General features: G+C 31.2%; 1 protein-coding gene across 1 annotated transcript; it reads right to left on the bottom strand.

The window, feature by feature from the left end:
- Positions 1-7517: 7517 nt before the first annotated feature.
- Positions 7518-231889, bottom strand: fax (failed axon connections). The gene is made up of 7 exons (XM_075372463.1): positions 231480-231889; positions 25277-25479; positions 22888-23023; positions 18731-18868; positions 17619-17749; positions 14071-14227; positions 7518-10000 (listed from the first exon to the last, which is right to left on the bottom strand). Exons 1-7 carry the CDS (start codon positions 231765-231767, stop codon positions 9917-9919), a joined length of 1137 nt encoding a protein of 378 aa, XP_075228578.1. The 5' UTR covers positions 231768-231889; the 3' UTR covers positions 7518-9916.
- Positions 231890-233190: the final 1301 nt, after the last annotated feature.

Here is a 233190-nt window from a genome sequence, read left to right as displayed (position 1 = left end):
AAAATATTTTTATGTTTTAACAAATGAATTCTGTTGGAAGTGTAGGACATACTACCATCCCTTATATGGGAATTTTTTCATATCATTTTTACATATTTTTGTGTTTTAGCAAATGAATGCTGTTGGAAGTGGAAGTACTTACTAACATCCAAAATTATGGGAATTATGTTCATAATAATATCAAATGTTTTTTTGTTTTATCAAATGAATGGTGTTGGTGGTGTGACTTACCAAAATTTAAAATTATGGGAATTTTTTCATATCATTTTTAAATGTTTTTATGTTTTAACAATTGAGTTCTGTGTTGGGTGGGGGGACATCCTAACATCCCAATTTATGGGAACTTTCTCACATCATTTTTAATATCTTTATGTTTTAACAAATTAATGCTGTTGGTGGTGGGGGGATTTACTAACATCCCAAATTATGAGAATTGCTTCTTATCATTTTAAATTATTTTTATGTTTTATCAAATTAATGCTGTTGGAAGTGGGAGGACTTTCTACTATCCTAAATTATTGAATTTTTTTCAGATCACTTTTAAATATTTTTATGTTTTAACAAATTAATGCTGTTGGTGGAGGGGGGGATTTACTAATATCCCAAATTATGGGAATTTTTTCATATCAGTTTTATGTTTTATCAAATTTATGCTGTTGGAAGTGGTAGGACTTACTATCATCCCAAATTATGGGAATTTTTTTTAATCTTTTTATCTTTTAACACATGAATGCTGGTGGTCGTAGGGGGATTTACTAACATCCTAAATTTTGGGAATTTTTTCATATAGTTTTTTTATATTTTTATGTATTAGCAAATGAATGCTGTCGGTATTGGGACTTACTACCATCCCTAATATGGGATTATTTTCATATCATTTTTAAATTATTTTGTGTTTTAGCAAATGAAACTGTTGGAAGTGGGGGGACTTACTAACATCCCAAATTATGGGAATTTTTTTAATAACAATATCAAATATTTTTCTTTTTTAACAAATGAATGCTCTTGGTTGTGTGACTTACCAACATCCCAAATGATGGGAATCTATTCATATCACTTTTAAATATTTTTATGTTTTATCAAATTAATGCTGTTGGAAGTAGGAGGACTTAGTACCATCCCAAATTATGGGAATTTTTTCTGTCATTTTTAAATAATTTTATGTTTTAACAAAAATAATGCTGTTGGTGTTGGGGGATTTACTAACGTCCCAAATTATAGAAATTTTGTTCATAACAATATCAAATATTTTTCTGTTTTAACAAATGAATGGTGTTGGTGGTGTGACTTACCAACATCCTAAATTTTGGGAATTTTTTCATATCATTTTTTAATATTTTTATGTATTAGCAAATGAATGCTGTTGGTAGCGGTGGGGACATACTAAGATCCCAATTTATGGTAATTTTTTCATATCACTTTTAAATATTTTTATGTTTTATCAAATTAATGCTGTTGGAAGTGGGAGGACTTAGTACCATCCCAAATTATGGGAATTTTTTCATATATTTTTATGTTTTAACAAATGAGTGCTGTTGGTGGTGAGGGGACATACTAACATCCCAAATAATGGAAACTTTTTCACATCTTTTTTAAATATTTTTATGTTTGCTTTAAAGATTGCAAATCTTACCATTAAGGTATGTTTATGTTTATTGGGTTTTGCGGATATTCTATATTAGAGGAGGTTATATGAGGGGTAATATTAGTGTTTATTCAGGCAGGCTACAAACACAGAACCGTGTAGCTATTCCATTTCCGAAAAACGAGGCTTACAAACTCTTCTTTAGTTATTATGCCCCAAAATTGTTTAATAAACTTCCAGTCTCTATAACATCCGCAAATTCTCTACCAATCTTCTCCAAAAGGCTGAGACTATGGCTTTTGACGTTGCAGGATATTCAATTTCTTTTTAATTAACAAACTAAATTTTTCATTTTTCATTGAGTGACACCAATTTAATAGTCATTGAATAATCGTAATTAAGATATGAGTAAGTAAGTGTTAAATAAGTCATTAAGTAATCGTGTAAACATTGAAGGTAAAGTTCTATTCTGTGTAATTTTCTTAGGTTATAAATAATTAAATGAATCTTTGTGTTTTTATTAGAGAAACTTGTTAGCATCTGTCTCAACTGATTATTTTAAGAACCGATGGTGACCTCAACACAGCTATGCGCTAAGGAGGCACCTATCCTTAGTACATCTACTTTTTTTTAAGTTATTAACGGTAATAAATAATAAAGCATTAATTTAAGTTTTTTTGTTAGTCTCTTAAACTGTGTTTTTTGTTTTTAGATGTTTTTTATTAGATCAAATCTAAGAATTTAATGTTAATTTTTAAGAATCCAAATTTTTTAATGAAAATTCATTTTTTATGTTTAATTAATTAAATTAGTTTAAATGTAGTAGTAATTAAAAACAAAATTAAGGATATTGTGATTTTAATTAACTAAAGATAAATTTTGTAAATTAGTTTATTAATTTTATATTTTTCAGTTATCATAGTTATATGTTACTGTATATTGTAAAAACATTCTTTTTTGTATATGTATTTTGGAATAAAGAATTATTATTATTCTGCATTTCTTCGGATGCAGATCATCTGCTGCTGCAGAAAGCGTTGAACGAGGCTTGGTTGTGGTCTGTTGAGAACAGTCTTCCTTTCAATCTTGAAAAGACGAAGGTGATGATTTTCACAAGAAAGACGAATTGGTCTCGTCATGTTTATTTCTTAGACAACTCTCGAATTGAGCAAGTTGAGGAGATAAAGGACCTAGGGGTTCTTTTTGACAGAAGCTTTCCTTTATACGTCATATTGAGGCCATCACCTCATTGACAAGAAGAAATTTGGGTGTTGTGAGACGGCTTTGTCGTCATTTTATATTGATAAGCACATGGCTATTGCTGTATAAAACACTTGTTCGTCCTCTTGTTGAGTATTGTACGGTCATTTGGAACAGGGATCGTGGTTTCACTAACGATATGATTGAAAGCGTCCAGAAGAAACTGCTTTGGGCGTTGAGATGCAGGTTTCCTGGTCAATTTGATACCACTTCCTACACTACTCAATGCGGAGATTTGAAGCTAGAGAAACTGGAAGATCGGCGAACTGCTTTCGATTTGAAGTTTGCTGCAGATCTCCTCCATGGTACCTTGCCGGAATGTCGTGAATTACAACTGCGGGTGCCATTTGCGGAACATCAGGAGCTTTAGGCCCTACTTCATTAGATGAGTTTCTGAGTGTTCTCCAGTATTAAGATGCTTTGGTCTGGCAAATAGTTTCGGTGATCTATTAGATCTTTTTTCTCGTCCATCTATTGATGGCATACATCGAGCAATAGTAGGTAACACTGACTAGGTTATGCTAGATGGTGTATATACACATATATATATATATGTGTGTGTTTTATCCATTTCCATTCTTATTTCAGTGTCTAACTATTAACATTTTCCTTTTAATTCTCTGAAATAATATTTTAACTTTATACTAATAAAATAGTTTTATTCAGAATTAGTTTCTGCTTATAGAAATTATTTACTGCTTAATAATAATCACAATTAATTAATACTCTGGTTTTATTCTTTTGTATTACTTTGTAATTCTTACTGCTTTAAAATATGTTATTATAAAATTATGTTCTGATTATGAATATTATAAATTCTGAATTGTGTTTTTTTAATTGTAAAATACTAAATTGTTATTCTTTGTAATTGCAATTATTATTATTGGATAATGTGATAGATATCAGTTATTGTTATAAAAATTGTTTTGGACCATTTTATTAATATTATTTTATAATTATGCACAGACTCATAACTTGCATTTATCAACATATATATGTAAATTTGCTATTGCTTTATAAGATGGTAAAGGCGATAGTCTGATTTTCTTGCCGCATGTTCGTTTCTTGAACGAAATTAATGTATTTTTGTAAATAGTGACTTAAACTTTAATTATTATTTTCATTGTTGTAAATTTATAATTTATTATTATTATTGTATTCCGATATTTATGTATTTAAATATTGTATTTTCAATTTATATGTGAATTGTTACTTATAACTGTTTATAGATATTGTAACTATTGTATATATTTTTATGTAATACTGTGCAACATATGAAGGCTTTGTAAAGCTGTTCTGTTGCACAAAAAACAAAATAAATATATAAATTATTATTTTGTTGTTGAATCCTTTCTATTTCTTAAGATAAATTAAAGCAAGATTATTAATTTATCTAGCATTTTCTTTAGGCAGTATAAACAGTGCTCAAGAAGTTCGATTGAACTGCTGAATCTTCTACACTATGCTAATAGCAAATTTATGTTTATTGCAGGAAGAACAATTTTTGACATAACATATCATATCACCTGCTTTTATGATATGAATTTTAAAAGCAACATAATTTGTTTCCTTTACCCAGTGAAAACTGTGTACAATGTATTATTTCCCACAAAGGAAGTGAAGACTTTTCACTTGGTTTCATCAAACCCTGTATCTAGTAGCTAATACCAATACAATTTAATATAAATGAAACTTTACTGAAAATTCTTGTGTTATGATAAAATGCTGTTTTCAATAGTTTATTTTTAAATGAAAGTATAATTTCCTTTTTGCTTTTTTTATCTGTTATATAAGAGAATCTGAAAATCATCATATTGAAAATTATCATGCAGTTTTCAACAACTTATCTTGGTGAATAAGGCTCTTCAATGGTACTTCAAATAAAAACAGAATACAGAAATCATCTAATTGTAAATATCAATCTTCAACTGAAGTTGACCGGTATATTAGGCCAGAAAGGACCTAATATATATATATATATACATAATATAGGGTATATTAGGCTCTGAAAAGGGCGATATGGCCTCTGCAAGGGTTGACTCAATCATTTCATTTTCCTTTTTTCTCTTTCTATATCTGTTACACAAGAGAATCTGAAATAAAAGAAATCAGTACTATAAAGGATTTCTATGAGGTTGAAGTACCCACTGTTTGACTAAGTATTAGTGCTGTAGGTACCTGAACTGGTTTTAGTGCTAAAGCTCTTTTAATAATCATCACCTCTGCTTATTATCTTCAAGAAATTAAGCTGAAATTAAAATATATATAAAAAAATCTTTTAAGTCAGCCCCCCAACAACATACCGGGGGTTTAGTATGAGATTAAGATGATGGTCTCTAACAAATATACTATATGTACATGCATTTTCAGGTACATACAAAAAATATCATAATAAAATAATTTGTTAAAATGGTAAAATGTAAAAATGATACATTCTGTTGAGATTTTCTTTTAACTGCTATATACTTACTGGAGAGCAAAAAGTGTTGTAAATTCAAATTATAATATACCCAATATAACTCTTACTGATGTTATTGCTCATAAAAAGCGATTCAATCTGGCTAATAATTTTCTTATGATAGTTACTATACATTTTTATTCTGTTAACATATAGTTAGTTGATTTTTAATTAGAAAACGAACGTATAAATTTTTAATATTGAAAAATAACCACTTCTGACTGAAACACTTAAATATTACTTGAAAAAACAGCCAATAACTGGAAAACTTATTCCATTTATTTAATATTCAGATATGAAAATATTACTTGTGACAGTTAACAGAACATATTTTTAGAGCTTTTTTTTGTTTTACGTCTGTTTAGATGATAACATAAAAAACTGTTCTTTTATTTTTTCTACTTTTTTGAAGATTTTAGTAATGAAATAAAAATACTTTTATTTAGTAAAAACTTATGGAGTAATAAGGTCATCCTAAATTCCAAAAACAGTTTATTAAATACAGTTCTGGCTTACCCAACTTATAGATAGACTGGAACAGAAAATACCGAACTTTATTTTTTTAATGTTTATAATTAATTTGACAAATTATTGGTTCTTGTCTCCTTCAAAGTACTCCCCTCTCCTATTCACACACTTTTCCTAGTGGTGTTTTTGCTTTGCGATGCAGTCCTGGATAGCTTCATCTCAAATGGTCTTTAAGGTCCATGACGAATTTGCTTTATTGTCATCATTAGTCTCAAAATGATGTCCTTTCATCACTGAAATTAATTTCAGAAAAAAGAAATAATCGCAGGTCTGGCAAGTAGGAAGGCTAAGGGAGGACCGTCATCTGATTTTTGGCACAAAACTGAGTGAGTGGGCACTTTGTAGTGATGAAGGATTCATGAGTTGTCTCGCCACAACTCCAGTCTCTTTTTGCGGATTTTTTCATCTAACTGTTGTATAATGCCTTGATAGTATGCACAGTTCACTATTTCACCTTGAGGTAAGAATTTAATATGCACAATTCCATATAAATTGAAAAAAAAACACAAGAGCATCACTTTGATATTGGATTGAGACTGACGAGCTTTCTTGGAGCGTGGAAATCCTTTGCCAATCCACTGTGGTGATTCAACTTTTGTCTTCATATTGTAGCTGTAAACCCAGCTTGCATCTCCATCAACAGCTTGTTCAAGAAGTTGCTGACAAATGTCCACTCCATGTTCTTTCTGCTGTTCGGTCATCAAACGAGAAACAAACTTTGCTGTAACTCAATGCATGTTCAAGTTTTCAGTCAAAATGTCAGCAATTTGCATGCACCAGATCGTTGATTTTCTGAACGTGAACGTCACCAGTTGAAGTCAAAGGTCATCTTCGATTGACTGATGACCACTTTTAAATCATGAAAACCACTCGTAACATTGACCTAGAACATCATTTCTGTAAGCTTGTTTCAAAAGTAGAAGAAATGTTTCTGTGAAAGTTTTCCCCATTTTCACACAAAATTTTATGTTGTATTGTTGCTCCTGAAAATCGCTACTAACACTTAAACATATAGCATTCAATAATAATAACACGAAAACTAAACAAGATATCAACAATTCAAAAACGCATAGTTACAGAGGAGGATGTGCGGAACACAATGCTGCCAACCGCACGTCACTAAATATCTCTGTTGGTGCTTAATTACAAATGTCCAGTTATTTTCTGAACAACCTCTACATTGGTATATGCTGTCTTAAATTCTATAATTCTGCTACTCAGTTCTTACCTCTTTCTCTAGATTTATTATTCAATTGAACAATGTAAAAAAACCTAAGTCAATTTTGCTTACATTATTGTTTACCCCAGCACTGAGTACCCTGCTGTAGGTACTGTTTTAAAGGCCGATACATTTCTTAATTGAGCAATAACTGATTGCAGCCGAAAGGTAAACTATTTTTTATAAAAATGAAAATAAAAAGTACTTAATCCAAACTGCATTTAACTGTCATTATACATGAATTTTATATCACTACAACCGATTGGGATTTGAACCCAAGACTTTCCAGATGAAAAACTGAGACTCTACAACTCAACTAGCTTGCAATAATACTGGTATATGCACAGTGTAACATTTTACACACTAATGTCTTCCAAATTTTTTTTTCTTTGTATATTCCCTTGAATGATTTACATTAAGGTCTAAAAAATATAAAAAATTAAAAAAATAATAATAAAACAAGAAAATGTAATAAGATGCATTTTTATTGCCATAGAGAAAATTTAAACAAATTACAGCTGATAATTTACTGAAAAAATTTTTTCTTAAAAGCATTTTTCACTGTACATACATCAACCACGGTTCGCATATAATTAAATAATATTCATTTTATTAATACTCTATGACATTTAGTTTTAAAAAAATTATACATTTTATATAAATAAAAAAAAAATTTAGGATTTAGCTATAATAATAATCATATTGATAACATAATTTAAAAATTTGAACTCGCAATAAAATCCAATTAATGAGAAATTGAAGGAAAAGGAAAGAGAAAAAATTAACACTAATCTTTACGGATAATATACAAAGGTATAAATCATTATTAAATAAAATAATTTATAAATACATATATGCTATTTATAATATATATAATATAATATAATATAATGATAAATATATATATACTATGATATAATAATAATTAAAAATAAAACAACATTAAATTAAATTTATATCGGTGAAAAAAATGTTAATATATATTTGTTTTTTTATATATATATATTTAAATTAGGCATAGTGTAAATTTACAGCTTCTTAAAAAAAAAAAATAAAAAATAAACAATGGACAAAAAAGAAGCTACAATAATAATAATAAACAATAATTATTACTAATTATACAATCTAAATAGAAATATAATTATAATAAATCATCTGAGTATTTTTTAATACATAATAAAAATAAAATAAAATTTATTTTAATAAAATTACTGATACACTAATAACGGTTTTGTAATTTTAACAGTTCGACCATCATGCACTGTAGTAGATTGAAAGAAAAATATATTAAAAAAAAGAAGAAAAACAAAACACTTCACAATGTTTGATATGGTTTAACTGACTTGCAACGCACCATAAAAAATTTCATATTTCAATCTAACAGTCACTCAATCATTACCGAAATGCGACAGTTGATGTGGTTTTTAAACTTTTATTTTTAATAATTGTTAAAGTAATATCATCATACATAAATCTCATCATTTAAAAACTGTTTTTACATAATTTCTCACACATTTTAAAATTAATTTAATTTAATCAAACATACAAAAGTTTGATAATTAAATAATTTTATACAAGTATATATATTTTTTTAAGTATGGTTTTACCCATTTTTTAAAAATTTATTTATTTTTAAACACCTAGCTAAACTATTCTACAAAAAGCCAAGGGTTTTGTCATGGTTTTAGTCAAACAATTAAAACTTACATTTTAATAATAATATAAACATGTCTCTTCAAAAACAATGGGACTGGTTGCAATCGCTACAGTATTACAATAATATTAAAAATCAATAATGTAATATTACATTTACCTATCATCAATAATAATAGAAATTTATAACGTAAGAAAAGTATAAACACGTAAAACAAAATTAATATAATTTAATATTATAATAATTCATTACACTATCATCTTTTATTAACAATAATTAATGATAATAATTAAATGTAAATGCAATTTTATAAATGCACCAGTCAAAAATCCCTGGTCCCTGAAAAAAAATTTCTTCACACAAAAATCACACAAGACTCAAGTGTGTTTTTTCTGTTAGTTAGTAAGCTATAATTCGTTTTAAAAAAAAATTTGAGCAGACTCCTTGAAAATTTCACTTTTGAGCGCTTGCTTATACATACTGTATTAAAATTTAAGTTCTTTAGGTTTTTAAAATATTTTATAAAAACACCTTATTATAATAATATTTCTAAAAATTCTATATATATTTATAATAATATTATTATAGAAATTCTATAACTGAATTTAAAATGGCCAAATAAAAACAAAACAGTGATAATGAAATAAATAGATTAATTTTCCCTAGAAAAAAAATAATTTAAATCATTAATTTCCCTATGAATGGTACATTCATGTTATAAATATTGTTTAATAGTTATATATACAAAGAGAATTATCATTTATGATAATAAAAAATTTAAGCTATTTAATAATTTATTTGGCCATTTTAAAAAGCAGATGTCTACACTGTAAAAAAGAATTACATAGAAAATACATAAAAAAAACTTTTCTTTTATGGAATGAAGAATAATAAATAATGCATAGTATTACATAATGTGTTTATATAAACAGTTCCATTTTGTTTAACGTTAAAAACGACTTTTTCTTTTTTTTTTTTAGAACACACAAAACTTAACGGTCACAACGTGGTTTATATTATAAATCTGCATTATATTAGATATAGAAAAAAAAAATGAAAACACAAAATAAGAACATAAAATATTCTCTTAAGAAGCTACACTTATATTAGGTTGTGTTGTTGTCTATTCCTTTTTTTTTTGTTTTTGTTTTTCCTTTTATTTAATGTATTCACTGAATACGGAAGGTAGGACTTGACAATTTATCAGACTGTTCACTTTTTCTCTTCTTTTTCCTTTTCTTTCTCCTTATTCTCTTCTGTTTCTTTCTCGCTTTCTTTCTCGATCTCTTTTTCAGACTGTAACAAAAAATATCAAATGAATCAATCTGGTAAATAAGAATTTTGCTTAACGTATGCAAAACTTTACTTACATGATTTCTAAAACGTACACCATCTAAATTGCACAAATATGACAATAGGCCTTACCTGATATGGATCTCAACCATTAATCAGACAATTTTTATAAGCTTTGAGATAAGAAACTGAGTCGCTGGACAAGTTCAAAATTTGCCATTTCACTAAGAAAATAGCTGCCTACCCAAACTGTAAAAGGTTCCACTGAACCGCTTCTAGGATACCTTTAAGGATAAACCAATATTAAGAAAAGGAGAAGAGAACAATCAACCCAAAGGAGGATTATAAGCCTCTTGGGAAATCAGGGTATTCTAACGTTCTGCCAAGAAGCAATATAGTACTCAAATCCACTTCATAAAAATCTGCATATCCAAATTACATGCTTTTACCTAAATTTATTTATGATACTGAAGATAGCACAAATTTTGATAAAGTTGAGTTTGAAAGAGTCAATACTTGATTTTTTCTTTAGTTTATATCTATTTTTAGATAAATTAACAAACTTACAAGTTTTCTGAGATCTCTCATGGAAGACTCCACTCTTTTTTCATATTATATGACAGTAAAGTTTTTGAACTCGATGAACTTCTACATACCTTAGTATTGAGTACATTGAATACACTATGGTCCTTGTCAAAATAATCTCATTGGGATGCTATACATTGACACAAATGCTTCCTTTAAAATAGCCTTGAATTAGTTTTGTGGATCATCTTTAGAACTGTTATCAAAATGCTTCCCTTTCTGTGATTCTTTTATCTTTGGGAAAAGAAAGGTCATACAAGGTCAGATCCTCTGAACAGGCCAACTATTCCAACACAGCAATTTGTTTTCTCACTAAAGACTCTCTTACAGTAAGTGCCATGTGATAAAATTTATTGTCATGATGCAAGATTCAGAAATTGCTGGTGAAAAGTTTGAGTCTTTTTACTAACAATTATTTTAATAAACAATTTCAACACTGACTCTTAATTTGGACTGAAAATATTTTTGGGTGTGGAGAATTGGCACTCTTCCGCTTGCATTTTTGTCATTGATTTTAGTTATATTGGTGGACCCCCATGATGGATCAAAATAACTTAGATTCTCCAATAACGGTTTTAGAAAAATTTCAAATCAACATTGCATCTCTAGTGGTGAGCTGTTTCGGTACCATATTTATAGTCATCTTGCTCGTAATAAGATTTTCCTACCTGTTCCTATATCAAAGTTAACTTGCTCTGCTCTGTTTCTAACTGTCAGCTGACAATTTTCACATACAATTTCATGAACCTTTATTTTCTTCATATTACTTATCCTTGTAAACTTGTACACATTTCCATAATTTTAAATCATTTTTTGTCAAGTCTGACAATAAATTTAATGCAGATTCAGTTGATTGGTTCATTTCCCTAATTCAAGCAATGGCATTATAATTGTAATGTAATTCAATGACTTGTTTACTTAATGTAATTTAATCAGAATTAATGTATACTAAAATACGTACAGACATTAACAGAAACAATACTTATCAACAATAACACAACTATGAAATGAAATATCAGTATGATGACATCATTAGAGCCATACATTATTTTTGTACAGTGCTGGCACAACACATATATTTGGCAAGTTGCAAACTTAACTGTCAAATCTTGTATGCTAATATTTTGTAAGGAGTATTTTTTAAAAGCTATTATTTGAGTATGGCATATATGAGTATGGAGGTGCAGAACTGCAATGAAGCAATCGGATGAGTAGTACAATATTTTCTCTGTAAACTTTTTAAGATACTTAAAAAGAGTGATACTTAATACTGTCAAGAGTGTCTTGACGTCTAAGGTCTCAATAAATTTCAGCCACATAAAATGATGGCTGTTCAGCAACTAACTGCTAGTGGACTAACCACAAGCATTTGCAGAAAATATTTCCAATAGATGCCATAAAAATAAACAAGAATGATGAGGTGTGCTTTTTATTACTATTTTATTACTATTTATTAAAATTAATAATTTTCACCCAGTAAAATTGCATAGTATTTTTTTTGAGTGCCAATTGAAAATTGGCAACGTCATCTTCATGAACTCCTCTTTATTGTGAACACAAGACTATCATTATGAATGATGAAAAATTAGATGTCATGGATGTGCAAATGCACATTAAAGAGAATGGATAGTAAACGACAATTAACTTGGTGAGTGCTACACCAGCTGCTGACTGATTTCTACAATAGGAGAATGTCAGATACAGTATTAATCTTCACACCATTTAGTTCTAACAAAACAGTTAAAATACACATACAGCAAGCAATTTAACAGCCAAGGGCAATTTTTCCTAGGCTTATCATCTTCATATAGAAAGATATTCTATGGTCATCTTGGTCGCCAAATTGTCTGTGACTTAATAGAAATCAGGTTCTCAAAACTAATAATTTTAACAAAACTAATAATTTTAACAAAACTAATAAATTTAAGGAACAGGAAGCTTATATCCAAGAGGAATTCTACTGGAAATGTTGAAAAAAAAGATAAGATTTTAAAGCTTACTTGTATAAGTGTGTGTGTGGCTGTAATGTGATAATTTTTTGATAAAGTAAGCAAATTTTTCCTTTAAAATCTGTAACTCAACTACCTAACAGTTAACAAATTGATTATGGCTTTGCTTTAGTATTTTCAGTTAGTCTCATTTCTGGCCAGACATAAATAATTGTAAAAATAAAAATAAATTATTGACTAAAATAATTTTTAATGTATTGGAGCAAAATTATTTAATACAGGAAACTGAATTAATATCTTAAAATAGTTTTTTTATTTTATTTTATGGGAAGAATCATGATAATTAAATTGCACAAATTTTATTTACTTGTTCAGTGTATTAACCTATTTTTCATAAAGACAACCTTTTCTATTTGAGCTCATATTTATATTAAAACTATTAATATTAGAATCAGTAATTTTACAAATAAGCATAGTTAAAGTGAGACAATAATACATTATATTTGTTCAAGTGGGTAATTTTTACAAGTGTCTAAATCTTCACAGTCTGAAAAATGCAACTTCTACAACAACACTTAAAAATTTCTTCCAACAAACATGCCTATTGCTGAGCTGATCACCATGTAAGGATTCTAAATGATATGAAGTTACCTCAACTCTTTAATAAGGAAATTGAGCAAAGATCAAAGAGGATAAAAATACAGAATCGTAATTCATTCTTATTCATTTTAAACACTCAACAGAATTCACAAGGAGCAAATAGTAATAATAATAAGCTAACTGATAAAAATGTAGCGGACATAGTATGTTGCAAACTTACCAAAAGTAAACCAAGTGAAGTATTAAAGGCAAGTTGAGATTAAGAAATGAAATTAAGCGCACTATGAGACATAATAAATACAAACCATCTATATATAAAAAGGGAGAAGATTTCCGCCTTCACATCTTTTACAGACCTATCACTTTCAAGAAGCAATATTCATATGCTATATACAAAATGTGAATGGCTAAATTCAACTAAAATTAAGAATTTTCTTCACTAACAATAGCAAATATTTATCAAAATTAATTTTGCTGACAAAAACAGCAGTTAAGCTTATCTGAGTCGCATAACACATGTTTAACAATACTCATCAAACACATACAAACAATTTCTTAAGTAAACACTAACATGCATCTCACTACACAGTGCTGTTAATAGCAGTAAAAATGGTAACTATATGTTACCAACTTTCAATAACTTAGGACAAAAGGAATAATCTGTTATATTCTATTAAAAAAAGGTTTAGGAGATTGAAATATTCTATTTAAGTTAATTTGTTATTTTAATTGTTTATAATCACCAAAATGATAACAGGCGAAGTGTACAATTTTTGTGCAGAGATATAAAATGATTGCACAATAATAAAAGAATGTTTTCTAAAAGAAGATACAAAAAAAAATCAACCCAGGATTAGATAAAAAAATTACAACAATAATTGTTAACGCACTAATAATAATATTATTTTTACCAGCATTAATAGATTGCAACAAAAATACCTTTTCTTTTTCATTATCCTTATCGCAGTTATCACCCTCTTTCTCAGCTTTTTTCTCTTCATCCTTAGCCTTGTTCTCTTTTTCTTCAGGAGGAGGCTTTGGCAGATGTGAATTGAGGTCCAGAGTTGTGCAGATATCTTCCCAATCAGGGAAACACCTGATGTAAAGAAATAATTAATATGTAATCAGAAATTAATCTAAATGTCTACAATATAAATTTTAAGTAGAATATAAACAACAAACTCTGAAGAAAAATAAGTTATTTTTTAACAAATCATAAGTACACAGTATGTGAGAAAAATCCTTCATAAGCATTATTTTAGTTCTCTTAAAATGGAACACTATTCTATTCACAAAAGTGAAGAAAATAATCCACATAAAAAACTCTCCATCTATAATCATCACGGTAAAAAAGGTTTCTATGGTATCTACAACTGTATTACTTAACTCCAGCATAATACTAATAGTATAACATAATGAAATAACGTAAATAAAAAGAGAGAAGTATATTTGAGCTTTTTGGTCAATACAATCAAAAAATACCGTAATCCAGTATCTCCACAGTACAGAAAGTCTTTCACATACTCTAGCTACAACTTCATGTATAACGTGATTCACATCCTCTAATTCAAGTTGTGTGTTTTTTTATTATATTCTTTGTGTCTACATGAGCTTTCCTCAAAATTTTTCCCTAGTATAAAGAATAAGGTATTAATACAGCAGACTTAAATGAGAACATCTGGTTCAATTAAAATTATGTAGTGTATACTTTTGATATTAAACATAGATTTACTGTATCTTGTTACAATGTGGATGTATTATATATAATATTCTTCTACAATTTCTAAAACACTTCAAAGATTATTGATGAAGTTCAGTTTAAAGTTTTAAAAAAAAATCATAGAAGATTTAAAATAAACCACGTTATTAACAGAGATCTGTATCTCTGTTAATAACGTGGTTTATACTAGATGAATCGACAAAAACATAGTAATAAAACTAGTAGAGATCAGCAATGAGTTCTTGTCCATAAGACAAGCTGTGGTATACAAATAGAATAATGCTTAAGAGGAACAACTCATCTTTTATTAACTTATAATATTGGTTATACTAAGTTTTATTGCATAGAGACTTGAATTGATTCACTACAGTGTCAGAATTTCCAGTAAGATATATACTGTTGGTCAGCTGGTACTACCTTCCCCCTTTTACAGCCACATTAAACAGAAAATTTTAAATAGGAATTGTAATGTAATGCTATTGGTAAGTGTTCATAAAAAGAGTGTGAATGTATTGTTTTTTTTTTTGTTATTCTTTCTACTAAACTTGACTGCTCTAAGAAGAATTATTTTGCCCATTTCTTTCCGTAGTCTAATTTTCAAATAATGATTATAAGCCTCATATTTTTAATTGTACAAAATAATTTATGCTTTCATTGCTGAAATACAGGAATCTATGTCAGAGATACTTTACTTACTTTGCACAAATAGTGCTTTGGGCACTGAATGAATACTAAAGCCATTTCCACATTATACATACATAAGACATGTGGAAAGTCATTCCCAACCACAACATCAGCAACCCTTATCATATACAGAGTGATTCAAAGAAATGGGAAATTTTGAAAGTTGGTGTTGGTAGCCGTGGGCGATTGGTACCATTTGATAAGTGGCGCCAGCCTCTCTAACCTAACCTGCCATTTAGTTGTCATGGATCCTTGGAGTGGTGCGCAACGTGCATTTGCTATCAAAGCGTTTTACAAAAACAATGACAGTGTGGAGGGAGCGCATAGAAAATTTTGCCGTCATTTTAATCTGGGACGGCACGACCGTGTTCCATCAACACATGAAATTAAAACATGGATATCTAATTTTGAGGAAACTGGTTCGGCAATGAAAAAGAAACCGCCAGGCCGTGAGCGAACCGTCCGTACACCACAGAATGTTCAAGCTTTACAAGATGCTGTCACACGAAGTCCACATCGGTCAATCCGTCGTCTCTCAGCATCTTTACAATCGCATAGTTCAAGTGTTCGAAGAATGTTAGTGAAGGACTTGCAATTCCATCCATACAAGTTGCAGATCGTCCAGGAACTGAAATCGAACGATGCAGTTGTGCGAGCACAATTCTGTAATGTAATGCTTCAGAAGATAAATGATAACGAAGAGTTTATTCACGAACTGTGGATGTCAGACGAAGCGCATTTCCACCTCAGTGGATTTGTTAACAAGCAAAATTTCAGACTCTGGGCACAAGAAAATCCTACGCAGCTACACCAGCATCCGTTGCACAACCAGAAAGTGACCGTGTGGTGTGCTATGTCATCTTACAGTGTTATAGGCCCTTATTTTTTTGAGGATGACACTGGTCTTGCGATTACAGTGACATCGGCTCGTTACATAGCCGTGCTTGAAACCTTTGTTGTGGAACAACAAAAGAGATTTCCACCGATTCTTAACACGGCCTGGTTTCAACAAGACGGAGCAACGTCACATACTGCACGAATATCGATGGCAGCTGTACTCCGATTGTTTGGACAACGTGTCATTTCACAAAATGGTGACATTAGATGGCCTCCCAGATCGCCTGATCTCTCAGCTTGCGATTACTTTTTGTGGGGTCACCTTCAAAGCAAAGTGTTCCACAGTAGACCTGCTACAACGGAAGAACTGAAGGCAAAGATCCGAAAAGCAATTGCGGAAATTCCAGTTGAGATGTTACGTCAAACCATGAACAATTTAATGAAGAGACTTCGTGAGTGTTTACGTAGAAGAGGAGGTCACCTGCAAGATGTCATCTTTAAAAAATAAACTAAAATGTATGTATCCTAAAATGGCAACATTTGTACAATTACATGAAATAAAATTCATTTTCTAAAAAAAAATTTTTCATTAACGTTATTTAATTTATTTAGTTTCCCGTTTCTTTGAATCACACTGTACCACTATATTAATTTTGTAGACTAAAAATGATGTATGACAGCTAGATATTACAACATTGTCAGTACTATGTAATAGGCAGACTAAAACCAGTTGCATAATAACTGCTGGTAAAGACCACTGACCTTATATCTAGCAGCAGGATTCATAATACATTATGCTTTACATAATTTGGTAATGAAAATAAAAATATTTATACATTGAAGTAAAATTCACTAAAATTTACTTATGATTATGTATTTAAAAAACAAACTTAAAAGAAGTTTTTTTTAAATTTCAGATAAAAAATTTCCCAATTGTGTTCTAAAGAAGAGAACAGTAGTAATAACAAAATAAATAGGAGAAGTTGTAAATACCTGTATGAATAATAAAAAAACCATGTTAACTAATAATAATAACATGAAGTAAAATTTGGTAATAAAGAGAGAAAAATAATCAGTTAAAAAAAAAATTAAACATAGTCTAAATAAAATGAAACTTTCCTGAAAATTTCAGTAGTTGTGAAATCAATTTTCTACTCTTTAGAAATCATTCTTATAAAAGAAAAAACTCATCTTTGAGGCAACTGCAGTCCTTGAAGGGTAATGAAATAAGCAAAATAAAACTTACTTCTCTTTCATTCTGTTGACATGTCCAACCAAGTTGCCGCAGCTTTCTTGCATGTAATCACGCAGTTGATAAGGCATTTCCTTATCGATGAAGTATATTTGGGCCAGATTGGCAAATGCTACAACGTCCAGCTGAAACAATAACCAGAATAATATCTCCATTTAGGATTTTATGCATGAAAATTATACTTGACATAAATTGAACAATTTATTTTATGTGATAGGTACCACAATCATAGAGTTATAAGTGACAAGACACGTGACACGAATCACTCTCTAAAGCAGTACAGCCATTCTCAAGAATAACAAGCATTTTGCACTTACAGGTTTAGCTTAGGATGTATTATCTAAGAAACTGAAATATCACTTTCTTCTGAAATCCTATCTGTAAACTAGTAATAGTACAATAATTCCCTCTGATGAGCTGAAAAACTAACCTTTAAATAATTGCACGCATTATTAATAATTTGTAGTTTATTTTGCACCAAACAAAATAATCTTCAAAAAATCTAGTGAATTGGCCACAACATGAATACTTTACTGCAAATTAATGGAAGCTGATTGTATATTATAAACTAAACATTTTAAATTATTGATTTTTGGAATTAAGAAAAAAAGATTTTTATTATTTTTTTTAACTATTATTACATATTATTCTTGGGCCATGACAAGTAGACAACCACATATACATATTATTATACTAATAAGAATGAAAACTATAACTTTACTTTTATATATAGAACATTTCAGTTCAAACCTTTAATGAGTTTGAATCCAAAACTAACTAATCTAGATATACTAATGAAAATACTAAATGGATTGCTCAACTTTTATCATAAGTGTGCCTCAAAACAGTCAACTGCCTAATTAAAATTTAATAACTTAATGTACAACTTTTTAATAAGCAAATCTAGATTGAAACATTTCTATTAACTGAATTCCAAAAATCAGAAAACACTGTTTAAGACAAATAATCAAATCCAGCTAAAAGAAACAATAGCTTTGATTAGATTTGGACCTAGATAATGCTGATTGATGTAATCAAAAGCCGACTAGTTATATGACCAAGGATTGAATGAATAGTTACCATAAAAAAAATCCCATTAAACTTACCGTGGTTGGTTCATCACCGAAAAAGAATGGTTTATCAGCTAACATATCAGAAAGTACTTTCAAGTCATTCTGTCCAAATTCCATAATCTCTTCTGGTTTGTGAACACCAATACCTTGTGCCTTAACTTTCCGTAATCCCTAAAACATAAAAACAAAATAAAAAATTAAGCAATGTATAATGTACAATCTTAACATACATAAATACCAACATAATCTGATATTACGCTTACTTTAGTGAATAATACATCATGTACGTTAATTTATACTTTTTTAAGAGGGAATCTTACAAAAGTTTTCACTAATGTATTGAGAATGAGATAAATGGTAACTAATGAAAAATACGGTTTAATGCTCACTAGAAATCAGTACCTCTAGTTGGATTATATGTAAATTTATATATTTCACTGGACTTATTGTCTGTAGTATTTTTTATGAGTGTGCAGCAGCTATCATTACTAGTCAATACACCAATGGAACAATCAACATCTTAATGTTGATTGTTCCATTGTTGATGGAATTCACTGATCTTACAATAATTACTTTATTAAATATTATTATTAAACTACTTAGTTATTTTAATAACTAATTTATATATAACAACAAAATATATATATATATATATATAAAATCTGACTGACAGTAAAATAATAATCCAAGAGCAATTATTTTAATTCAATATATACAAGAATAAAAACAATATAGATTACAACTAAATATGAAAATGACATCTGCATAAAAAGCTTCTGAAAGTTGCAATTATCACAATCTACATCACAACTTAACCTTGGAATGAAACATTGTTCCCATTATGTATATGTAAGTAATGAAGATCACATACATTACTGAACTAATATAAAAATATTAATCAAGTACAACGTATTTTCATTTTGTTCTTTGATCATTACACACAAGACAAAAAACCCTCAGTGTTTATGGTTATTATATACATAATTCAAAAACAGAAAGTTTTCTTTTTATAAAAATTGAAGTTTTATTATTATTAAGAGTCATAAAAAATTGATATTATTAACAGAGTACTAAATGAAAGTAACGATATCAACAAAAATGTTACCTTTAAAAAAAATTATAGAGATTTTAATTAACTAAATAGGCCAACAGCCCAGAACAACACATAATATTAAATTAAAAAAACTTGAGATAATTTGTAACAACTACATAATTAATAAAAATAATTAATTTTCAGTAAGCTCTATTCTTTAATTTTTTAATACATTTGGATAGAAACTATTTATTATCTGCCCACAAAAACAATTCACTTTTGTAACAATCAAAAGTAAAACTATTTTTCAGATTTAAATTATAGGTAACATTAAATAAGATACATTGACTTATTTCTCAACAGTTTTCTAATATCGACTTTAATTATTGTAAATTTAGGTTTCAACAGACAATCTGATAATTCATATTGGCATGAACATACGTAAATAAAAACTCCATGATAAATCTGACACAAACAGGTAAATTATAATAATGGGAAATAAATTTAAATCATACACTCTACAAAAAGACAAACAGTGGAACCTGTGAATAATGAACTCGCTTCTTAATGAGCGAAATTCCGGAATTTGTTTGGTTTTCTATCTCATTAATAATAAATTAACTTGCTTTTAGCGAGGTATCGACACATCATTAACTTTGTTATTACAAGCATTTTAATTTTTTAAAATACTGTAATACAAAAAAAGTTAAATAACCAAATAATCTCAAAGCAAGGGAATTCCATTTCTTCATTTACGAGCCTAAACCTGAACAAGCCTAAGGCTTGTTCAGTAAACTATTTAAGTGAAAGTCTGAAGAGGGGTGTGGTTAAAGATAAATTTTACCTATCCTACCCCCACTGGTAAATTCAGAAGTCATAATTTTCAGTTTAAAAATGCAGTACTGTACTACAGAATCAGTTAAACAAGTAGTATTGCGTTATTAAAGTGATCAATCAGATACCCAGTAGCCACACACAGTACAGTAATACTGTAGTCATGTCAGTGAATGCATTTTCATTTTAGTGTTTCTTGCTAAAAAAAAACTGTAAAGTGTATTTTTAAAAAGTGTACTCCATTAAGTCCAGTTCATTTGTAATGAACAATGTTGGGTGTTAAAAGGAAACAACTGTCTGTGAGTGATAATATCCAAATTATCCAAGAACTGGAACGAGGCCTATCAAATTCAATGTTTACAAAAACATGGACTTTCTTCATTCAGTTTCAATAGTATGGAAGAGTCGTGAGAAACTTGGGTGCTTTTGAAAAAATCACATGCAAGCAAAAGAACTCAGGCTATATGACAATGACTTTAGATAGCGCCCTCTTATCATAGTTTAAAGTGAAAAAAGTGAAAATGTACCTATCAAAGGTCCAGTTTTAGAAAGGCAGGCTGAAAAATTTAAAGAAATAAAAATAATAAAAGTCTCGGCTAAGCATATTTTATTTGTAGCATTGGATGGTTAGACCGTTTTAAAAACAGACATCAGATTGTTTGACTTTCTGACATATTCAGACATTAGACGCAATTAAGTTTTGACATATTCTGATAGAATGAAGAAAAATATATTGTGAAAATATATTATTCTTTGATATTTACATATCGTAAAAATTGTGTGACAGAAATTTTTATGTGGTGTTCATTTCTTAGTTTCCACAATGATTTTGGTAGGTTTTACTCCACACTTATTACCATTTCTCTTTTTGCTAATTCACTCAACGCTAACAGTTTTAGTTAAAATAAAAATGTATTAGCGTCTAAAAATGCAACACATCTAAATTTTATTTGTTAGTCTATAATACAGAACACATCGATCGATGCATTCGTGTTGGCCTGGTTAACATTGATTAACATTCCTGGCCTGGGTCAACATAATTTTTTCTCAAAAATGGCTCAAAAAGTTTTTATAATGGGACAATGACATTAAAAAAGAGGGAAGGGTGTTTTCACATTTTTTCATTTTTGACTTTTGCTTTAGTATGATGAAACTACACATTAAAGTTACTTAAAATTAGAACCTTTTAAGTTAATTGGGTTAAGGGGTGAAAAATCGAAGGCTAAACAGAAAAAAGAAAGTGGTGAAAGATATTAAACATTATTTCTAAATAGTTTTTGCCTCATGTCTTTAAAACCTGTTGATCACACAAATATATATGGCTGTATATATCCCCAATTTTTGACCGCACTAGGCAAGCGGGGCCATCACAACAGTTAGTACTCACATTTATTATTTTATTTAATTAACTACAATCTTTTTGGCTTTGTTTCATAACACTGAATCAAACTGGGCTAACTTATTGAAGTAATTAATTATTTCAATAAATAAACTTTTAACAACCAAAATATAAGGAGCTGAATGGGACTCATACTTAAAATATCAATTTAAAAAAATTTAATTTTCAAGATTAAAAATCCAATATTGATGACATGGGAAATTTTGAAGAGGAGGTTAATGGGACGAGACTTAAATTAAATTTTATTTAAATATTTTATCTGTTTTTGTGGCCGTTATTAAAAATGTTATATGCTGTTGAAAAAGAGGGTCATCAAATGGAACTCAAATTTTTTTAATAAAAATTGTGATTATAAAAACATCATTTGTTCAACGGGAGTTGTGTGAACTGGTAGCTAAAAGTTTACTACCAATTTAGATTTTTTTTTTGAATTATACTTTTAAAATACCAGATAATTTTTTAAATAAAAACATGATTAGATTAACGTTAAATCAAGTCCAAATTAGTTTACTGAACCTTTTGATCTTATTCACAATTGCAGTCTAAAAATATTGCAAAATAAGTCTATTTTTAAAAATCTTATGGAATAATCTTATTTGAAATAAAAATCTGTCTAGGAATAAGCCAAGAAAGTTGTGTACATCTTTACTAATCTTTTTTTAAATCAATTTTACTATTGTATCAGTAAAATATCAACTCTGTTGAATGCTATAAGCTAAGAAGAAATTACAATACTTTAACACTCTATGTAAAAATACAATATATCTTTATACAAATGAGCATAATCCATTAATTATTCTTATTGTTAAGTAATTTTAATTTGAAAAACCATTTTAATAAATAAAAAAAAATATTTTCACATTTTAATGAAAAAAACTTCAAAATTAATTAAAATATATCATACTTGTTTAGTATTTAATATACCTTTCTTCCATAACCGAACTTGAAAAAGAAATTAAGAATACCATTAGGTATTCTAGTACCAAGAGCATGTTGGAGGTTTACTTTATACCCTTTGATCATATTATCTGTGTGTTTTGTCCTCCACCACATTACTACCCTGAAATCAAAATAAAAAAGGATTAATATATTAGTACTGTAAATGATTTAATTATATAAAAAGTATGACTGTAGAATAAAAGAGTGTTTAAAATAGTTTTATTACATCAGACGTGAGTACAAAACATTATAGGAAGGCAAGGGGCAGAAAAATTATAAATTCTCTACATTTCAAGATACTAAACTAAACTAAATACTAAACTCATCATTCTTCTTGAGTTGAAACTAATAATATTATAAAATCTGGAAATATTATAATGAGAATTAAAATACTTTCAGATTTCTGTGATCGAAAATCAGCTTCTTTTTATATCTGATTTGATTTTACACTATCAAATGAACAAGTTTTATAAAAAACAAAGTTTAACAAAGAAAATAATTTTTTTTCTTTTTTTATAAAGAAAAAACTAATGTATCTGTTAAAATCAGGTGATTAATTTCAATGGTTATACAAGGGATGTTCAATTATTAACAAGACAAATTGAAATAGAGAAAAAATGGTTCATTCAGTGACAATGAAACTTTTTGAGGATCAAGTTGGCAACCTTGGGAAAACATTTAATCAGCTGTCTGATCATAATTAATTTAAAAATAACCTCTTTTGTTGATTTCAGAATGTCAGCTCTGCTTGAAACATGTACACCGGAGGAGTAACATTCAGAGATAAGATTTCTGGTATCAGAAGATGTGAAATGGGTGGAAATTTACTTAAAGAATGTTGAAACAGTTTGGTGAAAAAGCCGTTTGAATCCAAACGGCTAGGCTAAGTCTTGAGTAGAAACATCCAGATTCACCCAGCAAAAAGAAATTCAAAACACACATCAGCTGGTAAAGTGGTGTTGACAGTCTTCTTGGACTTGCAAGGCCGAATTTTTAGTGACTATTTAGAACAGTATACTACGAAAAATGAGTACTATTCTAACACGTTCCAACAGAAAGTGAGAGCTGAATTAAGGCGAAAACATCAGGGTGTTATCTCAAAAGGTGTGATTCTCTTTCATAATAACTTGCAATTCCACACTGCTCAGAGAACGGGAGAAATGCTCCAGAAGCTGGGTGGGAGGTGTTGCCACATCCTTCTTACAGTCCAGAACTTGTCCCATCCAATTTTCATTTGTTTGGCTCGCTGAAAGACTTTTTACATAGCGAGAAGTTTGACAACAATGAAACGGTAAAAAAAAAGGCGGTTCAAGAATACTTCAGGCAGCAAGGTAAAGACTTCTATGCTGCAGGAATCAGAAAGCTCACAGAATGTTGGGACAAGTGTCTAAGTGTTGCTGGAGACTATGTTGAAACGTAGTGTAAATTTCATTGTCATTGGATAAATTGTCTTTTGTTTACATCAATTTGTCTTGTTAATTATTGAACATTTCTTGTATACACTAGAAAATTATAGCCATTTGAATACAAATGCAATTTGAATACAAATTTCAAATTCTTTAAACATCCAATCATCTTAATGATAAAAGAAAAGATGCTCCTCCTACATTTAACAGATTAAAGCTGGTTTAATATTCATTCACGATTAAATAACTTTTCTTTTTTTTTTTTTAATTTTTAACAGTTCACATTCCTTCATGCTGCAATTTTTTTCTTATTCCCAGTGATTAAGGGAACATCCAAAGGAGATGATTTCCAATGATAGATGAGAAAAATCTGAAAATATTATAACTAAGTGAAATAACTTAATCTGGAAAATTTAAGTGAACTTAATGCTATGCCAAAAATTCTTTTCAAAAATGTTTTGAAGATTGGAAGAGACATTGGCATAAGTGTGTTGCATCTTTGAAGGGGACAACAATACCAATATGAACATTATTTTTGAGAAAAATTAAAATCCTTAATTTTTTTTTATCAAAACTCAAATAACTTTACAAAAACATTTACAATGCAATCAAAATATTTATTTATTTTTTTTATTCAATACAGGCTACTGTCCAATTAACGCTACTCAAAACTGATAAATTTTCAGGTATGTTAAAATTACATAGCATGAAGTTTGAATTAAGAACGTTCTGGATGAAAGATGGGAGAACACTCTCCCACTCACACTCATGAAGGTGTGCACACCAACAAAAGACACCACAGTTCATTCCACATTTTGGTAGTGGAGAATGTAATCCCCTTCAATTTTTACTGTGTACATTAAATTCACGTGTTACAAACTATGAATAATAAAACCTACAGTGAATAATAAACCCTAACTACGAATAATAAAACCAACTATGAATAATAATAACAAAATCACACCTACCAGAACAAATGATTTTCAATCATTGATATCATAGCATGGCTGACATTCTTTTGTGAATTGTCAAGACCTACATCAAGATCTTTTCCAAATTTTTGTCCCAGTTCTTTAATTATAACTGAACTGTCTGCAATTTCTTCACCGTTCAATTCAACAAACGGTAACTGGCCCTTTTTGGAACGATACTTCATCTTATGGTCAACATTCTGTAAAAAAAATAAATTATTCATTCTTAATATATATATAGAGCGACCATTAAAATTACTACAAAACTCATTAGATAATATATGGTTACATTAAAAAAAAGGGATCAGCAAAGTGTGAAACAGGAGGCTAAAGAATAAAAACAATTATAAATAATTCTTCCCCTGGTAACAAGTCTATACCCCCAATAAAGCTACCCCACTCCTTTTATGATGAGAAATGAATTTTTGAAGCGTGTGAAAAATTTATGACCGACTGTGATTTGAACCTGGATCCTTTTGGACAAAAGGTAGAAAAACCTATAACCACCACAGATACTGACAATAATTTTTTGAAATCAATGTTTTAAAATGTTATTTTTATTTTTCCCACATCTGACATTATATATTCCACAAATGATTTAATGATAACTCATTCTTAAACTGATAAACCATCATAAATAAAAAGGCAACTTATACCAGTTTTATTTTTATCATACGAAACATAATTTCTTGCTACTCTCTGAGCTTCCATAGGTTTATTGAACTGGGAGGAGGAATTTGAAGGATTTTCACAGGTAGACATCCTTCTTGTCAACAGCAGAATTTATCATCCTGCTGATTTATACAAAGAGATAAACTAACATTGTTATGATCACTGACAATTTTTTTTAATGATTAAAAAACGTAATTTTCTTTCTTTGGCAAACCAATGCACATAATTTACTTCAAACAAGCTGTATTTTTATTTTAACTTTTCTCAAAATATATGGTTTTGGATGCTAAAATTTTCTGATAATTTAATAAATATATGCGTGAAAAATACACACATATTGTGGCTAAAAATCTTTCCTTAATAAAAGAAGAAATTTAAACATTAGAATTACTGAATTAAAAAATCTGATGTGGACTACACATGAGTTCTTTGTATGCCAATTAAATTACATCTACACAATGTTTAAAAAAGGAAAAGTACACAAAATTTTATTTCATTAAAAAATTCTGTTTTTTCATTTTTTTTTGTTATTGAATTATTATTCATTGCAAAATTTTTTTACAATGAGATTAATAATTAATAATAAATCAATATATTTAAATTACAAAATAAAAAGTAACAAAAAAAAAGTAAGATGAAGTCTGATTCGTACCGATGTGCCTTCCCCTAAGATCCAGTATTTCATTAATTAAAATTTTATTTAGCTATTACTCCAATGAAAATGCTATTGAACCAATGAAAATAAATACCACTTTTGATATATTGTTGAAAAGCTCTAAATGAGGGCTTATTACTGCAGTTAAGAAAAACTCCAAAATCTACATTTTTTTTTTGCAATCAAAAGGGGAGGTGCACGACTAGATGTTACAACAATCCTAAACCCAAAATTTTAACATCCTATGGCTAATCATGTTTGAGTTATGCGAGATACGTACATACACATACATACTGATGTCATGCTGAAACTAGTCAAAATGAAATTTTCATTGAAATTTCAAAACCAAAATTTTTCGCAACAGAATACTTCCTTTAGTTCGTACAAGGAAGTAAAAATTACAAGAAAAGAAACTTTCAAAATATTAACCAACTTTATTAATTATACTACTGATGGTGTTAGCCGATTTATGTAACTGACAAACAGTAACCCATAAAGATAATAAAATTTAATAATAACTTTTAAAGATGATTTACTCAAATACAGAAGACAGGTTATCCATTCTGCAGATGAATGTATATACACAGATAAAATAAATGAGGGGAGCACATAACATAATATCGAGCACTACTATTAGTATAATCAATCACACAAATCGTATCACAATGAACACTACGATCAGCAAGGAGAGAATTTTGGGGGGAAAAGGGAATGGGGCCAGAGAATAATGGGAATAAACACATTTCGCACTGCGCTGTTGTTGCATTAGTCATAAAACATCAGTGGAATGAAGTAGGTGACAAATCTTCCACTTCCGTAACACAACATACATTCAATCACCTTCACAAATTTATGCACATGTTTACATCAAATATCATTAATCTTAAATTCAATAGACAAAGCAGGCAATACATTAAAAATAAACATTACTTATTAAAACTTTTAATCATTGAACATAATTTTCAATAGCTAATTATAAGAAAATATTGAACATCAGTAAAAGTGCTTAACAAATTTTATCAAATATACATTTGAAAAATGAGTGATTACAAAGTCTAGCATTATATGATCGATTGGCTTTACAGCTGTTAGGCTGATTTTATACAACTCATTACCACAAATTAGCTGATTAAGATGCTGAAGTTCTAAGGTTCAAATCTCAGTAAAGGCAGTTACTTTTATACAGATTTGAACACTAGACAGTGGATACCTGGGTGTTCTTTGGTAGTTGGGTTTCTCTTAACCACACATATCAGGAACGGTCGACCTGAGACTGTACAAGACTACAGTTAATTTACATTCTTACATATCATCCTCATTCATCCTTTGAAGTAATACCTAACGGTGGTTCCTGAGACTAAACTGAATTAAAAGAGGCTTATTTTGTAGTGACTGAACATAAAATAGGATTCACAAATAAAGGTAGCTGTTCAGAACCACTGTACACGTATTCTAAGATCCCTGTACTATCACTATCAACCTAAAAAGATCTGACCTATACCCAAACAACCAAACATGATAACAAATAATGAAAAAAAAAGAGATATATAGTGAGAAAGCATGATATTCCCATGAAAGGAATACAAGACATGACAAATGCACCACTCAAAGGATATCTTCATAAGATTACACCTTACTCAGGAGTAGAGTATATTTATCCCAAAAGTAAAGCACCATTTGAAGAAGAACATGACATATTCTTACAATTGTGGAAAAATTTACTAAAAATATAAATAAATTGTGTGAAATTTATAATTTTTAATTCAGTTATTTACATAAACACAAAATAAAACCTTAAGAAATTTAAATTTAAATAGGCAATCACAACTTTTTTTAACTTTTTATAATTACAGTTACCTTTTTTTAAATAAATAAATCAACGTAATCAAATTTGGATAAAGTTATCTCCAATAAAAAGATATTACAACAATATCTTAACAAAATATGATACGGCTACAGCTATCAACAAGATAAACAAACAAAACACTGTTTACAAAAAAAAATTCAAATAATAGATACAACACGGTTTAGCGCTATTCACTCACTTTTTGTAAATTTATTATAAAATTAAAGTAATAGTTTTAGTTAACATTTTTATCCTGTTAATTTTTTAAGTGAAAAGAATCTAAAAAAAATGCAAAAACTGTGAATTTAAAACAATTAATTTTAACACTAATCGATTTTTATGAAAGTATAATCCATTGTTCTCATTATTATCCAGTTCAAAAAACCCTTATTATTTACACAGAAAAATTAATGTACAATATGAATAGTGTGCTGTACAAATTCATAATCGATACTGGCTGTCAACAGAAGTTATATTAAAAATTACATTGTTGACATTGGCTCTGAACTTTGGTAAATTAAGCGTTTAATTATTTATGATGTTTTAAGAGAATAATTTACAATACCCTAATCGGTTTTTCTAACGATAACAATAAAAGCTAGCAAAAGTTTTGACGCTTCAAGATAATGACAGTTCTCAGTTAAACTGATTAGTACATCTGTTTCTAATGTATTTGAAAATTTTCTGAACTATCAGAGACAACGAGGTGAAACTTCAAGACATCTTTCAGAATTATTATCCTAAAAGGTATTGCAAATTTGATCTGATTTTTTCCAGGTAATGCTTTGTGACACAGTATTCTATTATAAACTATGTACTGGCTCAATAAAAATTCAAAATTAAATATACCCTTAACACTTGTGCTTTGAACTTGACTATAAACGTAATAAGGACAGCCAATGAATGCAGCTTTGAATACAATGAGCAATGAATAACTGGACAAATGCAATTCAATGATTTAACTAAAAATAACAAAACATTCAAATGATTTTTCCTTGTAAGACAATTCCTGAAGTTTGAGGTTTAACTAACATTACATAAATCCTGTCTCGACAACATACAAGGGAGACATTTATAGTTCATATATTATTTTTCTCATATTTCATAAGAAATATATACTTATGAACAACCTGTATAATTCAGAAGACTTATTTGTAAATTTTCAAGCTCCAAAAATTAGAATGTAAAATGTAAAGAAAAAAAATTAAAAGAGAAACAATTCGTTCTATGAGAGATCTGTGAAGTCATGCCAATCAATTAAAAATAATGCAACAAGTTTCATAATCTGATGTAACAAGATGACATGCAACACTGAAATGTTTAATGTAGAATAAAAAAAAAGATACTAATCTACACGTATTAAAACTGATATTTTTATATAAAACTAAGGTAGAATTATGAAGATAAAATGATTTCTGAAAAAACCTTTATGAACTTTTTTTTTGTGATACAATCCATCTGGAGCTTAAATTTTATTTAATTAACATTAAAATATAAAAAAAAATTAATGTGAACACCACATGATTTCCTTGTACGCCTATTAAATTACATATACACATTTTTTTTAAATGAAAAGTACATAAAATTCTATTTCATTAATAACTTCTGATATTTTCATTTTTTTTTTTATTGACTTATTATTTATTGTAAACATTTTTACAATCGGAGGTTAATAAATAAATAAATTAAAAAAAAAAGAAGAGATTATGTTGGATTTCAACCAATGTGCCTTCTCTTGTAAGATCTAAATATTTCATTAATTCAAATTTTATTAAATTCAGGAACCAATGAAAAATAACTACCATTTATATTTTATTATATTTATTTATTATTTATTGTTGAAAAGCTCTCAATGAGGGCTTACTACTGCAGTTAAGAAAAGTCCAAAATACAAATTTTTTGGACACTTTTGGTACAGTCGATTGAAATCGAAAGGGGAGGTGCACAACTAGATGTTATAACAGTCCAAATCCAAAATTTCAACATCCTACCGATAATCGTTTTTGTGTTATGCAAGATACATACGTACGTACAGACGTCACGCCGAAACTAGTGAAAACAGATTATGGGATAGTCAAATTCGATATTTCCGTTGAAATCTGAAAACCGAAATTTTTCGCGATCATAATACTTCCTTTATTTCGTAAAAGGAAATAAAAAACAGTAATTATTCAATTTTTCAACGACCAAAATCGAACACTCCCTTAAATACGGCTTTTATCTTAGAAATTAATAAAAAAAAACTATTGGAAAAAATGAGTGTCATTCGTGTTAGCTGGATAATCCTCAGTCATTAAAACATTTTTTGAAATTTAAAAAATTGTTATTCGAAACGAAATAGAAAATGTGTGTGGTCCCAAAACTATATAAATTGTTCGACAAAGGAGACTTTTTCGGCTAATCTCTCTGTACACAATAAAACCATTTAACTCGTTTAAATGTGTTCGTTTCAGAAGATCCAGGTGTACCCACTTAAACTGTATAATATTTAATCGAACAGAAATTAATCATAAATTTAAATCGTCTTCATATAAATAAAAGCATCACAAGTACAAGTAAAATGTCAAAAGAGCTACAACGAAACAGCGACGGGTATAATAATTCAATTTTCAAACCGTTCAACAGAAGATGTGTTTTAGACTGTAGTAACGTCAGATCATATAGTATATACGATGTAAGTATAGGGTAAGAGTAATGTTGCATTATAATCAAATCAACAGACACGGAACAAGAAGAAAAGTCTGAAGTGTGCTGAAGGGTAAAATCGATGTACGTTGAGTTGAAGAGCTTGCTGTGCTGGAGGTGACAAAAACTTGGTTGGTTTGTAATAGAAGGTAAAATTAAGAAGGGGTGAGTGAGTGAGAGAGAGATATTTGTGAGTAAATATATATATATATTATCGAGTGTAAGAACAAGTGTTCCTCTAGCTGTGTGCTGTATGGCACAGGGGGTTGTGATGGTAACCATGGCAACAGGGTTAGTTCGTATGGAGGAGTCGAGTCACCATCATATTGATCGGGCACCGACCGCGCCCCAGCTTTGTATATATACAGAGCGAACAAGCGGGCCGACCGACGAACGGCGAGCGACAACTAGTTTCAAAGCGTCCGCCCGGCTGACATTCTTCATTCTCTCTCCTTGTATACATAATATAATAATATTATTTATTACATTATCAACAAGCCTGCCCGGTCAAATACTTTCATTCTTTCCTTTCTTTTATACATACGTTAATTCTCTTCTTCGTCTTTCTCAGGACAATTTTGTAGTCCATTGTCGTACTATTGATGAGCTCAATAAGCGACCTTCGAGCCGGTTTAAGGTCGCCGACCTGACCGTGTGTCCGTTTGTATACGTACGTACTTTTAAAATACGTCCTCAAACGTCGTTCAACGGCAACGGAGACTAAATCCCGAAACCGGTCACGGGCAGCTGATTTTGCAATCTAAGATTAACACAAAAATTATACGTGCAAATAACAAAAATCACCTGATCGAACCGAAAATGGAGGGAAGATGAAAAAATTTATTTAATTTATAATCGTAGCCTAATCACTCAATATCAAATATTCGCTAAAACCGTATTGAAAACGACTGACCCTTTCGGAACTTATACCTACTTTGGAACCTTCTATTCATTTTAATCTATTACAAATTACAAATTTCGTTTCTTATATACATGTTAAATCCTATCCACACACTTTTGAGGATGACAATATGAAAATTAAATTTTTTTTGCTAATTTTCTTAAAAATGTTTTTGAATGTTATCGACCCGATGATACTCTCTAAACTACGAATAAATAAGCGAAGAATTATTTAAAAATATAAAAGCACCAAGTAGTTTGTGACATCTGCATAAATAAAAATTTAATTAAAATTTTATATTAAATATTAAAAATCAATAACGTAAGATATATATCTCCGAGTGAAACAAACGTACACGTTTTGTAAAGGGGAGGAGAAACGGCAACACGCCGGTCAACCCTGTGCGTGGCTGAGCAGGGTTAATGACCTTACAACTTATCCTGCCGCCCTACATACCACTAAAAGTGGGGTACAAATCCATACATCAACGACGAGCTCAGTAGACAGGAAAATAAATTTATAAATAACAATATCGCGCCCATACCTTGTAATAACTACTGATATAAAGAGAAAATGAATTAAATCCTATAACTTTATGTATAAATATATAATTTTACGTATGGATTTACATATTGATACCAAAATTGCAGGACTTGGGCGTGTCATATGACGTTTAAACAGATTATTTCAGAAGTTTAAAGAGTTCATGGACAAGGGGAACGTTTTTTTTTCTTAAAATGGGCATTATCTATAAAAAAAATCCAGCTGATTGTTCTCCATTAAAAAATGCTATCCAGCGATGTCACGGACGGAACTACTCCTGGATTCGGACTCCAGAAACTTATTCATTTGGGTACATTTTTCGATTTCGTTTATCATCTTAATCGATACATTTTTTTAATCATTCTATCTAAGAACTTAGTTAGCATGATATGTATAAGGAAATTTTATTTTGGTATTTATTCATAAATCATAAAGGTGATTCATAAAAATAAACTTATCCGTTTACGATTTATGAGAAATTCTTTACATTGGCGAAATGGTTCACTAAATTGGGAAAAAATTGGTTAACATAGATTAAAATATGGAGTATAATCATGAATTTTGAACGGTTTGGGCGATCCAAAAATTTAAAAATATTCTGAACAAATTTTTTACATCTTTACATCTGGTAAAACTATCTTTCATACATTAATGTTTGATATTTTGTAAAATTTATCTACTAGACGAATTTCCCTTTATATATATATTTTTTAAAGAAAACTAATTTTTCCAAAATTAAGGCCCATTCAGAAAAATTAATAAAATGTAATTACGACTGATACCGGAAAATTTACTTTAGTTACACAAGTCTTACTCTTTAGTACATTTTAACAGTTTTACTTCTGCAATCAACCATTGTACCTTTGGACACACTTATACAATTTTTCTTAGGATACCAAAGATTATTCCACAATTACTTGAACAAAACAAGAAAGACTGCAAACTAAAGAAAAAAATAATTCAGCTAATAAATCACAAATATTTAATAATCAAAACACCATTAAGTTAAAACTAAAAGAAATTTACAAATTTTCGTATATACTTGCATATATAGGTGATTCAGGAAGGAAGAAAAGTAATTTTTTATTTTGTTTTTAATAATAAAAGTTTTTTGTAATTGACAGTTTATTTTTACAATCATACGTGAAATTTTTGGTTGAAAGTAACATGTCAGGGGACCATCCAATGATAGTCCCCCTCAAATATAACATTAACAATATAATATACTTCACCTCTCATGACGCAAACGAAGCAATAACAAAAACAAAGAACTTTATACTTGTCTTATTTATTGCGCCATTTTGTTAATTCAAGACTACCGATTAAAACTGTTACGACTAGCGGTCATGCTAATGTCTTTTGTCAATGGGACTGAATTATATATTACCTGTAAATAAACGCTGACATTACATTAAATTCGGTTTTGTATTTAATCACTGTTTATTATTATTACTGATATTTATTACTATTATTATTTTAGTTGTAATTACTACGGGTTATTATTTATTGATTATTGTCGTTTATTAGTCTTATTGCCATTGTTATTATTGATTTATCTTATTTTAATTACGTTACTAAACTAATAAATTGCAATTATATAAACATCTTCAATTGCCAATCCCTCAATATCCTGATCGAATCGCAAACACTCGACAATACTTTAAAAGAAAGACAACAATCATCCCGTTTGAATAATCTACTTTTTTTAAAATTATATTTGGAATAAATCTCGTTTATTAATTTATAAGTATCAAAAAAAAATTTCATGTATTTTTTTTTTTTTTTTAATTTTTCATCACAACATTTTCCTCCAAATTTCTAAATGCCTGTTGTAATGATAGATTTTATTTGAAATGTATCAAAACAATTTTCAAACATAATTAAAAAATAATTTAACTTATCACTTCGGCACCGATGAAAGAAAATTAATTAATTAAATTTTCAATCCGAATAACATATTACACTGTTTGTCAAACTTATAACGAGTCATTTAAAAAGAAAAATAACCTCATCGATGATCAATTCGTTTATTTTTTTTTGTATTCACTTCGTTAACTGCACACTTTATATTAATAAAAACAATTTGAAAAAAACTGACATTAAAATCTTTATTACGTTTTTTCCAGGGCGAACAAACTAGTGACATTACTTATTATCATTACCATCAACTGAAAATAGCAAGTAAAAAAAAAGCGCTTTGCAGTTAAACTAAACGATTCTTCTGATACTCTTAATGATCCACAAGAGACATTTTTACTAGTAGTGGCATAAAAAAAAGAAGAAGTTGTAAAGAAACTCCCACAACAAAACAAATATCACACATCGAATTGATGTACAATTCTATCATTCTCAGAAAATAATTACAACAAACTAATATATATATGTAAAACATAAAATTCCCATGCGGAGTTACCAATCTCCCATCGAGCGCCTCCCCATGAGGTGCTCACAAAATAAAACTATAAGCAATAGAGAACGGAGATATAAATGGCTTTCAACGAGAATAAAAAAACAAATAATGTGTATTCAAATTCACACAAAAGCCTAAAATTTTTCAATATGTTTATTTAGGTGAAATAATCGCTTAGAAAACTACCAATATTTTTTTCTAGTTTGAATTTTCGAGCACATTATCCAAGTACTTACAATTTTCAATTGTATCTTAGCAAAAAATAATTTCAGAGAAACCTGTTTACATTTAAAAAAGTAGGATTTCATCGTTATACCTCTACGCTTTAACAGTAGAAGAAAAGATGATTAAGAGGTAAATATTTTCATCGACATCATCAAAATAGATACTACTCGAACTTCCAACATGTTTTAAGTAATTAGAATCGCTTGCACACTAATATTCGTGAAATCAACTGTTGGCGCGAGATAAAAAAGAAGAATGCAGACCGGCCCGATATCACGGACTGGAATCCGACCCGACCGAATCTAGCAGAAGAAATGCAATAATGAAGACAGCCAGAGTGAAAAAAGTTTCCTAACTTTATCTCGCAGATCAACCATCCTCCTTCCCTAAATCTTAAAATTATGTCACCGCCAACGGCTCCCTCCGGAAAGGGGAGCGGATTGCTTCCTCCCAATACTAGGGCCCCCGAAAGGCGCATTCCTGCTAGGTCGGAAGGCTATAGCATCGAAAGGACTTCAGGGGACAGACTGAAGTGGAATCACGCCGGGAGAACGAAGCTTATACACGGCTAGTCTCACGAAGGCCAGCCCCGTTCAAACAAATTCTCTTCAGCCTAAATGATCGGAACGCAGCAAATAATTCCGTCCGTAAATACAACAAAATAATTATAACCACCACTAAATAAATAATTACCCGTCCGATAAAAAAAATTAAAGAAGCAAGGAATTTTTTTCCTGGTTCTGCGACTAGTAAGGAGAAACAAATTCTCCCGCTATCCTCGCGTTCCGTTCAAAAACGTATCCAAAATTCAGTTTTTTGCTCTTGACTCTAACTGCGGTTCCAGTGAACCGATTCGCTTGAAAACTCAATAGAGCTCTATTCTCAGCAGGTTTACATCACTAAACTTCATCAAAATCGGTTAAAAATTACGCCTATTAAAACTAGCTGAAATTATACCGAAAACCCCGCTTTTTTTTATCTCCGGTTCTTATGAACCGATTCGCTTGAAAATCAATAGGGCTCTATTCCTCCTAGTAGGTTTACATCACCCCACCAAGTTTCACCAAAATCTGTTAAGATTGCGTCCGGTAGAGCGGAGGAAAAAATCTGATACGTAAATACTTATATGAACAACATGACCGGGCGCAGTAGCGATTTCCAAATTCTTTAGAAATCCGTTAAAAATTTATTTATCGGGATTCCAAACAAACAACGGCATAAACATTAAACTAAAATAAAATTATCATACATATTACATGTCGCAGGTTATGAATCTGCCGTACTCGTTTAATGAATGATAATAACATTTCCATTACTTTTACAACACAGTAATAAAAATAATACGCCCAATTATTAAGTTAATAAAATAACAATACTTAATATCACGCTGGATTTTGACAATCGAATAAAATAATAATAATAATTACGTTAACCAGTAACAGTAAAATATAACTTATACGGTTACGAAGGACATGATGAAATTGATGTCGACCAAACAAAACCCGTTATTTATTTCATTTCATTTTTAACATACGACTAATTACAATTACGCAAATTAAAAATATAACAAATCTGTCATAATCGGATACAACAGATTTATTTTACGGTAATATTAAAATTAGTTAGCATCAACAACGGAATGATAAACGTCTCGGCAGCTTTTCACCAGAAGTATCCGGGTCAAATCCTCAACAGGTATTACAACGTCAGGCATACAACGTTACAGGCATTATTACAACGTCCCGTACTGTATTTCCACGCAAAAGCTTCGAGCTAAGGCAGTGAATTAATCATCTTAAGAAAGAAAATTAATATAATATAGTACATGCTAAAATAAAAGTAATATAGAATCATCCCCTAAAACGTATTTTAAAAATAACAGCAGAGGGCAAAAATCTTTTAAATAAACCAAATTTATAGAAAAATGAGATTACAGTTAATGCTGTATAACTCTTTTTAATTGAAGACATAATTTTTAAAAACGTACGCCTGTAATTAATCTTGATATTAGGATTATTAGGAAAAAATAAACTGAATTAAAAGCTAAGAATAAAACATTACAAAATTGATAATACAGCAAGCGCAGACAGTAAACAAGAGAAAGAAAAAAAAGAGTGAAGGGGTGGTTATTATATATATCGCCAGCAAACATAGGTGTATTTTACACTGAACACGTAATTTACGGGATAAAAATCCCGCGAGTAAACCGGGATAGAATTAGTACAAACAGGAAAATGAATTTACAGACGATACAACGAAACGGGTAGGAAACGGAGAAATAGAAAAGTGGAAACGGAGAGAGAAAAATTCTGTATACGAGAGAAGAGGGGTCGGATTGTCCCAGAGGACTACCATGTCAATGCCCTCAGCTCCGGTAAGGTTTACAGCGCACTCGCCAACCTGGAAATTCAGGGGGTTTTCCACACCGCCACCGACCCTCTTATCTGTATGGTACACTACCAACAACCCGCCGCCCCTTCTCGATACACAGACCGATATAGAAATTTTATACACTTATAAAGATTAACCTTTATTTTATTAAGACCTATAAAATATTTAAAAAAAACAAAAAAACATTAATTATTATTTATTTATAACTTGAAAACGTTAATAAACCGTTTTGTACGAAACGAATGAAGAATCGTTTAAACAGTTATTAAATTCTTTTAATTGTTCCTCGTTTTTACCCTACTACCTAACTAATATTAACAAAATTATTATAGATTTTATTAATTCATTATTTACAGGAGGCAGACGCTCGATGATAATACGGTAGCTACTATAGTATAAAATGGTGAAAAATACGTCAGATACTATTCGGAAATCTAGCTCAAAAATAAATCGTTAAAAAACAATTAAGCAGTAATAAAATAAAAAAACAAAAATAGCAGTATTTTGAAAGCTAAAAAAGAATTGCATTGTTTATTCAATTTCATGATCGTACGGTTTTAAGTGATCTTAGATGAAGAATCACAAGTTACAACTGGAAACGATACAATCATTCTTAAGAGAAATCTGTATTTCATGCCAAATTTTTTAGATAAATCAGAAATAAAATGGTTTGCAATTAAATTCTTAACGGAGCCAATTAAAACTTAACGCACTGAAATATATATATACAAACAGTCCACCAAATGACACCATCATTCTTTTCACTACGAAGACTTGACGTATAGAGAAGACATCAATAATGCCAAGGAAAGCAAATCTTTGTAACGAAAATCTTGTATTCCACGCGCTTTACGAGAATTAGTTATAATAAAGAACGAGGGTAAAATTAATATTTCTTATGAAACGAAAAATTAAGAAAAAAATGAAAATACTTCTTGTTTAAAACAAAATAAATCACAAAAATTAAATACATATTGTATCTTAAACAAAATATGCTTTTCAACTAAATAATAAGTCACAGGTAACCCACATTATATTAAAGATGATTCCTAAATGTTAAGGGAAGGGTTAGAGTGAATAGAATATATCATCAAACAGTTTAACCGGAGAGATCAGTTGATGTGTAACGCTGGTCAACAATTTAAACGAGGTATTGCATTACATTTTAATATACAAATAAACAAGAGTGTAAACATATCTCTAAAAATCGTAATAAATCACCAAAACTGTCATTTTACAAGGGAAGGGCACAATTTCATTAAATAAAGATATGAAGCTGAAACATATATTGGCTGAGAAAATAATTATCACTCGCGTAACAGCAAAAAAGATGATGTTTTCATTTTCTGTTTTTTTTTTTTAATTGTAAAAAATCATTTTACACAGCTTTATAAAAAAATAAATAAATGCAATAAAATAAAAATAGGGTCATTTATCGATTGGTATGGCCTATTGTAATGGGATGTTGTGTAAAAGAATGAAAATCAAACATACTAAGAAATCGTAAAATATTTTTGTTAAAAGGAACATTCTAATAATTTAAAAAATAAAAACTATATCACTTTCGTTAGATTAAGCCTAAATCAAATATATCTGATTTGAGAAGACCCCATTTTAGGATCTTTATAATCCTGAAATAATAAAAACGTAATAAGATCGATTATATTATTATATCAGGTTAAAAGAAGTTAAGGGTTAAAAGAAAAAAAGGGTTAAGTTTTATAAATAAGCTAAATTACGTTTTAAATTGATACAAAATGGTAGAAATCTCTAACAGAGTTAAAAATGAATAACTAAAGTACGAGTAATAAAGGAGTTAAATAGACAAATAGCTAATGATGAAATTACAAAATATTAGCTCAAAGAATTTATAAAATTATAAATCGTAATTTTTTTTTTTTAATAAGGTTTTGGAATATTAAAGAAATAGATTTGCCGTTTTAAGTAGATTAAAAATTATTAAAACAATTGTACTGATAAATATACTTATCGCAGCAGACTTCAGAGATGCGGAAGTAACATCAATAAACAACAAACACTAGAATACATTAGGTGTAGACATTATTAATTCTCGCTTTATAAGTCAATAGCACTATTAAATTATTTTCGTCTATTACTTTATATTTATTTGCTTTGTCGTCTAGATAGCGCTGTAGTTATAGAAGGTAAAAGTATTGTAATCGATCCAATTTGGGCATATGCTGTTTAACCCGTTTGACGTTGACGTTTTGACACCTAAGGAACCAAAAACCGGTTGGAAATTTTTCGGATGTTAATGTACGCGTGTATGTTCTGTGTTGGCTCTAAATCATCTTATATCTACAGAACTACGGATCTATTTTGACCAAACTAGGTCAGGTTACTTCTATTTATGGGGCATTGATGCCGTTAAATGTTCAACTTAAAAGATCAAGGGGATGAGGCTGTAGAACAAAGTCACAATCAATATCGAGATTTCGCCTGATTAAGGTCATATTTTTCTTAGGCACATCTGTTAACAATAAAAAAAAAAATTACCAAAAACGTTTTGCAAAATCTTTTACCCCCCACCTTAAAAAATGCTATAAATTACTGCTATGTTGTGACGTCACAGGTGAGCGGTCGTCATCATCATTCACTAAAGGCTATGCCTTGTCGATTTAGCCACGTCACTCTCATCTCCGCTTCTCTCTTCAAGTCGTTATATAAACCAAGGCCCATTCTTCTTTAACATTATTGATGATGGTTGCTTTCAGTCTACCTCTAGGTTTTTTTACCCAAAACCTTGTCCTCAAATATATTCGTCAAGAACTGGTCATGTCGTAGTGTAGGTCCTGTCAATTTCTCTCTTCTTCCTCGTAATACGCATTTTTTAGTCGCAATAATCAGAAAAGGGGAAATCATATTACTTATTCGTGGTAATTTTATTCTTCATTTTTATAGTTTTTAAGAATTTTTATAGTTTTACTAATATGGTTTTGGCATTTTAGAAAAACTAAAACAGCTCCCTCCTCAGGTATTTATCACCAAAATAATCCAATGCAGATTTAGGTCGAAATTCCAGGCGTAAAGAGTCAAAGTAAGTTTAACTATATATAAAAGATATTACCATAACAAAAGCCGACGATAAAACTTTTTGCAAACGATTAAATCAGATTCAAAATTTCAATTTCAGTTTTATAATATAACTATAAAGCGTAACTGACGATAAGTAAATAAACGAAGCAAAAGTGCTATGAATAATTTGTTTTTCAATGAATCTATTAAAGTTACAACGGCGAAAATCATAGGAAAACAAAACAAAGCTTTTAAGTGCACACGCCAGACCCCTATCCAAGTATATACTTACAATATATACCCGGTACAACATATACGTGTGCGCTTATGCAAGCGCGCGCACACGCAAAACTCAAATGTAATACAACAGATTTCATATCGACGACGGAATGAATGTAATTCATAAATATAAATGTTGGTCGCCGTCAAATTTAGGGACAGAAGTAGAAGAGATATAAGCCGTCAAAGAGGGGTGAGACACCCGATATGGACAGCTGTGTCCTCCCCCATCGCCGTCCTGATACACCCTTCCGATAGCAGTTGGTCGTCTCGCGTCACGCTATATTCCCTTCTCTTCCATTCCGCTTCTAACTAAATAACTAAAACCTTTCCGTTCCACTAAAACTGGAATTACCTATCTATACACCCTTCTCGCAAACTAATACACAAATGAAACCGTATAAAAACTGTAATACCGATCTCCTCATTTTTTCCTGTCTTAACGAACAATTCTTTAGTATTAATTTTAATTTAATCACCTTAAAATACAATTATTATGTAAAATTCAAATATTCAGATATTGTTAAATAAATTTTATTTCATTTTAAACGCTACTAATTTATGAAATAAAGAAAAAGGGTTGTCGCTGACGAATTTTCTTTAATAGATAATGAAAAATTAGAAACTGTTTTAAAATTGTTTTATTTTCCGTTTATCCGTTATTTTTGTGAGTTTAAATTACAAAGAAGTAAAAATTTATTAAGTACATTACACGAAAATACCAAAAGATTCTAAAAAAAAAAAACGAAACTTACATGCACACTGAATTTGACCGCTCTGTAAGTCTTCTAATCGACTAAACAATCAAGGACTAATAATAATCTCTAAATGCATATTGGGCAGTAGAGTTGAATAACGACCACTCCCACCCAAAAAAAATTATCTGAACCGAGATTTCCAAATTATCACTTAATGAATATAATAATCTAATTTACATTCTTCTCTTTTAGAATAGTGTAACTACATTTCGTTTTGCTTATAAACAAAAACAATTTTTTTTAAAATTAAAACGTAATATTATTTTTTATTTTTTTAACGAACGGACAGGCAGGCATTTCCATAATTTATAAAAATTATAATATACTGGTATCATGTACAAACAAAAATAAACGGAGGATTCACAAATTATTTGTTTTTTAATTTTACTGTTATGATCCACAGACAAGCTTCGAACAATCCCAACAAGGATGATGAAATGATGGACGAAAAATGATAAGCCCTGAACAAAACTCAAACCAGACTAGTCATCTAGAAACAAAATACTAACCATTACACCAAATGTTGGCTAGCTATTCTTATTTGACAACATATTTTTAATCGAGTTCAAAAAAAAGTGTATTCAATTCGACCATATATACATTTTTGCTTTAGATACGTTTAAATAATCAGAAACCTTACTATTAAGGAGGTACTGTACACCTCATATAAATAATGCTAATTTTAGCCTCGTTCACCTACCTTTTCTCAGCCACTATAAAAGATAGACTGCATTAGGTTTTTATTATATACAAAAATCTGTTTACATAATGATACAATAGGACTACGAATGCCTGGTAAAAATGGCAAGTCTATCATTTATAGTTTTTGAGAAAAAGATACATCAATATTGAAAAATGTGATTTCCTAGAAACCGCATTTAAAGTTAGACTAACTATTCAAAAAGAAGTTCTTGGTAGTTTACTTTATAAAAACAATCCTGCACCATATGTTTTCTGCTTCTATCTGTAACAACATAAGTAGTAGAATACTGAGAGTTATATTATAATCTTCATTACTAAAAGAACTTGTTGAAGAATTTAATTTAAAGCAAGAAGATGAAATTCCAGAATTATTGAGGTCAGTCGCATTGTAACTTTCATCGCCGGTCAAATTCTGTTCTGTTGTAGCATTTGAAACTAATATTTTTTATGTCGGTTTCCAAGAAATGTCCTTTTCTTAAGTAATTTTTAACTCCTACCCATCAATTGTATATAATTAGTCAAGTGGGTACGTGATATTCACAAAATATAACTTACAAACACAATAACTCAACCCTACTCATGAGAAACATAACCTTATTATTAAATGAATCGCTGCCAACTACAAACTAAAATTAAAGTCTATAAAAAAATTCAATAAAAAACATAATTACATTCTTACTAATAAATGTGTAATAATAAGTGACGAAGCGCGTAACAATAATTCTACAAACAAAAACTGAAATTCGAAAGAATGGCATCGTTTACTTAAAAAATTAATAAAAATATTTCTAGTTGACAGAGACACAATTTTGGTGGCATTGGAAAAGGGAATTTTAAATTAAAAATTTATCTCGAGTTAAAACCCAAAATAATAATCTTTTTAACATTTTCCAGTACAGTTTCCCCTTAAAAAGCTGTACCGTTTTAAATGATTCTTTTTTATTTTGTAATTATCATCGCTTAGTAGTAAACTACCGTAGAGTAATGTTATATATAGTTTAATGTAATTCTAATTCTACTAAGTATTTTTGTTCTAAAATTCAACAAAATTTATTAAAAAAATCAATAACATAATTTTACACAATTCAAAAAGCCTTAATTCACGTTCTGCAAACTGCTAAATCGGTTTTCGCCTTTCCGTTTCTCGCAAACGGGGTTTTCACCTACGGACAGCATTATTTTGTAAGGCTACTCATATTTTAAGAAAAATAAAAAGTTTAAAATAAATTAATTTAAAAAAAACCCCGACTTAAAAATTATATTAACAATAAAACATAATATTTTCAATTCCTTAAATTGTGATTTGTTTGAAGTCAGTCTCAAATTAACCTTTTGATATTTGTTTGAAAAAAAAATCAAAATTTAAATACCTGAAATTTATTTTATTTACTTATTCATATTCATCTAAACTATAAATACATCAAACATCTTTTCTTTATAGATTAGGTTTTATTTACAACATATATCCACCCATCAAGTATTTAATGAGTCAGGGTTTTCTACATCCTACAATTATAGTTTTGCTAATCATAAAATCTCAAAGATACCTCCAGAGATCAAGCGTACAATTTTAAAACTGAAATAATATTACTTGAATGTTGACTTTCTAATCTAATTTCCGATAAAAAAAGATAATATTAATCTACAGTTTAATTTGTTACAAGATAATTAAATAAAAAGAATAATTAAACAGGAAATGAAATAACACAAATAAAAATTAGAACGGATGAAGACAACAGTCTTATTTGAGGTAAGTGACCTATAAAAATTTAACACGTTTGTGATAGTACTTCACATAAACACAACTAAAATTACAATGATAATTATAACAATTACAGATTAATAAATAAAAGAAAACTAATTATTCTTATTTTCAATATAAACAGCCTATATATATATATATATATATATATATATACAGGTAACAAAAACACAATTAAGAAAAAGTGAGTTAACGCGAAATTTTTATTAGAGTTAAAATAAATAACAAAATTATAAAAATATATGACCTAATATGGTAAAATATAATAATGAAAAAATAAGATTATTTCGTAGTTTAGGAAACGTCTAAGTTGGATCGTCGGAGGGCGTTTCGAAGGACGGGCTCTCGGATGGACGCCTAGGGAGTCTGCGTACATGTGGGGGTCGTCGCCTGGGAGTAATAAGTTCGGGGATACTCCTCTTATGCGTCCGATGGTGGCTTGTGGTAAGTATGTTGTACGTCAGCGACTGTTTATGAGTGTATGTGTGTTGAGGAATGTGTCTATGATGCGATTGTGTGTGTTTGTGTGTGTGTGTGTGTGTGTGTGTGTGCGCGTGTATAGTGTGCGATTGGTGTGTTGCTGTTGTATGCTGAAGTAAGTTTTGACTAATGTAGTTTGTGTTGAGGGGATCTATGTGACTAGTGATGTGTAGCGACGCGTGTAGTTTGTAGTTGCTGTTACGTTGTGCTGCGTGCGTGGTGAGCTTTTGCCTCATGTGATCTTATTCGTGCGTGGTGTTTGATTGTGTGTGGGCATATTACCACCCCCTGATGAAATGCGCACCAGTTGTACCAGGAAGGGGTAGCCAAAAGTGGAGGTTTAGTCGGTAGTGCGCAGGAATACATACGCACCTAATATCAAATTGCGGAACCTAGCAAGTCCGACGCTGCTCCGGCGCCCGTAAATGGGGTTCCACCTCTTCAACAAAAAAAGAAAGAAAAAGAACGTTTGAGTTTTTAATATAATAAAAAAAAAAATTTACAACAATATGTTGAACTTTCCCAGAATTGTATACAGCGTAAAATGTTGAAATTTTATACAGCAATTTTATAATACAATCTACGCTAAATAAAAAATTATATGTGCGTAACTCCGTTATTCAGAAAAAAAGAAGGAGTTTTTACAATTTAAAAATTCACCCTTTACCTTCACTACTGTGATAAAAGGTTGAAAACTACTTACAACCAGATAAGGCCTGATTTATGAAAATAGGAAATGAAAAAAAAATTTAAGCGTTATGGTGAAAAGAGTTAAAAATTAATTGACAATTTGTGGTTAAAAAAAAACAAATCTATTACTATTTTAGCAGTAAGAAAATTTATTACCCTCCGTAAATCGCATCTTATAAGTGAGTGACTTTAACATTTTTTCAAACCATTTTAATGGAGTGTTAAAAAAAAATTTCAATGGATATTATATTTTTATAATACTTCCGAAGATGTTACCATTAGCTTATTTTAAGGTTATGCTACACCGTCCTCGAGATATGTATTCAAATAACAAACTAATAGATACACACATTTTGTAATAATTTCAAAGTTTTTGTGAAAAAAAAAACAAAGGAAGGAAACTACTTTTTACCGATAACTATCCAGTTTTATTTAATGAAAGAAAAAATCTTTAGTAGACAACATATGACTTTCTTTACGCCTATTAAATTACATATACATTACATAAACATATTTTTAAAAGAACATAAAATTTTATTTTATTAATAACTTCTGATATTTTTTCATATACATATATATTTTTATTGTTGTTATTGAAATATTATTTATTATAATTTTTTTTTTTTACAATCACAGGTTAATAACCATAATAAATCAAAATATTTAAAAAGGAAATGAAGTCTCATTCGAACCGATGTGCCTTCCTCTTGTAAGATCCAAATATTTCATTAATTAAAATTTTATTTGGCTATAAATCTGAAACCAATGAAAATAAGTACCACTTATGATATATTGTTGAAAAGTTCTCAATGAGGGTTTATTACTGCAGTTAAGAAAAAGTCCAAAATTCAAAATTTTTTAATTTGTTTTGGTCCAATCAAAAGGGAACGTGCACAACTAGATGTTACAACAGTCCTAAATCCAAAATTTCAACATCCTACCGCTAATTGTTTTTGTTATGCGAGATACATACGTACATATAGACGTCACGCTGAAACTAGTCAAAATGGGTATTTCCGTTGAAATCTGAAAACCGGTATTTTTCGCAATCACAATACTTCCTTTATTTCGTACAAGGAAGTAAAAATAAAATATATCGATTATGGTGCACAAATTACTTTACTTAAGAAAGATAAAACCAAATGCCTAATTACAGTAATTAATTATTATTATTATTATTATTTTAAATACAAGAGATAAATCTATTATTAATGGGTTACAAATACTAATGCCGATTCAGGATTCGTTGAAAGCATTAGACAAGGCACGAAAATAAAAAAATATTCCGATACGTATAAAAACTACATTTGGTAATATTTAATACACGGCAAATAATCCCTTTGAAAAACAAATAACCGTACAATAAGTATTACCATAACGTGTGGCTATCTATGAAACGACAAAAAAATGAATAATTCCTCGACGGAACAGCCGCCCCTTTCAATAGTAGTGGGGCGTCGACTGATGATTTAAGGTCGATACAAAATTTGAAGCTAATATATTTTAGTGCTGCGCAGCTGAAAGCGGCAGAAAATTTCATCTCTGTTTTTCGAGGAAATGTTTTTCCTTATCCCTTTTCTTTTTATAACGAATATATAAAAATAAAACGATAAAAGTTAGCAAGAAACAGAGGCGAACGTAAATTTTTGACGACTTAAAAAACCTAACCTATCTATCTATATATATATATATATATATACATAAAAGGTAATGTTTGTATATGTCTCCAATGTAGACTAAAAGACTACTGGACCGACTTACGCGCGGTTTTTTGCAAAAGGGAAAATGGTCCGCGTTGTCTGGAGAAAGTTTAAAGCTATTGAAATTCTCGATCTGACCAGTATAAAGAAAGTTAGGGGTATTTTGAACAGACTACTTGTTTGGAGGGTAGTTTGAATTAAATCCGATAGATAGTGCTGTTGTTTTGCCAGTTGGATTTATTTACATTCTGACTTTTATAAAGTGAAAGGTTAAATTTTGTGAAGTTCCGTAATGTTCAGTTTTTTAATGTTTTATAAAACTTTCAATTGTGTTCATTAAAAAAAAACCCGCGCACGCGCACGCACACACTCAAATCTAGCAATAGTGAAGCACTGCCGGGTCAGCTAGTTTTATATAAATTTTAAATCAGAATTAACTTTTTAGCTCTTGGAAATTTTTTAATTATGATGCGTTATATTGCAAAGTTCAGAATGCCTGATCATATAATTTTTTTTTTGTTTCTTTATTTTTACTAAGATTGTTTTTACACTTGTTAATTCAAACATTATTTGTTTTAAATATATGATTATTTAACATTTTTAATTTACTTCTAATATATACATAACGAACGAGGTGTGGCTATTAAATAACGAGACTAATGCTGTTAAATATTTTATATTAAATTTATACATATTTAGTTATTATCCCCTTCAATATACACCTCCTCCTTTATCCCTGCAACGCTCCATGCGAATTTTCCATTGTTCGAAACAGTGCTGGTAGTCTTCTTCTGTGAGCGCTTTCATGACGAGTGCCGCTTTTTCTCACAGCTTCAACGACCTGAAATCTTGTCCCTTCTAATGCAGATTTGACCTTGGGGAACATATAAAAGTCGCATGGTGCCAGGTCAGGCGAATAAGGCGGATGGTCTAACACTAGGATGTTATACTCGGTAAGAAACGTCTTGACAGACAATGCAGTGTGAGCCCGTGCGTTCTCTTTATGAAGAACCCACGACTTGTTCTTCCATAATTCGGGTCATTTTTTCTTATTTTTTCACGGTGTTGAGCAAGGATCTCAAGGTAGTAATGATGATTAATAGTCTGTTCAGGAACCCAGTGAAGGTCCACAATCCCATGAATATCGAAAAAACAATCATCATCGCTTTGAATTTTGATTTACACATTCGGGCTGTTTTAGCTTTTTGTGAAGTTGGGACCTTCCAATGCATGGATTGACGCTTAGTTTCTGAATCATAAGTGAAAAACCAAGATTCATATCACATGTTATGACTCTTTCCAAGTTTGGGTCATTTTCGGGAGCATTCAAAGTGTCAGAACAAACATTATCACGAGCTTCTTTTTCTTCGACTGTGAGAATTTTAAGTACCGTTTTCGCGCACCGTTTTGCATGTTAAAATTGTTATGTAAAATTTGCCTTACGCATTCATTATCAAATCCTACAATTTCAGTAATCGCACGAATAGTTAACCGACGGTCATATCGGATCAATTACCAATTTTTTCAATATTTTTATCCATTTTTGACCTGAAAGGGCGACCCGAGCGAACATCATTTTCAACGTCTTCTCGACCATCTTGGAAACGTTTAAACCACTCAAAATCCCGCGCATGTGATAAACATTCATTGCCATATACCTTTTTTAATAAAAGATAAATTTCAGTAGCGGTTTTACTAAGTTTCATATGAAATTTCACAATTCTTTGCTCTTATAAAACAAAATATTTTGGGCAAAACAAAGAAATAGATTTATCCAAACGAAGGCCACGGCCAAAGTAATACGAGGTGTGTAATACGAAAAAGATTGGTAACACTGCGAGCGATCTGGCAACGCTGTGTCTACCGGTCTGTGCTAGACCGGTTTGTTCATCCCTTCCACATGCTCAGTACGAGTTTCAACTCCGTTCAACCAACACATTATTTTTGACAGCGCCATCAGTGTAGTTGTGGTTTTGTTGTGTTAAGAAAATGGAGAATCTGAATTTAGAGCGACGTTGTGCAATCAAGTTTTGTGTTAAATTTGGGAAATCCGCGAGTGTGACCTTTGAAAAGTTGAAACAGGCCTATGGGGAACATTGCTTATCAAGAGCACAAGTTTTTTGCTGACATAAATCATTTTTGGAAGGCCGAGAACACGTTGAAGATCAACCTCGCTCAGAGAGACCTTCAACTTCAAAATCTAAGGAAACGTTGAGCGTGTGAGGGTTCTTGTGAGATCAGACCGTCGCTTAACAATAAGGATTTTGAGTGAACAGTTAAATTTAAACGCTTTCACAGTACATCAAATTTTGACAGACGATTTGGACATGCGAAAGGTTTGTGTGAAATTGGTGCCGAAAAACCTCACAACGGAACAGAAGGACAATCGAAGAAATCTATACGTTGATCTTGAGAGGATCGATAATGACCAAGAATTCTTCAATCGTGTGATCACAGGTGATGAATCCTGGATATTTGAGTACGATCCTGAAACAAAGCGGCAAAGCGAAGAGTGACACACTCCGTCATCTCCTCGACCGAAAAAAGTCAAATGAGAAAATCAAAGATCAAAACCATGCCGATTTGCTTTTTTGACAGTAGGGGTATCGTGCATAAAGAATTTGTTCCTGCAGGATAAATCGCAATAACAGGGACAATGATATTACAGAGCTAAACAATAATAGCTAGATCGGAATTTGCAAATCGAGTATACAACTACATAGCTGAATTAGTGCCGAATACTAGTACGAAAGGATTGTTTGATAAGTGAAAAAATGTTCAATACGTTAATTATGTGCAACACTTAACAAAGATAACATTACATTAAAAAAAAAAGTAGCCAGTTGGGTACACGACACTGTTTTCAAGGAAAACTAAAATCTTGTCAGCAGCAAAGTATAAAATGAGATCTTAAGAATAAAACATCTTACGCCCCCGACTAACTGTAATGCGGTTACAAGTCAAGGAAGTAGCACAACCTTTTAAAGAGCTTTCTTATTCTTCTTAATAAACCGATATACATTAAAAAAAAACGTTAAATTTTAATCTTTACCTCAAATATTACCCGTAAAATCAAACTCCGTTTGGTATAAGTAAGTGATAATTAAATGATTAAGATACTTTCGATAAACAAGAAAAAGTCATTCTGAAAAAATAACAAATGTAAACCTCGCACGCCTATCTAAAAGTAAAATAAAACATTACATTTTGGGGGAGAAAAAGTAAAAACAAGTTGTTTTTATTCATAAAAGATTACCCCAATGTAGAACAGAACACCCCGTCAACTACTTGTGTGTATATATATTCTTATGTGTGTGTATGTGTGTATATATATATATATATATATATATATATATATATATATATACGGTTCAGCGTCAGTTGTTTAATTCAAAAAACAGGTCAGGTTATATTAAACAAAATTTTAAGCTACAACCCTAACTTAAAATAAAACAAAGTTTTTTATTTTGTATATAAGCCGGAATGAACAGGCCGTAAAAACAAACATTTTAACATTTAACACACTTTTAGAAGTATCTTCTTAAATAAGTTTTAGAGTATAGTATTTCTTTTTAATTATCAGAAAATTAAGGGAATTAAATACAACTAAAACAAAAATTTTATTTACTAATATTAACGATTAAATATTTCAAAAAAGATAGAAATCAATCTCGTAATTATAGTTTTTTTCTTTTTTTATTACGAAATATTGTAATCAATATTTTGATTAACCACCAATCTATTTTAACTAATAACAGCAAAAGAAGAGAAAATCTAAAGGATAACCACACGTTTTTATCTTTTTTTATTGACGAGCAGAATTACATTGAACCTTTGATCGAAGTAAAACAATTTTAAATAAACCGTTAACAAAACTACTTAAAATATTTAAAACGGAAACGAATCAATTACTATTTCCGGCTGCGATACGAAAAGCAACAGATAATGATTTAATCGCTTATACTAATTATAAATAAGAAAAAATAAACTTAACATATCAAAAAGATAACGATGCAAAATAAACAAATATATAAAAAACATCAGTAACAGTTTTAATGAAATTAATTTTAGAGATAAATAACAGAATTAGTAGACTCGATTAACGGAGAGCTACTCCTACACTAATCGCAGGTCTTTAACAAAATCGCGAGACCCTATTCACATAACCATAAAGAGTATCATTTGATTATTGTTAACGAATGAACACAAAGTTAATTTTTCTTCAGGGAAAACGGAAGGCCTGTTACCCGACTAAATCGATTTGAATTCAGAGGAAAAAAATCCGATAAGATCGGCACAAATTCAGTTGAACGTTAACGTCGTCGGTAAATACACCAAATGTCGATTTTTATTTTCTTGTACGAAGTAAAGGAAGTATTATGATCGCGAAAACTTCCTATTTTTAGATTTCAACGGAAATATCCATTCTGATCATCCTTGAATCCATTTTGACTAGTTTCGGCGTAACGTGTGTACGTATGTATCCCGCATAACTCTAAAACGATTAGCCGCAGGATGTTGATATTTTGGATTTAGGACTGTTGTAACATCTAGTAGTGCACCTTTCATTTTAATTGCAATCTACTGGAACCAAAAGTGTCCAAAATCCAAAACAATTGGGTTTTGGACTTTTTCTTAACTGCATTAATAAGCCCTCATCGAGAGCTTTTCAACGGTATATCATAAGTGGTACTTATTTTCATTGGTTCCATAGTTATAGCCAAATTAAATTTTAATTAATGAAATATTTAGATTTTACGAGGGGATAGCACATAGGTTCGAATCAAACTTCATCTTCTTGTTTGTTTTTTTTTTTAATCTAAATGTATTGATTTATTAATAATTATTAACCTCCGATTGTAAAAAATATTTTTATGATAAATAATAATTCAAAAATAACAATAAAAAAAAAGATTGTGAAAAAATACCAAAAGTTATTAATGAAATAAAATTTTATGTACTTTTCATTTAAAAAATCTGATATGGACACCACATGACCTCCTTGTACGCCTACTTAATTACATAAACACATTTAAAAAAAAAAATGAAAAGTACATACAATTTTATTTCATTAATAACTTTTGGTATTTTTTCATATTTTTCTTTTATTATTATAATTGAATTATTATTTACCGTAAAATTCTTTTACAATCAGAAGTTAATAATTCTTAATAAATCAATATATTTAGATTAATAAAAAACTTAAAAAAAGGAGATAAAGTCAGATTCGAACCGACGAACCTTCCTCGTGTAAGATCCAAATATTTAATCAATTAAACTTTCATTCGGCTGTAACTCTGGAACCGATGAAAATAAGTACCACTTATTATATCGTTGAAAAGCTCTCAATGAGGGCTTATTACTGCAGGTAACAAAAAGTCCAAAAACCAAATTTTCCTGGATTTTGGGCTTTTTTTGACACTTTTCATCCAGTCAATTCCAATCATATGGGGAGGTGGTGCACAACTAGATGTTACAGCAGTCCTAAATCCAAAATTTCAACATCCTACGGCTAATCGTTTTTGAGTTATGCGGGATACATACGTACGTACAGATGTCACGCCGAAACTAGTCAAAATGAATACTTCCGTTGAAATCTGAAAATCGAAATTTTTCGCGCTCACAATACTCCCTTTATTTCTCAGAAGGATGTAAAAAATATGTATATGTAATTTAACAGGCATACAAGGAAGTAATGTGGTGTCCCCATCAGATTTTTTATTACGTGCAGCACACATAGGTCGCGTAAAATTTCCGATAAGTCATAGGAATACAATACAAAAAAATTATGTAAACATTGATATGGATATGCTCAATTTTGGCGTGCCCGTCGTTTTGTCAGAGTTACTTTAATTATTAGCAACTTGTTTTATCTTATTAGTTATAATCATAAGCATTTACGTTACTGACGCATGTAAAATTCCATTTCTTCTAATACCATTTAAACAAACAAATTAAGGCGAAAGTAATAGGGCAAGTAAATCCTCAAATTCCAAAACTAAAATAAATCAGCTTGAAAAATAATTCTGTGCTGGCCTTTTTCCTCGTAAAATTATAACGGATTTATCGTAATGTTCAAAGAATTATATTTATTCCACACTTTATTCCACATTTAAGAACGTTTTACTCGTAAAATGCAAGAGAAAACGTAATAAATAAATGAATAACAACAACAGAAGGGAAGATAAGTGTCTTTAAAACACTTTTTGAAACAAAACATACGCCCATTCACGAACATAAACCACAGAAACTCCGTTTCTATGTAAGGAGTAAAACTCCCTTTTACTTCAAAGTCGGAAGAGGAAGACACGGCACTTAGCCCTTTAAAAGCCGTACTTGCACAGCGTCCAAAGGCTTTACTTTGATTTATAAACTTCACCGTTCCGTTGTGGTTGCGGCAACGGAAAGAAATTTTACGTCAAGAATTTGGCGAAATTCGTAGAGAAAAGCCGCAGACATGGTATCGCGATCGTAAGTGTCAGGGGGAGAAGAAATACGTAAACGAGACAGTGATAATGTAAATATAATGAAGGAAGTTAGATAGGTATGTACGTAGGTCGACACCCCTAGAAGTTAAGGAGGGTGGACGCACGGCCAGCCACACTTCAACCTACCCCTTTAATTCATCACGTCAATAAAAATATAAAAAACACACACGTGCGCGCGCGCGCGCGCACACACACACCCTACCCGTACGGAAATCGTATTTCACACGTTATAAAGTGAGGAACCAATCTGTTCACCACTACCAGTCTTAAACAAAATAAGTCTTCTTCTATTTTCTCTTTACGCATATATGTAACCAGCCCAAATATGTTTTTTTTTTTTTTTTTTTTTTTTTTTAATGATATATTTTTGATAATACAGTAAATAATAAAATCGAAGTGCACAATTTTTTCTATCAATCCTCTTCAATATTTAATTACGGGATGTAGAAATTAGAATTAAACGATACGGGGCGAAGTTGTTTTACAAGAATAATAAAACTACAGATATGAACGGTTTCCATCAATTAAATATCATACAAAAAACTACAAAAAATCTTAATGAAAACGACCAACTGTAATAAAATTTACATACGGATAACATCAAATACTAGATTTGGAAAAAGTTAGAATTTTACAAGAACAGAACGCATTTTAAATGAAAACTGTCAAAATAAAAATTTTGGGAACAATAAGGAGTCTGTAGCGTATTAGATTCGAAGTAACAGGTTCATTCAATATAAATTGCCACCCGATAACAATAAGTTGAGCGTGATACCAGTACACTTTCACGATTTAGCAAATAACGGATCTTTTATGTTTTTAACTACATACTTCATTAAAAGTTACGATTTACGTTACGATTAACGTTTTATATTTTATTTATTTCAGGAACACGATTCGTATTAGCGTTTAAAAATATACAGAGATCTCGTTTAAAAAACAGCCGATCGGCCGTTTTAAGTTAATTATGTAGTTTTAAGCGCTAATTAGAACTGCAGGCAATAATATATTTTTTTTCACCTGTGAAATTAGATACTTATCCATGACGTACAAATGTATACGGACAACGATTTTTTGTTAAATGTGTTTCCACGAGACATTTTGATTGCAAGAATATAATTTTTTTCAATTGGATTAGAAATTTACTCAAGATATAATTATGGATGGACAAAGGCTTTTTTAAAATTTTATTTTAAACCCTCTATGGGATACACATTTTGAGAGTTCGGAGATTACTGATCCAGCGGCTCCAGTTGGTACCAACCTTTTTAACTAGTCATACTGCCCTATACAGTACTAAAACGTAACACACCTTTCAATACCAACACAAAATTAATAATTTATGATTCTTGAGAGCGACTTATTTTTCCATTTAACTCTCTCCATGAATTAAAAAAATTTTGTTTTAATTCCTTCAAAACGTCATAAACTTCAATTAAAGATTAATAATTTGATTGCTGTTTTATAAAACAGCACCGTTACTTTCGTCTCGGTACGTTCGGGTAAAAAAGTATTACTCAAAAGATATTCTAATAAAACTACAATTTATTTTAAAGAATTTTTTATAACACTTGTAGTACAACATAATACAGGAAAAATTAAAACAGTATTATGTAAATCGAAACACACTAAAAAAATAAATAAAAAAGGGGGAAATAATGAATTTAGCGCCTACTTTACAAACCTAAAAAACAGACAAAAAGGTACAAGAGATGGAATAGTAAAATAAGAAAATTGTAAAAATATATGAAAATAATTATTTTAACAAATAACAGGGCGTTAAAATTAAATATTTATATTAGTACTAGCATTATTACATGTATGAACAATAATGGATCGTGTACGTCAGCAAACGTAGAAAATAATTTTAAATCAACGGTTACGAACCGCGTGCAACAGGGACAGCAGCGAAACGATTCGCATGCACTGACCTAGATTAACACGAACCGTTGTATCGCTGTCTTTGTGTCTGCGTACACGGTCCCGGTCCAGCCATGTCCGTGTCTTAATACCGCTGTTGCCACAAGGAGCAACAACATCGGCCGAGTGGAAACGGAACAGACGAGACACAAAAGAAAGGAGTGAGGAGGAGAAGGGAGGATTAAATAGAAAAGGAAAGAATTAGAACGGATCGGGTTAGCACAAGTTAGACTACGAAACAGTCAAGGGGAGGGGGAGCAAAACACAGAATTAAACAAGAACACTACTGCGATACGATATAACAACGGAACATAACTTTAAAATAAAATATAAATTGACAAAAGATACTACAAAAAAAGAAACGAATTTTTAGATCACAAAAGGATCGATGCACAATGAAACGCATCGTATTAAAAGAAGAATGAAGATTCGTAATTAAAACTCAAAAGTACAGAAAGAAGTTATTTTGAAAAATATAACAAAAGAATAGAAACTGTACAGGTATACCGTCTAATCTAAAATGAATAAGTAACGTATTTTTTATCCACAAATTACTTATGATATTCCACAAAAGATTCTAAAGAAGAAAAAAAGAAAAGGAAATCAATCACAATATTTCATTTTAAAATCTACCGCTGAATACCAACGAATCGATAATAGTCTTATTCTAACCTATTATACTGCAAATTATTGTAACTAATAAAAAAAGAAAATCTATAACAAGTAAAAAATTCGAGGTATACTATCAAACTCAAGAGTAGTAAGATATTGACCATTGAACTTCAGCTATTATTGATCCGAATTGATTGAATGTTAGTACATTTTAATAATAAATAAAGTTAAGGAATTTTCTGGACGCTTCATTTATTATACCATTATATTTTAAAATACTGCTGCGCTTTTTTTATTAATATTTTACTCTATCTTATAATTATTATTTTTTTTAAAACTACCAATTTAAAAAGAAAATGGGTATCATACATTTAATATTCTCTTAAATAACGAGTAAAATTCATGAAAGGCAACTCACGATTTTGAAAAAGGCAAACTATATGGGACGGACCGAACTCCGTATACATAATAGATTTGTTTACCGCGTTAGATATAATTTATACTATCATGATTTAATAAAAAAATATGATGTGGACACTACATGACTTCCTTTTACGCCAATTAAATTACATATATAAATTTTTATTTCATAAATAACTTATATTTTTTCATATATTTATATATGAACAAAAAAAATTTTTTTTTTTGTTACTGAACAAAAAAAAGACTTCAAAAAATGTTTTACAAATAGATGTTAATATTAATAATAAACCAATATATTTATTTAAAAAAAAAGGAGATGAAGTCTGATTCGAACCGATGTGCTTCACCTAAGAACCAAATATTACATTAATTAAACTTTTATTTGGCTGTAACTCTGGAACCAATGAAAATAAGTACCACTTATGATATATCGTTGAAAGGCTCTCGATGAGGACTTATTACTGCAGTTAAGAAAAAGTCCAAAATATCTTTCTGGATTTTGGACACTTTTGGTTCAATCGATTGCAATAAGAAGGGGTGGTGAGGTACACATATCTAGATGTTATAAAAGTCCTAAATCCAAAATTTCAACATACTACGGCTAATCATTATTTATGCGAGATACGTACATACAGTGCGTACAGTACATACTATGTACAGACGTCACGCCGAAACTAGTCAAAATGGATATTTCCGTTGAAATCTGAAAACCGTTATTTTTCATGATTAAAAATATATAACTTTTACAAAGAATTAAAATATAATCGATGGATTAACCAGTTTACTTGACGGAAATCCATCATAATATAGCTGTTGTGATTTTTTTAGTTAATTTAGTGAAAATAAAATATCATATTTTGTTTACTTTCTTTTGTTAAGAATTAAAACATAACATCATATATAACGTAATGATTTTTGTTTATAATTATGAATGATAAATAATAAAAAACGTTTTCATTGTTAATTACAAATGAAGGTATACGACGAGTATGTACCCAACCCGCTACACATTCTAAATAAATGGTTTTGTGAATCGTCTTAATATTTTCAAAAGTAAGGTACCGTAGAAATATTTTCAAATTATTGGTAGAATGCTCTCAGAGATTTGGAAAGCGATTTAAATCTTCTGCGTTAAAATGGCTTCAAATTATTTAAAAAAAAAAAACGTAAATGTTTTCTTATCAATATTTAAATATACATGTACATAAAATCACCTAATTCAGAAATATTTAGTATTATTAATACATGTGGACAACGCTATTAATTTCAAATTCCTGCAGTAACAATGCGGTCAAGTCGATGGTCGTGATATCTGCAGGAAGGTGTGTTCAATGCGGTGGTAATGGTTGTACTGTTATCGAAGAGAGACGGTAGGAAATTGGTACGGTCGAGTAGATTTTAGTTAGATATAATACGAAGCCGATTACATACAGCAGACTTGAGAGGATGATATATATATATATATATATATATATATACATATACAGAACACAATGTCTATCGACCAATAAGAAAGATAACAAGCACAGAAGTGAAACGTATAGAATAGGGAGATTGTGCACAGGAATAGGATCATAACGACAGATAAGAATTCTCCTTTAAATTAGTAAAAAAAAAAAAAAATTTATATAAATTTCCTATCAAACATAATTATTTTATTTATTAAAAGAAATAAAACCTTGAAATAAAAAGTAATTATAAATTCCTCAAACTGAAATTTAAAATATAATTCAAGGTGTAATAAACACTCATTAGAGAAAGAATAATAACATTTTCTTTTCAAACAATTTACGAATTTTTACAAAACTTTTTCACGAAAGTCAAACCTCAAACTTGACGTAAGACAAACGCATACTCAACGTCCTCATACGTATCTTAGTAGCAGAGACGAATGCTAACAAAGAAAATTTAAATAGATGGCAAGAAAAATCGATAGAAGTGGATGAAAGGCTGCTGTGGCAGGAACTAAAAACTAAAGGGCAGTTTAGAACCAGGAATAGAAAAAATCAAAAAACCAAATCACTAACAGAATAATCCAAATACAAATTAAAAATCTTCTATAACATAAATAGCAGGAGAAAATAACAGACCCCCAAACGTTAAAGAAATGATATGTGTATTAAAAAACCCACTACATAAATGTAAAATAATATTAAAATCGGTTGAATTTCGTTTGAGAATTATAAAATAATTGATAAAAATAACACAATTAGATTTTTAAACGTATTAATTCTTTTAACTAAGAGCATAAATATTTTCTATTGGATTCCTTCTGCCAACTGATTAAATATAAAGACGCACTCTTAAAACACGCATGAATTGATGTTTAAAATTTAGAAGTAATAAAATTAACAAAATTAAAATTATTCATATTACAAGCCAAAACGAACTAGCAAACCGGCTGTACCGGTGAACTCAACTCTATATAAATCTATGAACACAGTAAGGATCTTCTAAGAATAAACAAACATACCATTACAACATTTTTGAAAGTAATCTTTTAACATTATTCCGTAATTACTAATTTATTTATTACGCAATATGTTTTGTTTTTTATTTTTTATTTTGAAGCACTACGTATTAATTATATTACGTATAAGTTATATGAAGGACTAAATTTTGTGTATAGCCCTACCGTTAATAGCAGGTTTGCTTTTGCTAACATTTTATCGCGATAAATAAGGATTTTATTTACTGCAATATTTTTGGTTGCCCGTGATATACAAGAATAATAAAAATATAACCTAATCGTATACATAGATTAAAGACGACTGTACTACTCTTTCCCCTTCGTAGTACAAAAATAAATAGAATAACCGCTGTTATCTCGATAAAGCGCTAAGCTTTGTTGCGATATATAAGGATCGATTGAAAAATAAGTTCAATTAAATTATAAATAATGTTACAAAATATTAACTTACATTATCCTATTCCTTTTTTTTAATTCATGACAACGTGACAATGATTTTCCCAAACGAATACCCTAAAGGATATTCGTTATAAATAAATATATAAAATTCAACTGCTCGGAGGAAAATAATAGACTAGTAACGTAACATCAGATTCGGTCAAGAAATAAACAAACGAAAGATATATCAAGGGCTGAAAACATAATAAAACATTATAAATCACTGTACAATTAATGAGACGTGACAAGTACGATATAAATCTATCATTATGTTAAACTAAAGAGAATCGATGAGAAGAGAGGCCAAAAGAGAGACAGACTGCGGGAGAGAGCTTTGAAATATCACGAAATCTGACAGTAAAAGGATATTAATCAAACGGACATTAATCCATTAGTCAGTCAATCGCTACGATCCATAAATACTTTATATAAAGTATAACTTTATCAACACAAAATAAAATCTACAATAAAACTTAACATTACTGTACTCCTTTAAAAAAAAGATCCACCAACCGATTAAGAAGCCAGATTTTATCTTACCCGTTTAGAAAATACACTAACTGATAAAACAAGGACCCTCAAAGCACACGCATTGATTTTCAGAATACAATTGAATTTTTTAACCCATTTCATAATTCTTCTACAAGGAATAATTACTTAATGTAATTTAGTTTCTAATGGTATTTTCCTTCTTATTTTGCAAACAATCGTAGGATTGGTTTGAACCCGCGTTTCAAGCTTCATGATTCTTGGATCTCCTTTCAGAAATATTTAGAATTGTAGCCGGTATTCTCCATTATTTAATCAATATATTTTAATTTCAGTCTGCCTAAAGTGTTTTTCTTTTCCAAAGCCTTAAAGTATGATCTTAGATCATACTCACTGTCCGATATCTTTTTACTCACTGTCCGATATCCCTTCTACTTCTAGTCAGGATGCCTTCTGCTCCAAGATACTCAATAATTTTCGCTATTAAACATTCTGTCCAATCATCGGATTTTCATTGTCTTGTGACATCACCATATTTTAAACGTATATTTTATTCAATATATCTAAGTAAATGTGTATAACTGTGTAAATTTCCCCACAATTCTGTATTTATATGGAAATTTTCAGATGTCTAGCGATAATTTCTTCTCGGCGTATAGATTGAAGACACGGAGAACTTCACAGAGTGAAGTTAATGGAAAAACTCGCAATTTATTATAATTTCTCTCCCCCAAAAAAATTATAATTAATTAATCGCTTAAAAAAACAATATTTAATGTAATACATTAAAAAAAACGTATTTCTTCCCACAAAATTAGAATAACAAAAAAGATAATGCATTTTAGAATTATTTTTTTCTAATAGAAGAACTAAGAAAAAAAGAAGAAAACAGTTCAAAAAAGCATTACAAACCTGCAATATATTTAAAAAAAATCATAATTGTAGAGATTGTATATATAAAAAAAAGTTAATTCCACCCATAAAATTGGCTAAAACAAAACGGAACCAAGAGACAAACGAGGCGAGACCGACCCGAGATGAACAGCAGAGTGCCGACAAGGGCGTAAGATGGGTGAAACTGTGAAAAATAACAGTACTAGAGGGGCTAGTCGAATGGTATATAGATGTGAGGAAAGATTAGTCATTAATTATTTTCTTAAAAAATTGGGTTTAGGATTGTATTGATTTATCTCTTTTGTTTCAATTTTTTCATATCTCCTTTCTTTCTTTTTCCTGTTTAGCTTCCGGTAATTACCGTTCAGATAATACTTCAGAGGATGAATGAGGATGATATATATGAATGTAGTCTTGTACAGTCTGTTCGACCATTCCTGAGATGTGTGGTTAATTGAAAGAAAACCCTACCACCAAAGAACACCGGTATCCACGATCTAATATTCAAATCCATGTAAAAATAACTGACTTTACTAGGACTTGAACGCTGGAACTCTCGACTTCCAAATCAGCTGATTTGGGAAGACGCGTTCATCATTAGACCAACCCGGTGGGTTTTTTCATATCTCCTAATCATTTTTTAAACATACGCTTCAAACCAATCCGTGTATTTAAGGATTAAGAACATAAACAGTGTAAAAATCTATATAATTTATGTTAAAAAGAATTGAATTTGCCATTTCCCATTAACTCTATATTAAATCAATTTACCAAGTATTCAAACGAATAACCGGGCTAATGACATCTTTAACATTTTCATAAAAGAATTGATCCCTCATAAAACAAATAAAATGGACGACGTATTCTTAAAATAATATCTGTATTTGATAACATGTATAAAAAAGGCAATTTTTCATTCAAATCATCAAATTAAATTTAAGTAATCCATTATGTATTAAGGTTCTAAAAGAACTCATTTATTATACAACTTTATCAGTTTAGAAAACTCAAAATAAAATAAAACAACGGTGAAGGTAAAAGACGATAGAAAACTTTTAGGGATAACTGCTTTACCGATCAAATTCTGCATACAAAAGGTGAATAAATGAAAGGGAAAATTAGTTAATAACCGAAATACGAAGTAGGTAGCTGGTGATAAGAAGAGAATAGTTTTAAAACGAGATACTTTCTGCTAAATAGATACATTAAGAGGCGAGTGAGTTCGATGGTTGTCAACAAAAGTTATTAGTAATGCATTCACAACATTTATAAACGCGCATTGTTCCGCATAAACAAATATATACACAGGAAACGGATTGCGTAATTCATTCAGGACGGACGTTCACCGTGGCAGGACTCCTTTACGATGAGTAAATGTGTTCGTGTGTCGTTCGCACGTGTGTGTGCGATGATGATGACTCGAAGGGAAACTGGTACGGGAAAGAGTATTTTTGTGTATGCGTTAGTGCGTACGGAATGAATTACACAGAACATGTACAAACTGAAGCCAGGCAAATGACTGACTTTATATACAACACGTTAATTCAAAGCACGGACGTGTGGTAGTAGGGAAGGACTGCTCGTCCTATGGGCAACGATAATGTATCCTGCTGTACTGCAACTAGATGAAAAGAGGGTGAACCCGACGAATCGCCCAGTACAGCAGTAGATACATCATTATTAATTCTACTGGCGTAGTAAAACCGACCGATATGTAACGCGATATACCATCCGATCGCATTTTACTTAAGCTATAACTGCAGCGCATCGAAATATTAGATGACTTCTAAAATATTAAGACCTAATCTGATCTTAATCCCCGAAAATAAATTAACGCTGACTTAACAAAAATAAAGCTACCGAACTTACTATGTAATACGATTACATTAAAACAGATTAATGAAGATCTACTTTGGTGGCTTCCACTAATATGCATAATTGTATTAATCTATTAAATTCAGGTAAGAACAAAAAATTCAAAAAAATCTTGGCTGCACACGCAAAAGATTTACTAATTCTTCAATAATATTTATTAAATAAATAATATAAAATCCAGAATTTCCAATACGAAAATCTTGATCTACAAAATGAATATCTACTCAAAAAAAGCAAGCGAAAAATCCAAGACAAATAATGTATCAACATAATGCCTTCAATAGAATTTTTAAGTTGAAAAGACCAAATAACACAACATTATCGTTATTGGATGCATCAACTTTTTATAGGAAAAAAAACAGAAAAAGATTACTACAAACTTCTGCGTAAACACAAACACTACTTTTCAAAAACAAAGCAGACGTATAAAAATTATATATAAATTATTATTTTTAGGATTACTAATAATAAGCTCACTCAGCCTCTAAATCTACACTATAATTAACCTTCAAGAAGTGACCTGATAAAGCCAAGAAATTCAGTGGAAAACTGGATAGCCAATCCCAGAAAAAAACTGGATAGATTCGAAAATCTCACTGCTGAGGATCAAATCCTACTCTAAAAACCTGTACGTCTTATTCATTCATAGATATCTAAGAACGTAACGATTGTAACTGCTGAGATAATAAAATGAAAAATGGACGTCATATTTCTTCCAAATAAGGATTGATAGAAAGCCAAACAGACACTGCTTCTACCTAAAACCCCTTCCGTTGAGCTAAAAGCCTACATATGACGTTTTATACGATTCGGATAAAAGGTTTACCTCTGAAAGAACCGAATTACAAGGAACAAAAAACAGGATACGAAAATGAGATTTGGAAACAAATATAAGGGATTTCATGGGAAAAGAGGAGGAAATTGAGGAGAATAAAATGGTTAGACAGAGGGGGATTGGAATCGGATGGGGTGAAATCGGCTACGAACGACATGGGAGATGGACCGAAATAATCCCCATCGTCGTAACGTAACAGTCAAAATGAGAAATAACGGAGAACTATTATCTAGCGCAGTGATTCTTAGCCTTTTTAGCTCTACGACAAAAAAGGCTTTAAGGCTTTTGGGGCTCTAGCCCCCAAAAGTAAAAAAATAAATAAATAATGAATATTTTGCGTCTACGCAACCCCAAACCGATGAAACCTTTTTTTCCTGTTTAGCCTCCGGAACCACTGTACGGTACTACTTCAGAGGATGATATGTACGAATGTAAATGAAGTGGTCTTGCACAGTCTCAGGTCTCAGGTCTCATTTCTGAGACGTGTGGTTAATTGAAACCCAGCCATCAAAAAACACCGATATCCACGATCAAGTATTCAAATCCGTATATGTAACTACCTTTGTTAGGATTTGAATCTTAGAATCCTCAACCACGAAATCAGTTGATTTGCGATGACGAGTTCACTACTGTACTAAATTTTATGAGAATTACACATTTACTAACAATCTCTTTATGATACCATTAAAGTAAGTGAACCTATTTTTAAAGAGCCAACAGGGGGGGGGGGGTGTTCTGTAAAACACTCTAAACATTCGAGGTTGAAATAAGAATTAATAATTTTAATTAAGAAAAATTAATAATTTTATAGAAGAAAACACAACTTTGTCCAACATACTTGTACTTCAGAAACATACACATTTGTCTGTAATTTGTCATTTTGATGAAAACGAATCTTCCTATCCTTTATTTAATATGAGCTGAAGTGTGTTTAAAATTTGTGAGAGTATATAATATTTCTTTGAAAAGAAAAATTGAGAACAGCAAAATAAATAAGTCACAAAATATAAGTAAATAAGATGATTACCATGTTAACACGGTTTACGACAAAGTACCAGTTATTAATTATAAAATAAACTAGATGACTATAACGATAATGATGTACCGAGAAGCAATTAGCCAGGATAATAATCTTAACCGTAAAGCAATAAAAGCAAACATGCAACAGCATTAATAGCATAGGACAACCTAACACAACAACAAAAGGGTAACTACTAAAGATAATATTAATGGAGCAACAGCGGGAGCGTCATCATATATAATACCTTAACATCTTGCGCAGTTACTTTAGCCCCTCTGCCGTTAAGTTTCACCTTTCACCCGTCCACCGCAACCGCTACAAACAAATTTCATCGCCGCTACTCAAAACCCTCCCAGTCATCCTCATCTCTTACTCGCAACCCTCGTTTAAACATTCACCCCGACTTAAATCACCCGTCTTTATAAACACTACTCATCTTCCCTCCTTACCGATTTAACATCGCTTAAGATTTCAGAGGCCGGATTTAGAACCGGAATTCTAAACAAAAAGACAGAGAAACGCGGAAAGAAAAGAGAGATCGAGGATGCTGGAATGAAAAAAGATAAAGACAAGTACGCTTAACCGATCTAAATAACTAACAATTAAACATTAAACAGATGTAGATGATTAAGAGCTGAAGAGCAACATTAAACTAATAAACATCAATTCCTTTTAAAATATTTATACGACCATATTTTATGGAAATTAAATATAATTCATTTTAATAAAAAAAATAATAACTGAAAAAACCGGCAATTACAGGTTATCAAACTTTACCGGCATTTGAACGTACGTACAACTTTCAAATATATAGTCTCTTCTTAATATTTTAAATAAACTGAAACTCATTTACATCTTTAAAAGTCTCAAATCTTACTTAATTATTTTTTATAAAAAAGTCTGTACGGTATCATAAAATGTAAATTAAAAAAAAATCTAAATTTCCTTTTATGGTTATTTGAATAAAAAATTATGAAATAAGTTTAAACGTAGCCCGACTTATTTTACGACAGAACTGCTATTTCATTATAAAACAACAGTGGAGAGAGTGATATTTATTTTTTATTTTAAATATATTATTTTTTGATAAATTAAACGACATACAAATTAGTTCCATCAAATTTGCATCTGGATATTGCATACATATTAATCCATATATCTCCAACCCAACATCTGTTGTGCTCGTAAATTTTAATAGAATCAAACTTATAATAAAGTTGACCCGTTGAATTAGATTGCTATAGATAAAACCGTTCTTGAAATAAAAATCATATAAACAACTATACAAGTACTCACATCTGTAGAAACAAAATTGCGTAATAAAAAATTTCTGCTGTATTTGTGTGATACAAGAACCTCAAAATATTGAATAACAAAAAGAAAACTTCGATTTGAAAGGATTTTTTTACCGATAACAGTGCTTTTTCTTCGTTACCCAACAGCAGAGAAAAAAAAGTGTGTATATATATATATATATATATATATATATATATATATATATATATATATATTTACGAGCGCGATCCAGAAAGTAACTTACGTTTGTGCCTACCGTGGAGATGGGTGGGGATAGAGCGGCCATCATGGCGTCAAAACGTTTCTACACTCAGTACGCATCAAGCTGTCGTAGTGTGTGGTCTGTGATTTTTCTACTTTGTACGTTGTCAATTATTGAAATGTGTGCTTCAACAGAAAATCCCGCGAATTGTGAGGTGCGTTCAGCGATTAGGTTTTTACTAGCAAAAACCCTCAAACCAACTGAAATTCATCGGCAACTTTGTGCGGTGTACGGAGATGGAATAATGAGTGAAGGTGTTGTGAGGCAGTGGTGCATTCAGTTTAAAAATGGCCGCACCAATGTTCATAATGAGGAACGCAGTGGTCGGTCTAGCCTTGTGACTGATGATGAGAATAAACAATAAAATTCGTGAAAATCGCCGCATTACGATTACGGAACTCTCACCACTTCATTTCAAGAAGTTTACTGCATGGGGAAGCTTGGTTATCAAAACTTTTACGCAAAATGAATGCCAAAAATCTAAGGCGGCAGATTTCTACAGAAAAGGAATTGAAAAGCTTGTTCATCGTTATAAGTGCCTCAATTTAAATGGCGACTATGTAGAAAAATAGTTTAATATTGTCCCGTTCAAATGTATACAATAAAATTCCTTTTTTTTATTTGGTTGGTTTTTATTTTAAAACTGAAGTTACTTTCTGGACAGCCCTCGCGTGTATATATATATATATATATTTTTTTTTTTAATTTACATTTTATTTACGCGACTAAAAAGTTTACATCAAGATTATTATACTAACTGAAAACAAGCTGGAAAGCTGCTCTCTTTCTTTCTTTTCTTTCTGTTTAGCCTCCGGGAATTACCGTTCAGGACTTCAGAGGATGATATGTATGAGTGTAAATAAAGTGAAGTCTTGAACAGTATCAGGTCGACCATTCCTGAGATGGGCGGTTAATTGAAACCCAACCACGAAAGAACACCGGTAACCACGATTTAATATTCAAATACGAATAAAAGTAACTGTCTTACTAAGACTTGAACGCTGGAACTCTCGACTTGCAAATCACCTGATTTGGGAAGACGCGTTCACCACTAGCCCAACCCGGTGGGTTAAGCTGGAAAACTCAACTAAACCCTAAGAAATAAATAAGGAAAAGATATTAAAATAAATATAACTAACTGTATTTGAATCGAAGTTCTACATTAAGAAGAAATTTTAAATTACACCCTAACTAATAACCTGATCGAAAAATACGCTGTCAGCTTCATGTATATGTTTATCACGCACCATAACCAGAAAGCTCGATAGACGACCAGTCACGACATGCCACTCGCATTGAAACTGTCATGCCCATATTTAAAACAAGAAGCTATCTCTTTCTACCAGATTTACAAACAACAAGAAAGTGTTTTATTAAGTAGTTTTCCGAAGGATTCTTCACTAAACCGAACGTATTTCTGCACTTCAGCATCCAAGCGTAACGAAATACAATAAACGTTTTGATCTACAAGTCACACTTCCACACTGTTCAATAAGGGCTGTATATTGAACATCATTACTCTAAGAGAAAGCAAAATTGATTAATGCCTCTTATACTTTAGATATGTTACATGTGTTAGAGCAGTAACGACTTTAACAAATAATTTGAAGCGATAAATTTCAGATGTTTGAAAATAAATAAATAAAATCATTCCCTATTTTTAATCCTTTTTTCACAAGAAACCGCAAAACGTGAAATTATAAATAATTATACTGGTGATTTGACTCACTGATGGGTTGGATTTAACACTCCAAACTGCAAAAAAAAAATCCCCTGTTTTCTATGTTAATTTATCTGTTAACTGAAGTTTTAGAAATATCAGACAGACTACACAAACTGGACTGCCGAATTGAAATTAATTGTTTAAATTTACTGAGTAGCATATCAAAATATTATTCCTTAGTTTTTTCTAACAAAAATACCACGTGTTTTTTTTCCTTTTATGTAATCTGACTCCACACCGGAGTGAGTCACGCCACCATTTAATAAATAATAAATGTCACGTTCACATGTTCGTTTTATTTCACATATTTCAATACCACCCACGAAAAATTCTATAGTATATTCTTCGTGAAATCCAATTAACTTATATTTATTTTCACAGTACGTAGCGCTGAAATGCCAGGTAGAATTTTTGTACGGTCACCGGATAGGAATCCCTCAACAAGTCGATACTCAGGAACCCCATTAAACCACACAAATTTAAACCAGTAAATACATAATTATTACCCAAGATCCAGTAGACATCCATTACACAGAAATAAAGGGATTAAAGATAAAATAGTTATAAAAACCTATCCCACAGAAAATTGGACAACTCCAACCGTTCACAATCATTTGGAGATCGGGGAATCTGTTTAGGATGATAGTAACAAATTACTGATGAACTCTTTCATTTAAATTTTTTTAACTGGTTTTTTCCGGAAAACTTAATATTCACATGGTTGAAAGGTTCAGCCTTCATAAAGGAATACCTTCTCCTATTTAAATGAACTTCCAGCTATTCCATCAGATCCTACAGAACGGTAAAATCATTTATTTTTTATTCTGAAACAAAAATTAGTCATAACTATTTCGTAACACAAGATATATTTAGGACAACTGACAAAATTCCGGCCACCTCTTAGAAATTTTTTCTTAAAACTTATAAAATCTATTATACTTTCTTTTTAGATACCTAAAATTCTCCTTTCTAATTACTCAAATTTTTTTGAGGCAGCATTTCTCCAAAATGGTATTTATAGAAAAAAATTGAGTCAAACTTTTGTCAAACATTAATTTTTCCTACAAAAAAATATAATTAATGTTTTTACTTATTTTTAATTAATAATTTATAAATTAATATAATTAAAAAAAGCAACATAATTAGTTATTACACTCGTATATACGTGTGTGTGTGTGTATGTGTATATATATATATATATACATACATACATATACAAGAATATATTAACTAATTATATTACTTTCAGTTTGCATGTAACTATAAATAACAATTAAACATACACTAACAGAAATTACTATTTTGATTTCTGCTGATTAGTTTTACCCTACTTTAAGTCCAAAAGAAGATATTTATTAATGCATTATACACACATACACACATACACACACACACACACACACACACACACACAGACAGAGAGTGAGAGAGAGAGAGAGAGAGAGAGAGAGTGTGTGGGGGGAGTGAGAGAATTTTTTTATAGTATCGAAGCTTACGGATTGAGTTACATTGAGTTAATTCAATTACTCCGCGCAACGAACGGGTATGATGTCTTAATACAAATCTACCAGACTACGTATTCCGCCTAGCATATTAAAAAAAAATTACAGCAACCTATAATCCCTTACACAACATGGAGGAGACCGACTTTAAAAAGAAAATTTTTAAATCCTACTCGTAATTTTTGAACGATTATTGTATAAACGATGTATGTGTATGTGCGCGCCCTAACATAATCAACAAAACGTCGCGTTCTACACAATAAATCAACATAATATTCACCATCAAAAGGAACATGTATACGAAAATAGATTGCATGCATATACACAACACACACACACACACACACACATATATATACAGGTGTTTCTAAAATGGTAGGCTGGCTATACTTTTTCGGATTCTACTTTTTAAAATTAAACAAAAAATATTCTTAGAAAAAATGGTAATTTCTCCGTCGTTTTCCCTGTCCGCCATTTTGTTATTTTTATATCATAATTTATATCCCGAGTTCGGATAGACGAATCACATTAATAACTGGCAAACGTCTTGGTAAGTAACACTTATAATTTTTTATAAAATTGATATTTATGGAAATATAATGGATTGAAAAATAACATGGCCGCCATTTTGTAATTTGCGAAAGTATTAAAGGCCTGATTTTTGCTAATTTTAAAACTTTATTACCAAGACGCTTATCAAATATTAATGTGATTCGTCTATCCGAACTGGAGATATAAAATATTATATAAAAATAACAAAATAGCGGGCAGAGGGAAAACGACGGAGAAATTGCCATTTTTTTTAAGGATATTTTTTGTTTAGTTTTAAAAGTAGAATCCCAAGAAGTATAGCCAGCCCACCATTTTAGAAATACCCTGCATGTGTGTGTGTGTGTGTGTGTGTGTTTATATATATATTAATATAAATTGATTTCAAAATAAGTATAAGGGTGCCCGTATAAATTTAATACTTGGCAACAAAAAGATAAAAATCATTATCAATAAATCATACCAATTTAAATCAATGATAATATCAGTAAAAAAAAACTAGCAATACAAATTACTGACACAGTAATCCTTTATATAAAATTTAATATCTTTGATCCACCACTAAAAAAAAAAAAAAGATTTAAAAAAGTAATAACTACTGCAGGCGCACATATGTTATATAATATATGGTTAGTTAAACGATCGTGGGATAGTACATGTTTCATTACGGCACCACTGACAACCACAAATGACATTAGGACTTAACGTATAAAATACATCTTGAAATTATACTTGTATATTCCTCCTACATAAAAATCTGTTTTATTATTACTTATTTTTTATCAAGTCCTTAAAAAAAATCCATAACAAATTAAATAAAGGACATTAACATTACAACCCCCACCAAAGACAAACACGACAACGTAATCGTCACTTTTTTTAACATCTAGCAGTATGAGGACGGATGAAAAAGATTCTTCTTTTTAATCGTTGAAACCATCGTGAATACCACCACATGCCACGTCAAAACACGCAACGCGATTACTTTTTCCCTTTATTAGTTAAAAGTTATCAAATAGAACCCGTATGCTTTTTGTTTGAATAAATATTTACCTAGTAAATAAAGAATTACTGCAGATGATCCGGTTTTCATCCTTTCTACTTCATATTTACTATTTATCGCTTGGGACAAATGCACACTCCCAAAAACAACCACACCCATATAATTAATAAATTAAGTATACACTAGTATACAGTAATTTTTAATATTTCATAAACCCGGGAATTTTTTAATGGAAAAACCCTCTCAAAAAAAATACTTCTTTTAACAATGTCAAATTTCTTTAGTTACAACCTTATGGATTTCAACCATCCCTCATAATAAAAAAAAAGTCTACAAGAACTTTAATTATTAAAAATTTTCGACTACTACAAATAATAATCTCAATAATAAATAAAATAAAACCTGGAACGTAGTTGTTAGCAAGACTTACGGAACTGTAAATGAAAACGAATCCAATTCTGACAATAAATTATTTCTTTTAAAAAATGAAGGTTGTTTCAGATGAGAGACAGAAGAGGAACAAGGGCAAATAACACAAGTCGTAAACCTCATTGTTCACTCTTTAATAAATTAGTCCTTTCCAGCTAAATTAATATGTTGAAAATCCGATTCCGAGTACGACCGAGTAAATATCCAATGATGCATCTTTCTCAAACGTTCTCTTAGCAACTGACTCACGGAAAGTATTACTTGATTTGTGAATTACAATCTATATCCAGAACTTCTCCGGGACAGACGAACAAAAACCAACATGCTTTACTACAGGCTACTTAAACAAAAAAAAACAAAAATTGATGTGGACACCACATGATTTCTTTGTACGCCTATTAAATTAAATTAAACATACACATTTTTTGATGCACTTTCATTTAAACATATTTCATTTGAAAGTAAGATACCATTCCTTCAATTCATTAATAACGTGGACAGTTCACGACTGCAGTTCGATGGACACCAGATCAAATTTTGTTGTGGTGTCGGTATCAGCATTTTATATTAATTTTGTTTCACGTCGCTCAAATAGTTATGCGGTGTACGTGAACTTTTTTTAATTTAATATATTAATTTATTAATAATTATTAACCTCTGAAAAATTTTTGAATTAAAATGAAAAGTACATAAAATATTATTTCATTAATAACTTATAATTTTTTTCATTATTTTTTTACTGAATAATTATTATTTATTGTATATATTTTTTTACAATCAGAAGTTAATGATTATTAATAAATCAATATATTTAAATTAAAAATAAAAAAAAAAGGTAAAAAAGAGATGAATTCGGATTCGAACCGATTTGCCTTCCCCTTGTGAGATCTAAACATTTCATTAATTAAAATGTTATTTGGCTGTAACCCTGAAACCAATGAAAATACGTACTAGTTATGACATATCGTTGAAAAACTCTCAATGAGGGTTTATTACTGCAGTTAAGAAAAGCTCCAAAATCTACATTTTATTTTTTCATTTTGGGCTTTTTTGAACACTTTTGGTTCACTCGATTGCAAGCAAAAGGAGAGATGCCACAAGTAGATGTTACAACAGTCCTAAATCAAACATTTCAACATCCTGCGCCTAATCCTTTTTGTGTTATGCGAGATACATACGTACAGATGTCACGCCGAAACTAATGAAAATGGATTCAGGGATGGTCCAAATGGATACTTCCGTTGAAATGTGAAAACCGAAATTTTTCGCGAACACAATACTTCCTTTACTTTGTACAAGGAAGTAAAAAACCAAAAAAAGTTTTAAAAATAAAAATAACGGTGTTTTTTCTTTTTCTGCTTAACTTGACCTACAAAATCACCTTCCAAGAAAATGTTTTAATTTTTCTAAATTTACTATGTTAAATGGAAGAAACCAAAAAAGACTTCCACTGAAAAACATACGACCATAAAAAGCTGCTACCTAAAACTATTATTAAAAATTTATTATTTAATATTAACCCCAAAGTATTTTTTGGGAGTCACTTGCATTACTACTATGCCATGGAGGACGTAAAAGAATCGGTTAAGATTATGCAGTTTTTCAATTTTTGGGAAAGGAGGGGAAGAATTTTGAGGTAATTTTTTTTAATGCTAAGATAAGCACGCATGCGTGTACTGAGCTTAATATAAAATTGGGTTATGTTAGCAAAATTCTGAGGAAACTGACCCCAAAAGACATCTACCCTACTCACTGAGATATTGACCCAAAAATCTTACCCACAAATTGCCTCAGATACACTAGCCTGTACAAAATATCCAAATCGGTTAATCCAGTCAAAAGTTATTAATCTTCAAACACGCCAACGCACTACGAACATTGCTCCCCAGCTTAGTTTTGTTTTTTATGGTCTGCATCATGAAAGTTTAGAAATGGAAAAAAAAAAATAAACCTATCCCATTTTTTGACCGATTATCATAGTTTCCTTCTTGCAGTATAACTCTAAAGCTATGATACCAGTAAAGTAAAAATACCGGGATTAACTAGCTCTGCAAAAGCGATTCCACATCTGTATAATAATAGAACGTACAGGTATAACTGCATCACGTATCTGTGTTACGCTTCGTAAAAATGAGAACTAGACACAAACCCTATCTTGGCTTATTCAGCCAGAACAGTTATTTAAACAGTAAATTAAACGGGTTAAATTAATTTGTTACTATATCTGAAAGCCACCAAGAAGAAAGTGTTTTCGATGGACAAAGTCCATTTTTGTTTACCCGATTCGGATACAACATACAAAACTAAGTCAAAAACTCATTTGTAACAAATATAAAAGGTTTGTCCAAATTCTAAAAGACAGATTCTGAACTGAACCTATCCGATGAATAATTTTACTCAAACATTCCCTTGGCGATTGGATAATTGATTTACGGTAATATTGAACCCGAAATACTTGGAACTGACTAAACTTGGCAGACACATGCCTATGTTAAACAAGGACACTGCGGCTCAGCAAATGAGCATACTGTTCCCAAGGGAAGAAACGGAAAATCGTGAAGAAATCACATGTGTTCGAGGCAGATTTTCACAGCAAGAGATTAATGCGGTTAAAAAACTAAATAATAAAAAAAGCCTGGGGCCGGATGGGATCCCGGCGGCAATCATCAAGGGCCTCGCTGAAGTGATTTTGTGGGAATTAGTCGATGTCGCTAGCTATGGACTGCAGAATTGTGTCTTCTTTAACTGTTGGAAAGCAGCCAGAACAGTCTTCTTGCCCAAACCGGGTGCTACTGCGGGACAAGGTGAATACCGCCCTATCAACTTGATCAATAACATAGGAAAAGTGGTGGAGAGGTTAATTGCGTGTAGACTGCAAGAAGAATTAGAACAGAAGAAGAGTCTACATGTAGATCAATACGGTTTTCGTAAAGGATACTCAACGATAAACGCAATTAACAGGGTGACAAATTGGGCGGCAGGAGTTCGGGAAGGCACCTGGCGGACAACAAGAAGACTACCTTTAATGATACTATTAGATATAAAAAATGCCTTCGGCTCAGTCCCTTGGCCTGCGATTATAAATGCGTTAAAAAGAATGAACATCAGTATGTATTTAATCAACCAAATTAATCACTATCTGTATGAAAGATATACGGAAATCAGAACGATTGAAGGAACGGTTACTTTTCAGATATTTGGAGGTGTTCCGCAGGGGTCAGTGTTAGGACCCCTGCTCTGGAATATTTTTTATGGGCCAGATCTTTAGACTGCGTTACCCGGAAGGGGTAACTATAGGTTATGCGGATGATGTGGCAATTCTGGTCGAGGATCGAGAAGTAGAGAATTTAGAGGTCAAAGCTAATCAGTCTCTCGGAATAATCGACGAATGGCTAGAAAGCAACCGGGGTCCGCTGCCAAGTCGAGATGTATTCTTTTCTCCGGTAGAAGAAGAGTCCGGGGAATCAACATCGCAATACGAGGGGAGCATATCTTAGAGGTGAGTTGCACCAAATACCTTGGTGTAATGCTCGATAAGAGTCTTACATTTGGAGCGCACATAGAGATGATATGCAAACGAGTAACCCCCACTATAAGGGCGTTAAGGGGAATGTTCAACAACCATAGCATACCTAGAGCTTCAGTCAGGAAACTGATCATATCAGCCATGATATCGTCAGCGCTATATGCAGCCCCGGTTTGGGGTGAAGCAATGAGCATACAAAGGAATAAACAGACATTAAGAAGTGTACACCGGGTTGCGTTATTGGGGGTTGTGGCGGGGTACCGCACCCTATCTTATGATGCGCTGTGCGTCTTGGCTGGGGTACCACCAATCGAACTACAAATAAGAAATCGAAGGCTGAGAGCAACGGGTATGTCAAAAACTGAAGCGGAAGCATAGACTAGGAATAACTGGCAGACCGAATGGTCTGTCTCATTGGTCGGGGTATGGACAAGACGATTGATCCCTGATCTGGAGGTCTGGCTGGAAAGAAAACACGGCAATCTGGATTATTATATGACCCAACTAATGTCTGGGCATGGCTCATTTGGCTATTACTTGCATAGATTTGGCAAAAGGTTATCGCCTATATGTATCTACTGTAACGAAGTAGACGATGTTGAACATACGATCTTCGATTGTCGCAAACGGGTCCAGTACAGAAACGAAATGGCAGCAAACAACTTAACAGCTGAAAATCTGGTCGGGTGGTTATTGGTCAATGAAGCAAACTGGGACTGGTTCGCGAATTTCGCAAGAAATATCCTCAGGATAAAAGAAGAAGACTCAAGACGCCAGGGATTATAGGGGCCCAATTGTAGGGAAGGGAGGACAGCCCTGCCCCGGAGGGCCCGTATGCTCAGTATGCGAGTTCTTGTGATGGGGTGGGGACTCCTGGGGCAGACTGTATGGGAAAATGTTAAGACCGAGTCCCGGCCGGCGGTGTTGGTCCCGGGGGAGCTTCGGTGCTTTCTGGGGCTGGCACCGAGACTCGGTTCCCTGCGGGGAATGGGGGACGGCATAGCCGGACCTCGTCTCTTCCGTGGGGGATTTGAGGCAGGCGCTAAAAAAAGATACGGAACCGGGGGGGCTAACCTGCCGTGCCGGGTGTAAAACCGGTGGGCGGGGGACGCCCCCTTAGAGTCAAATGGACACGTTCCTGGGCCGAGTATACTTAAGTGGATGTCCGGCCCAGGAATGTAGGGGGGAAGAAAACAAAAGGGTCGACCATTCCTGAGATGTGCGGTTAATTCAATAATCTTAAATCTTGTCGAAATAAAGTTGAGTAATGTTTATTATTCCGAAACAAAAATCTAAATAAATATTAAAATACATCCCTGTATAATATCCCAAATATATATTGTTACACGGCACAGTTACAACATCAGCATTACTTCAGCAACCCTGAATGAACCTAATACTGATTTAGTCTAATTAATTAAAAACCTAAATTTCGTAAATTTGACATTTTAGTAACAAATTTTAATATTTCCTGAAATATTTTGAATTAAATATCTAAACTACTAAGTAAAAGGATGCTAAACCGCAGAAAATGAAAATTATAATACAAAAGAAAAAAACGGGATAAAAATGTATGAATAATTTATCTCGCTTATTACTTCAATATTTCTGGATTTTTCTTGGCTTAAGCAGTATCATTGTTGCCCGTATTTCCTTCCTTAAATAAACTTAATACACATTGTAAAGGTAACTATGAAATTTACCCCCATTAAGACAATATTAGTAATAAAGACAACTACAGTTTTACATCATCATAATCGAATGACATAGCTTTTGAATAATCCTATTTAAAAACCAATTAAGATACCTTCAAACATAAAACTTAACTAAGAAAAATAGAGAATATATAATTTCAAATTTAAATATCCAACAGGCATAACAGGCATAACCAATCAGATGTCTGTCTATCGACTCGTTCTTAATTATTTTTTCATTACGCAACTGACGATAAACTAAGCAATCTTGGGGGGAGGTAAAAAAAAGTCATAGTACACGGTGAAATGGTCCAAAAATATTACTGAGAAACAAACCCTCCTTCTTCTCCTCCATACAAGTCTACAATGCAATTACTAAACCACACCCACTTCCTATCTATCTAAGCGATCTAGCATCCCCCTAAACTAAGTCGTCGCAGCACAGCTGCATGATGCAGTCGGCAAACATATTAAGTGCCTCTTCTTCTGCTTTTAGAATCGTCACGCTCCGTTTATATCACTACCACGTCGAAGTGAAAAATAAAAAACTATTTAATGTACGAACATGCGTTGAAAACAAACCGACCAAAGAAGCAATATTGAACAACGCCCACTTAATAAATATATTTAATCGGAAAAGAATTAAATGAATATTAAAATCAAATTAAGTTTCCCACGGAGTACGGTCGAGACACCTTTTTACACTATTAAAGAACAAAATCTTTAATCGAAGCGATGCGAATTTCGTTTTTATAATGCATTCAGTACTTGAATTATCCCACAACAGAAGCGGGAAGATTCTTAACCGATTCTTCTGTCAAGGTAAGTAAAAGTTTGCTAGGTAAGGATACATCACTATGATTATTATCTATTGGAAAATATCCAGCAGCATAAAAGTCCACGACTAGAAAAATGTAAATGGATACGAGCCGAATTCACTTTATACTTAAACACTACAAAAATACTAGCCTAAAAGGATCTGCATAATATTTTCCGCCGATAACCAAAAATATGCACCCACGTATTCGTAAATAGTCTATTTATCTACTTCACGGGCGAGGAAAAACACGTAAACTGTAACAAAAGAACGGCAAAAAAAAACATTTAACGTAAAAATACGTTGATAAGTTACCGGTAAGTTATGAAACACGTAGAATGTTTTAACGTTTGACTTTGAAAAATATAACTTTTCCTTAAAAGTTTATAATAAGCTTTAACGACATTTACTCTCCCCTTCCGGAAAACTAACTTAAAAGTTACCCAAACCTTTTTTTTATCCGGTTAACCTTTAAAACAACCACAGAGTAATAAAAATGAGCGCTTAGAAAGGAAGTAAATTTAGTAACTGGTTACGCACATAGTAAAACAATACATATTATAAATAAGATTCACCCATTAAGTATATCAATACGACAATTTTTAAAGATTACATGGCATTACAAGAACGAAATAAAATTTAATTTCAACCATAATTAAAAATAGAACTCTGTGTAAAAAAAAAAATTATCATTATTTATTAGGTACGTATAAATAACGTCAAAAAAAATTTATGATAGAACCTTTATTAACGCTTTATGGAACGTTCTAATATAATCATGCAACATCGAAATCCGACGGCAGTTTCCTATTAACAAAAAATTACACTTCAATTTAAATAAAAACGGTGCAGTGTGATAGAGAAATATATTTTTCTTATAATTTATTACGTCCAGATTACAATTACTTACCAATTAATCATCATTAGCGTGTCCAGACTATTTGGGTCGTATTACATAATTTTATCGTAACATAAGAAACCAAAATTTTTAGGATAAGCAACTTAGCCCAGGCTACGGTTGAGTTTTTATACAACCCGGATTACTATGTAGGCAAAATATTATCTCCCGCTCGACTGCTAAAAAAAAGTAAGGATGCACAACAATGTACATGTTCCTAAATTTTTTGGCACTATTTGATGGGAATCTATCCAAAACCCAAGGAAAGCTATCGAGAAGGAAAAAAATAAAGAGATGAAAAGAAAAGGGACTTCCGCCCACAAAAGATCCGCTAAATATGAACGAAACCCCGCTCAAAGGAATTCTTCAAGGAGACTTATAAATAGTAAGCGTTCATTTCGCCCAAATCCTTTCCGGAAATTGGAATACTTTTACCAAAAATGAAATCGGTACCCTTCCGATCAACAATTTTGCGTGATGTGCGACTAAAATATACGTTGTAACGAATTACACTTTTACGGATATCGATGAGTTGCTTAAGAACATGATGCCGGCTCCTCTAAGGAAAACCATCGTTCATCTCCAGAATTAAAAGCTTATGTAAGTACCATCTGAACTAAAATTGATACGATCAGAATACTAGAAGATATTATGAAACTTAAAAGAATGTATGACGATTTGAGTACCCTTAAATTACCCTTAAAAACAATAATATTCTATATCAATTAGTATAAAAATATGATAACTGGACAAAGGAAAAGTATGCGCCTTCGAAAGGAAGGAGACTGGATTAAAGTTTAAAAAAGAACAGAGAAAGTAGAATTAAAAAAAAGTTTGTTTATCGATTAAGTAATAGCTAAAAGTAAAAGCTATTTTATATACAAACACGAGATATCACTATTTTCACTAAGCGTAAGCAAATCTAAATAAACAGTACAATAAATTAATTACTTTTCAGTCTTACAAAATTTGTTTTAAACAAATAAAATAAATTCTAAGAATTAAAGAATTTGAATATTTACAAAGTCGATAAAATTTCGTTTTATTTATTTTAATTAAATATATTTTTAATTATTTTGAAAGCATAAGATATAAATAAAATTTATTATTATTATTCACCCTGACTAAACTAATAATAAAATAAAATTTTTATCGACTCGAGGAAGTGACGCCTCTCTTGACAAGTACTGTCTCGACATTTTTTGGTTTGTATATGGTTATTGACAATTTGTGTGCCCTCACGTCAGTTTTATTGACTTAGCGTAATAACGCCTCTGTCATAAGTTCCCTGTCTTCGACGTTTCTGATCTGTTATGTACGCGCGCGTGTTTTATTCGTCCGACAAATCTTCAGCGACTGTACATTAGAAGTAAAATAAGCTAAGAATTGACTTTGCGGGGCGAATTACTTTGAAATACAGTTATTAATTGTAATCGTATTATTTGTACCCCCTTTCCCGTTAATTAATCATAAAATGTTAATAGATTCAACTTTAACAAATTTAAAAGCTGTACTAAAAGTAGATAACTTACTCTAAGCGAGCAATACTAAGCGATCTACAAACCTGAAACAAAAAAAGAAAAAATATTAATATTTCATTTAGAATTCAAAATCTTAACATAGTTTTTCATTTATGAGATTATGGACTTAACTGCTATGGTCATTAGATTAAATGGAATTTTGTAACGTATGAAAAATGCTAAGCCTAACCGGGATTAGAACCCCAGACCTCCGGATGAAAAGCCGAGACGCTACCACTCTGCCACGGAGATCGGCAATAACATCATGTTATTATTAGTTTTATGTTTTTAAATTATAAAACGATAAAAATCATGTATGTAACCCGTGGTAAATAAAAAAATCTCAATTAAAAGCCATGAATGTTTATATCAAGCTTTTTGCCAGAATGTTTTGTGTAAGAGGCGCATTATCTGTTAAAAACGGCTGATAGAATGTCAACCAAATCAGTTACAATGAAATTTTATAACACTGCAATAAGCTCATTGTAGAAAATTTGGTAAATAGATCAGGTTACTTAATGGAAAACCGTAAACTTATTTAATATACTGTGTTGTGTAAACAGCTATCCTTGCTGTCGTTTGTAGCAGTAAAAATTTTATTATATCGTGCGATTGCGTTAATGCAGTAATGTACCGGTTAATTAATACGGATAATACACGGATAATACGGTTAATACACGGATTTGAATACTAGATCGTGGATACTGGTGTTCTTTGGTGGTTGGGTTTCAATTAACCACACATCTCAGGAACGGTCGAACTGAGAATGTACAAGACTAACACTTCATTTGCACTCATGCATATCATTCTCATTCATCCTCTGAAGAATTATCTAAACGGTAGTTACCGGAGGCTAAACAGGAAAAAGAAGAAGAAAAGAAGAAGTAATGTACCGGTTGACTCACCGGGTTGGTCTAGTGGTGAACGCGTCTTCGCAAATCAGCTAATTTCGAAGTCGAGTTCTAAGGTTAAAATCCTAGTAAAGGTTACTTAAATAGTAGTAAGATAAGTAGTAAGATAGTTGATAAGATAAGAATTCAAGCATACGAAAAAATATTGCAAATTTTTTACAGTTTTTAACCTTAAACTTAAAATTAAGTGAGGTACGTTCATTACGGATATATATAGCGGGGTTGGATTAGAATATTTTTGTTCATGTGTTCTTTAGCTTATAAAAAAATAAAACAATCGGAAATACTACAAATCATCTGTAAATTAAAAAAAATTGTTTTTTATTAATACTTCATTAATATAATTTCTTATTAAATAAGGAATTATCAAGAGTGAACGATTCCGGGGTAATAATTCAAATATTAATCAAACTTCTTGTGAATAGCACAAAATATTCATGAGGTGTTAACTAAATTTATGATACACTAGGATAAAATAACTTGGTAAAAAGTTGAATATATAAAAGAGTTTTGGTAAATTTTTAACGGTTCAATAAATCACTTAAACATTTTTATTTAAACAAGTACGATCATAAAGTAAATTCCAACTTAACTGATGGGAAGAGTTTGCTTTTTTGTTGTACGAAAATACTGGAAAAGTTCACAAACATCGTAGACACGTTTTTCAAGTTATTTCATTATGTCCACACTGAAATCTACTGCGAAAAAAATTTACTTAAATATTCCTTTATTTAAAATAGCAGTATTTTTTTATAAATCTATTCTACTTAGGTTATTTTAATCTCCTACACGAATACCGTCAACGAAATCATGCAAAAGTATTTACTTTCATCCGGAACAAATATAATTAATCTCCGGTTCAGTTTTATTATATATATTTATTAAGCCGAGATCAAATGGTAAATAAATTCATCCATGTTCACATGATAGTTATGCTAATAGGATAACTGAATTTAATTTAGAAGGTAAACAATCCGACTGGCAGCTAAAACACAATACTAAGTACACTTGATGCGGGACATGGGTCGTACGTACTACATAAAAAACAGAATTATTTTTAATTATAAAAATGATTAATACATGTCACAATAATTTACTTAATCGTTTAAGGATCCAGCTAGAAAGCTAGTTTTACATCAAACATGTAAAACTATCTATTTATCGTAAAACTATCTATTTATGTGAACTATCTCGCTACTGTATACAAACATCTTTTTCTTTTTTTATAATATATAACCGCGATAACTACTGAACCAATCACAACGAAATTTTAACTGTAGCTTTTTCTTATGGCCCGGAATGTTTACCGCAATTCAAACCTCAGCGATCTCAACTATATGTCATAAATGAAGAAATATAGATATAAAAAAATATACCTAGAACATCTTTTCCTTAATATAATTTGTCTATATCGATCATCGTCTATGACAATATAGACTTCTTCACACACTTATTACAAAATATTTTAAAATTTAATGGCGTCGACCCGCGAGAACTCATTCTCAGGCGAGTAAAGTAGCACGTGCACTTTTATATCCTGAACTAAGAAATTCCGTCAGGATAAGCCATACAAATAATCGACATAAGAGTCGACTTTCAATTTGGTATAAATATTTTAATAACGCCTAGGTCGGAGAGACTAAAGATAGAAACTTCTAGGGCTACTAGAATTTATGATCGTGGACAACATGAATCTATGCCAAAGAGATCTCAAAGACTTGAAGTGCAACGTAGAACTATTTTTGAAGTTATGAATAGAGATAATTCTGACAGCTAGGATCCCACACATCATTTTTTTCACTACGCCGTAGAAGTTATTGAAACCTGTACGCGAGAATATGAAAATGGAATTTTGTAGCGTATGAAAAATGCCTTGTCTGACCGGGATTCGAACTCGGGATTCCTGGATGTGGGGAAGCTACCATTCCGCGTGAAGAAAATTACTAAACACTATTTTCATTTTTTTAAAGTTCTACAAGCATATAGCGCGGGCGAAACCGTGATCGGGGGGGGGGATGCTAGCGGGTTAATAATTCGGGAAAAACCCGAATAATGAATATGTACAAATTTTATTTATTTAAAGAAGTTAAATACGAAGAACAACAAATCTATACTATTATATAAAGAGGAAGATTTTCTTTTGTTCGGGATAAACAAAAAACTACCCGATTATTGCAGCTAAATTTTTATCTATGTTTATTGGCATATCTGAGAAGGTTTTTGGATATATTTCATCTCGAAAAAAATATATACATGGTAGCGGAGGTTTGCCGGTTGAAACAAAAACTTTAATGAACCGTGAACAAGATTTGAACTGAATGAATCGAAACAATCAAATGAATAATATTACATAATTATAGAATAAAATTATATTAAATAAAGTGGCTTTTATGAGTTTCAAGGGTTAAAATTGATTTTTGAATTTTTTTTGAAACTGTTATTTTTTAATTTCTCATCTTCATGTCAATACACCGATTTCTAGATTTTTGAAATTCGATCTTGAAAGGGGATGAAGAAAGGTATAAAGATTTTTGAACAATGAATGTAAATTTGCCCGATCCCGAATAGAGTAAATCAGATATTTAATAGATTTGGCCTTGCAAATACTCTTTAAGATAAATATTTAAAAACCATTTTCTGCTTTTTAATTAAAATTTTTAAAGAAGTGCGAAGGCATACGGCGCTGTGGCTCAACCACCACAGTTACTGTACGTGTGACTGGCTGCACCTGCCTCCTGTTACTTGACTAATGAACATAAAATAAAAAAAATCACCGCTACGGGGAGCTAGTTAATTTATAAAGAAGAATAAAAATGAATTAACCAAATCTTAAAAATCACAAACTTATAGAAATAAAATAGGAAAACTAGTTTGTTTTAATTTAGATTTACGACCACGGAGAATTAAACTACATAAATATTTTAGCCGGAGGATGTTGGACAGATTCATAGATTTTTTTTTATTCAGACGACATCGCCGATAATAAAAATAAAATATTTTAAATTAATAAACAACCGGTGAGGATTTAGTAAATGAAAAAAAGAAAGGTATCAAATATTGTACATATCACACCATTTAAATTAATGTAGAATATGTCCCCGATTACGTAAGCTTAAACAGTTAAGCTGGAAGATAAATGAAAGGTGAAACAGACAGAGAAGAAGCAATCCGATAGGTCTGTTAATTCTTTTGACTTCAATAAAACAAATTTACACTGAAGAATAGTATAATAAAATAAGAAATAATAATAAAAGAGACGTTTTAAGAACGGAAATTATTATTATTCAATAAATTTTACAAAAAAATCCAAACCTACAATGCTTTTAATTCCCCTTCCTCACGTTTTACAAAATACGAACAAAAAACCAATAACAAATGATTTCCTTTCCTTTCCCAACTTCCTTCATCAATAAAACATTAGGTTATCCTACAGACTTAACCAGTCGCTCACACGATGCTAATCTAGTAGTAGCATCTACTATTCTATTTTACTTACAAATTGTAAATAGCGCAAATAATACCGAATGTTTAAGGTTTTTATTTCATTTAATAACGGCTAGGGACGGGACGGGTCATAAAATATATAAATCGTTTAATCGCGTTAAATATTCGAACTTATCTACTTTAAATAAATATATTTATTTCATTGCGCAGATTAATAAGAACCGACATGAAATAATAATTTAAATATGAAAAAAAAAAACAATGGAGTTCTTTTCTCACATTTATCGGAGGGTTAATCGATTCAATCAAAAGGTTTTGCCAAACTCATTTAAACAATTTTGATTATACTCCTGTAATCTCTCATACGTTCAAATGCAATTACAACGGAATGAGACAACAAAGAAAATTAAATAAGAAAAAATTATGTCACCCAACAAAGATATGGTAGTAATGCTAGATACTCTAGTAGTAGCATGAACTTCCGCAATATGAGACTAACCCGAAAAAGGAAACAAAACCCAATTACTTCACAATTACGAAAAGCAGCAATACTGTTCTTACTAGACTTGACCATCATAAAACTTAACTCTAGCAAAATATCATCGTATGATCCACGTTTTAGCGATATTATTTAATACTACTCTATCTTATTTTACGAGAGAGAGAATTTGTTGGCATAACTTTAACTAATACATAGAAGGATATTTCTAAAGTAAAGACTGCTGGGAAATTTCTCTCCTTAAGGTTGGCGAACCTGTGTCGTTCAGGGCCAGGGTAGTAATGTACACAATGCGTTGTTGTCTGTAAGTTATCGTGTTGTAGTATCTACGATTACGTGTGAATTATTACGTTATAAAATTAATAGGAAATCGATGTTGCCGCCGACTATGAAATACGTGAGTCATACGTTTTTTAACAATCAAAACGTTAAGCCGGCTGAAATTCATAGGCAGTTGGTTGCTGTGTACGATGATAATGTAATGAATGAATGAAACCTCCGAAAATGGTGTGAAAGGTTTAGAAATAACAGAATTAATGTGTACGATGAAGAACGTTAGGGAAGTCCCTCGATAATCACCGAGGACTTGTTGAAACGCGTCGAAGATGAAATTAGAAAACATTATCGCTCAACGACTTCCGACTTGGCCCTTCTTTTTCCTGATGTTTCAAGAGCTGTTATCGGTCGCATTGTTCGTGACCAATTAGGCTTCAGAGAAGTTTGTGCACGTCGGGTGCCAAACGTCTTAACTGAACGTCACAAAAAAAATCCGAATGAGATCCGCTTTTGAATTTTTGATTCGCTACACAGAAAAAACCGGTGAGTTCCTTAATTCAATTGTAACCGGCGATGAAACATGGATTTCGTATTACACGCCAGAGAGAAAACGGCTGGAGTGAATTGTGTAATCCTCAATCGCCAACCAGACCGACAAAGATCAAGCCACAGCCAATCGGACGCAAAGGTGATAGGCACAGTCTTTTGGGATCGGTTTGGCATACTACTGATGGATTTCATGCCGCGTGGAACGACTATAAATGCAGAAGCCTACTGCGAAACTCTACGTAAGTTACGGCGCGCCGTTCAAAATCTGCGACGTAGGCGGCTGACCGACGGCATCGTCCTGCTGCACGATAATGCACGTTCACATGTTGCGGGTCCGACACTTGATTTACCGAGAACATTCGGATGGGAAATTTACGATCAGCCACCATATATAGTCCGGACTTAGCCGCTTCTGATTTCCATTTCTTCGCGAAATTGAAAGAATTTTTACGTGATAAGCGATTTGCGGGTGACTATGAACTTAAAAACGCTATTAATCAGCGGCTAAATGGACTGGCGTCAGAAGAATAAGACGAGGGTATAATGAATCTGGTGTATCTCTATGATAAATGTCTTAATTCAGGTGGCGATTATATAAAGAAGTAGTATAAGATATGTAGTTTAAAAGAAATAGAAAATATTTATAAAGCTTTCGGAATAAATTTGTTTACAAAGAAACGGTCTTTACTTTAGAGATAACCTCTCGTATATAAAGCGGAATCATAAGCGCATACAATTATTAATCATACATTAGGATTTAGCAACAGTTTCAAATATTATAAACGATTTTGGGGTGGCAGGGCGCAGGAAAACGTTTCTAAACGGGAAGATAACACTTAATTATAAACACCAAAAAAGGGAAGAATGATTGAAAGGAAAACAATGACTAGATAAGGTTCTTGCCGATTTATCAGACCGATAGGGGTATCATTATTTATTAAGTATTTCTTAAAAAACTGAAAATGTATACTAGTGAATTTTGAAGCTTTACAATTATTCTTATGAAAATTCAAACCACAATGAGGGGAGGGGTAAATTACAAAACTTTTGAAGTCTTTTTCTAAAGCATAACTATCTAAAAAGATACGAGTATTTTACCATATTGTTTATTCACAAGTAATTATAAATAAGAAAAGAAAAACTTGCAACGTTCATTTTGGATTGACGACCCATTTCGTGTAAGTTTTTTACACGTCCACAGCGATGGAAATTACCTAATGGAAACTTGAAAGTTATATGGGTGGCGGGTGAATAATAATGCGTTTTGAAAAGCCAACTCTACTAAAAATAATCGTTTTATACGTTGGGTGCTGTGCGGTTTAATTTTTAAAAAGTATTTTCTTAAATTACCTGCACTGAACTAGCAACAAAGCAAGTACTACTCTTTACCGTAATCTAATTATTCGTAAATAGATATTTAATAATGGCTGGAATTTTCTTTAAGTTATATGAGCTAGGATAAAAAGGTAGAACTCACAAAATCAATAATAAAAAGCGATTGAAATGTTCGAGCTCAATCAGATAACAAATATTGTTATCAAGCTAATAAAAAAATAAAAAATAAAAAAATACTGATATTAAACATGTTAAACGATTATAATAGTAAATAAATTAATATTATTAATAAAAAAAACCCATCTCATATATCTAAAAGATATACATCGAAGTGCACTATAATAGTTAATTATCGTGATAAAGAACAAACTTGAGGGAAATATTACGTTATAGACGCATTAAAAAAAAAAAAAGACTTAAGTCTAATTACACTGATAAATAAGATATCTGCATATTATCATACTCATTTGCATCATTAAAAAACTGTCTAACGTCAATTAAATAATTTATAAGATTTATGAATCTTAAATTACCCCCTCAAAAGATTTAAATGATATGAAATTTAATTACAACAGAAAGCACGGAAATTTTACCCTGAAGGAAAATAAATAAATATAACTTGGCTTAAAGAAAAATTTTCGTACGGTTAAAGACCGTTCCATCAGAAAAATTGGAATTCCGGCAAACTTGAAATTTTTCACTACAACAAAATTTACGTACCGTACTCCAACACAAAGGTTATTTATTTAAGTGGTGAATAAATCATCGAAAACAAATCAACGGATGAAAGAAGATATAATTAGTATTATTATTTAAAATTGAAAAAACTATCTTAAAAAAAACACCTTTCATTAATTTATGATTTTTCAAAAACGTTATTTAAATACCAGATTAACTTTATATTTATGAGAATAAGAATTTACACAATGAAATTATAATAGGAAGCTGGATTCTACACGAAAAACAAACACTATACTTTATCAACAAGAGTTTAATAATACTTTAAATCGATCAAATGCGCTCTAAATTCCCTAAACTGGGTGTAAGATGCACATTGAATCACTAAAAACGGCATCTATATTTTGTTTCTATCTTTTCTGTTCATAAAAACGAAGAAAACTGCCAATTAACAAAAAAAAGAAATGGTTAACTACTTTATTGCTTCGTAATAGCCAATCCTTTGATAATATTTTATAAACTTAGTTATGAACACTTTCTCAATACAGAAAATATGGTTTGTACTTTAGGGGAACTAGCTTAAATTCTGGTAAAAATTTTTAATATTTATTTAAAATCGGATGTATCGTCGTATGTATTTTAAATTACGAATATTAGATTGGTATCTATCAGTTTTTTCAATATTTTAAAAGCCAAGATAACTTCCATGTTTAAGATAATCTTTAACATTTGATGTTGCTCAAGTTGTTTATAGAAAGCAGTTAAGAAAGAAAAAAATTCTACATGCGAAATGCCTAACCACAGATGTTTGAAATTGTTTTGGGACCGTATCAGGTTTAGAAGTCTTTCTCAAGACAAATAAAAATAACAAAGAGGATTAAAAGGAAACATTTCGCCCGGTGTATGTCATTCCAGCGGTAAAAGGCGAAGAAACCGCGATGACTGAATCGAGTCACCGTCAAGAAGATCGATGAGAAAAGATGGCCGATTTAACTTCTGTCGCAAAGCTGCTTAACTAGCACAAACAAGGAAACGGAAGTTATCTAGGGAACAAACTGCAGCATCACCAAACAATATGAGAAATTCACGCACCAACTAGGTACGGGTGCTCCAAATGCGACCGACAAAGGTCAACTATTTCACAGCTGCTATCGCACTGACGATTTTCACGATGAAGTTTTGAGTCACAACGTACTGACGAGTGTCTGTTTCCTATTCGCTCTCCTCTCTAAAAAAAACAGAGTAAAAGAAAAATAACCTTCAAGTAAATCATTTCTCCCTGCTACTGCTGAGGTATTACTAAACGTTTATGCTGTATATATACCGAGACGGTTTGGGAGGTTAAGTCCCGAAGGATGAGAGACTTACGCTAGTACGTCGTATCCTGTATCGCACAGTACATTCACTGCGATATAGATTTTTCACTACTTCAATGGTTCTTGTTATCCTACTTGATGTATAACAACTTAGAAATAAACAATTACAATTTTTTTTTTTTGTCTTCAGTCATTTGACTGGTTTGATGCAGCTCTCCAAGATTCCCTAACTAGTGCTAGTCCTACATCCCTAACAATTTGTTTTACATATTCCAAACGTGGCCTGCCTACACAATTTTTCCCTTCTACCTGTCCTTCCAATATTAAAGCTACTATTCCAGGATGCCTTAGTATGTGGCCTATAAGTCTGTCTCTTCTTTTAACTATATTTTTCCAAATGCTTCTTTCTTCATCTACAAACAATTACCTATTTACTAATTACCTATTTACCAATTATCTATAAACAATTACAAATGGGAAAAAATGATATCAATATACGTCATTATTATACCGTATTCTCTTCTACTCAAGTAAAAGAGTAAAGATAAAAATAAATGAATAAAAACCTATGAATAAAAAACATATACAAGAGCGTGCATATATGTGACGAGAAAGGAAAAACTTGTATATGCTAAAATAAAATAATCTAAATTTATAATTGCTAGCAATATCCGACTCAAAAGATCAAAAGAAAAGAAATTAGAAAAACACACATTATAAAAGAGTGGAGGCAAGAAAGAAAAAAACGGGAAAGAAGGACGGACCTAAGCTTAAAAAAAAGCTGGAATTAAAAACAAAAGCTCCTCCTCGTTGTCCTCTAGCAGTGGCGACTGTGGTTTCCATGACAACGTAAGAAGCACGAACGCTCCCGTATGTTTCACCATCTCTTTATCTACTCTTGTATCCCCTACACTACAGCCCTTTCCGACAGCAGGCAGGAATTTACATTAAGCAAGAGCGAGTACGTGCGTAAAAAGACTGGAGAAAGAGAAAGAATCTGGAAGAGGAGCGGAGGGGGACGAAGCTGTAAAGGAAACGATGAAAACACTGTTATCTGTTTTATTTAATAATTTTACCGAGTTCTGCTACAACAAACAATCCATCCGTCTCTATCTTTACGACCCCCATCCTACCCGGTAAAATTATTCTTAAGCGAACAACTGTGTGAATTCCCCGGGATTTAGGACACAGGGAACAAAAGAGAATGGAAAATAATTTTCACTTCATAAAACACTGGCTTCTCGTAAACTCTGCATAATAGAAGTTATATACGCAGATTAGGCGTATTAAGGAAACCGATCCAAAAACTAGTTGTATTTTACTTTCCTAATATTTATCACTCGATTACAAATAGAAACAGCTTCAACTCACGGTAATCTAAACGGTATAGTCCCTAAGACACAAACCCAATTTTTACTAAATTCGTTTAAGTACAAATTTTACTACTTATTTTCCTTAAATAATCAAAAAGGATTTCTCAATTTTATGCAATTTCTGGATCGCTAAATGGATGTTGGCCTTCATATTGTTTCAGCAACAGATAACCCTGATCACGTTAGTTAAAAAGCTCAGTATTCTTGAGTTACAGAATCAAGGAATTTTTTTTGCGAAAAATTTTGTATAGTACTAATTGCAAAAGGGCTCCTAACTTAACCGTTATGATTTAACGGTTCTTAGAAGGAAGATTTTTCTGGCGACTAAAATCTAGACCTACCAAGTTTGGATAAAATATTCTACGAAAATTTTACATTAAATGTGTAAAACATAAATAATATCAGGACACACGAACAACTTTTTTAATTTGTATAAAAGTGACTGGAACGAGCGTTTTCAAGAAGATATCCCCACAACACATTTACTTCGAAATGAAAATATAGTGAAGACATTATATTATATGAAGACAAAGTGTATAAAATTAAATAACAAAAATTGGAAGAATAATCACAGATAAAGAATGTTATTTCTATACATGAGAAAAAATAAGAGTTAGCATTAGAACAAACGATATTAATTTAGTAATTGAAGAAAAGAAGATAAAAAACCACTAAGAAAAAATTACATCACTTATAAAAAAAAAACAAACGAAAATCTTCGCTCAAGTAGTCGGAAGTAACAAATATTTTAACGAAGTAGAAAAGAACTCACGAGATCCGTTACCTCAATTACATGAAATAAGGAAGAAAAAAACAGCAATTAAAAAGATTAATTTTTAAATCCGACAACTTGATAAAAACTATGAAATAACTACAAAAATAGGTTTTTTGAACAAAAACTAACGACCTCTGTCGAAAGATGTTAACTAAAAAGAGAGAGGAAAGGACTTTTGACAATGTTATAAAACAATCTTCGTCGCGTGTCCAACATAGAAGACGACGAGCAGTTTAGATAAAAGGCATCATTATAAGTCCGAAAACGTCAACCAGTAGATAGCTCATATATTACATAGTTACAACATACCCATTAATCCACCACTTACATCCCCCTTTCTGCCAAAATTGTTAACCTACCACAACAATCTGTCATAGAGTTTAATCGGCAGTAAACTAACACCGATTACAGTAAGCTGAAGAGATTTATAGTTCTGTAAAAACAATAGCTCAGACATTTGCATATGCGCGCGTGCGAAGAAGAGAGAGAGAGAGAGAGAGAGAGAGAGATTATTTTTTTAAGATTAACAAAAACCTCGAGGATAGAATATAAAACTAAATAACTTATAACAAATCGCCCACTGACCAACGTCAATTGGAAACAATGAGCATCCGCCGAAATTCAGATTGCAACGTAAAACATCGAACAAACTACAGGAAACACAGGATTGCGTGAAAAAGTAATTTCCTAGACAGTACAACATGAATAATCATTAAAGTACTGAAATAAAAAAGGAAAAAGTATAATTTAAATTGAAACAAAAAATAAATTCGTAGAAAAATGTTTTAATGACATCAAAAGACCGGAACAAAATTAGATATAATATTAACGGAAGGTATCTGAATAGACAATGCTGATAAGATGTTATGACGCTGGTCTATTTTTGCTGCAGAACCCTTTAAAGAATCTGAAAAAAATTACTTGGATTTTGAATGCCTATAATTAACTAATATTACTAAGTCACTAGGATTTAATTAACCGCACTGCTCAGGCGCGATCGATCAAATTACAGAGATGCCCAACTGTCTTAGTGTTAACTTAAGGACAGTCAGAAATCGATTACACATACATATAAATTACAGTTAAAAGAGAATAATTCCGTTCTCAAGAAAAAATATAACCGATCCTGAATGTAAATGTATTGCATAATTTCTTATTTCATAAACAACTAATCCGTATTCCAGCAACTTGGCAGGCTACATGTCAATCTACCTTACAAGCGAGAAAATAAATACAAATCAGTGTCACGTAGATGAATCCGCATTACGATACGGAAAAGTCCTTCACATTCGTTTAACATGTATCGAAACTCTCATCTTAATATCATTTCATAATTTTACATTTTCTGATAATTTTTCTGCATATAATAAAGGAAAGAAATAAAAGTAAACGGTTTTTAAACAGATTTCAAAAAAGGCGGTTCTCAATTCGACCCGTGGATATGTAAGCTGTTTTTTTAGCTAAAAACTGAAATAATAAAAAAAAAAGACCTATTTCCATATTCCAGACTACCTTATCTCACACTCAACAGTTTAACATCGTTTCTTTGTGTGTTTTTTTTTTTAAGAAGATTGAATAAGAGCTGGTTATTTTGTTTTGTTCGGCACAATCGAAATTTAAAGTTTCATTTTTTAAGGGTTTTTTTATTTTATTTTATTTTTAATTATTTTTTATAACTGGATATGGCTTTTACTCTGTATTCATCAAACGAGACAAAAAAAAAGGTTTCATACACTGCATTAAACACTTTAAATTTATTCAATTGTAGAAATTTTTGACAAATTTTCGATAAAGACGCCGATATTAAACTGTTCACGCACTTAACCTTAATGTGCAAAGAAGTTAATCTTGAATAAGAGTATTACGGCAGCAATGCATTTTATCAACTTCGCTTGATGCACTTGATTTACAGTTAATGACCTTAACAGCCAAGCCTGAATTAAATATAAATAGTTCTCTTTTTCGTTAAGTAAGGATGATCGTCTAACTGGCAAACATAAATAATACCACACAAAAATATCTCCTTTTTTTCTTTTTTTGTTGTAATAAATAAAAGCAACTAATAGTAAGAAATTTAAAATAAATACGAGTCAAAGTTATACCATCAATGGATTTTTCTTTTGAAATAAACGATCAGATAAGATACAAACGAATACCTTTTAATTTCAATTCATTCTACGAAAGGTAAAAATATTAAAGAATTCATTTATCGAAGAACGAAATCTGTTTTAAAAGGAACTAATACTCGAAACGGGTCAAGAAATAAATTCATTCAATTTTAGGTCAAAACGTAGGTGCGTTTTATTGTTAAAAAGTACAGGAACAGTGTTTGCACGTGTACGAGTTTGAAAAGACAGATATGCGTATCGGATATTGACAGGACACGTACGTGTACAATAATATATTATTACTCCACGATACTCAAACAGACCTTAACTTTTAAATCGAAAGAAAACCACTAAACCATTTTTAGTAGTTCTGTATTCTCTCCTAATGTATAAAGAAAAATGACAACTGTTGTTCGTCGTACGCGATCCTTCCATCGACATTACAGTATCTGTTATCTACAGATTGATGACTGTCATAGGGCAGAGGACAAGGGCCTTCCTGTTGATAACATTAGATTATTTACTTATTTATACATTCTAGTGTACAACAAAAATAAACATTTCACTTTAAATCGTAAAATGTTTTAAAAACCAGATAAAAAAAGAATAACTAGGAAAAAGGAGTATAACGCATTTCTTCCTAAAATATTCATGACTGGTTGCAGCAATATTTATAATCTAAGTAAATTAATTTACTTATCGTGTAATAATATCATCATTAATTACTAAGAAAGCGATCACCTTTACTCGAGTAAGGACTAGGAAGAAGAGATGCCGGCCTCCGTGGCGCAAGTGGTAGCGTCTCGGGCCTTTCAACCGGAGGTCCCGGGTTCGAATCCCGGTTAGGCATGGCATTTTCACACACGCTACAAATCATTCATCTCATCCTCTAACGCATCCCTAACGGTGAACCCTTTACGATTATTCGCAGGGGTATAGTAGAGTTACATAAAAAAATCACACGAAATAAACTTTTTTTTTATTTTCTTTCAATTTCCAATTTTAGTAATGGAATGGATCTGGAAATGTTACTAGACTAACACAACTCAACATTTTAAAACAACTGAGAAAAAACCATTATTAAGTTACAAAACCATCCCGGTTTGTTTGTTTGTTTGTATCGATGTTTTAAAACACGGAACCGTCAGGAAGATATGAACGATTTTTTACCATTTGTAATATTTTATTGGCAATTAACTGAAAAAACATACACAATTTTATTCAACAAATTTATCCTTGACGCAGCTAGCAAAAGAAACCTTGAGCGTTAGCCGCGAATTAATATCATTATAACAGGGTGATTAATAAAAATAGCATATTTAACCAAATAAAAATATATGATTTTTACGATACATAAAAAAAAATTTAAATTGAAATCAAATACAATAAATTTTTAATCTAAAAAATTAGAAAGAAAATAAATATGTAAGATAACATATGATAAGACAAGAAATACTCATAAGACAACTTCTTCTTCTTTTTCCTGTTTAGCCTCCGGTAACTACAGTTTAGATAATTCTTCAGAGGATTAATGAGGATGATATGTATGAGTGTAAATGAAGTGGTTAGTCTTGTAGATAATTCTTCTTGTAGATAATACAGTTTAGATAATTCTTCAGAGGATGAATGAGGATGATATGTATGAGTGTAAATGAAGTGTTAGTCTTTTAGATTCTCAGTTCGACCATTCCTGAGATGTGTGGTTAATTGAAACCCAACCACCAAAGAACACCGGTATCCACGATCTAGTATTCAAATCCATGTAAAAATATCTGGCTTTACTAGGACTTGAACGCTGTAACTTTCGACTTCCAAATCAGCTGATTTGGGAAGACGCGTTAACCACTAGACCAACCCGGTGGGTTACTCATAAGACAACTGAATGAATATAAATTATGAACTTATACATCCTTAGCATTCACTTGAACATTGACAGTTTTATTTATGTAGATCTTTTAATGTTAAGTAGTATATCAATTTATTTTATGTCATTTATTATAAACAATATATTAAATTTATTGTTATTAGTGTGGGCTATTTTTGTATTTCAATTTGGGAATTTAAAATATATATTGTTTCACCCATTCATCTATTTCCTTGATTAGATTACTATTTATTATTTGGACGTTAAAATTATCGGGGCCTTTGTTAGAAAACATACTGGAGTAATAAGAAAATTGACGTTTGCAAACAGTTAATTTTTGAAAATAATATGGAATAAGTAAGAGGCATATTTTAAAGTACAGTTTTGAAATTAAAAAAAAAGTACACTATTCTTAATTTTATTTTTACGTAAAAGCCTGTAATTCAATCTACTTATCTATATAATTGCCACCAATAATAAATAAGGCGCTTGTCGTATCGTGCAACCAGCTTTTGAACACCGTCGTCACAGAAGTTTGCCGCCTGATTTAATAACCACTGCAACAAGGTCGCTTTGACACCATCCGTCGATAATTTAAGCGTTCGGTGACAATTTCATAGACAACACTTCTTGAAACTTGAGGAAACTCTTCAGTTAGCGAAGAAATTGTAAAGCGTCTGTTCTCTCACTTTTTCGTCAACGTTCTACACCAAATCTTCAGTAATGACAAAAGGTCGTCCATTCCGGTCCTCATCATGAACATTTTGGCGGCCACCTTTAAAAGTTTAACCCATTTTCGCACTATTCCATCGCTCATAATGTTTTCTCCATACACTTCACCGATCTGACGATGAATTTCAGCCGCTTTCACGCCTTTAGCAGTAAGAAAACGAATCGTACAACGTACTTCACAGTCTGGGGGGTTTCTCGAACAGCGGAGGCATTTTAAATACTCACGAACAAACTTAAAAACACTCGAATATTTCCGTAATGGCGTCTGTGGCTTCCCAACAGATTCGGGTACACCGTGCGCATGTGTGGAATGCCGATCGCAGCGTAGCAGCGACGGAATTTCAAAACGGTACATTAGAAATATGCCTTGTATGTGTTCCCGTTGAACGAGTATTGTACGATGTATTTTTAAATTCAAAATCATTTATATATTTGTTTACGTGTAGTATTATTTTCTTGACACATATTTGTCTCAAAGTAGGTACTTCAAATTTTTCGTTTTAAATTTAATTTTTCAAAATAAACGTGTACCGGGATATAACCTTGGTCTACCGAGTGCTGCTCTAATTAAATATTTCTGGAACATAAATATTTTATTAAGATGGGTATTAATGTTCCTCCCGTATCTCGATTCCATATTGAAAAAACGAATGAGTATATGCAAAATATATAATTCTTATTATTTCAAGATCTTTAATTCTGTAAAAAGTACGAATAATGTATTTTAATCTTGACGTTAAATACTGTACATAGACATTCCACTTCATATGATCGTCCGATATTATTCCGAGATATTTTATCGACTTGACTTCGTCTATCGACCGACAACAGTAGTTAGAGTTTATCGATTCGCTATTATTTCCTGAACTTATATGTAATTTAGATAAAATTCACTAGGGGGTTTGCCGGTATCAATTCACAAGAACGACATATATTTCGTCTTATTTAGGTTGAGCGTAAGAATATGGCTTTCAAACAAAGATTTTACCGTAAGTAATCCACGAATAGCGCTCTTATACACTTCATCACACGTCTCGCCCGAAAAAATCAAAGCTCGTCATCAGCGAAAGATACTACGGTGCCGTTAGGAAGGTTCAGTTTTAAAAAATCGTTCACATATATTAGAAAACGTATCGGTGAGAGAACACTACCTTGTGGTAGTCCGAAGTTTGAGAATTTTCTGTTAGTTATCACTGATAACTAAGAATTTGACTTCTACCTTTAAGGTAGTTTTCAAACAGTTCTTTTACTGGTCCTCGTATACCGCGGTTATTTAGTTTATGTATTAAAATCTTGTGAGCAATTGCGTCAAATACCTTAGCTAAATCGAAGAATATTGCTATAGTCTTATTATTTTTATTAAAATTGTTGTTAATTGTTCTCGTTCAATGTAAAGCCGCATCTTTTGTTGATTTTCCAGACTGTAAACCGTACTGATCCTTATAAATAAAATTATTTTTATCAAGAAACTTTATTATTCGGTTTTTAATATTGTTTCAATCATTTTTGAAAAAGTTACTTGACAAACTTATAAGTATGTAATTCGCCAAGTTGTTTTTATTTCCCGATTAATGTATTGCGATTATTTTGGGTGTTTTAAATTTAATAGAGAAATATCGTTTAATAAAATATCGAATTATTTTTTTATTCACTAAAATATCCTTCATAAAAGTTGTGTTTAACTTTAAGAAAGATCTTAAGCATAACTTTACCTAAATAACTCCATTACAGAGTTGAGTAACAAAGAACGTATCGTATTTCACAAAGTTTTTGTGTTATGTGTGTTACTGAATCGCCGTACAAGCCTGGCGTTCCGTAACAGATAAATGCACGGTTACCGCAAATAAAATTTAAAAGATTTTTGAATTCTCTTTAGGTTTTTTATTAATCAAAATAGGAAAATCCGTTCTGCAGATATCAAGAGATTTAATAGAATTGTTTCAATTTTCTCGTATCAAGAGCATTGTGTACATCGTATAAACCGCATGATTTCCTCCTAGTGAGGATTCATTACACAAAAAGCTCAGTTCACCGTAAAATGTGGTACATTAAATACGTTGTTTTATGGTGCCATGTTTTTTTTTACGGTTAGAACGAATATAAAAATTTTATTTCATTCTCTGACAGTATTTTTTTTAATTACGAGTATATAACTAGCCCCTGCGATGAACAGAGTTAATTAAAGTGTTATTTGTAGGGCCTACCGATAAGCTCCGTGAAGACAATATGAATCCATTAATTGCTTTTTTTCCTTAGTAAACAATGCGTGAGGTGTTTGCAATTCTTAAGAATAGCTGTACCGTTCTCAGAAAGGTATGATTTCTACATGACAATTCTTCTACTAACATAATATTTATTAAATTGAAGCGATTGTTCGATTTAATTAAATTTTTATCACTTTGTAATATTTTAACTTAAAAATTATAATTTAACTCTAAACTTAACTTTTATACTTCAAATTATAATTTTTGACTTATTCTAACCCGACACAGCACGTTACACATTGAATTATTTACAAATGGGCCGCACCCTCTTCCGAAAAATAGACACATAAAAAAATTAAATTTATTTCCCATACGTAAAAATGTTTATGCGCACATTCGAATATTAATAACAATCATTTTACTGAGATAATAAAATAAAAAAATTGAAATAATTTTTGTTAGAAGTTTTCTTTTACTTTCAAACAGGTAACGCAGGTTTCATCTACTACTCTGCTAAACTGTTGTTTTACGCTTTAAAAAGTACAGGATCCATTTTACAGAAATGTTTTACGGAAATTCTAACTTTCGCAAAAATATTTTTGAAATTTGAAACAGAGATTACTTCCCTCATCTTATGGGAATATTAGTTTACTTATAAATATTTTAATAAAAATTAATAAAAAAGTAAATAGGTAATAAGAATTGGTAAAAAGTAACTATGTAAAGTTAGGAATTAGCTAAAAGTAAGGAACTAATTAGATATTAAGATAGGAAATAGGTTTTAAGTAAATAAGAACTGTTTTTTACAACTAAATAACAGAGAGTAATTTAGCTTGTCAATGCTTAAAGGAACTAGAAATAATTGGTACAACCAAACTGAGTAGTTTACCAATATTTACTTAAATGATATCCAAAAATTCATAAGTCACAAACATAATTAGCTTATTACTGAAAAGGGTATAACTGGAGAAAAAACCCACAACATATTTTGAATTTTTAATAAATTTTGAACGAAATGAAGGGCTAAATAAAGAACAGACTAAATGAAAACATAACTAAAAAAAAATCGTTAAAAAAACTATTACGTCAAGCGATAAAAATGAATAAAAAATGTTTATTATTTAGAAAAAATGCGAGTAATATTGAGTAAAACATACAATCAAATTTCCCATAAAATAAAAACATATAGCAGATTTAAAAGAAATGTGTATAAATCTCATCTACAATTTCGAATCTCTAAAACGCGAAATTAACGGTAAAATAAATCAGAAAAAGCCACAGCCCCCCAAAAAAGAAAATTACAATATTCACGTAGCATCATTTCAAGAATACTGAATATTATATACACTGTATAACAAGTAATGATGTGCATGATACAACGATCGCAATGTGTAAATAACGAAATATTAATAAAAGCAAATTATACATTAGCTTCAAAAAAAAATCTGATGTGGACACCACATGACTTCCTTGTACGCCTATTAAATTACATATACACATTTTTAAAAGTACATAAAATTTTATTTCACTAATAACTTCTGATGTTTTCCTTTTTTTTTATTGGTATTATTGAATAATTATTTATTGTACTTTTTTTTACAATCAGAAGTTAATAATTTTTAATAAATCAATATACTTAAATTAAAAAAAGTCGGATTTGAACCGTTGTCCCTAAAATAAAATAAAAATTTTATTTGACTATAACTTTGGAACCAATTAAAGTAAGTACAACTTATGATATATCGTTGAAAAGCTCTCAATAAGAGCGTATTACTGCAGTAATACGCAGGTAAAGGGGAGGTGCAACACTAGATGTTACAACAGTCCTAAATCCAAAATTTCAACATCCTGCGGCTAATCGTGATTCAGTTATGCGAAATACATACGTACGTACAGACATCATACCGAAACTAGACAAAATGGATTCAGGGATAGTCAAAATGGATATTTTCGTTGAAATCTGAAAACCGAGATATTTCGCGATCACAATTCTTCCTTTATTTCGTACAAGGAAATGAAAATGTCAGCGACGTTTTTGCAATACCAAATGAGACATCTAAATTGACCTTATATCATAAGGTGGCAGTACAAAAAAAACATCTTCATTATATTAATTAAAATTAATTTAATAAAAACCATATTTATTTTACAACATTAAAATTACTGTAAAAATAAAATAAATATATGTATATTTCAGTTGGAACAAATAGGTTATGCCATTATATAACTATTATGCGTAATATAAAAGATTCAGAATTTAATAGGTAATCTAAAAAGTACTAAGCCTTTTACGTTCGTGATGGCGTTAGCGTATTCTGGAATAAGTCGAGGAAAACCGGCATGTAAGCAGTCATGAAATCGCCGCCGATGTCCTAAAAACATCCATCACTAAACAGTATTAAACCGTTTTGAGAAAGCTGGATACAAAAAGAACCTCGACGTTTGGGTGCCGCATGATCTGAGCAGATCGAATTTCTTTCTCCGAATGTCTACTGAAACGTAACGAAATCGAGCCGTTTCTGAATAGGTTGATCACTTGTGATGAAAAGTGGATAACCTACAACAAGTGCAAAAATATTCTGGTTGAAGCGAGGAGAAGCTCCACATTCTGCGGCAAAGCCCACACTGACGCCCAGGAAGGTTATGCTGCGAGTTTGGTGGGACCGGAAGGACATCGTGCATCACGAGCTGCTGTTGCCGCCAGGCAGAACGATAGACCAGCACTGTCGACAATTAGCGCGATTGTACCCAGCAATTCAAAAGGAACGGCCTGAACCGATCAACAGAAAGGGTGCGTATACCGCGCTGACAACACCAGACCGCATACATCTTTAACGACCCGTTAGAAATCTATAGAACTTGACCGGGAGGTTTTAATGTATCCACCGTATAGCCCCAACCTGGCACCGTCAGATTATCATTTGTTTCGGTCTCTGCAGTACTACCTCAACGGTGTTAAGTTAGTTTCAAAAGAGCCGGTGAAATCCACGTATCACAAGTTTTTGACCAGAACCCACAGAAGTTCTACATCGACGGGATTATGGTGTTGCCGGAAAAATACCACCAGAATGGTGCGTGTGTGGTCTCATAAAATGTTATTTTCCAAAAACAATAAATGTATTCTCAATTTTGGCCACCAAACGCTCAACACTTTATAGATAACTTGATATATGTGATTAAAAGACAGAACCGAGTGCACTTAAACCGAATGTTTTTTTTTTAAATCAATGTAAAATGGTAATAGAAAAATAATCTTACTGCACTCACACCTTGTCACCCCTCAATAGTAAACTGTTAAAAGAAAAAAGCAGAAAAACCCAACGAATATAATAGCGTTATATGAACAATCTATATTGTATACAGTTTAAAAAATACCATTAAGTTAATTTTAGTAGCCTTTAAATAGTTTAAACAAAGAATACGCTTGGATTTTTAGGTGTAGTTTAGCCATCTGTCTTTTCCTTATTGATTTATTTTTAGATTTACAAAAAGGAAGTATAAACGGGAAACAAACAAGCATTACGTCCTTACGTCTTGGGGTAGTAAAACTGTAACTAAAAAAAGAGATGTATTAAATGTTTTATTCCTATTTAACTCAATTGAACTTGATTTACTGATTAGTTGAGACAAAACAAGTAAAAAGAAAAACATATGTTAACTTAACGGTTATCGTTTAATAATTAAAAATATTTTTAACATTTCAATCTATTAAAAATTAAATAAAAAAAAACTTAATAAATTAACCATTTCATACTAATTTCGAAAACGAGTATCATAAGTATTTAAAAAAAACGTTGTAACAAAAAATGTGAATATATTAATAACTTAAAAATCAAAGGACATCAGCAAAAAACAAAATATATACGTAATAATTGCATTACTTTTCCGGCTTTAAATTATTAATACTTCTATAGAAACATCTTTACAGCAATACTCCACAAGGTGTGATGTACAAACAGATGAAGTTCAGCGCTGATTCTTAAATAATTAGTCATAAGTTAATGCTACTATGAATTATTTATTATATTTGAATATACCTTTGTATGTATAAATTGAATGTTTAATATACTTGAAATATTAAATGAATTATTTATGTATTATTAAATGTTTATTATAGCTGAATTATGAACTGGAACTGTTACTGAATGCGATTGCCATTTGTAGGGGACTGGCTGTAACTGGAACTGTACAAGAATGACGACTGAAGACTGAATAATGAATGACAACAGACTTGCTTAAATAATGTTGCTGGAGCCGCTGTTTTGTCAGCAGCCGAGTGTACCCGAAAGGAGCCGAGTGATGTGTAAGGAGCCGCTATATCGTAAGCCGACTGACGAATGAATCTGACCGAAGCCGAAGACATTTAAATTTAAAAATCCTATTAAATACATTAAAGCTAAAGAGTATTTAAAAATCAAAGAAAGCTAAATCCGAACAAAAGGAGAGTATGCTAATGGAGTCGTCAATTTCTGCAAATCTTGTAATTTTGAAGACTCCCCTCTATTCAAAAAATAATTTTAGCATGAAAAATCAGGATGATGTATATTATATGTAAGCCTGTTACTTGTTTGATATCTCCAGACTGGATAAACCGATTTGAATGAAATTTTGCACGATGATTTCTTTATAAGAAATGGTTAATGACATTTACTTTTGATCACAATTAGTTACGGGGGGCAGGCAAGAAAATACTGACCTTACTGTAACCATAATAATTTAATGCTCTTCAAATAATAGCTGAAAAATTTCTAATGATGTTTGGACTTATTCAAACCGCCAACATTTATTTCTTTGTTGTTTCTGTACTCAAAGTGATATATTATAGTTCAGTTACCATTCTAGTTCTAATTAGATGATTCCTTTGTATACCTATATCATTGGTTATGTATATGGATGATTACATACAGGAGTGGAAGATAACCTTTCTTTTTTTTCAGTTATCGTTTTGGTTGATATATTCAGACTGGATAACCCGATTTATATGAAATTTTTTATAATTACCTCTAAACGAGGTTATTGATGTCATTTAATTTTGGTTGCAATCGGTCAAGGGTAGTGAGGACCAGGGTCACGTACATATTACCGGAAAAGAATAATTTTTTTACATAAATCGTTTTTTATATACTTCAATGTTCCACTTAATTTTCCTCGTTCCAATAATTCGGATTCGCCGAGAAAGTTACGCAGTTCTTTGTAGATTTCATCTGGACATAGGAACGGAACGTCCTAAGAATATTCCATGTATACATGCATCACGATAGAAAGAACACTATTACTGTATCTGATTTTTAAGACAGATAATAAACTCCAGCCAGTACAGTCTATTGTATAGCTTTTATTTTCCTGCTTAGTCTCAGGAACTACCCTTAAAGTACTACTTCAGAGGATGAACGAGGATAATATGTATTAATGTAAATGAAATTATCTTGTACAGTCTCAGGTCGACCGTTCCAGAGATGTGTGGTTAATTGAAACCCAACCACCAATAACACCGGTATCCATGATCTAGTATTCAAATCCGTATAAAAGTAACTGACTTTTCAAGGATTTGAACCTTAGAACTCTTCGACTTCGAAATCAGTTGATTTGCAACGACGAATTCACTGCTAGACCAACCCCCGGATATGATATATATACAGTCCTTCGGACACCAATCGACTACCTGAACCTAAGTAATTTTAGTGATTAAAACTTGATATAGATCTTGCCATCCGCATAAAAAATACATCTGGTGATTCTTTCCTTAACAACTATTCTTCAGTGTTCCAAGTGTTTGTGATCGCATCTCTTAAATATACGTCACCTTTGAAAAAGTAAGATTTATGCATACAAACAAACGAGTTTTACTGAAACGTTTATTTTCTGCATTACTGTTATAAGTCGCGTTTATGAGGAGAAAATTTGAAAAAGTTATGGAAAATTACGCATAAAAAGTAAACCGTTTTTCGTTTCTTTTTACGATAGTTCAACGTGGCAGCAGTCTATCTTCATTATAACAATTTTTAAATATATATATTTTTTTTTAAGAGCAGTAAACCAGATATTTATCTGGTTAAGGCACTGTTTATCTGTTTCGAAACCGGTTTTAGTGTAGTTGCAACATTAAAAAATAAAAAGATACTTCGGATCTTATTAAAGGGTTTTTTTTGCTCTAAACCATCCATTTTAACAACACTATTACGGTACGTGGATAGTTTTAGCAAATGAATAAAGAAAAAACAAAGGGTTGTGAAGAAACAAGATTTTTATTAAAACTCTTGGATATATAGACCGTTTGTTAGAAATCGAGCGTCCATTTCAGAGAGCTAGACAGCGAAATAGTTATACAGACAAGTAATACGAGATCTGTAATCTATTCTACGCTTGTACGCTTACGTGAAATAAATGCACTTTTTTCAAACAACCGAGAATTAAAACCCAGTAGTTTTAATACGAATTCTTCTTTCATTTAATCTATCATTCCATCACGCTATTAACTGAAACTGTGAACGAACCGTAATAAAATTTTACAGATGATCCAGAAAAAATCTTTATCTGTACAGAACCTAAAAAAAATTGATACATGAAAACCTTTTTTTTTAAACATAATATATTGAACAAGTTATGGAATAATGAAATTGTTTACCGAAAACGAATAATTTTACAAAATTCCTATAAGGTTTCTTTCCTATAAGGTTTCTAAAAAATCACAATAACGCACAGATGTCTATCCATCTAGATATAATTCTTAAAAAGAAAACAATATCTTGACGACTGCTTCACATTAGTAGCTTTTTCCAATTATTTAAAAAGGAAAACGCAACTAAATGAGAACAATATTTTAAATAAAGTATTGTAAATATTTTCGCAAGAACAATAGTCCTTTAAAAATATTTACAGGGAAATTTTTCTGAAATGTTTAAGCTATACTTTTATCGTTTAAATCCTTTCTTTCTTTTTCCTGTTTAGCCTCCGGTAACTACCGTTTAGATAATTCTTCAGAGGATGAATGAGGATGATATGTATGAGTGTAAATGAAGTGTAGTCTTGTACATTCTCAGTTCGACCATTCCTGAGATGTGTGGTTAATTGAAACCCAACCACCAAAGAACAACGGTATCCACGATCTAGTATTCAAATCCGTGTAAAAATAACTGGCTTTACTAGGACTTGAACGCTGTAACTCTCGACTTCTAAATCAGCTGATTTGGGAAGACGCATTAACCACTAGACCAACCCGGTGGGTTCGTTTAAATCCTTTAAAATATTTCAATATAACTCCCCAATCCTTCCATTCTCCCTAAACTGCTTCATTAGAAGAAGGGTACACACTATCATCACAAAAGCGTGGAAATGCCGTTAAATGTTTAAAAATTTGATTCTCTTTGACTCTAAACAAATTTTTGGCTAAAAAATACATGCTCAATGAATAACTTTTATATATACATATATATTCCTGTACATATATTATTCCCTGAAAGTAGGTTTTAATAACCAAAAAAAAAATGCTTATTAACAAGTTTTCTGCTGTTCCGGTCCCCAATTGTAGGAAAGTCATTCAAGTGCAATCTTATAATTGCTGCCTTGATAGTAATGCGTTTCCCATCCCCTGGGTGCGGAACATGTCTTAGCGAAAGTGCAGCTCCAGTCGCCGGGTACTAAAACACAGTTGATACTTATAACGCCATCTATTGATTCAAGTTGTACTTTTTTACTACGTTTGGTTTACGAATCTGTTTTTTTAGCTTAGTTTGGCATATTTTCACGTAATTCGTATCACCGGTGTCTGGAGTAGCACTGCCGGTTATTTTTATACGGATTTGAGTAATAGATCGTGGATACCTGTGTTCTTTGGTGGTTGGGATTCAATTAACCACACATCTCAGGAACGGTCAACCTGAGACCGTACAAGACTACACTTCACTTAAATTCATACATATCATCCTCTGAAGTAGTACCTAACGGTGGTCCCGGAGGTTAAAAAAATAAAAATTAAGACGAATTTCATAAAGAGATGAAATTGCGTAGAACAATAAACAAAAGCAAAGCCGCCATTTTAATGTATAAGTTACATTTAAATCGTTACGCTCTGAACATTATACACAAATTACGAACGAAATACTGTTATAAAATCTTAACATAAATTTCATACAAATAACAATGAAAAGGGAGCAAAATGAATAAATATTGTCAATATTTTAAACGGTAAGAGGAAAAAAAAAAGAAAGAACGCAAGAAGGAAGAAACGCAATTCAAAACCGCGACATTAAATTGAATAGGCTACATAAATCATATATTTCAATAAAAACAAACGTACACAACTTTATTAGTTTTCTCTTTCTGTAAACTGTCCCGTTTCCAACAAATAAAAACAAGCTCGTGTTTGCACGTTAAAAGAAATAACAATCTATCTAAACCACAAATGTAGAAAACAGAAGACGGATACTTATAGTATGTATGTCAAAGTTAACGATAAATTTTATGCGTGTTCACGTACCGAATGTACACGCACTTCGACGCTGTACGTACGTTTACTATCTAACACACCTCAAACAGCATTCTTCATTAATGAAATAACGTAGGAAACTGACTTCACAAGCGATTACCGACAACGAAAATTAAACAATAGAAAAAATGTTAAAATAAAACAATAAATAAATTAAAACTTAATAACAATTAACAATAAAAAAATTAAAACGCTACGAGTGAAAGAATTCATTCACGAGTAAATACAATTAATAAATCATTAAGAGTAGTTCAGTAACAAAAAAAAACCGAAATTCGTAATCTTTAGAAGAATATTTAACACAGATGTAGTAACGTAATTATGAGCCCGGAGTGCTCATAATGTCTTAAAAACATCTAGGTAAAATGATAATCACTGAAACGAGTTTATGAAAATGAATTGTAACAATTAAAGATAGTCCGAATTTTATTTTTAAAAATACAAGGCGATCTACGTATCTCAAATGAAAAGAATATTACAGAATTGTATCGCTACACACGACAAGAACTGTATGTTAAAACAGTATGTTGACACTGACAACTACCACAGCATGTGGTGCGTATCACAGTCGCACCCTTACATAAAAAGACTTAGATATGATAGAACGAATAAACTGTTATAGAATGTTTCGTGATCACGACTTTATACAGTCGGGTTTATTTTTTTTCGTGTTTAGCCTATGGGATTTACCGTCAAGTATTACTTCAGAGCATGAATGAGGATGACACTCGTATGTATGAGTGTATAAGTGAAATGTAGTCTTGTACAGTCTCAGGTCGATCATTCCTGAGATGTGTTGTTAATTGATACCCAATCACCATAGAACACTGGTATCCACGATCTAGTATTCAAATGCTATATAAAAGTAACTCCCTTTACTAGGATTTGAACGTTAGAACTGTCGACTTCGAAATCAGCTGATTTGCGAAGACGCGTTCACCACTAGACCAACCCCCGGCTGTTACAGTTGGGTTTCTGGTATCACTGACCCAAACCTTTGATATTTCACCAGCTATTTTCGATATTCGAACAGCTTCTTTCTTAGTAGTGGGAGTTTTTTTGGTTCTTTCATTGAACCAGCGATACCAGCAGCAGGTAAATTGAAATCCAATCTGTTCCGACTTGTAACATTATAACTATGGTCAAAGCGAAACTGATTATCTCTCTACATATTAAAACGATATGGTAATTTACCACGCGATATTAAACGGCTGAGATAAACAAATATATGTAACAAATATATGTAACAAATATATGTATCAAAGCTAGGAATAAATCAATTTTTCAATCGGTTGAACGAAAATTACTTTCACAACTAAAGAGGATCGTACTAAAGAGGCCTGTTAATACGTAGAAGGTAAAGTTAAATCAAACAAATTTAATTTAAAAAATTTACAAAATGTAAAGTTATTTCTAAAGAATTGCTATAAAACCAAACAAACTTCAAGAAATATTGCAGCACGAGCCCTAAAAATTTTCATTCTTTAATTTGATTTCACCTCACACGATAAGGATACCTACATTTTTATAAAAAAAAAATTAACACAGTATTAAATTGTTATTTTATCTATATCAAACGTATAATTCAATAATTACTTATTGGAAAAAAAAATTAAAAAGACTTTTTACTTCCTTGTACGAAGTAAAGTAAGTATTGTGATCGCGAAAAATTTCGGTTTTTAGATATTTCAATCGAAATATCCATTTTGACCATTCCTGAATCCATTTTGACTAGTTTTGGCGTGACGTCTATACGTATGTATCTCGCATAACTCAAAAACTATTAGCCGTAAGATGTTCAAATTTTGGATTTAGGATTGTTGTAACATCTAGTTGTCTTCTAGTTGTTTTGATTCCAATGGACTGAACCAAAAATGTCCAAAAAAAGTATAAAATCAACAAAAAAATTGGATTTTAAGAACTTTTCAACGACATATCATAAATGGTACTTATTTTCATTGGTTCCAGAGTTACAGCCAAATAAAATTTTTATTAATGAAATATTTGGATCTTTGGTGAAGACACATCTGTTCGAATCAGACTTGTTTTTTTTTTCAAATTTAAATATATTGATTTATTAATAATTATTAACCTCTCATTGCAAAAAAAATTACGATGAATAATTCAATAACAAATAAAAATATATTAAAATGTATCAGAAGTTTTTGATGAAATAAAATTTTATGTACTTTTCATTTTTTTTTAAATGTGTAAATGTAAGCGTAAATGTGTAAATGTGTATTTTTTAATAAGCGTACACGGAAATCATGTTGTCCACATCAGATTTTTAAATTAAATATATAAAATCAATCACCAGGACTGTCCTTCCAATTGTACGAACAAACTTCGCATCAAATCTTTCGCAATATTAATCGAGAGAAACTACACGAATTAACTTTTGTTAAAAATACGTAATTTAATAAAGATATCGTTGAAATCTTAAGCACCACTACACACCAGAACGATACGATTTTTATTTCACCGATAAAAAAACTTTAGACATGAATCTGAGATAGTAATGAATATATATTAAAAGAACAAGATACATTAATATTAGTGAAGGTAGTACAAATGAATAATAACGTAAGCGAGCAGGACGTTATAGTTACCCCGTTGGTTTCTGAATCGGAGAAAGTGAAATATAAGGTTTTGAGTATGTATAATTTACAAAATGCACACCATAACTTGACTTTCGTTTCTAATCACTTGCCCTCACGTAATTAAATTCAAGTCTTACGTAACGAGTCTGGAAACTTTCAAATTGTTTTTTAGTTTGATTTCTTTCGATGAAGAGGAACAAGATTCTCACTATAATAATTCAAAAGATAAGGAGCTTTTTTCAATTGAATTAAAAAATATATCGTAAAAACAGAATTTTCTTTCGTGTTGTCAGTACAAATATCTTACGATAAATGTATTTTCCCATTGTCCTGCCGTATTTTTGTAGATAACTTCCTTTTTTACGATGTAAGCTGTTCGTTTATGAAATTTATCGCATATCGCTCTGTTGTGCAGCCAAAGGTAACGCGTATTCCTAATAAAGTATCATATCGTGTGACTAAAAATAATAATCGCATATAATGATATATTAATAAATATTTTACATCGTGTGATACATAATTTAAAAAGAATGGTTGGTAGTTAAAGCACTCCTAACCTTGTATTCCCATCAAAAAAACTCGTTTTATAACTTTGAATCTTAAAGGAAAATTCCTTCAGACAGATTCAAAATTATGCAAGCCGAAGTTTTCATCCTTTAATGTATTTAAAAATTCTAAAATTGTTTTATTTATTTTCAGAACTATTTCGGCCAACAACTTAATAATTTTACTGAAAAGTAATTATAATATCCAAATTTATATATTAAATTACACCAGCAATTTATTCAAATTACAGCTTATTCTACCTTCAAGAAAAAAAAACATGATAGGCCAAAACTCCGCTACAAGCACGAATAAACAAAGCCGCTCCGTTTCGACTGCACTTCCGTGTTTTTAACTGTATAATAACCGCAGGACATGACTCGCGACAAAATATTTAAGTGAATTTTTTATATTCGTAAAAGATTGCAGTTAGCTATATAAAACTAATTTTTCGACTTAAACGTTTTAAATTTACTTTATTATCAAATTTATAATAGCATTAAAATAATGGCGAAGTTAAATAATGTAATCTGATTTTTTATTTAACTGTGTCGTTAATTTGAAGCGACAAATAATGTCACTTAAAATTAACCCTTAAATAAATGATATTTTAGTGTGACATTAAAATGCAACTTACGATAGACGAATAAACCTAAGTCCTCCAACATACCTGTAACAAAAAAAAAGTTAAAAAATTAATAAAATATATATACATCTAAATTCATTTTTTTATATACAGTGTCCCATAAGTTTCCATAAAACCAACAATCTTTTATGAAAATCAGTTTTTATTTATGTAATATAATCTAGATAAACGCCATTGTTTTTAAGACATATTTCGATGCGTGTATTTCATTGCTGAAGAACACGTAACCCCGCAAGTTTCCACACGTAGGAAAAATAACATTTTTTTTTTATGAAGGCCATGATACAAACGTTTTCCTATGCACGGAAACTTATGAGACACTCTGTAGTTATGTAATTACTGTTTGTTTTTAGAATAAGTAACTCTAAAAGGAGACAATATTATTTACTTTATTTATTTATTTATCTTACAGAAGCAACAGGTAAAAAATATTTTTCTTCACAATGTAAAAACAATATAAGTATAAAGAATATACAATTAAGTAATAACACAAGTCAAAATTACTATAAAATAAATCAGCATCGTACTTTGTCAGTGAATTATAGTAATTTTACTGTCATTAAATCATAGAATATAAAAAAATCACACCATTTTGTAAAAATAAAATAATATTAAAATAAGAGTAACTATGAAATAGTAGAATCACAAAATATAAAAAAATACGAGTAACAAAACAAGAAAGAAGGCGTAAAAAATATTTTAAAAAAAGTACACCAATCAAATATATTAATCTAATTAATTAAAAATTCTATTTTAATCATTATCATTAGAATAATCCTTAAGAAAATAAGTAAACAGAAAACGGGTTTGTAAAATACTTGGTGGTAATTTTTTCACGTTTATATCATTCTACAAATAATTTTTGAAAAATTAAAACAAATTTCATCAAAAAACTGCAGAAGGCGTATCAGGCTAAAAATAATTATTGCCTAGTTAACCTAGTTTACATCAACCCGTTTACGTAATAAAAATTCGTTGGATCTTTTTCATGTAACAATCTTTTTAAAGAATTTATTAATTAATTGTACTTTTATTAAATAAAACTAAAATAGTATTAGGAAAAAATCGATGGAGGGACTAAAAACAGACAAATTTGCATGAAGGTTTTCAATAATAAATAGAGAAAAAATTTGTAGAAAAGTTATTATCTATTCAATTAAAACGAAACAAAAGCTGATTTTCAACATAATCCCCGGCTATAAGGCACTCTTGTTTGACCTGCCGATTGTTACCGAACTTTTTCACGTAAACACAGTTTGACGGGCCAAACAAAAAAAAAACTGATCGTGAGAGATCGTGACTGTAAGATGGATGTGACAACTCCCGACCCCACTTCTGAATAGCTTCCCATGATTTATCATCCGTTATCATGCAAAGGAATTAGCGTTTCGCGAGAGAATCGGAAAGTTTCCTCTTTTAATACGGATTTCAAATTATTTTCTAGCACATGACAATTATACTGATGGTTGATTGTACGTTGTTCTTCCAACTAATCGCAATAAATTGGCCCTTTATAGTCTCAAAACACCGTTAGCATCGTTTTACCTATTGACGTGTAGGTTTGAATTTTTCCCGTTGGCAAACTCAGATGTTATCATTCCATATTCTGACGTTTGGATTCCAGCTCAAAATTATTAATTGAAGTTTCATCACAAGCTGCTACCCGATCTAAAAAAAAAAGCATTATACCTTCTGATAAAAACCGTTGTTCAAGTTCCTTAAAAATGTTAATTCAAGTGAATTCAGAGCCAAATTTTCTAGGAATCCATTTGCGATAATTCAACGTACGATGGATAAATGAAACGGACAATGCCGATATTGACACTATAAATTTCAGTAATTTTCCAAATATTTTATACATCCTCGCAATACGATAAATTAATGGGATTTTGGAAAGCGTCAGTAGAAACGTCTACCGGCCTTAAGCTACACGATGAATATCGGCAATACTTGATTTAAAACGTCCTATCTAATTCCAAAAATTTAAACGACTACACAGTTTTTAACATTCGCAAGTGAATTTCGGCCGATTTTACAACTTCAGAAAATAGAATTCTACACAACACACTGTTCATCTACACTTTATTTTGAAATAAACGTTAGAGTTTATAAAAATGGAAATTCTTTTCGAACAACTGATGTTTTCTATTGCAAGGATACCAATTTGAACGTCAGATAGTTTCAGTTTATTTTATTAAACAGCTTTTACACCGTTGACATTTACCTGTTTTAACTACTGAACGACCCTCACAGATGGTAGTTCAAGGTCTTGGGTCAACGTACACCTCAAAAATAAACATATTCTTTTGTTATTAAAGATTTTTTTTTTAAGTTTATTTTGTAATGTATAATACGTTTACAAATTCTAAGAAGTATTAAAATAATTATTATCCTATCAATATGATACTGATTAGGTCAGTCATAAAAAAATAAATCGTTAAGATAAACTAACACACATCATTTATTACTCTGCCGATCACCGTATAAAATTTAAAACACAGCTTATCAATAATAATAATAATAAAAAAAAATATATATATATAAAAACAATAAGACTCCTACGAGATATTAATGCTCGTAAATTATTCCTTAAGAAAGAAAAAACAAAACAAAAAAAAAATAGTTTCCAAGGGAAATAAAACTGACTAACAACCATCAATAACAATAAAACACAAAATGTTAATATTATTACTGTAATAAATAGCTTAACAATAAAATAGAAAACAAAATAAAATACTATAACGGCACATAACGCAAGATAATCTAATAAAAATGCATTTGGTGTAAACTGCAAGTGTGAAAGTTATAATAAATGAGAATACTTAGGAATTTTGACGTTTTCTACTTTTGAATAAGTATAAATGCAAATCGTGCAACCTATACTTTCTAGAATAATTAAAAAATCCATGCGACAAATGTAACAACAACAAAAAACCATAAAAACTGCATTTTACAGCGTTAAAATTACATTACAGACCCTAAAAAAAAAAAGAAAATGTATAATAATGAGCAGTCATAATAACGAAATGCATGGATTACTGCTATTATTAAAAAGTAACAGTAATAATGATGAATATAATTTATTGAATATGAATATGAATATAATCGTAAAATAAAATGACGGAAATACCGTCTATTTATGATCGGTAAATAATAATCAAACAAATAACCGTAAATATATATTTTATTACTTTCATCGTAATACAACGATATCGAAAATAGCTACAAGAAAAATGTTATAAAGCGTGAATAATTTTACAGATGACGCATATTACACCGCACATAAAAAAAAACCAGCTCGACTATAGAAACTGAAATCTAATATTTAAAGAGCAAACGGAAGTAATAAAAGAAACAAATAGATTAACAAACATTTACTTACGATATACCGTATCTATTTAATTTTCCCTTTTTTCATGTTAATGATGCAAGATCAAATCTTGCATCATTAATTTAATATACTTTCTGACATTGCCGATTGATGAAAGTTTGCGCAGTTATAAGGTCGAGTGACAATACAATATTCCAACATTGCTTTGCAAACATCCCTTTATACACAGGGGTAATTAAGGGTGCGGGTGTAAAGCGAGGTTTTTGGGGTCACAGATGACAAATCCGGTACCATTTGACATAAAAAAAGACAAAACCTTAGTACGGAGTTTTTGTGGAACAGAATTTGACAATATTTTATCACACACACACACACACACACACACACACACACACACACACACACACACACACACACACACACACACACACACACGCACACACACACACAGAGAGAGAGAGAGAGAGAGAGAGAGAGAGAGAGAGAGAGAGAGAGAGATGATTTTTAGCGGGCTGTATGTTGATACACAGCTCCTTAATTAATAATTTAAGTAAATGAAATAAAAACTTCAGTATGCAAAAACTTCACTATTTCGTTACTTTGTATAGTAAATGTTTGATTGAAGATTTGTTTGATATTTTATAAATACTAGAAATTTCAATATATGATGTTATATTTTGAAATCCAAATTAACCTACTAATTAAACTCATGTAATGTATGATAATAATTTTATAAAGCAAGGTTTTAAAAAATTTGAAAAAATGTGTAATATATAATATACATTCAATGTAATAATAATTAATTAATTGATTAGTGTAATAATAATAATGATGAAGTTATCGAAATAAAATATATTTACAGTATTTTAAATTACAATTTAATCGAAACTGATGTTCAAAACCAAATATTTATCTCCCTTTTAAAATATAAATTATATACAGAAATGTGCAATATAATTTCCTCATTTAAAATCAAACTGATGTATCGATGTTTTACCGCCTTGTGAATGGCTGAACAGCACACTAAAAAAAATTTATCAATAAATCAAATATATTAAAAAAAAATTCTTACTCCTAATTTCTACTATTACGTCTAAACCCGGTATAACGTGTGAAAGTTTGGGAAAATTTAACTGTTCGTCAAAGAAACACAAAAAAATACCCGAATAAAAATAATATCACAAATAATATTAATACTGAAAATAATACCTCAATACGTATTAAGGATTTTTTACTTTCGCATTAAATAACCTTTTTTTCAATTACAAATCTAATGATCAGAATATAGAATTTCGATATCCTCAGTAAAATGGAAATAACGACAAGAATGCTATCACGATGAAGAAAAGAAGTATTTATTCCCTAAAATCACAGGATAGATGTTTTTAATAAATTTCTATTTTAAAAGGATCGCGCATATCATTATCCCACATATGAATATCATCTTCCCTTGGATCTTCCTCTCTCTTCCTCAAGTACCCTCTTAAACAACTAATATTTTCGGTTTACTAACTTTCTTCATGATTTCGATAGCTATATTATTATATTACCTTCAATTTTCTTATTTTTAATTCTACCCGCACGAGTCACACCAAACCCATATTTCAACACTAATTTTCGCTGCATAAGATCAAAATCCATTGTTACGAATCCCTGCTCCAATAACAATGGGGATACTCCTTTTTCTAACATTTAAAAAAAAATTATGGATCAGAAAAGCAGATAAAATAACCCAACACGTTCCAAACGTTGTCTGGCGTTGATTAATTCAGAAAGGATTATCAGAACAAAAATCACGTCGAGTATCTTTTACAGAAAGAGGTCCCTCATTATGGAAAAAGTATGCAAGGATATACAATGTGTGTTTTATATATAGCCTATATTTTTATATGTGTATACATATACAACTTCCTGTTGGCTGTCTTAATAATAATAACGAATGGAATTCCATTCCTTTTTTAAATGTTAAGAGACTAATAATTTTTTTTTAATATCCTTTAACAGCTATGCGCATTTCTTTGCCGGTTGCTTTTTGTAGAAGTAATATTCCCCCTTCTTATCTGAACGCTTAGTTACGCTAATGTAATTTAAAAATAGCTAAGAAAAGGTAAAACGAAAAATAATAATAATACAATATTACAGAAGAATATAGAGAACGACAAAAATAAGATTTACGGGAGAGACGGAGATTTTTGCTTAATAAAAAGGGTCTTTTTTCGATTTTTACAATGATCGTAAAAGGTTTTTTTATCATTAACAAACGGGGAAAAAAACACGTAGCCTCTCTCCTACGACTATTACTAGTATATACCGGAAACGGTTATATCTTTTAATATTTATTTGAAAAGGAGGTACGGATCGGTTATCTTTTTTCTGCGTAGGCCATCATTCGTTCCACGAAATATGAACACTTAGAAAAAATTTCTCTTCGTACCAAACTCGAAAACGGTTGTAGAAATTGCGCAAATACGCCTGTTAAGGTAATAATCTCGTCAACGTAAATAAACTCGCAATAATTTATAAAATATTGTCAATATGTTAACTGCAATTATTAATTATTCACGTACAATATTTGTAATTTGCTGATTTTTATTGTTTCAAATTTTTTTTCAAACAAAAATATATATAAATCCCAAAAGTTAATTTACCGTTTATATTTACAGCTGACATCACCAAAAATAATAATAATGACAATAATCGATCCTTCGTCGATCTATTTGAAATTCAGAAAGTGTGACGAACGAATACTAACAGCTGATTCTTGCAATAAGAACTAGCAGAAGTAAAATTACTGGTAATAATAATAACAACAACAAACGGAATAAAAAAGAAGAAACGGGGTTGCACGGTTCTCAAACATTCGCCGACAGTATTAATTTTCAACGTTCCGGATTAAATAAGTGAAAACTGTGGCAACGGGACAAACACAGAATGGTACGGAACAGTAAAGACCCCACGCGGGCATGGTACGAGAAAACAACCAAATGATAAAAGAAGGAAAAAAGATACAATACAAAAAAAAGAAAGAAAGACGGAAAACATAACGAATAATTAATAAAGAAAGAGTGACAAAGAAACTTGGTTTCACTACGTAGTCCTTTCCAGACGACCGATCCACCGATATCGATGTCGATTCATTTACAACGGTAAAGAAAAGATTCGATCGGCAAATTGTTATTTCGTCTATATACCGAAGTAGTAATAAATTATGTACTTTTTTTTATTTTTTCTTAATTGCAATTAAATACATTTTCAAGCCGATTAAGAATACAAGAAGTTGTAATCGTTCAACCGTAACGTTTTTTACCGAAAACGTTATATTTTCTTTTGTTACAAAATTGTCTGCTACAGAACAATTCCTTGAATATATTTATTAACGGTTTAAATTTAAATATGGACCTCTATAAATTTACATCAAATTGAAATAAATTTATAAAAATATTAATAAAAATCAACCCCAATAAAGATCCATCCAAATAGATGGATCTTTATTGAAAAGAAATTGAAGAAAAAGATAAATATGTCAAGATAGAAGAAAATTAATAACTTAAAAAATAACCTGCTACTGCAACTTTTCATTAACCAGCACATTTCCGACTATTAATGAAAAGGAATTGGGTAACCACCTAATAACTTCTTCTAATGTACTTCCAAAATATTATCTGATAAAAAAAAAAAACATGTTCCTGAAACACAAAATTTCATTTACTTCTGCATTTTACTTCATTAATTATTTCTAGCACATTATTATACACTGAAATACATGAGAGAAATAGGCGGTCCCCTCCCCCCCAGAACCTACGTCTTGGTAAATAATTTCAAAATAAGAGAGAAAAAATTAAACGTAAAGAGAATTTTTTCATGAATCAAACGGCATAAAAAATTATTTTTTATAGAATACATTAAATAGAAAATATTTTCATAGACACACAAAATTGTTTATCTCTAACTTTATTTTTAAACTCTATAATAACTAACCATTACAGGTTGCCTCTTTGTCAGAATTTTAATTTTCCATCATGACGCACATTACCTCAAAAAAAATAATTCGGTAACGATTACAAATAGCCGAGAAAAAAGAGAGATTAAGTTTGTGGGCTACAAAATAAAAAATCGTTCGGGACCGTGATGTTACAAAATAACGGGTTAGTTTTTTTGTTTTTTAATACGGATAAATTCCCACTTATAAAGCTTTTAATTACAAAAGAAATGAAAATGACCAAGGAAAACTGTGGTATTCTTTTTATATGAAACTGACTGTACCATTGATTTTTTACTTTCCCGTCTAGATTAGCGGTATACCTCTACAAGGGAAAGTTTTGTAATCGATCTAATTTGTGCATATGCAGTTTTCACCGGATCTTGACGTTTTGACAACTAAGGAATCTAAAAACCCAGATGGAAACTTTCCGGATGTTAATGTTTGAATATACTATGTGTAGGCGTTTGACCAAAATCAGTCCAGTAGTTCTGGAGATATAAGATGATTTAGAGGTCAACACCAAACACATAGGTACATCGATTATTAACATCCGGAAAATTTCTATCCGGTTTTTTGGGTTCCTTAGGTGTCAAGATCCGTGACAATCGCGTATGCCCAATTTGGACCGATTGCAATACTTTTCCTTTTAGTGCTATAGCTCTGCTTTAGCATTATCTAGATGGAATGTAAAAGAATTTGTGGAGTGTATTCATGAAAACGGGTGTCAAACTTGTTACTCTTCTGCTTTCGGTTAAAGAAAGGTTAAAAGTGCATGACGCTGTATAGGCGGTTACATGTTTAGTGTGTTAGAAGGAATTTCCTGTTTTGAACCAAAGAAGAGGTAAAAATAGTTTGGCCGATGGATATATATAATGAGAATGAGAAAGGTTCTTACCTAAAACCTATTACTTCTTTGGCCAAACTACTTTTTGGAAGTAAAAATATGTAGTAACAGATACTTTTTACGAATATAAAAGTGAAAAGGAATTCAAGAACCTAAATTTGAAGTCGCAGATGACTTCTAGGAAATATGTAAAGGCTTTAAATGAAATGTATGCATTTTTTTAAAGGAATCTTATATACCTTTTGTATATCAAAAGACGAAATTTAATTAATTTTGTTGATATTTCTTAGCCGCGAGGCTTAACGCACCAAATACCGGGCGATCGAGTTACTTTTTTTTTCAGAATCTTGAGATTTCGCCTAATTAAGATCATAATTTTCTTGAGCAGATTTGTTAACAATTAAAAAATAAGAAAAATTTGCAAAAAAACATTTGTTGCAAAATAGTAGCCCCCAACCCCCAAATATGTTCTAAACTAGTATGTTGTAACGTCACAGGTGAGCAGTAAAATTATGTAAATGAATAATATTTAAAGTGAAAAAAGTAATTCGGTTTGGGTAGGTCTCGAACTCGATCGCCCGGTCGAATCGGTACCTATGCGTTAAGCCTCGCGGCTACATCGGTCTGCCGACCGCAAAAGCAAAATTTGTTCTATGTAAGTTGTTAAATTACACCGGTTTAGTTAGTGCTGACCCGTCGCCGCTAGTACCGCCACACCCGGGCGAATTAAATACGGTACGCGTGAGCGCTTTAGTTACAATCATTGAATTAAATGAACGAAAAAATACTATATTTAAGTAAAATGATAAATATTTTATATTTAAGTTGTGTGAAAGCCGTGCACAGAAATAACCCACAGTTGTAAGACTTCCCTTTCAACTGTGTTGTCAGCTTTTTTAATATTGTAAATGACCTAGGGTCACCGCCAATTTGAACGAAAAATTATATTTTCTTCAACCTAAAAAAAAAAAAAACAAAATAACTTCAAGAATACTGCCATTAGAAATTATGACTTTCTTATTTTTATTTCATAATTTTTAATGGTAATTTTATTCGGTCTCTTGTTTCATTCCATAATAGTTTTAGTTTATAAACATTACGAATATATTTTTATTTAATATAGAACACTAACGGTACACCATAAAAAACTATTGTACAAATAATATTCACCTTAAAACATAATAAGACTAACGGCATTAAAAAAAAGGAAAACCAATTAATTACAAAAAGAGTATAATTAAACGTAAAATAAAACAATTATAAAGTAACGGACCAAGAATCAGTTAGCCTATATTACTTTTTGCATCCAATAAAAGACAAAAACAAGTTTCAACAACGATTCTTCTCGAGTAAAACAGACCACTTCTCCTTAACATCGATACTATAACGAAAGCGTACATAATACGACACATAGAAGTCTAATCATAATATGTAACAGTATATTACAAATACGAAAAAAAAGGAGACAAAAGGTTGACCCACCCAATAATAATATCTTAGTCAATCGTTTTCCAAGATACGGACCGATGACTTTATTACTTACAGGAAATTTGTAATTTCACTTTTACATTAATGTCCACTAAAGCATCACGTTTGCTTTTCACTATAACATAATACAGATTATTAAGAAAACAATTTAAAATACATTTTAAAAAACAGCAAAACTTCATTTTTCAACAAAACAATAAATATATTAAAATATTATTTTTAATAATATATTAAAAAATGTTCACCAAACTTTGTTTTAATAATTATTAAAAATTTATTCAAAAAAAGAGAAAGGGACAGTCGATAAGCAGCGTACGGTTTCCCTACAATTAATAAAGCCAGTCCCTACAATTAATAAAGCCAGTTTCAGTAGTGAACAAGAGCGAAGGTACAACTCGTAAACAACACTTGCATTTCTTGGGGCTTGACATGCTGATGAGAAACATTACGTATGGCTTGGTGAAGATAGCAACGCAAAACCAGTTAGTTAACTCTTCACTTTTACCTAGCACGGGATACCGAAGATTAACTGTAAAATGTTTTGGGAATGACTCGTGTCAAACCGCTCACAATCAGTTGACGGCTCGCATATAGGCACTGTGGAACTGCAGCACCCCATTTTCACATGATATTATCGATAACATTTAATATAATGAGGCTTATCTTTACACTTGTACGATATATAAATCCTTCATCTCATCCTCTGAAGCAATACCTAACGGTAGTCCCAAAGGTTAAACAAGAAAAAAATATATATATAATCCTTAAGGTTAATGTCAGTAGCCATCCCCCAGTTTATGAAAAAGATGCAAAACCTTTTGTATGGAACTGGGCGGTTCACAGTTCTAGCGGCGTGGTGTTTGGCTAGCTGTTGTGCCCATCCGTAGATAGGAGCTGCACGCAGGGCTTCGAGGGAGAGAGAACTGTCGCTTCCGCAGTGCCGACCCTGGCGTGCTGGTGGAAGGTAGTTTTTTTTTTTTTACTCCGTGTGTGCATATAGAACGTTCCTTGTTCGTTCCCTTTTTTAGTTTAGTCGGTGGAAGGAAAATGAAAGCGGTTTAGTTGTTTTTTCAGCAGTGAATAGAAGATGGCGGAAAACAAGGGCTCTTTGATCGCCAAATCTGTCCAAAAACACGCTGGAAGGGCGAAACAGAAGGTAATTAGCAAAAACTGATTATGTATTTGTTTCTGTGTACATAGAAATTTAAATTAAGCACCGTTGAACTATAGTGGTTTTAAGCGGACATTTTATTAAGTTATTGTTTAATAATACTAAAAAATATTATCTGCATTGAAATTGTATTATTTATTCGGTTAAACCGAATACGGTTTTTAAACATTATGTGTACCATATTCTTAAATTTTATAAAGCGTAGAATTAGATTATCATCTGCTTCCAGTTATTCTATTTGATCCTTTTTTCGGTTCTTTTATTTTACAGAAAACTGTAACCATGGCCTTGAAAAGGTCCAGAAAAAAGTTTCTGGAGCAGCACTCCCACTAATTTTAGCTACAAGCCGCCACTGCTTACGACCATAAAATTATATGATGTTCAATGAAATTATATATTTCATTGAATTTTCACTATCCTGTCATCACAACTCAAGAGCTATGCTGCAAGAAGAAATGTATGGTAATCAAATCAAAAAATGGGATATGGATTTTTACATTTTTGTTTTTCACAGGTCGGAAATCTGTGAGCGACGATCTTTTCTAATTTCATCATCGACGCGTTTCATCAACAAGTCCTCGGTGATTATCGAGGGCCTACCCGAACGTTCTTTATCGTGGAAATGAATTCTGTTATTTCTAAACCTTTCACACAATTTTAGGACGTTTCTTTCATTCGTTACATTGTCACCGTACACAACAAACGACTGCCGATTAATTTCAGCCGGCTTAACGTTTTGATGGTTTAAAAAACGAATGACTCCACGTATTTCACAGTCGGCGACACCATCGATTTTCCTATTCATTTTATAACGTAATAACTCACACGTAATCAAAGATAGTACAACGCGACAACCTACAGACAACAATGCAGTGTGTACATGAACGGCAGTGGTTCGCCAACCTTATGGAGAGAAATTTCCCAGCGGTCTTTACTTTAGAGATATCCCTAGTAAAATGTTCTAATTTGAATATTCTAATTAAATTATTCATGACAAAATAAGAAACAATGATTTTATATTATCTGAGATCTTTTTATTAAACATATACAAGGAATTTTTACTGCCAGCACAAGGATACAAGTTATTTTAATATAAAGAATATGTAATTACTGACAACTTTTATAACTTATATTCATAAATAGCGATAAAAATATTTAATATATATATATATATATACATATACTTTTTTGTAAATTACAACTACTAATTAAAAGCAGAATTAGATGATATTTATTAAAATCTTAAGTTTGAATTATCAACGCTCACAACTAATACCGAATTAAGCTCCAAACTGTATAAACCTTCAGAAACATTCATATAAAACGAATTGAAACACGACTACCAACCCGTCTCTCATTTTAAACATATCTATTCTCTTGCGAACTGATTTACCTATCTTACCGGCGAAGCGATATAAACTAACATTCATCAAGGAGTACATGATCGACTCCTTGACAGGCTGCCCGATTCAATATCACGGAAAACTGACCGCCAAAAAAGTGAGCATACGGAAAAAAAAGAAAAAGAAGGCGATTTTTTTGTATTGAAACAAAAAAAAAGCTATTATAAAACCTATCAAACTTCATCTGTACAAAAGAAAATGCAGTTCTAATAGTATACGCTTTCAACCTTAAAACATCGAATATCGTTAATTGAATTAATTTACTACTAATAATAATAATAATACTGTAATGTAACAAGAGGCAACGGATATCTTGAAACCGAGATAAAGCTGCTCCTGCGCGCTCAGCACTACCATCGAGGTTGTACAGCAATATTACAATTGGCAGTCGATTTTAATAAACAAATCAGTTTTATACTGTTCGGGTTGTCTTTAGTTAACATTTACTGTCAAGTTTTCGTTAATAAGACTGTTATAATTTAAGTCGTAAAGACCAGAATGTTGTTAAGTCCAATAACAAATAAAAGTAGCAATTGAATCAAGGCAATAAGAACTTCAAAATATATAAACGCAATAATTTAAAATCAATCGCTACCCCGACGAGTAATTTTGATTTCATCGTTCATGAAATATACATATAACATGGAAAAGTATCGACATTAAACAAAGTTTTATAGAAATGTATAATTAGTAATACATCGATAACCATTACCGCTTCTATCTAGTCATGCGAATTAGAAATATTACGATTTCCTCTTCCCGTAAAAAAGATTAAAACAAAAACAAAACGGCGAATTCAATAACGATACGAATTCTAAATGTTATAACAAGGAAACTTCGGTCTACAGTGTCAACAGAAATGATGTAAAACGTTTGTAGACAAGTTTCACGCACGGGTTAAAAAAATAAGAAAGGAGGTTATGATGATATATGCGGTGAGGAGAAGAGAAGGGGGTACAGTTCTACCGATGCGGGTACACAAAGTGTGACCCGGCTGTCTGTCATAAAATACAGTACATGAAAACGGAACGAGCAAACAAAACACAATGAAACAAACATCATCATAAAATGCAGTGACGTTAACTTGAGCGCTGAGTGTACACAGCTTACACAGTAACCGATCCATTATTGTATATATCAAACCTAACACCAGATGTATACAACCCGGCTGTAGTTATCTCCCTCTCTCTCGTTGTACCCCATCCCTCTTTCTGAGCTGTTCTGCTCTTAATTATAATGATTTCCATTTCCCACAGCTGAAGATAGGGGAAGGATGGAGAGACGAACGAGGGAGACTCAGAGGGCATTAACTTTTAGAATACGTACTCAGAATTATACGGAATATCGAATCAAATATGAATAAATTTTTTTCTTTTTCGATTAAAAGATCGAATGATAAAAAAATAAATATTATAAATATAAAAATATTTACATTCATAAATTTTTACAAATCCTCAAAAGATAACCTTAAGTAAAACAATATAGTTCTACCAGATTTCGAATGAATTTCCGATTAAAATGAAATCTTAATTCTAACAATTTGTAAAACGAAGCAAAGTATATTTTTCAATTTCGATTAATTCTTCTGTAGTAAATCAAAGAAAAAACTAATAATGAAGCTGTTTTTATAACTCAAAATTAATCTTAAACGCTAAAAAAAAAAATAATAATATCAGAGAACACAAAATATTTAATACCATGTAAATTAACTAATAAATGACTGTTTTTTAAAAAATATTAATTCTTTTACAAGAAAAATATTTCCGGAACTAACGTCACTTCGTCGATGATAAAATAACAAATGTTAATGGTACAGGTTTTGATTATGTCAACAAACACCTGTATAGTACATAATGGAATTTTATAATTTGACCTGTTGTTTTTTATTCCTTACTAGCTGACCCGACAGTGCTTTGCTATTGCTAGGTTTCAGTAGGCCTATATGTATAGATTAAATGAGCACAAATGAAAGTTTCATAAAACATTAAAAAACTAAACATTACGGAACATCATAAAATTTCACATTTTCCTTTTTCACTCTTTCCCTCTTCAATTCTTCCCATCTTCACCACTTCCCCAAGTCACCTATTTCCCTCGTTCCTTTTTCTCAAAAATATTTCTTTTCACATAACTAATACATATTCTGAATATGAACCAAATCAACCCACAGGGTTGGTCTAGTGGTGAACGCGTCTTCCCACATCAGCTGATTTGTAAGTCGAAAATTCCAGCTCAAGTCCTAGTAAAGCCGGATTATAACTTATAATATTTTTTCATGTATATACTTTTTTTATTGTTATTACTGAATTATTATTTATCGTAAAATCTTTTTTCAATCAGAAGTTAATTATTATTAATAAATCAATAGATTTAAATTTTTTAAAAAAAAGCTAAAAAAAGAGAGGAGATAAGTCTGATTAGAACCGATATGTGTCTTCCCCTTGTAAGATGCAAATATTTCATTAATTAAAATTTTATTTGGCTATAACTCTGAAACGAAGAAAATAAGTACCACTTAAGGTATATCGATGAAAAGCTCTATGAGGAGTTATTACTGTTAATAAAAAGTCCAAAACCCAATTTTGGGGGGATTTTGGGCTTTTTTGCTCAGTCGATTGCAATCAAGAGGGGAGGTGCACAACTAGATGTTACACAGTCCTAAATCCAAAATTTCAAAATCCTACGGCTAATGGTTTTAGAGTTATGCGAGATACTTACGTACAGACGTCACGCCAAAACTAGTTAAAACAGATATTTCCATTGATATCGCGAAATTTTTCGCGATCACAATACTTCCTTTACTTCATACAAGGAAGTAAAAAGATTAATTGGAGTTAATTACTCATACTTTTTTTTTTTTAACCTCCGGGATCGCCGTTGTGTATTACTCCAAAGGATGAGATGAATGACAAGTAGCGTGTGAAAATGTTATGCCTAACCGGGATTCGAACCCGGGACCTCCGGATGAAAGGACGAGACGCTACCACTTGCGCCACGGAGGCCGGTTTACTCATACAACTATCTAATCGAAATTCCACTTATCTCATCTTGGAAAAATTTCCTTTTAAAATTAGGAAACAATCCTTCAATTTCGTTGATATATATTCAACAATCAAAAGTTATCTTTATAAAATACAGGAATTCAAAATTCCAAGAAGACTAGCTTGTCATGACATCATTATTCTTTTTTCGACTAACTTTTCTACCACTAACATGACTGTTTAATTGTAAGAACAAAAAATTAATAATTTTTATGATTTTGGCGATAACAATGAAATTATAATCGAAGTTTACGAATCGTATGTTAAAAATATTAAGAAAAACAACGGAGTTGAAACGGTGTCTATAAAAAGTATAATTACATACAAGAAAGGCTACATTAATATATGTCCCCGGTGACGCGTGTCATAGCCATACGATTAAAACGGATGTAGTCCAGTTTGCTTTCTCTGCGGGTAATGATATTTATTACACAAATAGATCACGTAGTTAACAAAATAAAGCTGATAATATTAGGGCTGAATATATATAGAACCTGCACTCCAAACACTTTGTACTCTGATATAATAACACATTCGATTCGGTGATTAAACAACAGGAAACCACTTCAGTCCTCAATATCCCCTATTAAGTTCGCATAACATTATTATTTCTGAATTTGGATATTTAATTCTCTTAAGTGACTGACGATATCTACACCTACAACAGCCCCTATAACCGTTTCTTTAGTGCTATTTAACATTCAGCGTATCAACAAACAAAAAAATCACTAAAATGGTTTACTTAAATAAAAAAAGGAAAAAATCCAAAATAAAACTAAATTAAAATTAATATAAAGAAATTTCATTATAATTTGCATAAAAATGTTATGTGATGTAATTTACAATAAACAAAATTACATTCAGAATCCACTTACAATTCATGTACATTAGCAGTAAAAGCCAACCTTTAGTAAATGCTTTTACATGCTAACAAAGTCAAACATTTCGGTACGTAATATATACACTGATAACAAGATTACGCGGTAGCGAGAGATGTTTGATTAAACCGCTTTATAATAGACAATTAAATCAGAAGCCTATTCAAACAACCCCTCTTTAGTAAATTGAAAACGATGATTCACCAGTATAAGAGGGCTATATCAATTAAGAGGAGAACACGTAAAGCATATTTTAAGGAAAAATACCTACTCATTAAATGAATGGTAATAATTATTTATAAGGAAAAGAACAATTCTGTATCAAGTAAGATCAGCAGAATAACAGTATAATAACATGAAAACAGTTCATAGTAAAATTTCATACTTCCTGATGCCACACAATTTCAGAGAGATCAACGAGAGGTCATTCGATTACAAATCACGTTGTAACTGTTCTCGGGTGTTTTAAATTCTTGAAGGAACGTATCCTAAGCCACAGAAAATAGGTTTGAGTGTATTCGCAAGTCAAAAATATTTCCTTACTAATCTTTTGCTTTTATCAGGGTAAAAATCCTCCGATCTTTCGAAACATTGTGGGTAAAATTAGGACCCGCTACCTGGAATAGTCCTATCCTCTCTGTAATGAGCTTTCTGCGTTCTTCAGAAAGTATACCTTCCTTATCCATCCCCTCTTACTTAAATGATTCCCCTTACGGAGTCTTAACTCACTGGTTTCTCCACACTAAAGATGTCATACTTACAGAATGGACGCATCCGTTCATTACCGGTTGTTATCAAGTACCAGGCCTGGTTTTGTATACCCAACAGAGATAAATCCACTTCCTATTCAGCGGTACCTCAACAAGCATGAAGACTACTAAAGTATCTACCGGAAAAAACGAGTCAACCTAAAACACACGAATTCCAAATGGAGGAACTCTCTCTCTCTTTTTCTGTTTAGCCTGCGGAACCACCATAAGGTATTACTTCAAAGGATGATATGTATGAATGTAAATGAAGTGTAGTCTTGTACGGACTCAGGCCGACCCTTCCCAACACACCGGGTTGGTCTAGTGATTGAACACATTACAAATCAGCTGATTATGAAGTCGAGAGTACTACGGTTCAAATCCTAGCAAAGGCAGTTACTTTTATATGGATTTGAATATTAGATCGTGGATACCGGTATTCTTTGGTGGTTGGTATTCAATTAAACACACAACTTAGACATAGTCGATAATTTTGGTTAATCATGTGTGTGGTTAATTGAAACCCAGCCACCAAAGAACATCGGTATACGATCTAGTATTCAATATACAAAAGCAAGTGCCTTTACTAGTTTTTGAACCTTAGAACATTCGAATTAGAAATTAGCTAATTTGTGAAGACGAGTTAACCACTAGACCAACCCGGTGGGTTATAATAAAGAACCTCTCTCTTTTTCTGTTTTAACCGTAAAATAGAACTGTTTTTAAGGATTTACCATAAGATATTACTTCAGATGATTAATGTAAATGAAGTGTATAGTCTTGTAGAATATCAGGTCGACCGTTCCCGAGATGTGTGGTTAATTGAAACCCAACCACCAAAGAACACCGATATCCACGATCTAGTATTCAATATATAGAAATGCCTTTACTAGGATTTGAACCATAGAACTCTCGACTTCAAAATCAGCTGATTTGCGGTGATGAGTTCACTACTAGACCAACCCGGTGGGTCTAAATGTGGGAACGCTGATGATGTAATTCACGACCAGACCGTCAATAATGGATTGTATTTTTAATTCCACTTAGAAACCCACTAAGTCATCACGAATATTAACTTAAAAATTAACTAGCCAGATTTCTACGAACATTATAAAATAAAAACTTCCCAGTAGACCGGATAAATAAAGGATTTTATAAATAAAAAATCCTGAAAAAACATCCTACAACCAGAAAGTACTGAATAAAATGCATTATCAGATACAGGAAATATTATCATTATCATAGATATGTACAAACTAGCCCGTTTTTTTCGTAATGACTTTTAAAAAAATACATTACAACATTGATTAATGTTTTTATGTAATAAGACGGAAGGACGCTTCAACACGCAGGAGTTGATATTCTTCAACTCATCAACCGATCAAAAATTATTGGTTACTTAATATTCCTTTCCCCAACTCAGCAGCATGTTACACGATGGTAGAAGAACACTTAAATAAAGTAGCAGAAATAAAATTAATCTTGCGACATATTTGAGAGGGATATTGAAGACCCAACTTTTTTGGTTGAAAGTTCGTTATTATAGAAATACCAAATAATTTAGTATAACTTTAGTTTTAAATTTATAAAGAACTTTGCTCATAATATATATTCAAAATTACAAAAAGGATTAAAACTTGAAAACAGTTTTTAAAATAAATTTAAAAAAAAATAACGTGATTTGACCCACAAACTAAACTGAATAAAAAAAAAATGCACATATAACAAAATACAATAACATGTTTTTTATTAAATCATCTTTTCATACTTTTTTACGAATTACGGACCTAAATATATATATATATATATTTTTGTAACACGTAATTTATTACAGATTCCTTCTTTCTATTCATTCACCCGCAATATTTTATTTTTGCATTATTCAATCGTCAAACGTCCAGTTAAAAGTACCGTTTTCATTGTTAAACCTAATTTAAAAAAAAAGTCCACCCATCATCGCTCTTCTTTCTTACACTATTTTCTTATTCAATAACAATAATGAAACATGTATTATAATAACACGGGTGCTATTCATTAAAAAAAAAAAATGTTTTGTTCATTCGATTACTGGCCTAAATAACGTTCAACAAATTTTAATAACAATATACTTTATTAAGGAAATAATTTAGCGCAAATTGAATAAAGCAAACATAGATAGAACAATTGTCAGGAAAAAACAATATATATCAATAAAACTTACGTATTCTCCCATAAAAAAAAGAAAAAATCTCGCTACTTCTTCTGCAATTCATAAAATGCATATGAAATTTAAAAATGTAGCGGGAAAGACAACTAAAAATTACAATTCAGTAATAAATAAATTTATTTAGCATAGATTTTCATAAAGAACATCTTTATCCTTTTATAAAAGTTTGGAAGTTTCTTCAAAATAAGTTTTAGTAAAAATAACAGAGTAAAGAAAAAAAACTCTTCCATTTAACAGTTTTTACAAAAAAAAATTTAAATGTGAATAATTTATCCTGATGAATTTTGGGTTTGTTTGTCCGTTTTTAGATATTTTTAAGTGACTTTATTTGAAAAGAGTATATTTTAGTTTAACAAATAACTTGTTTTAAGAGCTCTGATTACTCTGGCTAATTATTCAGGAATCAAAGTAAATAGATCTTTGGCAATTTTAACAGTGGTTGCCTGAAAATAATACGGAAACCTGTCTAGTAATAGATTTTGGTAATTATATAACTATCTAAGATAATTCCTTCCGAATCACGAGCTTTAAGGCAAATTTACAACAACAAAAATATTACAAATAAAAAGTGTTTAGAAAAAATTTTTAAGGCGACAAAAAAACATTGTTCACCTTCTAAGCAACAAAATAAACAAATAATAATAAGTAAAATTTGGATTACTTTTATAAACTTGAAATTAAAAGAAAAAAAATCAATAATTAAAATAAATATAACATGGAGTACTAATAAAAGATAACTATAAGAAGAATTATTAGTAAAAAGATCATAATTAAATATTAACTTTAGAGAGAAAAAAACAACTGACTAATTACCTGAGAAGTCTGTAACAAACTCAATTAAGTGATCATTCAGGTAAAGAACTTTTGATTTATAAAATAGTATTAATTAAATTATATTACATAACATAAAATTTAATTAACTTTGAAAACAAACAATTAAAAAAATTATTTAAATTAAATAAATTTCTACAAAATAAATCGCTGAATTATAGCGTTTAAGAACTTCCTGTCGTGATGTAACAAAAAAAAGTTCTGCAATTGGATAAATTTCAACGAAAAAAGATCTATCAGTAACAAAAATAGATCTTGCAGCCAAAGAGACAACCGGTTGACTTAACTGCTATTTCCTGTAATCCAAATAAATTAATCCACCCCTATAAAAAAAAAAAAAATACAACCGTAAAGACATTACAAACAAGAGACAAAATAAAAAAGAAATGATCTTCAATCAAACGAACGCTTCCGTTAAAGCAATCAAAACCCCTAAAAAAAGTAACCCTTTGGAGAACAAAATTCTGTCATTTTATGAGTCTATTTTACAAACCGTTCAATAGAAACAAATTTAATAAGCCAGGAACTTTCCAACAACACCGAACGTTGTAAAAATCGTATTTTCGAATTTGCTTTGATAAAACATCACACTCCCCGTATACATCAAATGATATGTTACGTAATCAAGAAAAAATAAACGTTACACACACATCAATAATCATAATCAGGAACACAAATGGTATGAGAAGAATCGAATTCAAGATTCCTGTCTTTACCTGATAGCCACCAAAATTTCATTTGACCGTTTGTACAGATAACATAGAAAACCAAAAAAATCTATGATAGATTTTATCTCGCCCTCAACTAAACTGTAAAAACAAAAAGTCAAAAATATTAAAATTCTATACAATATTCGTAGGATCTACATCCTACGGATTCTACAATCCGTAGGATGGATCTGGTAAGCGTTTGGTAAATCATTTTTTTTTTTTTTGAGCGAAAAACGCTTTCGCGTTATTATCGCCCGGACACGATATATTGGTTGTAATTAAATAAATTTAAAAAATAATTAAAAAAACTTAAACCCAACAAAGTAAAAAAACATCTTAAAAGGAAAAAGCCTGTATCTCAATTAAAATAATAAACATAACCATCTACTTCATGGCAAATGGCTATTTATGCCATTTGCCTAGGAAAACATCATTTTTGCCTTTTTTTAATCAGCCATCGGCTTCCTAGACCGCCTGAACCCGTCCAATTTTATATGGGCCTTCTAAACCCCTGAAGACCTCCAGCGCCCACAAAGGGGCGTTATTACCCACTTTGAGATCGAATGCTTGATGTCTGCCATATCAGCAAGCTTCGGATTTGATTAATTAATAAAGGATAGTTGATTTTTGGAACGATTTCGTCTGTCGTAACGGTTTTTAGGTGTTCCGATCGTTCATCATTTTGAATAGACGTACGACGACTACATTTAAATTCACCAGTCCATTTTTTTACCGTCAAAAACGTAGGGGAAGAATCCTGTAAAATGGAATCTGTTTTTTTGTTAAACCAATTAAATTGCTTTATAAAAGCTTGAACTACATTTTTATTTATTTTTCAGAAAATTACGAAACTTGTTTGCTTTACTCGACTGTACAAGCAACTAAACGAAAGCGTCTGAAACTTCGTAGAACGCCATCAAAAGAATCTTACTTGACAAATATCACAATCAATTGGTTATCTCTTTGTCAGGCCAAGGACTTTCCGAACGACCTTAATGCGTTAATCTTTATATCGTTCACCGTTTTATCACACTGACGGGCTTTACCGACAACCCAATCAAACTTAAGAGAACAACAAATACATTTCCTATCATAAAAAAGTATCCATCAATATCGAAAATTTTAACATTAGAAAGTCACTTCTCAGCTACTATAATATTATCACCCATAAATTAAAAGAAAAAAAAATATATATATAAAATTGTATTTTTATAGTAAAATGCTAAGAAACTAATTCATTATGCATGTTACCACAAAAAAAAACTGTATAAAAGAAATGTAAATATAATAACAGAAAAAAGGAAAAAATCAATAAAAACTTAATATTGGCACAAAATACAAGCGAACGCGTGGGGAGAAAAAATCTCCTAACTTCAAAACACAAAATAAATTAAAAGAGAATTTAACAAATTCATAGCAAAAAATTTTTAAACCGCAACATGAATACGAAAGCAATCATTCAGGCATTGACATGAAATGTAAAATAGCAACAAAAAAATTGCTAACAACAGTAATTCCATTCCCATTCAAATAATAATAACAATTATTGTTATGATTCGTACCTAAACAATTTACACCTACAGCAATAGATTTACACTGTAACAAAAAAAATATATAATAGAAGAGAATCACGCACATAATAAACAAGCAAAACTAAACGCCCGTCAAACATTTTTCAATACGATTAAATATATATTTTTCAGGCTAAATAGAATTTAGAGATCAAGAAATGGAATGTTAAAAGAAGGAAGAATAAGGGCTAGGGGTAAATGATGAACGTTGTAAACGGGCGTAGGGGACGAAGAGAATAATCGAGGGGAAACTAAAGGACGAGATGAATGGATACTAAAACGGTCAGAGCGATAAATTTAATGACAGAAGACGAGGGAGGCGAAGCGGTCGCTTGGTGGCTCGCATAAGCTATATAAGAGTACCACAGTGGTAATTGTCGGGTTGAATTCTCTCAAACCGAACCGACAGACAGCCAAACAGACAGATACACCATATACATCCGTATACTGGGCATGATGAACCCGTAACACTACAACAAACCGATATTGAAGCGGTCGCCGAAATTTATGTTTCGTTTAAAATGTTGTTGACCCTCCCATTCATTTCACAAATAGCGGCTCAACGTTAAGTATTCATTTCCTTATTTACGACCGAAGTATCAAAACACATAAAACAAAGAAAAGTATTCCTTAGCAGAAGTAAAATTCCAAAATACTAAATCTTTACGAATAAATATTTAACGTGAACGTCAAACATGTATAGCTAAATAATTTCCAAAATCTTAAAAAATTGTTTGACAGTAATTTAAGATCCCCGAATAAAATTACTGGAATCGTTAACTATAGCTAAATTAGTTATTTCGTGCCCGTGAAAATAGCAGCAGATCCGATATTATGAACAAATCCAAATTTATTAACATGCGCGTGCACACACAATATAAAATTCTATTTTAACTCTGTAAATTGCCTACCTCGGCCTAGCGGACTCAAAAAACAGTACAATAAAGTGTTCTTTTGGTAAAATTTTTACTTATTTTTTTAAATTCCTAATGTGTACGTTGCAGTCTGTTCAACTAGCGAACTAGTAACAATAAGTAATCCACCCACCCCAAGGTCCAATGTTATAAGGATGATATGTAAGATCAAGACAGCTTTTTTCGTAACGCTCTCAATACTTTTTATACCAATAACACTCATGGTTTTATTAGTTAACACTTTTAGAAAAGTCTGCCGCCGACACTAAGGGAACTACGCGTGCATTCTAGAGATATCAAAAAGTAACGCAACCTTATGGTTAAATGAGTAAATTACAATAGTTATTAAATATGGCCTCCATTATGCGATTTACATACTTGGATACGACGTTGCACGCTCCTTAAAACACATGATGTAACGTTTTTTTGATCACATCGTTCAATTTCGCTCTGCAATTCGGGAATAGTCTGAGGATGAGTTTTGTAAGCAGCATCCTAAAGGTATCCTACAAAAAAAATCAGAAGGAGATAAATCAAGAGACCGAGTGGGCCACAACCCCTTCGAAATCACTCGTGCATGAAAACACTGATCCAAGAACGTCATCATTCTGTTGGCTGTACGAGCAACAGCGGCCTGCTGAAACCGCGTGTACTCTAGCCGGTCTGCAGGTACCAATCTGTATGTAGCGCTCACTGTTCACTGTGCCAAGAAAAAATGTCATGAAGATCGCCTACGTGACATTTGCACACCAAACAAAATGCTGCTGATGTGGATTTTCCTTACACCAAACGGGTGAGAATTCTGTGCATTCACGTATCGATCGTGTTGGAACCGTGCCTTGTCATACCGAAACCAATCGTTGAATTCTTCCCCGTTTGGCGGTATAGATGACGTGAACCGCCGACAGAAAGCTACACGTTTTTCAGTGTCTGCAAATAACTCGTGAACAACACGAATTCTGTAAGGATACATCTTTAAACGCTTACGCGATGCCGTGTGGGCACTATCGACGCGACGGAGAGACAAGACTGGCTAGATTGCCTTCTTTCAGACTTCTTGGGACTAACAGAAAATGCATTTTGCACGTCGATCAACTGTTCTGTTGTTAACAATTTTGGTCGACTACTCTTGGCTACATCTGTCACATTCTCTGTTGCAACTTGCCGTACAGCCGCTCGATGGAGGATTTGTTTGGTGCATCCACATCGTACTTTTCTATGAAGGCATTCTGGGTCTGGGGACAACCGGCACATCTAATTTACTAGGAGACTATGAATATTCTCTGCTGCATTGTGTAACCCATTTTTCCTCAATTTTCTTCAATTAAACCGGCAACAAAAGAAGGAAACATTCTTCCATAAGGTTGCGTCACTTCTTGAACATTCTGTACTTCACGTTATGTTACCGACTTAACCAATCGAAAAACCGTCGTCGTTATTTGTTGCTGTTATTACAAAAAAAAATGAAAATTAGAACAAACTTAGGATAACGTGTTAAATTAAATTTATTTAATAATTGATTTGATAGCGATACTGAGTAATTTATTTTATTTAACGGTTCCAATTTTAAGAAATTGGTAATTTTTTTACCTATTTATAATCCAATCGATTTTAACGAATTCCTTAAAAAAAGTAAAATTTGAAGCACAATAGACACGATAAACAGATCATTAAAAATAAATAAATAAATCATAAGAAGAACAAAAAACAGAGATATTTTGGGAAACAAATTTAAAGTAGCCTCTTTCAAAGACCGGGAAAACATGCTCGTGTGGAAGGGGGATAAAACAGGAAACCAAAACAATTACTCCAGTAAGTTATATAAACAAACCCGTTTAATTGTTAAGAATAAATCAAATTTTTATTTAAGAAATAAGTTTAGAATTCTATAATAAAACGCCCGGTTCCCATTAAAAAATTGTTTCAAAAATAATAATAATAATAATAATAACGGATAAACAACTGCATTACAATATCTGATATTAAATTAACCGTTATAAATAAGCAAACAATCTAATCATAATAAAATTTACAATAATAATATAATAATTATAATTTTATTCTATGTATACGTCACGAAGGAAAAGATTAATGCTGTGATATCTTGCCAAGAATTTTGTTAAATCACATAAAAAGTTTTTTTATTAGTTAACATACACACGCACGCTTATAATACTGGTTGGTGGTGGGGGTGAAAGGGTAAAGAAATAAAGTACGTAAACATTTTTTTTTAATCCCTTCTTCCCGTGACTGGACCCACATTTAGTACTACGCAATCTCGAGAGGGCCTCGCCTGTAACAACTGAACAGGTAGCCACACCGAGCCCAACGATGTCATTTCCGGCAGTCACCACCCGAACAGCCGGGTCTCGCGGTCTTTCGTGCCTTTGCCCCAAACGGGGAAGCCCGCAATCCCCCTCCCCACCGAGACTACGGTCTCTAGCAGCTCGGGGGGGTCCGGAGTCCCCGTGCTTCATTGCCGCCGCTCGTCCGTGCAAGCACGGACGAACAGCGGCTCCACAGACGGCTGTCCATCACCCCCTCGCTGCCCCCTCCTTTTGTTACCCTCGATATGAAACCTGCGCGTTTTGCATTAAATTGCAAAAATCTCATGTTGAAAGCACAGATTTCTCAGTTCTGTGGCCCTCCATTCCACAAATCACGCATAACGCAGGCTCTTTACAATCAACTCATTTGAGCACAGACTTCCCGCAGCTAAAGCATAGGCTGCTACCTATCAGTCTTCTTACAATAAATACAATATTACAATAGTAATATTGTATTTATTCTTTTTTTCTTGTTTAACCTCCGGGGCGACCGTTAGGTATTGCTTCAGAGGATGAGATGAATGATTTGTAGCGTGTGTGAAAATGCCATGCCTGACCGGGATTCGAACTCGGAATCTCCGGAGAAAGACCGAGATGCTACCAATCGCGCCACGGAGGCCGGCACAATAGTAGATTTGGTCGAGATTAACTTTACGTTTCACTTGATTTTTACAACTTAAAACCTAATGATATTTATTTATTATTATTATTAAATATCAAACATATCTTGATGAAAAACCATCTCTAATACGACCTACTTAACACTAAAAGTTTTACTGCAATACTAATTCGTGAATAAATTATTATTAAGCGATAAAAGAACAGGAATTTCTTTCTTTATAATTACACACACATATGAAACAGCATAATAAAAATAGCCCGTAAAAAATTTACAGTAAGGAGGTTATTTATAAACTGTAATTAAACTTTCTACATTTATATCCCATCAGCATGCAAACGCGCGCGCACAAGCATACGATTATATACATAATGTGTGTGTGTGTAAATTTTTATTAAGAAAGAAATTCATCAATACAGTAGTATTACCTTACTAGGTAATGCCAGCAAGTAAAATAAACATTTATACAGTAAGAATTAAAAATACAATTTTGCATTGACACGCGTAAATGTACCGTCAAATTTTCAAATTAAGTCGGTTATCACGCAAGCCAAAACAAAATTTCATCTATATTTATTGTTCAAAAAATTCCTTTAGATACTTAACTTAGAATAGATACTGATGAATAGTTTCTTTCATCTAATGGCAACTTATTCCGTAATTTAGGCGGTAAATAACTTATACCCCGGAAAGTTAAGCGTGATTAGTTGTTAGGCGTGATTAAACATTTTAAAAGCATCTGCCTAAAAAATAGCCTTAGTATTTGATGTCTAAATAACACCTCTCAATTTGACTTTATATACATTTAAGCTTCCACATTTGCTGTCAGTTCTAATCAACCTAGTAATAGGTGTGATTATACTCAACAATAGTATAACGCATATAATTATAATACCTGCGTTCCAATTCATTATTTTTATTTTCCCGTCTAGATAGCGCTAGGTTATAGGTCTGGAAGTAATTGGTCCAATTTAGGCCTATGCGATTTGCATTGCATCTTGACGTTTTGAGACGTAAGGAAAGCAAAAAACCGGATGGAAATGCTCCGGATGTTAAATGCTCGTATGCGTCCGATGTTTGCCTCTAAATCACCTTACATATCCAGAACTACTGGACCGATTTTGACCAAACTTGGTCAAATTACTTTCCTATATATGGGGCATTGATGCCGTTAAATTTTCAACTTAAACGGTCAAGGGATGAGGCTGTAGAGCAAGGTCATTTTCAGTATCTCGAGATTTCGCCTAATTGAGGTCATATTTTTCTTAGGCACATTTGTTAACAATTAAAAAATAAAAATTCTACAAAATAAATTTTGCACCCCAAAAATATGCTCTAAACTACTGCTATGTTGTGATATCACGGGTGAACGATAGAATTAAATAAATGAATAATACCCGCGCGAATTAAATAGGGCATACGCGCGGGCTTTAGTTAGAATAACTGAATTAAATAAACGAAAAAATATTATAGTTAAATAAAATGATAATTATTTTAAATTAAGTTGTGTGTGTGTGTGTGTAAGTTGTGCATCAGAAACAACCCACAGGTGTTGGACTTTCCGGGAACGCGGCTTTAGCCGCATTCCGGGAAAGTACAACTGTGTTGCCAAATATAAAACATTTATATAAATCAAACCAAACAAACTGTAACACTTTTTATACGGTTTGCCTGAAAAAAGTATTTTAAACAGATGAGAATTTTATTTCAGTCCTTAATAAATAATGAGCCTTAAATATGTTAAACAACATTCGCTAACTTAATATAAAAATACTGATTAGCTCTTCGTTTACGTTGTGTTATTATCTATCCACAGATTAGGAAACCCGACCCTTTTAAATATACTTCAGTTCTAAATGCTGACTTTTTTGTATGGCCACCGGTTAGGAATCAGGAATGACATACGAGCAGGGCAGACTCCCAACTAGTCAAAAGAATGTAATAATTCATAACGTACTGCATTCCTTAACATACATTACATCGGCGTAACTCACAGATCACCACAACAGGGATAAAGGAATCAAAAACAACGGGAAGAATAAAGAAACGACCTATACAACAAAAAAAACTACAAAACGAGTTAACCAATCTCATCCAAAGGTATGCTTAAAGGCGTACCTATGGATCTTTTAACATCCATCCAGCTCAGAATTCTGCGGGAGGTCTTAAATCAGGGTGAGTATAATACAACACATTACAGACCAACAATTTTATGCGATTATCTGAATTATATACTATAAAAATTCCAATATCACTTTTGATGAGGGTCAGTTTCCGTTAAGAAAAGCCCACGCTCATCGCCAGAATTCTGTAAGATGTTTAAATAAACGATAGAAAATAAACTCTGTTTAATTTCAAGGCGATTAAAAAGTTTAAAATCGATTTTATTTTACAAGATTTAAAAATAATACGCATAAGTATTAGACGAAGCCAAACCTTTCACTGTTGAAAATATTTTGTAGTACCGCAGCAATAATATTTTCACAAGAACACTTAAAATGCATCTTATCCCATTAAGATTGACAAATAAGTTTAAGAAATATTATACTAGTTACCATAAAGTTTCTTAAGTTCAATGTTCATCATAGCAGAAACAGCTGAAGTTACGAAAAACTTAATATTTCTTATTAAGTGTAATTAAAAGTTTAAGTTTTAATTAAATAACTTTAAAAACAAACTACATGTATCAACGTAAATTAAAAACAAAACAAAAGTTAGAAGTCGAGTATTATTTTTAACAGACTACAAGTGCATATAAATTTAAATAAAATTTTATTCGTCGATTAATAAATATACGGCCTGTTTTGTAGAAGTAATTTTTCCTAAATTTAATTTTTCAATCGATCTATAAGGGGGGCAGCACATTCCGTTCAATTATAAATTTTACGCAAAACGATAATTTACTATTTTATTATGTAAAAAAATAACGATTAGCCTAATTCTTTTGAAATATGGCCTTTAGATGACGAAGGGAGAACGGTATGCATAAATTGGGTTTATTACGGCCCCATTCATGCGAGTACTAAAATATTTATCGGAAAACAAGACGGGTTAAATAAACAAACATCAAACCACCAAGGGAAGACGTATAATTAAGACTGTTCCAAGTAAGTGTACAATACAACACAGACTACTAGCACTTTTCTTGATGAAGGGTGAAAAAGTGTATTATTTTCTAATGGACGGTAAAGATTCCTAAAAATTTTAATGGAGATTCTTTCCTCAAATACATTTTAACTTTCAAAATTAACATAGAAATAACACGAATTAATAGCGGTATAAAAATCAATTCTTTTTTAATCAGCTGATTTAAAAAAGACCAGTACCAGTCCACCGTACTGGTCGAGTGGTTAACTCGTCGCATATTAACGTTAACTCGTTAACTCGTCGTTTGGCAGCTGGTTTTCGAAGACGAAGGTCCTGAGGTTCAAATCAACTAGTAAACATTAGTTGCGTTTATACGAATTTTAATATTAGACAATGGATACCGGTATATTTTTGTGGTTGAGAGGTTTAATTAATCACACGTCTCAGGAACGGTCGGCCTGATATATACAACTAAACTTCATTTACATGTCATACATATAATCTTAATCCCATTGTGGCGGGGGGAGTACTTATTGTTCACTAGTAGAAATGATTGCAACGTACACATTAGAGAAATAAAATAAAATATTTTACTGTTATAAAATAAATACGCCCAGTATTTTTTTTTTTTTTTTTTTTTTTTTACGTAACGGAGAAACGCCGAAATAATTTATGGTAATTTAAAAAGAATACTTGTCAAAAAATTTAAAAAAAAATATGAATGGGAAAACGCAGAAAATTACAAAGTTATCAAGATTACATAAATACATATAAAAAGCGAATAAATTATTTTAAAAATAATTACACAGCAATAAATAAGCAGTAAAATGTACACAAATTTAAGTAAAAAAAAAAAAAAAACATTTAGATAAACAATCAACATGGAACGAAGTGAATACAGACAAGCCGCATTCCATAATTCAACCCCTGACCTGAAATTTCATTGGTTAAGAATGCGTAAAAAGAATGTCCACCACGTCAATAACAAAAGAATGAAATATATAAAATAATTGGTAAGTGACAAGGAGACTAATACATAGATATATATATATATATATATATATATATATATAATATAATAATAATAATTATTATTATTAAATATTATTAATAAAAAAATATATATATATAATAATACCAAACCGCTTTAGTTTCATATTTTCCTTTAACAAAAAGAATCTTTTGGCTTGCTTTTCACATTTAGATAAATGTAACGTAACAAAAATTACAGTACTCACACTTTTCTTCCGGTATCATTTTTGTTATCATTAATATTGAGGTAAAACCGGTTTCGTCGGGAAATTATAGTGAAAGCTGCGCAACTACATAATAAAAACTGCGGAAAAAGCAATGAAGAAAAACGGTTTCATTATACTTATAAAGAAAGCAGCGTTAAAGTGACAACAATTGTGGGTCAATGTACTCTGATATAATATAAACATCATAAAAATTCATCAGCCAATCCAATAAACATATATATATATATATATATATATATAACATAAAATATTTAAGTCCTGTTATAATTATTTATAATTTTTTTTTTTCATTAACTAACAGCGTATTTTTTTATGTTTAGCGCTTTCGTAGAAATCTCATTCCGTTAAAACATATATACGGAGATAAAAAAAACAATTATGAATTTTTTTTAAAAAAAGTGGAGGATATCAACAGGTTTTAAATTACACTTCTAATGAATTTCCATATATGAATTCCAATCAAGCTGAAATCTCTGTGAAACCGCTAAAAGTAAAGAATATAAGAAAAAATAATAAGCAGTAAGAGAATGAAAAAATAATTTTTATAATTATATCCTGCCTAGGATGCAATTTGCTATTACAATATTTATTAACACTATAACAGAATAAAACCAGTGAGACAGGTTTTATCAGATTTTGTTGTTACGGAGGATAACATAAGGGAGAAGCTGAGAAACCTCAGAGTTGGGAAGTTTTCCGGAAATAATCAAATATATAGGTTCTAAGGGAGAGAAGTTGTTTACAGTTTTGAGGCCAGCACGACTCAAGAAAATTCCTGAGGACTGGGAAATCTCCTTAATATCTATTTAAGAAAGACAGACGATACGGGTTGCAAAAATCGTAGATATATCTTTGTTAAGCGTACCAGGAAAAATTTATTCAACAGTACTTCGTGCAAAACTTCATACGTTAATAGATCAACTTGAAAAACCACGGTGTGGTTTCAGTGTCGGAGGAAGTACTCAGGATGCGATTTTCATGATCCAACAAATAATAGAAAAACATTTGGGATTTAATAAAGAGGTTGTTTTGTATTTTATAGATTTGATAAAGGCGTTTGACCGAATGCCATGGAAGGTGTTGTGGACTGAATTGCAGAAACGGAAGGAAAAAAATACATTTTAGAATAAAACCTTTTTAATGCATCGATCACATGTTTGGGCTGATCGCTGCAATAAAAACGTTTTATTCTAAAAGGTTTTTTTCATATCCTCTGGTATCAGATAAGGTAACATATTGTCACCGTACCTACTTAACATTATGCTAGATGCTATCCTAAAGGATTGCATGCGCAGAGAAAGATGATTTTGTATGGGATACTGGAGAATGAAACCGGATACTGTAAATCTTAAAAGTTAGTGAATGCGGACGATCTGGTGTTGATTGTAAAATCTGAAGAATACTTTGTGTTTAACCTAATGGTCTGAAGCGAGGAATTGGAAAAAAGAAATATGAAGATATGTACTGAAAAACCCAGTCTTGCTGATCTAAAAATAGAAGAGATATTAACCTAAGTGGATGTCAGTAGGTGCAGTTGGGTCCTTCAGATATTTGGGTTCTGCTATTAGTCGTAATGGTAGAATGGAGGAAAAAATAAGTTCTAGAATGTTTGCGGGGGATAAGATGTATTTTTCATTACCGAAATGATTACTCAACATGAAAGAAGTCAATGTAAACACTAAGGTAGCTGTATTTAAGTCTACATATATGTTCCTTCCCTTGTGTAAGCTGGCGAAACAAGCTGCATGAGAACGCTGAATGAGAGTAGTAGAAGCCGGCTGCAGTAAATGAGGTTTCTGAGAAGAATGATAGGAAAGACTAGACGAGACGTGTAAGAAACCAAAATATTCGAGCAGCTTTGGGCAACAAGCTCCTTATAAGAATAGTTGAAGAGGTTCAATGGTTTGGACATGTGATGCGCACAGGAGATGACACACTGTCGAAGAAAGCTATGAAATGCAGAGTCGAGAGAAAGAGAAGGAGGGGAAGCCCAGCGGGAAGATGAGGAGTTGGAATTAGGAGGTTAGTGGAGGAAAGAGAAGTTTGACAGGTGCGTAGTTGGAAGGAAAGTTCAAGATCGCAGAACGTGGGCGGCACGTTCTAACGTTGTAACCTCGACACCGTAACGAGTACAGAAGGACAATTAATTGTAATAAAACACATTAAAATGTACAATTCCTTTAAGCACAAGAGCCAATTTATTCATAAGTTTTATTAAAAATTTGACCAAGACGTATCCTTTATGAGCAAGCTCTGATTTTTTCATATTCTAACTGGAACTAATAAAACTATAGCCAATTAGCTAGGGATCTATTAGGGAAAAACTGCATACTTGTAAGTTTCCTGATACGAAACTCACTCTTGAAAACCATCGATCATGACAAAAAAAAACCAAGTAAGGATTACTAGGGAAAGTAAAGCTTGATTTATCCGACACCTTTTCACCGAGCCGAATATTCTATCCATGAGCGTACAGTAAAAACACATCATTACTCTAATAAAAAGCATAAAACTTTAATAGGTTTCCTTCTTATATCAGCTGCTTTTAAATTCATAACCGCTAGAAAAACCAACAGGGATATAATATGGTAAAATGACAAACTTAATGTACAGTTGTAAATAATAAACACACATGTACGAAAAAACAGGTCTAAACATTAGCTACAAGTCAAGCGAAGGAGAGCTTTCAAATGAAAAATAAACCTTTTGCATTATGATTCATCAACCAAAATTGAATCGGTCAATAGTAACGTAACGCAGACAACGGCGAAGTCAGGGATACAAACGACAAAAATTTGTACAATTTATTGTTAAAAAATAACTCTTGAGTTTTTTCATTATATTATTACTCAAGATTTATCGATTCGATACTACAAGAAAGCGTAGACAAAAAATATTTTAGAGATAGAAAGATATATTAAATACATCAAACGATCATGGGAATGAAAAATAAATAATTGAGGACGAGAGTAGAAAGCGCAGTAGTAAAAAATAATTTATGAAATCGTTAAAAAAATATTACTCAAGGATGCTAAAAACGTACCGATCACATGAAGTCATCCAAAATTTCCAAATAGGAAAATATAACACACCACTCAAAAACGTTATTTTCAGCACCTTATCTAATAATAAATGTATTTCCTATTAGTAAGAAACAAAAAATTAAACATAGATAACCGATGAAAACTAATTATAAATTTGTACAATCAACACAGAAACGCATGTAAATTTTAAAGAAGTTAAGCAAATCTAATAAACAAAAATTTAATATTCACAACACGTAAAAACGTTAGCGGTACAGGAATTTATGGCATTTCTGTACTATAAATTTGCGTGTCTGAAACAGAAATATACGGATTAATCCGAGCATGAAATTAAAGTGCTATAATAATAGTACGACACCGACAAGTACGAAACCTGCATGCAAAAATTACTAAGCAAATAAAACTGAATCAACAAGTACTTTCTCTATTGAAGTACCGATACATTAGTAGTTTTTTCTCTTTTTAATACCTATCCCATGATAAATCGCACGATCTTTTACTATTAAATGTTTATATATAAATACATTTTCAATCAAACTTAAAAAAAAAAATTAACAGGCATGTTAACCTAAATAATAATTAAACGTACACAAAAAATGTCCTAATTAGTTAAAAAGAAAACCTCATCATAGCTATATTAAAAAAATCTTAAGTGGGCACCACATGACTTCCTGGTACGCCTATTAGATTACATCCAATAAAATTGTAAACCGTACGGTAGAGTCTCAGATATCATTTCTTGCGCTCAAACAACAAAAATTTCTGTAATATAAATAAAACTGTTTTTAACAAAACTATACTGATATCAAAAAAGGTAAGACACCACATTTCTATTATCAAAATCTGTTATTAATTTAGAATTTTCTTAAAAAAAAAAATACATGTTAAATCTATGTAATAGACAATATTCACAACACGTAAAAGAAAAACTTTATTTTCATTAAGCAATCAATAACAGCTTACATTTACATTAGCAGCTTACAGCTTACATTTATGCTGCAACACTTTGCTATACCTCAAATAAATGACTTGCAACCAAGGGTGGTTTTCCAGCAGGATGGCGCCCCACCACATTGGGGATTATCAGTTCAAAATTTTCTGAATGAATGAATAATTTTATAGCAGATAGATTAGGCGCGACGGTTCCACTCCCTAGTCACCACGATCATCAGATATAACTTCCTTAGACTTTTTCCTCTGAGGTTATGTTTAGGGCATGTTTAGGGCAAAGTCTATGCAACACCCGTACCTTTACTGGACACATTGAAACGGAGCATAACTGAAGCTGTTGCAGTGTTATCGAAGAAATGTTGACAAACACATGGCGTGAAATTGATTATCAGTTGGACATTCTACGAGCGACAAAATGCGCACTCGTTGAAGTTTACTGACATGTTAAAAAAAATTTGATAATTTTTTCTTTCTTTTACCACAAACCGCACAGCTGTAACTGTAAACATCAATATACACACATACATATTACTGAATTTTTAAACTCTCGGAAACATTAAAACCTTGTCATTTTTTGTGGCCGAGAGCCATCGTTAGAGCCCAAATATTTTACTTTCCTACGTTATATTGATTAAAAAAAAAATTAAAACAATGTGAACAAATTGTTTTTAATATATCTCCATAAAACAGAACTTTCAATAACTTTGCGTCTAAATGCTAAATTATTACATAAAAACTACAAAATAAAATTACGTTTTACGCTAACAATAGACCTAAGTATTAATAAAGAATAATTTATTAATTAAAGAATTAACTTTGATTACAAGAACGTAGCAGGCAGTTTTTAAAGCGTCTAAATCCAATAATATCAAAGTATTCTTAACTTACAAATCGTCCGTCCTGTGAACTTTATTATGGTGACAGATTTGACTTAATTTACCAATTAACCTTCTTTTGAATTTAAAAAAAAAACCCGAAAATTTCAATAAAATTTAGAAAAAAATTCTATATATATATATATATATATATATATATATATAGACCTTTTCATCAAATTCTCAACATTTCAGATAAATAATTCAATGTTCACATAAGATAACATACCTACAGTATTACTCAGCTCGGAATGAAGAGAAAAGTGGAAAAAGTGATTTTTGACCTCGTACAGTCATCGTGTAGACTGAAATATCACTTGGTTCCAGAAATGAATTCATTTACTTAGATAAATATTTCTGAATTAGTCTGTACGTGACCACAGACTAAAGAAACAGCGGAAAAGTTAAGGAAAACAAAGAGAAAAATGGAACGATTGATGTCGGGGATAAAAATGGAGGGACATTTGTTTTCCTTAATCTTTCCGCTGTTTCTTTAGTCTGTGGTCACGTACAAACTAATTTAGAAATATGAATCTAGTACAGGAATCCATTTCTGGAACGAGGAGATAAAATAAGTAAGAGAAAAAATAAATGAGACGAGGGTCATCAGAAATGAGATTGTTTTCTGGAATGTAATAAAGAGAATTCATGTGAATAAATGGAGACATGTTGCAAGACCGAGAGATGAGAAATGAACTATCTAGAAAAATAATAAAACGGTGTTAAACAAACGAAAGTTACTTCCGCGTTAACGTAGTAAGGTGATGTAACGATATTAATACTCGAAGAAAAACTAGATTGAAACAGAACAAGACGGAGAAACTTGCAAGAGTCCTATACATTAAGAAAATAATCCTGTTTATTTTTGTAATAAAAATAGTTAAAGGCTTTGGGTGTTCATCAAAACTTCAAATTCTTACACCGTTAAAATTTTAATTTTTTTTATCTTTTTAAGAGTCTGATCCAAGGCGATTTATACCCTAAAAATTTCAAATAAGATATCACATCGTATTAAAATAATCATAAACATCTGGTCATTAAGATAAGATGATACAACAACTGCAAACATTTAATCACATTTAAATTATGGGCAGCATAATTACACACTTAGTTAAAGTTTCCATAAAATAGGCATTTACATCAAAAGAATTTTAAAAACCATTAAAAAAAGAAATAAGAATTATCGTTTAATTCCGAACAGTTGCGTAGGCAAACTGAATAGCACACACTATTTTTTTTTTTTGTAAATAAAATAAAATTTGAGATACTATAAAATATAATTTCTGATCAACATCATGCGAGCACGAGTGTTGTTCAACTAAACTTACCACAATGGAAGAATAAAAAAAGGAAGATACATAAGGCGTTATTAAGATTAACTGACACGCAAACACGTACCACTACGAACAGCAAACAACGTGGTACGCCGGAAGTACTAAACATCGATGGAATAATAATATTATTATTTTATAATGTTCATAATAACTATATATATATTTGAAATGTTCACAACCTGTATTTTTTCGCAGCTAACATAAAAATAAATTACTATACCATGATAACGACATGAAACAAATATTTCAAATACATGCAGAAATAACTAAGACATTATGCTTAATTATTTATTTATTACCTAACAAAAAATTCAAACTTTACGGTTAACAGTGAACATTATAACTTAAATTTTATTGAGATTCTGAGGTTTAATGTAATCAAGTACACACGCGCGCGAGGGCTGCCCAGAAAGTAAGTTACGTTTTGAAATAAAAAAACAACCAAATAAAAAAAAAAAATTTTATTATATACATTTGAAAGGGACAATCTTAAACCATTTTTCTACATTGTAGCCATTTAAATTGAGGAACTTATTTATCATAACGATGCATAAACTTTTTAATTCCTTCTCTGTAGAAATCTACCGCCTTAGATTTTTTGGCAGTCATCTTGCAAAAAACTTGTGATAACCAAGCTTCCCCGATACAATTTCATGCAGTAAACTTCGTGAAATTTGGGGGAAATGAAGTGAATGAAAGTTCCGTAATCGTAATGCGGCGATTTTCACGAATTTTATCGTTGATTTTCAGTCAGTTCATCAGTCACAAGGCTAGGCCGAACACTGGGGTCCTCATTATGAACATTGGGGCGGTCATTTTTAAACTGAATGCATCACTGCTTCATTCCACCTTCATTCATTATTCCATCTCCGTACACCTCACAAAGTTGCCGATGAATTTCAATTGATTTGAGGTTTTTTGCCAGTTAAAACCTAATCGCTGAACGCACCTCACATCTCGCGGGATTTTCTATTGAAGCGCACAATAATTCACAACGGACAAAGCAGAAAAATCACAGTCCACATGCTACGATAGCTTGTTGCGTACTGAGTTTAGAGGCGTTTTGACGCCAAGATGGCAGCTCTATCCCTCCCCCATCACCACGCTAGGCACAAACGTAAGTTACTTTCTGGACCACCCCCGTGTATGTATGTATGTGTATGTGTGCATATATATATTGTAGATTGTAAAAAGACCGGTATAACGGACCTTTTCTTTCTTTTTCCTGTTTAGCCTCCGGTAATTACCGTTCAGATAATACTTCAGAGGATGAATGAGGCTGATATGTATGAGTGTGTAAATGAAGTGTAGTCTTGTACATCCTCAGTTCGACCACTCCTGAGATGTGTGGTTAATTGAAACCCAACCACCAAAGAACACCGTTTTTCTACTATTCAAATACGTGTAAAAATAACTGGCTTTACTAGGACTTGAACGCTGGAACTCTCTCGACTTCCAAATCAGCTGATTTGGGATGACGCGCGGTATAACGGACCTGAGTAACGGATTCCTACCAATTAGGAAAAAATCGTAGAAAATATAATAATGGGAGAAATCCAGAAAGGGGCTAGAAGAGACCCTTTTAGTAAAGGTAACAGGTCCGTTTAACAATCGTCTTTTGTAATACTGCCCGCTGACACACCTAAACAGATATTCTTCCGTGAGAAGAGTTACCGGACCCAGGTTAGGAATGCACGGGACGAAAGGGCTCAGTCGATCGTTCTCACGCTCAACCGGGGTCTGGTCCGGCAAGTAAACAAGATAGGAATATAAATACTGCGGGGAAGACCAAGTGAAATTAATTCTGCGAAATAAATCTTAACGAGACGATATGATTTGAGTCTGGGGATGTCAGTCAGCGAGGGTATTCTAAGAGGTCAGTGAAGGAGCGAATTTCTAGTCGCGTTCGACGCGTTTAAAGTGACTTAACAAGTAATTTCAGTACACGAAACAAGAAATGGCTTCGTGAGTTACTGTAAAACTGTAAGTGAAAGAGATAATGTACTAAATTTCATCAATAAATTGTTAGGGTAGTTTAAACCATAGCAAAGGGTTATTTGTGAACAGCAAAGGTATTTGAAGTAAAAGAACTTTATACTTCTCTTATCTATTGCATTACTGTTGTTAATACAAGACTAGCGGTCATGCTAATGTCTTTTATCAATGGGACTGAATTCTGGTTTTCATTATTTATCTATCTGTGAACAAATTAGGACGATTACTTTAAATTCTATTTTTTATGTGATCACTGTTTAATTATTATTACTACAGTAGAAGTCCATTAGTCCGGCATCCAACAGTCCGGAATGCCCGATAGTCCTGCATCGCTCCGGAAAATTGTAAAAATTTTAGTTTTCTCCAAAAGTGTGTCTTTAAAGCAAATAAAAACGCTCGAGAGCTATTCGGAAGTTTTCGGGGTAGTTCGTCGGGATCATCCGAAAGCGCTCGGTATTGTTCGGAAACAATTAGCGGCCAGCTAGTCTCAGCTGTCACAACAAATTCAAGTGCAGTGCAGCTCCGTTAATCAATCACAAGCGTCTTCGCCATTTTTTTGTGCGTTGTTGTTTTGTGTCCTTTCACATCGCAGTAAACGTAACTTTTGAAACTGTTTATAAAAAAAGTGATTTTCGTTCTAACTGCACAGTGTACATGTACAGTACTGTACTGTACAGTACATTTATTGTTATTGTTATTATTATTTGTTGTCATTATTATTCTGATTATTATAGTATTTGTGATTACTATTTTTATTATTGTCGTTTACTATTATTATTACTATTGTCATTACCATTACTATTATTATTGATTCGACTTGTTTTACTTATTTGTTTTAAACCAATAACTATAATTACATAAACATTATCAATTTTCAATCTCTCAATATCCTGATCGAACCGCGACAATATAAAAACGATTACTTCCGTAATAATTTAAAAAATCAATCTTTTCGTATTAATATAATTAAACCAATTTATCAACGTCTAGATATAAAGAACATAACATGGCATTCGCCCAAAAAGCAATTAATTAACGGATGAAAAAGAGAAAAGAGGGAGAAGGGAAGTGAAGAATGGATGAAATTCTAGAAGTGGACAAAAGAGAAAAGAGAAGAAAACTAGGGTAGAAAAAGGGGGGAAAGGAAAGAATACTTGTTGTAAAGGGAGTATAGATTGGTATTACAACAATATCATAAGAGAATAAAGGGGGGGGGGGGAGAACTATTCATCGGAGGTGAATAACCGCCTTTCAGAGACTCCCCGAAAAACATTTCCCTATTTTCCCTTTTGGACAGACACTTTCTCTTACTCTTTCACTATACACTAGAGAACAGCAGGGCGCTAATGCAGTAACGATGTCACTTTCTGCCACAGAAGCGATGACTAACTAAACAGAAACTCGACTACAAGAAACACCCGAAAAGGACCAATCTATTTCAAAATCATTATTAATAAATACTGATGCAAAACATTCAACAGAATATTAACAGTTCTTTAAAAATAATTGAACTGATAATGGAGACAAACACCAAAACCTATCATTTGCAGAAATATTTACCACCATCAACATTATAGAAAGATAATGGAGGAATAGTTTCAGCTCTGGGCGTATGGACTATAATGGGTGGGTCGTTTTAGACAATTAGCATTAATTAAACAAAAAATCTACCTCTTAGCCTCTGTATTCTAATTCCAACATGTTACTGACCAACTGTCTTTATAAAACCGAGAAACCGCCGCTTGCTAAGCGATCCCAGCAGACGGGTCGGCAAACCCCTTATATAAGTGTTAAGGAATCATCCTCAACTACACCCGTCAGGGTAAATTTAACCCGTCAGGAAGTAGCATCATATATTTACAGATAACATAATGCAACAAGATTCAGGGTGAGCGTAGGAGCCGATATGAAGTAACTTCTGTACAATGATAGGGAGTCTATTCTTTACGGACCGAAACGCGAAAAACTGATCAGGCTAAAAAAACTATTTTTGGAATCTTATAACATGGGAAGGAAAAGGCTGGGAAGCGAAATCTACTTGAACCCCCCATCCAGAAAAACCCTTTGCCCTGTGAGCAAAGACTGCAGTAACAGATTCTGTAAAGCCTGTATTATAGGCGTATTGGCAATCCTAATTCAACCTTCCAATATACAGAAGTGAGAATGAAACCTACACTGTGCGATAAAATTAAAAATTACAGTACCGGAATTATCACATTTAATTTGGAATATTTTATTCATTAAACACCAGCAAAAATTTTCTAAGCCTTTTCAAGGGCATGGTTAAAGTTTTCTGTAAATTAAATGAACCGGAAAAAGGAATCAAATAGAATAGCTGGAAGAATGATAATAATCTAACTCAACACTTTATCACATTCAAGAATATGGTACATGGTTTTTAAGCACATTGTGCTTAAAAATCATATTCGGTTTAACCGAATAAATAATAAAATGTCAATACAGATATTATTTTTTCGTATTATTAGACAATAACTTAATAAAATGTCCGCTTAAAACACTATAATCCAACGGTGCTTAATTTAAATTTCTATGTACACAGAAACAAATACATAATTATTTTTTACTAATTACCTTCTCTTTCGCCCTTCCAGCGTCTTTTTGTCGATCAAAGAGCCCTTGCTTCCCGACATCTTCTGATCACTATTGAAAAAACAACTAAACCGCTTTCAAATTCCTTCCACCGAATAAACTTGAAAAGGGAACGAACAAGGACCACATACACGCGGAGTAAAAAAAACCTACCTTCCGCCAGGGTCGGCACTGCGGGAGCGACAGTGCTCTCCCCCCCCCTCGCGTGTAGATTCCTATGTGCGCATGCGCGCAACAGCCAAATACCACGCTGCTGGAAATGTGAAGCGTAAAGTTTCATACAAAAATTTTTGTATCTTTTTCATACCCTGGAGGAAGGCTACTGACATTAAGCTTAAGAATTACATATTGTATAAGTATAAAGAAATAATTAGAATAAAAAACGGACTCATATTATCATATACACTTAAATGTTATCGATATAAAGTGAAAATAAAGGGTACTGCAGTTCCACAATGCCTACACGCGAGCCGCCACTGGTAAACAATTTTATAGACCGGAAAGAAATCTGCGTAGTAGAGTTAAACTTTAAAGAAGCAAATTTCAAAGAACTCAGAAACACAACCTTATTATTTTTAAATATACTAACAAATGCAGGTAAGCCTCTTGTTACCGGTACAGTAATCTAATGAGTTTAAGCTTTTGCCAAGTACTACGTATGTATGTTTGGAGGCAACAGGAACGTGACTTTAAACTTCGTATCTATAAAGAAAATAATTCTGTTTACGATCTAATTAAATGAACTGAAACGGTTTTCAACAATTCCTTCTAATTAAACGACTTAATTTACAGTATAAAACATAAATCGAAACTGCAACCAATTGAGTGGGTAATATAAGAATCACCTCAACATCACGGGGATATCGGCTAAGGGATGTCTAGAGGATTAAAACTGGAATAAAATTAGGTACGGAACTGAACTGCCATAATTACCTACGTACTTAGATTATATACTTGAAAAAGTACACAATCTAAGTACGTAATTATGGCAGGTCAGCTCCGTACCTCAATTTTGTGATTAGATCACATTAGTATGTGTACTTGAAAAATTTATATATAACTTACATGTTCAATCTCTACTTCAGCCCCTCACTATCAATCACACACTCTCTCTCTCTCACACACTATATCTATCTAAATATATATATATATATCTCAAAAAAAAATTACAATAAAATTGTAAAGCGTACGGTAAGTCTCGTAGATATCATTTCTTCCGCTCAAAAAACAAAAATTTCTGTAATATAAATAAAACTGTTTTTTTTTTTAACAAAACTATACTGATATCAAAAAAGGTAAAACGCAAAAATTTCTATTATCAAAATTTGTTCTTAATTTAGAACTTTGTTTAAAAATAAATACATGTTAAATATTTGTAATAGACAGTAGATATACAATAATAGGTAATACACAATGTTTAAGCGTTCCATATAATAAGCAAAATATAGAAAAATTTGTAACAAACTCTTACCGGCCCGATTTCATTTATTAAACAACAAATAAATAAGAATTGTATTATTTTTGAAAATGTGATATGTATTACATATAAATGAAATCGGGCCGGTAAGAGTTAGTAACAAATTTTTATTTTTTTTGCTTATCATGAAGATTTAAGCATTGTTTATTATTTATTATTTTATATCTATTGCCTATTACATATATTTAACATGTATTATTTTTTTAAAGAAAATTTTAAACTAATAACAGATTTTGATAATAGAAATGTGATGTATTACCTTTTTTGATATCAGTATCGTTTTGTTAAAAGCAGTTTTATTTATATTACAGAAACTTTTGTTTTTTGAACGGAAGAAATATCTGCTGAATTCTTATCGTACGGTTTACAATTTCAGCATTTTTTTTATGTCACTGCGTTTTGTAGATTTCACAAAAAAAGTTAAATTTCACCGCCAATTTTTTTTGTTGATAGTCACATCATTCACTTCATACCATATTTTTCATTTTTTAATAAAACTAATATAATGACCTTTACGAATCGAAAATCCATGATGCAATATTGCACTTCTTACTTTGTAAGTGCAACCCTCGATTTTTATCGTTAAATTCGATTTTACCAATCAAATTTATTTCTGTTTTATTTATTCCTTTTTTTAAAAAACTGGTATAATGTCTTGTAAACTAATAATTTGATTTTTTTTAAAGAAGTCATGGGAATTAAAAAAAAAAATTATTTCAACTTCACTACTTTCATTTACATAACAGCATTTACTATTAAAACAAGCTGTATTATATTTTCTTTTAAATTTTATTATTTCAAGAACATTATAAAGTTTTTGTACTATCAGGTACTGCTATCTAACGGCGCGATTCGTAAAGGTACATTACAAAAATTAATAAAATGACATATCGAGTCCCGCGGTTCATCAAATGGTAAAAAAAAAGTTGTTTAACAAAATTCGAGATATTTTTTGAAAGTATTTTTTATTCTAATCTAACTGAACTGAAATATAATATTTTCCCGCTTATTTTTTCCCCCCATTTTCATTTCACTGTTAGTTAGGTCATGTTTAGAACTGTAAACGTAGTTCGTTGACTTCGTCGCCTCTTACCGACGAAGTTCTAACGAACTCTGTGATATCATTTTCAAAAATATCAATAGATTGGTATAAATAAGTAGGCGTGTGTAGGTCGATTAGCCCACAATTTCTAAGGTTTTTGGGATCTATTTGCGTCTTCAAATTTGGACCCTATTATGCAGATTTCTTTCTTCTATCACAATGTTTGCGATATTCACAATTCTGTTTAATAGAATATATATTATTTACTTATTGTATAATAAACTAATATAATTTAACTTACTCTAGATGAACTGTATTCAATAGTTAGTCAACAAACCTGCAAAAAAAAAGAAAGATTAGTATTCAACACAAAACGAACACCACTAAATCCACACAATAAATAATATTAAATTTAAAAAGAGAAACACGACTTTGGAAAGAAAAAGTCCATCATATGCCCACTTACGGTTATTGTTTTTGATTTGAGTTTATTTTATTTAATTAAGGGTTGATGCATAGCTATTCTTTTTGTTGACTTGTTTAATTAAAATGTTTGTGTAGGTTACACCACGTTTACCCCTATTTCATTCCTGCTCTACTGCAAACAATGGATAAATTTACTGGAAAAAAGATTTTCCAGTAAAAAAATTAACGAACCATTAGCGTTTCACCTACCTTTAACAGCACTCGTGGACAGATAAGATAAAATTGGAAAATCGCAATTAAAGATAGATTACTTTTAATTCTTACTTCACGCGTGCTTTTTCCCGGCTCAAAATCCAATCCTTTATTTCTTTTAAGATATATATGCGAACTAATAAGTTTCGTGAAAAAGTTTCTTATATGCATAAGCAGAACTCAACGATGCTATCATTAGAAAAACTACACAACTCATCTTTCCTGTTTTATTTACACTAAGAATTTCGTATAAAATAACAAAAATGTTGTAACATACAAAAAATCTCTGTAAAAACTTTTATTAGTTACATTTTGTACAACAAAAAATACCCCAAAACTACTAACTTATCGTTTTTTTTTGTTTTTAAGAAGATAATGTTTAAAATACCGCTAGTCCTCCGATAAACCGATGCTAGTTATTAGGATCGAATTTAAGTTAAGAAATGTCCTAACAGTTTATTATTTAAGTGTAGACAGTAATAACAAATAAATAATGTTGGAGATATAATTTTTGCGATCCCTGATTGTATGACGTTTGTTGTATATGAAGAATCTTAAAAAATTTTAGATTATATCCGCGGTCCTGGAAAACCAAATGATGATTCTCCAAATTTTCCCACGATATCCGCGACCAGAGAACTAAAATATGTTTATGGTTCGATTAAGGAATCGTCTCGAGATAACTTACGCGATTTATTTTGATAAATACTGTCACCTCGTTGCGGTAGATAGTTACGATTATCGTAGTTATTTGAATGATCTAGTTTATTTTTAGAATATTGTTTATTATTATCGTAAAATTGTTTGATCGATTCTCTAGGTTGTAATTTCTCAGTAACAAAATGTCTCGACCTTTGTTGTCTCCTCTGGATTTGCTGATGCTCAGAATAGCGTGAATCATATTCTTTTAGCTTTCCTTCGATTATATTTTTCTTCTTTACATCGCCAACACATGAAATTCTATCAATCTTTCTCTGTGACTGATTCTTAGATAAAAAATAAGTATTAATTTCAGTCTTATTACTTTCTAATATAGAATCATTAATTCTGTCCGTACGGATAAGTGTATTGTGTTTCTTAGCGTAAATCTTACATGGATTTTTTTAATAACACTGATTAATGGAATGGCCTTTCCGCAGATAATTAGAACAATTATTATCTCATAAAAAGGCTTTACGATCATCAACGGATAAATTTAAAAGTTCTTTACAGCGGCATAAATAATGATTCGAATGACAAAACAAACATTGCTTAAAGTTAAATTTTGAATAATAAATGACATTTACTTTATACTGCTTGTTAGTAGTTAAGGTAAGACATTTAGCGAAAGTTTTGGTTGAATTATTCTAGCGCTTTACTTTGAAATTGTTTTCTCACAAGTAAATTCACTCGAAGCGATGCGACTTCCTGTTAATACATACGAATTTAACGTAGTATACGTAATATCTATAAGAAAAATCTAATTTCACCGCTATTAAAATACCAAGCAGCTAATTCACTAAATAATACGGCTAAACAGAAAGAGGAAGACAACCGCTTTTAGTGCACACTCCTACAAGCTACCCAAGCGAAACGACTGTATGCCGTACGGACTACAAATGATCCATAGAAAGCTCTTTTAGATAACGAGCCGCCAAACGGTGAAACTGAATTTTTATGTCAGAACAATTACTTCAGAACTAAAATAAAATAATGAACATTTTTGATGCTCAGGTATTTTTTGAAAATTACCAGTAAACGATAAATTGTATTTAAGAAGAAAAAAAATTATTAATTTCACAGAATATAATAATTACGTTTCTCCAATAACAATATAAAAGTAATCCTGCACGATTTCATAAAAATATAATATTTATTTCAGATAGATGTATACTATAGATGTATAATCTTTGTCATACACACACGCGCGCGCGCGCGTGTATATATATATACATGTGTGTGTGTGTGTACGACAAAGAGTGATAGATTCATAAAAAAAAAACAAAACAACCAAACAGCCACACAAGCGAACGTACGCAGAAAATAAATTGAAATGCATAACTTTGCGATAGCCTCTAGCTATATATCCATATAGTAAAGTTACACAGCAAGCGCATTAGTGAGAGTTAAAAAAAAATCATAGGGGGAAGAATAGAGTAGCATAGCGCAGGATGTGGGTGACCGTGGGCGAGTCAAGCTCAGGGGAGGGAGTGGATATAATATTGTGCCGGCCTTCGAGTATAAGGGTCATCGGCCCTTCAAGAGCAGTCGTCAGTCTAGTTTAGACTTAAGCGAGCTAGTGTTGTAAGCGTACCGAGCTGCAGCCAATCAACTACCAATTACAGTCCATCGAATATAATCCCGTTGTTAAGTAGCAACGGCATCGTGATATAAAATCCACTCGTAGACCGACTTCTTACAACAACCGCTTAGTGCGACATCGATCTGTCAACGGATAACACGACAACGATTCCGGTAAAATGGGACGGGACACAAATACAAGAGAGTACAGGAACGTTATATAGATACTGTTATCGCGCTCTCAGCGATTATAAGAATTACATACAGCCCCATCACATGCGCACAAGTACATAACCAACAAACCAAAAACTGTATTTAATATACCGAATACAATCATAACTTCCTCTTACCTTATCATGACTCGCACACTACGTGCGCAAAAAATATTTTCCTACACTTTAAAAGCCTATCTAACGTCTTGACGAAGTACGTAGATAAACAAATATTTGTCGACCTGTAAATTTCATTTCGGTAGAGAAACATCCATTTACGATCAACGGAATAATACTACATAGCAGAAGCCATTCGAAATAAACGGATAATGTATAAAATGTAATAACAACCAGAAATAACTACAGTACTTATAAATGCGGTTTTCTTCTTTGAACTGTTTTATTGTTCAGGCTAAAAAAACAAAACTAAAATAATTCTACATAATCCTTTCTGTTAAACAAAGTACGTATACAACTTCTAGTGGGTGGTCGCCGAACGGTTTATTATTGAATTGGATTCTTTCTTCTTTTAGGAAATTTTTCTCTACCTCTTCGCGGGTGCCTATTAAATTCCTGAAGAATACCAAAGCTGGTTAAAAAAATATTAACCACCGGTCAAGATGCGTTATTCCATTTAGATAAAAATTTCCCGATCTTCGAAAGGATTATTGACGGGATGAATGCGTATGCTCCTTATAATGTTCGATATTTGTTTTTTACGTTATTCGTTATCGTACAATCGTTTTTCTAAGAGTAAACAGTTATTTTACGCCACTCATCCCTTCCCCATTTCCTTCCCCTTGTTTCCTTCGTTCCGGTTATCGCTCCTAAAGATTTTATCTGATCCTGCCAAATCCTCCAATGTGATGATGCTCGGACATATACCGACAGATAAAATATTAGAGGCTTCCCCTGGACAGAATCGTGGATGTTATCCGGTGATTGCACAAAGGCTGAAGGAAGTACTGGGCCTCTAAAAAAAAAGAAGTTCATAGTGAGAAGTTCATTAGTGAGATGACTAAGCTATCAGGCACTCCAGGAAACTGGTCATTTCTTTTTCCTATATAACACAGAAACATACGAGGTCTGTTCAGTAAATAACTTAACATTTTTAATAACGCGCCAACGGAGATATTTACTGACGTGCGGTTGGCAGCATTGTTCCGCATACCATCCTCTGTAACCACTTCTTCTTGGCTTGTTGATATCAAGTTTAGTTTTCGTGTTATTAATATTTGAATGTAACGTGTTTAAGTGTTAGTAGCGATTTTTGTAATGTGCGATTTTTCGAGATAAATTGTTATCTCGATGTCGTACCCGTAAATCCAGCTTTCGTCTCCCGTTATGATCCTCTGCATAAATGTTTCATCGTCATCGACTTTTTCATGAAGTTACCGACAAACGTCCACTCGATGTTCTTTCTGCTGTTCGGTCATCAAACGAGAAACAAACTTTACCGCAAACTTTTCCTGACGCGATGCTAACCTCTTCTGCAAGTTCTCTGACAGTCAATCGGCGATATGCAAGCACCAAATTCTTGATTTTCTTAACGCGGGAGTCATCGGTTCTAGTCGAAGGCCTTCCTGGTGAAGGGTCATCTTCAGTTGGCTGACGACCAATTTTCAATTGTGAAAACCATTCGTAACATTGCGTACAACCCAGAGAAACGTTTCTGTGAACGTTTTCCCCGGTTTCACGCAAAATTTTACATTGTATCATTGCTCCGGAAAATCGCTACTAACATTTAAACACGTCGCACTCAAACAGCAGTAACACGAAAACTCAAACGAGATATCAATAATTCAAGAGCATTTGGTTTACAGAGGAGGTTATGCGGAACACAATGATTATACGTAACACTAAATATCTCCGTTGGCGCGTAATTAAAAATGTTCGGTTATTTTCTGAACAGACTTCGCTATGTAGGAAAAATCTGATGATTTGTTTTCAATCCTGCAATTCAACCTTATTAATAGAATACATATTATCTTAAAAATTGTTTACTAACAGAAAAAATTCTTAAAATTCATTCTTTATTATATCAGAATTAAATCCTAATTAAGGAAGATTTAAAAATTACCTGATCTAATATACGGTAACAAAAACATAATCACGCAAAACAAGCTACTTGGTGTGTACTCACCAAAAATTGTATTTATCATTAATACATTAATAACTAAATACTTTTTAACTTTTATTATATTATTCGTATATTATTATATTTCGTTATATTATATAGTGATTTACCGTAAATGCGGTAAATAAAAACCGCAATATAATTATGCAAACCGCTGACTTGTAATTAATGACCAAATTATATCTAACAATGCAACCACTAAAAGAAATAACCGCAAGAATTTGAAAGTTAGCAAAAATCTTTAATAATACGTACAATAAAACATAAACAAATGATCACACCCAGTAAAAAACTAAAATTAATAAAAAAACAAAATAAAATTGTCTTTAAACAAATAAGATACGAAAATTAGATAACACTCATGCGTGTAATAAATAAATAAATATATATATATAAATTACTTTCAATAAAGGTTAAGTTCACCTCGATGAAATAGCATCACAGTGACTCGTTCACCACTTCTACCTAAACAAAAGTAATTAATTTCGCTGGCTGGTTCCCATGTCAGTCATAACTGTTATTAATGTGGCATACCATAAAACAAGTTGCATCAACTTTTTTAAATATTGTTATTTTATAACTATTACTTATATAGAATATTTTAATAATTAATAATATTATAATTATAAAATTACAACGATCAGCTATATATACTAAAATAAATTTATCCTAAGATCCACATCAAAACGAATACAACGGTTTAAACTTTTACTTTTTATTTTCAAAGTTGTCAACATTTATTAAATTGGCCGTGACACCTAAGCCATCAAAAATTTGTAAAATATGGATTCACCGACATTGACAAATTAAGCAATAAAGGACTTAGTTATTAAAAAAACAATAAAGGAAAAAGCTATTAAAAAAATATTACTTTAAAAAAGTATTAAAATGTTGGTACTAAATAAATATTATTAAAAAAATAATAAAACCGATTAAAAAATTAACAACTTCAATTCATCATTTTCAATTTTATGATATGACGACAAATCTAACACAAACTAGAAACAATTTGCTAATCTTTATTCTGGAGACAAATACAAAAAAAATGGAGATTTTCATGATTTTTTTTTTTAAATTGTGAATATCAGAATGACCAAGTGATATATTGTATACTCTTACAATAACATACAACGTAACAATGACAACAAAGATATATGATCTTCAATTCCTAGTAAAGACAGTTACTTTAATACGGACTTGAATACTAGATCGTGGATACCAGTGATCTTTGGTGGTTGGGTTTCAATTAACCACACATCTCAGGAATGGTCGACTTGAGACTGTACAAAACTACACTTCAGTTACATTCATACATATCAACCTCTGAAGTAATACCTGACGGTGATTCCCGGATGCTAAACAGGAAAAAGGAAGAAAGATATATGATCGTGGTTTTTCGTTAAAAAGGAAACACCGATACTGACTAGAAGAAAATTACTACGGGAAAACCACCAGAGGAAATTCCTTATTAAAATAATAATATAAATCCGTGAATTTGGTCGTATTTCTTGGATGTGAACAAGGTTAAGAACCTGTTTCAATTTATTTTGAAGTTTGTTTTGAAACAGTGATATCAGATAAAATAACTATTATTAAACTGTTAATAAAGAATAACAGCCTATGAGCAATTCCAGAAAAATGTCTATAAATACTTCAAACAATTAAAAAGAAAAATGTTACAAAATAGTCAATTATATAAAAAATATATTGACAAAAACAATATTTCACAACATCCGTTAATAAATGAATTATGTAACACCGATTACATTCACATATGACATTAATTAATAAATAGGAACATTTAAAAAAAAATAATCGACAACATAATCGAACAAAAAATACTGCATTCCTTACATTTATTGATAATAAGAAATGTATATAAATAAAATATAAACGTATTTAGAGCCAACCGTTTGATAATTTATTCGAGGATCAGAGTTCTTAAACGCTTTGGCATTAATAAAGGTGAATGACACTCAAGTAAAGGGATCAAGCGAGTTTAATCCCTTCAACAATAGTTTACCTTACCATCGATTGAAAATTAACTTACAATTTTTAATTAAAATGTATAAGGGACACTATTACAACACTCTGATTCATTTCTTACTTACAAACGAAAAACCCGCTAATTAAGGAATCTTCTTAACATAGATTTAAATCTGCTCGGTATATAATGTACATTTCACAGATAAAACAGGCTCAATAATCAATCAAACAATACGTATAATGCCCAAAAAATAACGAAAATTTTTTTATAACAAACAAGATGTTTGAAAAATAATGTCGAGATTTCAAAAGTTCACAAATCCAGAAAAAATTGAGGATTCAAAACTAAAATACTCAATAATTAAGAATTTCGAGCGCTGGAATAAAAAAATAATATTGTTTTTTTTTTCTCAATTTGAAAATACTGAGAGAAAAAATATTTCTAATACCTGCAAAATTAACGTCGTTTACGCGAAGCCTTAAATTTGAATGCGGTTAACAAACAGCTGAATCGGTAGATGATGGTCTATTTTGGGTTTACTAGAATGAACTTACTTCAATGGACTTTCTTCTTTATTAAAAGATACATATTTAAAAAATTATATGAAGCAAAAAGTTGTTTTATGGTATTCTTACGGCAAATAATAATCTCTGTTGAGATTTAAATGGCATACCTAGGTATAAATTTAAGAAGACGTGGTTTATTGAAAATATTTCGACATATGTAGAAACAAACTGATAATATATCTAATGATATAGAAAAATCTTGATGTGGATACCACATGATTTCCTTGAACACCTATTAAATTACATATACGCATTTTTTTTTTACATGAAAACTACATAAAATTTGATTTCATTAATAACTTCTTTTTTTTAATTATAATTATTATTATTATTATTATTATTATTATTATTATTATTATTATTGAATTACTATTTATCGTAAAACTTTCGACAATTAGAGGTTAATATAATTATTAATAAATCAATAGATTTAAAAAAAGGCTAATGAAGTTGAATTCGTATCGATGTACCTTCCTCCTCTTGAAAGATCCAAACATTTCATTAACTAAAATTTTATCTGGGTATAACTCTGGTACCGATGAAAATAATTACCTCTTATGATATGTCGTTCAAAAGCTCTCAATGAGGACTAACTGCAGTTAAGAAAAAATTCAATTTTTTTTTTATTTTTGGCTTTTTTGGATACTTTCGATTCAGCCGAATGCAATCAAAAGGGGAGGTTGCACAACTAGACGTTACAACAGTTCTAAATCCAAAATTCCAACATCCTACGGCTAATCGTTTTCGAGTTATGCGAGATACGTACGTACATTACATATGTCACGCTGAAACTAGTCAAAATGGATTCAGTGATGATAAAAATGGATATTTCCGTTAAAATCTGAAAATGGAAATTTTTACGATCAGAATACTTCCTTTACTCACTTCGTACAAAGAAGTAAAAAAAGTAAAATAATAAAATTTTTCCCAATGTGAACATTGCCTATTCCAGAGCAACAAATGCCGTATAAATGGATTTATTCTTACTATTACAATCTAAGTTTAAACTGAGGGTTAAAATAGTCTTGCACAGCATAAATATTATCTGTTTAACAAAAAATTATTTTATATATAAGTAAAAATCACTTAAGTACTACACAAATCAAACTCAATGTTTTATAAATACAAAAAATATATATACTTAAAAAAACAGTAGCATTTAAAATTAATTATAAAGAAAATAACACTAGCGTTCTGTTAGGTCGGAACATAAAAATAAAAATAGTAATGAAACGATGGCGTAGTGACAACGTCCCGGCCTTTCATCCCGATATCCGAAGTCGAATCCCGGTCAGGCATGGGATTTTTCATACGCTATAATATTCCATATCCATATTCCACGTACAATCTCCAAATGATTCTGTGTAATTTCGTCAAGCAAAATATAAATAAATAAAAAATGTAACATAATTTAATGTAAGAACATTACATCATCCTAATGCTTACGGTGATTCCGTTTGCACGGCAATCTCAAAAAAAAGTTTATATAAACAAATGTAAGAAAACTGTTCATTGGCGAGTTTCGACTGGAGAAATATTTAGCTCTGCTATCTGTTCCCTCCGTAAAATTAAACCGTACTTAAAATTTTTGGGGTACAAATCGAGGGGTAAATTTTCGTACTTCCTTACGGTTTTTATCTAATAAATTGAATAAAATGGTCCCAGACCCAGTGGCGCCTCGCGTATAGGCACTGTGAAACTTCAGCACGCCCTATTTCCACTTGATATATCGATAACATTAATATAACGAGTCCTTTTTCTTTAATTTTTTCATTATTCTTGTACGATATATAATCCTCAAGCTTAATATCAGAAGCCAACCCCCAGTTTATAAAAAAGATTAAAAAATCTTTGGGACTGTGCGCTTCACAGTTCCAGAGGCGTGATTCGCTGTTGTGCGCATGCGCACGTAGGAAGCTGCACGCAAGGCTGCGAGGGAGGGAGAGAACACTGTCGCACCCGCATTGCCGACCATGGCGTCCTGGTGGAAGATGGTATTTTTATTTACTCCGCGTGTGTATGGAACGTTCCCTGTTCGTTCTCTTTTCTATTTTAGTCGGTGGAAGGAATATGAAAGCGGTTTAGTTGTTTTTTCAGTAGCGATCAGAATATGGCGGAAAGCAAGAGCTCTTTGATCGCCAAATCTATCCAAAAACACGCTGGAAAAGAGAAAAAGAAGGTAATTAGTAAAAACTAATTATGTTATTTGTTTCTATGTACATAGAAATTTAAATTAAGCACCGTTGGACGATTGTGTTTTTAGGCGGACATTTTATTAAGATACCTAATAATGCTAAAAAATATTATCTGTACTGACATTTTTTATTCGGTTAAACCGAATATAGTTTTTAAGCACAATGTGCTTAAAAACCTTATACCGTATTCTTGAATGTGATAAAGTGTAGAATTAGATTATTATCCTACTTCAGCAACTCAATTTGATTCATTTTACGTTTATTCGGTTGTTTTATTTTACAGAAAACTTTAACCATGACCTTGAAAAGGCCCAGAAAAAGATTTTTTGGAGCAGCACCCCCACTAATTTTAGATACGAGTTGCCACCGTCCAGTTCTCTATCTTACTTAGATTTTAAGAAAAACGGGGTAAACACAAAAGTGTTTTTGTCGGAAATACAGTGTTTTAGGTTTGGAATAAAATAACATTGTTAATTTAAAATAAACAAATAAAAATGTGTAGTTAACTTTGTAGAAAATTTAATTCTAAGAAAATTGATGTAAATAATGTCTGTTAAAATTTAACACAAATTAGTTAAATTCATATTTTAAAAAAACAAAACACATAAATTGGATCGGAAAAAGTGTTTTTTACAGTCAATGACAAATATTTTGTACGATACATTTGCATCCTCATGCTAATCTATGAAAACAAGATATTTGAAACTAAAGTTATTTTTTATAAACATATCATTATACCGGTTTTACTGTTACCGGCAAAAATTTCTCAACCGTAGTCTCTTATCTTTACACGAAAACGCTTTTTGTCTAACTCTTATCTCAAAACTAAAAACCAGCTGTACGGAGTTCAATGCTATTTTTCATATCGTCGAGAGAGAAATTTTTATAGTAGTGAAAATCGGCTTCTTACGCCTCAACGTAAGAAAATCATATACCACTCTAAATAAGGAAACCGATAAAATGAAAAAGGACTAATTGAAAATTGAAAACTGTTAATTGAAAAAAAGAAATAAATAATATACTTTTAACTAACGGTTCACACGCTACCACACAAAAATTGTACTAATAAAACAGTTAGATGATAAACGACTTAGTAAATCTTGTTGTCAAAAGACAAACAAAAACATTTATCGATTACCTTCAATTTTATTTCTACTTAATATCTGACATTAATATATTATCAAATATATTTACTGTACCAAAATATTTACATTATTACTGTATATAAAAATAACTTATCAACCCTTTATTTATTTTGTAAACAATATTTTAAGTGACAGTTTGAAAAACACTGGATTCTATTCTACATATATTACTTCAGTACAATAACTTTTATTTCCGTTTTCCCCCAGTTATGCTTCTTCACACAAAAATAATTTTATATTTTCCATTATTGAAAAATATTGTAGTTTTTCATTAAAATTAATCATTTGTTTTTTTTTACAATATATTAAACAAAAGGAAACCCCCTCTACAAGAACTAACTTTTTAGGCAGTAGAAGAAACATGAAATCTATAAAGTAGGGTAAGCAGGCATCATATCTTACTCAAAAATTAACAAGGTAAAATACTTTTGAGAAATCATTAAAAGTGATTCCGCTTATAATAAAGTACTAAAATAAAATTTTGCCGTTACTTATATATATATATTAAATTAAAATGCAAACTTAATTTATAGAAATATATAAAATTTATATTATATAAATTAAATTTCCAGTTACAAACAATTTAAAAAGTATTAATCCTAGTACTTTCGGAGCTGTTACTCCATTTTCAGGGATTTTCTAAAGGATGTTAATTTAAATTCAAATCAATCGTTTTTAAATTAAACTGTTATATTCATAATAGTCGGTCGTCAACAATAAATTTATTCGTATATTTATAGTAGTCACAAACATTTTACACACATGTCATTACTGTCGTATTGATGTACGAATTAATTTTATTCTTGACGACGGACTATTATGAACAGTTTAACTTAAAAACGATTACCGATTTGAATTTAAATTAACATATCTTAGAAAATCCCTTAAGATGAAGTAACAGCTTCGAAAGTACTAGAATTTACACTTTTTAAATTGTTGGTAAGTGGAAATTTAATTTACACAACTCTATTAATACCAACGGTGCCAAATGCTTAGTAAATTAAATTAAAAGTTTATATGTTCTGACTGGACTCTCTACAGATCCAAAACAACAACAGTTCCTTATGTTTCAACGCAATAGATTAAAATAAACAACTTTATACAAAAAAGTATAATTTTTTAATGAAATACATTTTGTATTCTTTATTATACACAATACTGGATACAAAACAATATGTACACAGAAATCAAAATGTTTGTATGAACACGAACATGATGTTTGCATAAAATTCTAGAACCGCTGGGCCGATCTGAATGATTTGATTACTTTACAAATGTTTTTAGTGAAATGTCGGTATAGTATTATGCATTAATTTATTCGGATAACTATTACTGGATTAATGAGGTTATGTGTTATATTTTAGATTTTACACCGTTATTTGTAATTTAATAATATTTTGAAACAAACGATCTGTTAATAGATAACTATGTGACCCGAGTAAAATTTTTTTTTAAATATTAAAAACAAAAAGATAGAATTTTATTTTACAATTTAATTTATTAAAATCGAGTAATTATTTTTGTAATTTGATCCACTAAATGAAAAATGTTGTACCATGAATGTCTCACATAACCGGTTGAGGAAATTAATAGACAAGACGCTGTATATGAATGTATAATTAAATCTACAAATAATTGAATAACAAAATTAGTTTTAATTTCTTTTATATTAATCCGTACAAAATTAAACGGGAAAGTCTTCTGCTTCAATGATTTTATTTTAATTTGTGTCCTTTAACTAAATTTGAATCTGTTCCACCGTTTATACGCGATTGTATGGGGTACAAGGTGGCTTGGTTTACAGAAAATTAAGTTTTCTTATTAACTGGTCGTAAAAATATTTATTTATTTTTGGTCATAAAAAAACCTTTTAGAAATTGTAATTTACACGCTCATGATGTATTTTAGCAAAAGAATTCAAATAGTGAAAATTATATATAACCTTCAAAGAAACTTTTTTTTATTACAAATGGGATTCTTCTTATCCCATCTCGCAAGAACAGTACAAGAACAATCTGGTACCTAAAGGATCACAAAATATCTAGCTTGAGTATAATTAACCAGTTCTACAGATCCTTGAAATAAAATGTTGATAATTAATAGTAGTGGACGAATTCCAGATGGATATGGGTATTTTAAAACAATTTTGTTTGAATTTTGTACTTTTGGTTGGTGAATGTTATAAACATGTTCAGAAAGAGAACAAAATGCAGTTTATTTTAATATATTATGTGAAATTCTTATTTTACTTTAATAATTTACACCATAATTTTCAAAAATTATGATGTAGCTAAAAATTATATAAATATGTACAAAATAAAAAACTGTAACTCTACTTTTTCAAAGTAATTAGCTTCAGTATGGTAAATTTTGAAACAGTCGGGTACACGCAAAGCTACTGCTGCACTCTCAGCAAAGCTACTGCTGCACTCTCAATCACAAAGTAGTGTTCCTTCTTCAAGCTTTCCCCGTGGCTACCTTTGTTTTCTAAGAGCAGACTTTACACACCCTCAAGGCTACCACCTCTTTCTTTTCAGTTAAATTTTTTTTTCCAGAAAAAATATTTGGGAATATTTTTTCAGGAAAGTGACGACCTGTTAGTCTGTTTGTGTTTATTGTTGTTGGTGTGACTTTCTGTGCAAGAACTCCTTCCTAAAGCCATTCCGATCGATATAATAAATTTTTGTAAATGACATTTAAGCCTCAAATGCGACAATCGTGATCCCGGTGTAAGAAAAAGACATCGGCAATTAACATCACAAATAAATAAATGGAAAAATAATTTTTTCCACCAATGTATTTGCTTACGTTTGAATGGATAGTATGAAATAATGTGGTCATTTCTATCCATCCTGGTTTTATTTTTATTATAACTGATAATTATAACCGGTTTAATTTTTGAAATAAAATCTCTTTTAGAGAGCAAATGTATTTCACTTTCAGTCATTTTGTGAACTGAAGGTAAGGCTAATAATACATCACTGGTGTCTTTCCATTTGACACGCAGGAGATGATATCTTCTCATGTAAACAGACTCGTTTCTTATTAGTTTTTTTTTACTACATTTACTTTTGGCAGTTCTTTCCGATTAGATATGCAAGTTCAGACAGCTTTACCCATAAAAAACCAAAAACAGCTGGTGAGCTGTAAAACCGGTCAATGAATATTGTATACCCCTTGTCAAGGTAATCGGAAAGAAATTTTTGGAAAAGAGAAATTATGGAAATATTGTCAGATTTTAAAGTGTAAATTTCAAACTGAAGTACATATGCGGTTGTCGAATCACAAACAATATATAATATTATGCCACAGCCTTGTTTTTGTTAAAAACACGAAATCATGTCCCGACTCAAAATCTACATACTCCTTTATCAACTGTCAAATTTTCCCTTGGAGAAAATCATGCTGGATACTGGAGAGATCAAATAGTTCAAAAAAGACGTAAATTTACGCGTAGGATCATGGCCTACCGTGTTATAAGGTACATGAGTTACATGAAAATTAGCAAAAATATCAACAAAATAAAACGACCTCTAGGCGTAACTGATGCTGGGTATGAAGTATTTAAAAAATTCATTAATTAACCAATAATCTTTCACTTTGGTTTCTTGACTATACACATACGTAAAACGATTGAAAAAAATTCGTAAACTTCATGCAATCTAACAGTTGTCCAATTACCTCACAAGCTATTCGTTTTCAATTTATTAACTCTATTCAGTTTATCAAATCTTTGTTTGTTTCAGTTTAAATAATTCCGTAATGGATTCAGAAAAAATGAAAAAACGTCAAATGGTGTAAACAGGTCATTTACCGGACCAGTAATTCCAGTTTTTCATTTGAAAATTGAAAGTATAGGTTGAATATCTGTAAATGACCAGCTCAAACCTAAGTTTATTTTATTATTATTATTATTATTATTATTATTATTATTATTATTGTTGTTGTTAGAAGTGGACGACATAGGGTCAACAATGTTACTATCGTCTTCCCAATCTGAAGAAATCTCAAAATCAGGATCCTCGTCAGTATCATCTATTTCGCCTTCCGAACCAGAATCCATAAATGGGATCAAGTAAATTTTCAAGGGATATTCCATACGTTAATTATTTTATTGTCCACAAACAAAATAATTACTTTGTTCAGAGTCCGAATCTTCAAAAGAATCGGATTCAGATATAACATTTCACGAATTAGATTCAATGTTTTGGGATCCTGAATATCCATATTTAGACAAACAACGTTACAGTCAAAATCCGTTATATGCCCACAACCGCTTAAACATTTTTCTACAGACTTTTACTGTTAAGAGACAATTGCAAACGATTTTAAATGGCTAACAGTTTTGGTTAGTTTCAGTGTTTCTACATAACAAAAATTTACCAAAAATATATATAGACTATTCAGGTGGCCAATAACCGGCTATATCCTCAAGTTGTGTCAAATGGGTTTGCTCCTGCTGGAAGTCGTTTACGCCGCATGAATTGACACAGATAACTATCCAGCATCTGTGAATGATTACCAAAACGGCGCCTAAAACTTGTTTAGCCACACCTCACATCCTCTCCACTGTATTGGTGTGTAATGCTGTTACCGGATCAATCAGATTTTGAGTAACCTAACCTAACCTTTTATTTTTTTCTGTTTAGCCTCCGGAACCACCGTCAGGATTACTTCAAATGATCAATGAAGATATGTATGAATGTAAATGAAGTCTTGCAAAGTCTTACATCGACCATTTCTGCATGTGTGGTTAATTGAAACGCAACCACCAAAAAATTGCCTTTGCTAGGATTTGAACCTTAGAACTCTAGACTTCGAAATCACCTGATTTGCGAAAATGCGTTCACCACTAGACTAACCCGGTGGATAACCTAACCTAACCGAAATAGCTTGAAATGTTTACTCTAAAATCAATTATTAGAACAGTAACTAAAAAACATTGTTTGACAAAGTATCTACTCTACAGAAAAAAAATGTTTAGGCGTTATGGGCATATAACAGATTTTGAACATTACTTGATACTAAAATATACACCAATATTATTATTTTTACATACGAATAAAAATAAAAAACAATTACACAAAAAAAATATACCTAACTAATTTAAACAGCACCTCTAACCTCAAACAACGAAAACAAAACATTACTTTAGTCTATACTCGATATTTTCAAAAATATCCGGCAGAGTGCGGAATAAAACAAATGAACCAAAGAAGTGTTAATAAAAAGAGAAAACATCATTAACAAAGAATAAAGATCACAATCCATAAATAGTTTTTATCAAAAATAAAAATAAAATAATCTCGTTCACCGAATTAATTCGTTACAATTTTTTATTAGTACAACAAAATAAATAGATGAATAATCGTAAATTATATTTTTAATAACGTTTAAATGTAACATATATATAAATATATCTATTCCTTAAAAATGTTTAAAAAAACTCATGAAAAGCAAAGAATTCATGCTCACATAACCTTAATTAAACGTCTGAAATGGAAATCTTTTAAGAATTCACCAGTACCCTTACCGAACATCATTAAATCAACATCAAGTACAAGCACATACATTCAGAACGAACAGCTCTCATTTAGTAATTAATCCCCCGTAGGTACAGAATGGCATTTAAATTCCAACTATATGAAAATCCTTTTTAATGAACTAGACCATTTTTTTTTTTTTTAATACACTCTTGGAAAAAACCATTTCTAGCAGCAAATGTAAACAATCAAGCCCTTCCAGTTATCATATGCATCATTCAGAAGAAAATTATTTTGTTAAATATCATTCAATTTCGTTTATTAAAGATGCATTAAATTTGAATTTAATTATTATTGTACAAATCAAAATAATATTAAACAAAACTAAAAGTTTTAATTTTCTTAAAGATTAATTGACATTCATAATCAAAAAGAAGAAATAATTCCTAATTAGGTTTCTAATTACAAATATTACTGTTATTTTTTTTAACCTTAACATAAAATCAATCATATTACATATTTTAGATTACTTCTTGTTTAATAAAAAAGCTTGGAATAACCTTTCATGTAAGTTAAGAAATAACACTTAACCAAAACATGATAATTATATACCTGATTATAATAAAATCCTTCAAATCTTCTTAAATGAATACAGAATTTATATATATATATATAAAGTTTATTAAAAGATAAGCCTTTTAATATTAACAATTATTACGTACGACAAAATAAATAAGATGATAATCCAATAATAACATATTTAACCACCTTTCTATGTGTAAAAACTGCACTGATAAGTTGAGTGAAACAGTAGATCCAAACGTAAACCCCCCGTAAATATATTATGAATAAAAAATACTAATCCATACTTTTAACAAAGTCTTTTGTCTGATTACAAATGCAAAATTTATACTTCTTTTCACGTAGTATGTTAAAACTTGGTCGGTAAGAGGCGACGAAGTCAACGAACAACGATTACAGTCGATTACTTCATGGTCTAAACATGTCATTTTAAGTCATTTTTTTACGGTGACTTTTCGAATCGCACCGCTAGATAGCAGTACTTGATTGGAGTAGGTACCGTACAAAAACTTGATAATGTACTTACTTGAAATAATAAAATTTAAAAGAAAACATACTACAGGTTGTTTTAATAGTAAATGGTGTTATGTAAATGAATGTTGTGAAGATAAAAAAATTTTTAATTCTCATCACTTCTTTAAAAAAAAATAATAAAAGTATTAGTTTACAAGAGAATATACTAGTTTTGCTAAAAAAACAATACATAAAAGATAAATAAATAAGATTGATAAAATTGAATTTAACGATAAAAATCGAGGGTTACACTTACAAAGTAATAAATGCAAATTGCATCACGGGTTTTCGATTCGTAAAGGTATAGTTTTATTAAAAAAGAAATTCAATTTGTTTGTTCTAAGGCAATAAATTCAAAAGACAACAATCAACAATTCACAAAAGAAATAAGAGCATAATCTAACACAGTGATATCCAAAAAAAATTATAATGAAATTGTAAACCGTACGATAAGTCTCGCAAAAAAATGACTACAATATAAGTAAAACCGTTTTTAACAACGATACTGATACCAAAAAAAGGTAAAACACTACAATTCTATTATCAAAATCTGTTATTAATTTAGAATTTTCTTTTAAAAAAAATACATGTAAAATATATGTAATAGACAATAGATATACAATAATGGATAATAAACAATGTTTAAGCGTTCCATATAATAAGAAAAAAAAAATTGTTACAAAACTCTTACCCATTTCATTTATTAAATAACAAATAATCATAAGAATTGTATTATTTCTGTAAATGTGATAAGTATTACATATAAATGGAATCGGGCCGGTAAGTGTTTTGTAACATTTTTTTCTTATTAAAAGTAACGCTTAAACATTGTTTATTATATATTACATATATTTAACGTACATTTTTTTTTAAAGAAAATTCTTAATTAATAGGTTTTGATAATAGAAATTTAGTGTCTTACCTTTTTTGATATCAGTATAGTTTTCTTAAAAACGTATTGATACGTTTTGATATGTATTGTAGAAATTTTTGTTTTTTGAGCGAAGAAATGATATCTGCGAGATTCTTACCGTACGGTTTACGATTTCATTGTACTTTTTTGGATAATTTATACTTTTTTTTTTTAATAGTGATCAATAAAAATTAAAAATAGCTTACTTCATTTTATAATACCTTCTAGAAGGAAAAATTAGATCTATTATTTTAATACAAACGAATTACGGAATCACTTACTGAAAAAAACGTAATTATATGTTCTTGTAGTAGTCCAAGGCTATTTCGGACTATCAGATATATGAAACTTATTAGGCAACATTCATTAAAAATTACCATGAACGTTTCAAAAGTAATCTTTAACTACTTTATTTCTTTCTCCGTAAACCGGAGGCCGGAACCAGAACGATGTAAACGATCGGCTAAAGTCGTTAATATAATTTTATAACTCACCACCCATTTTTAAAAGGCTCCAAATCAAAATAGTTAACATAGAGGAGATGAGATTTCTACTCGCAAAAATATAAATGGTAATAGACAAATACAGCTATTACAAATCGGGCTACTAGGCGTTTTATAAGTGTCTGGGTTCCACGTTTGAAGGATAAAATAAATTTAACTATATTTATGAGTATTAATAACCTTATATTAATACAAATTAGCTATATATTAAAATGATATTTCTTATCTGCCCATTAATATATCCAATTTACGCACAGAAGATGGTAATTAGACACCGCCGAATCTTGCGCCTTCAGTTTAGCTAACTACAAAGGTATTCGATCAGATCACTGCAATAGATCCTCATACTCGGTACGATCTACGTTAATCTTCCATTCTGAAGTAAAGCTAAAATAATTCAGCAGTTCAAATGTTTACTTGATTTCATTAAAATCAATAAGTCCCTATAGAAACCAACTTCAATTAAAAAAAAATAAAAAAAAAAAACAGAAACTGAATTTTAAATACACAAAAGGGTTAAAAAACGGATTTTGAGGGAAGAAAAATTAGAAAATTTTTATTTAGAAAATAAATGTTATCAATTCCAAAACAAATAATTTAATTAATTAAAATACATACATATATATTTATATATAATGAAAAACTATGATAATTCTTTCTCATACGGTAAAATACTGGAAGCGTACAAAAACATATTCATTAACTTAATAATAGTTTGTCCGACATAATGTAAAACGTAAATGTTTAGTGTAAAAATGGTAGAGAAACTCAGATAACGAAGCGTATACATAGTATGTGTATTCAAAACAAAACCGAGAGAATATCGCGTGACTGCCCGTACAGCATGCACCGAACAAAACTTCACCCGACTGGAACACCTACCTACATAAATATAGTACATACAAACGAACATATAACGCATGTACAAACGACTGCCCTTGTATAATTCAGAATACAAATGCAACTAACCGGCTTACGCAAGCGTAATTTTGAAGTGGAACTGAAAACAAAAGATTACTACTACAAATGAAAAAAAGTAATTCTAATAAGAAAATTCAAACCGTATCAAAACTGAATTTAGAACGGCGAAAATAGACTGAAAGTACACCTTAACTCAAGAAAAAAGAAAACAGCCTTGACAAACTTAATATTTCATGAAAAAAAGAAAAAGAAAATGTAGTTGGCGTGGACTATGTGAAAAGTATTTACGTAAAACGAAATACATGAATTTGCTATAGTTAATTTAACCAAACGTCACAAGTTTGCTGCTCGCCAATGATATAAATGCAATAATTTTTGAACGAAAATCTTCGCGACAAATTTATGATTTTCTGAGCTTGATTCTTAAAACAGTCAACAGCAAGAAATATATGTACCATAAAGTTTAAATACGTAACCGTCTAACATTTTAGTACAAATTTAAAAACCTGGCAAGTTAAAAACAAAAAAAAAATATATATATATATATTCTAGATGTTTCATAAGCATTTGATTGATTAAGTAACGTTCTGGAGAAGATTCAAGAAACGTCCCAAAAATATTTCAACAGTTTTAATAAATTAAGATAACGTCAAACTTAAAGCTCCAAGAGCTTATTCATCAAAATTAAACTGCGTCTGATTTTCGAGTATTATATTTGAAAACTATTACTACTGAGAAATAATACATAGGTAATTTACGTTCCAGCATCAGACTTTAAAATAAGAATTAAAGAAAAAAATCTTTATGGACACCACATGACTTCCTTGTACGCCTTTTTAATTACAAATACACATTTTTTTAAAACGAAAACTACATAAAATTTTATTTCACTAATAACTTCTGATTTTTTTTTTCATTTTTTTTATTGTTATTGAATTATTTATTGTATTTTTTTTACAATCGGAGATTAATAATTATTAATAAATAAATATATTTAAATTTTAAAAAAAGTTAAAAAAAAGGAAATGAAGTCTGATTCGAACCGATGTGCTTTCCCCTTGTAAGAACCAAAATTTTCATTAATTAAACTTTTATTTGGCTATAACTCTGAAACCAATAAAAATAAGTACCACTTATGATAAATCGTTGAAAACCTCTCAATGAGGGCTTATTACTGCAGTTAAGAAAACGTCCAAAATCAAACGTTTTTGGGTTTTGGGTTTTTTGGACAATCTTGGTTCAGTAGATTGCAATCAAAAGGGGAGGTGCACAACTAGATGTTAGAACAGTCCTAAATCAAAAATTCCAACATCCTACGGCTAATCTTTTTTTAGTTATGCGAGACACATACGTATGTACAGACGTCACGCCGAAACTAGTCAAAATGGATTCAGGGATGTTCAAAATGGATATTTCCCTTGAAATCTGAAAACCTAAATTTTTCGCGATCAAAATACTTTCTTTACTTCGTACAATGAAGTAAAAATCTAACTTTAAAAATGAATCGGATATAAATTAAACTAAAATTTAATATTAATGAATTAGATTAAATTAAAAGATTTAATGATTAAAGAAAAAAATTAAGTAACGAATAATAATGGACCGTTTTAAATTTTCTGAAAAGGTATATCAACATCTACAGCTTATAGATTCTAACAGATCAAAAAAATAATTCAATGTAGAAATCTTTAAGCAAGCAGAAGGAAGAATATGTTCACTTACATTTCCTTACAAGGAAGGCGGGCTAAAATCAAGACAAAAAATGAAGCGCTTGGGTAACACTAGAACGGCAACTCTATAGTCATCCAAATGAGAATTTCACAATTTTGATCAAATACATGGGTACTTCGACTAACAAACGAGAAAAAAAAGACCCGTTTTAGTAATTAGATTCCATCTGTAAAGAAATAATCATCAGAGAACTCTGACGATAGATATTTGACAACTGGAAGGGAATTCTTAGGTAAAAATGAGACGCTACAGAGCGGTACGAAATTTTCTGACTGTAATAAATTGAAAACAAATCGATGTCGACATAATCGATAGATTTTAAAAATTTAATTCAGAGCATTATGACATAAAACCTAAAGTTATTACCACCCGATTCACAAATAAATTCGGGTAAAATAGTAATAATAACATTCCCCAAACATTAAGTACATGCTTTCTTTTATTTTGGGTATATTTTTATTAAGAGAGAAGCAAACGGACACGGTAGTCGCTTTCATTGGGTTTACATCTACAAAATACGTATAATACGAAATCCGAAGCAAAAATAACAACTTGAAATGTAATATTTTATCAAAATTAGTCGAGTTCACGCATTCCATAGCAGTTACTACATTCGTTGGCAAATTTTATATATAACAAACGTGTAGGTTGAATATTAATTAATGCAGTCGATTAGTTTGTGACAATGAAGCGAATGATTTATGCACTTCACCGCACCTACATATATATATATATATATATATATATATATATATATATATATATATACACAATTTGATAGAAAGTATCATGTCAGCGTACTCGTCGACATTGACAACTGAACTAGCATGTTACATATATAATGGTATTCCAGTAATGTCAAAATAAAATTGAAATCAAATCGGAAATTTACTTTTCAAGCCTTTAATTCTTATTTTAAATATAAATAGGGAACATACCGTAGTAAATATGGTTAAAGGAAAAAAAAACGTTATAAAAATAGAAAATGACAACAGCAATAGAAAATGACAACAACACAATTTAAAAAACCAATAAAGAATTTACGTTTTCTAAAATTATGTTTGAATGGTCCCATTATTCAGATTCTGGAATAAACGCAATATATATATATATACTACATTTAACAAATTGTACGAATGTTTCCGATTAAAATTCTTAATAAAATATATACAACTGATAAAAGATAAAAACAAATCACGTAGATATAAATGAATTCAGCTGATAAGAAAAAATAATATTATATATATAATGCGCGAGTGCGTGTTTATGTGTACGCGCGCGCGGTATAATCGTATATCAAATGCCAAACAGTTAAAATAGTTCATTTTAACGGTCAATGAACTTCAACTCGTTACACATTTACAGAATTTAATTTTATGTGTCATACGGAAGGAAGCAACCGTTTAACACAAAGAACTACGGTGAACGGGTACACATAATTTGAAAACATAATAGTTCCAGGAAAAGATAGAGAAAAGATGACGGACACGTTTAAAATCTTAACGAGTAAAAGCTCATTGACATGAGCTATTTCTATTCAGCACTCTGACTAGTTGCTGTATACTTTCTATTCTAATAACAAAAGAAATAAATTTAAATGCTTATTAAACCGTGTTACAGTGGAATTTACTAATGTAAACGTTATGATAACGAATCAAGTAACAAATTACAATAACTCGACTGTTAAATATATCTTAATCTATAAATAAATATATAAATACTAAGAATAAAAATCTAGAATATTTAATCATATTAAATACGTTAAAAATAGGTGACAATTTTTTATATAACTAAAAAATTCTTTTAAGATTTTGTGAAATAAAATAAACACGATTAATAGAAAAATAACCAGTAAGCTCAAAATTATAATTAAAATTATGGCGCGCTTTCAAAATAATCCAACAGTTTTAATCATTGAACAGAAAGAAACCGATATAATTTTATTAATGCTTAAATATAAATTAAAAAAGTGAAAATGAAAATTTTGTCTACGTATTATAATGAATAACAGTTGTGTAACATTTAATAGGACTACTTTACATTATAAATGGGGAAAGATTTATTCGCATTTCATTATATTAACTCGCATGAATTAATTAAATAGACTTATACGCAAACATAATTTAATATTCGTTAACATTTACCAAACCCTCTCGAAACGGTTTATATATTTAATATGCGTTACTGATAAAACAAAAGTTATAAATATAACTTTAAATGGAATATAAATGGGAGTTTAAGGGCGCAAAAGAGGGAAGATTAGACCGAGAAGATATAAAAGATTTTATAGGGGGAGAATTTTTCGATAAGAAAAAGTGGAAAATACAAATACTATGCATTCAAAACCAGTAACCTCTTATAAAGAAAAGAAAACGAAACAGTTTTACAACGCATATTCATACTTCTGCAACATAATTAATAATTAAATTGTTCGTGATACAAATTAAAGAAAAACGCTGCTGTGGACTTCTGTATAAACATACCACAAAACTCTTGAAAATAGGTAACGATTTTCCTTTTAAAAAAACCTCATCCTATTTTTGGGTAGATTTTTAAGTTTAATATCTGAAAGAAAACAAATTAGTTACAGTTTATATCCGAGTTGATCAACAAAGAATAATTTAATACAATGAGCTGTTCTCAAATAGGCTAAGAATATATCCCAATAATTTGAGAAATTATGGATAAAATTAATACCCACATCCTTGACGAAGCCCTCTTTCAGGTGGGATTTTCGTCTCGTTTTGTGGTCCCTCTATAAACAGATCGACCTTATAAAAATGTAAATCTTTTTCTTTATCCGTAATATTATCCTCAACAGAAAAACTTGTAAATTTGGTTACGCATCCACTCAATTCTTGCCAAAATTACGGATAAATGTTTCTGGGTTAACGGGTCCTGTGTATGCGTGATCTAATGAGAGCGACCTATAATCTTTTAATTGTATAAAAATCCAACGCGAGCCAAATATCAGGTAAGCCCAAATGCATCATAATATATCTACGGAAATAAAAATAATACACACACATACCATTAATAACACGCCGTTAAAAAAATTAGCCGACTGAGTGTTACGATCTGTTAAAATGTGTCCGTACAGATATCTTAAGGGCATCCATATCAAGTTACCTTGTATATTATTGTCGCAAACAACAATAAACGAATGATAATTTATAATGTGATACAAGGGAAAATTTAATATCAAAGCCGGGGAAGTATATTTTAAAGGTATTCTTTACATCGTAACTTCAAATCTCTAAGTTTTCATACCCGCTATTTTATGTCGGTTTTGTACCCGAATCGTAGGGAAAGTTCTCAGCTTGACAAAATATGGTGCAAGTATAACCAAATGATTGTGACGATTGTCAAATACGATCCTTTAGATTGTGTGCTGCACTTTCAGACGCGTCCATTTAATTGCCTGTTGTGGCGATCGAATAAAACAAACAAGGTTTTACATTTTCTGAAAAATGGATAAAATGGAAAATGTTATAAAGTACTTTGTTTAAAAGGTTTAACGTACAAAAAAAGTCAAGATTCTTAATCTTCGTTTTCAACGGTAAAAAAGGTAGACTGCTGAATTTAAACGTGACCGTACAGTACGTCCATTCAAAATAATGAAGCTCGGGACACCAAAAAACCGCAACCACCAACGAAATCGTCACAAAAATCCGCAATGTTGTATTAAATGATCGCCGAATGAAGGCACGCGACCTTGCTGACATCGGGAACATCTCCACTACTATTTACACGATGTCTTGAGTACGAAAAGCTTTCCGCTCAACGGGTATCACGTTAACTGTCGACCAAAACGCATTCGACTGAACACATCTCAAGAGCGTTCAGATTTACCGAAACACGATTTCGCTCAATTTCTTCGACGCGAGTAGAAGATTCACCAATACACACCAGAAACCAAACAATAGATGGAAACATATGAAAATGCGCCAAAGAAAGCGAAAATGGTTAAATTTGCAAGAAAATCAAGGCTTTTATTGGATTTTCGTAGTGCGGTAAACATAGACTCCCTGCCCAGGACCACGACCGGAGACTACTACGCTTCACTGCTAGACCGATCGAAGGGTGCTATTCAGCCTAAACGACCTCATCTAATCGAAAATAAACTCTTATGAGTACGATAATGACCCTCTCGGGTCTCGAGTTTTTGCTTGCAAAAGTAGGTCTCGGATTGACCTACACGTTGTAGAGCTTCCAAAAAAAGTCCCTGCCGTATTTGGCTCCCAGAGATTGCTGCCTCTTCCTAAACCTTAAAAAAAAAGGCTAGCTGAATGAAGATTCCATCAAAAATGGTTAAGTCAAAGCTGAAACAACCGCTTATTTTACAGAGTTGGACAAATCGAATTATACTGAGGGTATTAAACACCATCAAAGCTAGGAACGGGGAAGTGGTGGTGTGGCGACCCGAATCGTCACAAGGTGGGCGTCTTCCCCCACGGAGTTTGGGATGAGATTATTAAACAGTTGAAAGTCGTTGGTCTACATGTGTCGAATTGCAAGTTGATAACGCTGAAAAATAACAGTAAAATATTTTTTTTAAATCTTGTGTTTTCTTTGTCAGGCCGAGAACTTTACGAACAACCCTTGTATTCTAACTACTGGTCTGTATTTTTACTTCCAGGTAAATAACGTTAAATATTCATTTTTTAAAGTTTTTTTTTCTAGAAACACATTAAAATTCTTTTACACATATTAAATTCTTTATTTCTGCATAGGATAGTCGTGGTGCACAATTACAAGCGATACAAATTGTAAAAAAAATCCCGCTATAACATAAGTATAACCCTTTTAGGAAACTGAATCCAATGTAAACCAAAGCGTTACGGGAGTATGACGATTTGTATCAGGAGCTATGTAGGTCACATAAAAATACAATTTGGGTGCTTAATAAACATTCATAATTTATTTACCGGGTCATGCAGCCGAGATAAAAATTAATTTAAAGGAATCGACAACTAAACAGCAACCTTTTATTTATAATCCAGGAAGCAATATAACGGCATAAATCTATGCAGTAGAACCCGTTTAATGCCTCAGACGACGGTGTAAAAATATTACGGCATAAACACAATAAGTACACAAAAGACGTAGAGACGGAAACTGAAAGCTTTTGAACTAAAGTGGGCCGGCCCGAGGAGATTTTATTACGGACATGAAAACTAAGAATTACAACTCATGCGATAAAGACGACGATGCAACCGTACAGTACATCCGTTTCACACAACGCTACAGATAAACGTACCTACCTCCTCCTCTGTCTAACCATGCTAAATCTATCCCTTCCAATTTTTTCACTTCGTATTGCACAAAGTGCATCGTCCGACTCTGCAACTTAACACCGGTCTCTCCTCCCGTAGAATGCAACAACAAAGTAACCTGCAACCTGACCTATCTGCACTTTTACTAAGCGTGTAATTACTATTAACTACTATTTTTTTTTTTTAAACCGACTTCGAGCTACCGATAAATTTCCTATCGTATATTATGCAATTAGCAAACAATAATTGATTTTCAACATTCTAGTAGCATATTCCAAAGACACGAAAAAACACAACGAATAAAATAAAAAAATTTATAACAGTACAAGAAAATACCACGGTTCAAAAGTTGCCCAAATTTGATGATGTAAGAAAAGATTAGTTATTAGGTAGTTGTAACGATCAAAACAGTTAAACAGTGATCAACAGTGTTTGACAGTTGTAACAGTCAAACAGTTAAAAAGTGATCAAAAAAGATACTAAGTATATTTTCTAATTTTAATGAAAATCAATTTCAATAATGACATAAAAAAATTGCGTAAATTAAGAAATAAGTGATTGGTGAAATTAAATAACACTAATATTGAACTTTAATTTCAGACTCGTAGATGTTCATAGTATATAAAAGTGAGCGGGCACTATCGTTCACTAACTACAAACAACATTAAGAAAACAACGCCTACAATGTTAACGATTATTTAATTTCAAAGTTTAATGTATATAAAAAGAAAGCCCCTCATCCATATTTTAATGAAATCGGTTCTAATTAATTTGCGCACGCAATCGGGATGACGGGAAAGAAAAAACTTCTGATAAAATAAATAGTGTAAATATAAGAGATCCAGAGAAGATATTGACTATAATAGATAAAAAATATCACCAATTAAATATTTCAGTGTAAAATTAAAATTACACTAAAAATTACCGAAAATCCGGAGAAACTAGGGAAGTTTACTCGAATTAGATTCATTTCAATCGAGGCCATTAACCTTTTATACTAAAAGAAAAAAAAATATATATATATATATATATATATATATATATATACATATATATATCACGGCAATGTATTAGGTACTTTCTCGATTTCACCTTGCAACAAACTGCTCTTGCTCTGCACGCTGCAATTCGATTTAATAGTAATTTGATAGGCATAACAATTTTTTTTTAACCAATACATTACCAAAGACTTTTTATACAAATAGAAAAAAAAAGGATAACCTAAATAAACTAATACTATTTTACAACTTTCTAGATGCGTTACAATTAAACACGTAAATAATAGTTACGACTTATTTTTAATAAATTAACACAACATATCGTGCTTGATTTTAAATGTGGATATCTAATAATAAAAAATAAATTTGCCAATTATTAATTACTAAAATAAAAATTAATAGATATATTTTAAAACCAGATGCGATTTTTAAATTTGAAAGTTAAATTCGAACTGCAAAATTTAACGGTAACACATGAAAGAGTGAAAATTTTCCTTTTAACCAGATCAATTTCCACTTTTTTTTTAATGATTTAAACTGTTGATAGTAGTAAATAATGTTTATTAATAAAACAATTTTTTTAAATTTCAAAAAGGGCCAAACAGACACCATCCCATACTGAGAGCAGTGGTGCTTCACCTAAGTGAAACTTCACACCTTACCAACCATTTTTTCTTTATCCGTTTTGCCACCGGAACCACTCTAAGGTAATACTTCAGCGGATAATATGTATGAATGTAAATGAAGTGTAGTCTTGTACAGTCTCAGGTCGACCATTTCTGAGATGTGTGGTTAATTGAAACCCAACCACCAAACAACACCGGTACCCACGATCTAGTATTCAAATCCGTATAAAAAAGTAACTGCCTTTAATAGAATTTGAAACTTACAACTCTCGACTTCGAAATCAGCTGATTTGCGATGACCAGTTCATCAGTAGACCAACCCGGTGAGTTACACCTTCCCAACCTAGAACCGTTAAAGAAAATAGAGATAAGCACACTGAGAACACCCACCGAGATGATTGAACAAGTCTTCGTAAATCAGCTGATTTCGAAGTCGAGAGTTCCAACGTTCAAATCCTAATAAAGGTAGTTAGTTACTTTTATACGGATTTGAATACTAGATCGTGGATACCGGAGTTCTTTGATGGTTGAGTTTCAATTAACCACACATCAGAAATGGTCGACCTGAGACTGTACAAGATTACACTTCGCTTACACTAATACGTATCATCCTCATTCATCCTCTGAAGTAATACCTGAAGGTGATTCCCAGAGGCTAAACAGGAGAAAAAGAACACTGAGAACAATCCTAGGCCACAAGAAAACAACAGAAAGATAAACTGAAATCCAACGAGGTAAAATGAACTACATGAACAAATTTATTGCATTTTATATTCATAATGCATACAATAACGAACTTTAAACAGCACTATAATATCATTATGAATGTGAAATGCATTAAAACTATTCATGCAGTGCTTTTACCTCATTTTATTATTAACACAATTTTTACGTCACTGCATCTTTGAATGCTTACAACTTGATAACGAAAACAATAACAACGGGGTTTACCATTGTTTTTCTTGTAAAATTTTTAATTGAAATCACCTGTTTTTTACACCGTCCTATTTAAAAAAATAAATAAATTTGATTCAGTATGACGGACAAAAATTAAAAACTCACCATGATGCAGATTTTTTTTCACCTATGTAGAACCCCATTACACTCTATGCCTCCAAATACCGCTCAAATATGCAATATAAAGTTGTTTTAAATATCACCCGAGAGGTATATATATATATATTATATACCTCAAACAAATTCAAGCAACGCCATTAATATCCTGCTTAATACATTATACCCACATTATATGGTTATTCAAATTAATGTATTATAAACTATTAAAACTAAACAATAATAAACCTTTACCCGATAGGTTCCGGTTCGAATCTCAGTCAGGCTTGACATTTTTTCACACGCTACAAAAAACTCAATTCTCATAATTATTTTTAAAAAATGATAATAATTAAACTTGATTCGATAATTACTAAGAGAAAATAATTGAGAAAATTAACCGAGAATCTCATTAATTTATTCATACCGATACGAACAAAACAATGAATAATAATTCAAAATAATATGTTGATTAAAAGCGTAACAGCCAAGTTAAAATTTAAATACCAAGCAGTTTAAAATTTAACCGTATTAGTTTACCTGGATTTGAAAGGTACAATATAATAAAATCATACACTGCCCATCTTATAAATCCAGGGATTAAATATTAAAATATAAAAAAAATTACGTATACATTCTGCAAACTTTTCACTAATAATAAACGTACAGAATTTTTGTTTTTGATTTAGAAAGGAAACCCCACTTAAAAATAACAACATACTTAAAACTACTTCTGTTTTCATTTTTGTTTTTTTCAAGGCGAACAGCCAGATAGGTTCTTCTGAGAAACAAAAATTGTAATTAAAAACCTTTAATAAAATTGCAACAAAAAAATATATAAAATAAAATAAACCAAAGAGAAAATATTTAGATTTATAATTTTAAAATAAAGTATCATCGTACGGAAAAAAAATCTCGGAAGGACTGCATAGGAGTTGTAAAGGAATGTTTCTATACAGATTTCATTTTTAAGAAACAAGATAAATGAATGATAAAATACATGAACGATCATTTTACAATGTCATAATCAAAACTAATTACAATTAAAAATCCTTGAGTCAAGTTCACTGAATATCCGATTGATTGTTTGAGGTTATCGGTGAACAAATAATCACCAAACCCCCCACAACAATGTAACCGTAATTCTGAATCATCAGCAACATTAATGATGAAATACCGTTAATTTTTTTTTTACAAAAAAAATTGATTACAATTTGTGTGTGTGTGTGTGTGTGTGTGTGTGTGTGTGTGTGTGTGTGTGTGTGTGAGCGCGTGTAAATTTGCTGTTTAATAGAAATTTTCCGAGAGATACAAGATATGCAACCTGTCCAAAATTATTATGCCAAATCATCCCCGGCATAAACCCAAATACTGAATAAAAATGGATTTTTGATCGGTTCAATTTAGAATTTAACATTCTACAACTTTTGTTACGTACATGTACCAAATCTTAAGCGACAGTAATTAAAACTATCAAGAGGGAAAAAACTGCTTCGAAGGGATATTTTAGATAAAAAAATTTTACTAAATTGTTCATTTTACTTTATGTTCTATATCTCGACGATGCAGTGTGCGTAATTTATTGTCACAAGAGAGAAAGAAGTGTACATTAACTTGATTAATTAGAATGATATAAGTAGTTTTGAGAATGGAGGTACTCCGAAACGCGTCACCTACGAATGTTAACAAGGACAATGTTCTCATTTCAACTATAATAATCTCAATTCAACTATAATAATCCAAGCGGAAATATAAAATATTAACTTGATTTTTCGTAACATCCGTTTTAGTCGGCTACAATGCATATACGTACGAGGTCTGTAAATAAAGTAATGGGACCGATACAGAAAAATTTTTTATTTATAATCTAATTACACATGGACTATCACCTTCGAAATAGTTCCCTTGGGAAGCCACACAACGCTTCAAACGGTTTTCCCACTCTTTATAGCACAGTTGGAACTCAGAAACCGGAATATCCTTAGGTGGTCGGTTACATTTTTTTAATGTTTTCTGCTGTTCCAAAATTGTGTCCTTTGAGGCGTGTTTTTAAAGTCGGTAACAGGAAAAGGTCACAGGGACTTAGTCAGCTGAATGAGGTGGTTTAGGAACAAGAGGAATGTTTTTCTTTGCCAAAAACTCATTCATTGAGAGTGCAGTGTGACAAGGTACATTGACATGATGCATCATCCAGTTGTCTTAGATGACCGGTCTCACGCGGACAACCTTTTTCCGCAGTCTTTCGAGAATTTCTCGGTAAAAATATTGATTTACTGTCTGTCCTGTAAGTAAAAATTCCTTATGGAGAATGCCATTACTATCGAAGAAATAAATTAGCGTATGGTTTTGATTTTTTTTTTGCTCATTTTTGCTTTTTGGTGAGTTTGAAGTGTACCACTCCTTGCTCTGGCGTTTTTTTTCGGGGACGTACTCAAATATCCAAGATTCATCACCAGTAATAAGATTTTTTTAGAAAATCAAGATCAGTTTCAATTCGCCCTACATCACGATGAACAGCCTGTTGTTTTTCTGTTTAACAGTAAGGTATTTTAGGGCCAATTTTACCCATTGGACTTTTTTCATGTACAATTCGTTTGTCAAAATTTTATGGTTTGTGGTAGTTCAAATTCAATTGTTCTGCAATAATTCTGACAGGTAATTGCAGGTCGTATCGTATCAACTCTTTGATTCGCTCAACATTGTCGTCGCCTTTTGTCGTTAACGGTCTTCCAGAACGTGGATCGTCCGCAACGGATTCCCAGGCTTCTGAAAATGTTTTAAATCACCCAAAAACTTGGCTCGTGGCACAGAGCCTCATCTCCATACGTCCTTTTCAATTTTGAAAAAGTTTCATTAACATTCTCAACGAACACAAAATTTGATTGCACAACGTTGCTCGTAATTACTATCACTCTTTTTTGTAATGTACAATAAAAACTCGTTTCACGAAAAGTTTGTTTACGTCTCACATGGCAACAATACACTAATGATATTAATACCTAATATTAATCAGCTGTTCTTATAACCATATTTTTACTAGTAACTTTGGCTGCCATAAAAACTAGTCTCATTACTTTATTTACAGATCTCGTAGATTATTTAAGGTTCACAAGGACTCTCGGTGCTAAAACGGTATAAAAAATAGCACTGTTTATGTAATAAGTCTGCTTCTGCCATAGAGTATAAAACCACGTAAATATAAGCAGAAACGGGGATCAACATCTATAAAATGTACACTTAAGGAATGATCCTCCATCGTCTTATTCTTTAGACGTAATTGAATAACACGACAACGCTGTTTTACGTAAGACACTGCTTTTTTCTAAGATTTATCATCGTTTTGCTAAATGTAAACATAGACTGTATACGTAAAATGCAATCTCTCAAGGCTGACGTGTTTGTGATTCATGACAAGTCGTCTGCAACATTTACCTGAGGTCATACTACCTAACAGACAGCGACATAATTACGGCATTTCATGCATACAATAAAATTATTATACTTTTATACTTAATACTTTTACTACTTAATATTATTATACTATAATGTAATACTTAATAATATAGCATTTCATTCGTTTGTTTGTAATATCGATAAATAACAACGTAAAACGTGAAAAATAATAATTAATAATAAAATGTAGGTTAAAAGCGTAACAACAGTTTAAAATTACAACAAAGCTGTTTAAAATTTAACCGTATTAATCTACCTGGAATGTAAAGGCAAGTTATAAAAAAATTAAAAACTGCCTGAATTACGGATCCAGGAATTACAATACTAGAACAAATACCAACCAGCAATAATCATTTTACAAACACAGCATCATTCACAGTTAAATTCAACACCACGTAATTAAACCCAACAAAATTTTGTTATACAACCATTTATAAAATTCCTTATACGAAAAAAAAAACAAATCAATCAACTTTCTGCAGAACCTTTCTTCTGATTTAAAGAGATAATATATATCAAAATGTAAACAATATGTGTTTTACCCTACATCGGACAGGTGATAACTGTAATTCAGTCATACCCGCGTTTTCCAGTCGTTCTCAGCTCCAACTAAATAAAGACCCATCGAACAATTTTCTTGATTATTCATAATTATTAAGTTAGTGTTCCCAGAAAGTTTAGGAACAGACCTAAAGAAAAAACACGAACTTTTGAAAGTAAGTAGTTTTAATGACACTAGAATAAGAAAATTACTTTACAAACAGTACGATGGTTCAGCAATTAATGGGGGCCTCCCTTAGCCTTGTAGCACTCCTTTACCCTCTTCAGCATGGAGTCTAATAAGCTTAGAATAGAGCATAGCAAGCTTAATAAGCTTGCATAGAAAGAGTTCATACCAACTTCCCGAAGCCTTAAAGACAAACATATTGACGTCTTTGTCATCTTCCTTCATAACAGACATCACTACAACTTGCATTTCAGTTTTTACGACTCTAAATTAAAAACTTTTTATCCTGACGAGGCGAGGTTTTGCACGGTCTGCGTTTTCGCGGAAGGTCGGTGAGATTAAAGCGTCTCGCTTTGTTCTCGACACACGTTTTAGACACATTAAGTTTAGATGCTATTGATCGGTACGAGTTACCGCAGTTGGGCGTACCGAAAATTTGTCTCTTGATATCTTCAAAGTTGATCGCCACATTTCCGCAGAAATTACTTTCACAAAACAATAAAAACTGTAGCGAGGTTATAAACAACGGTTTTGTTTTTGTCACAAAACCAAGATCAAAAATGAAAAAACCAAGGTCATGACAGAATGCACGCGCAGGCCGATCAGTCACAAACAAGATACGGAGAAAACAGCTGTGCAGTCAGAAGTGGTCTAGGTGTTGCCAGTAGGGAGTTATCGTGGAACGAAAACGCCTAATTTTACCTTCCCGAAAATAAATCTGTTTGCAAGGCGACTAAAAACAAGTAAGAATTTTTTCCCCCCAGATTGTTTTGTTATTATTTTATGATCGTTATTCCATAACAAAGCTGCAGTAAAATTTAATTGCACAGGACTAGCCGTTTTCGAGAAAAAATGTTAAGTCGGAAAAAAGGTTTTTAGCCATTTTAAAAACGAAAAAATATTCTATCTCCAAAAATATTATAGCTAGAACAGTGAAATTTTTACTGAAACCCCGTAATTAGATGCCTAATAACATCATGTAAAAACATTGACTAAAATGCATAAATTTAGGGACAAAAGCGAATTCAACGAAATGTAGGCCTGTTACTAAATTTTAGGTCAACTGATTTTTCAGTTGAACTACTAATTACCCAAGTAAGTATTAAGAATGATCCGTAATAATGAAAAATAAACCTTGGTGGGATCCAAAAATAAAGAAGCAAGTTTCATATTGTGTGATTTCATTATACTTTTAAAAATGTATTTAAAAAAAAAATTAATGAAAAATTACAGTTTTCAAATCACTTTTCAAGAGGTCGTTTGTGTGACAACGTCTCAATTTTAAATAAAAATAATGATTTATAAAATGTAAAAAGAATTAAAAAGATAGAAAAAATATAATGGAAAAAATGCTTTAAACAAGTCAAGTAACTGATAATCAAGAAAATATAAATAATAAAATGCAACTTCAGGGAATATATATATATATATATATATATATATATATATATATATATATTTTAACCATTTTCAGGACGTTAAAAACCCAGAGAAAATAAACACAGCTCAAACATACTTTGATGTAAACAGCTAGCTCTCTTAAAATTAATCTAATCCACATTAAGCAATCCGAGAAGTTAATAAACGAAACAGATACTAACAAAATTCCAAATTAAAAAAAAAAACATAATTAATCATACTAATTTAGAAATACAGCAATATAAACACAAATTAATTCAGTGCAATTATTACCTAAAACAATGAAAGTTGCAAAATTGTAATAAATTAAAAAAACAGATAACCCGTTTATATTTTTAATGATTATTCATAAAGACTTTACTGACCTGAAGAATAGAAGATAATAAAAGTATTTATATTATACATAATGATGTGCGTTTTATTAAAGAAAAAATATTCACACGATATACAAATAATAAAAAAAATTTGATTTCACAATATTAAAACTGTATTTTGATAAAAGGAATACTAAAAAAGTGCATTTATAACAAAAATTTAATTAAACAAGAGAGCATTAACCTCCATTTAAAATAAAAAATTATAACGTTCAATTAATTACGAAAAAACAATTATAAACTAATAAAGTTTATTTTTAAACGAAAATTAAGCACCAAACAGTTTATTATATTCATTAAAAGAAAAAAAAATTAACATACAAAGAAAGCTTTGTGGTAATGACCGATTGGAAACAGGAACAAAGGCCTAGCTTTACCCAGTAGCCACATAAACCAACCGTTAGTATGGTTTTTTTATGCGATCCACGAATAGGAATATAGTCCTTGGATAGTTCCACAAAAATATATGCTGCTACCTTATTAAACGCCAGAAAAAAGAAGGCAACTTTGCCGGTTACCAGAAAGTGCTAGCAAGGCACCGTATATGAAACCAACACGCCACAGACACACCTCCACAAAACTTGCCCAAAGGAAAAAACAAGGTCAGGGGAATGAAGAAGAGGAGGACAATGAACCCAAAACTGATCAAGATCGATCTGAATAGTTTTCAGTTTTGCTCAGGACCAAAACGGGGTTATAACACAGCAATATACCAATTCTTAGAACAAATTAAAAATTCAAACACGGAATTTTGGTTGTAAATGATTAAAAAAATTACAAACGGACAAATAAAATGAAACAGCATTAATCAGTATCGCATAGCCTCCGTCACCCTTGTCCCTTCTTTAACTATTCAAAAAGTGACGCAACCTTATGAAGGAAGTTTCCTTCTTTTGAAAAATGGGATACGCAATACAGCAGAGAATATTCATTGTCTCCCAATACCAGATGTGCCAGTTATAACCAGACCCAGAATGCCATCGCAGAAAGTGTGGTGTGGATGCACCAAATTCTAAGAGAAATGTGGCTGATGCAGCCAAAAGTGGTCGACCGGAAGTGATAATATTACAAAAGTTGATCGACGTTCAAGCTACATATTCTGTTAGTCCCGAGAAATCTGTGCGACGCCTTATCTACTAACCGGTCTGGTCTCTCTGTCGGTAGTCCCCACACGGCATCTCGCAAGGGTTTAAAGATGCATCCGTAACAGAATTCGCGTTGTTCATGCGTTGTTACTTGCAGACACTGGAAAACGTGTAATTTTCAGTCAGCGGCATACGTAATCTGCAACGCCAGATGAGGAAGAACTCGACGATTGATTTTGGCCTGACGAAGCACGGTTCAACCTTGATGGATACGTGAATACACAGAATTTACGCATTTGGTGTACCGAAAATCTAAATTAGCTGCACGAGTCTCCTCTGTACGGGCAAAAAGTGGGCGTTTGATGGGCAACATCACATAGCATAATCTTTCACATCATGCGCTGTACTCTATTATCTGTACTCTATACTATACTATAATCTGTACTCTATTAAATGCTATAATTTAACTCTTGACAATTTTAAACAGCAGTAGTAAAAAAAAAATACGTTTCACTTCTACAATTCGTATAAATAAATTTACAAAGAAAACCTAATAAATTCCATCTAAAAGATAATCTATTGCTTTCTAAGTTAATACAAGGGATTGCCAAAGAATATTTCTAAGTTTAGGTAATTCAATAGAATTATAGAATTCAGAATTTTCAATAAAAGGTGGAAAATGTATTATTCTTTTACATTAAGTTGTTGAGTGAATAAATTCCATTTCACCCATCTAATTTAAATACGACAATAAACATCAATAAGAAAACAACTAATTTAACATAAACGTTATGTTAAACCAAACATTATGATTGAAACAAAACATAACATAAGATAAAAAAGTATTAAACTTATTTTTTTATTGCTATAAAGATAAAAAAGCGTAATGTTACCAAATGTTATTAAATTACATGTTGTCTCGATATTTAAGAAAAAAACGAGAAAATTCACATCAGTTTCATGTGCGTAATACGGCCAACGAACTGAAAACATATTCAATGTGATTTCAATAAAAATGAAAAATGCAACACAATGGAATTAAAACGAAGTGAAAGAGAAAGGGAAATAATACAAAAATATCCTTTACAAGAAGTCACAAATTTCATGTTCGGTCATAATAATTATATTATAATATAATTATTACTATTATTTTCCGGTGAAGTTCAACTGGAAAATTAACTTTTTATAAATTTTTTCTCACAATAAAAACAAGAAATAAATACCACGCTTAATTATAGTTACCATAATAAAACACACACATATATATTAACTTGTGTACACCTTAATTTAATTCCATAACATAGTATTCGTATAAAACTAACAATGTAATCAGGTCACGGAGTATAACTACCCCATCTGAACATAATATTTATTAAAAATATAATAAAATTAAAACGACTAATTTAGAAACCTAAAGCGAATTACAAATAATAAGAAAGAGAGAAAAGAAACAAAAAGAAAGTGAAAATCAACACTGAATTATTGACGGATATCATTTCAGTAATCAAAACCTACTAAATAAAACAAAGTAAAAGATTATCAGATATAAAATAACAAAAACCAAGCGTGCAAGCGCTAAGACGCGCGCACCTACATCCAGGTAGAGGCTACTTGATCTTCACACAAGATAGTCACGCCACATACCAGACTGACACGGACAGCGAATAAATACAACTTAACACTAGGTGTAGTAACAAAGCTGCAGTTAACATTTAACAAGCAGTATAAATTTAATTTTATTATGAAACATAAATCAGAATATTAAACAAAATTCTACTTGATTTTTACACGGTATAATTGTAAACCTTTTACGCGTTACACGTTCTATTAACGATCAACATCGCTAAAGAAAAAGTATCAAATAAATTTCAATTAAATAAAACAAGAAACGGTTAACCCAAAAACATTTAAAACTAATAAAAATTACCTCTAAAAACCTGTACCCGCGTAATTTCGCATTTTGTTTCGATAAACAGATCATCAATCTCAGGAAAACACAACCGTTTAAAAGCAGGCGGAAAGCCTTTCCCATCTAACATCATTATAGTCTCCGAAATAACATAAACCATAATTACACCAATAAAAAAAACCAAACATAATTACATTATTTTTAAGTAAAAGAACATAAAATTTGATTGGAACATAAATTTACTTGATATACTCGTAAAATAACCAATTAATTACAACAAATTAAATAAATAAATGGATTTCATTATCGTCAATATCAACTTAAAATCTTTAAACATCGTTCAATCATACAATCAGAGAACTTAATGACCGTTTCGATACTACGAACGATATCATCGTTCGCAAAACCATTGGTCTAGTCTGGGCTTCAATTTAGAAGTTATTTTTTTTGTCTTCAGTCACTTGACTGGTTTGATGCAGCTCTCCATGATTCCCTATCTAGTGCTAGTCGTTTCATTTCGGTATACCCCCTACATCCAAGAAAGTTAGAAGTTATACAAATTGGATATTACTATTGTTTGATAAACAAAACAAAAATCATAAATGTCGGTTAAAATGAATACAACGAAGTTAACACTACGTACTTAGTTGCAATCGAGTTAACCATATTAATTTACCTGGATATGAAGGGCAATTCATAATAAAATAACAAACTACCCATCTGGATCCAGGAATACATAAATATATTATTCCAAACATAGTGTAAGAGCTATCCTTTTTTCTTTTTCCTGTTTACCCTCCGGGAATTACCGTTCAGGTATTACCTCAAACAATGAATGAGGATATGTATGAATGTAAATGAAGTGTAGTCTTGTACAGTCTCAGTTTGACCATTCCTGAGATGTGTGGTTAACTGAAACCTCAATCACCAAAGAACACCGGTATCCACGATCTAGTATTCAAATCCATATAAAAGTAACTGACTTTACTAGGATTTGAACGCTGGAACTCTCGACTTCCAAATCAGCTGATTTGAGAAGATGCGTTCACCAACTAGACCAACCCGATGGGTTAGTGTAAGAACTATCCAAACTTTATTTTAATTACTTGTGAAAAATATTACAATGTATGTATGTATCAATGTGATAAAGTACGGATATTTAAACACACTAAAAATAACTTTGAACATTTGATGCTATTAATATACCAGGCTGTCGTTTATAGCGAAACAATCTATGACACGGGAAATACATATCAGCCGTGCGAAGGTGAGGCTGATTAATAAGTACGCATGAATGGAGCAAGAGTGTGTATAAATTTCCACGTACGGTAATGTGATAGATAAACAAAATACTGAATTGAGATTTTCGTTGGGGTTTTCGTTTCATGTGCCCTTTTATCCATCCTCCGAATTGAATTTCATTCTAATTTGGTCTTGTTGCGAGAGTTGCTTTATTTTATCGGAATGAAGTGTTTACTTTGCGGATACTGTGACAATTAAGATGAATTTGCGGGAATGAATACACCTTGGACTTCGATGGGTCTGATCGCCGTAAAACAATACTGTGATTGACGCAATGGACAATGGAAAGAATAAAGACTGAAGGATTTTATTTTATTTTACTAAATTACTAACGATCTAAGGAAAATAAAATAGAAAAATACTCAAAGGAATTAATTGGAAGAACAAATTTAACTTAAAACAAATTTCTTAAAATTCCTTTAACATTATAAAAACAAGAAGTACAGTGGATTTTGTAATGGTTGGTCTTTACTTTTTGTAGCGCTGTATGTGTCATTTTAGTGAATATAAATAAATATATAATTCCTCCTTCTATTGGTGTGGGTTTGAGTGTATGTGTGTATATATATATTATATACATGTGTATGTGTGTGTGTGTGTGTGTGTGTGTGTGTCCACATCCAATACTTTACAGGCGTATTTCGCTTATTAAAACAATGAAAAAAGTTGATATTAACATAGGTCTGGAAACGCTTCGTTAGCGAGTTATGGCTAGAGAAAGATTTCGCCTGGATCTCAGCTCCCCCAGTGAATTTAGGTCGTATTGAAATGTTTTGGACATTAATGTAGAGGCGAAGTTAAAGGTTTTCGACGGAAAGTAGGTCCCACAACTGTATCTCCTTTAGTTTTTAAGATATCTGACTTAAAATACAAAATTAGGGGTCCAAAAAACAACTTTTTTAATGTTTTGCTCAAAATAAGTAATAAATGAATAACCGTTTTCTACAAAACTTGTAATCAACGTTTATGAATACTGAATACAAAGTTTTCAAATTTGTTTTTATTGAAAACCACACACAACTAAATATAACTATAACTGTAGTGGCTGGAAAATAATTAATACTTTTTAGTGCATTTGTGTGCCACTAGGAGTGCTGATCTATCTACATAGGAGCCATTTACTATATGCTCCATTGCAAAAGTTATTGGTTATGTTTTTACACGTTGTACTAATGTTTAGTTTTGAGCTGCGGTATGAAGTTCAACGTGAAATAATACTGAGAAGAGCAGCAATTGCTAGGTACTATGTGTTTTGGTTGAAGTCAAGTATTAATTTAGGTTTAAAGTCAGATATCTTAAAAACTGAAGGAGATACTGTTGTGGGACATACTTTCTGTCGAAAACCATTAACTTCGCCTCTACATTAATGTCCAACCCACAATATGGATGATTCTCAAAAGAACAACAAAACCAACAAAAAAATAAATAAAAATCTAATCTTAAGCAAAGGTTCATTTGTTGTCAACGAACACACTCAGCAGTTTAACTCCACATTTGTTTATTAAAATTTTCTCTATCAAAATATTAATTTATCGTGAAAAATAAATCTTATAAATACTTGATTTAAGAATGATTCAATATCACTAAAACAATAAATAAAAACTGCCAGAACCAGAAAAACACTTAAAAGATATCCTTTTAGTATATATATATATATACTATGTGTGTGTGTGTGTGTGTGCGTGTTCACGCGCGCGCGCGCGCGTGAACGCACACACGAAGATCGTGTGAAATAAAAAAAAAAGTGAAACAGAACTGAAAAAAATTATTGCTTGCGAATGGAGGAAGATAGAAAAGATACACTTAGCTGCGTTGAATAAAAAAAAGTGAGCAGTTAAAAATAAGAGAAACTGACATGATAGCATAAAAAAGTTAAAAAGAAGCTAATGTAATCTTCAATAGTAAAAAAAAAAAAAAATCACCGTAAATGATGTTCCTACAACAAAATTACTAACAGGTTTAGGAGGAAAAAGAAAGTGTGAGAAGGATAAATAGCTAGAAAAAGAAGTAATATACAAGCAAGGTGAGGGATGCATCGACCCTAATTAAGAAATGTTACTATTACAGATGTAGAAGCGAAAATACTACAGCGAAGCACAGATGCGTACAAAAAGAGATATCAAGACGTAAACCTAAATTAATCTCCAGAGAGAGAAACAGTGAAAGAGAGCGGTCGAGCGAACGAGAGGAGTGTCCAATGCGCGCGGTAAAGGCCTAATAATAAAAACGATCTAAGAAACATAGCAACCGCTGCTGTTTGGAACTCTGTCTTTGCCCGTACCAGATCGATGCTTTAATTAAAACTTTTGTAAAGTAAATGTTATACTAATATTACAACGAGATACAAAGTTTTAAGCGAATATCTTCTTTTTTGTCATACGGCCTACATAATAAAGCGATTAACACAAAACATTTAACCGTTTAAAGCACCATTTTAGAACTTGAATGCGAAACGATAACGAATTAATTGAAAAATACAAGCGATCTAAAAAATTTCTAAAATATTTAAATCAGAATTTCAAAGAAAAAAAGTCTCAGCAGTACCTCACACATCATCAATGCACTCTTATCACAAAAATTTATTAAATTGTATAAAGAAATAAATCATTTACGAGGTTTGTAAATAAAGTAATGAGTGATTCAGGAAAACGTTTTATTTACAATCCAATTATACATGGACTCTTATCACCTTCGAAATAGTTCCCTTGTGAAGCCACGCGACGCTTCAAATGGTTTTCCCACACTTTATAGCCGTATTGGAACTCAGAAACCGGAATATCCTTCAAAATGGTGTCCTTTGAGATGTTTTTTTTTTTTTTTAAGTCGGGAACAGGAAAAAGGCGCAGAGGGACTCGAGTCAGGTGAATAAGGTGGTTGAGGAACTACAGGAATGTTTTCCAAAAACTCATTAATTGAGTACAATGAGACAAGGTGCATTGACATGATGCAGCATGGAGTTCTTTGATGGCCGGTCCCACGCGGGCAACTCTTTTCCGCAGTCTTTCAAGAATTCTCGGTAAATATATTGATTTACAGTCTGTCCTGTAGGCAAAAACTCCTTATGGACAATGCCATTACTATCGAAGAAACAAATTAGCATACTTTTGATTTGCTTTTTCGGGACGTGGTGGGTTTGAAGTGTGCCACTCCTTGCTCTGGCGTTTTGTTTCTGAATCGTACTCAAATATCCAAGATTCATCACCAGTAATAACATTTTTTAGAGAATCAAGATCAGTTTCGATTCGCCCTACATCGCGACACACTTACACCCTGTTTTTCTGTTTAACAGCGAGTTTTTTGGGACCAATTTTTCATGTCCAAATCGTTTGTCAAAATTTTATTGACTGTGGTGTAGTTCAAATTCAATTGTTTTGCAACCATTCTGACAATTAATCGCTAGTCGTACCGTATCAAGTCTTTGATTCGCTCAACGTTGTCCTCACTTTATGACGTTAACGGTCTTCCAGAGCGTGGATCGTCCGCAACTGATTCCCGGCTACATGAAAATGCTTTAAACCATCTAAAAACTTGAGGTCGTGATAGAGGCCAACTCCATACCCCCTTCTGAATTTTGAAAACGTTTTCAGTAGCATTCTCACAGAGTGTAACACAAAACTTGATTGCACAACGTTGCTCATAATTAATATCGCTCATTTTTGTAACGCACAAATAAAACTCGATTCACGAAAAATTTGTTTACGTCTCACGTGGCAACAATAGACTAAAAATATAAATCAGCTGTTCATACAACCATATGATTACTAATAACTTTACAGTGTTGCTAATTTGGGTGCCAAAAAAACTAGTTTCATTACTTAATTTAGAGACCTCGTACATGTGTATGCGCACACCAATAAAAATTAGTAACCATGGAAACTGAAATTTCAGTCTGATGTCATTTTTAACTAGTTATTTAATTAACTGATCCACTTAGGGAGTAGCAATACAACGTTTAAGATGTAGCTTCATCGTAAACGTATAAATTTCAATGAACCGGTAATAAATTCAGCCAGAATAATGGAACTTACACGCTAGTATGTCGATGAATTACGATCTCTAGGCTAAATAAATAATATTTTATTAACTGTTGAATTTCCGGTATAAAGTCTGTTGAGAAAAGAATGAAAGCAACAAAGCTTTAAACGACAGCAAAGCTGCTGTTTAATGCTTTGTTAAAAACGATTCTTTCAACTTTCTTTCTTTTTAGTCGTGGAAAAGAAAAAATTACTTTAACTAGAAATTTAAAAATGGATTTAACTAGCCTCTTAATAAGTAAATATCTATAAAAAGATTTTTATATACCCTGCCTCATTTACTGAAGTCAGATTAGCGTATATAGACAGTGTTCCAAATCTCAGTCAAATGATTTATGATAACGCCTTATCGTAATTTCACAGACAATATGGAGAAAATGACAACTTTACTTATTGAATACAAAGAACATAACGATGAAAAATTTACAAATAAAGCAAATAAAGAAAGAAAGCCGCTGCATTATTAACAACAACTCTACCAAATGAAACGTTGTGTATAGAAAAAAATCAATTTAGAAGCTATTCAACTAAAAACCCAACAATGAATAAAATATCGGCTCGATTTTTGAAACCAAATAATATATCGATATATATTTAGGAATGTAAGAGTTTAATAGAATACACCGTGAAGTTCATTTAGAAACAATCATTCCCTTTATAATGTTGAGCATCTAAGGGAAAATTAAAAAAGAACACATAAATAAAAAATTCACTGCGCTAAATATTTAATAAAAGACCCTATCATATACAACCCGACAATGACGATAGGCATAAATATCTTTCAATTGACACAATTCAATCAAATTATCCACTTTATTCGGTTACTGAAACGTTTATCATATCGTTCAATGTAATACACAAGGCATAATAGAGTTAGAAATAAAATACAACAGTCTTATAACACTATTTTTACTTTTTTAATTATCAAATGATGTAATGGTAATTCTGAACTGGTTTAAAGAAACATTCGGACTCCTAAATAAATTTAATTATTTCGATTTTAAACAGAGGGCGACGAAGTATTTTTACATTTGTGGAAAAAAGTATATCAATACTTATAATCAAAAAGTATATCAATACTAATAATATCGTGATGTCTAAACACTAATTTTTTTTATTTTTTTACGTAAGGTCAACTTTATTGTCACTGGCCGATAAAATAACCTTCAAACAGGAGAATGGTTGTAATATGAAGTTTGAAATAAGAAGATTAGCGTTACAATGAAAAACTAGCCAAAAAAAAAAAAAAAAATAGGAAAATAGCGAATCGATCCCTTTATACTTTACTTACATTTGCAACAAAAAAAAATCAAATTTAGCCATTCAGTCGTCTCCGACCATTGGTAATTCCATAGAGTTATGCCATTAGAATTTACCTGACAGATTTTACGGGTGATTTACCATTGTCTTCCCAATGTAGTTAATAGAAACCCAACTACCAAAGAACACCGGTATCCACAGTCTAACATTCAAATCTATAAAAAAGCATTTTGCCTTTACAAGGCAACTCGAACTTTAGAAATCTCGACTACCAAAATCGGTTGAACAAAATACATTTGGACGCCGATTATCCAGACTGATATTTGCTAGACCGAATATCATTTTCCAAGTAATAGTAAAATTAAACAAAAAAACCATCATATGTACTGCACATATCATACTAATGTTTAATGTGTATCACGCTTAATAAGAAGTCGAAAATATAAAAAAATAAATGTATTTCGGTAAAATTAAAACGATACTTTGTAACTCAACGTGCCATACGAATTGCAAAAAGTCAAAGAAAAGATACTACGAAAGCAAACATCGATAAAAAATAACTTCCTGTTGAAGCAAACCTTTATTTGAACGCATTTTAGATTTTTTAAATAGTATATTAATCATTTTTAAATTGCATAGAGCGGACGTGAAGAGTCCGGATAGTTGAACATCCGGAAAATCGGCGTCCAATCCGCGCATGTAAAATAACACAACAAAGATATTTTTTCTTTATTAAAACATATGTAATAAAAAATAATTCGCCTGTTCCATTAAGTTTGGTTTTTTCACTACTAAAGCCATCAATAATAAGCGAATGAAAAAAAACACGAGAAAAATGAATAACAACTGTGCAACAGATGTAGCATTAACCAAACATTTAAAACGCAGTTAACGTTTCATACAAAATAACACTGAACATAATTCATTCTTTTGCAAGTATTAAAGTAACAAACAAAAAATAATAATTACAAATAAACTTTAAATAGATGTAACAATAAAAAAAAAGCTATATACACAAGTTATATACTTTATTTACGCATCTATCATCGGCTATTAAGATAGATAACATACATAAAAGATTTTATTAACATAAAGGCAAAAAATACAAAAGAGATCGTTTACAAGACATAAACAGGTCGGTCGATTCAACCCGTAGTTTAACAGAGATAAAAAAACCATTACCTAATACCTGCCTACGAATATTAAAGTACAAAAAAAAGGAATATGAACAACACTTTTATTTTAATTCGTTCATAAGATCGCTGAGGAATGCAGAGCGTACCCGGTTAGGGAGAAGCAGTCGGGAAGATGTAACACCGATCCGACTTATAAACCGCACGGGCTATAAGAATTATACACAAACGCATCCGTGTATATCGTATCCAGAATAAACAAGAATCAACAACAGAAGCTGCATCGCCTTCTTGCCAGCTTCTTTCTTTCTTTTTTTACCCCCTCACTCTCCACACCATGTACAGCCCGTTTTCATCTTATAACCAATTATAGAAGAGAGTTAAAGTAGTCGGATGAGATGAGACAGTGAAGGGAGCAAGAGAAAAGTGGAGAAGGGCCAAAGACCCGGACATACTGGACCAAAGCTCGAAGCAGTTCGGTTGCCTCGACGGAGAGCCCGGCTCGGCTATAATGTTTATTCTTTTCTAAACGAAACGTATACCTTCTGCCTATACAACATATCGCATTACTAACCCACTATTTTTAATGAAAAAAAACCTGTTCAATATACAGAAAAAATAAATGAATCGATCCGGTTGTAAGAAAAGCAATAAAAAAACATAGATAAAAATATATTTACATAATGTTCTTTAAACAGAGGATCATTACATTCCGGCAAAAAAATGAATTAAAACAACCACTAGATTATATAACTAGAGAAATAATAGCTGGCAAAGATGTTAATTACCCCGTACAGTTCGAAATTTAACCTAAAATAAACAATTATTTTTACCCTCGCATCGTAATTATTTATTGTCTGAATTGTAATAACGAAAACATTTTCAATTGTTACAATTTAATTTGTTGCAACAAATATAAATTTTCTTTCGTATAAAATAATAAAAGCTGACAACACAGTTGTAGGACTTTCCCTTCACGCGGCTTTTTTCTGATTCATGGATCACACACACACACACGAATTTAAAATATTTATCATTTTATTTAAATACAGGGCGTTTCATAATGTTCGTCAGAGTTTCGAAAATGCATTAACAAAAAACTATTTCACTCATAAGAATAAAACAAGTACTGTACAAAAGAGTACTTCAAATAGTTTTTTTTCCATATATACTAGGCAGTTAGTAAACCATTTGCTCGCTAAGCGTCTCGACAGTAGAGAAAATGGCTAATACGGGAAGCGAGAAGTCGTTTTGTGTGTTAGAATTTCACTTGTCAAAATCAGTAATTTCTGTTCAACGTGCGTTTCGGTTGAAATTTCATTAGGAGCCACCAAGTGACAATTCAATTCGTGCACGGTATAAACAATTCGGTGAAACCGGTTGCTTGTGCAAGCGAAAATCAAACGGTCGTCCATCAACCTCAGAAGTCAATGTCGAACGTGTGCGTGCAAGTTTCAATCGCAGCCCGTCAAAATCGACTGCGGCTGCAGGCAGAGAATTAGGAATTCCGAAAACAACAGTGTGGAGAGTTCTCCGTAAACGTTTATTAAGCAAACCGTACAGTCTTCAATTAATCCAGCGACTTTCTGATGGAAATAAAACACGTAGGCTCGATTTTTGTTTACAGTTACAGGAAAAGATGCTGTTAGATGAAGGTTTTCTAAACGAGGTAATTTTCAGCGATGAAACTACTTTCCATATTAGCGGCAAAGTAAACCGTCATAACGTGCCAGTTTGGGGAAATGAAAACCCACACGCTTATGTGGAACGCATTCAGGATTCTCCGAAAGTAAACGTTTTTTGTGCGACCTCTCGTGAGGCAGTGTATAGACCGTTCTTTTTTATGGAAACGACAGTAACCGGCACGATATACTTGGATATGTTACAATTATTGCTTATGCCTCAGCTACTCAACGACTTCATTTTACAGCAAGATGGTTGTCCTGCCCGTTTTCATAACGAGGTTCGACAGTACCTTAACACATCATTACCTCGGCGCTGGATAGTACGTGCTTCTGAAGACCAACACATTATGCTGTGGCCACCAAGATCACCAGACCTCACGCCATGTGATTTCTTTCTCTGGAGTTACGTGAAAGATAAGGTGTTTATCCCGCTGATGCCGCACGATATCGCTGAGCTAAAAGGATCGCATAATCAATGCAATCAACTCTAACGAAATGACATGTTAGAACGAGTTTGGCAAGAGCTAGCAGACTTTCGTGCTGATGTGTGCCGTGTCACCAGAGGAGCACATATTGAACATTTATAAATTTTAACAAAAACTGTGAGTCCCTGCATCACCTCGTACAACTTTCACTTAGGTTAAGTGAAATACTTTTTTTGTTCTGAATTTTTGTGAGCATTATGAAACGCCCTATACAATATTTTTTCGTTTATTTAATTCAATAATTAACTAAAGCGCGCGCGCATACCGTATTTCATTCGCGCGGGTGTGGCGGTACTAGCGACCACTTTAAATACTTTTTTACACCTTAAATATTACTTATAGCATACAACTACAGCAGCTATATGTCGGTGCTACACTAGCGCTCCTGGTGGCAGGGTGTAGTAATGACACAGTATACCCACTTAGCTAATTATTAGATTAATTTTTTGGGGTGGGGGTACGATTTGGAAAAACATGTTTTACTGGAAATGTTATTTTTTTAATTAGCAATTTGTCTAAGAAAATTATGATTTAATTAGGAAAAATCTCGAGATACTGAGGGTGACCTTGCTCTACAGCCTCGCTTAACCTCACCTTTTAAGTTGAAAATTTAATGGTATCAATGCCCGATATATAGAACCAAACTGACCAAGTTTAATCAAAATCGGTCGAGTACTTCTGGAGACATAAGGTAATTTAGAGTGCGGCACCAAACACATACACACGTACATACGAACATCCGGAAAATTTCCATCCGGTTTTTGGGTTCCTTAGGTGCCAAAATGTCAAGATCCGGTGAAAACCGCATATGCCCAAATTGGACCGATTACAATACTTTCTCTTCTAAAACTACAGCGGTAGACGGGAAAGTAAAAACTAATTCTATTTTATATTAGTCGTAACAAATGACATTTGTATCTGTTAAATTGCCTTAGTAATGAACATAAATTAAAATATACGCTAACTTGCTTCGTAAAATAAATAAAAAAACCTCAAATGACAATATTTTTCAGTTATGTAAACTACACATCATTTTTAAAAAAACACTTTTAATTTTATTAAAAACTTGAAAACTACGTCCGTCCATGTTGATAGCCATATGCAAAAATTTATATTTTCTAGGGCAAATTTATGTTAACGCCTAAACTTACGACAAGGGTTGAAAACTCTTTTCATTTTGATAATGCCTCATTTGAATCTTACAAGAAAAATCCAATTTCTTGAGCACCTTTAAAATTTTTTGTTTTAATATCAATGGTAATATTTTCACCGGTATTTCAATTTTATTTTAATAAATTAAAAAATACGAGTAAAAACACCAACCCCTTCACATAAACAGGGCGCTCTCATCAATAGGAGCAATTCTCTTTCTTGAGTGAATATTTGAATAATATCGGATATATAAAGCAGACGCCAACACACAACAATTTAAAACAGAATTTCAAACTGAATTTTATATTTTTGAACTTGAGATACCTATAACCGTTGAGAAATACATGGAACTGAAGGTTTTTTTTTTGTAATAGAAGAACCAATTTTGTATTATTTTTAAGATCCAAGAAAATTATAATAAAAAATGTAACCCGTTCATCATTTATATTAAAAAAAGAATCAACTTACAAAACAAATCCGATATTTGGTAATTTAATTTTACATTTTTTATTTTCTTACCGAACAAAAGATTTAACTTTTAATTTAAATTCCGTAAATGGTCGCCAATGGGAAACAGTTGCGTTAATGATTACTAAATTATAAGGCCTTAGTTGCAATTTCTGGGAAGGATCTACATTACATCAGCAAAATCTAACTGCTTTTGATATAATATAAATAAAAGTTGCACGCTAAAAAAAAAAATGGCCAAAAGTTATCATTATATTTGACCTACAGAAATTGGCTTCATAATCATTTTAACCTAAGATCGATTCCCATTTGAGATCTGACGTAGTTTCATTGAGAATAACTGAATTTGAGCAACAGCGTAATATTTCTAAAAAAAAGAACATATAAATACTGCAAATTATGAATATTATACCTTACGCGTCTTCACGGCTAAAGTTACTACCACGTTTTTCTAGTTGTCAATAATTATAAATCTGACGCATGTAAAGCAAATTAAGAATAAAAAATATTTGAGTTGCTTTCTCTCAAAATAGTGATGTTTATCAAATAATGATATAAACATTTTGTTTTGTTTATATCATTTTCTCTCTGTTCTAACAGAGAGAAAATGTGTCCACTAGTACTGATAATAATAATCTGCATTTCACTGGGCGAGATACGCTGAATATAAAACCCATATACCTAACTCAATTAAATAAAAGTACAGATTTAAAGATAAACGAATTTACTCACATCAGCCCTCTACACAGAACCCTTCTCTAGTTATACACTCGTTGCAGCGACGGTAGAGCCCGTCAAACGATCTGGAAAAATCACTTTATTGGATCCCCTTCAATTGATCAGTGCAAGCCTTTGGATGGCCGGAATGTCGTCGAAAATGCGGCCTTTCTTCTTTTTTTGAGTTTTGGGAACAGAAAATAGTTTGCTGGAGCCAAGTCGGGTGAATCGGGCGGGTAAGATAATACGGTGGTTTGATTTGCGGCGTAATAACGTGTTAAAACTGTTGCCATGTGTGCCGGGGCCTTGTCGTGCCAACTGTCCAACTGCCCGGATCCCGGTACTCGGGCCGGATTCGACGCATCAGGTGTTTCATTACTTCCAAACATAATTTAGAATTCACGGTTTAACAAGTCGGGACAAATTCATGATGAATCAGGTCCTTTGAGTCGAAGAATACATACAATCAACATCGTTTTCACACTTGATTTTTTCTGCCTGACTTTCGCCGGTCTTTGTGCTCCGTGACTCAACAAAGCAGCAGACTGACGCTTCGTTTGCGGATCATATTTGAAGCGCCAGCTTTCATCCCCGTTACAATTGTTTGCAAAAAATTCGGGTCGCTATCGGCAGTTTCAACGAAGTCTTGAGCGCAAGAAAGACGCACCTGTTTTTGTTCCTCGGTCAAGAAATTGGAACGAAACGAGAGCATACCTTTCGGCGGTTCATTTTTTCTGTTAGGAATGTACGTACCGCGTCTTTACCGATTTTTAGCCCATCGCTATGGCCCGAAGGGTAAGATGAGGTCGAACAGGAGCGCGCGCACCTTCGCAACGTTTTTGTCGTAAACAGTTGTTGACGGCCTCTCGCTTCATCCAACGACTTTCTACCATCTTTAAACGGCTTCCACCACGTGTACGAAGTAGTACGAGATGCGGCTTTATCACCGAATGCTTGCTGTATTATAGAATAAGTTTCATCGAACGATTTTTGAAGTCGAACACAAAATTTTATCCCGGTTCTCTTTCCCATGTCGCTTGCTGGCATAGACATGTACACAACCGTACGCGGCCGAAATAACTCCGAAACAGGAGAGACGAAACGTGAGGAAATTTTGTATACACACTCGTCAGACATCGTACTACATAGTTCCTTGGTTATCCGACAGATGGCGTTACTTGTAACGACTACAGAAATTTAGTTCGGGAACTTTTCAGACTTACTGAGTATTTGGCTCGGTGAAGAAGGCGGTGGTGAACCACTTCACTCCTCACGTTCCCTAATAAATCTAACGTGAAAATTACTTTTTATTTCTGAAAACGACTGTTATTTTTTAGAAGCGACTTTATTTCCCAGTTTAAAATATTCGGTTGTAAGCATTTCAGATACTTACAATCGGTTATGTTAAATTGCGATTACCTAAGTGCATACGTCATAAAATAATTATGTCGATTTTTACCTTATTCGTACGCAACGTTTTCATCAAAAATAAAAACTCTAAGCTTCATCCATAAAATACTTAAATGTACTAAATGATCGTAGTCGATATTTCTATAATTCAATGCAGCCACAAACTAAATATTATGAAAACCAAAGTTTTAGTTAAATTCAACCATTCAACATCATAAACATACAGTATATTATATTAATAATATGTCATCTTTTAACATAACACTAAAGAAAAATGTTTTGAAAACATATCATTAAGACGATGCTAAATGTTTACGTAAATAATAATAAAAAAAGTTTCACTACTTATTTATACTTTTAATCGATCGAGAGAATTAAACTTTTATTTTCAATATTTATTTCAAGTAAAATAAAAACATTCAAACCAGGTATCGTGTAAACCGGTTTCTAAATATTAGACAAAGAAAGGAACCAGAACTGCCAGAAGGTTGAACGGAAATGACTCGGCAACTACAATATTTCTTCAACCAAAATTTTTAAAGGTTAATGTGACAAAAAAAGAGCAGCTGATAAATGAAGAAAAATTGAATAAACCATTTTTCAGCTGTATTATGGTCATAATAATAACATTTTTATCGAATCTTAAGACAACCTTAACATTATGACCTTAATTATAAGATAACACAAAAAAAACCTTTAAAAAAATGTATATATAACCCGTGAATCAATCGGTTATCAAGAACAAAAAACTATTTAACAGAAATAACAAAAACCAGTTATTCAAATATCCCCCACCTTACCAATGTTTTCACTATAAAAATAACATTAAAAATCTACACCAGCAATTACCTACACTCAACACTCAAACAACAAAATCTATCAAAAAAACATAGACTGTTATAAAAATACAGGTGTAATTACTCTATTCCTTTAGATAACACAAATAAACGGTAATATGCTTTTGAAACGAGAGAAGTCTACCGTACAACAGCATATTCCCGTAAATAAGCTGACAATATAATTGTAAGGGAAATCCTACAACTTTGGGTTGCTTCTGATGCACGGCTTTCGCACAACCTAATTTATAATTTTATTTAAATATATTTTTTCGTTAATTTAATCCAATGATTTTTAACTAAAGCGCATACCGTATTTCATTTGCACAGGCGTAGCGGTACCAGCGACGACGGTCGGCACTAATAAAATTAATGTAATTTCACAACTTATGCAGAACAAATTTCGCTTGTACGGTCGGCAGATTGGTGTAGCCGCGAGGCTTAACGCACCATATACCGAGTCGACCCGGCGATCGTGTTCGAGACCCAGTCAGTCCGTTATTTTTAAGACGGTTCCTTTTTTTAATAGTTAACAAATGCGTCTAATAAAAATATGACGTTAATTAGGCGAAATCTCGATATACTGAGGGTGACTTTGCTCTACAGCCTCATCCCGTAGTAATATGAACGAGTTTGATCAAAATCGGTCCAGTAGTTCCAGGAGATAAAAGGTGATTTAGGGTGCGACACCTAACACCGAACACACACGTACATACGAACATCCGGAAAATTTCCATCCGCTTCTCTGGGTGCCTTAAGTGGCAAAACGTCAAGATCCATTGTAAACCACATATGACCAAACTGGATAAATTACAATACTTTCCCTTCTAGAACTATAGCGCTATCTAGACGGGAAAGTAAAAATAAGTAAATCCTACGCATGGCTTACTAGGGAAACGTAAATTGGATAATTTTATTCAGTGATCCGAATATATCACACGTTATTTATTATAAAAATTAATCATTAGCATTTAATGCAGGGTCATCACAAAAAAACTGGTAGAGCTTATATAGAAATTAGTGGCGGCTCGTGTATAGACACTGTGGAACTACAGTACCCCCTATTTCCACTTGATATTATCGATAACATTTAATACGAGTCTTTCTTTCTTTAATTCTTTCTTTATACGGTACAATATATAATAATTAATGTCAATAGCCATCCAGCCACTTTATGAAACAGATACAAAAATCTTTATATGAAACTGTACGCTTCACAGTTCCAGAGGCGTGGTGTTTGGCTGTTGTACTCATGCGCACACAGGAAGCTGCAAGCAAGGCTGCGATGGAGAGAGAGTACTGTCGCTCCCGCAGTGTCGACCCTGGCGTGCTGGTGGAAGGTAGTTTTTTTTTTTACTCCTCGTGTGCAGCATGGAACTTTCCTTGTTCGTTCCCTTTTCTAGTTTAGTCGTTGAAAGGAATGCAAGCGGTTTAGTTGTTTTTTCATTAGTGATCAAAAGATGGCGGAAGCAAGAGCTCTTTGATCGCCAGATCGGTCCAAAAACACGCTGGAAGGGCGGCGAAAAAGAAAGTAATTAGTAAAAACTAATTATGTATTTGTTTGTGTACATAGTAATTTAAATTAAACACCGCTGGACTATAGTGTTTTTAAGCGGACATTTTATTAATTTATTATCTAATAATACTAAAAAATATTATCTGTACTGACATTTTATTTATTCGATTAAACCGAATACGGTTTTTAAAGCACAATATGTACCATATTCTTGAATGTGACAAAGTGTAGAATTAGATTATTATCTGCTTCCTGCTATTCTATTTGATTCTTTTTTTTCGGTTGTTTTATTTTATAGAAAACTTTAACCGTGGCCTGAAAAGGCCTATAAAAACATTTTCTGGAGCAGCATCCCCACTAATTTTAGTTACGAGCCGCCACTGATAGAAAGATATTTAATGTGTAACAAAACTATTTGAGAATTAGGCTAATTTTAATTTTTCAAGATATGTCTTTAATCTCGTTTATATAATTCTCTACGTTCTGGCGAAACGGACGTATCTGAACAAGAAATAATGGGAATAAGAGATGAAATAATAATAAGTAGTAAATAATTAAGCGGTAAGTAGGCGATAACTACATTTGTAAACAGTAATAATCTTGTTAGAATGCGATTTGCAAAACTTATTAATAAAACAACATCGACGCGTCAAGCCCACAAAACTGGACGTGATATTCATCCCAACAAACTTCATAATAACAAAAATAATTTGCCAAACTCTCTTATATTCAAGTTCACTTTTAATCACTGCTAACCAAAGGGTAATTCCTTAATATGACAAGGCAATTCTTTTATTGACATTAGTGTAATATCGATCGGATTTTAAATGAAACTTGAACCGACCTTCTAACAGTAATAAAAAAAAGTAGAAAAAATGTATCAAACATCTAATACATTGAAGTACTTTATGGATAAAGCTTAATTTTTATTTTTGATGAAAACGTTGCTTTTTTTCATCAAAAATTTCAAAAAACAACTTTTTACTCTTTTCCTACATTTTGTAAATTACTTTTTTTTATTACTGTAAAAATTTAACTACTATAAGCGATTATAAATATTAATTTTACCGCTCAGTAAATTTAAATACTATAAAATTTGCAATTTTCTTGTTAAGAATTTGCAACGGCATATAAGTACTGTACGTGTTACATAAAGAGTATTCACTACACGGTTACGTTAAACAAATTACGCTAGGCATTTAAAAACGTGGCATACCGAGATTAGATATAGCAAGAAATGCATTTAACAGAAAAATCATGCATTACAAGACACCAGAGTATTGCGCATTACACAGACAAATATATATAGAATTTAACACTTCTGATTATTACAAGGTGTGATAAAACTCTTTGTTTACAAACTGCTTGCTGGATTACGGGTACAAAACATATAATTCCATAGGAACACATATTTATCATTAGTAATGTGATTTCACTGTTTAGTGTAACAAAGAATGGTTAAACAAAACAATAAACTAATAGAGATATATTGTGCGTAATAATGAAATAACTCGTACAAGATAATTATTTTAAAAAAAGAAAGCTCTACGTTAACAATATATCACAATTAAGTTAATCGACAAGGTTTTCTTTTTTCTTGTACATCAACAAAGACCTACGATGAGAATGTATGTAAAGACGTGCATTATTTATAATAACGATAAAAAATACATCCTAAGACTTTGCAGGTAAAGATTTTAAATTTATAGATAAATTTTTATAAAGAAATTCTAGGAAAGACTTAGTTTATTTATATAAACAAAATATTTTTAACCGACGAATTCGGTCTTAGTTCTTGAATTCTATTTGTATGCCGGAAACCACTTCAGGAAAAATTCTTGGCGTAAATAAAATGCAAATTTTATTTTTTGAGCGGGTTTAGACCGGTACAAAGAAGTAACATCTTTTAGTGATCGGCTTCTTTGTAAAGGACGAACAGAACATTTTAGATTAAAATAAACGTACACACGTTCCTATATACGGTAAGGCGTAATAAACAACAAAAAGAACTAACGACCGATTTAAACTACATGCCCAGATCTTTATTACGGCTGCGAAACACGAATTTATGATGCTAATCAGGGCTGTTTATTCAGACATCCCAACCCCGTAGGGAAAGACCCCCCCCCCCTACGTTCCTTGCCGTAATAGGCTTTAACGGAAGTGTTTATTCTGACAGTAAATGATGTTCATTAAACAACCGGTTTCACCAATAAAAAAGAAAAAATTATTATTAGTACCAGTCGGGCTAAATATAAACTCCATTTCAGCGGCTTTGGTTAAATATAGGCTCTATGAAGAAGATAACGGGAAAACATTTCTTACTTTCACTACTTTTATCGCCAGCGGAAGTCTGAACGGTTCGGTCCTAACTTCTACATGCTACACAATCCTGAGATCAGGCGAGGTTAAACAAGAGGCGGGGATCTCGCCTGGAATCAGGCGAGAGTTGAATGAAGAAAAATGTTTGATCAGTAATTTGTTGATCTACTGAAGACTGTAGACGAGTTGAGCATCCACTGCCTAGGAACGCATTGAGCTTTCCACCGGCTGGGTTTACTTTCCTCGTACTGTTATTCCTTCTTTATTTTTAAAGCCGATTCTATTTTTCTTTATTTATTTTTCATCCTTTCTTCTCCATTTCAGGGAAAGCAAACCTGTGTTAAACTGTGCTGAGGATTTCAAGACCTAGATTAGAGATCGTGTAGACCATCCTTAGTTTTGAATGAGGAGGGGTCCCCCTTCACCTTCCTTCCTATCTGATGAAATCAGAGTTGTAATCCCTCTTAAAATACCATAAGGAGTGACACAAAAGAAGCTGTATATCTTCCTCTTTGAGGCGGGATCCAAGAAACCGAATCAAGCAAAAATGATTCAACTTCTTAAACAGGTGAAAAAGTTCCAAGTAAACTGTATTTTGATTTGAGGAAATCTTACAGTAACATTTCTGACACTTTCACGAACTTTTTTTGTGAACGCTTTAATGAACTTTTCATCGCTTAAAAAATGATTCATTTTCAAAAATCGAAAAAAGGAATAAATATGGACACAGGTTTAAAATAATTCATATATAAAACATACGTACACGATGTAATACTTTATTTAAACGACTTGTATTTTATACAAAAAAAAACCTTTAAAATGAAGAAGAAATTAATCATTCATTCACACATTTCAAGCAAAATCAGGCCCGACCCAAACCTATTCAATTACTGATGAAGAAAAAAAAAGAACTTAAAGTACGCTAGATTTACCGCTATTATAACTAAAATCATTAAAAAAAAAACAGGACATAAAAATATGAATTTCAACCACAAGTTCAATTAACCCTTACATATCTACCCTTACATCACAACACACCGAGTAAAACTAGAACAAGGTTTCTTGTTCAAGGATTCAAGCAGTTTGTATAACTGACAGTCAGCAAACATTCCAGTGAAACGGGGGGGACAGAGAGAGAAGAAAATAAAGAAACGTTGTAAATAAATAAAAAAAAAGGAGAAAGAACATAATAATACATGGGGATTATCAATATAAAGACTGAAAAAATGTGAGCCACACCCACACACTCGTACAGATTACTCACACCATACGATCACATATATCAAGCAGTCTTCTCTTTATACAGAAAAAAATCACAATAAATACAAATTTATACGCAAAGCTACCTTTTTTAACCTTGTAAAAAGGGATGAAACATTAAAAATTTTCAATAAAATTCGTCAAGAACAACAATTTTATAATGAATTTTAAAACACGAAACCATTACCTAAAAAAAAGTAATAAATAAATAAACAAGGGTGGATTTTAATGTACAGTTTTCTTCCACGAACGTATTAAAAATTTACAACTATGTTATTATTAACATCTCGTTACCACGCACATATTAAAAATAAAATCCAAATATTTACCGAGGATAAAGGTCATATAATAGAACCCATTTAATTAGCTAAAAAGATTTTAATACTACTACGTTTTAATAACACTCAAAACATATAATTTGTTTTATTTTTTTTGGTTCTTCTACGAAGCAAATTAACAAAATATTAAAACGTTACCACCGTATTTAACAAGAAATAACCAGTAATATACTTAAGACAACTAGTAAGCATATTTTTAACATTTTAATACTATTAGAAAAAATTATGATTAATTTCGCCAAGACAAGTTAAAAAAAAGAATCTTCTAACTATTCTTGGTGACGTTAAAAAAGAGCTCAATGTTACTAATACCAATAGTTGTTACCTTAGATCAAACATCTAAAATCTTAACCTTTAAAAATCGTTTGTGTCAACTACATTTTATTTTGTTTTTTAAGGTTTCATAAAATCGAAAAAAAAAATTGTTTATTAAGTGTTGCCAGATTAATTTTTGTCTTATACATTCATTGTCTTGCCAGATTAATTGAATTACACAAGATAATTTCAAAAAGCAATATTTTCTAACAGGAAGAATATTCAACTGTAACTCGGGTTAGGTTTACTATATTTAAAAAGTCTGACGGCAAACATATACCAGGATGTCACGAACAAACAACATAGAACTAAACAAGACGACGCGAACGTACACACCGTATTCGATGACCAAACTAACGAATTGGTTACCACGGAAGCGATTACAAACTACCACCAATAATAATAACATTTATTATTATTATTATTATTAATGGTTGACGCTGCTGTGGTTACATCCGGTAAAACAGTAATTACGTACATTACTTTAAACCACTTGAAAGCATAGTACACAAAAAAATAAATCAAAATAAAAACAACATATACAAGAGAACAATGCTGAAAAAGAAGTGCAGTTTGAAGGTAGACATGAACATAAATTACAAAGTCACGTTTCAAGAAAACAAGTAATATAACAAGACCAACAAACAAAATTTAAAAAAAACCACCACCACCAAAGAACATAATTTTTTGTATAATAATTTACAAGGTGCCACAACAATATTATATTAAAATCAAACATAAATTTTTTAATCGTAAATACAAATCAGCACATTACTTTATATTCAAACAACAATGCTGTTAATTTAATAAAATTACAATCGCATTACGAGGAAAAAAATGTTTATTGATAGAAAGAAAATTACTTGTATTGCAATTTAAAATACTATATAATAAAATAATATTCAACGGACCATGACTTATAAAAATAAAACAAATCTGTATACAATAACCGCATAGCAAAGATTCTTCCACTAGATAAAATGATATTACTCATTAATAATAAATAATTGGATATATGTAGTCTGACGAATTTTTTTTTTTAATGATCGGGAAATGAAAAAAACACACAATAACTCAACTACCAAGAAAAATGTTTAAAGTTCAAATACATAAAAAAAAAAATATATATATATATATATATATACACACACACACACACACACACACACACACACACACACACAAACTGCCGACAGCGTAATGTATATATAACACACCATCAACAAAAATAATCTCGATAGGTATATTTCATTTCAAGGATAATGTTTACACATTCCTAAGTGGTTTCTCACTTTTCAATAACATAATTTAAAAATAATCACGACAACTGAATAAGAATAATTTATTTATTTTTTTAAACGATTTATTAATTAATAAATTTACAATTAAATAACTGTACAGTATGGTGTTCAACTAATTACGTAAGCACGAAGGCAAGGCAAATTTACGTAAGATTTTGTAATGACTCATAATAGAAACTTTTAAACTCCAAAAGCAATTTAAATTTTTCAAGATTGAAAACCCACTACATCTAGTATTAATGTAGACAAGAAAAGTTTTTAAAAATAGGGTTCCATGAGACCCGACTTATGATTTAAAAATTCATTTTTAAATTTCTGATACTTTATTTCTTAGTCAAGTTGTGACTGTTATTAAAAATGTAAAAATAAAAAGGTTTTACTGAAAATTTTTGTTTTTTTAATTATACTCAAAAAGCAGTAAAATTGTGATAATAATGCCACTTCTTAATCAAAGGGGTTTAGTAGGACCCAACATCTTTTTACGTTTTTTTTTTTTTTTTTTTTAAGTATAATTATTTTAATACTGCATTTATTTTAAAGGTAAACATGACATTTGATCTACGAGATATCAAATCGGACCCAAATTGTTTTCACTCACGATTTTGATTTTTTTTGCAATCGTAATGTATTCTAAATACTGCATAATGAAGTGATTAATATTTTAAAATCCTACGGTTTATTTATAATCAAGATCAGTCAAGGGCAAACCTGTGAAAATCCGAGCGACCTTTTATCTTTTTGTTCCCCAAAAATTCGATTTTCAAACAAAATTTAGGTATCATATTAAATTTTTCTAGCGTTGAAGAGAGTTCCAGCGTTGAAGTCCTTGTAAAGCCAGTTATTTTTACACGGATTTGAATACTAGATCGTGGATACCGGTGTTCTTTGGTGGGGTTGGGTTTCAATTAACCACACATCTCAGGAATAGTCGAACTGAGAATGTACAAGATTACACTTCATTTACGCTCATACATATCATCCTCATTCATCCTCTAAAGAATTATCTAAACGGTAGTTACCGGAGGCTAAACAGGAAAAAAGGTAACAATGACGGGAAAAGCCATTTACTCTGCCATAAATAACGACTCGCATCTGGTCGCGTACAATCTTTCAATTATGGTAATTAATATATAATCAAACGATAATTTTCTTTCTAAAAAGTAAAATAAGACAAAAAAATCAGACAACATTTCAAAAGATTCATTATTTTTTTAAAAACTGGAAAAATATTAAATTACATATTTTTGTGACTGAAGAAAAAAGATGAAAAAAATACAATTATTCTCTCTACTCTATGATATTTATAATACAATTTAGTTAAAGAAAAAGAAAACAACATCGCTGAATTCGCAGCAGGTGCTCAAAACGCGCATACACACACTCCATTTCATGGCGAGACGAGACGAGACAAGACAAGACAAGGCAAAGCGTACCAAGGTATGGCAAGAATCAAGGTCGAAAAAACTGCTGTTGTACTGGTTTCGTGGCTTTTGCTTCCTTTCATAAACCGGTCCGCCCTCACAAAACCGTACCGAGTTAAGACGAAGACCAAAAGAGGTTTATGGATCGGATGGGAAGGGGGTAAAACGTAGGGATGGTAGAGAGGAATTTCAAAGCACCTACGGCAGGTAAACAACCTTTTTGTTGTTGCTTTCACGACAGAACTTGCTTTTGTAAATACCATCGTATAATAATAATCGGACAATACCAAACACAAGCAAAACTGTGGAAAGATAATACTATAGTGAAAAGTTTTAAGATGCTATCTACTATCAACAAATATAAAATTATAATAATAAATTATAACACCTTGAATGGCTACTATTTTAATTTAGAACAAGGCGTTTACAAACAGTCATCCTGAACTTGAACCCGCATTATAAAAGCAAGGTTATTTAAACAAAGAATATCAACCGATAGTATATATGTTGTGTAACTACCGAAAACACTAACACTGTTACATAAAGCGCGCGCGCGTACACACACAGAGAGAGAGAGAGACTACCATATAAATATAAAAAATAAAACAGCTTTTAGAATCTGTAAAAAAATCAAAACAAGACTGAACAAGGAATTACACTTAAAAAGAAAAAAATATATATTACCGCATTAGTCATATTAATTCTTTAAAAATAATTTTTAAAGTCAATTACAGAATTCCAGTTAATTCCGTTCATAACTCCAACACACCTCTACATAATAATACCTGCAACTGACATACGCTGTAAAGAAAACAACAAATAAACGCCATATAAATTAATTAGGTAGATTTTCTTTTTTTTTAAATAGTATAGTAGCAGAATTTGATAAAGAAGATTAAAAGGAAAATAAAAAAGCTGGGATACATCAGTTTAGAAATACTACGTCTTCAACAAAGGATCAAACAAGAAAGTGGAAGGAACGAAAAAAGAAATATCGGGCTGCTAACAAACATTAGGAAACGTAGATGCTTCAGAGAAAATTAAGATACTTGGTAAAAAAAGAAAAATTGAGGCGGTTAAAATCTGTCAAACAGATTCACCCGAGCAAAAGAGACACGATTAAAGATGACGTGTAAGAACACGTCAATACAGACATGTATTGACGTGTTCTTACACTACAGTGAAATTCCGCCAGTACCAGTAATAAAAAATTATCTGGTTTTGAAATCCAAAAATTCAAAATGGCTCGTGACAGTACCGTACAATAATTCTAAGTGTGTGCAGACAGTGAAAATAAAATTAGTTACAAACGATATTTTTCGGTTTTACAGCCGTAATAGCACGTAAGAGGGTTATTTTCTTTTAAAGTTAATATACCAAAAACCAATTATCGACAATTGAATTCGAAGCGTTCAAGCGCTTTCGTTATTAAATTCCATCTTCAGGAACTCTCATATTGTCCTATTTGTAATAGTAATTAAAACTTCACCTGTAAATTATAAAAATCGTGATATCGCTTAATATAACAGTTGGTCGTCATATATTATAAAATTATGTCAACGTAAACGTCCTGTCAATTTGGTAGTCTCGGCTATTCTGTTAAAATGGATGTGGCTCAGTTTGGCCAACATAATCTATTGCTACTATCTAATACCTGCTTGTATAAAACGTGGTTATCAAATTTTAATAAACGAACAGATAAGACTTTTTCTTAACTGCAGTAATAAGCCCTCATTGAGAGCTTTTCAACGATATATCATAAGTGGTAGTTATTTTCATTGGTTCCAGAGTTATAGTCAAATAAATTTTAATTAATGAAATATTTGTATCTTAAAGGGGAAGGCACATCGGATCGAATCCGACTTCATCTCCTTTTTTTAAAACTTTTATTTTAATTTAAATATATTGATTATAAATAATTAATTATTAATCTGTGATGGTCAATTTTTTTACGATAAATAATAATTCAATAATAACAATAAAAAAAAAATATGAGAAGTTATTAATGAAATAAAATTATATATACTTTTAAAAATGTATGTATGTAATTTAATAGGCGTACAAGCAAGTCAAGCAGTGTCCAAATCAAATTTTTCAAATCATCTACTAGAGCTTCTCACTGCGTAAACATGTTTTTGGTAATGATAACAACATTCTCCTTGCTCCCAGCATCTAAAATTTCATAAAAACTTTTCGTTGATAAATTATTTTGTCTCTTCGTGCAAATACTCCACAAGAAGAGATTTGTTAATGGAAAAGCCACCTCTGAAAATACAATTCTCTGAAATTTTTTGCAACGTTTCCTGATTTTTTTCTAAAAATTCTTGACTTTTCCTAAGTTTATGTTTCCTGACATTTTCTGCCTGTGGGAACCACGTTTCAATAAATGATGAACACAGCTGATTGGGAACCACGTTTTAATAAATTATGAATGAACTTGTGCGGCAACATCCCGTAAATTAGGATTTTTCCCCCTGTTTAGCCGCGAGAATCACACTCAGGTATTACTTCAAAGGCCGAATGAGGATGATATGTATGAGTGTAAGTGAAGTGTAGACTTGTATACTCTCAGTTCGATCATTTCTGAGATGTATGGTTAATTGAAACCAACAACCAAAAAACACCGGTATCCACGATCTAGTATTCAAATCCGCATAAAAGTACGGATCCTAGTAAAAGTTACTAGGATTTGAACGTTGGAACTCTCTACTTCGAAATCAGCTGATTTGCGAAGACGCCACCACTAGACCAACCCGGTGGGTCCTAATTTAGGGTTTAGGAAATTAAAAATGCACGGATATTAAGTCATAAAAGTAGAAAGGTTTCGCCATCAGCGATATCTACGGTTTTACTTTGCAGCGATATCTACATCTTAATTTAGAAAACAAAATGTTTTGATTTACCTAAGTTATAACTGACTTTTTACTTACACTAAGAATTACATTTTTTTATAAACGAACCTCATATATATATATTTTTTTTTTACTAATAAAAAAGTGGGCGTCTCGATTTTTCGTCAATAATAAATTCTTCATTGAGTTTAGCATAATCAGTTTTAGTTTTTATTTTTAACCACTCGTTACGTACTCATTTTTTTTTCTTACCGCTTACTTCCTATGATTGCTGGCTACGATTGCCAGTTTATCGTCGGAAAATTAGCCAGTCTTAGAGCAATCCGACAAAACACTTCAAATGTACATATTCTGATTGTGCGAACGGTTGACTAAACTATCACTGCCATGGCACGGGCATTGTTGTGTAACACAGAAAAGACCTAAGGTAATTTTGGCAAAAATACATAAATAAACTTCAACTGACAAAATTTATTCAAGATGCTCGTTAAAAAAAAGAAAAAAGATTTCAGAAACTGAATTTAAGAAACAAAAATTTTAATAGCCGATAATCTTTTAAATATTGCCGTTAATGGAAACATCTAATTCTACAAATATACAAACTGAATATCTTGGAGAATAATTCAGTTTTAAATTGATTAAGTCATAACGAAATTATATTAAACGTTTAACAAAAAAATTCAAGACCAACCCGGTAGATAGCGGATCAGTAATTACCGCATATAAAACGTTGAAACCGTCGTATTAATAATTGTACTGTACGTAGATTAACAATACACGAAAGGTTTGGAATACTTAACTCGACGATGAGACAATCTTTATAAAATAATAGCAACAGCAAAAGAAAAGTTTACTAGGTTAAATTCTACACGTTACGTCCGTCGTTGAATCCAGGTCGAAGAGGCAACAAAACGAAACGTTAAAGTAACCAGACGTACAGGCAACGCAGAATAAGCTAGAGCTAGGCCAAGCTAAACAACAAACCTAAGCTATGAGAACCTGTTAGTGCTGATTCACACTAAATATTTTTCTTAGTTATTTATAACAGCGTATCACTTATTACCTTTTACTTCCTTGATCTTTTTTTATTTTTTTTTATTACTGACCTACCCCTACCATTACGTTCTACCTCACTGATCACGCGCCGGCTAAATAGTTTACACTATTTTAAATAAATTAATTGTAGATATAAAAAATCAATTTATTACGCTGAACAGACGACCGTCATCGAATTACATACAACATAAATTTAATTTATCATTTACAGGTCATCGCAAATCAATCTGACCTCAGCAAATTAAGAGAAACTTGAGACAACATAATTAGTAATGACTCATAATCTCTACTAAAATTTCAAATAAAATTACTTAATTACAAATTAAAGGGAAAAAATGAGAGAGAATTTAATAATCGCTTTGTCAGTTCCGTTTTATAAATCGCTTATTCAGCTGAAACCGATTAGTTACATGAATTGTGACTGTACTTTGTTATCGGTAAAAAAACTGTTTCGACCTTAGACATATGATCAATAGATGTACAAGGTCTAGTAGACACGGTATTTATAACGAAAAAAGACTGAGTAATGCGACGGTAGTCTGTTCCTTTCCCAATATAGCCACTATTACATCGAATTTTTCTTATGTATAAAACGAGCATTTAACTCTTAGTTAAATTGTATTAGTAATAAATAAATCTGCACACCTAAAAAAAACGTGACTATATATGTCTATATAGGGAGCTAAGATGATCCCGGAGCCAGCCGCAGAGCTCGCTTCGGTCGCCATTCCCGTCTAGCCAGAGAGTTCCGCCCCTGGACCCCGGAAGTGTTCGTTATCCCCATGATTGTGATAATAATACTAATAAATAACAATTAAAAGTATTCAGGCTTTATAGAAAGCTGAAAAATAAACTAAATTACAAAAGACAAAATAGTAGTTACTATGATAACTTCAGTACACGGACCTTTGACGACAAAAAAATTCATAACTTACTTCTGTTGTCATAGTGACAGAAATACAACAATGAAGTAAAAGGATTAATCTTTCTTTTTTTTTACTTCCTTGTACGAAGTAAAGGAAGTAGATTCAGATTTCAACGGAAATAACCATTTTGCCCAATCCCCGGATTCCAGTTTGACTAGTTTCGGCGTGACGTCTGTATGTACGTACGTGTGTACCTCGCGTAACTCAAAAACGATTAGTCGTAAAATGTTGGAATTTTGGATTAGGATTGCTGTATTAACACCTAGTTGAACACCTCCCCTTTTGATTGCAATCGACTGAACCAAAAGTGTCAAAAAAAGAACAAAATCAAACAGAATTTGGATTTTGGACCTTTTCTTAACTGCAGTAATAAGCACTCATCGAGAGCTTTTCAACGATATATCGTAAGCGGTGATGAATATTTTCAACAAACCATAAATACATCGTAACCTTATACTTTATTTTTGGTCTATGAACTTATTTTCATTGCTTTCAGAATTATAGCCAAATTTTAATTACTGTAATATTTGGATCTTACAAGGGGAAGGCACATCGGTTCGAATCAGACTTAAACCCCTTTTTTTAATTTAAATATATTGATTTATTAATAATTATTAACCTCAGATTGTAAAAAAAAAATTTACGATAAATAAAAATTCAATAAAAAAACATCAGAAGTTATTAATGAAATAAGATTTTATGTACTTTTTTTTAAAATGTGTATATGTAATTTAACAGGCGTACAATGAAGTCATTTGGTGTCAACATCAGGTTTTTTTTAATGAATATCTGTAATTCAGTTCTTCACCTCCAAGGGAATTAGAGCCTCGGTCAATAGCTTAGACTTTCCTGGGTAACACAAATGTATCCTGCAAATTTGAAAGCAATCGATCTCGCAAACAAAAAACAAAAAAAGAACTATGTGTGTATATATATATGTATGAAGATAATTATATAATTAACAGGAGCTAATTTTTAGGTACAATCAAATCACTAATTAAAAATTCAATAGATTAAAACTCTTTTTTTTTTCAAAATTAGTTAAAAAAAAGGAGAAAATTAAAAAATGTTTAATTAAAAGGTACAAGCTACAACATGAAAAGAATTTAATTGGTGAAAATTTTATTAAACAATTCAACTAAACATACACCAACAGATTAAAAATAAAAAGACAAAAAATGTCATTCCTTGATTCTAGATAGCTAGTAAATAACGCGTGCAGTAGTCAAACCGATTGATCGATAACATTCTGATCGTATAACTTTATCGGTTTGGGATTTGCAGAGAGCAGGGTCAACAGACGGTGGCACGAGACATCCCAATCCCCTAAGGGAAGACACCCGCCTAGTGACGTTCCGGTAGCCATACCCCCACCCCTCCAGATTCTAACTCTGTTGGGCTTTAATGGGAGTCGTGTCTATCGCCCTCTGACTTTTTACATCTCATAGTAAAAAGACTGGCCTCGTTGGGATGCCACCAATGTAAATGCCTCGGTAGACATTTGCATCGGTGATTTATTAATTCAAACTTTTGCCTTCGTTGTAGGCCTCATCCGAGGTGGTACGAGTCAGCACCGAAGAGTCGGAAAACAACAGTTGGAGGCCCAGCCTCGAACTACCATTATCCTGCAGAGAACATTATCACTAACCACCTGCGCCCCACTTCGATATAAGATAGGTTCCGAGAATATACTAAGATATTGTAAATCAAAGTAATTTATTCAGCAGCAAAAATTTCGACAATAACATCTAATAAATCGCTTACCTTCAATAACACAGGACGTAATTTTGTTTTGAAGAACGAGTAGTAGCGTTCCAGAACCAATTAAATTAAGATATGATTAACTAAAGGATCGGAGACACAGCACCCAATAAAAGTTTATTTATCCATTATATGAATTCACTTTTTACCAAACTGTATTTATTTTTAAAAAAAATTTTTTACAAAGATAAATATCATTAAAAATTCATGCTTTACTAACTTCTACAACACATCGCAAATCAGAAAATAATACAAAAACCACCTCTTCTTACTCTTTTAACCGAAAAGCACAATATTTTCTAAAAGGCATTCAACTAGATGTACTGTAATGTTATCACAGTATGTATCAATGTGTATTCAGACATATCAAGCATATCTACAACTAATTAATAAAATTTATCTATCTACATGATAGAAATGAAATACAGTACTAATTTTCCGAGTGAATCGTTAATGGCCAGCCATTAATAACACACTGCTGCTCAAAAGAAGATATAAATAACGCAGCCTCTGTATAGCTTCCATTAAACAAACATAAATAATATCTATTTTTTATAAATATAATCATCATAAGACTGATAAAAAAAAAATTGAAAATAGTAATTCTCTTTTAAAATAAATGAGAAATATGTAGATAAAAATTTTATTTACATTAACCGGGGGAGACTTGGGGAATAAACTCATGGATAACTGTCCTTTGAACATGAAGTACTCATACAAAAATGAAAAAAAAAATAAATATATATATATATATATATATATAATATTGAGAAAATCATTCAATAAACCAGTTTCCATAGATTAATTAAGCCGACCACTGGATCCTATTTCACTATCGATAAAAGATTTTCACAAAAAAAACGTTATTTCAAAACATTTAATAGAATAGAAAAGACAAAAAACTGACTGTACGGTATTTTACACACTACTAAATATGAATCTGTCGGCATTGGTCATCATGGCAAATACAAGCATTAAAATACGACTGATTTATGGTTTAAAAAGGCGTAATAGACTTAAAAATATGTATCCAAATCCTCACAGAAATAATTCAATGCTACTACTTTCCGCTTTTAAAAAATTGTATACAAAATGATTTTTCTATTCTAAATACACAAAAATCAAACTTTATTTTTTTCTTTATTAGAATTTAATCATAACGTATTTAATTTTACACAGACGTACAAATTATAATATTTTATCCTAATATATATAATTAATCATTAATCATAATATATATAATTAAATCTAAATTACACTGGTAAGCTACTTCAAAAATTATTATTATAAGCAAATAATTCCTTTTTCCCCCATGAACACACTATAAAATGTATACTTTTATACTAAAAAAGCCGGCAATGAATTGCATAACTTTAACCGCCGGTACAGTTAAACAATTCATTTTGAAAAACCTTCTGGCCGCCAGAAAATTTTATTTCAATTCAATCATTTTAAGCTGTATTTTTATCTTTTATTTCTTTCATTTCATTTTATTTCGACATATTAAAAAATATATATATTATAAAACATTTTAATGCAATTTATTTAAAATCAGCATCAAAATTTTGAAAAATGTGTTTTCGACTCTGAAAATTTGAAAGCGCATGCAACAGGCGACTTTTTTAATAATTAAAATTGTCACTAAAATGATTTTAAATGAAATCTAAATTTAAAAAAAAAAATATTTTTTTTTAATTTGGGAGCTCCCCCATTAGGATAGTGGTATTAACGTATTTTAGTGACTTAACAATTGTTTAACAGTTAATTGTTAAACTAAATATATGCTACTAAATAAAAAAATAGAAGCTAGTAAATAAGATGTATCACACATAAAATGTTATTTCACTAATAAACTATAATATTTTCACCATTTTTTTTACAATCAGAGGTTAATAATTATTAAATCAATATATTTAAATTTAAAAAAAAGGAAAATGAATAAAGGAAGAAAATGTTGCAAACCAAAAAAATAAACAGTAAGAAAATGTTGGAAACAAAAAAAGAATAAAAGATGATAAATATAAAGAGGAAGAAAACATTAAGACCAAGGAAAGAATAAATAAATTAAGAGATGATGAATAAATATAAAGAGAGAAAATTTGAAAACTAGAGAACGTGTACACAGATTAAGATCAGAAGAATTATACCAAACCAAAGGGCGATTAAATGATGGCACCAAAAAAAAAGCAAATAAACGAAATTATAATCAACTCTGACTTAGGGAGAATATTGTCCCCGACAATGAGGAGTAATGAACTAAAAGAAAAGAATTTTTTGCAATTTATTTAAGATCGGGCACGTATGCCTCAGTGTATATGTTGTTCTTGTGAGGGTCTATTTTCCAGTCACTCTGTAGTTAACTTTAACGTAAATAAAATTAAACAGAAATTCCAGAATAATTAAATAAAATTAAACTAGAATATCCAAAAAAAAACTATTCTACATTTTAATTTTCAATTAATAATAAATAATCAGATGTTTCACCAAATCTATTGCATATACTCATGCAATAATGCCTATTAAATTACATATACACATTTTTAAAAGTATATAAAATTTTATTTCACTAATAACTTCTGATGTTTTTCTTTTTTTTATTGTTATTATTGCATAATTATTTATCGTAAAAATATTTTTACAATCACGGGTTAATAATTATTAATAAATCAATATATTTTAATTTAAAAAAAAGGTGTGCCTCCCTTGAAGAATCAAATGTTACATTAATTAAAATTTTATTTCGCTATAATTCTGCAACCAATGAAAGTAAGTACCACTTAAGATATGTAGTGGAAAAGCTCTCAACAATTACGGCTTATTACTGCAGTTAACAAAAAATAAAAATCCAAATTTCTTTGGATCAATCGTTGCAGTCAAAAAGGGAGGTGCACAACTTGATGTAACAACAGTCCTAAATCAAAAATTTCAACATCGTACAGCTCGTACAGATAATTGTTTTTGAGTTATGCGAGATACATACGTACGTACAGACGGTACGCCGAAACTAGTCAAAGTGGATTCAGGGATGGTCAAAATGGATATTTTCGTTGAAATCTGAAATTTTTCGCGATCACAGTACTTCCTTTGCTTCATACAAGGAAGTAAAAAGAAGAACATTTCAAATATAAAGATAGTCATAATTCTAGTTGTAAATTTCTAGGAAGAGGTGAAAATTATTGGGTAATTTTTTTATTTAAGAAATACTAAAGAATAAGAACTATGGAAAAAATTAAGATTTTTACATTTTAAATGCAATGAGTAACTTGGGAGATAATTTAAATTTTAAATAAATTCTAAAAACTTTTTTTTTTACATTAATAAAAATATTTTTTGTTACAATATACCATGGAGTGTGATGGATAAAAACATTTTGTAACAAGTTTAAAAGCCCATCGGTGTATAAAGTAAAGATGTAATAAACTCCCTTTTCTGGAGCAAAATATGGCTAAAAAATAAGTAATCACTTTATGGGGATGGGGCGAACATTAAAAAGTATTAGTAATTTGTAATCTCGATAAAAAAATTTTGATAAAATGCGCTAGTAAACATTTGAAATTTTATTTCGCCCAAAACACCCGGATTCCTTTTTCCATTTTTTGCAAAAATATAATACATACTCGTTTTCCAAGTTTGAAAATCGGTGAAGAGTCCAGATTTATATGACCAAATACACGCCAACATTCAAACGCACAAACGTTTTTTTGGACTTGGGAACATTGGAATAAAAATTTTTTTCAGGGAATAAAAAAATAAATTTTTTTTTTTTAAATGTCTAAAGGTACAAAACTTACAAAAAGACCAAATTTTGTATATCTATATACTTTCCCGTTATAGCTATAGCCGGAAAAGTATTATATTATGTACTTCAATATTTTAATGTACTACATGTATTATATAAGTGGGGCATATTTTTACCTTTCAAGAAGTCTGTTGGATTAAATCATTAGTTCAAGTTTAGAAGGCTATAATCTAAATTTTACCAAATAGTGTCAGAAGCAGTATAAAAAAAATGAAAATAGCAAATATGTTTCATTAATGGCATTCAGTTCACAGCGGTTGCCCCAATGCAACATGGCACTGGAAATGCAGTTATATTTGTTTAAAGATGCTAAGTAATGAATCAGATGGAAGCGTCCAGCTCCTTTACCTGCATGAACAGGGAAGCAGGTTAGAAAGCTGTATAACCTGGTGTGATTTTTGGAATATTCGCTTTAAGGCAATCCAAAACTTTTAACGTCCCAAATACATATTTATGGTTAAGAGAAACCAATATAAATCCTGCTCTACTGCAAAATCTGTAGTGGAAGAGATTTTTAATCTTTAGAATCCAGAAATAAAAGTAATATTCAATATCATTCCTAGCATGAATCAAAGGCCAGTTTCATAACAATATGCTAGTCTTCATTCACATAATATAGAGTATTATATAGGTTATGCCCAGAACAAAATACTTATTGAAATGACTCTTAACTTGATAGACTAAAAGAATTTTGGGAATGACTGGGAATCTCATGTTGCTTCATCTACATACTGATTTTTTTTTTTTTTAGCTAACATACTAACATTTGGAAGAAATAAGGCTTTTTAAATACTTTTAACAAATATTTTCAAAAAAGGTCTCTGCATCAGTAGACCCTCTAACAATGACGAGTAAGTCTAAAAAGTATTAGCTGTAATTAGTAGATTTTTTTTTTTATAAACTTCTTTCCAGCTACCATACCCAGTAGTGAATGATTTCAAATAGTAAAGGATAAGAACATTATTTTAAAACTTAAAAGCCATAGAATTGGCTTTGTATAACAGCTTTTGCCAGAGCTGAGAAGAATTAGACAACGTTTAGCATATATACAGGCAAAAACTAAGTGTAATGACAATAGTGCAAGAAAAGACTGAATTCAAAGAAATTATGCTGAAACAAATCACCAGCAGACATTAATATGTAAAAATAACTTTTTTCTCTAGATAAATCCTTGTTTCACTGAAATCTTACTCTAAACAAACACACAATTTGAATCTTCTTTCTTTACAGAGATCATGCAACAATGTCCAATACAATGTTGTTAATCGACGGCATTAATTTCTTGTAATCCTAATTTATTCTAGGGTTGTTGCCACAATTTTTTTCAGGTTATTCACTTCCTAGTCATTTTGCAAAATAAATTAACTAACCGTTTCTTTGAAACATTTTTTTGAAAATTCTTACATTACATAAAATAAAAAAATTAAAAAAAATCATTAACTACACCACAGAAATTGAGTAAGTATTAAGACACCTAGAAACATACACAACCCACCGGGTTGGTCTAGTGGTGAATGCGTCTTCTTCCCAAATCAGCTAATTTGGAAGTGGAGAGTTCCAGCGTTCAAGACCTAGGCCTTGAACACCCTCCAACTGATATTTTGAACGTGTTAAAATAACTATTTTAACACGAATTTGAATACTAGATCGTGTATACCGATGTTCTTTGGTGATTGGGTTTCAATTAACCACTAATCTCAGGAATGGTCGAACTGAGACTGTACAAGACTACACTTCATTTACACTCATACATATCATCCTCTGAAGTATTATCTGAAACGTAATTACCGAAGGGTAAACAGGAAAAAGAAAGAAGAAGCAACATACACAACAGATAAGAAACAATTAGGCAACAAAACATGTGAATTTAACTTTTAAATAAATATAGCAAATGGTATTAAAAAAATTTAATGTATTTTAACTTAAAAAATTACAAAAATTAATAAAGTATATTACATCTACATGTTGTAAAAACCAATAAATGAACACATGTACCTGTATACACAGCAGATGAGTCAACAAAGTTGATTATTCTATACAACCAGAATAATTAAAATAACTACCATACTCAGAAAAAGTCATTTAAAACAAAAAATTACTTATTCTAAAAACTTAATAATATTGCAACCACACAAATCATTCCAGTTTTAAAATAATAATAATAGATTTTTTTTATCTTAAAACACCTTCTTTTCTTAGAATTAACTAGATTATGTGTATGAAACTCATATATATTTTTTTCAGCTGCTTTCAAATATAATACACACATCCTAGTTTCAAAAAATAACGAGTTACATACTTACAGTATTAAATTAATATCTAATATACTTTCACGGATAAATCAGACATAAATAATGGGAGTAAATGCTACCCAAGCAATAAACATTATTACATTTATAACAAATTATTTCCAAAACTGATACACTAGCAAAAATTAAAATTAAAAAGTTCAAACATTAAATATTCCAAACATTAAATAATGCTCAGATTAAGACATCAAAACTAAAAAAAGTAATCATGAAGCACTGGTATCATCTTGTACCACATTTTAAAGGATTTTACAAGTAAGTTACAAATTATGACTTAACAGTTTCCCAATTGTGAAAATAAGAAAGAGAAAAAAAGATTTTTAAGATTTTTAATTACTGATAATAATAATTCTAAAATCCATAAACAGAGTTTAAAACTATTAAGAGAAAAAATATAAGTTTTGACAAAAAAAAGATTTCATTTGTACCACTATAAATGTCACAAACAAACGATATTACTTTTTTTAATACAACAGGCCTACATCCAATTACAGTTAGTTATGAGAAATGCCAACCCTAACTGGGATTTGTTCCCAGAACCTTATGGATGAAAGGCAAAACATTACCGCTCAGCCAGGACGGTTGGCTAAGAAAAAAATTTTTTGTTCAAGTATGGCATATTTAATATAAAATCATGAAATGTGCACTTCTTGATGGAAAATAATCCATTAAGTCAAATTAAATTATAAAATATGACAATGTATAATTACTTACAATAATAGTGTAGCTACTTAAATTTATTTTTAAAAATTTGACCCTGTTTTATGTAGCAGAAATCTTTTTTGTTTTTGATCTTCAAATCTGAACCACCCAATCCTTTTGTTGAACTATAGTGAAGGTTGTTTCACCTGAAAGGGTTTGAATCCCGATACAAAATTCATTTATAAAAAAAAGGCATTAAGATGACTGTAATTGGGTGTAGGCCTTCATTTACAACAGAAAAAATTGATAAATAATCTATAAACAATAGTTCATTTTACTTTTAAAATAAAAAGAGCTGTATGTGTCGCTTAAATATGATTAATCAATTTATCTGTATAAAAATCAAGACACATATACCAAGATTACAATTCTTCAATCACTTAAACATCCTTCCACTCAACCACTGCCACTACAATTTTATAAATCACAATTAATTATAAGATGGGAAATAACACTTTAATTAAAATTTAAAGCTATTATAGAAAGCATAGTAAAATTAAACATTGTAATACATATCTAAAAAATACCATCTGTATTAATGGAAAAAAACTAGCTGTACTTCTACAGTAAGAAACGTTTTGGAGATTTCACACCCTAAAAGTTGCAGCAACTAAAAATTTATAAGAGGTCATGCTACTCAAAGATATATGGGTGTGATTTTTTCAATATACAACATGTAGTTTTTAATCACTTATTTTTTCAAGAAATATCAGGCTAGCATCCAGTTAGTTTCTTAATAATAGTTCATTTTTAAGCATATGAAAAATCCAGCCAGACCGGGATTCAAACCCATAAAATTTCAAATGAAAGCCATTAAATGATAATACTTATTTTTTTAGATTATCTAATACTTTTATACTATACTTATAAATTACTTATTTATAATCTAATATTATCATAATAATAATAACAAAATTAAGTTAAAAAACATAATTTAAATTAAAAATTAAAACAAAACAACCATGATATTATGGTTATTCATATTTACATGACAACATGTAAATATGAATACACAAAAACAGTCAATTCTAATATGCTTTGCTTAATGTTTACTTCAAATAAAATTTAATGCATTCAAAAGGAAATATTACACTTTTAATAGAAAAGTAAGAAAAATTTGGTAATAGAAAATCTATAATGAAACTGTTCAGAATAGAGTGCTTAAGTCAATAAAAAAATGCCTGCACAAAACCTCTTTAAGAATTATCAAAACACTCTTAATAATCAAAGATTAAGTGCGCAGAATAAATATTTTATATAAACATATTAAAAACCAAAATTATAAAAAGGTGATTTTTAAAACCACGGTTAGTAAAAATGACAAACAATGAAATAGCCTAACAAAGAAAAAATTAAATTAAAAATAATAATACAAGCACAGCCACACAGCATAAAATTTAATAGCGCTGATCTTTATTATACAAACCGTTACTCAAATAACTGAACTAATGAGCAATATTAAACTAAACTTTATGAAAACAATTTAATACAATAATTAAATCTTCAGTAATAAAATCTTCAATTAACTACCTTAGATTATGCTATATAATCTTACCATATAATCAAATCTTAACATCTGTTAAATTTATATCCTTATTGTGCAGATAATTTCAGTTTAACAAACAACTAAATCAACAAAAAAAAAAACCATTTTGAATGTAATAATACATAAAATCTGAATTTCTTCTTTTACAAAATTATACAATCGCTAACAGTATTAAATGAATTACTTAACTGCAAACAAATCCACAACTCATTTTACAAACCTGAATATGCAATGAAAAATTACATTTGTTAAAAATATCTGATAATTCATACTATTTATGGATTGTAAATATAAAATTTATTTAAATTCAAGCAACGAATTTCGATCAACGTTGATAGTTCAACATGCAAAATAAGATCTATCTCAATACTACTTAGTTTATTACTTAAAATTCTGATAAGCACATTATAATAAGAAATAAAAGGAGCCTATGTAATCCTAATCATTAATTCTTTATAATAATCATTAGTTACGAATTTACTTTTTTTGGAAAATAACATGTTCAATAAAATGCTGCCAAAACTTGGTATAATTTAAGTAAGATCATTGGAAAACCTATAAAAAATTCGGATAATAGTTCAAAAGTAGTTAAAATATTTTCAAACCACAAAATCTATACATTTAACGATATTTTTAACTTCATACAGTTACTACACAAAACATAAGCCTACAAAAATAAATTATTATTGTACAAAATAGCTTCGAACAAACGAGTATTGGGTATAAGAAAAATCACAGTTAACACAAAAAATATATACATTGTTTCATAACAACACGATTTAAAAGGGAAAAAAATTGTTTTCGAGAAACCAACGCTTCATTTGTAAGTGCAACAAGAAATAAAAAGCACGAATGAGAAATAGAATATGAGTAAAATTTTTAAACTGAAAATAATCGTGATAAATTTACTGTAGAATCTCAAAGTGAGCGTAGTAAACAACCCTCAGCTAGATATGGCCACCGGCACCCCTCGTCAACAATGGCTGCCGCTATCCCACCGCATCATGCATATACAAGAAAATTTCAACTTACCTCATATTTCAATCCCGCGAGTCTCAACCACGTTTCAACTTTCAGGCAGTATGGAGATAGGGACGGAACGACTGGCGTACGCGTGAATTGGTACAAATACACAATGTCTTTTTCATAATTCGTCTTACGCACAACAGGCTTGGGAGGTTGCGGTTCAGGCGCCGGTTGTTCAGCGGCATCCTTAGTCTCCTTCTCTTGTTTGTTTTCAGTGGCCTTTTCTTCTTTCGTTTCCTGAACTTCCTTCGTTTCTTTTGCCTCGGCAGCTACATTATTTTCCTCACTCGCCATTTTCCTCGAGTGTTCGATCTCTCAATGGGGATTTTCACTTAACGAGAAATGAACACTAAAGGACCGACTACAATGTCGAACGACGCTGCGGAACAAACCGAACTGACCAGTCTTCGCGTTGACTACCGCGCTACCACGCACCAAGCTACCCAAGCCGTGACGTCACTTCCTACGCTAGTCAAAACTCCCCACTCACATTCGTTGTGTATCCAGAGATACACAATAACCAAACATTATTTGAATCAAGTAGTATTTTGACACACCCATTTTGATGGCAGCCCTTTTAAACTTTTAGTTTATTTTAAGAATAAATGTTGTAACAGAGTTTGTGAAAATAGAAAAACAAATTATATTTTTAATAAAATTCGATTAAACCCAAGTTATAAGATTAAGAGTACTCGAAAGTACACTATTGTAGAGAACTTCTTTTAAAAGAAAAAATTAACAAGAAATATGTAATGACATTTTTAATATTACTAAAAAGTTTTAAAACTGACTAAAATATTGTAAGATATTTTAAACAGCAGTTTCCGACTTACAATACAAAACAATTCAAGAGTTTTTATTATTATGATTACTAGTTAATATGTCATCCTAAAAATAAACGTTAGCTTTTCTTTTGTACCAAATTCTTTTTGTTACTATATCTTTAAAATTGAATTGATAAGTAACTAATATAAACTAGTGGACTGCAAAAAATAATTTTGAATAGTTGAGGCATTTAGCAAAAATATAACTTGTTGCCATTCTTTTTTATACAGACTGCCTCATGCACAGAATTCTTCTTTTTTTTAATAAAAGTTAGAAAAGCAATAAATTAACATAGAGGAGAATTACAGTTTGACCTTTATCTTGATTTTTCCACATTTAAAAATAATCTTCTAATACACCACAAACTTTAAAAATAAATGTCTTCAGTTATTGTCAAACCCCTTTTTTTAATCACAAGCTATAATAAGTATAAACAATAAAGAAGTTTATATTTAATAATATTCCTGGAACGTATGAAATATGTGTAATTATGATGACTTAATGATCGCAGTGTCCATTACAGGAATGAAGTCTTATTTCAACATAAGATATTAAAAATGAAATGGCTACAATCAGAAATACATTTTTGGCATGTTAGAATTATACCATTACATTAATCAAGTTTCATTTTTCACTTTATTTTTCAAGTTAATATTTTTATTTTAATCTTTTACACAAACTGAATTAAAAATATTCTTTATAACTACATAAACAATTTCTAACCTAAGATATTAAATTACCATCTAACATGGCCTCAATTTAATAATTATGTAAATAAATATTTTAATTAAAACCACATTCAACATTGCAAGGATTTAAAAATAACTGAAAACTAATAGTTTATTTTTGTTTTAATTAACGAAAATAAGGTAGTTCTAATCTACTGTTCATA

Source organism: Lycorma delicatula, chromosome 8, assembly GCF_047948215.1.
Source record: "Lycorma delicatula isolate Av1 chromosome 8, ASM4794821v1, whole genome shotgun sequence".
Classification (NCBI taxonomy): Eukaryota; Metazoa; Arthropoda; class Insecta; order Hemiptera; family Fulgoridae; genus Lycorma; species Lycorma delicatula.
The sequence above is the reverse complement of the archived record's forward strand: the minus strand, read 5'-3'. Positions and strand labels throughout refer to the sequence as shown.

Excerpts from the sequence above, each read along its gene's own strand:
- fax (XM_075372463.1), bottom strand. The coding sequence starts at position 231,767 with ATGGCGAGTGAGGAAAATAATGTAGCTGCCGAGGCAAAAGAAACGAAG. Across the intron at positions 23,024-25,276 it reads ATTGAAAATCATTTGTTCTG|GGTAGTAATGTGGTGGAGGA; the intron begins GTAGGTGTGATT and ends TTTTGATTTCAG. Across the intron at positions 17,750-18,730 it reads TCGGTGATGAACCAACCACG|CTGGACGTTGTAGCATTTGC; the intron begins GTAAGTTTAATG and ends TTATTGTTTCAG.